The 213,320-nt window shown below is 42.9% G+C and overlaps 2 protein-coding genes across 3 annotated transcripts; both read right to left on the bottom strand.

Annotated features, from left to right (window-relative positions):
* Positions 1 to 38,003: 38,003 nt before the first annotated feature.
* On the bottom strand, positions 38,004 to 121,890 carry MRPS28 (mitochondrial ribosomal protein S28). The gene is made up of 3 exons (XM_064442504.1): positions 121,668 to 121,890; positions 101,427 to 101,608; positions 38,004 to 38,297 (listed from the first exon to the last, which is right to left on the bottom strand). Exons 1-3 carry the CDS (start codon positions 121,842 to 121,844, stop codon positions 38,153 to 38,155), a joined length of 504 nt encoding a protein of 167 aa, XP_064298574.1. The 5' UTR covers positions 121,845 to 121,890; the 3' UTR covers positions 38,004 to 38,152.
* Positions 121,891 to 122,714: 824 nt separating this feature from the next.
* On the bottom strand, positions 122,715 to 165,455 carry TPD52 (tumor protein D52). 2 transcript variants are annotated; one of them, XM_064442503.1, is made up of 6 exons: positions 165,330 to 165,455; positions 135,144 to 135,259; positions 133,356 to 133,504; positions 132,322 to 132,423; positions 125,370 to 125,418; positions 122,715 to 124,220 (listed from the first exon to the last, which is right to left on the bottom strand). In XM_064442503.1, the coding sequence occupies exons 1-6, from the start codon at positions 165,349 to 165,351 to the stop codon at positions 124,104 to 124,106; spliced, it is 555 nt and encodes a 184-aa protein (XP_064298573.1). In that variant the 5' UTR covers positions 165,352 to 165,455; the 3' UTR covers positions 122,715 to 124,103. The 2 variants fall into 2 exon arrangements, with proteins under 2 accessions (XP_064298573.1, XP_009499327.2); XM_009501032.2 differs by lacking the exon at positions 165,330 to 165,455 and adding an exon at positions 140,230 to 140,416.
* Positions 165,456 to 213,320: the final 47,865 nt, after the last annotated feature.

Below are 213,320 nucleotides of genomic sequence, written 5' to 3'. Positions count from 1 at the left end.
GCCCTCTGGATCTGCAGAGTCTGCAGAGCCCTGGCTCCACTGTCGGGCATTGTCTCGCTTTTTGGCTTGTGGTTTATTTATGAGAATTAGCCTGAAGATTGAGAAATTACAAACGGACTGGCCAATGTTTGCAAGTAGAGTTGGGCAGAAAGGGGATTATGCAAAGCAGGAGACACTGGAAAATAAAATAAAAAATACTGTTCTGAAAAGTGGGTTGCATAATAAAAATAACAAGTTAAAAAAAAAAAAAGAAAAAAAATATGGTCTCTGGACACAAGCCTCTGTGGTCATTTTCTGACCCCTGCTCCCCCAGCCCTCAGGAGATGTGCAAACACAGGCGATAAAAGGGGAGGCAAGGAGGATGTTTCTTCCCCAGCAGAGCGAAGGCCTCCGCAGCGGATTTCTCCTGCGGCGGGGTGGCAGCGGGCGCGAAGGGGTGGCTGGCAGGCGCCGAGGTGCGATGGCCCCACAGAAGGCCACGCATTCTGCACAGCACGGCGAGCCGGCGCTTTGGTGCCAGCCAAGAAAACAAATGCCTTCCCGCTGTCTCCTGGAAATGCTTCCACCGCTCCTGCTGAGCGAGTTCATTTCAAAGCCAGCTGACTTTTTGCCCTTTCTAATAGAGCTTAATATGTTTCTGTTTTCCAGGCCCCCCCCCCACCCCCAGCCCTCAGCTCGGAGGCATTAATACCACAGGTTTGTGAAATGCCAGCGGAGTATATGGCAAATCAAAAGGATTAGGAGGGCGATTGGTATCTGAGGGGGCCGGTAGGGTCTTAAGATTCTTCTCCACAGCAGTAGCGAAACGCCATAAACCCGCAAATCTTAAAAGGTATCGGTTCAAGCCAGCAAAATCCCCTTTGGAGTCTGACCCCTCCAGCCGCGGGGCCGCCGCCCCGCCTGCCCCAACCCGGCCTTCTTATTTTCTTTTTTTTTCCTCCCTGTCTTTTGTTTGTTTGTTTTTTTCCTTTTTCGTTTTTTGGGGGGTTTGGGGATTTTTTGTCTCTCCTGGCTCCTCCGGCCGCCGCCGTGCGGAGGCCGGTCCCCGCGGGCGGGGCGGGGCGGGGCGTGGCGGGGTGTGGCGGGGCGTGGCGGGGCGGGGCTGGCCCCGGGGCGGCGGCAGCTCCTCCCGCCGCTGCCCTCCGCCCGGCCCCGCAGCTGCCCGCCCGCCGGCCCCCGCCGGGGCCCTGTGTGTGTTTAGGAGGTGCCGTTTCCCACAGCTCTGATCTAATGCAGCTGTAATTCAATCTCCGTGTGACCCACACTCCGCCGGCGCTCTCCCACCCGCCGGCAGGCTCCTCTCTCCCAGGCTGTGTGTGTTACACATTTACACTGTCAATCTGACAGGCTCCCCTCAAACAACCCCTCTGTATAGATTTACAATGTCAATCAGGCGGGCTTCGGGGGCTGTCTGCGGCAATAACTCCCGCCGCTCCCTCCCCTCCGCCTCCGCTGCGCCCGCAGTATAGTCACCCTATACCTGCCACTCAGCCCCGGCAAAAGGACTTTTGTTTAATGGCATTTGTGTGCGACCACAAAGAGCAAAGGCAGCTGAAGCAGATAAGGCTGAGAACCTGAAACAGATGTAAAAGAGATCAGACTGAGTTTTCTGCCGATCCTCAACTCCTGTCCAGATTTATGACCCCTTTTAACCCCATTTTGAATAGGTTAAACTGGGATTGTTTTATACGGAGAAAACGAGACCGGCGCTGGTGTAGAAATTTACCCAGAGGAATGGATCGGCCCCCCAGTTTTGCTCCCTTCCTTATCACTAAGCCGACCCATTCTGCCACTGCGTCGCTTGTCGTTTGAACACTTCTTTGTGATCTCATTATAACTCACATCCTCCGAAAGATTGCAAAGCTGCCAGTTGACCTTTAGCCCCTGAAGAGTCCTAATTTTGGGTTGGCAACTTGCAGCTCAGCAAGCCAGGCGAGGCAGGCGGACAATAGCGGCAGCCCAGGACGGGGAGCACGGCACAACAATAAGCTGTCCTTGGAAGTGCTGGGCTGCGATTGTCATCCCAGACACAATCATGGGAGACTCGATTGGGATCGTTTTCTTTTGGCAGACGGCTTTGAACTCTGCTTTTCCCTTCCTGCTTCTCTGCTAATTATAAGCTTCTGCTTCTTCCCAATGACAGATGAATCCGCCAGGGGCGAGAAAAACCAAGGGGACAAATTCTGCTCGGTTAGCGCTGCTGAGCCTCCGTTGACTCGCAACAGCTTGCTCCAGATTTATACCAGAGGGCCTGAATTGAGAAGAGAGTACAGCTTAGTAGTTCGGCCAGTGGTTTGTACAAAAGGCACAAACCAGTCTCCCCTGCAAAACGTTTGGCAAAGCACTGTGATGCTACAGATAACAGCAAAGCTTTTCTGCTCTACTTACTGCTGCAGAACTGCCCTCCTCCTCCTCCTCCCACGGGCACCAACAGCACCAATTTCTAGAAGATCCTAGGGGTCATTTCTTGAAGGCTACAGCAATCCTGGAGTCCCCAGTGAGACCCATTCTGCATGTCGCACCCTCGGGCTGGGACACAGGCTGAGCTGGGGCAGGCAGTGCTGGACCCTGGGCCGCAGTTTGGGAATCGCCAGCCAGCACCGCCGGGCTGAGCCTTCGGCTGGAGCCCTCGGGCTCCTGCACTGCCCAATGGAAGTGGTGGCAGCTCTGCAGCCCCCTTACAACTCCAATAGCATTGCCCTTGCCTGTGAGGTGACTTAATGACTTCTTTAAACAAGAGTATCAGAGTTTCACTGATATCAGGAGGGGGCTTTTTAAAAAGTGCTTTTCCCACTGTTCTCCTCCATTTGGAGGCTTGAAACAAAGCAGACCTAGAAACACTACCATAAGAAGAACCATGTCAATTATTTTCTTTTCACGGGTGTTACTGACTCATCAGAGTTTTCTAGCGTGCTGAGATTCTGAAGCCAGCTGTAAGAGGTGAAACGTATTTAATTTCTGTCATACAGGGCTTCTGCTGAACCCCTGTGTTTTCTCTGGTTGGGGATGAAGGTAAAAGAGGAAAGTCCTCTAGCAGTGAAAGAAAGGGTGTTCAACTTGTGGCTGTGCCTCTGCTCTCCCACGCATGCACCTGTGTCCCCAAGCCTCTAACAGCAGCATCAGAGCTAAAAAAAGCTTTGCTGTGCTCAAAGGAAAATAAGAAATGTGACCATCCAGCCTGGGAGGGAGAAAGAGGAAACTTCTAACTAGAGGTCATGTCTCAAATCAGTATTCACAGGGCACGTGCTACTGGAAAGGGCTCCAGAGAAGAGGAAAGAACACACAGATAAAAAATAGAAGTGTCGTAAAATAGAAATGGAGGCCTCTCAATTTTCCCACTTTTAGGGTGGGTATTTTCTGCTGAACTTGTGCCCAGCTCCTGACTCACACCCATGCAGATGACCACAGATGCCAGTGTATGTCCCCACATTTTGCACATGCATGAGAGAATTCAACTTGCACTGACGGGGGCAGAAAACCAAGTGTTTGCCACAGCTGCCAGTGCTGTGGGTTTGTGCCCGTCAGCAAACACCCAGACCCGGGGAGAGGAGGCTCCCCAGGCTGGCAGCTGCTCCCCGGAGAGGCAGCGTACCTGCTGCAAAGCTCCACATCCAGCAGCCGCTGCGGAGCTGGGGCTCAGCCCAAGTCCCAGCCTCTCCTCTCCCCATGTTGCTGGAGGGGTTGAAGTTCCTCTTGCTTTGTGCAGGCAACATCCCAGGGCCAAGAGTGAGAAGGCACAAGGACATCTTCTCGCTTCTTCAGCAGGAGGCCAGGTAGAGCTTAGCCTTACTCCCATCATCTCTGCCTCAGCCTGCAAATTAACACCATCACCCTAAATCCACAAGCTGAGCAGAGAGAGTTGTTTTTATTTAAAGGCAACATAAAAAGCCTATAAAAAAGGTTAAAAGCCCCATATAATTATCTTATTTTATTTTATTTTCAGTCCCGTGGTATTAATTAAAAAAACATTACCCAGCTTGAGAATTTGATTCCTTCTGCCTGATATGGGGAAGGAAAGGAATCTCTCTTGAGAAAGGTCTCCAGAGTCCTTAATCACCATTTAGGGGCCCTGCTCTTTGAAGGGCCATAGAGGAACAAAGTGGTTTGGGGATTAGTGAATGGCTTTTATTTCTTCCCTAATGATGAGAAAAGTGCAACGAATGCCTAGGGCAGATGATAAATTGAGTAAGAAAATGTTGCACGAGTGCCCTTTGCTAAGCTAGAGGATCAGTGTCAACAATATAAAAAAATGCCTCTGTTTGCTCATAAGAAATAATGTTTGAATCATTAAACAGTAGAGACGGTATTGGCCATATTTAACCGCCTTGTACCTGCAGTCCCTTTGCAAACAACCCCTTTGAAGTTACTTCAAAGGGTCTGTGCACATAAGGCAAGGCTGCAGTATCAGTCACTTCATTGGTTACTCGCGGGACTGCGGAGCAAAGCACAACAGAGCTGAGCTGCCTCTGCCCAACAACCTCATTCAGGGATGGGAGTGAAAAGGAAGGCCATCCAAAAGCCCCTGAGAATATTTTACTCCAAAGAAGAGAAAGAAGAAAATACAGCATGTTCCCTTTGACGTTGTTCCCCCAAGCCACTTAGAGCTGGGGTTTCCTTCAGCCATGGGAAAAAAACAAAAAAATAAGTTAATTCTAGGAAAAAAAAAAATAGCGTCTTGATGTTCTGTAGTGTGTTTCTGAAAGCATCTGTGGTGAGGGTGAGGAATCCAGGATGGAGCCAATGTCCCCAGAAGTCACTGGAGACTCTCCCTGGTTTCAGAGAGTGCCAAGCCAGGGTTGAGGCAAGTCTAGTAGGCAGCACGAGTCAGAGAGCTCTGCTGGCTCGAGGGTTGCAGATCAGGAGCTGATTTAATAGAAAACAACCAAATCTGCAAACCAGACTGTATTTTTTTTCCTTTCGTAAGGCTGAGATACAGCTCCATCTCAGAGCGCAGACAGGAATAAACCTACTGAATGGCACAGCAGGATTTGTGGAAGCACCATTCCTTCTTTCCTACTTTTTATAGACAGTTTTCCCCTCTTTGCACAGACACCATAGGAGTCGTAGAATTCAGGCTGCCTGTGCTGTCCAGACAGGCAAAGATGGCATCATGATGCTACAACTCGTTGTGTGATACAACAATGATACAAGTTCCTTGGGCAGATCTGGAGCTCAGATCACCTTCTCTGGAAACTAGTGAGATACTGACAGGACATTAACCTTATGTGTTCATTTTACCTCTCCATTCATTAGAGAGGAACCATACAAAGAGAAGAGGCTCAAAAGCGCAGTGTTTTTGTGTCTGGGCGTATATATTTCAGTGATATATGATGTCCTTCTCCCACTTATTATGTCCATTTAAAAGGTTCACAAGCACTTTCTGAGGAAGGACACAATCTAAATATATTCTACATTATTTTATTCTGCAATATATTCTTAGTAAGTAACCTTCACCAGAGATGTGTAAACCTTCTTCCTGTTTTAGAAATCTAAAACTAGTTTTTAGGTTTTTTATGTATAGAGGATTTCATAAATATCTTGGGCAGGATGAGGTGTCAGGCAAGAACCTCAAGATTTCTGAGATCACTAGTATTTTTTAATGATAAAACAGCATGAATAAAAGTGCCAGCAGTTTATCCTCATGGAGACAAAAAAAATTACCTGCTACTACAGAAAAGCAACCTGGTTAGCACCTTAGATACTCGTAAGGAATTAAAAAATAATGATAGGGCAAGTGCTCCCCCGTTAGCAGCTGGCAAACAAAGAAAATACGTTGTAATGGAGAGTGAAGACTAGCAACATGCTTTACTGCACATTACCTGAATAAGTAAGGTAAATGCTGAGCTAGCATTATTTTCTTCATTAAAATACCTATACTGTGCAGGCAACATAAATGGATGAAGTGCGAAAATCACTGAGGAATTTTAAATATAAAGAGCTGGAGAGCTTCTGTTTGCCTCTCTTGTATAAAACTAAACAAGTGTAGGAGCAATAGCTTTTTGTTAAGGTTGAAATAGGAAGTAAATACTTTGACTAAGCCAAGGAAGCATAGAGATTAGGAAAACATTGCGGTTAAGAAATGTAAGGATGGATGCTATATAGACCTCCAAAGCTGCTGAGGAGAGAAATTTAGGCGATGGCTTTTATGTATGCCAAGAACATAACACTGCCTTTACATCTGCGGAAAGAAAAAGTGGAAACGTATCAGTGGTTCAAAAGGGCTTCCAGAAAAAACAAAAATGCTTTCAAAAAAGGGTTCAGGCAAACTGCCGTGGCTGGAGGGAGCAGAGGGAGGAAGGAAGAAGGAAAGCTTCATGGTGAAATGCAGTGCCACAGCTTATGAAGCCCTTAGGTCATGGCAGGGCTAGGAATGGAGACTTGATTCCCAGGGACCAGTTTCATCATGGTGTCCTTACAGGCTAAAAAAAGGGGGAATGCTGCCCTTAATCAGGAGCAAACTGGATGATGTCTGCCTCAGACATAAGACTGATGGATGGGGGAGTAGCTAGAGACAGCTTCAGCTTTGGAGCTAGTCTGAGGAAAAGAGATCCTTCTGCAAGGTAAGAGTTAACCCTGGAAGCATGTTTGTGATCCTGGAAACTGCAAACACATTGTGAATAGGCAGAAAAGGTAAACACACAAAGAGAGAGAGGATCCATAAAGAAAGCGAAATCAGTCGTAGTAAAGTGGAGACAGGGATGAGGGCAATAGGTTCACTGTTGCTAAGTAAAGATGCAAGAGATTAAGATGAGCAATAAGCAGAAGGCCTTCCAACTATAAACAAGCTGGGAAAAGAGGATTCTGGGAAAGCTGTACAAATAAGCAGAAGTGACTTAAGAAGATATTTAGAGGAGCAAAAATAAACCTTGAACAGAGTCCTTCTGAGAGTGCTTTACAGCAGCATCGTCATGTGGCATCAGGCGTTCAGGGAAGGACACGCTTCCCCCTGCCCCCTCCCCTCTGCCAATACTGTCCGACAGGCAAGGCCATACGCTGGTGTCCCTATAGAGCAGGCTGAGGTTTGGATCTCGTTTCTGCAGATGCCGGAGGTTGCGTGAGCTCTTAAGGAAAAAAATACTAGAAACATTTGGCTAAAGAAGGATAGCACAGGGCAGAGGAGCTTCCTGGGCTGTCAGGTTTTGATTTCACCTGAATGAAAGGCAAATAGTGGAACAAAAAAAAAAAGAGATAAGCCAAATTTGCTCTATATTTTATTAATAATTTGAAATGGTTTTTATACTGAGTTGATGAACAGGTTAATAGACTACAAGCCAGGATATAAAGCTTTAATCTGTTCAGCTACCAGTGTTTCATAGACAACTTTTCAGCCCTCCCAGTCATGGTATTTTATGTATTTACATAAGAAAACATGAAGTAGAAAATCCTGATAATTTTAATCTTCTTATAGCCTGAATTACTGCAGAGAAAAAAAGGGAGAAAGATGCTTTTTCATTATTTCCTTTTGGGAGAAAATCAGATACCACATGGTCATAAAGCCCTGAATTGAGAGCGATAACAAGTCTCCTTTCCCAAAGAGCTTACAATGTGGAGAGGGAAAAAAAAATGGTTTTGTGTGTAGAGGGGATAAATGGTCTTTTCATATCCAGAAATGCTTTATTTTCGCATGAGTCATAGTGGGTTTGAGTAAGTCCTTTAAAATGCCTCACATTTTGGCTCTGGGCACAGAAAGCCTCTGTCACAAGTCAAGTTTCTTCAAGTCCCTCAGAGGAGGTATATGAGCTAGGGAAACTCGGAGCCGCTTCCACTGCCACAGACCCCGTCCCAGGACACCGGCTGCGGCAGTGCCTGGGACCCCGCAGCCATTGCCACCATGAGACCTTCAGCGTGTGCATGTAAGCCGGCTTGGAGCACATCAAAGCGATACGGCTTTCAGATGTGAACAGGGACATGTGAGCCCATCCATGAAGGTGGAGCCTAACTGGTGCTAGCGGCCAGTTTTGGGGTGTTTGGGTGTTTTTTTTTCTTTATGCTGTATTTTTGTCTAGAAAGTATCCCTAGGGATGGCGAGGGTGGCTCCTGTTGGGGAAGTCTTTTGTGCCAGCATTTAAACAGGATCTGTTCAGGATGCTCACACTTAATTCATACAGTTCCACATTTTCAGGGCCTTTTTCAGTCCTTTTACCTAAGCCTGAAAGCTTTCAATTGTTTCCTCAGCATTTCAAGATTGGAATCAGCTCAGGGTGGAGATATCCTCTGGGCCACAGTATTGTTGCCCTGTCTCCCGTAAGCGGCCGTGTTTGCTAGGACGCCTGGCAGGCCTCCCCGGAGCCATGCAAATGCCGCCACAGCCGTCATGGGGGTACATGGCTGATTTCAGTCCAAGGAGTTTGGGGGCATGAAAGAAAACAGAAGCGATGGGAGGCTTTGCAGCCCTTTTGGCTGACTTCCACCAGCCAAAGGCACTTGCCATCTCCTTGGGAGAGGTGGGGGAAAGATGTGGGAAAAGCCTCCAGGAGCATGAATATCTGCCACAGCTCTTGGTACAGGGTTTCTGGATCACTTCACATGTTTCCCTGTTATCACTAGGAGCCAGGCCTGAGACATGGAGAAGCCCTCATAGAAAACCTGCTCTGAGTGGCTTTCATCCTGCAGTCAGAGTTGCTCTGAATTATTCTGGGGAGAGGGGGCAGGATTTTCAAGCAGAAACTTTGGAGACAGCACTTTAAATGATGAAAATAATTACCTTACCCATTGGAAAAGCTTTGCACCTCCCCTTTGGCCTGTTTGGCTTCTTCCAAGGCTGAATAAGAGTCATTAAAACTTCTGACGTTTTGCTGCAAGCCAGGCCTAATGCTGAAGCAAGGCTATGCCCAAGGATTTTATTGAACTACATATAAAAATAAATGATACAGTCAGTACAATAGCCCTGCATTGCCTGTTTTATACTAAAATCAGCTTTGTTCCATCTATTCACCTTCCAGTGCACTTTGAATAGGTCTAATGAGAAATTTCCACCATGGAAATAATCAGGAGAGGCTGTCCTGTCACTCGGACACCTTTCTGTCATTGCAGCCACCAGCCTGTGGCTGGATTTGTTCCTGACATCTTGGTGCCACATCTACCACATATTCACATCCATTAATGAGCCTCTCTCCTATTCTGAATGTTACTTGTCACATGAGGAAGGTGAATCTATTATAAGGTGAGTCACGAAACAGTCAAGACTAAGCAGAAAAAGCCACAGAGATTCCCTTAACAAGCAACGTCCACAGGATGCAGCCAACAGAAGACAGTCTTCAGCAATTATAATGAAAAGTCATAGCCAAGACACTAGTCAGATCTCAATATGTCTCTTTTTGTCTTGGCCGCATTGCTCTGCGGCCATGACATCACCTAATTTAAGTAAGTCCGTCATCACCCTGCCATTAGGCACTGGCGAGGAGCTGCAGGTACCCTGCAGGGCTCAGCATAGCCAAGAGGGAAGCCTCCAAGGGTGCATTTTTGCTCCATTCAGTCAAACCACCTTGCTGACAGGCCAACATGCGTGTGACACACCCAAACCCCTTTGACCTGCATGCCCTAAGTGGGCAGTTCCTGAATTTATAAAGATATGGCATGGCCTCATCCTGTTGCTATTTAATTTCCAGCACCCTCTGTAGCAGGTGACCATACCACAGCCACGGTTCGCACCTGTCAGGCTAACCCCAAAACAAGCACCGGGGCTGCTCGTCCTGCAGGGCACCCCGCCAGGAAATGTGTGACCTGAGGAAGCAAACTGTAGTTCAGACTGGGGGCTCCTGTGTCTGTGGTTGATAAGGAGCACTGCCCAATCTGTCTCTCTTGGTAAAGAAACTGCTCAGCCTCCAGACCTGTCAGCAGGGTCAGGTAAGTCTCTAAATTATTTTTAAAAAAAACCAAAAATGTCTAATATAACTTGGAGAACAGAGTTGCCAGAAATATGAGAAGGGAAAAAGTGAAGCCAAGACACCCTCAGATTTTAACAGTAGCCCGGGATGTCTTGGACATCTGATGGCTCCTCAACAGCACTGGTAGTTTCCAGCCTGACTCCCTCAAACACCTTTTTCACAAAGATGCGTGAAAACATCTGTGCAAGCTATGACCTCAGGCTACAAATGCCACTCCGTACGTCTTGGGCCCATGTCACAGTCCTGCAAAGGAACTTGCCCTTTCTTGAACTGTCATCTGCTTGTCTCACCATGCCACAAATGAGCTTTAGACTGGGCTGGCTCAAAGCAGCATGGCAAGGCACTTTCATTTTTACTCCTAGGAAACATATCTTCTGATGGGCCAAGGGAAGCTAATGAAATTCAACAAAAGCAAGTGCAAGGTCCTGCTCCTGAGAGGGAGCAACACCATGCACCAGTACAGGCTGCTGGGGGCTGAACTACTGGAAAGCAGCTCTGTTGAGAAGGACCTGGGAGTACTGGTGGACAGCAAGGTGACCATGAGCCAGCACTGTGCCCTTGTGGCCAAGAAAGCCAGCAGTATCCTGGGATGCATTAAAAGGAGTGTGGCCAGCAGGTCGAGGGAGGTTATCCTTCCACTCTACTCTGCCCTAGTGAGGCCACATCTGGAGTACTGCGTCCAGTTCTGGGCTCCCTGGTTCAAGAAAGACAGGCAACTAATGGACAGAGTCTATCAGAGAGATCAGGGGACTGGAGCATCTCCCTTATGAGGAAAGGCTGAGAGACCTGGGTTTGTTCAGCCTGGAGAAGAGAAGACTTAGGGCAGATCTTATCAATGCTTATAAATATCTAAATGGTATCAAGAGGATGAGGCAGACTCTTTTCTGTGGTGCTGAGAACCATTACAGGACAAGGGGCAATGGGCACAAGCTGGAACACAGGAAGTTCCACCTGAATATGAGAAAAAAGCTTCTTTCCTGTGAGGGTGCCAGAGCAGTGGCACAGGCTGCCCAGGGAGGTTGTGGAGTCTCCTTCCCTGAAGACATTCAAAACCCACCTGGATGTGTTCCTGTGCCCCCTGCTCTAGGTGTGCCTGCTCAAGCAGGGGGATTGGACGATATGATGTTGAGAGGTCCCTTCCAACCCCTGCCATTCTGTGATTCTGTGATTCTGTGATGTGAGTCCATCCTTACATCTTTGGTTTTTCCTCTGTTAAAGACAGCTTTGAAACAGATCTTGATCGAGCTGCATCAGCTCCATTCTAGATATTTAGCAGTTTGAACTGTTCTGTGTTAGTGCCTCTAAAAACTGTTGTCCTTGTTTTTTATCTCAGGAATAACCCTGCCATGAAACCAGCATGCTGCGTTTCCTAAAGCAGGACCACCACTGTGCCTCTTACTTAACCCAATGACCAGATCCAGATTTCCCTCCATGAAGACTCAAGAATATCTGTCATCTTTCACAAAGAAAGCATCAGCAGATTACTTTTCTTCTGAGAACAATGTGTACTTCCCACATACACATTTATACCTGCTGCAGTCTGCAAGACAGCAAGGGAGGGAAAGGAAGAGCCAGGAGAGACCATGGAAGGCAGAGCAGGTCTGAGAGGACTCTTTCCCCCCACAGCATCACCTTATCTGACACTAATATCACCTCTTTCTTACCTGCCTTAGCAGCAATACCTCACTCCCCAGCCTTGAACACCTGCTTTGAATTAGGGAAGAGACCATCAGCCAAAGCTGGAGTTTGGGCTTTAGCTCCTGTTGGCCTGTTTTTATCAGGTGGTGGCGGTGGCAGTGGCAGTGGCTGTGGTGGTGGCCCTGGTGGCCATGGTGCAGGGTTGCCTGAGGTTAGGCATGGTGGGATCCCAGGGCTGGTGAAAATGCCAAAGCCCAAGCCAAGAAGGGTGACAAGAAATGGCGAAGCAATCAGCAAAGCCTTTGGAAGTGCTGTTCTCCCCTCTCATGGTTAAAGGGCAGCAGTGGGAGCTGTTTTGGTGTCTGTAGAGGGACAAAGAGAAAGGCAATTAGGTGAGAGGAGGGCCAGCAACATCGAGGAGCGGGAAGGAGGAAGGGGCTCAGGCTGAGCCAGGTGACGGTTGGATTTTTCTGTACTTTCTCCCAACTCTTGGGCATAGCCAAGACAAATCCTTTTCCAGACACTACGAGTTGATGTACCAATCAAGCCCCTTTCCATCCGTTAACACACACAATTGGAAAGAAGTTTCAGAAAGATGTAGTTAAACTTGATGTAAACCACAGCATCATATTTTCTACAAACCTCCCACAAAGCCTTTCAAACTTAACCTAAACTTAATGTTGCCAACTCTCCTGAGATTGTTTCGTATTGTCTTGTGATAATGGGTGTTTTTCCTAAAGCCCCAGCTCCCAAATGGAATTCATTATGTGAGAATCTCAGCTTTCATTAAAAAGTAGATTTCTATCTCTCAGGGCCATGAAAGAAAGCTCAAAATTGTGAATCAAGCAAATCATACTGGCTTAGAAAACAGAAAACAAATCAGAAGAAGCCTGCGGTAACTACCATGCCTATGGCTCAGCACAGCTCCTGGTCGTGGATGGCTGGGGTGGTCACCACAGGGCCGTGACTCCGTTATCGAGTGAACTGCCCTGTGCCACCAAGCATTGCAAAATAAAGGTGTATAAACTTTAGTTTGGTAGTTGTCAGGTGGTTGGATGCCTTCATTATGTTTTATTTTGGGGTGCATAGAGAAGAAAGACTCACCAATATAGGTGAACTCACAGGCACACAGGCACATACCCGTGTCAAATATCAGGTGTGCTGGTATAGGCAGTCATCGCTTCACTTACACCAATGCAAAACCCAGACAAATTCATCAGCCTCATGAAGGTGCCACTACAAGTATTGTTCAGTTATAGTGAGGCTCCAAAAATAAGATCTGAAGATTCTTGGTTTTCTGATCACAATATTGGGAATAAAGGTTACACAGCAAAAAAATGACACATGCTTACACGTTGCCTCCCGACTTTTCTAACAACTAAACACCTCTGAGTACAGAAAAGGAGACAGGAAGAAACAATGTAATTCTCATCCCAATGTGGAAACACATTCCAAGGAGCAGGAAGACTAGGACCTGTATCTTTTGCTTGGCATCTCTGTCAGTTTTTTATATACACATTTCATTTCAGTGCTTGCTTAAACTGTTATATTTTATTCTTGAGAGCACCAATATCTTATTTTCAGTACCGAAAGAGGTGATTGCTCACAGCCACGAGTGCTTTGGTGATTCTATTCTGCCAGTGAAGGACAGTGTTTTTCAGAGCAAGTACATCACTGACTTTGCTGCCCAGGCGCAGCATAACACAGGGGCAGGTGCTGCCCTCCTGCACTGCTACCGTTTTCTTTGGGACCAAAGTGAACTGCTATAGAAAAGAAGCAGGAAAAGAAATTTTAAACTCGTCAAAAAGGCAGAATGTTTTGTGACCTTTGAAACAGAGCTGCAGAAATCCAGCCATCTCACAAGTGAGCACCAGACACAGCAGCATTAGTAAGCTTTGCATCAAGGAGCTCAGTTTGAAGGTTCGCTTGGAGGGGAAAGTGCTGGTTTAAAGGGTTTTAAAACCTCAGTTCACATGTGTGCACACCCTGCTCACCAAAATATATTCTGAGCCTTTTCTCTTAACATGTCTTATTTTCTAACTAACATAATTGAATGACTCAGTGAACATGGCTGGCATTAAAATCTCGGGGGAGGGAAAAGCAGAGGTAGCAAGCTCTAAATCCTCTGCCAAATCCCCTCTTCATAATTTATAGTCTGTCACCAGTTTATCACCGAGAACTGTCCCTCTTTTTCTCATTCTCCAGGCTCCTTTCCCAGTGGACAGTCCATGCCAGCTGTCTCGGCAGCAGGAACGTCCTTTTTTCCCAAGCCTCGACCTGTGGGAAAATCTTCATTGGCCAGTAATTGATTCCACCCTGCCAGCTCCATTACTTTAGTCTACAGTCAAACTGCCAGCAAGCTGGAGACAGGCAGCCTCAGCCCTCCCCTGCTCCCACTATTGAAGTCCGCTCCTACCCGGGCTTTTAGCTACCGGGGCTCTGAGTTGATGTGTCAGCCTGCCCTGCAATTAGCACTAATCTGAAAATTGGCCTTTGCTAGCAAAGCCAAGCACCTGACAGCTAATTGTTGATGTCAGATTGATGTGCATTTAATATGGAAAGGTTATTTATCAAAGGGTACTTCTTTTTTTCTGTTGGTCTTGGTTTGTTTCTGGATTGCCACAGGCGCTTACAGCCTACAAACCAATAAAGATCTTATACTTCATTTAACTTAAGGAGCCTTCTAAATACCCTTTTCAAACTCTCGGTGTAGGGCAGTGCAGTACTCATCTATTTATATTGTTTATAAAGAAACTGCTGCTAACCAAGCAGTTATTGTTTTTGGTCTCTTTTTTTCAAATCAAAATATTGGGGGGCGAAGAAAGGTTGATAACAGAATAGCAACAGCCGGCCAGCCCTGGAATTAAAAATGAATTAAGTTTTGACTCATCCCCGGAGTCTTGCCAGCCTTTCTTTACACCAGGCTACTTCAGTGTTTACTGTATTGTCTACACTTTCCCTGGCTGCATCTATCATAGGAAACACACGGGGAAAAATATCGGTCCTGTTGATTTTAACACAAGCCTTGCCACTCATTACAACAGAGCAGGGACTTCCCTGGTGGCTTTGCGGAGACAAAAGAACACGCTCCATCAGGCCCTGACCCTGTGATCAGATGGCAGAAGGCAAAGCATCGTGTGCACGGAAACCCCCACACAGTGAGGTGAAGTTGGCTGACATCTATCTACCGTAAAATGGGGTCTCTTGCTGACGAAAGCCGTATCTAAACGTTTTCCAAGGGTGTAGTGCAACCACTAGACTGAAAACAGGCTGCACTACGAGGATTACCATTGGGAGCATCTGCCTGATGCTACACAAGCTGCCATCTAGCACACCTATAAATAGTTTTAAAAAGCAAACCCACCAGGTATTTAAACAGAATCACGTTTGTTCGGATTGGACACGTACATTTCAAATCATGCTAAAGTCCTGCTAAAAACCAGTGAGGTTTTGCAATTGCTTGGAAGAAATTACTATATCCTGAGGAGCCTAGGAGGTCAGCAAAGATATTAGTGGCACACATAAAACTCTGGCATGCAAGCTGCAGGAAGCAAAAAAGGTTATGGTTTTAAATGAAGCAAGAGGGAAGACAGTCTCCAGCATGGGAAGCATGTTATGAAAAGTGGTAAATCAGATAGGGCACAAACACAACAACTGTTTGATACAAATCATATTCTGACAGGGAAACTAAAAGTATCAGTGTGAGTTGTGTGAAGCGATTGCTCGTATTCATTCCACAGGTGGAGGAAAACATTTTCCATGTTATAGAATGTATCTCCTTTTTGAATAGAGGTGGTCAAATATTTCACAGAGTCTCTGTCTTCTAAATACTGTTTTTTAAAATGTAAAAGTATGTAATTTGTATTTTTGCACTGCAAAAATTTAAGTGGAAAATATCCAACTGTGCAGGATATAAAGAAGGACTTTCACACACACAAAAAACCCCTTTCAAAAGAAATTAGTTAATTCACATTTCACCATTCATTAGGCTTTGCCTGCTTAACAACATCTGTGGTTTACTTTCAATATTAAATTTTATCCTCTGCAGTGAGGTGTTTAATAAATTTGACAAAATAAAAATTTGGAGGTGAAGTAAAAAACACAGTAGAGTTGGAGCAATGAACGGAGCAATATGAGCAGATGAAGTGGAGGTTGTGACTTACTGGGGCTGGGTGCTGGGGCAGAGAGGAGATGCTCTCAGCACGCAGCACCCAGCCCAGCTGACGGCAAAGTCCCGCACATCCCAGCGGTCGCCAGACAGACAGCCGATAGACAAAACTTTCATCAGTGTAAGGGCTGCTGCTTTGCCAAGCCGGCTGCGCTCTGCTGAGACCAGAAATCACTTGCTCTGACGGGTCCTGGGCATGCTGATCATCTCGGGCAGAAACTCCAGGCTACTGTGGTTTCTAGGGAGAACAGTCCCTGCCCAGGGCTGCCCGTCCAGCCGCGGTGCTGTGCACGGGGCGATGGGCTGTCAGCAAAGGTTGGGCGCATCCCACACGCATCCGCCACAGCGTGTCCTCCCGCCAGGTGTGCACCTACCCCGGATGCAAAACTCTCCACCTGGCACCATGCAGGCAGCATGTAAATTAAGCAAATCCTTCATTTTAACAATGGGCTTAAACCCCTCTGGGTTGGTCCTCGGCTGGGATATAAAGATGTGTTGGAAACTTTTGGCAGCGTCGGTTTCAGCTTGGCCGGCGAGGAGATGTTGAAAGCTCCACAACTGCATCCACACTGGAGTTCTGAAATGTGTTAATTAAGACATTCTGTTACCAGCCCTTTCCTTCCTACACAAGACAAAAACCACCGGGTGATAAACGTGTCTGAAATGATTCGTATGGTTTAATGCTTTCCTGAATATGGATCAGTTTTAACACTTTTTATAACGCTTGTATCTTAGCCAAGACAAAGCTGATGACTCCAGCCTGATTCGAGCACACATTTAACACCCTCCACTGAATAGGTCCTAGAAGAGGAGAGAGTTCAAGAAGTCATCTCACTTACTCCCCTGCTCAGGGCAGGAGGCCGGCTGGGTAGATGTTTGTCTGAGCTGTCCTTGAAGATTTCCAGTAAAAAAAGCTGCACAAATTCCCTCAGGCAATTTATCCTGTTCCTTCAGTTTCCTTACTGACAGAAATTATTTTATGAAGTCTAATGTAACGCCCCCCTACTGCAATTTAAACCATTACTTTTCTTTCCTGTCTTCCATGGACATGGAGAAAGCTGCTCCCTGCAGGTGACATGTACATAGTTGAAGCCCTCCATATTTTTACCAGTTCAAACAATGTTGATTTTTCAATGTTTCCTCAGAAACATAACCCAGGCCCCTGAGCACTGTTTTCTTCTGCATTCTCAACAACTGACCTGCCTCCTTTTTGCAGTACTGAAACTAAAACTGGAGCTGGTGCTCCAGTGGAAGCCACACCAGTGTGAGCAGAGTGGAAGGGTGAGGTCATAGGTCCTACCAAGCTGTTCTCCCATTACATGTCCCAGTAGGACACTCATGTTCCCTGCCACGACCTGACAATGCTGAATTGTTACCCTCTGCAATGCCATTTTTGCAGAACAGTTGCCTCCCCTATAGCTGCACTTCATCGCTTCACAAGTTAGGAGACCTCTGGTCCCAGGTGCTTTCCCACCGCCCCTCTGCAGCACTGAGGATTTAAGCAGGATTCCTTCAAACCTGCTATTCCTGAGGGGCAGCCTTTTCTCACCAGTCCTTCTCCAACGTAGATATCTCTCCACACATCATCTCACATCACAGGCACCTCCTTCTCTCCTGCAAAAATGAAATTCACACCCAGGCTGACCCCCTCCGCAGAAGGCCCCCAGGCCCTCTCCTGCCCCCACATTGCTCCCCTCCTGGTGGGGCAGGACGGAGCTGACACGGAGGGGATGCACGTGTGGTGTGACAGACCCACGAAGATGTCCTGTGTGTGGACGAGCATCCCTGACTCCACTGGGGGGCCTTTTTGGGAAAGACCAGTTTCATGAGGGCATTGATCCCTCCATTGATGCCAACACAGGAGCACTGTCTTGGAGAACGTCCTCCTTCTGCAGAGCTGAGGCCTGTGGGACAACCAGCAGACTCGAGAGCTGAGGTGCACGTGTAAAGGACAGACGCTGGACCCTGACTCCACTCCCCTCATCTTTGAATACAAGGAAGCTAAAACCCCTGCTCCCCGCTCTCCCACCACCCAGTTGGCGAACATGGTCACCTCTGGGGTCACTGCAGGTAGGTTTCTTGCTAATTCCTCCATGACAAGCCTCAAAAGATGGCTCTGGTTATTGACTGTCCTTCAGTCTACCTTCTTGTTTTCAATTTATGTAATGTAAACGTTATTTCAAGACTGATCAGCATACGTCCTGGTATGGCATACCAGGTATGGCTAGTTCAGCAAAGAAAAAAAAAAGGGGGGGGAAATTTACATTATATAAAGTTTTCTCTGAAGTATTAATATCACTAGATAATACATAACCCTTTAATCTGGAACAAGGGTTTACTTCTTATGATGTAAAAGCCTCTTTCTATCAGATTGGAACACATGCATGCCTTGCTTAGCTTGTATCTTGGGTTACGTAAAAATGAAGGCAAAAAATTCAACCGTTTCATCAGCTAAAATGAGGAAAAGATCTCAGCCTGTCCAACCAAAACAATGACCTGATGCAAGACTCAAGTCTATCAGGTAATGCTCAAGGGAACATTTTAAATAAGGAAAAAAGAGTGGAAGTGGGGAAAAAAAAATCATCATTGTATTCTTATTCAGTAATGTTCCTCTACTAGCATTAACAGCTTATCTTGCCATCTAAGCACTTCTAGATAACAGACTGGGTTTTATGTTGAGTACAGGCTGTACCAAGTCGCTAAAACCCTTCTATTGTTAAAGATTATGTAAAATGGTCAATCAAAGTGTCACTTCTTCCTGCCCGTCCCCCAGGCTGTTATGTTGCATAGTTCCTTATAAAAGCCAAGCACAAAGGGGGAAGGCTGGGAGTGAAGCGCCACAGAGAGAGATGCAGAGACGTAGAGAATGGCACATTGCAGAGCCGGCAGAGGCACACGGGAGATCCCACCACCACAGAGCTGTTTCAGGGGGTCATACCGCAAGGTCACCTAAGCAAAGAGAGAAAAATATCCAAATTAAACCTGTTCGGTGGATTTGCCCTTGTAAAAATGTTTGTGTTTAGCAGCCTCTTCACTTGCAGAGCAGCTGAGGACCTTTCCATGCCTTGGCCCGTGGTACAACAGGTCCCAGCATAATATAGACACAGAAGATGAAGCTGGAATAGGCTTGAGAGAAGAACACTTTTTTAGCATTTCAGATGAGATTTCTAGATAGCTATGTCACATCCATCATTCTGAAATAAGCTGTGTCAGATCAAAACAATGAAGAATTATGAAATTTGATAACTGAGTTCAGAAAGTTGCTTGTGGTTTTGTTGTTGTTTTGTTTGGTTGGGTTTTTTTCCAAGTAGGTTTTCATACATGGTCAAGCAGAATTTTGAAGGTGCTTTCTGAGGATTCATTAACTGGTACAAAGTGGTAGCTGCAGTTTGGAGCTGTCATGTTTGAGATGTTTGGATGGCCAGTGTCTACATGTGATGGGAAACTGCTCCTCTGAGTCAGAGCAATCCCACAGGCTCTGGGGACAAATTCCTCCTCTGCATGAGGGCAAAGTGATCACCTCATCCATGGCAATACCTGCAGACCTTGGAGCAGCTTTGACTGAGGGAAGATTTCTCAGAACAGGTGTGATTGCCAGGCCTCAGAGAGGTGGGAGGTCTAGGTAAACAAGACATCAAATTCAATGTGACCTTTTTTATTTTATTTTATTTTATTTTATTTTATTTTATTTTATTTTATTTTATTTTATTTTATTTTATTTTATTTTATTTTATTTTATTTTATTTTATTTTATTTTATTTTATTTTATTTTATTTTGGAAGATGCCTGTACTCCTTCACAGGCCAGCTCAAGCAAAGTGATTTTTCAGTCCAGTCACTGCTCTTAGGTTAAACACAGGTAGGCACTGATAAATACCTTAGAGGACATAATGCTCTTGAGCCCATACAGAGGAGTGGTGGGGTTAGATGAACACCATGGATGAAGCTCAGTTTTAGCCAGCTGCAGCTGATTGATGCAGCACATAGGATGTGAGCTGGACACCTCATCTGAGAGCAGATCGCTTGTTTGGGGTGGATGACCGAGACAAGAACAGCTGTACTAGGTCAGACCAGCATTGTCCAGCTTCCAACCACTGGCAGACTTGCCTCAGCCAGCAACAGCTTCTGTGCATTTATCAACCCTTGACAGCTTCCCCTTCCTTTGATCTGTGAAGTCCCCCCTTCAATCTGTGCACGCTTTCAGCCTCCCCAGCACTCCGCGGCAAGGAGCTAGCTACGCGTCATCTGGAGAAGGTTTTTTTCTTCTGTTTGCTCTGAACTTGCCTCTTGCTGGCTCCATTGGGTGCCCCTATTCCTAGCACTGGAACAACAATCAATCCCTACCATAAAACAATGTTAGAGACCTCTATCACACCTGCCCTCAGTCATCTCTTTTTCTCAGCACCAGAAGGACAAAACCTGTTGCATCTCACCCTTAATGCTCATATTCCTGGGAAAGCTGAGTGGGCAGGAGAGCCGCATACATATGTGCAGGATTGAAATAAGCCTTTGTTAAGTATTTCCTCAACATACAAATGCCTTTCACTTTTCAGGATAGAGAAATCAAGCCTATGTCCTAATTAAGGAAGGGATCAGATGATCTGTCTTCCCCTCAGCAGAGATTTTCCAAAATTTTTGCCTGGTTTCCGCTGTGCATTATAAGCACATGGATTGACAAGGAGGGGAGATGGAAAACAGAGGGCTTGTGCTATTTGTGATTTGTGCTGGACAGTACATAAAGAAAAGGAACAAGAAAAATAATTCCCACTTCTCAGATGTCCAAGGGCTGGTCAAGCCTAAACACAGTTTGTATCAACAAGAACAGCAAACCACCAGCACATCTCATTTTCATCTGATATATATGGGGGCCTGACATGACAGTTTTAAAGGAAACCTGTGTATCATTGCACCAGGATATAAGTCCCCTTATATACAGCATGCACGCGCACACAGGCATAGCTATATCCTGTGCTGGCAAGTAACGGAGAAGTTTAGCAAACATACCTGAAATAACTCACATACTTAGAGATGCCAAACAGGCTCATTACACCATTTCCAGAGGGTTTTTTTCCCCAGCTCTCCACATCCCCCAGCCATTCAAATGACAGTTGTTCATGTGGGCTTGCACTCTCACGCAGTCATCAATTAGAAGGTGACGACTTGAAAAACTATCATTTGTCATTGCAAGCAAAAACAAGCAGCCCTGCTCCTTCATGCCCAGCTCTGACAAGGAGTTTTCCCAGGTCCGGGCTTGCTCCAGGGCTGTGACTGCTCTCACCCCACTCTCCGGTCCCTCTGCTGCCTCCTCCTCCTCCACCTCCTCTTCCTCCTTCTCCACCTCCTCCTTCTCCTCCTTCGTTCCTTGTCCCCTATACCCACCATCATACACTCTTCCTGCTTTCCCAGACTTTTGCAGGGAGAAAAGCTTTCTCTCCTCTTTTCGGCCTCTACCCCTTGTTCTGACTGTGTCTGCTGGCAATCCACCCTCCTGGGCACTCACGATGGCTGCGATAACTGGGCAGCAGCTACAAATACCCCAGTACAACATAACCACTGTGTTTTGGGAGCTTAATCCTGCTATTCCCCCCATTGCAAAATCATCTAAAACTGAAAGCTAGTGCATTCACAAAGAGCTGATTCATCAGCGAAGAAGGCTTGGGGACCAAATCTGCTTCGCAGAAGAACCTGAAGGGTTTACCGAGCAGAGGTGGTGTCTGAGTGATTGTAAGGGATGGCCTAGCTAAGGATGGGGAAGATAGGCTACAAATGGCAAAGAAAAAGGAAAAGAGAAGCTGGGCTGTCATGTTTCTTCTAGGTGAAGAAATCTGAGACAAGACAGGGCATGGATGCTCCTTTGCTTTAGCTGTTTGAAACTGGACTGAAAGGGCATGCTAGACACTGCACTGCAGGGAGGCAGGGAGGTCCTGGAGGATGGTCCCCTGCAAGCCAGATGGGGCTGATGGCCCTGATCCCCTGCAGTGGGACTTGTGCCAGGGAACCTCTTCTCCTGCAGGCACACGGTGTCCACCTCCGGGGCAGCCCTCACAGAACCCTCAGATGCCAATTAAGCCCCAAAGCAACCATGTTTCCCCGGGGCAAGGGCTTCTCCTGCTCTGCCTACGGGACACAGCATATGAGAGTCATAAGGGTTTGGCCTTACGGTTCAATTAAATTTAAAAAATGAGAGAAAAAAAGCCCTAGCCTCCTTGCAGGGGAGGGCAAGGAGGGGGATGGTCTCCTCGGTAGCTGCCTAATCGCTCACAGGGTGATGGCCCTGCTCCTGTCAGCACAAACTAGCAATTACGATTAATGGGCTGTGGCAATCGGATCCCGGCGCTAACAGAGACGGCAGGTCCCACCATTTGCATGCAGTAAATTATTCAGGCTGTCAGCTGTTCGGATGCGAATCGGTAATGTTGCGGTTAAACGCTGGCCACATGGCTAATTTGAGGTGTGCCCACCAGCCCCGGCACCGGGGAAAATTGGCTCTGTGCTGGGGCGGGCAGCACAGCTGTGCCACCGGCATGGCCCCGGCAAGCCCCACACCACCCTGGCCAGACACCGGCTGTTGCAGCACACGCACAGCTAATGACATCTCCTTCTGGGAGCAGAGAGCACCAGAAAAAGCCCAGCAGTGTCTCATTTAGTTTAAATTTCAAGGGACTGTGGGCCTGAGAAGATGGGGAGAGCAAGCCAGTGAGCAAGCTCCAGTGACTAAACCTACCTGTGCCTGCAGCCATGGCCAAGGGTTTCACAGGAATCAAATGCATGTCCAGACTCAAAATCAGAGTCTTTCTGTACTAAAAACGAAGCATCCTATAATAAACTCAGGGTTTGTCGGCTAAACCTGATTTTTAAAAAGCCAAAGGTAGTATTCCAGAAGGGCCACCATTCAGGTGAGCACGCAGTGAGTACCTGACATGAGCACCCACCCACTGCTTCGGGTGAACTAGATGTGCACTGCCAACATCCCATTCTGCCTATCTGGCTGCAAGAGATGTGTTTTAATGTACCCACCCTCATGCAGAAAAGAATCCTTTCAGAATAATCCTTCAGGGTGGAAAGACTGAACTCTCCTAAGCTCAATGGCTGCGTTTCACGAGCGCAGCACAAAGACTAGCAAACGTGGGACAGAAGGGAGGTAGTCATTTGGAAAGCAATGAGGAAAAAATGGCACAGGCAGTTGTCTCCTCACACGTCCATCCAGTTCCTCATCCCTCTTTTCCCACAAAGAGAAGGGACAGCAAGAGACCTGACACAAGCACAAAACTAAGCTCAGAATGATAAAGCCATTCCTTCACTAGCACCTCAGTGTGGACAACTGCAGCAAAGTCCTGTCATTTACATTCAAATCAAACTTCCTTTACAGGGGATCTGCCGGCATTCATTGGTACACAGCCTGAGGGGGGGCGTCTATATTTCATGTCAGGAGCTTGAAATGGTTCAGAGTTGTCCCATATGGCTCAGTACCCCAGAAGCCCCTGTACCCTTGCCAACATCATCCTCCAACAGTACTGGCAGCTTTCTTGGGAGTACCTGGCTTTTTAGGGACACAAGTCTTTTAGTAGAAAGGAAACATTTGATTAAGAAATATAAATAATGACAGGCACTTTTCTGAGGAAAATTAAAAGAATGTAGATCAATCCCCAGACTTTCAGAGTTTGAAATTAAAAATGAAGAAAAGTAAAAGGGGGATGGCAAACTTATACATACTCTGTGTAAGCACAGTGGCATAAACTGGTAGGAAAGTCATGATAATGAATAGCAAAACATATGTTTAAGGGCACCATGTCACTTTGCTAAACAAGTACCTACCTCTGAATGTACAGGCAGATCAAGGCACCTGTGTCAGCCCAATCTCTTCAGCACTTTCACACCTATTTCATAGAGTCATAGCTTCATAGAACGGTTTGGGTTGGAAGGGACCTTAAAGATCATCTAGTTCCAACCTCCTCTGCCATGGGCAGGAACACCTTCCACTAGACCAGGCTGGTCAAAGCCCTGTCCAACCTGGCCTTGAACGCTTCCAGGGATGGGGCAGCCACAACTTCTCTGGGCAACCTGTTCCAGTGCCTCACCAGCCTCATAGTGAATAATTTCTTTCTTATAGCTAATCTAAATCTACCCTCTTCCAGTTTGAAGACGTTACCCCTTGTTCTAGCACTACATGCCCTTGTAAAAAGTCTCTCTCCAGCTTTCTTGTAGGCCCCCTTCAGGTACTGGAAGGCTGCAATAAGGTCTTCCCAAAGCCTTCTCTTCTCCAGGCTGAATGACCCCAACTCTCCCAGACTGTCTTCACAGGACAGGTGCTCCAACCCTCTGATCATCTTTGTGGCCCTCCTCTGGGCTTCCTCCAACAGGTCCATGTCCTTATGTTGGGGGCCCCAGTACTCCAGGTGGGGTCTCACAAGAGCTGAGTAGAGGGGGACAATCACCCCCCTTGACCTGCTGATCATGCTTCTCTTGAGGCAGCCCAGGATACGTTTGGCCTTCTGGGCTGCGACCACACATTGCCAGGTTATGTTGAGCTTCATAGAATCATAGAATCATAGAATTGTTAAGGTTGGAAAAGACCCTTAAGATCATCGAGTCCAACCACTAACCTATCACTGCCAAGTCCACCACTAAACCATATCCTCAAGCACTACATCTACCCTTCTTTTAAATACCTCCAGGGATGGAGACTCCACCATCTTCCTGGGCAGCCTCTTCCAATGCCTGACTACCCTTTCGGTGAAGAAGTTTTTCCGAATATCCATATATAATATCCATATATAAGAATATCTATTCTTACCAACAAAAACCCCCAAGTCCTTTCCCTCAGGGCTGGTCTCAATCCGTTCTCCACCCAGCCTGTATTTGTGCTTGGGATTGCCCTGACCCATGTGCAGGACCTTGCACTTGGCCTTGTTGAACTTCATAAGGTTCACACAGGCCCATCTCTCAAGCCTGTCAAGGTCCTCTGGATGGCATCCCTTCCCTCCAGCCTGTCAACCACACCACACAGCTTGGTATCATCAGCAAACTTGCTGAGGGTACACTCAATCCCACTGTCTGTGTTGCCAACAAAGATGTTAAACAGTGCCAGTCTGTCGTGGTTTAGCCCCAGTCACCAACTAAGCCCCACACAGCTGCTCACTCACTCCCCCCACCCCTGTGTGATGGGGGAGAGAATCAGAAGGGCCAAAGTAAGAAAACTCATGGGTTGAGATAAGAACAGTTTAATAATTAAAATAAAACAGTAGTAGTAATAGTAATAATAATATGATGATGATGAAAAGGAAAATAACGAGAGAGAGATGTGAAACCTCGGTAGGAGGGAAAAAAACCCCAAACAACAAGTGATGCAACCACTCACTACCTGCCAACCAACGCTGCCAGTCCCCAAGCCACACTTGCTGCTTCCCCTGGCTAACTCCCCCCAGTTAATACACTGGGCATGACGTCATATGGTATGGAATATCCCTTTGGCCAGTTTGGATCAGCTGTCCTGGCTGTGCCCCCTCCCCTCCTGGCTTCTTGTGCACCTGGCAGAGCATGGGAAGCTGAAAAGTCCTTCGCTTGTATAAGCACTACTTAGAAGCAACTAAAACATCAGTGTGTTATCAAAATTTTTCTCATATTAAGTCCAAAACACAGCACTGCACCAGCTACAATGAAGAAAATTAACTCTATCCCAGCTAAAACCATGACATGGTCCCAGTACTGACCCCTGAGGAATGCCACTCGTCACTGGTCTCCACTTGGACATTCAGCCGATGACTGCAACTCTTTGAGTGCGACCATCCAGCCAACTCTTTATCCACCGAGAGATCTATCCATCAAATCCATGTCTCTCCAATGTAGAGACAAAGCTGTCATGTGGGACAGTGTCAAATGCTTTGCACAAGTCCAGGTAGATGACGTCGGTTGCTCTTCCCTTATCCATCAATGCTATAATTTGTCAGGCACAATTTTCCTTAGTGAAGCCATGTTGGCTGTCACAAATCACCTCCTTACCTTCCATACGTCTTAGCATACTTTCCTGGAGGATCTGCTCCATGATCTTGCCAGGCACAGAGGTGAGACTGACTGGCCTGTAGCTCCCTGGGTCTTCCTTTTTTCCCTTTTTAAAAATGGGGGTTATGTTTCCCCTTTTCCAGTCAGTGGGAACTTCACAGGACTGCCACAACTTCTCAAATATGATGGACAGTGGCTTAACAACTTCATCCACCCCTTCTCTCAGGACCCACGGATGCATCTCATCAGGTCCCTTCAGGTTCCTTAGGTGGTCCCAAACCTGATCTTCTCGTACAGTGGGCAGTTCCTCATTCTCCCAGGCCCTCCCTTTGCCTTCTGTGACTTGGGCAGTGTGGCCTGAGCACTTGCTGGTGGAGACTGAGGCAACAAAGTCATTGAGTACCTCAGCTTTCTCCATATCCCAGGAAACCTGGTCTCCTATTTCTTTCCAGAGAGGACCCACATTTTCCCTAGTCTTCCTTTTATCATTGATATAACTATAGAAGCTTTTCTTGTTGCCCTTGATATCCCTGAAGATATTTAATTCTATCAGGGCTTTAGCTTTCCTAATCTGATCCCTTGGACAATTTCTCTGTATTCTTCCCAGGCTACCTGTCCTTGCTCCCACAGTCAGTAGGCTTCCTTTTTGTGTTTGAGTTTGTCCAGGAGGTCCTTGTTCATCCATGCAGGCCTCCTGGCGCTTTTGCCTGACTTCCACTTTGTTGGGATCCATCGCTTCTGAACTCAGAGGAGGTAATCCTTGAATATTAACCAGCTTTCTTGGCCCCTCTTCCCTCCAGGGCTTAATCCCGTGGTACTCTACCAAGCAGATCCCTGAAGAGGCCAAAGTCTGCTCTCCTGAAGTCCAGGGTAGTGAGCTTGCTGTGTGCCTTCCTCGGTGCCCTAAGGATCTTGAACTCCACCATTTCATGGTCACTGCAGCCAAGGCTGCCCTTGAGCTTCACATTCCCCACCAGCCCCTCATTGTTGGTGAGAACAAGGTCCAGCAGAGCACCTTTCCTCATTGGCTCCTCTATCTCTTAGAGAAGGAAGGTATCAGGAACCTCCCAGATTGCTTATGCCCTGCTGTGTTGTCCCTCCAACAGATATCAGGGTAGTTATGAGGACCAAGGCTTGTGAACGTGAGGCTGCTCCTATCTGTCTATAGAAGGCCTCATCCACTTGGTCTTCCTGGTCGGGAGGCCTGTAGCAGACCCCCACTACAATGTCACCTGTCCCTGCCCTCCCTTTAATCCTGACCCATAAACTCTCCATCAACTCCTCATCCATCCCGGGCAGAGCTCCATGCACTCCAGCTGGTCATTGACCGAGGAAAACACCCCCTCCTTATCTCCCCTGCCTGCCCTTCCTAATCTTTCCATTGCATTGCTCCAGTCATAGGAGCCATCCTACCACTCTCCATGATGCCAATAAGGTCATAGCCCTGCAGGCATGTGCAGGTGTCTAAGCCCTCTTGTTTATTCCCCATGCTACGTGCGTTTGCATAGAGGCATTTAAGCTGGGCCTCTGATGAAGCTGACTTACTGGCTGGAGTGGCTGGAATTCCTTTGTGCTTTAGGTGCTTCCTTTAGGTGCTTTCCTGCTGACCTGTGATGCTTCTCCAGGCTCTGGGCATCTATTGTGGGCACTGGCATCAAACTGGTAGGAGTGGGATGGATTGAGGTTCCTCTTCCCCAGCAACTTTAGTTTAAAGCCCTCTTCACCAGCTTGGCAAGCCTATGGCCAAAGATGCTCTTCCCCTTCTCTGACAGACAGATTCCACCAGCCCCTAGTAGACTAGGGCTGGAAGATATCTGGGCACATCCCATTCAGTCTGCCTGTATTGAGGACAAGTAATTAGAAGAGTGTGATTGTCAGAAGGTCAAGCTATTTCAGATCTACAAAGACTTGAAATCCATTCAAGTGCTTAAATGTATGCACCAAATAGTCCCATCGCAACCAAAGGGCCATGTAACAGTGTGGAAATTTAGGCAGAAGTATTGTTTTTTGCACATCACAGCCATATTTTTATCCTCATTGAGGTCCAAAGTACTTCTGCATATATACACTAGCAGTAAAACAACAGTGTCCTTTATGACAGCGTGACCATAATCTAACTTGACAAATGCAATTGTCAGCATCCCTTAAAATAAATTATAACTACACCCCTTTGGCTAAATCCTGAGCCCTTTCAAATAACAAAACAAACGGCTCTTTCCCAAGAGTTGTGTTCTCTGCATTGTGTTTTCTGACATGCTTTCCCACCATCCGCCTTTCATCCTGTTGAACTAATTTCCATTGGAAGTGGCGGAAGGCAGGGAAGATAACTTCCATTGACTTCACACTGGTGAAGCGCGGGCCTGACGGGAGGAAAGGCGGTAGAGGGGGCACATCCCTGGCAGGGCTGGCCACCAAGTCCCGTGCCGAGGAGGTCGAATAGGGTAATATGCACGTACAACTGTGCTTTTCCATAAATAGTGGGTAATGGGAGCTGGGGCTGCAGACTGGGAAAAGGTCCTCCCCAGCTGCTCACAGGGCGCCACGGTAGTTTGCACCAGTGAAGCATGGTGCATAGTTGCAGCTCTTCCAGCCTGGTGCCCTCGCTGCCACCAGCAAACACAGCACCCAAAATAAGGTCAGAGACTTTGCAGTTGGCCCTTTTACAGGAAGGACTCGGCAGAGCTCTGGGTCTTAACAAAACATTGAAGGGAGACACAGTGAGGTGCTGCAGGAGGCACAGCTGCAGCACCGCCAGGAGCATGCTTTTATCTTTCTTTGTAAATTGATGACAAAATGCGTTTTTCATCCTATTTTCTGCACCCAGTACCCATGAAAATTTGTACTCCGTACTCTACACTATACACCTCTCTGGGTTACAGAAGGTACCACGCTCTTGTTCCACCTACTTTTATGCACCTCAGACTCAGCCCTGCTCCAGGAAGACCTCCTGCCCTTTCAAAACCACTTAATAAAGGTGGAACAGTAACAGCACTTCTTTCTCATGACGACAGGGCTCCTTGCTCTGTGTGTCCCATCTGGGCCTGGCTTTGCCCTCCAGCAGGAGTGAAATGGCAGCGATGCTCTCAGGGATGCATGGGTGATTTACTGAAGGGAGACTTCCCATGCAACACTACACACTGGCAGGGAGGGTGGATAAAGCCCGAGATGAGCAGGAGTTTTGTTTACTATGTTTTCACTTTGTTTTCTGTATTTTCTTTACCCTAATGTTTTGGTTTTCACCCATAAAATCCAACCTTTCCTTCCCTCCTGATTTGTGGGTCAGTCATGGCAATGTGTGAAGCTGTATTGAAGTTAGTACAACTCACAGAAAATTTAATTCCATGGTGTTGCCAGAGCTTAACCAAGGCCATCAGTCACAGATTGGATGGATAGGATGGTTCAAGGAAAATAATTCTCATAACTGGTGGTGGCAATTCATTAGATGAACACTTCTTTCTTCATCAGCTATGGATATCAGCCCCAGCCTGTGTCTGTGGTGACAGTTTTAGGGGAAGATGAGAGCTTGGGGTCCCACTCACACATATAGCTTTCTTCACCAAGAGAAGGGCTGAACCTGCCAAACCCTAACCCTGGGGTTTCATCCCACCCCTAAGCTGTGCCTGGTGGCCTCACCCATGGGTGGGCATCCTCTGCCCCAGTGCTCAGTGGCGCTGTTCTCCTGGAGATGGAAAGGCAACTGCCCTGAAACCATGACAGATGTTCCTTCTTCCCTCCTTCCCACTCCCCACCCTCGTAAGTAGATTTGCCAAAACAAGTAATCAGAACGACCAACCAGCCTTGAACTGTACAAACAGCATGCTCAAAGTTGGTTGAAAACTCACCCAGGAGTGAGTTTCTGGGGCGGGAAGTAGCAGAGCAGCTGTGCAAGAGCAGCAGCCTCTCCAGATGGCTCAGCAGGAACCCACGGAGGATGTGCCCTTGGCCTTAGCACACTGCACCTGTCTTAAGGTATCCAATGCTGGCCTTGAAAATCATCTTAGGTATAGACCTCTCCTGCTCACGTGCATCATGCGTGCAGCTTTCAGCAACAGGATACAAATCTGGAGGACTAACAAGTTTATAAAGTCATTCTTTAGTCCCCACTTCTATCCCTGCTGAGAGACACAGCAAGAAGGTTTGTCAGCCCATCCAGCTTCCAACGTGGCCAACTGCTGGTGCGCGTGGCAGTAGCAACAATAGTGGCCTGCCGCACTGCCTCCGCAAGCCCTGGTCCAGCCAACTGTGGCCGACAGCTCCCGTCCCCAGAGGACACGTGGGAGTCACCTGAAATCCTTCTTCTTCATGCTAACAGATGAGGCTAAACAAGGCAGCCTGGTGTGCACAGTCACTGCCACCTTCACCCCATCAGGGGTCTCAGAGGGACAGTATCCAGGCACAGAGAGATCCTCACCATGTCATCTAAGTAGAGTCTGAGACGGAGATCTTGAAGATGTAGACTGCAGCTATCTGGATGTGGCTAACTGCAAGGTTGAGCCCTGATCAAAGTCAGGAAGGATTCAACCAGCTGGCCCGAACTTGCACACCATCTCAGGTCCCTTTAGGTGACTTGGGATCAGCAGTGCTCACAGAGGCAAGACCCTGTGGGGAAATGTTTACACCTGCATGGCAGCTTCTGCTCACTGTTGTTTTCAGAGCCTCAGCAGATAGAAAATAGCAGGTGCATTAAGCTCCAAAATAAGATCATAACATGCTGTAAATTAAAATATGCTTAGCTCTCTGCATACAGTCAAATAAGAAACGATGCGTGGAAAAAAACAGGGGCTCACATTCACCTCTGGATGATCATTCACAGGATGCACAACAATACAATTTCACACACATAAATCAAAGAATCTCTCTGAAATGAAAGATCTGCTCTTTCTGGGTGTTGGGGTTTTTTTCCAATAAAGATTTCCAATGTGCTGAAACCTTTTATAATAATAATTGCAAAAAAAAAGTCTCTGGGAAATTATTGGCATGAACTTTCAGGGCTTTAAATTAAGGCCAGCCTAATTTTCCAATTAGGCAGCTTGATAGGCAAGATGACATGTGCAGCGTAGAAGGGCAGGCTCTAAACGGCATTTTTATGAACATTTCTCATGCCTGCAGCAGCCTTTCTATACCCAAGAGCTGCGGAGTGCACTTTCCCATGCCGTCAGGGGTGAGGAGGTTACGACTCCAGCATTGTGCCCCTTGTTTTTCACACAAGAACCCGGCGCGCCGCAGCTCGCTTGAAAGGGTCCAGCGCCCTGGAGAGGGGCAGGCGCCCCCGCGCCCCCCCGGCGCGCGCTCCCTCGCCCCCGCGCGCTGCCGGCTCCCTGCCCGCCCGCGGCTCCCCTGCCTGCCCCCCGCCCAGACCCGCGCCCACCACTTGAGCGGGCAGCTCAGTTTAACCCGCCGTTGAGGCGGACGACTGGCAACGCTAATTGGGACGGGGGACCTTTTTCAGAGTCGTTCAGTCGGTAAATGAAACTTCAGCTCCCCGGTGATCCAGCGTGTGCAAAGAAGCCGCAGCTCGAGGTGCAAAGGGCACGGCAGAAAGATTTTGAGCCGATGCTGCTCTTTCACAGCTCAAGCTGTCAGGCAGCCTGCCTTCGGCAGCTCTGGCTCTCGCCTCCCCACTGCTCGCCCAGCGGAGGGAAGCTCCAAGCACGGGGGCAATGCACCCTTCCTAAGCTTGCTGAAGACCCTGCCACCCCAAATGCTCCTGTGAATGCAGCGGCGGTCTTCTGGGAGCGCGTGGGAACCCAAATCAGTGTGTGAGCCCCTCAGTCACAAACAGCAAAGTCTGGCCCTCAAGAGACAATGAAATCACAGGCCAACGCCTGCTTAGCACTTATGTGATCCTGAGCAAACCACGCTAGGCCTATTTAAATGTCCTTCTCTGGGTCAAGCGATTTAACAGATCCATTGCAACGAGCCAGGGGAGCTCACACAAGGGCTTTGGCACATGGGGAAGGCTGTGACTAGCAGTGACTAGCAGGAGAAAACACTTAAACATAGGAGTCCATGGACCACTTCCACTCTGAAAAATCATCCTTGAAGAACAGCTGTGCCAGCTGCAAGATGCTGCTGGCAGCCACATCGACAGAATTGCCCTTTAACTGGGTGTGGCTGATGCCAACCTCTGAGCTAATGGGCACCCTTACTGTGCGGAACAGGAGCCTGAACCTAAGGAAATCTTAAGTTTGACTGAACCTATTCTCGGTTTGCCCATACATGCAGGAGGAATAAAGCAGGAGGAACGATACCTTTGGTGGAAGTGGGAGACGACAGTAGCCACACGGAGTAGCCACAGTCTCCCTTCTGCTGCAGGGAAGGACATGCTGAACAAACAGCAAGCCAGCCTCGAGGATATGCAGAAGGTACCAATTTCCGCCTTTATCACTCCTGGAGAGCCCCAATTCCCTGCAGCCCTTTAGCAATCGGATACTGAGGTGAAACCATACCCTCCGAGCCCAGGAGCAGATCATCTCGATATCCAGGCATACAGAAGAAGCTCTAAGCTTTCACAAACTTAGAGAAACAAAAAGAAGCAGTATTCAAATAGAAATAAGATTCCAACAGATCACAGAATCACAGGATGGTTGAGGTTGGAAGGGACCTCTGGAGATCATCTTGTCTATGCCCCCTGCTCAAGCAGGGTCACCTAGAGCTGGTTGGCCAGGACTGTGACCAGATGGTTTTTTAATATCTCCAAGGACGGAGACTCCACAGCCTCCCTGGGAAACCTGTGCCAGTGCTCCGTCACCTTCACAGTGAAAGTGTTTCCTGATGTTCAGAGGGAACGTCCCGAGTTTCAGGTTGTGCGCATTGCCTCCAGTCCTGTCACTGGGCACCACTGGAGTCCTCCTTTGGGCCCTTTGTGAAGACAGGAGTGACATGTGCTTTCCTGCAGTCCTCAGGCACTTCTTGGTCACTGTGACCATTCAAAGACGTTCAACACAATGCCCATATACTCATGTGTGAGGCAGGTCAGGACATATCCTGAACCCTCTTCTCTGATGTCTCTGTACATTTTGGTAATTGGCACATTAGATTGTGGCCTTCTACTTCAGTTACGTTTTGTGTTTGATTTAGTCATTTTGACGAGAAGATGGCAACTCCTTTCCCTGGGAGGAGAAGTATTAAGCCCTTAATTTTCTTCCCAATACTACTGGACTGAGACCGTGAAATAACACTTATGTTCCCACATGTGTCATGTCTTAAACACAAACCAGTTTTGAAGCTGAGAAGACAAGCAAAGATTCAACCAGCTGATCTACTGTTGTGTGAAAGTCAGTTAATAACAGAGCTGACCATTTCAGTAGTTCTTTGATTTCTCATAAAAGACAGGAGACCCTTCTTACTACTTTAAACGTCAGCATTTTAAAATAATTTAAATACGCTGCCTCTTTCGGAAGTTAACACAAAGCTGCAGAGTGACCACACTATCTACCCCAAAGGGCGCCTTGGACCGATCAACCCATTTGGGAAGCGTAACGCTTGGCTGCACTCGACACCCAGCCTGCTGCAGACAGGCTGCAAGGGTAACAAATGGTTGATTTCCTTGTTGTAGCCACCGCGTAGAGTGAGTGCATCCACTTGCTTAACTCTGAACAAGACACAACCCAGAAGGAAACAGTAACACCTAAGAGTAATTAACTTACTGATGTTAGTCTAATGCTGTCATACCAGGGATAATATTTATTTTGGGTTATGGCCAGATGACAATGTAATAGCCTCATTTGGGCAGCCTAGAGCCTTCACATGCGATAACACTTCCCCAAAACGCATAATTTACTAAAATACACATGTTGAGTGCATGCTTGCACCTAGCAGAAATGCTCTCTAGCCAAAACAGAAGACCTGAAAACTTTCCCAGCATAAGGGCAAAACGCTGTCAGGAAAAAAGCTTGAACAATAATTTGCCTGATTTATAAATGTGACAGTATTAAGAAATGAGGAGGAACCCAAACCCAAACTTCCCAGAATGCCCTAGAGAAAAGTAAAATGTGAAGTATCCTTTTCTTTATAAACGAGCTCAGTGCCAAAGCTTTGGTGGTGAGATGCGAGCTTGCTCTCAATAGGCAGGCCTGATTTCTTCAGCATTTCCCTTTTCCCCAATCTCATCACCTAAAGGCTTGGAATATGAAAAGGCAGACAAGCCCAGGGGGGTTTACCAGGTCTTGTTATAGCACATCAGTCATCAAAAGAACACTGACTATTTTAATTTTTATTGCAACTCCACATCATGATAAAGCTATTTTGCTTTCCAAGTATGTATAAGGTGCCTTAATGTTCTGTTCATAAAATAAAACGTAGAGTTTTAGGAAAACTTATTAAAGCCTTCACAACAGGACCTGAATAACAGGCAAAGTATTGCTTCAGCTAAAACCCAAACCAGCTTTGATTCGGCTTTTATTAAAGCTAACTTTGCTTATAAGCACATCTGTAAAATCAGAAAGCACTCCGGACAGTCAGGTATGTTTGGGTGGACTAAGAGGTGGATGTAGGGTAGGGTGAAGTTCATGGGCACTTCAGCTACAGGCCTAGAAAACGAAAGTGTCCTTCTAGCAGAATGTGTGGAAACATTTCTTGCTTGTGTAGAAGCGAAGATTTGTACCTGCCCACAGCTACGTGGTACCGAGTCCCCCAGCGCTCTGTTGCCTGCACGTACGTAGAGCACCCGACCGCGTGGGGACGGCGAGGCTGAGGCGGCAGCCGGCCCTTCTCCTCCCTCTGCTGAGGAGGCGTTCCGTGCTGTTCTCCGAGCACGCAGCGTTACATCTCAGAGTGTAAACTTTACACCATACCAAGCATGAATTACAACTACTTGAAGTGAATCCGTCACGCTCATCTAAATTTAAGTGAGAAATTTGTCAGTTAAGAGATGTGGGCAGCAGGCAAAGCAGTATCTGACAGAGGGGGATGGAGAATTGAGTATCTGCTAATGAAGTGGGGTATGTGTTGTTACCTGAAAATTTTCAGAGCAAAAAAACTTGAACACTTAAAAAAATCAAGATTGTTACAGGAAAAAAAAACCTTCTGAAAACAGATCAAGAAACAAAGAGATCTGCTAACACCAAACATCTCAGCTGCATAATCAAAAAAAATTAATTGTGGGAGATTAAACCCACATGATCTTAGTCATCTGGTCAGTGCTTCAGAGTAAGACAAAATTACAAAATTTAGAAGAAAACACAGCATGGTATATAGAGAAATTCCTGATTTTGGCAGATGAACAAAGCTGCGGAACTCGCCTCAGGATTCTCAGCAAAATGATTGATTTACACTTACAGCTACAAAGTCTCAATATGTTGAATCAATAGCATTCATTTGGTTAATATTAGCAATGCATGTAGTATACTTAAGCGACAAGAGTATTCCATGTGGGGTGCAGGCTAGGCACAGCGCTGCAGGAGCTGCTGGGGTGGCTTTACCCTTCCTTTACGTTAGTAGAAACAACTATCCTCACGCATGAAGTAAGAGTGACCTCCAAACAGAAAGTCAGATTCATGCAACTGCCCAAACCAAGGCACATGCAAGGCCACTGAGGAATCTGAACTATGTGGACGAGGAGACTTGACTGTGCATTGTTCAAGAATAGGGTTGTACATACGCTTGTGTGCGTTTGGCAGCAGAAAATGTAGAGAGGGAGCAAAAATGCATGTGATCGTGAAGAAAGAGGGAACTCATAGGGATAGGTTATTCTTCTGTATGGATGGCCCTAGAAATAGCTGCTTGCATTAGCAATTTCTAGGCCGATAAAAGACTGGAGTAAAAAATGGAAGTCTTACAGACTCAGGGCCATGCAATTGTGCCATTGTGTTCAGTAACGATGGTGGTTCCTTACGTTGCATTAAGTCTACATATATTCTTGGTGGATGTAGATGTTACAAATACAAAACATAACACCAACAGCCCATCGCAAAGACATTTCAGAATTTCCTCTAATTCTGCGTTTGGGAGTTGTACAGAATTGAGGCAACGTGTGATGAGCATAGGCTACCCCAAATAGAGACCTCTCCATGCAACAACTCTTGTCTAAACAGTTTAGAGGTCCAATAAATAACTGCCTTGAAGGTCACCAGAGATAAGCTGGGAGAATGACTGGTTCTCCAAAGGCCAGAATGTCTAGCAGCAGCCTAAAGCCACTGAAGGCTCAACCACACAATTTGTAAGACTGGGTCGGTTTATGTGAACTTGTGGGTTTCCAAATAAAACACTAAACTGGATTTGAAATAGCAACCACTACAGTCTCTAAAAGCCACTTCTCTAAAGGTTATCCAGAGGAAGATTTGATAAAATCACTATTTGATACCCTACTGTGAAAGAACTCTTAGCCTGCCCCCAAAATGTTAACGCATGTATTTCCTCCCAAAATACTCTTATTTAAGGTTGACGAAGCATGTAGGATGAGTTACATTCAACAGCCAGGATTTCTCTTTGATACTTTAAATCCCTTCTGGCTGCTTAAAAAGGCCTTCTTTTCCTACTCCAGTGCTAGGGTAACTCTTTATCTGGAGGCTAACACCCAATGAAATTCATGTTCAAACTCCCCTAATTAAGATCACTGAGATGAATGAGCAAATTAAAGCAACAAAATAAGCTCACATTGCTTGTTTCCTGTCTCTTGCTTGGATCCTTATTGATTTCAGAAACAAAACTTCGGTTTGCAAAACTATAAAAGGATCTGCTAAAACATGCCCATTCCCTTCAGAACGATTATGCATTTTCCATGTGATTCCTCCTGGTGTTTTGGGCAAATACTACCTTATATTAAAAATACTCTCCTTGACAGATCACGTATGAGATGTATTTTGGAAAATACCCTTATCAGGGGATGCCCGCAATATGCTTCTCTCCTCAGTGTTACAGAGGGCAAAGGTAGGAAAAGGAGTTTTCTTTTGTTTCGTCAAGTTTTTCTTTTCAGCAGAGGAATAAGAAATAATCAAACCACCGTGTCATAGGGCCGTGGTTCCAAGAAAAAATGCACTTCAGCCTTCTTTTCGCTTTTCTTTCTATATGCTTTCAAAAAAAAAAAAAAAAGACAATCTTTAAAAGAGAAATGATGTTTTTGGAAAAGACCTCTAAAGCTTTTGTATCCTGTTCTAAATGAATTTTGTTGGACCATATGAAGACTGGCAGAGTTTGGGTGGCAATCTGACCCACAGGCCAGCTGCAGTCTAACAGAATTGCTCACAGTTTCTGCTCTCTGATGCCATCTTACCCAAGTATCTCTCAGATGTAGGCAAGGAAAGGGGTGCATGAGCTGTGGCAGCCTGGAGCTGCCCCCCTGGTACCCTGGTTGTTTAGGGATCCCTTATCTCCTCTTCCTTCATGTGACTGATATACCAACGTGCTCAGTCATGAGAGGCAGAAGGAACAAACCATCCTTTAGTGGCTCCACCACTGCCCACGTGGCCTGCTCCAGCAGAAAGATGAGGTGTCCGTGGATTTGAGTTATACATGCTTAAGCCAGTGTGAATTTGACGGAAATAGTACACAGAGCGAGAAACAAGTGTCACTGGACAGTCACTGCAGACAAACAAGGCATACCACCTTAACAAATCTCCTTTTATGCCAACATTTGGGAAAAATATTTTAGGATTAAACAGGCTTCCTTTTGTAAATCAGTGGTATGAATGGCAAATTTCGCTTGCCCTCAGCACATCTGCTAGGCACTATGCAGATCGCAGATGACTGTGCAAAATTCAGGCTGAGATATACCAGAAATCAAAAGAAATGTTCTCTGATAGCATATGCTCTGAAAATATATTGGAAACATCACAGCATGGTTCTTCGGCCGTGTGTTCAAATATCCGTTATATTTACCTCAAATATACTTATAGAAACCTAAGACCTACACTTGGCCTACTACACTGAAATAGTTTCTTTTCATTTATATTAGCAACCACAGAAAATTTACTAACATGCATTGGAAATGAGAGCTCCAATTAAAGCAAAGAATAATCTCTAGTTCTTCATGCAGATGGAGATAAAAGCATGATGTATTATAACAGAGATTAAACCCAGTATTTGCGGTAAACATTCTGCACTGCAACTTGGAAATCAGGATCCCTTGATGTTGTTCTGTATGAAACATCATACTGGAAGGAGCACCGTGACAGCAAGCTCTGGATTTCCTCCATGGAACTACAATATCTTAGATCAACATCCCTTTGGGATGGAAAGACAAACTCCAGAATTCTTTATACAAGAATACGCAACAATTCAACTAATATTACCTACAGAAGCTCAGTTAACCTTTCACATTTAAATCTAAAGGCAAAGACCTAGAAAGATGAGTGAATAAAAATGGAGCAAGAATCAGGTACAATGTGCTTATTGTCTTTTATTGATCTCATTTACATAACCAAGTAGACAGACACTTTTCATTTATTTCCTGAGGAAACATTTCATTTGTATAATTTGCTATAGAGCACAAAGTGCATTTATTTACATGAAATTTCCTCCTTTTACTTTGCTTGCTTGCTTTCCACAAGCCCTAAAAGCACCGCATCAGCTTCCAGCAGTGTTGTATCAGTTGTTGCGCCCAAGAACCTAGACGTGAGTTCAAGATCCAGCAGTCTCAGGCGTACTCGCGTTCCTCTCTGATATTTTCTGTGAAGAAAAGGGAAGAAGGGGAAGAAGTTAAGTTTTGTTAAGCAACGGTCTTGTGTCTCCTAAGGCTGCTCTCCTGTCTGCAGACCAAAGTAGCAACGTGCCACAATGGAAGTCCAACACTGTTGTAATGCAACAGCACTAAACCTGCTGGGACGTACTCTGTAACACCACAGAGCCAGTCTCTGTTGACACAGTCCTGCCCGTGGAAGAGCAGACACCACGAGATCCCGCTGAGGGAATGCAGGCTCTACAGAAAAGCAGTTTATTATACAGGAAACTGTTTGTGTCTTCCATCAAAATATTTTACTGTATCATCTGCTATCATGCACACAATTATCTGCAGGACAACATATCATTAAAGGGGAGGACAAGTCATCATTAGATCACTGGTGACATTGCTATTATCAAAAACGTATAATGCCAGCTAACTACGGTTTATATTTCCAACTCTAGGCCTCGGGCAAGGGAACTTTTCTTGTCTTATCCCCTCCTCTAAAGAGTGGGTATCATCTGCAAGTTTTTATTACATATAATTAAAAAGAAACCCCACAACTATTGTAATAAAACATTCTGCCTACAGGGCTGGGTTTTATTGTTTTACGTTCTTTTTTTTCCTTCTTTTTCCTTTCAAGTCAGAAGATGCGAGTGTTCAACGTGTTTTAAAAACAGACTCTGTGTCAAGATGGCCATGCCAAAATAGTGAAGATTTTTGAAACACTAACATCTTTCATAATGCACCTGGAGAGCTACTGATCGAAGTCCAGCAATAAAAAAATTTATTCTTCTTTTGAAAGTTCAAGCCACACTTTTTTTTTTCCTAGTCAAAGCATAAAGAGCTGAAGATGCATCAAGCTTGATCACCTCAAGCAAAAGCAAGAGAAAGTTTGAAACTTTTTCCAGTTACAATCTGGAGAAAATGTACCAGGGAAGTCTGGTTGCACGCATTTCTACCTTGCTCATTTTCACCTTCAGCTTGGGCAGACAATCTCTACTGTCTGACAACTCTTTTCTAGCACGAACTGGGTTTCAACTTTCTCCAGCACATCAAACCAACATCCTTTTGGAAAACTAAACATCTTAAGAAAAGATGCTGGACTTGCATTTATCTTCCCTCCTCCCCCATTTTCTGTCAATTCTATTTTACATTAATTTCCTGTGGCTCTTGTTTAATCCTGGGTAATATACTCGGTTATGTTACAAACTGCAAAGGACGATCACTTGATACCTCCATTCTGACAAGGTAGCTACATAGCGTACTTCGCCAGCAAGGTTTCTGCCAGCACTCATCCCAATGAATCCTGTGATGATCTCCATGAATCAACACTGTGGAAATACCACACATTTTCTTAAAAACATAAAACTGAAGTCCTTCCTCTGTCCAAAATACAAGTAACCACCCTTGCAGTGAATACTACAGCACAGCTACCAAAGACAGAGAGCAGCTTACGTTTGGTTGTTACCTGAACAGCTGGAAACGATCAATTCTGTCCCTTTCTCTGTGAAATATTTGCATTTCAAAACAGAACAGTTTCACGACTGATGACAATTATTCATGAAAGCTAACACGCAACATTTCAGAGGAGTAAGACAAGGGCAAAACAAAATCAAAAGACAATGCATAAGACCTTACAAATGGACGGTATCTCTGGGATTTGTTAGGCTTATTTAAAAGAGAAAGTCCCCCAGAGAAGTCAGGATGCTTCGAGATACAGGGAATGAAGAGGAAAGCTCCTCATTGAAGAACCTTAAATGTAGATACCAGCTGACCAGTGATCTCAGCCATTTGGGTATATGGGAGAAATCTCCAGAAAATTCTCTAGCATGAACCAAACCTCTACCTTATGGAAAACTGATGGCTAGATGGGTTGCATTTTCATCCAACCATGAAGTTATCGTTACCCCATATACTATCTTTGGCATAAACTATCAGACTTCTCTGCTTTTATCAATGAGTGTGAGGAGTGGATGCGGCGTGACAAATGAGACAGGGAGGGGGGAAGGGAAAGAGAAGGGAGAGGGAGAGAGAGACTAGGTTTTGAGGGGAGGCAAAATAAGAGGGAGAGAGGAAGTCTGAGAGGGAGGAATGGTCTGTGGAAAGAGAAAAGAAGGAGCAGACACCTTGTAATGAGAAAAAAAAGGAGGCTTGGGAAGAAAGGGGACAATTGGTAAAGCGGGTGACAAAAAAGCACTAACACACTGCAGGCAACTAGTGCAGAAATTAAGGAGACTATACAGAGTAGAGCCACAGAAGAGGAAAAAAGTCACTGAAAACAGAAGGCTGCATAAAAAGCTTGAGCGGCACTAAACTCAGACCAGTGAACTACAACATTCTGTGCTCCTTTTAAAAAGATGGACACATTTTTAACCAAATAAAACTGGTTTAAAGACCAGCAATCCCTCTGCTGCCTTCTCTCCTTCCTCCTAGAGAAAAAGCAGCTCACCAATAACGTAAAAGCAGGACGCTATTGTGAGAACTGGCTTCAGGGTCCAACACCTTTCTAGAGAAGATCGAACTGAATGACGTTTAGATTGCATTAGAAGTCCTCTCTCTATTTGACAGCACAGAGCTGGAGAGATATTGAGCTCCATATTTGTAACTGAAATACAAAATATTACTTTCATCATACAACAGTTCCTTTTGGGCTGGTTGCTAGACTACACTGGTAAGTATTTTGCAAGCGAATAGATGAAACTAAGTTTTTCTAATCAAACCTTTAAAAGTGCTATTTAGAACCAGGAAAGTCCATGAGGAAAATCTGTCAAGGAACTATACGTCTCATGATTAGTACATCTAATTTAATAATAAATTAATAATTTTAAGCATTACTTCCCCCATTTTAGCATTACGAAGACTTTGCTCATTGACCAGTCTGCAGAGAACTTTGCTCAGATTTCCAGACATGAATTCAGCATATATTTGTAATGCAAAATCCAAGTAATTGTATTTTCATAAAAAGAACTACAATCTTCAATGCTGCTTCAGTAACTCAAACAGATTCCAGATACTTTAATCGTACCTAACTCAATTATTAAAGAAGGTTTTCCAGTCGCAGCACATCTGCTTTCAAAGAGATCCTGAAGAACATCACTTTAAGGAGCTGACACAACTGCCAATTTGTATGAGTATAAACATTTGGTTTTGTGACAGATGTTCCCTACAGCTAAAACACTTTAGAATAAACAAGAAGTGGAAGATGTAGAAAAAGCAGAAACATGAACACAAGGTGCAGTGGTGGTCTATCCACCACATTTAGAGCAAGAAGAAATGATAGCTTGTTCTATGCGTGGGAAGCATATTCTATCCATGAAGGTTTTTATCCTTAAAAAGATAAAACTGTCCTATGGTTAAAGCAGAAGCTTGAAGCAGGACCCAGAAACAAAGCAGGCATTTTATTATTTTCAGGAATGGTGTCCTAGGAGACACTGGACACCAGTGTAAAAGGAAAGAAACCATCTACTCCATTTTGCAAAAGGACTTGCTTTATTTTTAAGTAACAATGCTGGTATTCAAGATCATCCTATCTCATGACCATCAGCAGGAACCATTAACCTTTGCCCAACCTCCAAGCACTGGGTATTTTTCGAAGATTCATGGGTTTTCCTCCTACCACTTCCTATTGCCAGGTAAGAGTATTAAATTCACTTTGAAGTAGACACAGGTAGTTTAGATGCACACATAGGTGAAGGTATAGGAATACTCTACAGAACTTATAGAATTTATTTACAGGAGCCACCAATTTTAACCCTTTGGGAACACCAGTTTTGCATGGAAGGACTCTGCCTAACACCCAGCTTCACAGGTGGGAATCCACCAGCTGCTGCTGCTGAGCTGTCACCCTGTCTCAGGCCGGTGTCGGTAGAGGACCCACTGAAGCACCCACCAGAAACCTTCACCTGAACTTCAGCCAAGGATCAATTGGCTCCAAAAAGCTTTCTCTAGTTTGAGTGAGTGCTTGCAGACTTCCCTCCATCTCTTCTCAAGTGTACAAAGCACTGGGTACAGGTGCATCTTTCCTCAAACACCCACTTCCAGAAGATGACTTGAAGTTAAGTTGGAGGCAACCCAATGATTGTGTCAGGGCTCTTTGTAATTTTTGGACTGTTGTGGAAAAGAATTCAAATAGAAGCAAGATTAAAATCTTTTCTCTTATTTGAACCAGAAGTCTGTACAACCGTACATCACCAATATAATACAGTATGTAAGAGCACAGAGAAAGCACACAGTACAGCCTTGCTAATGCTGCAAATATCAAACTATTGTGTCTTAACTTATATAAAGCAGGTCTTCTCTTTGCTGAACGCGCATAAATAGCACAGCGTGCACTTCCAAACTTAAGCAACTTGGAAGCTTCCTTCTGACTGGCTATATGCCTTTTATTGCAATTTGGTCCCTATCCTAACCATTTCACTTCTGCACTGAAGCTTTAAATCTCTCAAAATCTTAATGATAAATTAAAGGAAACAGCCAAAAATCCCAAAGCCCTTCAGTCAAGACTTTAAACTTTTAATTTTTAAAAAGTAAGTCATTTTACTATGTCCCCTTAAAACATATGAATAAACAAAACCCCCCAATATTTTTACATAATAAAACTGGAGGGGGAGGATATGGAATGACATACTTCAGCTCTTGCTAACTTTGAAGAATGCTGTGGGGGGAAATGTTCTTTTTTAATTTAAAAGTCATTTCAGGCTACAGTGAAAGGTTTACAAAGGGAGTTAACTTGGAAACCAATGAGCATGTAAAAACAAGGACGCAATAACTAAAAATGAGGTTTTGATCCTAATTATACCATTTGCTACCAAGAAAATAGGATGGTAGTTTTGCAGGTGTGCAATTTCACATGCAGAGGAAGCATCCTCATTACTACACGGCATTAAGAATTTTATTCAAACTCTAAATTATAGGTGTAGACATTAAAGCATTTTGTTAAACTATCCAATATTTAAAACCGCACGTGATCACAAATTAGCAAGCACTCCTTTTTCTATTAAAACTACTCAAGTTATTAGTTTAAAATTTAAAGCAACAAACCTTCTGTTCTTGGAAACAATGCTACAAAAATAACAACACGATTACATAGATGGTCGAGTCTCATGAGGTCTTGGCCAGTACTTCCCATTAATTTTAAAAATGCACTCACAGATACCCTCTATTCCATACTATAAAAATACATGACTGACATTTTGGAACAAATGGAATATTTTAGCTTATATCCCCTCTATTTCATTACTGGTTTTCATTCTCTGTTGCCTCCTTTTGGAATGATGACCTGTGCAATGCAAAGCTGAACTAGCTAGGGCTGGCTACAACCACGCTTACCCACCGTTCATTCTTCTGTGCCATCTGTCCCACCACAAATAAACATGCATTTCTGAATAGAATAGGAAGGCAACTATTAAGCCTGGGTTTTAATTCCTATGCTGAAGGTGTCATTTAGAGAATTTTATTTTAGTTTTTTTACATTTTTCTGCATTGTTATTTTTTAACATCTCTCAATCATTCTAGTGATGGCTTTCAAAAACGGCAATAAAAGGAATCACTGGATCATCTCCCACACAAAATAGATTAATATAAAACACTTCAAAGACAGGGTTAGAGTTGAGCCATGGTACTCTCAGAGAATACCATGAGAAGTCTTGATGTCTCTCATTTTTTACTGTGAGAATTTCAAAGTGTGTCTTTCAGATCTATTATTCAAGAGGTTTTGTTTCAGTGCCTTAGCAGAACACAGTACAGAACAGTTTACAAGATTCCTAATTGTTTCACTCTCTTTTTTTTTGTTATTATGTGGAATACATCACATTATCAACCTCAGAAAAAAAGACAACAAATAAGGTAATGCAATAAATTTGACCATCACTTTTTCTCCAGACTTTTTTGTCATCATTCTTACCACCATTCAAATCGACTCAAAATCACTCTGTAGCTCCTCAGTAATACTAAAACTACGACGCATCCCCAGAAGCAAGCCCACCTCTAACTGACCCCAGCCAGCAGCAAAGCAGCTGGGGTGGGATGAAGCTGTGTGCAGAACAATTCACCATGTTTCTCAAAAATGTTTTGAAGTGTTCACAGATGCTGCTCGAGCCCACATTGGTCTAAACTTTATCACCAAAGGGAGGCCATATAGCTGGCTTAAGGACCTACCCTTGCACTGATCTATACGGTTTTTGTATAGGTCACTCTCTGATGCCCTATAGGGAAGGATCTCAGCAAGAGCACACCACTTCTCAGCAACCCCTCACTCACTGCCAGTATACATAAAATTCTTGTTCAGAAGAAATACAGGTAAGATTAGCAGACTGCTGTCAAGATGAAGGCAGCGTAGCTCTACGTAGCAATCTACATCTTGCTAAAGTGGCTTTTTCCAGCAATGTACACATTGCATGTCTAGCAACAGGGGGCCAGTGATCCTGCTTCAGCAGCTCCATACAGCAGTCCTAACGTGCACACACCCCCCTCCCTCTCAGCATGAGCTCCTAGGCAATGCTGGGGCAAAAAGAACAAATCCTAGCTTTGTATGTATGAGCAAGACAGCAGAAAGTGGCAGTAGAAAAGCAGCATGAATTCTGCACAGAGCAGAATATGGGATGGTAAGAGAGATACTAGGAGAGTGTGTAGTACCCTGCTGCCTACATTTCTTTAAAGACTATTAAAGAGAGGACAAAGAACATGCATAAAACTGAATAACCATGTAAAGATCTTGATCTGTTAAGTTATCAAAAAGATTGTGCTGTCTATATCTTTATACAAAGAAAATCCTGGCATGAAAAGGTGCTTAAACCTATCTGGGAAAAGCATGTAATGGCAGGAAAGCAAAGTCCAACAAATGCAAATAAGAATCACAATTTTGCCAATAATATTAATGAACCACTAGAAAAAAACTCCAAGCTCTGAGACTTTTCAGCCATTGATAGCTTCCACTGAAGAAATGTCAAAACAGATGTGTTAGTTCAGTTCAGGATAACCTGCTGAAGTGTCATGTCTTGTGATACAGTGAAGTCCTGAGAGATGACCTGAAGGTCCCTTTTGGCTTAAATTTTATTCATCCATTATTTATTATCACAGCACCCAGTCATTCAAATGAAGGATGGATGTTCAAAATAGGATTTTCAAAGCACCTCTGTTCTCTGCAGTCACACACTTCACAAAAAAATGCTCCAAGGTTGCTGGTGATATTCCATCAAAAAATGCAATCTTTCTTCCCATGACTCATCAACCCATTGACACTTCAGCTGTATTTGTTTCCTACTCGTTTTCCTCTTTCCATGAACTATGCAAACAAACATGCTTTCATTTCTTCTGAACATTTACTGTTTGTGACATCTGCTTAATAATTTTTCAGAATATATTTGCTCCTTGTGTCAAAGCCATCCTTTTACAAGGAAAAAGGCTGCATTCTGCTAGATACAAGCAGAGATCTAGATACTCTGCTAGATAAAAGCAGGTAAAAGCTTCTCATTCTTGCAAGCATTAGCAGAATGCTGTAAGCCTGTGTGAAACCAGCAGCTTAAGCAACAGTCATTGTCACCTTGTGTTTTCGAACAACGGTGCATAAGCAGAGCCTACGGCAAGCATCCTTAAAACCAAGAGGTGCTTCATGCACCTGAGGAAGTCCAAAGGAAACCCCATTTTGCTCTGACCACTGCTAAAGCACAAATATGAAATGAATACCAGAAAGAGTTTGGGGGTATTAGCTAGATCTTGATGTGAAAAACACCCTGAAGCTCTTGAATATAGCTCTGGCCAACTGGAGCTTGCAGAAGGAAGCACACACGCTAACATCACTGCATGTACTGACACTTGGTGGGAAGGTAACTAACAAATAGACTGGTAAGAGCAGCAGAATTTGGGAGTCGCCCCATCATTAGGGGGTAAAATATTATCTCTGTTTATGCTTATGGAGCTGCCCAAAACTGCAACATATTGCTCAAGCCGTGGAATCTTTATTTTGTGGGACCCAAGTTCAGGGACCTTGTCACCCTTCCCTGTGTCTCCACTGTTGCCTATTGAGACAACTGGCAGCCAACTGAAAGTGGCACAGACATAGGTGAATGAAACATGGAAGTTTTCATTCCTATAGTTAAAAGAAGGTAAATGCAAAGCCTGACAAGAATTGTTTTATGATTGCCACAGAAAAGCCCCAAGCAAAACACTGCAAAGACACTGTCAATCTCGCTATTATGATATCAGTAATCAATGGCATTTGTTTCTATGACAGAAAAAAAAAGCAGCTCAGTATGGACATGTAGACTCTCAGAAGAACTTCTTAGTTGTGAAAAACTTCTAAAATGTAAAATGCTTGCCTTCAGTTCAAACAAAACCCAAAAAACCCAATTTACTAGAAGAGACCAAAAAAACCTTGCTGTAATTTTTGCTAGTCTCCGCAAAAATCAATTTGCATTCACTATAACTTTTAGGATGGGGTCATTCCTTCTTTAGAGAAGGAATCCATAGAATTATCTATATTTTAAAATGTACTTCATATCACATCAAAGATGAATGCTATAACCTTTTCTCCATGGCATGGTGAGAAACCTTTGACAAATGAAACTTGCAATAGGTGGCTTCTGTCATCTAAGAACTTGCATCAGATATAGTTATGTCATCATACAGTAATTCATGTCAGTTGCTTTCTCAGTCTACAGCGTAAAACATATCCTATAACTTGAGAGGAAACATCACTCTAAAATAAAAGAAATCTGAGTGTTTAGTCCAAAGTGTTACATTTTTTCTGCTGTTTAAACTATGCAATGAACTATTTTGATTAAAATATTGCTTTGTAACTTAAAAAAAAACTTAAAAAATAAAGGTTATATACTTAAATATATTCTAAAAATTAGCCAATTATACTACAAAACATTAAAACAACCCATAGCCCTTCATGCTTAAGGGCACCAGAAGCCAGACAAACTTCTTAAAAGGTCAAAGAAAAAGGTAGGCAAGTGGGAAAAAAAGGCAAATTTACGTGAAGTACGCTCTAGCTCATGTTCTTCTGTCCATCTTTCCACAACTGATCTCCACTTCAGTTCCTGTCCCTTCCCTTTTTTATGCTGGGACCTTGCCTCTGTCAGATGCTTTTCATGTACATAGTCCTAAATTTTCAGCCCTCCAAATTTCAAACGCAGTTTCCACAATACTGTTCTAGTGTTCCTCTTAATACACGTGGTCTCAATCTTACTCTCCTACACTTAACTTCATTTCCCTAATCATAACTTCTTATCTGATCTGTCACTGTCTCCCTGGGATCTCCAACCAGGCATTTCCAGTTTTCTTTTTCTACCCCAGAAAAAACTATTAGACATTTTTTCTTAGCCTCTCTTACTACTGCCTTCTCACTGATCCCAGTCCCAGCCCATTTATCCAGCCAACCTCATTCTCCTTTCAGTTTCTTACCCCATCAGTTTTTTCTTTCACCAGTACCAACTAAGTTCAGTTATCTTCTTTTTCTTGTAGTGCTTCTCAGTTTTATCACTCAGCCAATGTCAGTCCCCTTACGCCAGGCATCCTGGAATATCTCTTATAAGGGATTAAAAATAGTAGATTTTGATAATCCAGACATGGTTATTATCAAAATCCGAATCAGTCTGTTTCTCCCCCTTACTGTCTGGGTAACGACACTAACTATGGCAACAATGACAATGCATTTAGAAAACTGCCCAACCTTGGTGCTCAACTCGCAAGCTTTGTACAGCTTGGAGAAGCTGTCACACAGGAAAAACTTCAGCAAACCAGGGTAACTCACATACTGTCAGCTGATTTTCGCAGACGTCTTCTAACCCTGCTCTGATGCTCCCATCTGCACTAATGGTAAGTACTGTCTATGTCCCGTCTTTGTCTTCAAACTCCATCGTAGCTATAAATTGGTTCTATTCTTCTCTTGGGAGAGCGGGATGCAGAAGGCCGGCGGGGAGGCTAGAATTGCAGTGGCAGTGACTGCTGGTGACCATGTAAGGGCTGGCATATACAGGCAGACAGAAAACAGAGTCACTGAACAGCTGAAGCAGATACCTGAATTCTCAGTTGCACATGAATCCAACAGGAGAGATAGGAAACATGCTAAAGATGGTGGAAGGCTGGGCACTAATGGTTTGGGGTCTCAGGGAAAGACTGGGAGGGCGGAGCGGGGTCTGAAGGAGATGCAGGTTGAGCTTTGGAGAACGTGGGTGAGGTCTGTGGAGAATACAGGGTTGGTGAGAGTTGGTGAGTTTGAGCAAAAGTGAGGAAGAACTGGATGGGGCACTAAGACAAGAGGAGCTGCAGGTACCATATACCCTTTATCAATCAGCTACGGCCGAGGGAGGACTGCTCCTTCCCAAAGGACTGCTGAAAAGTACCAGTCTCTTTCCTGAACCTCCCTATTCCCATGTCTTTCCCCAATTCTCCTTTTGGCCTGTTGGTTCCTATGCGAAAGCACTGCCTGTAACATCTGCCCTCTGGCTTGCTCAGTCACTCTTACTGTTCCCCTATGGCAAAAGTCAAGTCACATTTATGTAACAGTTGGTCGATAAGACGCAGCATATGCAGACTGCTCAGACAACTGCAAGACACTCAGTGAAGAAGTAATCAAAGATTTTATCTAAAAATATCTGACAGTATCAACACTATGGTCTGACAAAGCTAGAAGAGGAGAAAATGGGATCTTGCAGGGAGGAAGCACCACTGTAATAACAGGTTATAAACCTAACTCTTTCCAAGGCACACAGATCATCTTGAAGCATCATGGAGTGTGCAAATCTAGAATAAATACCTGCATTTAAATACCAGAGAACATCACCCAACATTTTAATGTATGTCAAGTAATACTTTTTTTTTCAACTCCTTGTTAGTATCCATTTAATCTGAATGTCCCAAGAACAATCTCAGCTACTTATATTATGAATGAACAATACGGACTAATACTGAACAGACGTTTTGATGAAAAAGAGGTCATGGTGCTCCTGTAAAAGGGACATTTTCAGATCTGGTCAGGAACATTTCTAAGCTAACACTTGCATTATTCATTCAAATGGCTTTCACAGTTAATAAAAGCCTATTCAGAGACAACATGAAAATCTTACTGGGGAGTGGCACCTTAAAAATACCACTGGTTTGACATTGTCGGTTTGATTTTCAAGAACCGGCAAGGAAGAGTGTGAAGCATGGGGAAGGCTCAATTCTCTCCAGAATGCCACACACCTATCTTTGAGAAAATCTAATATTTGATGGTTCCACTTTCTGCTAAAAATAACTAATCTTAAGAGATCTTAACTAGAGTCTGAAGAGGGACAGTTTTGCAAATGTGTGCTTCAGATTAAAAAAAAAAAAGTGTTTCATAAAACAATGGAAGTGGAATGGAAATGGAAGAGGAAAATATATAAAGAATATCCTTGAAGAACACGGTGGGCCAGGCAAGGAGCTAACAGTGAGACAAGTCACCTAGCAAGCCACTCACCTGTTGTATACAATGATGTCAGGAGTGAGCTCAGCCTACTAAGGGCAGCTTTTAGAAATACTAAAGGGTGGGGAAAAAGCATACAAAATAGCATGAAACAAGGTATTACCAGACACTATTAAGATATTAAAAATGACAAAGGTTAACCTCATGCTATAATGCTTGAGGTTAAGGAAATATAGACTGTCTCTGAATATAACTATCACAAGGAACTTGGAACATTAGAAAAGTTAGTTTTGGAGGCAATTAAAGAAGAAATTAAAACTTGGATATATCAAGAGACTTGCAGGTAAAAATGGCAGTTGCAGGTTGGAAGTAGATAAGGAGGGACCTCAAGGGAAAGCTAGGAAAGAAACCATGTTGCTGCGTACAGCAGCGGAACGTGCACTGGGTTCCTGAAACTACAGGCAGCAGAAGGGTAGGAAGGGTTTCCAAAGGGAATTCTGTTCAGGGGACACTTGCACAAGAACAGGAGCAGGCTTATCGTTTTAAAAGGGGGAGTGAAAGAAGGAAAAGCTTAGAGTAAGTATAATCTAAGCAATTCAGTGAAATTGGAGAGACAAACAAGAAATTGGCCCCAGGGATGAAAAAAACTTATTTAAGAATGGTCTTCCTTGAGCCATTTTGAAATGGAGCCATACCTCATTTTCTCCATCTTAAACTGTGCAATCTTTCAGCTGGATCTACATAGACAGACTTTTCACATCAGAACATATTTATTATGGGGGTATAAAACTGCCAAACAAGAGTTAAAGTCATGACAAAAATCTGTGTATATTTCAGGAATGGAGATAAAAAAGAGCATGATCTGGACAAAAGGAACTTGATCTAGACCCCAGCTGACAGGTCTGTGTTTCCCTTGCTCGGTACCATCAACAACAGAAGGGCTGGGTTCAGAGCTTTCAGTTGGCAATGCCATCAACTGTGCCCAAAGAAACACCACGTTCTCTGGCAGGCTGTAGCACAAGAAACAATTTGAAAGGGCTATATCCTTTTCTGTGTGAAAGCTCAGGCAAACGCTTAATGCTATTACTTTCTAATTTTAAGCTGTTCTCTTAGAACCATTTTATAAAAAACCCAGAACAGATGACCAACAATGATTTAGAAGAAGGCACGTATTGTACCAGATCTTCATACAACTAAAAAATGACGAGCGGAAAGTACAACAGCTCTATCTTCACAGTCAGACCACTTTTCTTAGCTCACCAAATACTGCTGGTAAGACTTCAATGCAGCAGAACTGCTGCACATGCCTGGGACAAACCCCATGACCGTCCAAACTATGCCAACCATACCTTGTACGACTCTTTGCCAAGGAGAGAGTGTTATTAGCCAGGCTTGGCTCGAACAATTCACTGCCTACAAAGCTACTTTAATGTACTGTCTCTACTGGGGAAAAAAACACAGTAATCCAACAATACATTACGATACTTTCCCATCACTGCAGCAATTCCCACCACAGGCAACACTTTGTCTCCAACAAAGAAGCCTCACATTCTGCGCCTGCAAAAAAACCTATCCACACTGTAGGGATGCCAAGAGGAACATCTGTGTGCTCAGAAGGACACAAAACTGGCTTTTTGTGTGCGTGTGTGTGTGTGCCTGGGTGAAAGAGATGGGGGCGGGGAGCTCACAGACAATAGCTTGTGTGACTGCCTGGTAAGGAAATGCTCTTTCATTCCCTTCCTCCTTCCTTTAATTTATTTTTTAATCTGAACAAGGGATTCAAACAGCCGCAGCAGTTATCAACTACTTCTCCAAGCCCAGGGAAAAGGGTTAAGTTTCTCCCACATTACTACTTCTAGCCTCAATTAATCTTTACCAGACAGGATTTTTTAAAGTGTTAAACACATATACCTACCTTTCATCAAATAATTTGAGGATTCTGGGTCTACTGGTCTCTTTAGCACAAGTTATTATGACTGTAATGTAGAGCTCATTAATGAAATGCTGAACTACAGACAGTAAAATGTCCCCTACAAGATGGATGAATTCGTGGGCTTTGACTATGAACAAAGTGAAGTTTAAAAAGGAGGAAAAAAATCAGGCAAAAAATGTACAAATACTGCTTGCTGCCTTTGAGAACGTTGGGTCAATCACTTGAAGAGCAGTGTAAGAGATTGTGAACCAGGAATGTGCACCACCATGAAATTAAAGCTGTACAGCAATGAAAACCAGCCCAATGGAAGCAAGTGATTATAGAAAAACCCTCTACACAGGGAAAAGACCATCGTTTACTGATGAGGATTTATATTTTGTTTTTATAAGACCTACTTAATCAGCTATTTAAATAATCCAACAATTCCTTACTGATGGATTGAAAAACACTGTCATCTTCTCCACTTCAGAAGGTTCTTCCTGGTGGTGGGACTGTCCTGGCCCAGTGACATTTAAATATGTTCAAGTTCCTGCCTACAATGCAAAAACCAGAAGAAACTATAAGGGTATTTTCTGAAGCTATGCTTACTAATGCCATATTCTCCTCTTCCTGCCCATTCTCCAGTTGGTCCTTCCCAACCTGTGTGGTGCAAGTTAATCATCTGATAGAGACTATTAGCTTAGACTGCTTCATGCCTCATCTTTAATGCCAGCAGTACCTCCAAAGCTGGGAACATGCGACCCAGGGAATCAATTAACAGCGACTTATCTGTTTCCCCAAATATTTGTAACTCTTTAACCAAGGATCTGAAATTACATCCCCATCCCTTTGAGGAAAATGGAGCCAGGAGATGTAAATCTGGAACAGAGCTCAGCCTTTCAATCAGCTTCTCAAATGCTCACCTTGCTGGGAACATGCTCGAGCAAAACAGGCAGGTTTTGACGTACCTGTTGAACATCAAACAAAGAACATGACATTTTCTGCTCACAGTATGCAGTGTTATCTTAGCGTGCCTTCCCCAGAGAGGAAATTAGTTACAGGAACTCCTACAACTCCTGTCCACAGGGACAAGGGAACAAAATAGCTCTGTCATCTGGGAGAGGTGTCCACGGCATTCTACTCTGGATCTGGAGACACTGCTCCAGCACTTCCACTTTAGGAGGCTCAGTGCAGAGTGGGCTGAACTCAGGCATGCAGAGTTTAGGTCTAGCAGGACTCCCTGGGTGCAGAAACAGTCCAAGCACCTTTACTGCGCAGATCTTGACTACCAAACCATGCAGATCTAAACTCCTTCTCTATGGTGCTAGATCTGGTAGAGCTGCACTACGCTACCAATATCAGGACCTCTGAGGAGCACAGTCAAAGTGGCTTTTCAGAGAGTCAGCTAAGGATGAGGAAAATTTTTTAGCTCTTGTTTAGCTCTGACCCTGTCAAATAAAGACTGATTACAAATTTCTGCACTGGGTTCCAACTTCCAGAAGGTTTTATTGATCCAGGTCTAATGCCACCTGGATGGGAAGAGTCAGCTCTAGTTCAATGTTGCACCTAAGCTAGCCCGTCCTGCTGGAACTCAGGATGCGAAGGGCTACGACACAGCACTGGAAGAAACCAGCCCACATCAAAAAGGGCTCAAGGTTAGTGCGTGCCAACATCTCCTCCATGGAACCACATGGGTGTCCTTCCTAGTGCATCCTATGATAGCGATGAGATCCTGGCAAACCGAATAAACTGGATATCTCCACCCCAATCACCTTGGAAGAGAGGTGACTGTGAAGAATAAAGTCCAAACTAGGACTCATTTAGATAAAATGCAACTAAAAACTTGAATAAAGTTAGAGCATTTGCTTCAGCTTAGTACTGTGTGAAAGAAAAGTGTTTCACCTCTCCTATACATGAATCAAGATTACCAGAAAATAAAGTGTGTAATACAGTATCTGTGCATGTACAGACAATATATTGTAATTCTCGTTTTGCAGTTTTCAGTGAAAGTAGTTTATGCTCATGAAAACAAGATTAAAATGGTTGAAGTCAGTCAAATGTAAGAAACACATGATTTCTAGAGAATTTTCCTTTTTTCCCCTCATTATTATTGCCAAATCCTCAACCCAGTTTCAGAGCACGACTGTGCTAGGTTTTGTGCAAACGTGTAGAGACAGGAAATCCTGAAATATTTGCAAACTAGTGCTCGCATTCTCTATGAGTTCTGGTCCATGTCATCGACATGGATAAGCTTATTGATTTCTGTGGGACTACACATAGAGCTGTGCAATACGCCTGCACAAGTAGCTCCTGAATTGGGCTAAAAGAACTAACCAAAATAATGAAGGACAGACAGAACAAAATAAGGAGGCAACATCTCTCATTTGCTGGATTTTCTTTTCAAACCAGTAACCCTTCTTTATGAATGTAACATATTTCTACTCTACTTTTCATACTTTCCTCCAAACTTTAGTCACTTAAATTGAAACTCCCCGTATAACTTCTTTCACTACCACCTTTCTCCTTATCAGCATTTATTTGATAAAAAAAAATAGTCCCCAAAAGTTTCTCTAGCTGGTGGCACAGGATACAACCATTCAGTGAGAATATTTGCTCCTAGCTAATGCTTGTACCAACTCCTAGAAGACCAAGCACCTTGGCCTACATCCTGTATTACTGGACTGAAAAATGGAAGGCATTAAGATGCTCATTTTCTCTCTGTTACCTACCACTGCTGTACAATCTACACCCAACCCTTGATAATATGCAAAAAATATTCAAACCCCGTATCACAATCTCCTTAATTCATCACTGCAGTTCCTTTGTAGAGCCTCCAAGTCCTGACCTTCAAGCCCTACTGCCAAACTGCTTGCTACTTAAGAAAATAGAAGTCCACATTTCCTTCGTGTGCAATAATTCTGCAAGGGTCTTCACTCGTTCAATCAGAATTTATTTGCGCTGCAGCTCTGAAAGGTTTACCCCAAATTATCTGCAAAATCACAGGAACAGACGTCAAGCCCCCTCCCTGTTGTTCTTTTAGCTGAAAGATATTCTACTGAACATTTATGTTTATATTCCTGAAAACACTGAAAAAATATTTCAAGACTCCAAAAATTTGAAACACTTGTAAAATGCACTATGTCTTTTTATAAACACAGAAAACCATTCCACAGCAAACTGTAATCAGGGGTTTGGCATCTTCACCTTTAGTTTCTGACAAGTAAGAACAAGTTTTGTATTTTAATAGGTTTTGAACCTGTTTGGGAATAGTAAACTAAATACATCCTGCCAGTGAATTACTGCAGACTTAAGAGTGGTGGCACACATGAATGAAACAGAGTGGTTTTGGAAATATTTGCAAAGAAGCCCAGCACATCCACCCATCATACTTCCATACACTTCTCCAGGTCACGCACCCGTCCGTTTTCCATTTCTAACATTTTACTCTCTTTTTCTTTTCCCAAACTACCTTGAAAACCTCAACTCCTTAACCTTCCACCGTCAGACTCCTAGGAACTGTGCTGTAGAGAGCTGTGGTAGAGGCTGTGCACGCACTGGCTTTGCCATGGTGAATTATCTCAACTGAGCTGAAGGAGAAGGTTGCACTCTTTTGCAGTTCTTACTCTTGTTCTGCCCTGCATGTAGCAGGGATGTCGGACTCTGTTGAGGCTGGGACTGCCTGGTCATACTCACCCTGCACAAACCTGAGCTACTAAAAGGGCAGTCTGAGCCTTCTTCCTTCACCCCACCCGACCACTCCTGATGCTGTCCTTGTGACAGGGCAAGCTCTCTGGCTGCCAATCTGATCAGCAACTGGATCCATTTGAAGACTAATAAAAGAGAAAAAAGGGCAGTTTTCTTCTGCATCAGCTCCCTGACCCAGCTCTAAATGCAGCTGCACAAGGGAGATGACCAGTGTGAGCTGCTGAGGATAATGCCAACGTGGACCCTGCCTGCTTCTGCAGACAGCACAGGACAAGGCCATAAAAACAACATGGGACCCCTCCATCCCTCTGTCTGCTGCTAACTGAGATCAAGAGGAACCAGTCAGATGGAGAACAGGATAAAATAAAACAGGCTTTGCCAGTGTATCATATTGGAGGAATTTCACTGAAGCAAATGAAACCCCATGGAAAATTCCCTTTATAATCCTGGAATAAAATGGGCACCCGAAATGTTAGAAACTGGTCTTGTAGTTAAGGCAGTCCTTGGTTTAAATGCCAACTTTGTACTAAAGATTCAGTAATACTAATAAAACGAAGAAAAATTTTGTCCCAATCAGTGCTCACATAAGTTTGGTCATTGAAAAGGGACCTGCTTATCACTTCCATCTATCTCAGAAGTCAAAGCTTGTGGTTATATTTGTTAGAAAAATTAAGAGAGACCTCAAGACTGCTTCCGTACCTTTCACTTGTAAGTCTTTTCATTCTCTCTGTCATTCAAGAGTTTCAGCTCCTGCTACTGCCTACCTTCTGGTGCAGTACGGTAAGACGTAATTAATCACGATAACAAAATCCCATTCTTGTTTGTGAGTAAAACTAATTGCAGTACAGTGTTTCTTTTCCATCACCTTAGAAGGTGCCTTGCCGCTTTCCCACAGTATCGGGTTCCTGATACATGCACACACACAGACAGCGCCTAGGTGACGACTCATTCCAGCTTAACCTACCTTTTCAAACAAACTTCTCCAAACAACATATTATCTGCATTTTAAATGGGGGGTGAAATTCTACCACTCTCTCTATAAAAAGGACAGGGAGGTTTATTGTACTCCACAAAAGATTTAAGGAAAGTCTTGATGGTCCAAAGTAATCCGTAATACTCTTGGGGTGGAAAGAATCGTTCTGAAAGCTTTCTCACACAGGGGAAATGAAAAAACTACACATAAACAATTTTGCCTATTAATGTGTCAATTCCATTGAAATATTTTATCAACTCTGAAAGAATTTAGTTATGCATTTTAAAAGATTATGCCTGCAGTACAACGCTTTTGAAGCCATTAACAATAACAACAATGACAATACAAGGCAAAACCAGACATTCAGTCACCCAGGTCAAACTCAGTTCCTCGTATACTTAGGAATAAACTCAGATTATGTGGGTGATAAAACACCCACAGAGCCCAGAGCACACTTCAGTGCCAGGAGGCAGGTACTGGCTTACATTGTTACAAGACTAATTTCAGTACCTGCTCGGCTGTTTATCTCCTGCAGAAATATAACCTGCGACCAGGACACACAAAGTACGCCCTTCCATGGAGAGAGCTACGTTCCGTACTGTTGCACCACTGCACCGCAATGCTTAGGGATCGAAACCTTAAATATTAACTCCAGTAAGGCTGACAGATTTTCAGCACCTCATGTATCTATCAACTTCTTTAAACACACTGGAGTTGCATCCTTTTGGATTCCATCTTAGCCACGTCTCACACTGTCCCAAGTTAAGTGAACCATGAGAAGGAACTTAGAAGAAATTGTGCTGCTAGAGGTGAAGTTATTCAACCCAGTACTGATGGCTGCACACAACTAACACACAAAGAAAATAACTTAGTTAAAATATACTCAAGTTACAGTTTAGCAACACTTGCTAGTAAATTGCTTTAGAGGTAAGGTCATATGATTGACCACCTCAGCTTCTTCCAACAATTTTTGAGCAAAAGGAAAGGAATGACAGGTAAGAAAATGCACAAAATCAAATTGAGGTGGCAGAATCAATTTTGAGTAATAGTTGTATCAGTATTTCAGCCAAATGCTTCCCATCTCACTCCTAATTATTTCATGGTCATTTACAGAAGAAGTTAAGCAGATTACTTTGAGATTGTATTTATGAGTATTTCTCATCTGTTTGGGTCACTCACAAGGGAATATAAAATGTTGGAAAAAAACCAGTATTTTACACACAGCATGCAGAAATATTGATTTCAGGAATTCTGAAGTGTTTACTAGCACCTACTGTATTAGAAAGCTGAATTTTCTACTGTACTTGCCTTAAAGTGTCTCAGAAGCAAGTAATCTTTAATAAACAGTCACTTTTTAAATGCTTGACCAAAATCAGAAAAATTAAAGGTGGGAGGAGACTTCCAGCCTTACCTTTTATAGTAAAGGAGGTTACCCCTGACAAATATTTATCTACCTTGTTATTAAGAACTCCTATGAAGGAAAGGGTGTTTTAAACAGCCCCTAGGTAAGCCCTCTCAGAGTTTCACCATCCTAACAGTTGAACTTGTTTACCTAATATCTAAGCTGACTGTCTAAGCTAATTGTCTAAACCAAGCCAACTTTTTTTCTGTTCCTCCTCCAGCAAAGATCAACAGATAAAACCGAATCGTTTTCTATACTGGAAATAGGTTTCAAATACATGCACAGATTATTTTCATATTGAAATGATTAAAAAAGAAATAATGAAATGCAAGACTTCCTTTAATACATTGTTAATTCTGCTATTTATGACATGAAGGAAAGCTATTAGAAAGTTAAGGTGGCAAAAATAAGCTTTCAAAAGCTAAAGATGAAAATGAAATTTCTCCAACATTCTCAGTTCAGTCCCTTAGGTATGCATTCAAGTTTTATTCAAGATCACTGGTTTTACTGCTATAGAAAGCATATTATAGAGCAGGAAAAAAAAAAAAGCATTAACTGTTCTAAATCCCAGTTCAGTTTTAGGTTTTCTGTTCTTCCCCTGAGATCAACACTACTACTAACTGTTACACTTGGCGCTAGCAGAAATCACCCCATGCACTGTCTATTTTCCAACACAAAAAAATGATACTTAATTCTCTAATCATAAGACTGATGACCAGCACAGTGATCAAGGGACTATGAAATGCAAATCATTCTTTTTCTGTACAGGAGAAATAAAACAAGAAGTCTAGAAATCACCGTTTCTTCCTGACTATCATCCATCCTCCCTCACAGGGCTGTAAGACATGACTTTCTGCTGTGAGAGCTCAAGTTGCCTTTGGTCTGGGAGAAGAGCCAGTAGACACAAAAAGGTACTCAAAATAACGGAAAGTTGTCTGGAGATGACCACTGCTCAGACAAACTGATGCATTTGAAGATCCTCACCAGAAGCACCTATCAAATTATTATGCGTGCCCAAACACCTCCTATCTTAGCTCAGTCTACGTGGATTATCGAGCAAGTGGCATGAGGCACCTTCCCGATGAAGGGTACCGCTGTCAAATTTCAAGGTTTTGCCCAGAAGCAGGGTAGGATAACAATTCCATAAAAAATACCCATAGCAACCTAATCCCAGAAATTCGTGACGCGTTTCCGCAATACAGAAAGTAAAATAAATGAACAGCAGACTCAAGGAAAAACGACGATAGATAATTCCTAGCATTCAAAATCCAACAGATTTCAGCACAATGTGTAACAGGAGATATAAAACACAGCGTACAAGGCAAGCTCGCTTAGGTAGCACCACAATCAGTTTTGCCTAGGTAGTATAAACAGATGCATTCATTTAGCAATTGCTTGCTAATAATGAACTGCAGTGAAGAGCTGCTTTGCTATGGGAACAACTGCCTCACATCAAAAGAACCTCATTTGTACATCAAAGGAGAAATTATGCTCGATACTAATGTTTCTTTGAATTGTCACCTAAAAATAGTATAGGACAAACTTAACTTTTGGCCTGAAGACTTTTGAAGGGAGAAGAGATTTTCATTATAGCAAAAAAAAAACAACACACAAACACTCTCGCTCCGCGTACTGCAAATATCATAGGAAAGAACAAAAACTAATTTTAACTATGCGGTGTGAGGAGGCGGGTGTGAAGAAGAGGAAGACTACTTCTTACACGTACTCCAAAACCTCTCAGCAACATCAAAGGAAAGCACACCACGTTCTTCCAAGAGGTGTTTGTTTACACTCCAAGAGCAGCTTATGGTGTGTAGGACTCCCAATCGCATGGAGGAATGAGCTCCCGTCAATACCAAGATCCTCTCACGCTTTCCTATTTACTCCTCAAACATGTCCTTTATTTCACTAGTGCTATGTGAAAGCTTGCTAGAGACTCAAGAGGTGCACCGCACCGCGCCATTGAGGCCTGCTTTGCCCACTCACAACAGAATATTAAATATCACCTTGCTCTCCACTGCTTTCCTCTTTCAAGAAACACTTTGGTGCTCTCTGCAGAATTTTGCTACTTCATTCAACAATGTCCACAAAGTCTGAAGTAGCTTAGTGGTGGGCTTTATGTCATTTACCGATGATGGCATGGCTTTATGTCACACACAGCATTTTCAAGCTTTTCACTAATCCCCATTCTTCTTTTCTTCTCAGCCTTATGTTACTTGAGAATTTGACAGGAGGAAGTTTCATATGGACAAGGCCTTCCAAAACCAAGCTGCCACTAGCTGTTGATGACCAGATGAAATACAACAGAGTAGTGCTTTCATCTGTCAAAGGCTGCACAAACCATAATGCAAGCTCTCATTCTTTTTCTCTAAATAAGGGCAGAAGTAAAAGCTCGAGGTTCAAACTCATTTGAGTCTTTAAACCCCACAGAAGTGCTCTGAACAAACAGCCAAGTGCTACAAGCGAGGATGGCCATGAACTACTTTCCATTTTACCTCTGTGTGTACGAAAATCACACAAAAAAAAGTTAAAACTTTTGTGAACACATCCTAACACTCATTGTACAATTAAAAGAGAAAATGTTACGAGATCCTAAATTCAGTATAAAACTTCAACTCAATTGGTTAAGATTAAGCAATAAAATAATTTCTTCTTTTTTTTAAAAAAAAAAGTTACACGGTGACTTTGTCACCAGTCTAAACCCATAAAATGCAGAAGAAAAAAAATTATAGGTAACTTCAATGTGCTCAATTACTTCCATTAATTGTTTACACTTCCTAATGAAATCAAACAGTTTCGCAGCCCTAAGCAATATAGCTTAGAGATGAAAAAGCAGGCCATACCCTCCTTGTTTTGAAGTCTCTCCATTCTTATGAGCTGTTCCTAGTAGGAAACACCCTTCCTCCAGCTGTAAGGACAGTCGAACAGCTGCCTTAATAACCAATGCCAACTCCACATATTAATACATAAAAGCAGCTGCCTGCCTGCCTATGCAGCTGAAGGAAAAGTGCTGGAGGCGCAGGCCAGTATCTAATACTGGCACTGATTGCAAAGGCAGCTGCTCGGTTCATACAGCTGCAGGAAGAGTGCTAGGTATCAAAGTCACAGGAGAAATGGAAGATGGAATGGCTCAAGCAGTGTAATCATAATTCCCAGAATTTATAATAGATACTTGCATCCTTAATCTCTGGTCCTTAACTGCCCATTTGTGAACTGGGATAAGTATGGGATAAATATGCTTCTGTGCTCACTGGATCCTGAAATATTAAATTAATTTGTGACTGTGAAGCATATTAATATAATGATATCATACCAATGCCAAGAAGAAATAGGGAATTCTATCTTCTTTGCAAATGATTCAAAGCATGGCATAACTGTTCATAACATAAATACCATTCGGTCTATGCATTAAACAATATTAAAGACTTAGAAAAACTTAAGATGAAAACTAAGCATGGATAGGCAACTGAAGCGCTCTTCAACTTCTCAGTGCTAGCAAGATGTTTTAAACAGCTATAAGGATCTTTCCTCCTTGGTTGCTTTTCAAGCACGTTTGTGCTTGAGAAAGGAGTGCACGCATACACAACACGTACGTACTAGAGAAATGTCCTGGTTTCCCTGCTCTGACTCAGTAGGCATATATAGCAGTCTATACTTCACTACATAACATAAATACTGCACGCAGCTTGTACTGCTTCTGGAATAAGTAATCTCCACAGATATTCTGCAGCTGATGACAAACACTGAACAAACTACATTCTCAAACTTGTACAGAAATTGCTTGTAATTACTAGCCCAAGCTTTCAGATCCCCTTCGTTGTTGAAAGGGCAACTACAGGGCTAGCAGAACTGACCAGATTCTTCAAGCTGGAAGCAGGAAAGAAGTGGGAAAAGAAGCACAGAACTGGAAAACAGATGGAGGTGTCTCAGAAACACAGGATCTACCCTGGAGTGGACTTCAGTATATGAGGCACAAGGGAGGGACCAAACACAGGACAAGAATCAGAAGTGGAGGTATATCTAGGGGCAGAAAATCAGATGAGGAGCTTTGTACAGCACAGGTTCTTCCTCTTGTGCCACCTCTTAACTTTGGGTCTCATTTCCAGAGTTAAGACCAAGGGGATGTTCCTGGGTTAAAGAGCTCTGGTTCAGGTGCAGACAGTCTCCAGTGCCTCTGTGGGAATCAGCACAGGGTTGGCACGACTGGCAGATTTCCATGCAGTCATGTACCTCTGATTCACACCCACAGCATACTCCACGACACCATGTCTCCCCCTGTTCTTCAGGTATCCCAGACTTAATTTAGCTTACACTGAGATGCCCCGCCTTCCTCTCATTCTGGCTTAATTGCTGAACAAATGTCTAGGGAAACAAAAAAACATCAACCATTTGGAAATTGCCATCTCAATTCTCAACTAGTCATATACAATTACTGGCTATGCAATGGTATAAATGCAATTTAACAGCTACTATGGCTGCTGGCAGAATACAGTAACAGTCAGTGCTCGTATACTGACTTACTAGAAACTGTGCCTTTCAGAAGTTCCCATAAGAAAGAACTACCTGATACACAGAAGAAACCGTCTACCTTCAAAACATCAGAAATACTCTATATCCTCTTGGATTATTCCACACAGCACTATTAAGAAAAAATAAATTTATCAAAAAGTTTTTTAGATAAAGGCGGCCTATATTTTTATTAAAACACATTATTAAAGAGGGCAAACAGAAGAATGAGCTCTGTGGGCTGCTGCTAAAGCAACCCGTGGCTGCTTGATGACCCATCATGTAAGCTACTTTGGCTCCTCCTGTTCATCTACTGACAGGAGTCTCTTCGGGTCAAGTCCAATGAGGCGATGGGTCTCTCCCCAGTGCTGACAGCACACTTTAATAACTCAGAGATGGGCTACTGCTGAAAGATGCCATATTTCATAGCAAACATTAATATTCACTTGCCTACATCCTGCTCAAGAATACTGTAACTCCATATAAACTGGTACTAACATAAACGTTAACAGCTGTATACAAGATGTTAGCGAGCAGTAACCATGCTCACGAGTAACCACTGTCTAAACACAGTGCAATTCGTTCCACTGAAAAGCCCTCCCCATCAAAATCTCTTGAGGAATAGAGGCCAGGCAGAACTAGCACTAGGCATAACCAGCATGTGGCACAACCAAAGAAGCCCAGGTGTTTTTTTTTTGGTTTCAGTATCCTCCAACCATCTTTGTTTTCCCCCCAAACTGAGAATATAACTACATATATTGTATAAAATGTACATTTAAATGACTCGTACCATTACATATGTCTGCAATGCACTGTTTTAATATCAAATAAATTTTAATATTGGTATCAAACTGAGTGAATTTATGAGGACATCTCTTCATTGTGCTGCTGGCTGTGTTTTTATGTTTCAGAATTGAAGCACACAGTAAACAAACCACTCACACTTCTCATTATAGGCCCAATTATACATAAAACTCCGGTTGATAATTAGTGCTTCCTACTCAATTCCCTGTCATTCACACAACACTTCTAATGAAAGGGAATACATCAGTGTGACATGCTGCATTTTCATCAATACCCTCTATACAACGGTAAAAATAATTTCACCAGCAATAATGTTATCTTCCAATGCTTTATTAGTCAAGAACTTCCTTGCCCCTCTCTAAGGCTCTGGTAAATAAATAGATTCTTGTAATTTCTTCCCAAAACGGTAACAGCATTTCCCTCTTTCTGGGATACATCTGTCATGTTGAATGCTAACAGCTGAGAAAATCAAGCAAAAACTTCCAGAATATCTCCAAACCCAAAGATTTAGCACAGGAGAGGAATGGCAAACTACACAAACTAAAAGACAACATCAACAGTGGCCAGCAGGTCCAAGGAGGTGATTCTCCCCCCCACTCTGTTTTGGTGAGACCCCGCCTGGAATACTGCATCCAGCTCTGGGGTCCCCAGCAAGAAGCATAGACCTATCAGACCAGGTCCAGGTGCAGTCCATGAAAAAAATCAGAGGGCTGGAACACCTCTCCTGTGATGAACAGCTCTGAAAGTTGGGGTTGTTCAGCCTGGAGAAGAGGAGGCTCCAGGGAGACCTTACTGCAGTTTTTATTATATAAAGATGGTTTATTGGAAAGATGGAAACACACTCTTTACCAAGGCTTGTTGTGATAGGAGACGGGGCAACGGTTTTAAACTGAAAGAGGGTAGGTAGATTGAACATAAGGAAGAATTTCTTTATGAAGAGGGTGGTGAGACACTGGAACAGGTTGCCCAGGGAAGTTGTGGATACCCCATCACTGGAAGTGCTCAAGGCCAGGCTGGATGAGGCTTTGAGCAACCTGATCTAGTGGAAGGCATCCCTGCCTAAGGAGGGGGGCTGGATCTTTGAAGGGCTCTTCCAACCCAAACCATTCTGTGATTCTATGGTTTACATAGCTGAAGACCAGATTCCTAATGTGACAGCCAACACACACCAGTGCTATGAAAAGGATGACTTCCATCATTCACCCGAAACACCAGTGAAAGATCTGGAGATTTTTATCACATTTTAGAGTTTTAAATAATGGCTAGAATATCCTGCTGTACCCTCCTGCTTTCCTAAAGACTCTCCCTTTAACTGCTACCAGACAGGTAGTAGACCATCATATCTACAGTACTGGAGGCACAACACGAAGAGTGGCTAATGTGGAACTGGAGGATGTACAGGATAGAGAAGAAATACAAAACTCTTCTGCCTATCTCTGAAACAACCACTGTCAGCAGAATACGCTATTTATGAGTAGTAAAACATCACATAATAAATATTCCCAGAAGCACTGCAGAGACAGGCCAAATCCCGAACAACGATGCACACAAGCAGTATGCGCTCTGTGGAGAAGATAACAGTCTTAAGCTGCTATTCCTCTATTCATAGCATAATTACTATGCCACTTCATACAGGTTGTTTTCATTATATTCTACAAGTGGCAACTCCAATCTGTACACAGGTTGGGAGAACAATTTTACTTTCTCCATTTCCTTTCCCTAACTGCTGTGTGTTTCTGCATCTCAGAGGAGTTCAATGCTCTTCTTTAGCTTTTACTTTTCTGAAATGAAAGCAATTAAGGTTTTAACAGGAACCTTTCCTTACAAACAAGTCTTAAAAAGAAAAAGCCCACTAAACAATTGCAACAGACAATGGACAATAAATACTGGGATTACAGCAAAATCTATAGGTTTTTGTAAAAACATGCAATTCTCTATACATCTTTATCCAAAACATAAGAAAACATCTGTTTACAGGACCATACACAGCATTTTATCTTACCATTCTGAAATATTTGTTGTATTAAGCAAAACATCAGTCAATGTTTAACTCTAGCAACTGGCTGAGGGCTGATGATATAACTACATACTTTTATGTAGTATGTTACACAGATTAAACTATTAACCCTCCTAATTTATTCTTACAAATCTCAAGTAAGCAAAATAAGAATCTAAATACTGAGGAAGAAGGCAGTGTTAAGTTTTTCTTCTCACTGTGAAGCAGGTGAGAAGAATCCTGCTGCCACCCTCCATTACAGCACAGTTCTGCAAACTGGCACAGAGGTAGATGCTTCACTAGCTCCAAGCTGCTCCACAGTCTGACTGCCAGAAAACAGATGCTGGGAAGCCATAGCAACATTTATGCCATTTATTAGAAGAGTCCTTTTCAATTATGATGTGAATCAACAAATTTCAGCTAGGAAAAATAATATCTCCTGGTCTCCTGGTTAAAACACAAAAATAATGAATCCAGTTACTTTCTATTCCTGCCAAAAAAAGTCTGTATTCACAGGTACCTTGCAGTTTCCATGCTGTAATTTTTTTCTTTTATAAAATGGGAATAATAATTTATTATAGCAGTGGGATGTTGAAAAACATGTTTCATTAATATTTACAACATTCCTCTTGAGGATTCCAAAGTCAAAGACAGAAATTAGTAATTTGATATGACAACTTGTACAGATACACATCTTATTGACAGTTATTCATACAAACTAGGATATGTACATGTAAGAGGCTGTTTCCTCTAGAATGTCATCAACCCTTTATATGAGCTTTAGATCATGAATAGGAACAGGCATTTTATTACAGGGATGCACAAAACCAGGCAAGATGAAACAATTCCTACCCTGAAAAGTTTACAAACTTATTTTTAATGAAAAATTAATTGAGCTTAAAACAGCAGGAGGGAAGGACAGGTGAAGATGAAAAACAGGAGATGAGGTGACACAGGACATATTTTAAAAAGTACACATCATCATAATTCAGAACAAATTTAAACAAAATAAATATGGACTGAGGTTCATTGTAGGGATTATCCATACCACGAAGAGGTTGTAGAAAAAAAACCACATTCCTAAGACCAATCAATAAAAGAAAGGTAGAAAAAAGGTAAAAGAAACAGGACAGAAAAAGCCCCCAGTTTGTTCTTCTGTCAGTGTAGCTGGGTATATGTCTTTAGGGTCCCTATGAATGTATATCCATATACTTCTGTACTGCAATCTCTGCTGGTCCTAAATATTAAGCAAACCACCCCACAGGCAAGCAAGCTCTCCTTAGCCCCTTCCCCAGTCTCCTGGTGGGAAAACACCCTTGGACAGGAGCACCACTCTCAGGGGTTTGGCTGAGTGGAAGCAGGGGCTGCAGGTCGCATCTTGTACGTGGCCATGAAACCCAGCAAGTGCTGCCACGTTTTGCTTCCCACATCCCTGCTCCCACTGCAAGCCACGCAGCTAGACGTTTAAGTGAAAAGGTTTTTACCCTTCAAATGCAGTTTGTTTTCTTACAGAAAGCTTACAAAGGAGGGGATGCCAATACATTTTGTGCAGTTTTAAAAGCTATTCGGAAAATAATTGGGTTTTCAGGAAGTATTTTAGGGTCTGATGGGAGTCACAATTTACAGAGAGAGACCGCCGGTCCCAGGGGAAAGCTGGAGAGATCCAACACTTTTATCTGTAACAAACTTGCTCGACTTGGCTTGTGCTCACAGTGCGCTGGCGAGGCAGGCCGGCTCTCCTCACACAACGGCACTTGTGTCTTCCCAAGGCTCCTCAAGTTCCCACCAACCTCTTACTCTGCGGGAGAGAACAGCAGCGTACTTGTTTGCTTCAGCATACTTTTTCATTAGAGAAGAAATGTTGATTTCAGGGGACGTCTCAAAAATAATTATGTTGAACAAAAGCATCTCTTCACTTTGGGATTACTACCTACAAAAACTTCAAAATTTTACTTCCACGTGCCAAAACACAGACCATGCAGGATATGGTAATACCAGATATAACACTTAGGTTACAATTTAAAATAATCAAAATTAAACCTACATCTGAAAACCACACAGGTTCGCTGCAGACTTTAATCTCTAATAAGCTGAAATGTAAAAAAAAAAAAAAAAAAAAAAAAAGAGTACTAAAACATGCAATCACAAGATCAGAATCAAAGTATATCAGCCTATATAAAAAAATTATTCATACTATTTTGGATGCCACCCTTCACCAGCCCCCCTACATCATCTTCTCCAATTCCAACATATGTTTGTGTCTCTGCTTGAGATAATTTTTGATAGCAGGCAAACTAATTAAACATTCTTCAGAAGCCACAGGGCTGAAATCACCACGCAGTGACTAAACACTGCAGCTGTCAGGAGAGGCAAAGTGGGTTCCCATCCTAATCCCGCGCTGACCTCGGAGCTGAGCCTGAGAACCTGTCAGAAAGGTGCTCTCACAGCACAAGACAGCGAGCAGCAGCTGCTTATGCTCAGCAGGCTGCAGCCAGTCTCTTTTTTTTTTTTTTTTTCTTCATTCCCCCCTTGTTCTTTTTTTACTGTCACTCTGGATACACGCTGCACAACGCTCACACATGCACATCCCTGCTCCTGGTGAGAAGGAGCTGCCTGTGAGCTCAGTTTTTCACATGCTCAAAAGCTGCTCAAACCCAGGTCTAGGTGAAACCCAATGTCCTCTAGTCAAACTGCAGGAAGAAAAAACCGGTGCCCACCTTGTGCGTGGGACGAGAAGCACAAAAAATGTATTTGAAAGTATTTCCAAATCCAATTAAATGCAGGTATTTGACAATGTTAATTCTTCTATGTAATTAACGACACTATTAAGCTTTTTTCCCCCTTGAAAATAAAGAAAATTAATTTGAAAAGTACATCAATAATATAAGCAAAAGGGAAGGAAAGCTTCTTAATCATACTAAATCAGTCACTAAAGCATAAATGTGGCAGAATATCTAACCTATCTTTAATTTGAAAGTGTGTGGATTTTTTTAAAATACAAGGTAGAAGGCAGAGAGAAAGCAAACTTTTTAATATATCTTTAACAGAGATGCAATGAAGATATCATATTAACTCACAGTGAAAAATGTGACAAACAACAGCCCCAACAGAGAAGGAAAGCTTGAATAACGCCTTTGAAATAGGCATTCATTCAAATGAACAAACCTCAGCTATTCAACCAGGTATGGTCTGTCCACAAAGGCTCAAATTACTGAACTGACTGGAGGACAGCAGTATTCTGCCTGCAGATCAATAAAGGAGGTTTATCAGTGGTGACAATAGTCTGGTACCATGCTACTCATCCCAGGGACCTTCTCATGGCACCTTAGAGCAGCCTAATTTTCTAAAATAAAAAAGGAATGCAAATATTATCACTGTTTATGGAAAGCTAATTCTGAAGCCAAGACACTGGAAAAGGACACTTTTTTTTTTCTGTATGTTACTAAAACACAGTTTAAAGAATTAGTCAGCATCTCAGCATTACTCAGCACTGCCTCACTAATTTTGCCTACAGTCCACTGTGGGGTCTATAGCCCAATGTACCGCAAAGACTTGTTCTCATCACAGGTGTCCAAAATTTTGTTTTGGTACCATGAGCCCATCCTTCCACCACCAATTAAAAAACTTGTCAAGTTTCCTCTAGTTCAATCCTTGCATACATACGGCAATACTGACGAAGCCTAAAGGGATTTCAATCCAACTTTTGCAAATTTGGCCTGTGTGTTTCCTGGTCTTGTACCAGTGGGGCATTTCCTGACTAGAAGAGTTGATACTGGTTTCAGTTAAGAAAAACTTGATTACAGATACAAAGTTCCACCTGCACTAAGGTCTCACATAAAATTTAAAAATAATACTTAATGGTATACACAACCAGATATTGAAAAAAATGTCACCTCATGATTGATACTGGTCTGACCTCAGAAACAAATCCATCTTAAACTAGGCAAGCAGGGTTACTGCCTTTTACTGAGGTAATTCTCAGACACCCTGCTTTCTTACTGTTTCTAAAAGGTACCAGTGCTTAGACGACAAAATGGTTAGACCTCCTCTAAGTGGAAGGGATTGAGGAGGGCACTTGAATTCCACCTTCTCCTGTGAAGAGTGTTTTTCCTGCTAATTTCTGGGACCCAAAGACTCAGTCTCCCAACTGTCAGGGCAATAGGAGACATCATGGGTATCAGGCACTTGGACAACAGCCTCATCACTTCTCCAGGCATCAAGCCACTCTTGAAGAAACAACAGCTAGAAGTTCCTTGGCAGAACAGGTGACCAGGAGAACATCAAACCCCTCCTCTGATCAGCACACTGACTTATAAAACACAGCACTGTATTACACGATCTTCATGCCTTGGACTTAGAGGTATTTCAGACACAGGGCTTGCATATATAAAAGATCTTCTAGTGGGCAGATTTCTATTATTTACAGGTATTTTTGAAGCTGAAGCACGTGGAGTTATTTATTCACAAATCAAAACTTAAGTCTTCAAGACACAAGCTCCAAAAAGAGTGCCTGCCTACGTGAGAACCACCCCGTGGCACACCTTTGCGTTTCAAGTACAAGCTGCATTCCTTCAGCTGGGGCTCCTTCTCGGAAGCAAACTTAACAAATGAGATATGAATTAAAATCTGCAAAAACAAAATTCCATATGAAACTTTACCCCTGGGAAAAGGAAAGAGAAACAAAGAGTGGATTGCATGCGACAGATGTTAGCCATGCCTCTCACGGCGTTGCTGGAATGTGCAAGCATATGTGGCAATGGGTTCAAGAGATGAGACCTAACCAGAATAAAACTCCTCTGTCCTTAATCTACAGAAAGACATGGGCAAAACTTTCCTTTTAATCTTCAAAGTGCAATTGGGATCATTATCCCATCACACTTAACTAATATTCAGAGCGACTAAAAGCTGAAGGGAATAGGTTTATAAACTATGAGAGGCTGAGCCTGGATACACTGACTACACATCAGGCTCATTGCTATGAACAGCCCATAAGATACTTACTAAACTCTGTGTGGCAAGTTTTAGGCTTGATAACAGGAGTGAGCACAGATGAGCTCTGTTAAATAAAAAAAATTTTCTTGTCATGAGTGAGAATCCCAGGTAAGTATGTAGACCATTTGTACCCAACCATGGATTTTTAACAGCCTCATTATTACCTGAATTCAAAGATGCTTTTCTCACGAAGCAAAGTTTTGACTGTAAAAATACTTTTTAATTATCCTAGAAGTTCCCTGATTTATTGATATATTGGTGAAAGATTTTATACTTTTGTCAGTACACGTCGCATAGTTCACTGTATAATTAATGCTTTCTGCTGTGACTAACGCTGGCTACAAAGCAACCTTCTGTGAAATGTCTAAAAGTTGCACTTTCAACACAAGAAAGGAGGAGTACCAGAATAGGAGTTACTCCGTTAGGGAAATGTTTGGTTGATAAATGGTATATCTGCTATACTGCCAGCTGGTCCAGGTGTTTGCCTTCAGAGAGAGGCTGTACCACTATTCACATAACTATAATCATTTGCCAATGTATATCTGACAGGTGCCAATTTCAAGCCCAGTTAAAACAAAAGCATTCTTACCAGCAGTACTTCTGCGATCACATCCTTCTATCAGCTGCAGGATGCAAAAATATAAAATAAACTATTCAGGTAGAAGCTAGCCACACTGCTAGATTGCATGTTACATGCATTAATTGTCAATTTGCCCAGCCAGAAAGTTTTGAGTTCATTTAATATTTTAAGAGGGAAAATAACTGACTTGGGGAGTCAGAATCTGGGGGGGTCTTTCCAAAATTTAACCTTCTGAAACCTGATTTTCTATTCATGGTATTGATTGGCTAATTGCATTTTACGCCCCTTCCTCATCAAACAGTAGTGACTTCTTATTTCATGTTCACATAGAAACGGAGTAGTGTTCTTGTTCTCCATCTGCTGGCTCTGCAGCAGCAGTTGACCACAATTTCCAGAATACTCCTATTGCTGACAAGGCAGCAAGGAAGAGCAAGGAACCAGATGCAAATGTTTTATCCTACACCCCTTAGTATTAATATTTGATAAAGTTGTGTCTGTAATGAAATGAAAGCAGACATAACAGAACCAGAAATAGTCCCAGAACTAATCAGACAGAAAATATGAAGGTGATGACCGGGGCTTTATGACTGCAAAAAATTCACTGCTTTAACCATACTCATTTCTTCTGAGTAAATTTACTTCAGACTGAATATCTTAAGAATGGTATTTATTTTTATTTACTACATAATGATAATTGTGATCATCATTGATTTGTATCACTGATATGATATTACTGATCTCACAGCTTATATTGTGCCATATCCTGGAGTCCTTCTACTTGATCCAAGTGTTAATTAAACAGTTACCTTCAAAATAGTCCCACACAGAGAGCCCACCACTGGTGTCCAATCTCTTACTGACAGTTTCTAACAACCAGTACACTAAGACTTAGTTCTTTTAAAAAAGCTAATAGCAAATTAGAAGTTGTAGATATACTTTTGTACCCTTGCAAATATATGAGACACAGACATACTCCAGCACACAGGCTAGCGCAGAGCAGGATGCTTTAGAAAATGGACTCCTGGACAGGCTAGCCTACAATGGCAGCCAGCGGTTAAACAAGGCAGTTTGATTTATCCAACAACCTCTGATATCCAACACAATCAAACTTCCAGGGGAGTCAGTGGGACTACTCCAAAGAAACTGCTTCTCCAGCTTCCCCAAACAGTCCCGTATCACACAACATTGCTCAAACTGTGGACCAGGATGGCCCAGGTGCCAAGAAAAAGGTCTCTCTTAAAGAACACCAGCAATGATTGCCAGCAACCCATTTATGTCCTTTTAAGCTTTCACGTATCTCATTTCCCACTCACTGGATTAACTTCAGATTTCGGTTTCCTCTTCCCCTAGCCCAGGGTTACCTTCTAAGACCAGCACAACCTGGTCCAGATGGTGTACTGAGAGCCACTCCAGCTTCCTACAGGGATGGAGAGGCAGTTCTTAGATGCCCTCCTGCCTCCATTTTCAGTGGGAAAACGAAGAGGGACTATATAACTGGGATCAGATGGTTTGGTGCAAGGCTGAAAGGAGCCAACCAACATACCTGCATTACTCAAAAACAGTTTACTTGAATTTCCAAAGGTTTTCAGAACATCCCTTCCAAGGAGATCGTAAAAAATCCCACGCCACACAGAACACCATCCTAAGTTGCTATAGGGCAAGAAGGATAATCACCACGTTGATGAATGGGAAAGACAGGAAGTAAAATTAGGCATATGTGATTAGTTCTCTCAATAAAGAGAAATCATCAGTCAAGTCCCACAGGAATCCAATACTGCAGTCTATATACAAACAGTCTTCCCCCCAAATTAGCAAGGAGGTTACACTATTTATGTTAGTGAAAACAAAGCTAGTCACAAAGAGCTGCACAAGCACCTCACTGAGTAGTGTGAATGGGATAAAGTAACAAATTAAATTCAACACAGATAAATGTTAAGCGTTGCACATTGAGGGAAAATATGCAAACTTTACATGCACACTGAACTACTTTCTATTGCTCAGGAAGAAGATTATGGGGTTACAAGATATGATTTTAAAGAAAATATCTGCTTCAGACTCTGCTGCAGTCAAAAAGCAAATTATTTGGCTTTACATAAGAAAAAGAGAACTAAACTGAAAATATTTTATGCTGCTGTACAAAATAATGGCCTTAAAAAGCATCCCCTTTATTTATCCTCTCTCCTGTAAAAGGATATAGTTAAACTTCCAAGTGTTCAGAGAACAGTGGAAAAAATATCTAGGACTGTTCAGCCTCAAAAAGAAAGGTCTGAATGGTGCAACCGGTACCCCTTGCTCCTGACCCTAGTAAACTTGAGTTTTGTGTGACAAACAGGAATATGTTTAAGTCTTGAATCATGGAAAGCATTGAGTGGGTAGAATGGTTCATTGTTGCTTCTAATGCAGGAGTAAGGGGCAATTACATAAAACTGGCATGGTAAAAAAATGGTACAAAAAAATAACTTCATTTATCACACAGGCTGTGATACTCTGTTGTAAGCTATTGCAGATGCTGAAACAGCTATCAGAAGTTAAAGGAGCATTTTACTGGGGCAGGGGAGATCAGTGAAGGGCTATTAGCCACAAGGACACTACCTCTTGCTAAGGAAGTTCTTCTAGCCACAAGCAGCTGGAAGCTGAACAAAAGCACCGCTTTGTTATTGCCCTGTCCTTAAAGCTTCCCCAGGCATTGGCTACTGCTGGAGACTGGGTACTGCAAGAGGTACTGCTGTCTTACCCAAAATAGCTGTTTTTACATTCTTGTTTCTGCCACCAAAAGCCACAGGCAACCACAATGAGAGCCTTTGGGGGTAGGAGATCAACTCCCAGGCAGGCTGGAGGGAGGCAGATGCAACAGGAGTCTGGACTCCTCAGCTGGGAAGTCCTCCCTTTCCTCTCAATTCTGTGTTCTGCATCCATTCAAAACACCTTAAAACCCTCAATTATTTTCAAATATCCTCAGACATGAGTTAAACAGCTGTGATTAGAGGAAAGTAAAGTCTTTAAAAGCTACCCTTATACTTAAACCAAAATATGCAAAGACCAGGAATCTCATCACTTACCTGGAAGCAAAACTTAGTCACTGAAAAGGAAAACAGACAATGCCCTGGAAACTTTCTGTTGTTCAGACAAACGTGAAAAGGTTTTAAAAATCATTGGTTTAAAAATACTGATGCCAAAAAAAATCTGAATCTAAACTGAAGGTAATTCAGCAAAAAGTTGTTCTCTCCTCTCACCAGGAATGCAACCTTGCTTTAATTGGTTTAAATTTTTTAAAATGGCTTGATTTTTTATGCTTGTACAGCCTCTTTCATTTGAAGTAATAAGAACCTAAGAAGTGTCTGAAAATTGAATGCTGAACAAACTGATATTCCTTTCATTTATACCTATTAAAATGCAGACAACTGACTCAGCACTTTTTTTAACATAACCAAGAGATCCTACATTAAAAATGTACATTTTCTGTCCCTGATGACCTGTAGAAAAGTTTCTCCAGAGCTAATCCTTTTATACTGAGGGAAACCCTCGATAACATACTTTACACACTGAAAACACATTGTGACTGACTTCCATCTGACATGGGAGGAGATCATGTGTAGTATCGGTGCTTCAATTAATTAAAACTGTGCTCACAGAGTAGCCTGAAAGGCCACAAAAGTGTGTTTTGACCAATGGCTATCGGTCCAAACCACAGCATATCACAGACACACCACGACAACGGCACCTATGGGGCTCTCCCCAACAAAACGAAGGCAGGCCAACGCTGCCTTCCCAATCTGACACATTTTACCACACCTAAGGATTTGTCCCATCACCAGGCGTAAGAAATCCTCTCAACAGAAGGACAGACTCACTGGTTTCTCAGATGACTGGAGGTGGACAGGGAGAATGGAGAGAAGGGATCACCAACATAGGAAGGGTAAAAGAAGTCACCATGGATCCAAATAACATTAACCAAAAAGATCCCTTTTTATTTATCTAGAAAAGTTATTCCTTATTATGATGTGGGTTGTTGTGGTTTTGTTTTTTGGTTTGGTTTTTTTTGGGGGGGGGGGAACATGATTTTATTCCTTCATATTATCTTCATATCTACAGTAACATCTAAATTTTACTCTGTAGAACTACTGCCTACCATTTGATCACCATTTATGTAACTGATTTCTGTATATGTCCAACACTTTGTAACCATACCTTCTGATTGCCACGGTTTTTTTCAGACACTTTCTCTGATTTGTCAACTTAATTTTGAAACCTAAGGCCATATTACAGTTTAAAGGAATGTGAAACTGGATTAGCAGCCCCTCTCAGCTTGGTATCACCTAAATGTTTAATGAGCACACTCAATATTCTGTCAACCTGCTCATTAACAAAAATGCTGGTAGCTACCATTAACTCAAGGCAGTGTCCTAGGGAAGCAAACTCAATGTATCTTCTTATTCACTGATAACGACACACTATGGTTTTAAAATTAGTTTTGCATGTATTGTGTAGCTCCCACCTTCCTAGTTTGCTATCAGAAGGCCACTGAGATGGCACAGAAACACTTAGAATCATAGAAACCTAGAACTGTTTAGGTTGGAAAAGTTCCCTGGATTCTCCTTCCAGCCCTTCTCGTAGACAGGTGTCACATTTGCTAACCTCCAGTCAACTGGGACCTTCCCGGTAGCCAGAACTGCTGATAAAGGACGGAAAGTGGCTTGATGAGCACCAAAGGCCCTCGACAGCACACCATCCCTCAACCATTGACATGCTACCCCCAGGGCTTATCTCTAGTGAGCCTGGTTTTGTCCCTTTCCCCTTTTAAACCTAGTTTAAAGCTTTCATTGAACCCTGCTAACTCCTGTGCAAACCCCTTTGAGACAGGTGTAGCCTCTCTGTCACCGGTAGGCCTGGTGTCATGTAGACCAACTCATGATCAAAAACCCCAAAATTCTGCCAGTGACACCAGGCTCAGAGCCAGGTGTTGATCTGCTGGCTCTTCCTGTTTCTTCCCTCATCATTCCCTGCAACTGGAACGATAGAGGAGCACACTACTTGTGTTCCTGGTCACTTAACCAGTCATCCCAAGGCCCTGAAGTCTCTGTTGATTGACCTTGGACTTCTAGTTATAACTTCATTGCTGCCTACCTGAAAAATCAATAATGGATAATAATCTGAGGGCCATACCAGGGTAGGATGTTTTCTCTTCACACCTTTTACCTGGGTCCCAGAAAGGCAGCAGACTTCCCTAAGAAGTGGGTCCTGTCTGCATATTGGGCCTTCTGCTCCCTTCAGAAGGGAGTCTCCTATGACAATGACCCATCTTTTTTCCTTTATGGAAGCAGTTTTGATGCAGCACATAGGCCAACTTAACTTTGGCAACACCTCCAAGCTAGATGAACCACTTCCTGATGTCAAGCTTTTGACATGCAGTTTCCCTTCTGTCCACAAAACCTGTTGACCCCAATATTATTCTTTTTAAAGAAAACTAAATTCATTTTACAGAATTTTTAACAAATCTAAAGGAATTGTTACTAATCTCCTTTTTCTCTATGGTTTTGCAAGATATAATGCAATGAAGGGAGTTATTTCATATCCTAAACCAAAAAATTATAACTACCATACAGTAAATTACATTATACCTCTAAAAGTTTACAGTCATCTATGATAGGCTGAATGAGATTCTATTATTAGATTTAAAAGTGAATTAGATGAAATGTAGTCAGATTTATGTATCTTTTTAAACTCCAGCCCTTCTAATTTTGCTGTCCTTGCTTCACATACCTCATTTTAAACAGAGAATGCTCTGGACAGGGAAGAATTAATTTTCTTTGTGGAGACAAAACTTGCAGCAAAAGTGCTATATAAAATACTGTGCAATTACACAGCAAAGCCAAAGATCAAGTGTTGAATTTTTTACCTATGAATTAATTTCTCCTTACCATTAACTGAAGTCACCCAAATACAATAATACTACAAAACCCACAGCTCTATGTGAGGGCCAGATCTGCCCAAATTTGTAAGTTGTGAAGCCTCACTGAAGCTAAACAACATTTAAATCACAGTACCAAGACAGTGTTTCAAGTACTCGAGTTCGGTCCAGAATGGTCCCATGCTCGGTTACACCTCCAGACATATTTATTCCATTAGTCTCCATTAGTCTCTGAACTGCATATATAAAACACAACATACAGAGGAACCATAAAATGCAAAAGCACACTGCAGAAGGTACATAGGCTCTTTCCCAAGAAATGCCTGCTGATGCTAAACACCCACACCGCACCCACAAGATCGATAGGATCTTGACCTCTACTTCATTCCTGCAAACTGTTGTGCACCACTTTACAATATCAAACATAGGTGAAGATGGCAGGAAGATCTGTTTCTCACCCACCATCAAGTTTTGCAAACCCGTATGACTATACTTCTGCATAACAAGAAATATGAAAATGTGCAATGCCCATTACAATTCAATAGTATAACTGACTTATTCTCTTACCTAGCAACGGTTTTGCTGCCACTGAGCTTGAAATAAAACACATAATCCAAGAAATAATATCTGAATCGATTACATTTACATATAAATGTACATACGCACACATACAATTTTCAGCCACTTAATTGTAATTCTACTACTACACAAAGAATTTCACTACAATCAATATAATAAAACGAGCAAGTCTAGTTCCCTGACAAGTATATCTGAAAAGCAAATATTTTTGCAAATACTTTTCTCTTCAGGACTTTTTAAAGTTCAATCTCATTCCTTAACATATTTTACAAGCTAAGGCTCAAATATGAACCTTTCTTCCTGGTTTATATGAATCACAAGCAAAAGGGTTTTATTAAAGGGAGTGACATTTAGCATTGAAAGTATCAGTGAAACGCATGTGCTACATACCTAATTTTCAAATAATTTTAGCTATGGGATTTTTCATGGTAAGTATTCCTTGTGCATTCCAATATATATTTTCTCATGGTAGATCTTAATGGATCCTCAGCAGTCCTTTCATAATACAACTGCTCTGAGATAAATGGGTCAAATTGTTATTTTTACAAGTATCTAAATACAAATTTACCCAGACACATTACATTCCTTAGAATAAACAAACACACAAACTGTCTACAGTAATATATTTGAGTATTGACTTTGCTCTTCTATTTCTATTTAAAATAATTGCACAAACATTTGGAAAAGCAGAGCAGATCATTGACTATCCAAATATTTCTCCTAGAAAACATATGCAGAAAATGTAAACACACAACTTCTGCTGTATAATTAACTTGGCAGTAGCTGCATGTACCCAAGACCTGTCTGGTCAGAAAAAGACAGTTCCATGTTCAAGGACATAGTCCATTTTCCCATGTGGTTTATTTGGAAGAAATACCCCATGCCTTCACTAGGCAGGGAACAGACACTTTGACTATCCATGCCATACAACTAAGTGCCCACTGAGGAAGAGCTGGCTGTCTCAGAGGCATAATGCAGGTAGATAAATCCAAGAAGCTCAATTCCTTATATTCCAGTTAGGTAGACGTACTGGGAAGTCTTCCAAAGGACCCAGAACTCTTTACTATCTGTGCTTGACATAAAGTAAAAGAGATCACCTTTTTCAAGCAGAAGGTAACCCTTCTTCATGCAATAAGGGCTAAGCAGGTGTTTTTCTCCACAAAGAAGGTCCTTCTCTTCTGAAGCAGCCTGTGCTATGATTGACTGCTGCGGAAACAGGTCCTTTTTTTTTTTGCTTTGCAGGGTGGTCTTTCACTGCTGTAAAGTTCTGATGGCTTCCTCTGAAGTGATGCATGATCCCAGACAAAAAGTCAAACTTGTGAGTAGAAAGCATAAAACCGGAGATAGCCCTGCTGTTACCGTGTCATCCCAAGTGGATTTTTATCAGAGCAAACCACAGATTGTAATTCACAGATCATTTTTTAGATTTCTCGCCATATAACCAAAACCTACTCATACAGCGCAGAACAGGTCCATCATGGTACCCACTAGGCTGGCACACACAAAGCCAACACTAGCACTGCCACTCTGCCATCACTCAGTAGGCAAGGGTAGAGTTAGAAACTTCCAAAACGCTCCAGTGAAGTGTTAAAGTAACAGATTATTGTTATGCACACACTGGCATGGACTAAATGACCATCCAATGCCTAACTAATTAGCAGGACTTCCACTCTGCTGCGACCTGCAAGTCTCTGCTGATGTGATTTCCTATGTAATGCACAGTCCCACTTGAAGTGAATAGGGCCTACCTGGAGATTTAAAGATACACACAAGTATGTTTCTGATTCGATCGTGTTACTTATTATTAAATATTAATGCCAGTAAAGACTATTTTTGGTACAGTGGTTTTGTAGAGTCAGACTGTAATGCATTATTAATGTAGTTGTACCTAAAAGGAGATGACTTTCAGGCCTTCACAGACTGAACTTAGGTGTTTTAATTTCCACTGAAATTCAGTGAGAGATAGAAGAGCTTAACTATTGTCAGTTCCTCTGCAAACTCCCTCAAATCTACAACACATTTTCCTTCTCTTCAAATGCAGGTATGGGGCATTTTGACATTCACACAGACCTCAAGATGCAGTCTTACAAATTCTGTTTTCTTTAAAAATTGCAAAAATACATGCTGTTCTACACACTTTACAAACATACCAGCTTGAAGAGTACCTACCCTACTGTCTCTCTGACTATGTGCCTCTACATCCACGATGTTATCAGCCCAGTTTTATCACAAGCCTATATCTCTGTATTTCTCATTTAAGATCCAGCAACCTAGTCCTGACATTGTAAGTAGTTTTATTGTTTCATTTTTAAATAACAGGTTTGGCATTTTGGTTTACATTTAATCTGTACCATCTATCCTGTGACAATATTTGATTAACTGGGCAACTCAATGTTATGTTTTTCCCCACCAGGACTGTAAATAAACCATATACTTGGGAATGCAGTATCTAGCAATAATTTTTACAACTATATAATCATAATTCTTCAAAAATTGCAATAATTCCCAATTTGAAAAGCATCACCACAGTCACCAATGTTTTAAAATCTCAGCCTCAAGCTCCAAATTCTGCCTTAAAACAGGAAAATGGGAAATATTGTACTCATTCTCTACAGTGTGCAAAGCCAGATTTGCTCCACAGTTTTAACTAGTCCCTCCTTCAACTCCGGGCCGCTATGTGCAGTGAGTCGCTGCAAAAGCTACTTTTATTGACAGGTATCTCCCCCCTCTCCGCATCCCCACATCCTTTCTTTTTAAGGCTACAATGGTGAAGCTGGATGGGAAAATGCTTGGCTGCTTTGTTTCAGGTCTGGGCAGCATCTTGCTTTCCCACAACAGGTAGGCACAAGCAGAGAGTGCCGCTGAATGCAGGAGACCTCGCCAGAGGCTCAAACCACTACTTACTGCTGCTGTCTCAGGCACAGCATATTTTCTACTGACCATGGCTCTTTGCCAAGCACTAATTAAGACACTTCAGTATGTCAGAGAGTTAACCCTCTGCTGCACCTACTTTCTCCAGAAGCAACCAAGGCATATGCATCTTCTTCCTAGAAATACCTGAGTAGGTCTTACATTACCAGTCCTGCAAGGGCTCCAAGCCCTCCACGTTTTTAAATCACCGATTCTATAAATGAAGATCAGTGAGCCAGGTTGTTGGCACTATGACTTTTAGCAGCATTTCTGAAACAGAGTAAATAGTCTTCCTGCATGAATTTGGTGTGTACTGCCATGTCTGTTTTCATTCAAAGGAAGACAGACAGATCTCAAATTATCGAAGAGCAGAAATTCCTTTTTAAAGAAAAAAAAAAAAGGCAAGAATAGGTTGCTGAAAATTCTTTACTATCCAAATTTCCTATCCAAATAGTTTTTTTGTTTCATTCTTGCAGACTGCGGAGCAGCAATTTTGTCATTAAGGTAATGAGGAATTCTGAAGGAGCCAGAGCTGTCTTTCTGTTTTACAAGAGATCAAATATAAACCCAACATTTGCTGATCTAGCAATATGTTCTATTGGTCCCACGTGAAGAACCACCAACACCAAACTGAATGAGGGGAAGCTGTGACAATAGTCAGAAGGGGTAAAAGGAAGCCCATGTTGAGGCTGACTCGCATTGATTGTAATCTATATTTTCTTGTTCCAAAACCCTGTTTAACCACTGCATCCTGCCCATACATGGAAATCTTCCCTAATGAAAAGCAATATAAGTCACAATGTGACTGAGAGATGAACTAAGTTAATTTCATTCTAGTAACTGGGGGTGGGGGGAGAATCTTAACTTGAGTATGAGAAATGTCTCCATGCAATAAAACCAATAGGAAAAACCAAACTGTTTAAACTTTTAAAGAGTTACAAAACCAGAAAATTTAGTTGAGTGGGCAACTGCCCTCATATTACGGAGTATAACAAGACATTCATAATAGAGGCTTTGATTACTTTGGGGCAATAAATTTGGATTTTACACAGTCTAAATGAGGTAATTTGTAATCCAACCCCACTTCTTTGCTCTTACATTTGCCCCCATGGCAGGAAAAAGAGAGCTGTCTTCCAGAGCCATTACTGATCTGAACTTGTTTGCAGAGTTTTCCTTTTCTGAAGTGAAATTCTCTGCTTTAGACAGTATGTTAACAACTAAAATATCTGATCCTCCCTACAGCCATGTTTATGTAAAGCAACATCTGAGCTCTTGATTTTGACACATTCAGAAAACTACACATTATGTGACATGCTCATAATGTTGTCTCAGTATTTGATAATATTGTACATTTTTACACCAAAATAAATAAGCTACCTAGTGGGCTTTAAATTAATTAAGTTAGCAAAAATAATTTCAAAAGTTTTGTGCTATTCCAGTTTTATGTCGCACTTTTTTTTAAATCTGAAAAAATGTTTATAATGAACATTCAGTTGTTTGTTTTGGGAGCTCACAGAACCATGAATCCTTTCCCACAGGCTGTACAAAGACAAATCCTGAAGGGAGCAGTGGTGACAGGTTAGCCTTCATTTATAGGTATTGTCCATTCCCACGCTTAACTGCTGTATTTTCTTTATAGCTGTAACCCACAGACGCTATGTATCAGAAAAGAGCTGTCCCACACTGTGCTACTGGAACATTACTTCCAGTATTCAAAGGGTATACCCTCAAATATATTTTTAGAAAGGTTATTTCAGTTTCCATAAAGTTCTTTTGAACTCACAGGGGCAATGCTTGCCAAGCATACTGTTGTTTTTACACATAGGTTATGATATCCTGGGGCCCTTTGTTGCAACAAGCCAACTAATTTCTGTTAGAAACCTTTTTCTTTTTTTTTTGACTCACACTTCATTTGCCTCCTAAGAAAGGTACACGAACTATACCTGTATTCAGGCAGTATGGCTACATACGTGTCATATAAAAATTGCATATATATGCATCATATTTAGGGTTGACTTTGCCAGTAAGTATACCAGTTTCAGAAAGAATATTATTCATTTCCAACGCATAAAGAGAGATACCGATCAATAGATAATACTGTTGCACTGTGAACAGTCTCACATAGGCTAACTCAAACTGAAATAGAAGAGATATTCAAACTTAATCATAACCTAATCCAATACATAAACAAATCTTTTCAAAAAGATCAAGCAGAATTCTTTGTGAAATGTATAATAAATTACTGTTAGTTTTCCATTTGATACCTGCTGCTACTGTGAAAGATATAGGAAAAATTTCTAAGTGTTGATCAGAGACATCTTGTTTCCCATTTAATAGTAAGCATTTCCAGGACTACCATCTCTAAGAAAGAGAAAACTCTCATTATTCATTTCAACTGAAATTCTTTATGCTTATTTTCCTGTTTTTACCTCTGCAAGCTCCCACTGCTTCAAGAAAATTAATTAGATCAACTAAGTCACCATGAATTTTTCATTCTGGGAAAAGCTAGGAGCCTACACCGAATTTGTTCTCTGCGAAGAGCAGGCAGGATGTTGAGTACACATACTGCATGTGCAGGTAATCAGTTTTAAGTGCATATCCGAGAAGTCTATATTCTCTGCTATCTCACTTTGTCTAGAACTGTAAGTAGTTTGTCTATAATGCCCTGTTTGCTGAAGCATGAAACTAAGCTACATATACCATGCAAGCTTTCCCCCTGATTACATTGATTTTACCACCTTAATGCTCCAAACCACTGAGCATGTAATTATTTCTACAACTAGTTTTCAATCTTCCTTTCATTATACAGCGCCACCTTCCAAACATACAAGAATGCTGCAGTGGTTAATAGCTATTTCAGTAAGTCGGGTGACATATCTAAGGACAAGAGGTCATCATTGCCTCTTTGAAAAATGTATTTTTATAACTCCTGAATTACTTAAAGAGACACTCAGAATTACAACTGAGAGATCACAGGATGCACATTGCATCAAAACTGGAGCACCCAAGGTAAGTTTGCTCAAGTTTTACTTATTAGGTAAGTCAGGGCTAAAAAACAATTTAGCCAGGAGGGTTCTTGATCTCTACTAGGAATTTTCATTTCAAGTTCTTCCTGACTTTTCATATTTTGCATGCAACAGGTTCTTAGTTATAGACTTAAAGTATTTCAAAGAGTGTAAAGCATTTACAGATTTGTGTAGGGTAAGTCTTCAGACTCATTTATCTTCTCTACAGATAACACAGCTGAGGAGAACATTGTTTTAGACAGTTGAGTCCTTTAGATAAATATTATTTTTTGGTATTCCCTTCACAGTAGAAGAAACAGTGGGTAATGAAGAAGAAATACTCTGTTTTGAATCTTTTCTTTTAAGCAGAGAAATGGGCAAATGGTTTAGGAGACAGAGCTACATAGGTGAGAAACAACAAATTCCTAAGACTGACTAGTGTTTTTATGAAGTTAATAAATCTACTAGGGAGTGCACAAATAGAATTTTCTGCATATTTGGAAAAATTTGTCTTGACACACAGGCAGCCAAGAGACCATACATATCCTAGAAGGGTCCCTAAGGGAATTTATTCCTTCCTACAGCAATAAGTGTCAAAGAACCACAGAACCAGATAATTGTGAAGGTGTAATTTAACTGTGTTTTGCTGGTCTTTCCTTACTGTCCTCTGCCTGAAAAAGATGCTAATGCCAACATATTTTTGGATACATTTGAAATATGTTTGGTTTGGGCTTTTTTACCCTTGCTTCTTGCATAACAGAGTCAGCAAGTTCTATAGAGGCCTGTAAGGAGTAGAAAAAGGTAGAAGTAAAAAAAAACCAAACTAACCCACAGATAAAGAGAAACAGCTAATTACATAACGGATGCCTGTACAAGACAATCTAAGAGATCCACAGGTTCCCTTGAGTCTCAGCAGACCAGCTCTTCTCCCTCCCTGCTGCACGAGCGAATAGCCAGCCCTCTGCTCTGGAACCTCTGGAACAGTGGACGTGCCTTCGCAGAAGAAAGTTTCACACTTTCAGCAATTACAGTCCTCCCATAACTATGAAGGATTATGTGTGTGTGTGTATATATATATTTGCGACAACATGTAGTACCTACTCTCCCTGTTGCATTACACTCCACATGCAACAGCTCTTCAGTAGAACTGGCTCCTAAGGAACAGCACTGGGATGCAAATGCAAGAAGCAGCTAACCATTTATTCCTGCAAGAGATCCCTTAAAGCAGGGATTTATCAGCAGGCTGCACTCCCCTCCTGCCCTGCAGCCAGGGCTGCCCAGCACTGAGCGCTCTCCCAACTTTCAGGTGCCACGAAGTCACCCAGAGCCATGTAACCCTCTCTCAATTTCCACAGTGGTTGTTGCCTACCCCATCACTGAAAGTTGCACTGGACAGAAAAGCACGCTCTTTTAATAATTATGTATGTTATGTAGAGACCTCTTCGCTCCAAGCAGAAGGGGGAGCAGAGGGGGATGAGAGAGAGGATGTGTCAGACTAATTTACATCCAAATACTATGCCTCAGTTCCAAAGTACATTAAAAGAAAAAGCAGTTGCTCTAAAATAATTTATGGCCAGCAACGTTTTATTACCCTTGTACACTTACCACTAAGTTTTGAAATGCTGGCCTATTGATAATGAAGGCTTGTTATCTGGAAATCCTGGCAACCCAGACTCCAGGGATGAGAGCCATTTTAAGCCGCTTGGTTTAGAAAATAAAAAATAAGATTGCTCAATGTGGTAGCTGCTCGCAGAGCTGTTCTGCACCGCCTTTCTGCAAGTCAGGATGACAAAAGTCTTTGCAGCTTCTCCTGATCTAAAACCACTAAATAACTGGATCTAGAGCCCAGCCAAGCCCGCAGCTATGGGAAAAATCTGATGCCTAAGGTAGCAGAAATACCCAAGCAACTGTGCTTGGACTTATTTCTGCCTACATGGATAAAGTATCCACCTTGTTGACCTGTCAGTCTCACTAATCCACCCTCTATTTTCAGTTAATATCATTAAAGTTCAGCGCTTGAGAGCCTGGAGGGAGAGGCAAGCACCCCATCCCCTTTTTCCACGGGGCGGTAACCAGATGTCAATGGCCGCAGCTGTGACTACATAATTACCTGTTTGCATGAACGCGGACCACAGTTTAGATTTAATAGGTCAGACGACAATGCAGAAAAACGCATTTAGCCCACGATTACCCCTTTTCAAACATTCTCTCGCTCGCAACTTCGACCCTGGGAACATTGCGGGCACAGACTCGGGTCAATAAGAAACATTGGCCGGCACAATGGGGCTGGCCTCAAACAGCGCTGTTGACAGACACCGGCACAAAGGCGGTGAATAGAGTCCCCCTCAGTTCTCACACAGAGCGAAGAATGAGTCAGTGTACTGCCGCTTTGGTGCTCTGTTTGTACAGTGTATACAGCTTTTGTCCCTCGCCACTGTTCACCGCTCAATGGGGGCTAAAGAGCCGAGGAAGTGAAGGCGGAAGAATGGCTCTGCACTCGCCCGGGCAGCCAGCGGCAGGTCCCCCTGCACAGGACAGCTCCGGCGGGAAGCCCGGAGTCACTGGTCACGCAGCTCCCACCACCGCACAGCACTGGCGCTTCTTGCTTCCGACCTTGGGTGAAGCCTGCGCATGATGCCGCTGCTGCGGAGACAGCATGGTCGTTTTAAGTAACATATTTTATCTCCTTCAAACCCAAAACCACAGTAACACCCCCTCCCCTTCCCTCCCACCATGACCCAATTCACAGCTGCAACTTCAACCAAGAAGAAAAAGTAAGCATGGGATATGGAATTGCAAGAGCCCTACGTCCCTTCAAAAGGTACATCAAAGACAATAACAACATAGGCTGTCATTTAAAATCCCTACTGCAAAGACTTTTAAAGGAACTGAGAAGAGTAACAAAAGACAACCATAGCTATGCATCTGCATTTCACGCAAAACATTTATATTGTGCAAATAAAGGGTCAGGGAAAATTTATCATATACCTAATATCACATATGCACCTGTGCATTACCTATTAGCAGAAGAAAAAAACCACTTCATATAGATTACTGCTATTTTTCAAATAATTATTTTTGCCAACTTTCCGTTTATAGAAGCCATACTTCTTTACAATAGCATCCTTATAAATACCTCTAAGAAACAAAAGTAGCCCTCTGGCACGAAGTCAAAACTTCACCTGCTTCGTATACTAGAGTATAAAAGGAAATATGCACAATTTATTCTAAGGAGTGAAGTCTTTGATTGCAAAATGTATTTGGACTTTGGTATGATTAGCGTGAAGCTTCAGGTATAAGAGAGTTAGCAATTGCTCTTTAACTCATGCAGACCATAATACAGATAAAGTCATATATGATTAAGTCTGAGTGAAAGAACTGCTTAACCTGTTTTAAGACTGTGAATTGCTTAAAAAAGGGAAGAAGAAAGAAAATGCATTTTAAGTTAAACAAATCTCTGGATTCCAATGAGCGGAACACAAGGAATATTGTTACCACTAATAGCCAAGATAGTATTAGCATGCTTCCTACTGCTCTTTCAAGTTTATTTTTTTAGCTCAAAATACTGGAATGCTGTTATTACATTAACTAAATATAGAAGAAAGCCCCAAAATATTAAAAAAACAATGTGTCTAATGCCAGAAGAAAAAAATAAATCCCTCAAATGGTAAGTTTCATTATGTGTGAGCTAGTCATGAAGATTTTGGGAGTCTGAAGCCATGACTTTCACTCTTGGCAAACAAGTTGTGAGCAAGTAACCTGAAAGATAGGTGAAGACCATCACCTTACTCTGAGATACTTTATTTTAAAACAGCACAAGAATTTCTACTTTTTATATTTACATATGGCCTTACTCAAATAAAGCAGGCCTTCCTGCTTTCAACACTAGCTGTAAGACATACGGCCGCACTTGAGTATACTGGCACTGGGTACGTAAAGTAGGCAAACATTTGTACGAATGCCAAAGGATGCCTGCAAGCCTGCCACTGATCTGATCAATCACAATCCTGAACAGAGTTTTAGTTCACTTTAGAGGAAGAAAATCCTCACCTTTCAATTACTATTAGGGTTATTACATTCCTTGCCACAGGAATACTCATTGACTGAGGCTGGCCACCAAAGCTGGAAGAATTAACACCTAACACTTTTTTTTTTTTTTTAAATAATGGACAGGAAATTCTCATCAGAGAAAGACCTTCCAAGTTTGCCCTATGATGAGAAGAAGAAAACAGAGAAAAAAAAAACAAACCTCTGCTCCACCAATTCTTTCAACAGAGTGATTCTAAATCACTACAAAACTCTGGGGGTTTTTTTAAGCTTAAATCACTACTTCACAGATTAAACCTAGCCTAACCTACTCCAGCCATACATTATTCCTTTCCACTGGCTTACTATAATTTAGTTTTAGCTAAATGCACCGCTGGTGTGTACACCAGGCCAAAGCATACCGAACTCTTACTACATCTTGCAGAAGCAGAGAAATATTTCACAAATCTTCACATTACAGCAAGGTGTGATTCAAGTCACCAAAAGACCCAGAAAAGGATGCTGTATTCACTGCCACGCATCACCGCTGCTCTGCATGCCCCCCAGGCTGGCAGCAGTGTCAGCACTGCCTCCAGCCCAGCAGAGGATCACAGTTTGTTTACCGAGCTCTGTCTGGAGGAAGCAGAGTGCATTTCAGTCTCATCTCCAGCAGCCCTGTCAAGCCAGCTGCCAAAAACAGTCTTGAAAGGCTTCAGAGGGAGCAAAACCTAGTACTTAGGTGGTAAGTGTACTGGTCTGGCACCGGGCACCCAAAGATGAGTGAGGGGGATCAAGCACTACCCAACCTGAAAGATTAAAACACTTTCAGGTAACTTCAAATGGATAAAGTCATAGGAAAAGAAGTAACTGAACTCCTTAAGTGGAGGACAGATTAGCAATCAATTTATAATTAGCACTAAGATTACGATCTCTACCTGAATACCTTGAATACCTGAACTTTATGAGTACAAATTGCAAATAAATTAAACCTGTATTCTACTACATTTCCTTACCAGGTATGGAAAAGACCTAAAAAGTTTGAATGGGATTTCATGTTGTAGATTATAGTTTAAATACTTCAATTTTAAAAATTAACGCTCCATTACTTCCACAAGATTTCAGAAGCATTAAACATACACCTTTGCACTTCTATAAAGACATGCTTTATATAGGTTTATACCAACTGTGAAACTGGTTCAGAAGATCTAATTGGCTTTGGAAGAGCCCACTAACTACTATGAAAATAAAGAACGTGAGATTTCACAGAGAACAAGCAAGCAATCCTTCATTCTCTCTAATAAAATGATTAATCAAAGAAAAATTGCTTAAGCCCTTTTCCTCTTACCCTACTAAAGCACAGTCACTAAACACTAATAAGTGGTAGGCATTTTTCATTGTATCCAATGGTTATTTCCCTGCCTTAGAGTCGTATCTCAATTTCTCGGTTAAGTGGGTACATGCTCACACAGTGCAACCACATTATGTGCACTTTTCCATGTGATCAGAGCCTGCCAAGTCTCAAAGCAGTTCATTTAAAATATAGCGTCAATGTTTTTCAGAACAATTCCTTCAGGATTTGGAGGACTGGAGGGGTGTTATTATTTCTCGCCCAAGCTGGGTGGCTGGATTTTGAGTTCTTTAGATAAAAAATAAATTGTTGTAAAATGCTAAGATGAGAAAATAGAAAATTTGCCTCCCTTGACAGCTATCAGAAAAAGTAAAAAGCTTTGTTTTTGTAAAGAAAAAAAATGCTCCATGTTGACTATCATCATACTTCATATTTCATTGTCCATAAATCATGGTAATGTTCAGCAAGTTCACAAAGCAACAGACATTTGCATCCCTGCTTGGCTGCTATCATGCCTAAAATGCTGACAGAGCCGTGGCAGCAGTGACCACACACAGACTCCAAAATTTATTAAGGCAAGTTTTAACAGCTACTGAATACTCTTAGAAGAGTAACAGTTTTTTTTTTTCCCCTTTTTGTCTTTTAAATATATGAGTCTTTACTTACACTGCATTTCTTCCAGTACAACAACACCTGCCTAGGATTCTAAATTTTAAATCTTGAAAATATAAGAATCAGGCAAGCAAATACAGTAGCAGGGACTGCATTGTCAGATGGTCCTTACTCAGTAAGGGCAATCACATACAACCTATGTGTTGCTTTAGTTCTTCTATTGGCCCTGCTTCTTCCTCCAAAACATTTGATACAAAAAGTATACTCAATTTCTATTCCTACCCTAGCTCCACACAAGCACATTTGGAAAACGGAGGCAGGAGGACTGTGTTGTTTTTGTTAGTGTATTAGCAAGCAGAAAAGGAAAGAAAATTACTCTTAAATAATAGACATGCAAGAAAATTACTTATTTTTGCCTCAGAACATCCATTTTTTCTTTTTATTCAGATATGCTGAGCTGCCTAATAATAGCAAAGAAGCTGAATCTCCTGTACAGCTCAGAAACACTCGGCCTTCAAAGGCTTACCTTGCTTTGTAGGAATTTACCTGTTTTTGTGCCCTGGTTGGATAACGGCATCTAAATAGGCTGACAAGGACTAACAGAAAGCATCAGAGGAAGAAAAGCATCTGTCAGGGGTTTGGTGCGTAGGAGTAACAGAATTAATTTTACTGGTCTTTTGGGCCTGTTCCAAGTGGCAGTCAACACCCACTCCTCCCTCTGAGGAACCATCCCTCTGTGCGGACAGTTGACTGTAAATACAAAAGCCTGACTAAATCATCAATGGCCACCACCTTCAGTCAGGCAGACAGATCTTCTATCAAGTTATCATCTTAGGATCACAGGAGAGCAGAGGTTGGAAAACACCTCTGGAAGCCACCTGAACCAAAACCCCTGCTCAAAGCAGGGTCCCCCACTACCATGTCCAGACAGCTTTTAAGTATCTCGAAGGACAGAGAGTCCACAACCCCTCTGAGCAACCTGTACCAGTGCTTGGTCACCCTCACAGTGCAAAAGTGTTTCCTAATGCTCAGAGGGAACCTCCTGTGTCTCAGTTTGTGCCCATTGGCTCCGGTCCTGTCACTGGGCACCACTGGAAAGAGCCTGGCTCTGTCCTCTTTGCCCCCTCCCTTCAGGTATTTCTACACATTGACAGGATCTCTCCTGAGCCTTCTCTCCTCCAGACTGAACAGTCCCAGCTCTCTCAGCCTTTCCTCACTGGAGAGATGCTCCAGTCCCTTCAGCATCTTAGAGGCCCTTTACTGGACTGTCTCTTGAGCTGGGAAGCCCAAAACTGGACGCAGTACTCCAGATCTGGCCTCACCAAGGCTGAGTGGAGGGACAGAATCACCTCCCCTCACCTGCTGGCAATGCTTTGAAGTCCTGGCTGCATTAGACATTCACCTTCTTTGTCAGAAGAGCACACCGCTGGCCCATGTTCAACTTGGTGTCCACCAGGACCCCCAGGGCCTTTCCTGCCAAGCTGTTTTCCAGCCAGATGGCCCCAGCATGCACTGGTGCCTGCTGTTGCTCCTCCCCAGGGGAAGGACTTTGCACTTCTCTTTGTTGAACTTCACGAGGTTCCTGTCAGCCCATTTCTCCAGCCTGTCAAGGTCCCTCTGGATGACAGCACAACCACCCTGTGTAAAAACAATTCCTCTGAGTTTGTACTCTATGCAAACTTGTTGAGGGTACGCTCTGTCCTATCACTGAGGTTATTAATGAGCATCTTAAACAGGACTAGACCCAGTATTGACCCCTGGGGTACACTGCTAGTTACTAACCTCCAGCCTGAATAATCTTAACATGATATAGCAGACTGAGAAGAATTATCAGTGAAATAATTCTGCGCAACATCTCTAGCTTTGCTAACATTAACGACATTGTCATATCTTTCTGACATTTGGTGTCTTAAAGTCTTGCTTCTTGCAGCTATACTGTTACACAGGAAGTTGTACACAGTTGCCTTTAAAAAAAAAAGTTGGTTTATTTAAAAATTCCTGTTCTGCCAAGTTAAAAAAAAGTGATTTGAACCCAAAGACTGAAGAACCCAAAAAGAAATAAAACAAAAAATAAAAACAACTTTAATATCATGATTTGTGGGAGGCTTGACTCATGCCTTCTGAAGAGCTCAAGGTTGATATATTACCTGTAGAGTGTTTCCCTAGCTGTATTAATTCCCTCCTCAGACTCACAGAAACTATTCCAGAGGGAGTAATAATTACCACTCCATGGTTATACGATAGCATTAATTTTCCCCAGTAAGATCTATGTTATATGAAGACTCACAATTCACGTTTGGCCTAAACCATCATTAATTCAGTTTCTCAACCTAGAAACTAAATAGCTTCTGTCTTTGGGCAAGTCTACACCTCTCAGTGGATTGCCACGCGGAGCCCATGAGCTAGTTTAGACCAAGTTGGCTCCCAAACTGAAATCAAAGGCCACAACAGTGCAGCACTGCAGCTCAACTCATTACACTGAGGGTTTAGCACACAGTTACACCCAACCTAATAAAGCAGTTATGCTGCTTTGGTAACCTGGACTGTTTTTTCACCTAGCCCTTACCTCTGTTACAGTATCAGGTCAAACTGAACAGACTTTAAGCCAGAAACATCTGCACCTTGCTCTGCTGTGCAGTTTATAAAGCACAGTTCCCTGAAAAGTACCAGACACCTATGTAACTGGCATGTCCCTACCTCATCTGCTGTCAGCCAGAGTCAGTGAGACATGTTGGAAAGCATTAGGGTTTTCACTAAAAATAAAAATCTTCTGCATCTGGACAGCTGAGATTCCTAGAGCCTTTTCTAGCTATTCAGGTAATTAATTATACTTTACTCGAAATATTTAAGTGAGAGAGCTCTTCCCCACATGTAAACCATAAGGCTTTCTCTAAAGCATGGGGGAGGGAAAATTATTCCAAATATGCTCTATACAGAGACTCAAGTGATTTTTCTCAATCAATTTAGAAACAAATACAAAAAAAACCCCCAATTTTAATTATTCTGCAAAGTCATGAGTTTATAATTCTAGTTTCTACAGTTCTTGACACCCAATACCTGATTTAGGGGAAAAAAAGGGAATTAACCTACCTCATCTTCTACAGACAACACTCAAACCTTCCAATGCAGTAATAAGTTTCTCAAGTCCTTTTTTTTCGTGTATGCGTGCACGTCCACATATGAGAAGTGTGGCTTAATGAGTATTTACAGACTTTGACACTGCCAAAAAAGCTCCAGGCCACCTATGGACTGCTTTCTTCTCCCAAGAGGTTTTATACAGCATGTTCCATCTCCCATATATCATGATGCCATGGCAAGACAGAGCTGGCAAAAAATTTTCACCAGTAAATGCTACCAGTTTTGTGGGGTTCTCCTCCAAAGGCCGTCAAATTTCATAACTCTGCTACTTTAAACTAACGACAGAAGTGAAAACAAAGATGAAAAAGCAATTGCAGGCTTGCATGCATTGCTGTGGCCGTAATCCTAGGTCTATGCTGCATACTCCATACCAAATGCTGCACGGGGTGCCTCATTAATACAGATTAATTGTATTTCTGAAAAACAACACCTGTCCCATGGTATTATTACATTCACTAAACTCTAAAGTATCTGTATGTGATGAAGAATTTACAGTATAGTCCAAAAAATGTTTACATACTCTGGGCTCCAGGAACTCTGGAAGCAGAGTCTTGTGTACTACAGAACCACACAAAGCCAACACCTCCATTTGCGGTTGAAAATAACCACTGAAGAACGATATACAGTGGGTGGCAAAAACAGTCACAATTGTAAAGTAACCAAACAAATAATAAGCTATGTCCATAGGGGATAAAAATGCTATAATTTCCAAAATGCACGCTGCTATAAATAAGTTAGAGGTTATTTGCTGAAGCACACAGATTAAGTTTGCAATCACACAGTTATTCTGCATGCCTGTTTGAAAAAAGAGAGCTGAAATTGTTCAACAGCAGACAGAGTGGCACCGCGTGCATTGTTTGGGCTCGGAGCAATGGCGAATTGCACTATATGGAAGCTTTGTAGAAAAGAGAGTTCATGCCACCTCCTTGAATTTAGCCCTCTTCAACATAAACAATAAGGCTTCCTTTTTAAGTTGCAATGTTGGTATGTGGGAACGGGACAACAAGATCAGTCCTGCTTACCATTTCTCCCTGGAATTTGGGCAAAGTTTAAGACCAAAGGCTGACCAGAGTGCCAAAACCAAAGTTTGTTGATGACTAGTGCAAACCACCTTGGTCCTCAGAGAATTTCAACATGACATTCTGGTAATTTTCATCACAGAAGGAGACTGGTTTTCACAGTGTGGAGACCAGCTGTCTGGTTATGCTTTCCATAAAAGATACAAACTGGAAGAGATTCAGGGAAGTGCGTGTGTACGCTGTTTTATACTTCAGTAAATTTGACCAGGTCATAATTATTCAACAATTCAAAAATAATACAGTTTAATCTTTCAAAATGCAGAGGAATTTTGCCCTCCAATAAGTAGGTGCTTACCTGGTAGGCAGGACAACTTAGAAGCGAAAGAGGGTGAGGAAGGAGCAGGGAAGTACGAAGATTGCTTTGATTTCAGATAGCTATTTAGTATTACAAATGTATTAGTCAGCGACATGGCACTGACAGACGTAAATCATTTGAAGTTACAGGCACAAACGAAATCATTGTCATATAAACTTACCAGATTCTCTGAGATTGCTTACTTATGCCACTACCTTTTCTTTTGGATAGGCAAGAAATAATTTTCCAACAAATCAAAAAAATTGAGAGCCAATGAAAAAAGAATAGAGCAAATTTTGTGTGAAAGGCCAGGTATGTGTTCATGTTGAGTGAGAAAGATTATGTTAATAGGTGTTTTAGTAAGTTATGTCATTTCTGCTTTATACATAAATGAGCAAAAATTATTTATAAAACTCTCCTAAGGCATTATTAGAGGGTACATATCACATACCGCTGCAATACAGTCACCTCTAAAAGATGGTGACTGCTTGAAAACATATAACAAAACTACAAATTCTAACAGTTCTGTGGGAAAACACTGGTAAAAAGGTGAGAATTTGTAAGTTAAAAAGGCTTACTAACTTATATAATACTGAATATAATAATATAAAACTGTAATTATAAATGTAACTACATTTCTTTATATTTGAAATATATATTAGCAATCAGTATTGGAAAAAAAATAGTACAGAGAACAACCCCAGAAGGGGTACAAAGAGTTAACAACAGAGCACATGAATGAGGCAATGGCAACAAAAGGTGATGGAAGGAAGGAAGATAGTGTATTCCCTGTAAGAGACCGGTCATACATTTTCTCCATCTTCTTATAAAAGTTTCTCTACAGTGTAGTTACTACTAGAAAGACTTGTGAGAAAAAGACTGATCTGTTGGGGTTGAAAACTGCAACAGGAGGGAAGCAGAGAAGGAGGAAACCACTGATCTAATGCCGATGAGCTACCAGCAACAGCTTGAACATGTAAACAGAAAGAGAAAATGGTGCTGGTATAGTTGCTGTATTCATTCTCCTCACTTACCAAAGGTGGGAGTTAAAAAAACCATTTCCCTCAGCAGACCTTGAGCCTTTTCTAAGCAAGACTACACCACAGAAACCAAAAGCAATTTTGCACACCAACCCAGCATAGTGTGCATTTTATCAGTACCTTCAACATGAATTAATAATTTAAAAAAAAATTACTAGGTTTCTACAGTCTCCTTCATATGACCTGTTTTTTCTGCATCTGCACAAGTTTGAAAATTGTACTTGCAAAAGCATCATTTGCTGTATCACTTGTACTGCTGGTTAGCAATTTCCTTCTTTCCCCTCAAGAATTACCATTACAGATAGATGCTATTTTGCTGGCAACAGACAGTAAAAAGGAAGTAGACCACTGTAAAAACAAACACATAGAACTAAAATCAGCATTACTACAGCAAGAAATAATTTCCTTTATATACCACATTAATTACCTTTTTTTTTTTTTAGCAGTAATAGTTCCGTCAACATTCTACGTTTGACATGAAGGCTATAGGATGTGCCAGGCTGCCAGAACAGCACCACTCCAGTCAGCAGCAGTACAGGACAGGGAAGAAATACATATTCTGAGGAAAACCTCATGAAGTCTCTCCACTGCCACCAAATCTGTATCCTATGGGTGACCCATACTGCTACTCAGAGACTTTGATCCCAGTTAGTCACAGACTCCAGGTTAAGCCTGAATTTGATGACTGTGATACCCCTGGCAACACAAGAGCAAAGACCCCAGGAAAGGAAGCAGGGTGCTGGGTCTCTCTATTGGGCCAGCCTCCTGCCAGTTGTCTAGTCTTTATTTACCTTTAAAGGAAAGAGTTAGAAAGGTTCTGTCTTCAGCATAAACCTTTCCATAGTAGTCTTGCACATTAGATACACAACAGTCAGGGAAACTAGGGTTCAGCACGCAAAGAGTGAATTTACCACACATTGCCATCTTCCCAAGTATCTCTGCCGCACACCGAGATCGAGGTAGCTTACTTGGTGCTTTGTGTGAGGTAGCTCATTCTGGATGAAAGATGCACTAATTGCTCAAGAAACATATTCACATGGCATCAAAATGGAGTAGTTAACTCCAAACTCTCCCTCCAGCTTAATGTGCTATGACTTTGTTTAATGCACAAACTGGAACTAAACCAAATGGTGTCTTCTTGAAATCCTTCCCCCTGCAGAGCATCTCTCTCTATGCACCTATTTTTTTTCCCCATAAATTGATATTTTTAACCTTACAGTATCTCTTAAATAGTTTCACCTATCACTGTTAACTTAAACTCAAGACTGTCTTAACAAACTGGATGTGCTAGAAAACAGCCAGCCTTATTCACATTACCTAGCCTAAAAAGATACATTATTTTTAATTGGATTCCATCCTGCCCTTATCTATAAAATATTTTTAAAATAGAACAAAAAGAGAAGAATTTAAAATGCTTCCCCAAAAAAATCCGCCCTGGCAACCATTCAAACAGTGTAAATATTTTGATACAATTTACAGAAACAGCATTAGGTAATGTTTTATGATGCTCATTAAGCTGTCATGTTCTAAATCACAACCAGCATCAAATGATTTCTTCCCTTCTCTACTATTTAAGTTCAGCAAATATGCACTGTATAAAAGGTGTCAAGTAAAATCGCCACAGGATATACTGGAAATCCCTGCACCAGCTGCATACTCAAACATAAAGGAAGTGTCTTTCTGATCCTACAGCCTGATAATACTGGAGTTGCTGGAGGGTTACAGCAGCCTTTGAAAGTAGAGCTTCATTACACTGGCATGGAGACGTGCAGTTTAATCCCCTTTGGAAGCTGGTCCCTCAATCCTACATTTCAGAAAACTGCTGAAAGCCGCTGTGCTTTTGATGGGAATTGGTCATTAACAGTACAGGTGCAGACCGTGCAATGGGCAGTGTCAGCACAACCCCTTCCCCCGTCCTCTGGTTCTTAGGAATTCTGTCTGATAATGGCAGAAGCAGGTTGTAACAACACCTTTTTGCCACGGATTAAGTTGTTGCTTATTTGGAGATTTAAGACAAATGCTTTCCTCCTTAGGACTTCATTTCCTCTGCATGTTAAAAGACAGAAAAAAAACCCGCCACTTCGTATAGCTGTAAAGTTACTTCACCGTTACTTTCCCATAGACCCTTTCTCATTTGTATAAACTCTGGATGCTTTACAGAATTGCTGGCATAAAACACAAATGTAATACAGAATTTAAGTCAAAGTGTATCAAGAAACTTGTTTTTACTTGTTACAGTACATATTAAATAAGTACAGTACATTAAATAAGACCTTGAAATCATAAGGGTAATAAATACTCCTGTCACATTAAATAAATCCCAAATTACAAAATGCTGTTGATATTTATAACCAAATACATCCTTGCCTTACCTCAGTGACATTTCACCAACAATATCTTTGGTCTCTAACTAAGCTGATGCATGCTCCCATTCTCAATACCATAAATGCTGATAATTAAATATATTTTCTGCAATCCTATGAAACAGCTTTCCCAAAGAGCATAAGAAGAAGGAAAACAGTCAGCAAAACCTAAAATAATATAGCTAGCAGGTTGTTCAAATGCTTTTTCAATTTAGATTTTGTATCATAGCTGTTCTAAGGTTTCTTTTACTTAATAGTTTGTGGTGTTTGGTTTGGTTTGGTTTTGGTTACTTTTTTTTTTTTTTTAAGGTTGAAGTTTACTTTAGAAGAACTGATGGAAAAAAATATATTTACGTAGCTACATCAAAATTCCCAATTGAGGGACACTTCTTTTTTGTAGTTGCTCTTTTACCCAAGGACAGTCTTGAAGGTGGAATTCTTTCTTATGGCCACATGGTGGTAGCACCACAAGGTCTTTCATTTGGACATCCCAAGAAACCGTAACTTTTAGCATCAGGACTGAGCAGTGCAAGAGAACAAGCTTTAAAGACAAGAACCTCTTGTAGGATTTTTGTTTCTCTTCAAATAACTTCAGGCACTTTCAAAAAGCAAAGGAATTACGTAAGAAAAAGAAAACTGTGTTGTAGTATCATGGAAATAGTTGAGTTCTGGTGAGAAAAAAGCCAAATGACCAAGGAAATATCAAAAGCACATGTCCTCATGGAGATACCTCCCTACATAAATGGCAAGAAAGAGGGTTTTTCCCTTTAAAGATGATAAACTAATATTTTGGAGGAGTTGCCAAATACCTGAAAAGACAATACAGTAAACCCAAAGATCAGCATCAGAATACGAGAATAGAAGAGCCATGATGTCAAGACTGACTTTATAAATCTGGTATCATGAATTTCTGTGTCTGAAGATTAAACCTGGTGGTTCTGTCCTGAAATGATGGCCTTCATGAAATCATGTTATCTGTCAATTAAAATGCCCGGTCCTCTCCTTGGCACAAGCAATAAACATTTTGCAAACAAAACAGTAAACCGTTATACTGATTACATGCACATACAATACGGTGACAAAGTCACTTTTATCAGCAAGTGAATTAACAGAAATAACAGTAACAAAGTCTTATTGCAACCACCAACGTAAGCTGGTGCAGATCTACATACACACTGCAAATTCTACCCAGTTACTTTCAAGCTTTGGTAGAAGATTCACTAGCACTAGTTTGACCTTTATTCTGGTTACTACCTTCCAAAGAAAAGTCAGTTTCCGCTGAAAGACTCTAAGCCTTCACACCTACTAAGAGGTCAGTGTATGAAAAGATTGTATTTGTTTTGATAAGGCAAACTTTACCTCAAAAATCAATGAGCTGCTCTCTTTACTATGTAAGCAGATCAAAGCAATTGTACAAGCAAAGGCATAAGTCTTCCCACTGTTTTTTATAAGCACGGAGATCCAAACTCAGCAGCACCTGAATGCTACTGGTGACACATGCAGCTTGCTAAGATTGTAGTTTTCCATGTTTATTTTTCATTCCACAAGTACTTTGCAAATTTTGTGTTACAAATCCCAGTTAGAAATGAACTGGTACAACTACATTATATGACACAGCACCTTATGACAAGCTATAAGGTGAACAACAGAAAAAAAGATTGCCCGTGACTGCAATTTTCTGTAAATCCAGGTAAATTTTAGAAGTTCCAATTCCAGAAACACAATGAATTGGAAAAAGGTGGCAAGACTTATCTAAAATATTTATTTTCTTACACAGATATTTTTATTTAGAGGATTAGGCCCATATAGCATTTAAACACTTATGAAGTCACAGACAAATTTAGGTTCCTGGACTGAACTGAGGAGAAAGGGGATTTGAATCAGTCACCTATACCTCTAAGTCCATTAGACATAAAGTATCGATACTACTACTTCCACTGCCACTACATCCTCAATCTTCTAAATCCTGTCTGTATCATTTTGTGAACTACCGCCTTTAGTTCCAAATTTTATTTCATTAAAAATGCCCAGGCTGTTAATTTCTCTCTCTCCACTCCCACTCAAAAGCAGTGAGAGCGAAGTATAAACACGCCTTATGTGGATCTGCTTGTTTTTATCATTATAACAGGCAGCCAAAAATATAACTAGTCTAGATCCTCTCAGCCCCAGGCTTATACTCCCAGCATTCAATGGACAACTGACTCACACCGAAGCATCTGCTCCAACAACAGTTTCCTTAGGCCCCATTTCCCACTGTACCACTGCAACGGGCACTGGAAGAAAAGACGTCAAGCATTAGGAGGAAGATGAGAGCAGGGAAGGAGTAGAAAGACACTTGTCTGCCTGTAAGCTTCTTTAGAAAGACTTATTTCACTACTTTTCCCCAATTTATCTTGCCACCCAAGTATTCCTGAGCACCATGACAAAATGCGATATTAACACCACACAAGGAAATAGCAAGCAGTGGGCTCAGCATTCACAAGGTGAATGAAAGGCAGTTAAGGATTTGAAGACAATGCACAAAGTTGCCTGCTCCCCAAAACTGGGAGGAAGCACACAAGCAGACGTGGCACACGGTAAAAGGTGCTGCACTGCAAGGAAGGGAGGGGCACAAGTGCATGGAGCGCTGCTATGAACCATGCAAAGAGACAGTTGAGAGCTATGGCTCAGAATGAGAGAGGAGACCAACAAAGACAGTGTCACGGTGGATGCCTGCTATGGGCTGTCTGATCAGGGAGTGGATGAAGCCTCATTCAAACAACCAGAAGCCACCTCATGATTGCAGGCTTTGATTCTCACCAGTGACTTCAAATGTCCAGATGTCTGCTCAAGCAGAAAAAAACATGGAGGAGAGCAAGCAATCCAGAGTGAGGGCCTTGGTGACACTTTTTTTGCCAAAGGTGTCAGCCCAACTAGGGCAGGTCTTCTGCTGGACACGTTACTCATGGGCAGGGAAGAACCATTTGGGAATGCAGTAGCTTACGGCAGCCTCAGCTGCTCCGAGCACCAGTGATGTAGCTTAAACGCTGAAGGAAAGTGAGAAAGGGTAGTGGCAGAAGAGAGATCTGGGCTTCAGGACTGTAGACTTGGGTTCATTCAGGGCAGATAAGAAGTTGTCCTGACATGAAAAGGTGCCCAGAAGAGGCCATTGATCTATAAGAACAAACTCCTTAATGCTCTAGAAAGGTCTTCCCTGATACACAAAAGTCAAGCAGACCTGGCAGAAGGCTAGCTCAGCTGAACAGGGAGCTTCAGTCTGAACTCTACCACAAAACCAAAATGAATACTCATAGATTCAGATGAATATAGAAACACTCCTCAGGCATGCAAGAACAGGCTTGGGAAAGGCAAAGCTCATCTCAATTTAGAATTAGCAAAAGACACAAAGAGCCACACAGGCTTTACCACTACAGCAGCAGCAAAAACTAGGAAAAGCTTTGCCTGCTGCCAAATGTGACAGGCACAAAGGACTCTGTTTATCCTGTGCCATCAATCATATTTGCTTTGAAAGTCACAGACCTATCAAAAAAACGGAAGTTGAGTATACAAATGCTGATAAAATACTATCACAAACTTTCACACAAAGGTGTGATTATTTCTGTTAAATCTTCTAAAAAAAACTCCAACTATTTCACAACTGTTTATCACAGGAATCATATTTAATGGTTTAGACACAGTGATCTTGCAGATTAACAAAGAGGCTTCTCCTCTCTCAAGGAAAAAAAGAGGGAAACAGATGGACTAAAATATTCTGAAGTTATGAATTAAAAAACATGGTATTTTGCCTACATATTAAAAACTAAGTGTTAAAGCAACCTAGAGACAAATTAAATAGACAAGGTATTTTGAATAATACATATCCATAAGGTGCTAAAGACAGTTTAGAAAGCTTATAAATGCAATTTTCACTAGAATTCTTTGCTTGCTTACCTTTTAGCTCTAATTACTGCATTCCCCAGCACAACTGTTCTAGTTCCACCACAGTTGTTCTAGTTCAGGACATACAGTGAAACTTGCCACCAGAATCTATATAAAATCAACTTCTGCAATATGGAATATTTGACCACATTCGCACTGATCATCTATTATGAAATGTATTATCACAAATAACGTGTAAACACCCCAGTACATCACCTCATACATATGTATTCAGCACAGATATTTCCTAAGGAAGCTTACAATTTACATGGCATTGAAGTCCCACGTTCGCAAAACTCCCAAGTACTTCAATAAATAGTGCTTGTTTTAACAACTTGGATAATAAAAATTTCCCCTTTCCTCAGTGGCAAAACACGCAGTAATTTCATTTGGTCATTGTAAGCTGGAATAATGCAGATACCAATAATGCAAAATTGCAAAGGAATCTCCATTCAAGACACTGCTGTCTGAGCTATGCAGATCTGTTTGTGATCATATTTCCATTCTGCACAATATGTTAGCTTCCATAGTTTAAACCACAAAATTCATACAAACTATCCAAGCTCAGTCCAGAAGACGGTCAAGACCCAGCAGCTAAGCATTTCAGTATGTCGTTCACATATGTTAATTGCTTACCGTGAGTTTATTACTTACTTTCCATCTACTTCTGGTCTTTTGCACACGCAGTGAAACTTGCCACCAAAATCTATATAAAGATCATCACCTACAACATGGAATATTTGACCAATGGCAATTTTATCTTTGGCAGGTCCCATCTGAATTAAAGGAGAGCGTCTCAACATGGATGCAAAGGATTCCGATTTCTCTGAAGGAACCTACAGATAAATAAATAGTAAAAAAAATGTTCACAAAACATACTATCTGAAGGAGGAATTAAATTAAACTTGTAATACACAAAAAGGCTTTATCCACTAAATTACAAGTAAGGATTTCATGTGTCCAGTGCATTTCTGGTAAGACTTCTAAAGAGAGATCTCGTACGTTTCTCCAACCCCAAAACATTTTGCACATTAAAGATAAAGCTTTCATTGAGTCACACAAAACCATAACACTTTGCATCTCCTGCAAACATCTGCCAGTTCTACTATTGGCTAGGTAAATTGATTTAAAAATTCGTTCTCAATATCAGGAGATACTCCTGCAAAGAACGTCTCATCTCTTTGTTATCTCCTTGGTGAAAATCAAAACAGAATTAGTACCTTGAGCTATTCACGCAACCATTTAATAATGAATAATACTTAAATCATTAAAGAACAAAACCATTTTGCCAAAGCAGCAAAAGTAGAAAGCATGCATAGGCCAGATCAAACACATTAAAAACACTTGAATCATCACTGCTCTCATTTTTCACTCTACAATATCAAAGTAAATATTTTAATTCAGTAACTAAATAAACAAAATGCCAGTTTCTTCCTAGAGACCTTTGGGAAAATGGGAAAACATAAATCTTCCTGCTCTTCAGAGACATGTCTGTTTTGTGATCTGAGAGAGTTGACTGTCACAGGCTTCCATCATATGCTAGGTGAAAATACCCAGCTATATCAAAGTGAGACTCATTCTCACATAGGCCTTCTCTGATCTACTAAATTTGACCACTTTTTAAAGATTACTGCCTTTGAAATACAATTAGTAAGAGAAGCCTTCTTGCCAGTAACAAATGAAAGGGAAGATGCATTTTGGATGCATCCTGTTTTCAGCTGGGGTAGAGTTAATTTTCTTTCAAGTAGCTGGTACAATGCTGTGGTTTGGATTTAGTATGAGAACAATGTTGATACACAGGTGTTTTAGTTGTTGCTAAGTCTTCCTTACACTAGTCAAGGACTTTTCCAGCTCCCCATGCTCTGCCAGGTGCACAAGAAGCTGGGAGGGCACACAGCCAGGACAGCTGACCCCAACTGGCCAAAGGGATATCCCACACCATATGGTGTCATGTTCAGTATATAAACTGGGGCGGGGGCAGGATTTGGGGACTGGCAGTGTCAGTTGGCAGGTGGTAAACAGTTGCATCACTTGGGTATGTTCCCTGGGTTTCACCTCTCTCTCTTCCTCTTGTTGTTTTCATTTTCATTACATCCTCCTCCTCCTCATCATCATTATTATCTTTTATTATTAAACTGTTCTTATCTCAATCCATGAGTTTTCTTGCTTTTGCTCTTCTGATTCTCTCCCCCATCCCACAGGGGTGGGGGAAGCGAGCAAGTGGCTGTGTGGGGCTTAGTTGCTGACTGGGGCTGAACCACGGCAGGAACCAATACGTACCTGAAAAGACTGAAAGTGAATCTAAATAAATCACTTTATAGATGGATAAATAGGTTGACAAAAAGAGAGCCTATTAATTTTCCCCCACATTTGGCAGTAATTGACTGATATAATAATGACTTCATGCAAGATTCCAGACTATTTTAAAAGCCAGCAGAAGAACTATCTGAACAAAATAAGAAAGCAATTTAAAGTTTAAAGATCTGTTGGCTTCAACAACACACTTTCCCACTGACTACTTCAACAGGATGCTAAAAATCCATCTATATTTTATGTGAGCAGAGAATAATACCATCATTTTCCACTTGTACATTTGGAAACTTTTATTCCTGGGGAAGTCAAAACAAGAGCAAGTTTTGAATTCCAGCTCTGCTGGAAGGTACAAACACCATGGGTTGTTCTGAGATTACTTAGCCTCAGGATTTATAAGCTACAGATCTGACACCTGCTAAATTTGCTGCTTCAGGAACAAGAACTGTTAAATGTAGCAACCCAAGGATAAGGGCTGAACAAAGTACAACACACGCACACATGCATACACACACACACCACAAAAAGAAAGCGGCTGGTGATGGTGAACCACAAACAGAGCAGTAGGATTTCATACAGGAAAGCTAATATCAGATAAGGGTCCAAACATAGGATTGTTTGAATTTCACAGTGCAGTCTACATTCAAATATATGAAAATTAATTGCACAGGATGCATTTGTAAGTGCTCCGAGAATAAATGCAAAATAGTGGAAGCAATGAGAGGAAGTATTTAAATGAAATTTATCATATGAATTGAGGGGGCGGCAGCAATCTAGATGCAACTTTAAATCAACGTATAAGCTGTAAGCTAAAAGTACACATTTCAAAATTAACTTCCCCTCAGAATGACTCCATCTGGGCAGGAGATTATAAAGCAGTCCTCATATTGAAACGCCAAAACCTGTTTTAAGAGAAATGGAGGTAAAACAAACTGCAAAATTCAGTGGTCTTCCACTGACTTTCTCACTATGAACTCACTAGAGTTTGCAGAATCACCCAGTTGCCTTGGAATTCAACTGCTTGCCTCTGCAAAGTAACAAACACTTTTCCATCATCCCGCATACTTATAAACACTGTTTTCAAAGATAATACATCTCATCGTAAGTTATACCTTGACACTAACACCAAGTTACAGCAGGTCAAATACAACAAAACTCCACGGTCAACTGCTCTATGGATAGAGTTGATCGTTCAGTCCCTGCTTCCTTAACCAGTGTTATCCCATTTCTCCATCTTCCACTCCTGACCTAATTTGATTTGTCTAAGGACGATGCCAATGAAAACAATCATCCAGGAAGTGAGATTTTCAGTGGACATTCACTCTCTCAGATGGAGCAGCTGAGTGCTTCATATGGAAACAACTTTGCCAAGTAAGAGTTAACATTATCAAGGGGGGAAGCCTGCAGGGACTTAAGAAATACACATAATGTAAATACAGAGGGGCAGCATATGTGATACTGAAGAGATCGACACAAGCACAGTATCATCAACTGGCAGAGATGCTGGCTTTTCAGAAATTGGTGTTTTGGAATAGATCATCCTTCCAAGTACTTTACCTGCCCCATCTACGAGACTGAACATCTGACAGAAATCTTTGTGGCGTCTTCCAAAAAACCTGTTAAGTCTTCTTAATTTAGGACACAGGCCTGTAAGTGTTTAAGCCAACCAAGCTGGCACTGTCATGACTCATCCGGCCCTCTCCACTCCCTCCCAGAGAGGGAACTCCTGCCCCCTTATGCCACCACTGAAACTTCCCCCAACCTGGAGTAAGCCTGGTTCAGGAATGTAACAAAACAACAGCTATTTACTTTGTTGTAAGGAATGTTTTCTGTTGGTCTAGTTTCCAAAGGGCCAAGTGAGTATCGGGATGAACAAATCAGAGTGTGAGAGTGCCCACAGACAAGGGCAACGGTAAGAACATGGAGCAGCACAGAAACTCAGGATGATAAGGATGACTATCACTTCACCCAAGAATATTTTCAGTTATCCTTCATAGCAAGCCAAACTAATAAGAAAATTGGTCTGGGGTGGGGCGGGGGAATAAACCCACAAAGAAAGGCAGATGTTATCATTTGTAGGTTAACGCATATATACTCCACAGCTAAGTTCAGGTCTCAGGTAAAGAGCAGCTTTGTTTTCATATTTCAGCAGGATGTAAGGAAGTCCACCTATGGTTTGGATTAGTTTAATGAACGCTAGTGGTATCAGGCGCTACACTAGATGATCCATTTCCAACAACTGAACTGCCTTTTCTTACATGTAGATCATCTGGAAAAAGCCTGAGCTAGCAGAGAGGATTGAGAGAACTGAGTTTGGTTTAAAGAAGATTTTCCTAAATTATCTAGAAAGATGGCATTAGTAATGGCCATTGAACAGAGTGAGCAACACAGAGCTTTTTTTAAGCAATAATACAATTCACAGAAAATTCCTTCATCGCTTGGTAATCACACCCATTAAACGGCATTCACCTCATTCTTGTTGCCTTCACACGATGGCACACAATTAGGCTCTCTACCCTAAAAAACCTTGTTTGTGAAGTTTTTATCTCCTCGTCATGAAGATGGGCACACTAACTTCCTATGGATTTCCTGTTTTTAACACCTAAAAATGGTCCATTCTAGTTAATAATATCCCTCTCCTTTATCATCCTGGCCAGAAAAAAAATACAGATACAAGATTCTCCCATGTGCAAACTTGCCTGTGAAATAATCTCCATACATGACACACAAGTGCTATCTTTACACACTGACAGATGTGCTCATTCCTTACTAGAACAGAGATTAAACTCACTAAGATACAGATGCCAACGTAAAAAGAAATCCTTGGTCATTCTTCATTGTGAACAGTTTTCCAAGATGCCACTGGGAATCTGTTTGAATTCTATCACAGGTCTACAAGTCTACAGCATTCTCCATTCTGCTCCCTGGAAAGGAACTTCTCAAGGGCACAAATATCTAATTTACATATAGGAGAATCCTCAGGAGACTCCATTGGTTACTGCCATCAAGGATTCTTTTCTGGACAGTCTAGAAACAGAGTGAGCTAAAATACAGTATTTTCTCCAGTTTTCTGCATAACCTAAAGGATATTCCATTAAACAGTAATTTATCTCAAGCATTTAAAGAGATTTAACGACTTTTTGAGTACTTTTGTCCAAAATTTCTAAATCTCCTGAACTGGATTCCCCACAGTAGCACTACAGAAAAACAGTAAGACAGAAGGTAACAGGGAAACATACTTTATTAAGCCCTCTACTTTTCTGACTCTCAAGGAACACTGGCCATGCAATTATGATAGATAATGCATCAATTACACATCAAGTTGCAAAAGTGGTGAATATTACAAAATTCGGAAGCACAAAGGGCACATTCTTTTAAAGTACCTGAAGTAGAAAGGCTTTTTTCCTTCCTCCTCCTTAAATGCCTAACCTGTCTGATTTTTCCTCTAATTTCTAGGTTTTAAAGCTTCTCACAAATACTTGGATGCCTTTCACTTTCTGTGCATATAGTTCAACAAAAAACCAGTAGCTCTTTCAGTAACAGAACACTCTGCAAGATGATATATATTAACCAGAGACTGGACAAAGTCATAGATTTAAACCGTAGTAAGATCCAAACGAAAGTAACTCCAATGGAGGGAAGTAACATACTGTTTCTGGAGCAAAGCCTATGACTATACAAACAGGGTGGTCCTATCCCACCCACTGAGCAATATGTCTTTAAAACCCTAGCTCCATCTTTTATGTTTGCTTGCAAAGGCAAGTAGCATGCGTGCTGGAATGTGAGAGATATGGATGAAACCTGGAAAAGTGAGATGGGAGATTGGTAATCAGACTGCTGCAATCAATGGGTGAATGACATATTAACATCAAGCAGCATGCAAAGAACGCAGCCCTCCGTAACTATCGAATTTGTTTTCCTCAGCACTGTCCTCCGTAGCTAGAAAGATTCTTCTGTCCAAAGTTAGTTACACAAAACAACAAAATGGGAAAACTGGTTTGCAATAAAAAGTTAGTACGATGCCACAATAGCTAAAGGCCCCACAGCTTGGAGATACTCAAAACTTGACTGGAAAAGGCCCTGAGCAACCTGAACCAAGTTTGTCTTGCTTGGAGCATGGGGTCTGGACAGATGACCTCCTGAGATCACTTTGAACATGTATTATTTTCTTTAGGAAAGAGAGAAGACTGTGAGACTGTTATAAAGAATATTAAAACGAAACCCAATACATTAAGCTACTTTCTAACAAAGTATATATTGATAAGGCACTTACTTTAACCAGCAACCTAAAAAAATTTTGCTGTCTACTAGCCCACCGGACCTTATTTTCCATATGCTGTGACTACTAAAAGTGTACACCGTTGCTTAGATATAAACCTAAATCCCAGGAAGTTTTAAAAAGTTGTCATAGGCATTACTAGGGTAACAGATCATAGTGATTCATGCAGTTCATTTACCAAATTCCTCTCTAGTGTACTTTTACTATTTTTTAATTGAATGCAACAAGGTCCATTTAAGTCAAAACTCCACTGTGCAGAATATCACCTTAAAGGCAACAGGACCAACTCAGACAACATACTGCAAAACCTGACGCCCAGCAGTTAACGGCCTTCCATTCAGAAGCAGCATATTGCCAAGTGAGAGTTCTCCTAAATTAATAAAGGAATAAGCATCAAGCTTTGTTTTCACCACCACGGTTTCCCTCCACACTGAAGTTCTTCCAGGAGACAAGGGTGAAGACTCAGGAGGGGCACTGAGAGGACTGATATATGACTACAGTGACTGAAATTTCAACGTACAAGCATACAAGCAATTACAGCGCCAAGTAATTTCACTGGGTGCCTCCTTCTTTTTATACATTAAACTATTTGGTCTAATGCTGATGACTATTAAGAAGTTCAATATATCTTATTCTGGTCTCAGAATATATTCACTCCAATTTTACACCTCATGGCTTTAACTCATCTCAGACAAAGATGTACAGCTTTCAGTTTCCCCTTGACCAAGTAAGTTCAAGTACCTTGTATACATCTAGCTTTGAGCATGTTCACAATTTTGTGCCTAACAGTAATGAGGGATTTTAGAGGATTCTCAAAGCAAAAGCTCTGGTCCCTGTATTAGCAGGAAAGAAAAGTGTAGAAAAAACCCCTAACATTTATCACTTATTTAATCTAAAATACTGTCAGCCTTTAGTAAGTGCCTAATCTAGATTTCTTAAAAACCAACCCAGTCTTGCATCTTCGGGCTCATTCCACTGTACAGCTACTGTCTACCAAGACAGCATTCCCACTAAACCTGCAGAGCCCTCCAAACCTCCTGCAGTCCGACTTTTTGTCTCCACTTCTAAAGTAGGTCTGCACTGGGCAAAACACGCTGTGCTGCCCACCTCGGGTCTCTACTACTCACACCTCTACCCAAAGGACAGGCTGGCACAGAATTGTTCTTTTTATTCCTTCATATTTTTTAAATACTGTCCCACAGTCTGTATACATCCTGAGATACAGAAAACACCACCAGCCATTGCCTCAATACATAGCACTAACTACAACATCCTACTCCTTTGCAGAAGGCAACACAAGGTACAGCTCTGCAGGACAGGGGTTCACCTACTTGTTAAGTATCAACAGATATATAAACAATAAACAGAAACAAAATCTAATAAATACTTGTACTTGTCACATACAGTATATGACTTGCTCATATTTTGTAGTACTGGGAGCAATCACAAGTCTAAGACAAAATATGACTCCAGAGCATCACTTGGACTTTCATGTGCACAGCAATGCAAAGACAGGAACCATCTCTTCAGTTTGACACACACCTCCTCTTCTCCATCTCCATTCTACCATTTGAAAAAAAGATAATTTTGCAAAAAATATCACCTTACTTGTCATCCGCTTATTCACAAACAGCATTTGTCTCAAACAGTATTAAAAAGGACAATTTATAAATTGCTAGCTAATACACTTTACTCGCACATGGAGAATACATACCATAGACACCAGGTTGATGTTCCAGTGACCAGAAGATGTACAAGACTATTTTAGCCTTTTCTGAACCCTGATGTTTAATTCTGCAATACGTACCAAGGCAAATATTATAATGCTGTTATTTTAAAAACCCCAACTGGGTTTTTATGGATAAAGCAGACATGTGAAACTATGCACATAGTAGAAAATAAGGAGATTATTCTTATATAGCTCTGCATAATGCAAAGTAGGACACAAGTTTTAGCTGGTATAGAAGTAATTAAATACAACTGCCACAAAATTCACCTACCAAGGCTCCTAAGTAACAGCATAACATCATCCCACTTGCAGCACACAGTTATAATCAAAGCCAGCACAAACTCAGAGTTTGTTCTTTTGGAGTCCACTGTCTGTTTTGCACTTTTTCCCCACCATAATATAGCTCTTTTTCTTCCCCGATTAGTGGCCTGAGGTTTTGTCCTATTAAAACAAAACAAAACAAAAAACCAACCCTGAAGTTCATACTGTTTCCCAACAGATTCAGCTTACAACGCAAGCTGGGCAACCACAAAGACAAGGAAGATCTCTTCAGTTTCCTTTAAACAAGAGACTTTTCCATTTTATTCCATACAAACAGCTAAAGTGAAGACCTAATATAAACTTCTTGGTAACAAAGGGTTTTGAAGATTAACTACTGTTTAAAGCTAAAACAAAAGCAAGATTTGTGTTATTTAATAAAACTACTGAAGGAAAATAGTCCAAAGTGAACGCATAAAAGGAGGATCTGTGATTCAAAGCAGAAATAAAAGCAGTGATTTAGGGAAAAATCTATGATTAATGACTGCAAAGTCACAAAGGAGAACCCTGAAAGCAGTCAAAGAGAAAACTGGAAGCTTCCCTGCTAGTAAGCAAGAAGATATTTTTTAAAAGCTGCGTATGAATCACTTCCTATGCAAAGGCTGTTACGAAGTGTCTGTAAAGACAGCACTTGCACACCTGCTTACACTACGATGACCTGAATTCTTTAAGGGAATTATTTTAGTTGTAAGATTTCTAAGATATTCTAATAGCAATTATTTAATATCTACAGTCCAGTAGAAGAAATATCAGTATAACTAAAAATTCCAGCAGATACCATCCTCATTGATTTCCTCCCATACCTGAGTAATGATTTGAATTGCACCCTCAATGGCAGCAAACCCCAAATTAGATAGTTTTGGAATAAACTTAAATAATGTCTGTAGCCATCTTTTTAAAGATAAGTTTTGAAGAAAGCTGGAGAGAGGAGGAAAAAGAACCACTTTTTAATACAATATGGTACTATAAAACCAGTATTCAAGAAGAGCACAGTGAGCACTGAAAGCTTTTCCTCCAGAACTTTAAAATTTGGAGGGAAAACTTTCAGATTTTATGACTGGAAAAAGCAAAGAAAAACAGCTCCTTTTGCCTAGAAGAGGATAAGGGAAATTGACCACTATATTTTCATTCTTATACCTATTAAATCTTTATTAACTTTCAAAAACCTTGCATACTTAGGGTTTTAATTGTCCAGAGTTATTTCCCATCACAACCTTAAAACTAAAAGCACCCCAAAAGAACCACCAGAAAGCAAAGCAAACTTCTCCTGTTTCAACCAACAGAGGAACATCCATGCATTCTCCTCAGCACAGTGAAGAAATGTGGTTTTATTTTAGAAAGCAAAACAAACAAAACTCTTCAGCCAAAAAGGCTGGAAGCAAAAAGCTGGAATTAGGCAGCTGAAATTCTCACCAAGCATCCCTTGGTAAGAAGTGGTGACTAAGTGTTTTGGCAAAGCGTTATTTAAATGTCAGTGCAGACATTAGGATTTTTGGCGACTAATTTACTGTCCAAGTCTAATAGGTTTTTGTAAAGACCTCTTCATAAAAATCCTGACTCCTTATGTTTTTTAAATACTGCAGGATTAGGCTTTAAGGAGCATAGGTACAGAAGCTAAGGTATCTCCATACTCACAGCTAACTTGAAGGTAAAATCTGGCAGTGACTTTGCTGCACACAATGTGCTAGAAGTCTCAGTGTCACAGCACGACTTCGGAGCACACCTGAACTTAATTCTCTGGAGCAGAGCACCCTCTCCCCTGTGGAACATCTGAGAGCTTTGACAAAACAATCTGACATTATTTTAAACCTTAGCTGTAAACTGGAGAACATAAAGCTGCTCCTGCCAATCCATTTCAAACCAGCTGAGCTACAAGCCCTGGAAAATGAATAATATCTTAATTTATTTTTCAGTTTACTCCTACGTAAACTACAATAACACCAAAAAAAGCCTCTAGGAAATCCCATTTAGATAGTTATGTTAAGTGGATAACAAAGCTGCCCTCGTAAGGCAGAAAACATCAAAAGTAATACTGGAATAGGAACTCTGATGTTACTTTCTTATATGCATGTATTACAACCGACACTTTTTTCATAGAATGGTTTGGGTTGGAAGGGACCTTCAAAGACCACCTAGTCCGACCCCCCTGCCATGGGAAGGGACATCTTTCACTAGGCCAGGATGCTCAAAGCCCCATCCAACCTCACCTTAAACACTTCCAATGATGGGGCGTCCACAGCTGCTCTGGGCAGCCTGTTCCAGTGTCCCAGCACCCTCATCATTCTTCCTTTAGTCCAGCCAACCCTCTTCCAGTTTAAAACCATTGCCCCTTGTCCCATCACTACAGGCCCTGGTAAGAAAGATGGAGAGAGACTTTTTACAAGCCTTCTAAGTATTGAAAGGCCACAACAAGGTCTCCTTGGAGCCTGCTCCAGACTCAACAACCCCAACTCTCTCAGCCTTTTTTCATGGGAGAGGTGTTCTGAGCACAGTTCTGGCGAGCCTAAAACTGGATGGAGTACTCCAGGTGCGGTCTTACAAGAACAGAGTAGAGAGTATTTATTTATTTTTAAGTCCACGAATTTATCTGAAAGACAAGCTTGCTCGGGTAAGTGCAACAGTCTCTGGCTGAAATTCAGTGCCTTATGTCAGTCAAAATCAGTCTAGATGGCCACAGTGATCCTTTCCAGCCTAAAAATCAATTGTTTAATCTTCAGTTACATAAGTACATGTTATATTTCCAACAATACAGATACCGTTTTTCCAATGCTCCATGCAAGCAATAAAATATTCTGGCACATAACTCTTAAAGAAGGTCTGTAAAAGCTGTATTGCTGTACTGACTTCCACCTAGGAAGAACTGTGACTAATTAAGAAAGAAGCTACTACACAAAAAATATCTACAAAGCTATTTTGAAATGCATGTAATGCAGAAATAACTGATTTTCCCTGAAGAATATCTTCATTTTGCCCAAGTTCCAGCTCCTATTTACCAAGCTTTCTCACCCCAAAAAGAAAAAATATGAAAAGGACTAAAATTCAGTTTTACTAAGAATAGGACTATTCACTTTTTGTAGCATTGTCCAAAGAGAAACAAGCACAGTTATAGGAAGTTATAAGGGTAAATAGTTGTCATACTTGGCAAAGACCATTAGAAGATTTTGCTTGGCTACAGACACAATTTTTAAGCCAACTTCACATATTGAAATTACACTTTTTAAAGTGTTTTGAATTACATCTTGATTGGAGATTAGGAAAGGATTACACTTGTATTTTAAAAACAATGAAAGATTCATCATACTCTATTTGATATCAATTTATGTTCATTGGTATCCTTCCATCAAGCTCCCTATTTTGGTACTCATTGAAATGCTGACTGATGAATATAGTATATTCCAAACCTAATTTTATTTTTGCATACAGAATAACTTCTAATTAAAAGAATCTTAGCTGTGCAGAGAACATGCAATATACTTGTATGTATATATATTTGTATATATATTGTCCTCATAATAATGAGCAACTTAATATTGTGAACTAAGCACATTTTTGAAAGAGATGCAAATAACAATTAACTAAATACATGTAGTACTTAACAAGTAAAATACTATGGTGAAAACAATCTTTGTCTCTCATAATTACATTTTTCATGTAGGATCATGCAGGTCTCAAAAAAAAAAAATCAATCACAGGAATAGGATTTGTACACTGTGCATAATATTCAACATGTTTTCCTGAACTGCACTTTTAATATCAAAACTTCTTTGTTGTCTAGAAATCTCTTTATGTTGATAAGGCTATCTGCAGCTTCTTCCCATTTGAAGACAGATATTTCTCAGATTTGCCATCGAGATGCAGTACATGAACTGTTCTTTAAACTCATGAAAGAGCATAATTATGCTGAATACTTTGTAAAATTATGTAAGTAACCAGTGTCTTATTACATACTGCTAAATCAAACATAGCAATACTGTTCATAAAACAAATGTAAATTTTTTCAGTTAACAGACTAACCTCGTATATCCTATAACAAATACTGCTCTATCATAGTAAATACAAAGATTTACCTACCTTTTTTTCATCAATTATGGCTATACCTGTCCCTTATGAGAAGAGTCAAAGGTATACACTATTTTATTTGAGTCTGAACTTTTTAGTATCATTTACACCGACACACATGACTAAAATCTAAAACTATACTTCTTTTTCCTGTGACTTTACACAACTGTGCTTAGGAGGAATAGCATAAAACAATGGAGTACATCCCATTAAGAAAATTAAGCATCTACAGCTGCTTCCAGACCCTGTTTTGAAACTTCATCAATCAATTGCCCATTGAAAATACCAAAACCAGCAAAGTCACATAGCTAACACACTATAACACTACCCAAACCATCAAGGCTTACCCAACAAATCTTATAAATGTGCAATCAGCTGCACTAACTGACTCAATACCAACTTCTTTGTGCTTGTAGTAAACGGAAGGTTTTCCAGTTATCTTCACATTTTGATTGGATACACAGTTCAGAAACTGCAAAACAAGACTTCCATAAAGAATTTCAAATGCAGCTTTGAAAATATGCTGTTGTCTAGCCAGAAGGATCATTACTAAATAACACTGAGCTAAGAATTTATTTTGTAACATGTACTATTTTAGTACATAATTTGGTCACAATAAAGCTGCTTATTTTTCTTTAATTTAAATAACTTCTATATATAATTTAAAACATGAAGTTATATCAGTATATCTTTCAAGGATTATTTTATAGGAAAAAATTAGAACATTGCAATGGAATCAATAAAAGATTAACAAAACATGAAGCTTTCAGAGAGGCGGAAAGAAGGAAAGAATGGATGAAAACAGAGTGGTGAAAACAACAGTACAGACAAAAGTTCACTGACGTCTCCTTTAAGGAACAAAAGGAGAGCCAAGTCTTACTTCAATTTCTTCATCAGTAAGAGGAAACAAATTTAGATCATTTATAGTAATCTAAATATTTTTACAGCTTTATATAATATATGGAAAGAGGTGAAAAAGACCAGGAACCAAGAGGTGGTTCCTACAATGCCCTGAACCTGCACATCCATGGCTTTTCACGTGCCTCCCAGCTACCTCCAATTCATACATACTCCTCCCCTGTTCCTGCAGTTCCCAAATGAGCTGGGATCAGCTATATCAACAGTAAGACTCCCACCCACTCAGCATGCCATCAGCCACCCCCAGGAGCCCACAAACACCAGGTCACCTGCTGGTGTGAGGACACCAAAACTCACAGCTTGCACAACACCCCAGGTGCCTAACTCTCCAGGGTAATTCTGAACAGAAATCACCTAGTCTCTAAATGAGGGAAAGTGGGTGAACCTACTGCACAGATTACGTCAAAAAGAAAATCATACCAGGTGAGCACACACAGTCCTAAGAATAGCCAATGGTCTTTTGAGCCCAGCATCTGCCTGCACGGCTAGACTGCTTAGACCTCTGCACCATTACTCTGAGCAATTATATGCCCGCATCCTCGCATTTTAGGCTGCTGTATGGAGTTGCCATGCTAAAATGGGACACTGGCAATCCCACACAACAGCACTATCCTGTCTTCAGCCTGACACTTTCTCCATTTATCAGTGCCCTGCCCTTCCAGGCCCTTTTTTCCAGGCTCCTGGAGGACAGGATGCTGTTTCAATAGTCATAGTAGAAGAGCAACTGGGATCTCCCACAGCAACAGCGGATGTAAATATCCTGTTGTTAACAATATCCACTAGGAAGGATTTCAATTCCTATTTAACTTTTACATTATGGTTCCATGCACCTTCTTCCAGATACCTCACATACGTACCTCACATACGTACCTCACATACGTACCTCACATACGTACCTCACATACGTACCTCACATACGTACCTCACATACGTACCTCACATACGTACCTCACATACGTACCTCACATACGTACCTCACATACGTACCTCACATACGTACCTCACATACGTACCTCACATACGTACCTCACATACGTACCTCACATACGTACCTCACATACGTACCTCACATACGTACCTCACATACGTACCTCACATACGTACCTCACATACGTACCTCACATACGTACCTCACATACGTACCTCACATACGTACCTCACATACGTACCTCACATACGTACCTCACATACGTACCTCACATACGTACCTCACATACGTACCTCACATACGTACCTCACATACAACAAGAGTAGGCAGCTGGCATTCACTTGCTTTTCTCCATGATCCTGGTGGCCCCAAGACAGTTTGAACTTCAGGATTCCACTGTGACAGCCAGTCACCCAAGGTGTATCACATATGCCTACCACTCACAGACCTCCAGCAATGCCAAAGCAATTGCTCGCCAACCCAGAGCCATCTGAAGGAGTGAGTTCCAGAAGACAACTGCAACCCACTGCTCCTCCAGCACTGTGGTCTTCCTCATGCCAACCAAGGACAGAGCCGTGCAAGGTGCTCAGGGCCTTCCCACACGAATTTGTGTTCCTGAGTCACCACTGCCTATCACAACTGTGAACAATTTTACCATACTATAATTACATCCTCCAAAGGGTCAGCATGCATCATTCCTCTGCCATCCAACATTAGAACTCCCATTTACTTCATTTCAGAGTGCCGCTCCAACACCGTGCGAGTTTTACAAAATCCTGTCATACAAACACTTTTGTTATATGCAAAGCAGGTCATCTGACAGACCCAGCGGTGCTCACAGCTGGGACGAACCCAAGTCAGAAGAGCCACGTTTTGGTGCCTCAGCCAAAGCACTCACAGGCTCCTTCAAAGGATTCAAAAAAAGGACAAACAGGCTCATTCCCAGTATAATGCAAACCAGCATTTTGAGCAGATACAGCTGAGAGGGTGCTAAGACGCCTGCAATACAGTCCTTATCTAGCATGAACCTGAAAGCACCAGAATGTGCTCACAGCATAGCAGGAGCAGACATAATCCAAGTTTCTCAAATGCAGCCGTACAAGCTGACAAAGTAAGCCAAGAGAAACTTCCAAGTAAAGAAAACTCATTCCAGTTCCCACAGATCCCACAACTGGCAAGTCCCGCTCTCAGTTAGTCAGTAGTTTCCAGTACTTTAATACTGGTCAGAAGGTAATCTGCCTAAAAGAGTAACCTCTGTGCTTGGTATATAGGTTTTGTGAGATGCTGTTACATTTGTAATCAAACAAAAATGTCTTTAAGTTATTTGTTGACACTGGAAAAGCACTCCATTCACACATAGATTATAACTGTCCAAAGAAATATCACACTATGAAAATTACAAGCGAAAATTGCACTAAATATAAATAAGTATTTTTGTCTCCAATAACTGCTACTTCAGTAAAATCATGTCCTAAATGTTCACTTAGGTGGGAAAATAGATAAAGAGAAATATTTCCCATCAATAATTACATCAAAAATAATTCTGGGGTTCTTTAATGCTTGATTTTGAAATATGCAGTGTTACACGTTATTTTAAACTGAGGTTGCCAAGATACTGCATAAGCAAGACAGAAACACATACTTTATGAAGAATATCATGTAGCTTTCAGAACAGAAGTGTAATACATTCCTTTAAAATTCCCACTTTTGTTTTAGGTTTTAATCTCTCCCCTAAAACACAAATAAGGCAACTCTCTATATCACCTATTAAAATAGCTTTTATTTTGTTCTCTTTATGAATATTAATATTTTATTTTTTAAAATAGTGACAAGAAATTTAAATACACAGACACCCTCCTCAAATTTCTGAATCCGTTCAGAAAAGAACCTGTGGCTAAGTAAATTTAAAAATATATAAGTTTCTGGAAGAATAATTTCTAATTGCTCCATTTCAAAAAATTGGTTATTATGATGTACTGATACCAAGCCAGTGCCTTCCATCTGAAATTTAGAGACAGTCTGTTACATTTCTTCTTAATAAACGCTTTCCCTTAAAAGACGTTATTCAAGGAACGAGATAGGGAATTCCTCAAACGTGCTACTTTTCCCACGACATCTAGAAACAAGCAATGCCCTCTGCTGTGCCGGGCGCGGAGGTTCACCTAAACCCAAGCGCAGCGTCCCTGCCCGGCTGCCTCAGCAGGACCCGCAGCTGGAAATCTCTGCTTCTGAACAAAGACTACGTTTCTGCTTAGGTCACTGATCTCTGACATCTGTACCCTGTTACTATAAAGTAAAAAGGTACCAACAGAGAAGTTTTATTACGCCGTGACATATATTGCAGACCAGTGGCAAAGCTATCAAAGTGACAACCCATTTCTACCTAAAAATATATTTGACGAACTGCATCACTCAATTCTTTTTAAAACATTTTTAGACTATTTAAAGTTCACAGTACAGGAAAATACACAAGTTATGCTTAATTATTTACTTCCTTCTTACCTTTTCTTCAAATGTTGGTAACCCAGCTAAGAATGTAGCACAACAACCACCTCTCTACCTGTATCAATAAAAATAATCATGCCCTTCCTAAAAGGCAAGGTTTCCTAATTATCTGGGCAGGCAGTTTTGATCTGGAAATAAAGGTAACACCTAAAGCACTTCCTGTCCTTCTGAAAGATTTCTTTAAGCAATTCCACAGAGAAGAAAACTTCAAACTTGTCTTTTTTTGGTTGGTTGGTTGGTTTAGAATGCAAAACTCAGACATTATAAAAATGCAGAAAGGCAAAGCAGTAAGAAGTGAACTGCCTGCTGTAGACAAAGTTACATATCAAGTGGGCTTTTCAGAATATTTTGCTTACCAAGTTGCTATCTTTTTAATAATTCTAATCAACATTTCAGTGCTTGCTCTGTAAGTTTCGCTATTTGCAAAACAGTAACAATAGAACCATAAACTGAAGGTGAAAAATAAAACACAAAACACTAACAGATTACCAACTCAATAGGGAACACCACCAGACAACTATGAAGCAAGGTCCACAGTACACGTTTGCTGCTGGGCAAAAAAAAAATAATTTAAAAGCTACCTAGGAAAAATACCATCATGCTTTTTGAATCATCTTAGATGAACGCATGTCAACACACCCATTTATCAAGTTTCCTGACATTTGCCTAAAATAAGCCACTGCCTACCAAATATCATAACATCCAGCCAGTTTCAAAAATGAGAGAAAAACAGCTGATGTAGGAAACCAGCAGAGAAACATCATTAAACCTCCAGCCCCGAAAAGAAACAGGAACGTTAAGGACCCACATAACATTTCTGTGCTCTTACAGGGTGTAAGGACACCAAAAGCCAGGCAGCGCTTTGTACCTGTCTGTTTGCCAGCAGAGATAAGGAACACAAGCTTCCCTCTGGCTGCGGCTCAGGTAAGGGATGAGCAAGACCCTGTTCCTCCTGCTTGAAACAGCAGATCCTGCAGACGCACAGCACCCCAGATAGAGCCGCTGCCCCCTCTCCTGAGAGCAACACGGCCCTCTCCATAAAAGGATTTTCTCAAAGGGTCTTCTAACGCTCTGAGTTTTTCCAGCAGCATCCAGTACGTAAGTACTGCCAAACTTTATGCCATATTAGCATCAGGGTTGCTCCCAGCTGTGGAAAGTTTATTTACCAAATAACATGCTTCCTAGCAACCAAAAAAATCAGTTAAAATTGGTGAAAAGGTGATTTCAAGACATCTACACAGAACCAACAGGCTACACTGCAAGTCAGACCCCTTTCATTTCCTTCTTGTTTCAGTACACCATCTCCCACTGCTAACTCATTCTCACCAAAACCCACACCCTCTTCTGCACACTCTCAAGAGAGCAAACAGTGAATAATCATCAATCACACTTGGGCTCACAGAGCACTTTGCTAACTGGACTAAGTTAGCATGAAAGCAGACTCATGACAATCTTACTTCATCTCACTGTTATGCTTTTAACATCACCACATCACTGCAAAGCAAGCTACTGGTTTTCCTCTTGTTCAAGTGAGAAAGTAATTCAGCAGAGCATAGAGGAATCCAGAGTTGTAGTCCAGCTCTTCGTTTTACATGCCTAGTTTGTACTTCTGTATTGTATTATTTATATTTGTATATGTAATTCCATTTGGACATGAAGTTGTGAATACTATGTAACATTAGAATTAGCTCACAGCTTTTAAAGGTTTGATGACAATTTATTTATAGATAGAAAACAATACGTTCCTAGCTTCTTACTTCACCAGAAAGAAAAACCCCTCAAATCCCTGAAGTAGCATTCAGTATTTTCTACAGCTAGATCAACTGGATCTCTTCCCCAACTCTTCTGTGAACATGCCCCTTAGATACCACCTGAGCCAGCACTCTGGGTTGGACAGACCTTCGATCCTAGCACAGCCAGCCTTGCCAGTGTGCATATTCAATAGAAAACAGAGATTACATGGTAATTTGGGATGCCAGGTTGTGGATTCAGTGACTGAGGCACTTCTAGTTCTATGCTCCCAGTACTAAACCACTCCTGCAATATTAATTGACAGCATTAATCTCCATATCCCACCAGGCACAGTCCAAGTAAACCCAGCTCCTGATGTGGCCAAACAGAAGTGGAAAAGTTAAAAAAAGAGTGGCAAGGATGAAAAGCAGCATGGAATCACTTCCACCTGAGGAAAAACCAGAGGTCAGGGTTTTTCAGCCTGGAAGAGATATTCTGGGGCACATTATTACATACACACTGTTTTTTTCTGTGATTCCCTACACACCTGTTAACAGCCACTGTCACAACAGACATTGTGGGAAAACCAGCTCAACAAAAATCAGCACAACAGCCAGAGAAAGTTACTTTTTTTTTAACTAAAGCTCCATATACACCCACTCGCATTCTTTCACAAGTTTTATTCACTCACATTCTCATACCCACAGTCTCACAGCATCAGCATATACTCCAGCGGTCTGGGCAGGACCATTTGGGTGCAACACCAAGGATGAATGATGCCAGCTATCGAGGCCTCACCAAAACTCTTGAGATTCCTCCTGTTTGGCAGTGATGAACTAGGTTGTGGGTAAATCATTTATACCCCTCAGGAGTCAACAGTTTTCTACTAGGTGGTGCTTTGCTCCAGAATCTCACTTACTGCAGTTTCAATAAATACCACGCTGCTGCTCACTACGTATCTCTCCATGTTTGTTCTCATGGTGGCGTAACAGAAAAACAAACGGCAAATAAGATATGATACAGGCCTGTTGCCCTCGTCCTGTTCTTCAGAAGCAGGGTCTGCTCATGACAAGTCATCTGTGCTCCAGGCTTATAGGAGGCCTTAACAAGAACATTGTGATCGTCAATTTTACTCCCGAGAACTGAATTATAGAATCATTTAGGTTGGAAAAGACCTTTACGATCAAGTCCAACTGTTAACCCAGCACTACCAAGTCCACCACTAAACCATGTCCCCAAGCACCACATCCAGATGTCTTTTAAACACCCCCAGGGATGGTGACTCAACCACTTCCCTGGGTGCCTGTTCCAATGTTTGACAACCCGTTCGGTGAAAAAATTTTCCCTAATATGTCATCTAAACCTTCCCTGATGGAACTTGAGGCCATTTCTTCTTGTCCTATCACATGTTACTTGGGAGAAGAGACCAACACCCACCTCGGTGCAACCTCCTTTCAAATAGTTGTAGAGAGCGATATGGTCTCCCCTGAGCCTCTTCTCCAGACTAAACAGCCCCAGTTCCCTCAGCTGCTCCTCATAAGACATGATCTCTGATTTTCCACATTAACACACACTATTCTTTCAACCCTTGTTCTGCTGTTTCTTTTGACACTTCACACACGTGCATTTCCACAAGTCTTTCATTCGTACCAGCCTTCATATTTCCACTACAAATCTCTGGAGTACTGCCCTGACAGATCTTTGATCTGAGTTGCTGTTTTAATTAAAGATTTTCCACATCCTCCCCACCCACCTGTAAGAGCCAGAATACACTTTTGCCCACAGAGCTGCACCTACACGCCCAAAACCACTTGTACGCTTCCCCTATTAGATTTTTGCAGGAGTATTTTAAGAAAACGAGTAAGAACTGCCCCGATCTCCGCAGGCTATGTGCAACGCAGGCCGCCGCGGCGAGAAGAGGGACGGACACACGCGAGAGCAGCCGGGCGGGCGGGCAGCCGGGCTGTGCCCCGCGTCAGCACCTCACGGAGGCAGAGCTCTGCCCCGCGGCCGGTGCGGACGGCCCGTTCCCGCGGGGCGGCACTGCCGGGCGGACAGGCCTCACCCCCCGGCACCGCCCCCGCACCGCCCCGCCACGGGCCCCCGCCGCGCCCTCACCTGCCGGGGGCCGGGAGCCGCCGCGCCGGCGCCCGCCCGCTCCTCCGTCTGCTCTGGGAGGGTGCCCGCGCCCGGCGCTCCCGCCGACGGGGCGCCGCTGCACCGCCTCGCCGCCGGCAGCCGCCGCGGCCGGAGCCCTGCTCGGAGCCCGGCCAGGGCCCAGCACGGCGCCGCCATCGCTGCCCGCGAGGAGGGCGGGGCGTCAACCCTGACCCCGCGCTACGCCCGGGTCACCGGCACGCGGTCGCGCGCAAGCGCACCGGCCCCGGCTGAGGCGGCCGCCGCCATCTTGGCTGAGGGAGACTGGGCTCCGCGCCGCTCCGCGGGCGGGAGTTGGCGGCGGCGGTTGCGGGCATCTCCCGCCGCCACGGGGGGGCAGGCACGGCCCGGGCGACCTCGGGCAGGCGGGGCGGCCCGTAGGCGCCCCGTGCCCGGCGAACGGGCGAGCAGCCCTCCGCAGGGCCGGCGGGCGAGGCCAGCGGCCGTCGGAGCCGGGTTGCAGCAGCCACCCGGGGGCCGCTGCGCTCGAGGGCGGGCTGCAGGTAGAGGAGGCTGCAGCCGCAGAACATATTGCAGACCCAGCGATGCAGCCACTTGGCCTTAAAATTCTCTTCCTTCATAGCCCAGAAAGCCCAGCTCTAGACTAGATGACCCTTCGGTTCATCAGTTAGATAAATAAAGAACCCGTAGCACCAGGATCATGTTCCATAAGGACCTGCCCTAAGTGGTACTGACGCTACAGAGGCAGAGCGCCACCTTCGCTCTGTCGTCCTGTTCTCTGTTCCCTTGCCAAGGCACAGCTGTCAGAGGTGGAGGGTACATCTCAACCCATTTTCTGAACTTCCCTATGTAATCAGGGCAGTTTAATTTTATGTAAGCCACTAGACGTCAGCCTAAGCCTAATCTTTTCTAGAAAGGCCTAGCTCATCCACGCAGATTCACCCCAGTACAGCAGCATGTATCAGCACTACTTCAAAACCAAACTTGAAGGACTGTTTCAATTACAAGTAAAAATCTCATAGTCTTCCATATCCACAGGACAATACATTCCTCACATATAGGTTTTTATTAAGCTTCTCACATGTAATTAAGCATATATATTACATCTGGCATGCTAGCAAGGTTGTCAGACGCCAACTTTTTTTTCCTCCAGACATCTGTGGCAGTTGAAGTTTCATGGATTTCACACAAATGTTTCAAAACTCATTTCCAGTTCGAAGCGCTGTGATAAATCACTTGCCAAATGTTCTAACCATACTGACACCATGTGCCAGGAACATACAAAATACAAGAAATACAAAGAGTAAAGTGGATAAAGCAACATGTAGGAGAAGAGATTGTGTAAGAGAGCTATGCTGCTGTATGACACAGAGAACCTCTTGAAACAGATTTCTGGGGTCTTAAACAGGAATAAGGATGCTAGTGGTACAGGCCTTTAGCATATAAAAAAAAGTAAGACGTGTAGCAGATGTTTTCACTGGTCAGCCTAAAAGGGAAACAACGTTAGCATTTTAGAGCAATTCTCTTGATGCCCAAAGAACCACCACTTTTCGTGCTCAGGCTCGTTCTTGCAGTCCATGCTTTGTTAGTGTAAATATGACACAACCATGTGGGAATTAGGATGAATCTATTCACGACTGATCAAAAGTTCAGAAGAGCTCATCTTACCACGTTAACATCATGTACAAAAAAAACAAGACTGAAAATTTTACTATAATGGAACACATTATTGGAACTGAACCCAGCCAGCACTACTAGGCATCTTACTTCCACCTGCAAAGGTCAGAAGTTTCCTAGGTGGATAGCCCACAGACAAATCGGCACGTTTTCGACATTACGTATTACCCTATCCACACCTGTTGTGTAAGGAGCACGCTCATAAGACGGTACATTCCTGCCCATGTGTAATCCTTCTGTGAATAACTTGATTAAACCCTGTCGAAGCAAAAGTCCTTTCTTTAGCTGTGAGTGATCCTCCTAGCCTGGTGCCCTGTGCAGGCAACACTCAACTGAAATAATCACAAGGGAAAGAAGTAAAGAGCTTCAGTTTGGCAGCGGCAGTAGATTCATGATTAAGTTGAGCGGTAGTTACAGATTCAAAAGAAATTATGTATCCACAGTATATGTACAGTATAATTAACTTCTCAAAAGAGTTTTTTTCATTGCTATATTTTAAAGGTTGCCTTCAAATTACAGATAAGTCCTTTAAATGCTTGAGAGGCATAAAAATTCCCCTTCCCACACAAAACCTCAAACAATATTTTAGTTTCAAAAATATTTTGAACCCACGAACAAGCTCGGTATCAGTTAATCTGGTAAAATAACTACGTGCTAAATAAAAGCACATCTGGTGGAAAGAGCGCAAAGAATGTTACATGTGTGCTTAGTTTTTGCTTGCAGCATCTGGCAGTGGGTAGCAGGACAGCAGCAGGAATCTCAGTGGGTCTCTTCCTGTGTCTGTTCTGCAATAGTTTCTGTGGCACTGGCGTTGGCAGCAGAGTTGAGAACTTCTCCAAAGTCTCCCCCAGCAGGTTTGCTTCCTCCAACTTTAGACTAGAACACAGACAGAGCCCCAACATAAAATTGCAGTTATATGGCATGACAAACATTGTTTACTAGGTAAAACCCAGTACCTCTGCATGGAAAAGTTTAATAACTCCTTTCAGCACAGCAGCTTTTTCAGGACTGGACTACCTCCACAATACTTCAAAGACAAATGTTTCAGTATCATGCAGAAAACAATTAGCAGCAGCAGCAGATTAACGTAGCAGTCTCCCTTTGACTTCAAGAGACACAAAGCATGAAGTAGCCCTGATTCCAGGGAGTCTGGTGGTTGAGGCACCCTCAGTTAAAAACATATACAGGTACACAGGTTTTTCAAGCCATTCAGGCTTTGAAAAATTCAGAGTTAAATCTCACTTCTGTATTGCTCAGGAAAATAACCTTGAGCAGTTTGCAGTCTCAGCTGCAGCTCTGGAGATCTTCAGTGGAACACAGGAACTATTTTACTTTCTCCAGGTGATGTGTTTGTCTTTTCACTTCCCTTTACAGTACACACCCTGTGGGATGGCCAAAGTGTTGATGCGAATTATTTTGCAAGGAAATGCCTAGTTCCCATTACTATTGCTTCCATGCCTCTCATCCAATCCGGTGTGCCCATGAGAACAGTCAAATCTGGTTCCAGTTACATGATTAGTTATTTTTGTAGTGATTTTTTTACCTGGAGAAGCTATTAATGGTTGTTTCAGGCACCTAAGACTTTTGTGAGTAAATTTCAAATTAAGGTACAAAGACCTTGCATATTTTATGCCAGAAATAAGAGAAACATCCCAAGCTATAATCCTGTATAAAATACTAGTCCTTAGGAAGGCATGGAAATAAAAGCCTAGAGCATTTTGGATAATAATACTAATACTGTAATACGATAATAATAGATATGTTATACTAGCTGTTTGTGCAGGTTAGCTAGCTGGTAGTCCTTCTAGTTAAAGGCATCCCCTGTAAGAGGTGCAGGAAGCCTATGTTTTTGTTCTCAAATCATTAGGCAGAGAAACTTTTTCCACAGTACTTAAAAAAAGATACGATTTAAGCACCTTCAGCAGTTTACCAATAACTAAAAAACAGGCTACCCAGGGTCCACTTAGTCTTTTCTCCACATCCACAGCTCCACAATCACCAAGGCTAAGTTTTAGGAATGCTTACCTTTAAGTTTTCAACTTTTTCCTCAAAGGATTTGAAAGTCGGAGAATTTCTAGGAAAATAAAAAAAGGAAACACACAATTAAAAACTTATCTGGTTAGTCTAAATATCAGAAAAGAAGCAGATAGTGGCTTTTCCCCCGTGTCAACATGAATTTTGTTTGTTGGGGGCTCTTTTTTAAGGGTAGCCTAAAAATCGTTTAGATCTGGATCTCCCCAAGTACTACAAAATTAAAATTCAAACACGCTCAAGTTGCAGCTGATGTGTATCTTTGGCAACTAAGCATTGCCAGGCTCAGTGATAGGATCTTTCACCACAATATGGAAGGGAGAGCTAGCAAGTATTTTAGGCTTAGCTTATTATTCTCAGTGATTTCAAACAAGTTTCTGGCTTAAAGGATTTGTTCAGAAAAGCTTAGTCATCACTTCTGGTCAGCCCAATACATTATTGCAGAAGAAAGCTTGTCAGAGTATTTTCACTTGCTATCGGAAAACTAATTTAATAGGCTATGTGTTCAGTTAGCAAAATGTGGTTTGCAGTGAATTCTCTGCTAGCATGTTAAATTTAAGGGAGAATCCCCCTTGCCTTTTAAGTGCTGGAGACAGCCATGATTACAAATGGTAGGTTCCGCCTGTCAAGGGCAGGACAGCTTGGGATTTTCAGTGCTGAGGGCATATTATTTATTAGCGTCAGAAGAGCGGCTTAATGGTCTGACTAGCTGCCACTGCCATTTGCAAATTTGTGCAATACCTTATACACCTTTTCTGCCTTTATGCAGGATGGAAAATGCTTGCCTTCAGTGGACCAGGACTAGGGATTCATAGCAGACTCAGAAATATTATATAAAGATGAAAGACAGGAGGGTTTTTTCAAAAGAGGTCTTAAGCTTCCCTTCCCCCTTTGCTTGGTATTTGTGTAGGTCAGCCAAGCTTAGCAGCGCTCTTTCATTTGGGAAAGCACAGTGACAGATACCTCTCTCGGGAGATGGAGGGACAGAATGCCAGGCAAGGGGAGAGGAAAGGCAAGCACTCCAAATCAGCCAGAGACTTTTTGTGAAACCACGATATTTCTTACTTTCACCGTTAGAGATGCAAGCTATTGCCTTTTAAACTTGGGATCCTTGAGTAACATTACATTTCTAACAGGCAGGGAAAAGTTATCGTTCTCCAAACCGCAGGAAAGTGCACTTGGTCATGTTCCAGATATGAGATAACCATGACTATTAAGCAGAATGTAACAGATTTTATCCTATATGTAGGTATGGGCAACCCATTACAAAGTTGGGTGGGTTTTTTGGTTTTGTTTTAAATGTGTATTAGTTCACTTAAGTTAAATTTGACTTGATTCCACACATGAAAAGAAATAAACCCAACAGCTGGATTATGCATACATTACCTCATAATAGGCATGCTAATTGAATGTTGTATGGAGCGTATACTAAATGCCAGCATTAAGAAAAAAGAAAGCGAGAAGTTAGTTTAAGTGATAGACTGAGTGGAAATTGGCTTAGAGAGCTGACTTCTGGATATGATCTTCGGTAAATAGCCGAAAAGTCTTATAGAGTCTTATATAGTAACTGCTTGGTTTTGCGTTTTTTAATTGCTTAGCCATGCACACACACACACACACACCACAGAGCAAAAGCTGCAACAACTTTTTTTCTTTTTAGAACGATTCAAGTGCCATGCTTGTACATATTCTGCTTAGCTGCAAGAGTCTGTCTACTCGTCATGTTTCTCAAGCAATGAGAGACACGCTGCGTTTACAGTTTGGACGATATCAAGTAGAAAGTGAACAGTCTTATCAATCAACTAATCCTCCTACTGAAAAAAATATTCCTACATTCAGAAAGCTTCCATTTCAATTCAGTGTAAGATTTCTATACTCATCAACACAAATTATCTACTCATCGATATAGATTATCTAGCAAGAGCAGTCACGTCAATCTATATTCAAGGTCAGGTTTATGCTGGGGGCAAGGAGGAAGTCCTAGTTTAAACCCTGTTCTGAAATTCAGAGGATTTCTGTAACCTGCCAGAGTTGCTATACAGCTGCTGTTTGTTTAGTGACAACACACACCTACTCCTAGCAGATGACTATCCTATATCCTAGAAGGATATAGATTATAGGAGCTCCCAAATAGCTTCAAGACCATCTGGAATCTAATTTAGTTCCATATTATAGAAAAAAAACCTGTTTACTCTTGATACAATTTAGTCTTATATGTTAAATTTTTCTTGTCAAATACCATAATTTTAAGTTAGAAGAACTGATGATAACAGGTTTTAATAACTATATTTGGAATGCCAAATTTTGAATGAGCTTTCTATCTTTCAGGAGAATATTTTCCAGGCAATTGCTGTGGAGGGCAGGGGAAGCAGGGTGGAAATCTCTTCACATTTGAGGCACCTCCAAAACTCCAGTTAGTATTTCAGCATGATGGAAGATATATTCACGGAAGGAAAAAGGTTCCATGTTCTCTGCAGAACAAGTTTTAAGAGATTCTTTCAGGAGGCTCATCAGTAGCATACAGTGATAAAAAAACTACACATGTAAAAAGTTCCCTTAAGGCTAGGATCCCTTAAGGCAGAGGCACAACTGAAGGTCAGTTTGTAGGTTCAGCATACTGGGAAACAGATAAGTGAAGGCCAGATACTGTCCTGACACACATCAGTGATGTGTGGCCATGTTTCATCCCCTTCCCCAACCCCATTTCTGCTGTGTTTCATCTTCACAGTCGGTTTGGCTTCCACAAGCTTTTCCAGAGCACACAGAAGATGCTTGCCTTCTGGAGTGTAATTTATATCCCTCCCTCTGTGATGTGGATTACTACAAGTTCTGGTCTTGTTATGTGCCAAGTTTTAGTACAGAATAGGCTTGATACTAACTAGTTCTCTTTGTCTAGTTGTGCTCAGTCACCTCCCCACACACTGCAAGAAGTGTCTCCCTGCAAGACGTTTAAGGCTAAAGAGGATGAAAGTTAACTTCTCTTCCCATATATATTTACAACCTGCAGATGTGCTCACACTGAAAAACAACAACCTATGGTGTATTGCAGATTTTTTAAATGGGTGTCCAGGGAAGTTTAATCTCATCGAGATCATTTAATGGAAGAACTAGTCATACATTCATGAAGGATTTACTTCCTGATGCCCAATATGCTTATGTATACTCAGTATCCCTTTTGTAGAATGTCACCATAAGATAGTATATAGTTTTATCACAGAATGGTAAAAGAGAACGTTTGCAAGAAAACTGGATTAGATTAGTACAGTTGGTCTTTTTTTAACATCAAATTACCTGTTCTTCAAGTAGTGCAAAGCAGCACAATTAAGCCTTGAAAAGCTTTACAAAGAAGAGAACTCGTATTTCTGTTCACAAAGGACAGAATGGCACATCAAAGCACTCACTCAGCTAGGCCATCACGTTGGCCAGTTTGAGGAAGAGCAGCTCTTTTTACACTGCTCACAAGCAAACTCCTAGCTTATTAAAAAAACGGCACAGTAAGTTGCTCTCTAGCCTTCCATGTATTTTGTATGACATTAAAAGCTTTCTTACCCTTTCCATGATTATTTTTATAGCTACTACATTGCCTTACATTTTGAAAATGCACAAGGATGTATGCCAGAGTCCCTGCCTGGAAACCAGGGGCTTAGGAGTGCATAAGCACTAGTATTGGCTTTTGTAATAATTAGGTTTCCAGCTGGTATGCTGATAAATGATGATCCATTGAACCCACGATCATATCAGATTTCCAAAGCAAGCAAAGAAAGTTATTCTACAATCCCAGGACAGGGCAATGAGGACTTCTGCTCCATAATATGGATGCAATGTAAGAGGAGCCAAGTACAAAGTCACAATTGCTCAGGAGTTTTGTCCAGAGCTACATCTTAGTACTACTGCTGTTTGGCACATAATACTGATGTTGCCTACACAAGGATGGCTAGTTCATATAAAGGAGACGTTCTTATATATGGACGTGCTTATAAAGCAGAATAAAGGTATTAAGAAAAACCTAAGAAGAAACTGAGTTCATTTTCAGGATAAGAAAAAGCAGAGGAAACAAACGCAAAAAGGAAGCAATAACACACTGACTTCAAGCTACCAGTCCTCTCTTCCTGTCTATTTCAGTGCTTCCCAAGTTCACAGCTCCACCAGCTGGTTTACTCACTTTTACAACTCCCTCCAAAATCGCTTTGCAGTGCAAGAATGAAGACCTGCATGTGCTCTTTGCTGCATGGAACACGTGGAAGTAGTCCACACAGGAGAAATCATGCCATTACAGCTGAGAAGCCCCTAACCTAGAACAGTACAAGAAAAGCGAAGCCATGATGAAGAAGCCCTAATAAGAGTTTAAGAATAAGAATGCACCTGCATATTCAGTATTTGTTCAAGTACCAGGCCCATCAATTCTCATTTCCAGGAGAGAACTTGGGCACCTAAAACTTTATAAAATTCAGACTTGTGCAGTCTTAAAAGCAGACACCACTTGAATACTTACATAACCTTGGGACCTGACTTCACTGGTTGAACCCCAGATGAACTTGGTCCTCACGAAAGCAAAAACCTCCAAGGTTTTTAATCTCCTGTTTAAAAGCAACTAAGATCTTGAATACCGCTAATTCTTCTCACTTTTGTTTTTTTTTAACCCAGCTTCTCTCAATTTTATAACAGTACCTTGAATTCCCATCACCATGCTTCTCTCCGAGGAGTACACCAGCAGCATGGGCTCCTCTGGCCCTGTTACATTCCCTCCCAGTGGCCCAGTTTCTGAGCGAGAGTACTCAACACCCACCTAACCGCTACCTTGAGTAATTAGGACACTCTTCTTTTAAGGTATTAAATTCCTGAAGCCAGAAGAGAGCTGTAAGTCTGTGCTTGTCCTTGTCAAATGCAATAGTCTAATACTAGTAGGGGAACACCACAGCTTTAAGGAAGAAAGGTGAACCCTGTTAAGTAGCAGAGCTTTGTATCCAAAAGGTATAGAGACATCTTCCAGGCTCCCTTTGCCTTACTGATGCTAAAGAGGACGTATTTCAGACAGGCTGCTGTTCTTGCACTTGAGCAAACTGAGCTCACTTCAGCTTTTGAGTTCTGATAGTGTTCCATGATGCTGCCCATCTCCTCCCCAGGCACTGCCCCTGGGGCTACAGCTCCTGGTTCACATTCTAGGAGCCAGAGCCCTACATCTTTGTAGAAATCCTACTTCTGTCTTTAGCTACGTAGTGGGAGAATAAAGAAGAGATGAAGCCAGACTTAGAGGTGTGCATAGACAGGATGAGAGGGAAGGGACAGAAGTTGCTACACAGGAATTTTAACTGCTGAAAACTTAACATTGAATATTTGCTTAGACTAGGCAGATAAAAGCCAATGCAGACAAGGTAACTAAAATACTCAGTTTCTGGAGCTGCTAAGGTAATCAGCTCAAAGATAAGGACTGTTTCACTAGATGTGCTATGAACAGAATGCATAAACTATTTTACATTTAGACTCTAGATGATTTGATTAGAGTCACAATGCTAAACAACCATTGTAATAGACATAAAAAAGGGACAATTTCTACTCCGTCAAGGCACAGACACTGTACAGACAAAAAGAAGGAAGAATTCTGCATGCCATTGACCTCAAAACCATGTTCTGTCTCTGTACAGAAAAACCTGCAGACTCATTTTAACAGATTCCTTTCTTACTACTTGATTGTCATGTATCCTCAAGATTTCATGTTCTAGTATAGTTACCAGGTGAGCATGAAGAAACATCTTCCCTGACATTAGAGCTTCAGTTTTACATTAACTAACACTAGAAAAAAAATATATTACCTTTTACAGACAAAAAACTTAAGATTTTAATGGAGACAGTCTGACTACATGCTTAGTTTCAGAAACAATTCTTGTGCCCACCTTACCTAAAGGAATGTGAAAATGCCTGTAGTCTGCACAATGCCAGAGTAAGCATTAAAGAGAGAAAGGAGTTCTGATAAATCTGAAGAAAAATATGTAACTGTGTAGCTGCACCTCAAAGTGTTTTCTCACTAGACTTCAAAAAGCAAGAAAGAGGTTAATGGCAGCATTTCAAAACAGGGCTGATTTTGTTACACTGCTTTCCAATGCAGCAATATTCTGTTAGAATAAGTGAATTTTTATTTGTCAAATAATTGAAAAATAAGTTTGATCCACTGTTCACAAGTTAAAAACAGAGATGAGTAGTTCTATATGTTCCAGTAGTAAAAATTATATAATCAAAGAATTGTAAGCTAAGCATGATTGAATTGCATCAAAGAGCTTTGCATGCAGCTCACAATAGTGCTAAAAATGACAACCAAACTTACCTAATTTGCATGAAGGGCCGTGTCATTTGATACAAAGTCAAAACATGTTGCATGCCAATATTTAAGAATTAAAAAGTACCAATAGTCTATTTAAAAGGTAATAAAAATCAAGCCACTGTTATGCCATAAAACAGCTAACAAAGAAACAAAACACACCTGAAAGGATTCCACACACAAGACCAAAAAAGAAAAAAACAAAAAAAACCTAAAACCCACAACAACTAAACCAAACCACAAACAGTTGAAGACATTAGTTGTTTAAATGTAGTATTCTGCAAGCTGAGAAAGTCAGAGAACAGAGATGACAGTGCTATGTGCGTCACACAGAGGCAGGCAGAGACACTGCCACCTGCAATCCTACCAGAAAAATAAGAGCAGCAGTAGAGGTAATAGCACACATTGCTTCCCTTGCATATATACAGTACACACCACAGAACTCTTCTGCATCAGTGAGGACATACAAGCACACTGTGCAGCAATTTGCTCAGCTCTCCTAAAACGGATGCTGAGGGTTCTTGATAGCACCTCTAAAAGTTGGTCTAGGTACATTAACAGCATAATTTATTTCAGTGATCACCTGCTTAAAATCAAAAATGCAACTGCTTGGGAAAAGCTAAAGAAACCTACCTGACATCTTCAAACTTCTTAGTTATGACTGAACCAACAGATGAAAAAGCAGCAGAAGCCTTCTGACCAGCCTGAGACAGGGTTTCTGATGTTTTCTTGTATCTGTGTTCAAACAAAATTAAATCTGTAGTTATTTTAATAAAACACCTAAGGAACCTTTTAGTGTATGTATATTTGTATCAAACCCAGAGGTATATTTCAACTTTGAGGTCAAATGGACAAGCCACCGAATACATTATTTTGAGCCATTGCAGTCCCTTCTGGCTACAGCATCTTTGCCACCTCAGACTTCAGATCAGGTTCACCAACACACACCTACTACCCCACCCCCAGAACAGATGCTATCCAGTATTGTAGGACTAAAAACACACACACCCCACACCCCAAAAAACCCAAACCACCACACCCAACCAAAACCAACAATAAAAACCACACATTAAAAAAAAACCAAACAAAACAAAAAAAACCAACCCAAGAACACCATGAGCACACACTGAAAAAGAACAGAGGTCTATTTTTTGTGCCAAGCATCTAAAAATCTTATACCGAACGTCAGTAAACTTCTCCATAAAACATTTGAGGTACATCCTCTTAAATTCTGTGTAGTCATTTACTGCAGAAGGCAGTTCACTCTAGACTTTAAACTAACAGTTGTGTTTGGCAAGAACATTAACTGTAGCTTTGCACTCTTCATGCATGAGTTCAGTTTACAACAATTTTTCAGGCAGGAAAAGAAGGGTATTCTGTTGGACTTAGGACACCTTGGTATCTCAGTAATGGTATCTGCGACCTGTCAGACAAAAAGTGTATTAGAAACGCCCATATTATGGTCACTCATTCTTATTTTGCCTAAGATGATACAGCTAATAGCAGCCTTATTTAAAGAAATCTATGATGATTTATCCAGGTAAGTTTCAGTGCAACTTAACTTTGTGTTATCTGCACTCACCTCACAAGAACAGAGGGTTTAGACATGACAAGAACTACAGTTTTCACCTCAACAGATGAGACAATCATCATGAACTGGTACATACACTGTGGTCGATGTAACATCTTGCCAGCTTTTGGTAATGTTCTGCCTTAGTTCCTGTAATGAGTTGATTCCCAGCTTTCTCTTGATTTCTGCTAGATGCTTCTCTTTGGCAGCTAGCACTTGTGAGAGCGTTTGGATTTCCTCTTCCACCTGCAGCAGCAGAGTTGATGAGAGGTAAGTTAACAAGCAATATACCCAGCCATTTAACTGTGTATTTATTAAAACATCTACGAGGCATCAGTAATGGGAGGGTTAACACATTTTTAACATTGCCTCTCAGTTGTTTCTAAATACTAAAAAGGAAATCCAACATAGTCTACAACAAGAGCTACTAAGAAGTAATCTACCTGCAGCTAGCTCTGTTACTGGAATATGCATGAGGAAGTTGATAACTAGAAGACTGTATGGTTAGAAAACATTACCTTTAGACAACATTAGCTATGTGAAGCTTGAAGATTAGTCAAACCTGGGACAATAGCCAAGCCTGTATTCTCCTTCCACGTCAGCAGAGATACCAATGCATGACCAGTATCAGGAAGCTCGGAGCAAGTCTGATCCATACACAAGTTTTGTCTCCTTGCTTGAACAGAAAGGTTGCTTTGTGGCTTAAGGCAGCAACTGCAGGCTGGATCCAGCCACAGGAGTGCTCTCCCCAGAGCAGGGATGGAAATGGCAGCAGACGGAGCAGTTAAAAAAAACCAAACCACCCACCAAAAGAACACAAAACCAAAAACACAGCACCTTTTAAGCAAGTAGAAAACTATTGTTTGTATGCTTCCTTTTTTACACAGATGGTCACTTAGGCCTCTCACAAAACCACGACCAGATCATGACCAGAGATGTCAAAACAGTTTTACTATGCCATTCTGTGGGCAATATAGACGTGACAGAGGCACTAAGGCCATACGTACAAAGGCGAAAGCATATATCTAGTCCTACTTCCTCATCCAGACTGGACCACGCTACTTTAGAGCATCAGGCTGCCCACTCATTTAAGCTCCTTTGAGGAAATACCAGTATCTTCGATGCACCTTTGTTCTAGATACCTCTCCAAAGTCCAGCGTGACGTACCTTAGCAGGGCCAAATTTCCCTCACCATCTGCAGCTGATTGGTTTGGCATGAAATAATACTCTGGACGACCAAAACCAAGACTGCGTTCAATGTGCTTATTTCACAGCTAACCTTTGTTTGCCAACCTTAGGCTTACGTTAGTGCCTTTTATTAGGGTCCTAAAGTCACATAGAGCTACAAAAGAAAAAAAAACTGGTGACTCAAAAAAGGTTGACTTCAACAACTTTGAAATGCATGTATCAGGCTTGACTGTCCTTCAAAAAACACTACTTTAACTCAGTCTTAAAGAAAATTTCTGCTATATGAACTATGGACAAGAACAGTTACATTGTTAGATATTAGCAAAACAGATATTACTATGAAGCTTCCTTCATGAAAACAACAGCTTTAGTTACTCCATACCAGTTGAGACAATACTTGGTTTTGGCTTCCAACCACGTTCTCTTTGACAGCTTATTTACCCTCTTCTCACTTGAGGAAAAAAAGGGTTAGGCATTTATGCATCTTGGTTTAAGATCTGTACACTCAGCCCTTCAATCTTAATTCCCGATAGCTAGAACTGGCTGTTCTTTTCTCCTTGACACCTTCCCTCCGAGTGCTATACCCGGCTTTAGACACAGAATAAATATGTAAACCATTAACTGTATGTTCAAAGACAGCATTATCCCAGATTTTCATACCCAAGAACAGTTTAAGAGCTATTTACAAGAGATTTACCTTAGCAAGCTCTTTTCTTAGCTCATCCTGTTCTTCTTCTGTGAGTGTTTCTGCCATATCAACTGTAGCAGCAGCATCCTCTCCAACCTCAGGTATAGAGTCACTCCTCAGCAGCCCTTAAGATGAATAAACCATTAGAAGTCAGATCATCATGTGTCTGCCAGATAGCAGCCAACATTAATATACAGCCTTTTTGTGCCAGTGCACAAAGAAAACTGTTGAGAAGACACCAAAGTCACACTCCCCGAATACTATGGCATACAGGAAACCAGAGACATTTTACTGGCTGTTTTGTTCTATCAAGTTGTCTTAAAGCTCAATATAATTGCAACTGCTGCTATAATAGGAGACCAGAAACATTGAGAACAATGCATCCCACTACTCTGACAGAAACCAAGGTGCAGAACACTACATCCCAACCAGTGGTTCCTACACAACCTCTGCACAGGAGTCCATGTGCCCTCTACTCTCTCTTGATCAGGTGGCACTGAAACTCTGGAAGCGCTGGAGGTGCTCTAGACCAATGCAGAGGCTCCCTCGCTCACCGCTCTCTGGATCACCTTAAAAAATGCCCATTATCTGCACACTGGGAGCAGTCATGGCAACAAGCAAGCTCAGCAACAGTGGAGAAAAAGGTTGAACTGCAAGTACAAATTCTTCCCCGTACCCTGCTCAACCTCTTTGCCTCTAGTAACTGGGACCACTCTAGCTAGAAAGTCACAGTTATCACAGAACTAGAAGTAAGCTGCTGTTTTGTGCCTGGACATTAAGACAGATGAGAAGCCTGGAGAAGGAGCTTAGGAACAAAACACCATCACTTCAGACGAAGCGGTGGAGCGCTGCGAAGGGAGTGATGAGGATGCGCATCCACTCACATTGCTGCCTCTTCCCCTTCCAAATACAGAAATCAAAGCTCTGACAAACTCCTCTGTACGAATCCCAAACACCCCTATGGTCTTCCTCAACTTTTGCCTTCACAGCTTCAGGGAAAGGAAGGAGAACAATATTATTTGTATTATTATGATGCACTCACTCAAAAGGTTTTTATTCTCAGTCCTTAGTGCTTGCAGTAAGATCACTTTAAACCCCTTTTAATGCAACAAACAGATTTTCCAGCAAAAGATTTCCCATTTTGAATCTCTATAGCTCACACTTAAACATACAGTTTTCCAGAATTAAGGAATTCTGTTCTAATTTGCAAAGAGACCAGTTTGCACAGAGACTGCATGCTGGAATGGTTGTAGGTTCCCAGAACTAATTCTCTATTAAAGAGGTAAAATAGCTTTATAGATAGTAAAAAATAAATGAAATTTAAAAAATCTTAAAATAGAAGGGAAAAAAAACCAGGATTGTAAGGAGAGAGGATGACTGTATGTATGTGTATATATGTATACAAATATATAATTTGGACACGTTGAGGACTTATTTAATGTTCCCTTAGTAGTACTATAGTAATTAATCAGATAAAATTCCATCCTCATTTCACCAGCTTGTGATGGCACTCCATACTACTGTTTGGTCTGGGAATCCAAAAATTCATTAACGTGCAGTGAGACCACCACTATGATTTTGTTGTGAGGCTTGATATAGCCACATCACAACCAACTGAAAAGTCAGGGGAAAAAAGATTCTGTGAGTCTGTAAATAGTTGTAGGTATTCTATGACCTATGATATGACCTTCATCAAGTTACTGAAAGGCTTTACTGAGGTAAAGCTCCGTTTCACAAATTCTTTGCAAAACAGTATGTTTTCTGCTTGTATTTGTGTCCAGAACACTTGTCCTCTAGAGGCACACTGCTACATGGGCTGAACATTTGTAAATGCTAAGTTACCCTGGAGTACACTGAGAAGGAAGCATACAGAAAGCAACAAAACCCCATTTTGCATTTATGAAATCCGTACCACATTTTCCCAGGTATTTACCTCTGTTTTCTACACAAACATAATATAGTTCCTACAGGTTTCCCAATACACTATTTTATGACAGAAATTTAGGACAGAAAAAAAAGTTTCAGTCTAACACTCAAACCAAAGCACAGCATTACAGCACTAAAAGAAGAGGATTACAACTCATGTCTCACAATCAGAAAATTATTGTTTTATACATCAACCTATTTCCTTTTCTTAACATCAAACAGTTAAGAATGCCATACCTTTTTGTAAAATTGCTATTTAGCCTCTTAATTACCTATGCCTATACTGAAGGAAAACTCACAATTTAAACTGCATTTTCCTCTGACACTCTACAACCCCCTGTAGGCTTGGCCTCTGACACCTGATCGTGTTCTCTGTCTGCAGACCCTTCAGGGATTACAGAGCTTGCCACTGCAAAAGCCATTCTGGAAGGCCTGCAAGTACCAAAGACCACACTGACTCCAAGAGCATTAGCACATCCAGCTGAAAGTCTGTGCAATCTGGTTACAAAGAGTCATCTGGATTATCTCACCAAAAACAGATCAAGTGAATCCAGCAGTAGGAAAACATGCTAGATTGTCTCCCACAGCAATAGCTTCTGTTTTGGAAAACTAGTGTTTTAAGGGAGTTTGTGCTGCTTGTTGCCTACATTGAAATTAAAACACAATCCTAAGAAGCAAGGGAATGATCTCTCCTCCCCTTCCTGCCTCTAGATCTTTTAGGAAGACAGGAAATTACTGCTACTCAAAATCCTCCATACCTCACCCCATACATCTAACCATGCCTTCCTCTCCTCACCTGCTTCCCCCCTCCTATTTATAACTTTTTTTTTTTTGGCTCCATGCAAACACCTTCCCAACAGTCTATATTCCTGCACCTCCCCTCTCATCCCCTGCTACTGTTCACCTCTCTGCTCGCTTTACTCCCATTCCTCAATTCACTTCAGTATTTGCAGGACACAGGGTTCATCTGTGCTATAGGAAGGCCGTGCAAGGCAGTCTGACCAAGCAGCAGTTGTCTGCACGGATAACCACCCACAGACCTCCACAATGGTGTGGCTGCAACTCAAATATACACCATAAACTAGGGCTGACAGACAGTAAGATCCTGGCTTTGAGCAAGCTTCCAAAGGAAAGGTACACAGCCCACCTTAGATATTTTTGTGGGGTGTGGGACAAGAAACCAGGAAACTAGCAGTCAGCTAACAGAAATACTTCAACTCAAGCTGTTAAGAGAGTATTTCTCACTTGTGGTCTTCGCTGTTCACCAGCAGAACTGTTGTTACTGGCTACCGACTTGCTACCTTTCTTCAGTTCTCTTGCTTCTTTAAAGTTCCACAAGACTTAAAATTCAGTCATTTGGTACTCTGATTGCTATAACCAAGCTTAGCTGAGCATTTCACATCTCAAACGGAATAAAAATTCTGCTGGGGAAAAATGGGTAACATCTAGTATTGGGAAAACTTACCTTGTTTCAAGGTCAGTTTTTAGGTGTCTATTTCTAAGATTAACATATTATCCCAGCAGTTTATTAGATCTACTTAAATGAACCAAATTAAGACACGAACAAGGTAGTTGATTAGGACTCCACAGAACACATTCAGGAAACGGCACTTAAGTCCTTATTACTCTGCCAGGGTAGGCAAAGCATTAGAGTCATTCAAATTACACTCAGGTTTTCTGGTTTGGGGTTTGCTTTGGTTGGTTTCAACCCAAGTTCATGGTCTATTTTGACCAGAAGTTCCTACCTCTTTCTGGCCTGAATTCAGAGATTAGCAGTAAATACGAGCAGTTTAAGGAAGTATTGGTCATTTCAGATGAGCAGCCTTTGGGGTGGGGGCGGATTAGCTTTCACAAAGCTTTATCTTTCACTCTGAATGAGCATTTTGGCTATCACTATACAGTTGGCATAGCTAAAGAAAAAAGGTGCATGTTAAAGTTCAGGAGAACAAGCTGTTACAAGATTATAAGATCAACATTTGAGTAACGTACAGTGCTACAGAGGATATTTATTTTGCAATATATAAGAAAGATCAAGTTTAAGTGCTTCCCATTTATCTCAGTGAAAAAGCCAAAGCTTCATCTCAGGGGAGAAAATTCTTGGGCTTCTCCCAAACACTAATCATATACTCATTCAAAGTGAATGAAAAAGAAAAAAAAGCCCAAAGGTTGGTGCTTATGGTGATACATCACCACCAGATACAAAGGACGGCTCCCCCCCTTTAGAAAAGGTGGGAGATGCAGTAATTGCAGAAGTGAAAGCTGACCACTGCTCCCCAGAGGCCCCTAGTCATTAAGTTCACAGAGGGGTTTCTTTTAGTTCACACAGAGGTTCCCCAAGCGATGCAGGTTTCTCTAAGATTTTTTAAAGAACAAGCTCACAAAAAAAAGTCAACAGCTTTGTAACTTTGCTTGGCTTTGTCACACCCAAAGTAGGGCTAAGCTTTCTGTATTTTTAATTACTCTGGAAGACCACATCCAGCAACATGGAATGAAAAGGAGAGGTGGTAAAACCAGACTAGGATATGTTGGGAGGCACAGCTGTAGGTGTTCTGTACAACAGGTTACCAGCTAGAATCTAGCAGGGTTAAGCAGTAGGCAGATGCCACTGCAGCACAGCACACAACAGCCACTTCCTGAGGGGAGCACAACTACAGTTAATGCCTGCAGGTATAAGATTTACAGCATTTAAAATGCAAGGTGGAACAGAGTACAGGTTTTAGAGGGCATATTTTTCTTAATTGATGATATTTTCAGTACTAATAAGAGCAGATGCTAGACTATCCAGAGCTCTGAAGTCATACTAAGTATGCAATTCCTATCTCCCTCCCTGCCAAAAGCTAATAGTCAAACTAGGACAATTACTCCAATGTTGCAGAAGTTGCCCTTTTGTTCCTAATTTTTCCTTAGTTTTCCTTCAAACTGCCTTTCTACTGAATTGAGAGATAACAAATAAGGTAAAGCTGGTAAATGCATAGTTCATGAGATATTACCTACAGACACATCAAAGATAACAAACTACTGCGTTAAGAGCAGGTCAACTTTTACCTTCATTTACACCTGCTTTTCAGCCAAATTTTATAGATTTTTGATTTGAGAAGTTACTTTTGACAGATATTAGTCAGTAAGCTTTCCATGTATAAATTTTGAAAAAGAAAGAGAACGAAGTTACCAGACTTCGCCAGTGTAGGGGATCCAGGTGGAGAAAGGTTTATGCTAGGTGACAGGTAAAGATAGTTTCTGTTCACTCCAGTATTGAAATCGAAGGGTGATTTGTAATCCTCATACAGATCCATGCCAGAAAATTCAGAGCACGCAACTGTCCTTTTCTTCCACCGAAGCATTCATCTTCGCTTTCTGGGGCAACCCGGACAGCAGGATTCAGAAACCCTCCATCTCTTCACATGACACTCACTATACCGCCTCATTAAATTCAGCTCTCTTGCACCTCTGTTAGATTTGATAAAGCCATCTAGCAAGTGATTTCTTAGCCATCTTGTAGCTGCTGGTGTTTACTATGGCACGAAGTTAAGTCCTGTAAATTTATAACCAGGGCTGGACTTAAACAGACCGTTCCTTTAACAAACATTCACAGTGCACTGTTTGTGGCTTCTTGAAGAGCCTTGGTCCTCTGCAGAATTGCGTCAAGAATTTTCAATCATTTAAATCAAAAAAGGTCAGCTGACTGCAGCTACACCAGGATATCCTTAATCTTCTAGGACACAAAAGGATTACCAGCCATAATCTATCCTATATACCATCTGTGTAGGACTTTTTCCTCTGATTAATGGAAAATTCTGCATGCAAAACTATTTATTTATCCAGCTGATTCCACCACTGTAATAACCAGTAGCCAGAACCTAGTGTCTGCTGCCCACGTATTACACTGTAGTGAGAGCTCAGAATAGGAAGAAGGAGCCCTCATCTGTGAAGGCTACGCTATGAACACCACCTAGGTTTTTTTAATGAACATGCTAAATGTGCATTATGATTTTTGCCCATGAGGCTAAACATATCTGGGTAGGGTTGGTTGGTTTTTTTTAAAAAAAAAATTATTGAAGTGCACCGCCCTATGCCCTTGGTGCTTCAGCCAGCATCACTTAGAGCAGCCAGTTATGCAAGGAACCGGTAACACTGGAATGCTTCACCTTCATGAAATGTATTTATGTTCTGACACATATACCATAAAGTAAGATCAACTTACATAAGCCATCTGACTTTGCGCTGGGGGTATAAGATTTAGCTCTGGGAAGCAGAAGTGCTTCTTACCCAAGAGAGATATCCAGCACAGTTTGGCAGTGCTTCACTACGTATGTTTCTCTCTTCCAAGGTCAGCTTCTTTCACCGAAAACACAAGCTTCCTAGCAGTGTAGATCACCTTTACAGCTAAGTAACAATTTCCTCCCAACCCCACACCTTCACCCAGGCTCCTCACTGCAGCTGGCACTCAGAGCAGCATAATCAAATGCTCCACTGTTTTGTGTGTGGAGGAAAACACACTTTTCCTACACTGTAAGAGGGATATTTGAAGACAAAGCTGCCCAGAGACATTACACTACCTTCCGCTCAAAGCCGTGGAAGTGAAGGAGCCTTGTAGCAAGCCCAAGTCAAGCCTGGTCAATGTATGCCCCGGGGATATGAGAAGAAAGCGTCACTTCTGAAGTTGTAACTTCCCATTTCCACTGCAGTCAGCAGGCACAGGAGCAGACCTTTCAGCTAATTAAAGAGCAGTTCCTTTAGGCTGCAGCCCTACATTGGCTTCTGGCGCAGCCTACCTGCAGGCTCATAACAATGAGAGTGCCAGAGCCTGAAACACAGGTCTCTGCTGTTTTCCGAATGCACTGAAAAGAAGAAAATACAATGCCCCTCTGCATTTCTGACACGTGGCTGTGGCATCTGCCAGAAGTACTGCAAAGTTCACCTGGCAAAGGTCAAAGCCTTGGTCACAGATTCTAGTTAAAGCATCCAGAGGCAGCACAGAACTGTAATATGGCTACAGTAATAACATACTCTCTATTAACCAAGCATGCTAATATGAATAGCTACTGATTCTGCTTTGCAGCCTTCCCTTGTATAACTCAGCTGACAGGGACTGCCCTCTGTACAAAAGACTCGACCAGTAGCTGTACTAACTGGATTAGGCAAAATGACAAGTTATCAGATGTGGCACACTGGAAGAGCTGGGTGTTTTCTACTGTTGATCTCCTGACACAGAAAGAGACAGTGAAGGTGAGGCTACCCCCCAGGACTTTTTCCAAACCCCAGAGAGTCACTCAATGTAGCACGAGTCGATGCCAGCAGGCTCCCACAACTGAAAGTAGCTATTATCACAGAATGGTAGCAGTTGGAAGGGAACTCTGGAGATCATCTCGTCCAACCCCCTTGCTTGAGCAGGGACACCTGGGGCAGGGGCACAGGAATGCATCCAGGTGGGTTTTGAATGTCTCCAGGGAAGTAGACTCCACAACCTCCCTGGGCAGCCGCTTCCACTGCTCTGTCACCCTCACAGGAAAAAAGTTTTTCCTCATATTCAGGTGGAACTTCCTGTGTTCCAACTTGTGCCCATTGCCCCGTCCTGTCATTGGGCACTATTGAAAAGAGCCTAGTCCCATCATCCTGACACCCACCCTTTAGATTATTTATAGGTATTGATGAAATCCCCCCTCAGTCTTCTCTTCTCCAGGCTGAACAAACCCAGGTGTCTCAGCCTTTCCTCATAAGGGAGATGCTCCAGTCTCCTGATCACCTTGGTAGCTCTCTGCTAGACTTCCTCAAGCAGTTCCACACCCTTCTTAACCTGGAGGGGGGGGATGACAACGGGACCCAAACTGGCCACAGTACTCCAAATGTGGTCTCACTAGGGCAGAGTAGAGGAGGAGGATAACCTCTCTCCATCTGCTGGCCACACTCCCTTTAATGCAGCCCAGGATACCGTTGACTACCTTAGCCACAAGGGCACGTTGCTGGCTCAGGGTCACCTTGCTATCCACCAGCACTCCCAGGTCCTTCTCAACAAAGCCGCTTTCCAGTAGTTCAGCCCCCCACCTGTACTGGTGCATGGGGTTGTTCCCCCCCAGGTGCAGGACCTTGCACTTGCTCTTGTTGAATTTCATCAGGTTCCCCTCGGCCCAGCTCTCCAGCCTGCCAGGTCTCATTGGATGGCAGCACAGCCTTCTGGTGTATCAGCCACTCCTCCCAGCTCAGCATCATCAGCAAACCTGCTGAGGTTACACTCTATCCCATCATCCAGGTCATTGATGAATATGTTGAACAGGACTGGACCCAGCACAGACCCCTGGGGAACACCACTAGTGACAGGCCTCCATCCAGACTCTGCTCCATTGATCACGACCCTCTGAGTTCTGTTGTTGAGCCAGTTCTCTGTCCACCTCACTGTCCTCTCACGCAACCCACACTTCCTTAGCTTGCCTGTGAGGATGCTATCGGAGACAGTGTCAAATGCCTTACTGAAATCAAGGTAGACAACATCCACTGCTCAAATTATGGGACAAAGAACCTAATATGAACACTTGTTCATCACTGCTAACAATCAGGAATATAATTTCCTGGTCAGGGACATTTACCGGAGTCAACACTTACATTCTTGTCATTTACAGGAAACTCCCTGCATTCAGTTTTACCCCATACCATCCATTCAAAAAAAGTTGGCACTTTTCCTGCATCTTTATTGTGCAAAAGTTGGCTTCATGACCTTAGAGGCATCTGGATTGCCAGTTTAAGACCACTGACCTGGCCCATCAGCACTGCAGACAGAAGCATGTATCGGCCAAACTCTCCAACACATCTTCAATGTAGTCAGAGAGAAGTACAGGGCATTGCCCATTGCTAGAACGTATGTTTGGCTTACAGGGAAGGTCTGCTGAGTTACAAACCTGAGCCTCCACATGAGAGGCTGAATTCTGCTTTTGCCCTGGCTTATGCATAGTCCAAACATGAACCCAGAAGTCACCTGAGAATTCTCTAGCTTTAGAAATATTACTGACCATTGCTAAGAGACGGACGTACCCCTTACTTTGATCTACCTTCTTTGCTCAGATTGATCTATCTTATAGTGGCCATAGAACTGGGTTGCCATACCACCTCCCAGACAAGCTGCCAGGCTCCTGCTGTCTTACCTGCAGGGGTTTACGGGAACATCACTCCTTGCTATTCTCAGCTGCAAATCCTACCTGGCAATGAAGGAAGCTGTCTTGCTGAACAAGCTTCTCCCTCATCAGCTAGGCAAGTTTGATGGTCTTCACCCTGAAGTACAAGCCAATCTGGCTGTAAGGAGAAAGGACTGCAGTCTACCCTTCCAAACCTGCTATAGGGCAACTTCTAGGATACTGGTCATCCCCAGCTCATCCACTTCAGGGAAGACAAGTACTCCCCTGCCAGTCATTACAGTCAGTTTATCCACATCTTCCCCAGTAGCTCCTTCGCACACCCTGGGATTCAGGGCCGAGTGAGGCAGCACTCCCCCTATACTGCCTAAGGGCAGTCCGAAGAAGGTAGGCCTGGCTAGCTGTTAGTGTGGTGCATGTGGAAGAGGAATGAGTTTCTCTCCAAGGGACTTGCCAAATTAAAGGGATGGCCCCAAGGAAATAAAGCAGAATGGGGATGACAGACAGCAGCCACACAGAACCAAAAAGAAAGGTTTTGCTCTGCAGCGTGAAGCTTTTTGACAAGTTTAAGAGCTCTCGACAGTCTGAACATAGCTAAGCAATGGCACAAATCAAGATTTCTCTGTACGATGAAAACAGGCTCATTATGAGGCCTTTCTAAAGGGCCCTCCCATGACCAAAATATCCCACTGCATGGCCTTCCTCCTCCTCATTCTTCACAGTAATTCAGAGCACATGCAGCTGGCTCAAGCTGAGGCTGTAGAACCATACCCTGCTAGAGGTACTCTGCCTTCCCAGTGCAAGACAGATATTTTAAAGCTGAAGCTTAAATTTAGACTTCTGTTAAGTGGCTTAGAGTAGTTATCATGCATGCTTGAATATCTTTGTTCCTCACCCTGCATAGCTAATTTGGTTGTTACAGGTGTACCTTAGTTGCTGCAGGTATCAGCTGCAAGCCAGTACCTGAAGAGATCTTGAGGCCTAAGGACACAGCTGCTCCAGAGACAAGTAGCAGTGGGGTTTTGCTCACTATGCAAGAGATTAAAACCGAAGTTTTCTCTGATCCAGAACAAGTACTCATTTGCCCTTAACAACTCAGGATAACTAAGAGGTTGGTAGTTAAGTCATCTATGCCATTTTAGAAGCCAGTATTTGAGAGACTAGCACAAAGGTAGATAAATTCTGTCAAGAATGCTTGAACCAATTACCAACAAGTTCAACTGAATGTCACAAAGTGGCTCAGAAAGGCTCAGCAAAGCATTGCCATCATAACTCCTGCCATTAATCATGTTGTAATCTCCTCTGTTGGAGAGTGTGCTTAAAGCTTTTCCAGGTAACTCTTGAGTATCAACAGTCAGCACAGATCATGAACATCATGAATCATAAGGGAGGGAACTTCCTGCACAGCTAGAAAAGCTGTTAAGATTGAGCAAACACTGTAACCAATTATTTGCCTGCCTAGTCTCAGGCATTGTTCTTTCTTCAGATACCACTTGCTACTCAGGTCTGCAGCTTCCACCTTGGCCCAAGGCTCTAGCAGCAATTTAGGTAAGGCAATATAGCATTAAAGCACTTCCACCTTGATGGTAGCTAAGCAAGGATAAGATATTATGGTAGCCCTGCAGAGAAGCTGCTTTCCCACATTCAGGTTTAGCTGAACAGTAGTTTGTTCATACATGAAAAGTTATACTCCTCTTTCCCTGAAGAAACCAAACTCAGCTCAAGTATGACTGAATACCATCTCTGGGCTTCAAAGAAACTCATCTACATATTCAGTAGTGGTTCATACTAAGAGTTAAATTGGTAATGGAAAGGTTACCACTAATGCAGTGCCTCAGGATTGGAGGAATGTAGAGGCTACCCTAAGACAAGATTCAAACAATACTTTGGATAAAGCCACCTAAATAACCAATCCACAAGATCTGTGCCTAATCAAATTACAAGTCCTGCTGCTACATAGGCACCTTCACCATCTTGGACATCCTGCATTTGTGCCTTGTTTAAGCACAGAGTTGCCAAACTTGTGCACCACAGCCCATACTTTTAGCAAGCCCACCATGACTCCAGCACTTAATTCAGTAAGCAAAAGCGGACAGGGGAAGATGAAGGGAAAAGGTTGTTGCCAAAGAGGGGGAAGAGGAGCTTGCTATTTTTGGGAAATAGCAAGAAGATTCCATCTCTTATTTCAACATTGACTGTTAAGATTCCACTGCCTGCTCAGTCAATAACTGGTTTGAATTTGCATCTTCTTCAGTCTGCTAACAGGCAAGACTGACCACAGGCCTTACAGTAACTGCCAGTGTAGTAAACACTTCCAGCCATGTCTTCCCCCACCCCCATCTTCCCCAGGTCGTTCCCAATCAGGCAGCAACAGTCAGGCTCCTCTCCCCAGTCCAACTGAATTTTATAGGGCATAAGCCATTTTAAGAGCTACAAAGCTACTTAAGCATCTTAAGCCAATCTAAGTTCTGTAGCATCAATTTGATCTTCAGAGTCTTACCAGTTTACAGACAAGCAGAGCCTTTCAGTACCTGATCCAAGGCCTTAAAACTGCATTAAGAGAAAAAGATGCCGTGAAGCAACAGGACAGAAGCCCAAACACTAAGCAAGCCCTAAGTTTGTGCTCCTATTTCCTTGTTATGCTCTCTCCCCTCCTTTTAACAGCAAGTACCTCTTTCAGCCCGAGATTTGGGCATGACATGAATGGAGCTGCACAGCTATAGCAGTTGCTGAAGAGTATGAGCACAGGCTTCCACAGCCCTGTTAGTAATGATCAGCAGACTGTGGCTTAAGGGTTTAGGCATTTACTGTCTTCTAGCAGAGTCCAACTCAACACCACCATATTAATCTCATTACTTCAGCCTCCTCCCACCTGCTTTCTCTGGACTATCTCTCCCTGATGCAACAGCATTGTCCAATATGGCTCTTTGTAGAAAAATACCTTCTCCGACATTTTCTTAAGGCTAAATGCTGCCTTCACTTACTCATATTAAAAAAAAAAAACAACAACCAAAACCCTCTTAGAATGATCAGTATTCTCCCAAGATGTATCATCCTACAACACAAACACTTCTGAATGTTATATTTAAGGATTATGGGGTTGCTAGTATTGTTCTTTTCTTAAACCAAAGTCTCAGCCCACAGCATTTCAGACAGCTGAGACATGTCTTAGCATAGGCAGCAGTTCTTTCCTCCTCTCAGTCCAATTATAAACTCAGACTAATTTCCTGAGATCTTGTGAGGGAGTAGATCACACTCTGGCATGTTCTGCTACTAGGCAAACCGATACCACAGTGAGTGTCTATTTGCACAGGTTCTTCACTACCTTTTGGAGACATCTGCTCCAGCACTTTGATTTTCTTTAGGCAGAAATCCCTGACTTACGGCAAAGTTTGGGTCTTAAACAGTGGTCAAAGCAGTCACATTTATCTACTCCAGCAATAACAGGTGAAACACGTTTCCAACCTATGGGAAGAGTCCAGGCCAAAGGACACAGTAGCCAGCACCCCACAACCAGTGATCAGATAGGGCATTGCATCAACTTTGGAGAAGTCAGGCCAAACTGCAAATACTGAGGAGCATTTCCAAGTGAGATTAACAGAGTCAAAACACTGTCAGGTAGATTTCAGATTAATGTATTTAGTTGTTTGACTTCAGCCGCTTATCCCAGTTATGCTGCCATTCTCTGGAGACTCCAATCTCTGGTAAAAGACTGAACCTGTCAAAAACGCTAGAGAAACAGTGCTGAGCTGCAGCCAGACAACAGTTGGAAAAGATTAGGAAAAGGCTGTACTGCAGAAGAGGATTGTTTTAAAGTTTCAGTAGGTAACCTTGAAATCTAATTAAAAGCTTCACTTGAGTGAGTATGATTGGAGTGACTCCCAGCCTCCCTCAGAAGACAAGTCAGCTCTTTTGCACTCCTAAACAAACCTCCCTCTTTTGACACCGCACCCCAGAACTTCTGTTTCTGAACAGCAGCTCCAGAAAAGCCCACTGTTCCCACTCCACAGTATCCGGTCCTACCATGAAAATGATACTGAAGCTTTAAGAACAAAGCAGATATGACTACCTATTAGGCTGAATCACATACTGTAGTATCTGAAAGGATAATAATAAAAAAGCAATATCTGTAGTCTTAGCAATATGTTAATACCTGCAAACATTCTTCAATGCTTGAGGTACACACTAGCTCCCACCACATAATTACCCAAGTTTGTGCCTGGATTTGGGGTAGCACAGAATTTGCACCATTTACTGTGTAAGTGGTAGATGTATTATGTACATGTGCTATGTAAATGTTACATGTAAAATGAGCAGAGAAGCACTTAAGCAGCGCAAAATTTGATGTAGGCAACGGGGCTTAGGGTAAGTACTTCACAAAATCCATCCTTGATGATACTCAAAAGCTGTCTGGACATGGTCCTGGGCAACCGGCTTTAGGTGGCCCTGCCTGAGCAGGGGGGTCAACCCAGGTGACCTCCAGACAACCCCTCCAGCCTCAGCCATTCTGTGATTAAGACAGTGGCTGTACAAAGTCACAAGTCTGCAACCCTGGAGAGATTGTCTGTAACACAGAGTCCCAGTGCCCTTCCCTGAGGGAGGTCTGTAGCCAGCCCCTCATCTTGTGAATTAGATTTGTAAATACCTGCCTGCTGACAGAATAAAGTTCAATTTTCTCCCATACTTTCTAAACTGAAGTAGGGACAGAGACGTCACAGGAGACTTGGCACTTCCTCACACACGTTGGCGTACAGGACTATTATGACGGCTGACAAGCAAGTCAAGAGCATTTACATCAGTACAGACTACTTTGATTTCAGTTAGAAGTCTGCAGGAAAAAGGCAGCTGACCAGTCCAGCTGGGCCAGATTCTGGGGAAAAAAAGTCCTGTATTTGCATAAAAGGGACTGGCTTATGTTTTGCTCACAAGATGAACAAGTGAGCAACTTCTTGGGCCTGACATGATTCTAGGCCTTTAACAAAGAAGCAGCTCTTGGCAAATGTTTTAGAAAGCCATCCACTTTTCCATGACCTCCCTTCCCCAGGAAGCAAGTGAATGTATGCTATTTCAGCAGGAAGAATTCACTCTTGTATACGAAGAAAAGCTTGAAGTAGACAACTTAGCTATCAGTGTCACTATATTAAAGCTACTTTATGCTGTTTATAACAGGAGCCTCTCCTCCTCTTACCCTTCAATCTATTGATTAAACAGAGCCCAGGGAAATTAGGCTGAAGCTGTCTCAGACTCCTCAATTTATTCTTCACCCACCCCAGTGCAGCTTCCTTTATTCCTCCAGTAACTCTCCGCAGTGCTTGCTCTCAGGTTCTCCTAGCAAAGCTCCTCAGTCAACACAGAAGCTGGCACAAAAGCTTCCAAACACACGTTGGTTCAGCTAGAGATGTTAGTTTACCCTTCAAAAGTACTGGGAGAGTTACTTCTGTGCTGGGGACATAGTTAGCCTTGTCATTCAAGTCACCGAGGATGCACACAGAACAGCAGCTGGAGTGAAATTTGTTAGAAGCATTGCTAAGTTTACCATCAAAAGACAAAGTATAGAAAGCTCTACCTTGTCAAAACAGCCTTCTCCTTTTGACCTAATTCCACTCCAAATATCCCTAACACTAACAAATAAAACAGCTAGCTGGCTGCGCTTTTCTAAGATCCCACCTACACTGACACCCTGCTCTGTGGCAGCCTTCATTTGGAAGCCTGGCAGCCAACCTTTTGGCGGGTTGTTTGGATACCTTATTTTTTTCTTCTGCCTAATCCCATCATTAGGCTACCCTGCCCTCCCCTAGGCTCACAGCACCAGCTGGCTTAAAACAGATCCAAAAAATATATCAGAAGTCAGTTGAAGGTACTTGATACTAGCCTGGAGCCATTTCAGTAAGGTGCAAAAGTGAACAAGAGCCCGGGCTCCTAACTTAATGATTTTTGTCCTCAGACCCAGCTTTAAGCTTATTGCAACTTTGAAGAGAATTACGCCCCTCCAATAAATGCATATTAAGATGTGGAAATGAATTTGAAAACCTACAGCTGAATCTAGCCCTCATTGTACACACTCTTACCAAACAGAACTGGCTATGCAAAAGTTCCTGGGACACCAGGAACTTTTAAGTGGTCCCCCCTAAGTAGCACAAACCTCTATGATATCTCAAGTCTTCCAGCTCCTTGCAGTTACATCATGTTCTTGGAAACTGCAAAGCTGTAAAAACATACAATTTTTGCCAGAACTTCCACATACAAGTTACTGGTTACATGGTTTAGCTGCACTCCTTATTAGTCTGGCTCCTTATTCAGTTATTCACAACAAAGATAAGTTTTTTGCTTAATAATGCAACATGATGATGGCAACCACCAGGTTGATACTCTCTTCCCTTCTCAGGCCTTGAGTAACCAAGCTTAAGATTTAGACTGGTGCTATCAAACAAGTGTAATTGCCTAACGCTTAAAGTATGATTTCTCCAACCCAAGCAACTGCAAGTAGCAATCTGTGTAGAAATTGTATTAATATTTTTGCTCTTGGCTTATCTGAGAAGACAGTGTGAAAAGTCCATGAAACTGTAAAACCCTGCCTAGTCAGAAGCAGTGCACTGGTACAATAAGTACGCAATCATATACACCCCAGAAATCTCTCAGGTCATAAGAACACCCTGATCCCCCTTCCCCAACTAGTCAAGTCACACCTTTAAACTAGTCATGCTTTTTACCACAAACCCTTCAGAGAACCAGTCTGTCCATGACCCAACAATAGACATTGAGCCAGTTACACAGCTTATCCAAGCACAACAAAGGCAAGCCCATACTAATCTATATTTCTCACCCACTGCATAATTTTGGTGAGTCCACCTGAAATTTTGGTGGGCCCACTCCAGAAAATAAGACCTAGCATTGGAGTGCTAATGGCACAATGATAGATTGCCACTATGAAGTGCTGTTGCACACTGGTGCAGCAGTTCACTATTATTGGGTATCTGACATTTGAAAACACAAAATAAGTTGGGTTGTTTCCTCTGCAGTATCAAGCAAGATACGTTACCTGTGCCTTTACAGTCCAGCATTTTACCAGTCACCCATCCAACCGTGGAGTGCTTGAAGTGTCCTATTCCAGAAATTGGTTGCCACTTGCCCATAACTGCTACATGGCATAACCAGCTGGGCAGCACCAATTACTGCAATGCTTCCAAACTGATTTGGAGCAATGGCTGTCACTAGCAAAGGGACCTTGAACCACATTCTGCAAGGGCTGCAAACTGGTCAAACTCAAGACTTGGGGCTTGAGTATTTCTGCACTACTCAATCTCATTTAAGAGATAAGAGGGAGAATCCTGCAACTGTGCAGGCAATGAACCAGCAGCAATTCACTAACGAACCAACTGCGCTGACTGGCTTATATTTTTCTAATATAATGCAGATAATGCATCTACCTTATCTTCTAATCTAAAGTGTTATGACCACTGAAGTTCCCATTATATTAATAAGTACTCTGAGATTTTATCTGATTGATATGTCCTTGAATGACTTTTAATGCTGCTTGAGCTGAGTAAATCCTGTTAAGAGACATTTGCTCCTACTCCAAGTCAGACTAGGACAGTAAATTAAATGAAACAGCCTACAGAGATACTGCTGTCACACAAATCAACAGTCATAACACACTAATCACTCCAAAAGCAGAGGAAGGCAAAGAAAAGGGTCAAGAAAGTTCGTCCAGAGACGACTCCCCACAAAGATATAAAGCTTCCAAGGACTTCCAGGTCCTAGAAGACACTGAACGTACCTCCTTCCATCAGATTGGACTTTGACCACGAGACATCACTTTTCACCTCTGGGTAACATTACAGGCAATCTATATTTGCCTTTTTTTACAGCCTACACAGGTTCAGTTCAGAAAAGCACTGGTATCTCAAGATTTCCAAGCAGTATTCATATATTTATGCATTCTCTAGTCATGTCCCAGTCCATTCCACACAAAGGTAAGTTTTCCTAAACATCAGCATGCTTGCATAAGCTGATCTCACTTATACACTGCAAAGTAAGTAGAGCAAGTTAAACCACTTATTTTACTGAAAGACATAACTAGAGGAACACAAAGTCAGGCAGACATTTTTCCTGATTCTGGTACAGCAGATGTGATGAAAGCTACAGGGGGAGGGAAGAAACGCAGTGGGTTTGAAGGATCAAAGTTTGAAGGATGTGTCTTGAAGGAAATTGAGCTTCAGCCCTAAAAGTTGGGGGGAAGGGCGGAAAAGAAGGGAAGGAGGGATGTTTTGTTTGGTTTTTCTGTGATTTTGGTTGTTTTGTTTCAGATTTTTTGTTTTAACAAAAGCACACCCCCAGTGCTTTTAGTGAGCCACTGATCCAGAACTGCACTGCTGTTTCTACAAGTTGCCTCCTCACAGTATTTGACCTGAAACTGAACATCACTGCAAACCCTAAGAATAAAGCTTTGCACTGCTAAGTGAAGCCTAAGTTTAGCATCATCCCCTACTGCACAAGCTAACCCATCACACATCCCATTTCACAACTGTAAACATCAAACAAAAAAATACCTATATTCATAGCTGCTTTAAGTACTGGTCGTGCTCCAGCCAGAGTTTAATAGATCAGTTCTGTTTAATGGATTAGCCTGGTGAACTTCAAACTTCACACTTAAAGATTGGTCTAACACCCAGCAGGTTACTGTTACAGCAGGTTTGGCACGTCATAGCTTGACCATCAGCACAGAAACTACTCGGAATAGTTCAGAGCTTAAATAGCTATTCACAACAGAATTCAGTCTTTCATTCTCTATTGCCAGATAAAAACTGGATCAGAATATTGAAAAGGGGAAAGTCCAAACACTACCTTGCATACTGCTTGTTCCCAGCTGTCAATCCTCAAGTGTGCACTTCAGCTAGGGAGCTGTGATATGGCATTATTATTAAGAAGCCACCACAGCCCTCAGAAATGCTGCTGCCACCACCTCACATGAAGGGGACATCAGACCTCTCTTGTGCCTTGGAACAGGCAGACTATAGGAGTTCAGTTACTTTACTTGATGCTTGCTTTGTCCTCGACTTATCAGTTCTCCCTCCCAAAGAGCTTAAAAAAAATCTTCTCAGCTCCTCTTGACAACACACAGAGGTCTTCCTTTGACTTCCATATCCCTCTTCCCATTCCATATTTTCACCTTCTCAAAAGATGCATTCTTGAGTAGGAAAGTGCTTTTCATTGGGGATATAAGGGAAGTACGTTTCTGTGATTAACCAAGGCGAAGTTTGCTCTTGAACTGCAAATAAGAAACAGAAGTATCTTTAAGACTTCACGTACCAGTGTGATAGAACAGAATTCAAGATAACCGAAAATTTATTCCAGTAAAGCTCTCCCTTTTGCTGTTTACTCCAAAAACACTCCTTGCCACTGCAGGAAGCACTCAGCAGGTTGCTCTGCAGATTCTATTGACACTCAAGTTGCTTTCCTTCTTATACAATCTCCAGAAATCTTTCACACCAAAAAACCTGCTCAGTGACAGGCATGCAAGCCAGCTGACATCATTCAGCTTCAGAGCATTAATTCTAACAGCTTTCACTTGCTACTGTTTAGAAATATGCAGAAACCTATCACCACTGCTCTTCTCAACCATAGCGCTCATGTTTATCTGCAACCTACACAGAAAGGTATCAAAGCAGGATGCCCCAAATACTCCTGAAGGGTTGCATAAGTTTCCTAATTAAAGATTCAGACAGTGTCTGTGATTTATCATAGAGTGGTTTGGGTTGGAAGGGACCTTTAAAGGTCACCTAGTCCAACCCCCCTGCAATGAACACGCACATCTTCAACTAGACCAGGTTGCTCAGAGCCCTGTCCAACCTGACCTTGAATGTTTCCAGAGACGGGGCATCTACCACCTCTCTGGGCAACCTGCTCCAGTGTTTTACCACCCTTATTGTAAAAAATTTCTTCCTTATACCTAGTCCAAATCTACCCTCTTTTAGTTTAAAACCATTAGCCCTGGGCCTGTCACAACAGGCCCTACTAAAAAGTCTGTCCCCATCTTTCTTATAAGCCCCCTTTAAGTACCAGAAGGCCACAATAAGGTCTGCCCAGAGCCTTCTCTTCTCCAGGCTGAACAACCCCAACCCTCTCAACCTGTCTTCATAGGAGAGGTGCTCCAGCCCTCTCACCATTTTCATGGCCCTCCTCTGGACCTGCTCCAACAGTTCCACGTCTTTCCTGTGCTGAGGGCTCCAAAGCTGGACACAGCACTCCAGGTGGGGTCTCACCAGAGCAGAGTAGAGGGGCAGAATCAGCTCCCTTGACCTGCTGATCATACTTCCTTGAATGCAGCCTGGGATACAGTTGGCCTTCTGGGCTGCAAGCACATAGTTTTGGCTCATGTCCAGCTTTTCATCCACCAGTGCCCCCAAGTCCTTCTCTGCAGGGCTGCTCTCAATCTCTTCATCCCCCAGCTTGTACTGATACTGGAGGTTGCCTCAACCCAGAACTATTTGCAGGAACAAATTATACACTTAACAGTGCGAACAACTTGCAGCTCAGAAGCTGGTGTTTTAAGCAATGCACCCAGAGAGGTACGTTAGGCAAAAGGCTCACCTACCACCCCAGCTATGCTCTCAGAGCACTAACTGCCTTTCCAACAACACTGCTGGTCTGTTAAAACCAAGTCTTCAGAACCATGGTTTGTGGGGAAGCATACTGAACAACTACCCCCATACACACTTCAGCAAAGCCATGATATTCTTGCTTCTTTACACACAAGCTCTGTACTGTCTAACCAATCTAACCAGCAGGCAGTTAGTGTGGCACGGCACACGGCAACAGCGTCCTGCATGTACGCAACACCTCTCCAGCAGTTGTTACATGCCTGATGAGCTTCTGGGTTTTTTCTCCCCGATGGGAAACACAACTAAATGAGTTTATATTGAGCAGCAGCACTGGTTGCTGGAACTGAGTAATAAAACGCACACTTGCAGTAGATGCGTTTCTCTGAACAAATTATGTTGGAGACAATGCAGTCCAAAACTGGATTCTGCCCCTAACATTAAATACTCAAAAGATTCCTCCAGAAAAGAAAAAACTTAGTTGATTGAGTATTTAAAGATTAACATGAAGGGCAGGAAGGCAGGACTTGTTCACACCTAGAAATCAAAATCTTATGAAAAAGAAAAACATTCAACCACTGCATTTTACTTTTGCAAAAAAGTTTACTTCTACTTGCTTAGTGTCCACACTCATTCTGCTAGACTAAGTGAAGCGCTAATCTGTTTTCTAGCAAAACTCTGAACTCAGGAAGGACCATGATTTAGACTGATCTGCAGCCCTGGCAGAGCATCAAGAGCAGTATACAACACTCAAGTAGTAGTTCACAAGATACAGACAGGTCTCACTGCTGTACCTCAGCATTTGCTAGAAGCGCGCTAAGAAATGCAAATGTATTTCAGAAAAAGTTAGTATTTAAGACTGATTCCTAGAAACAGTTATTTAAATGGCAGCAGTGTATCTTTATTCCTTCCTCAGAGTCTTCAAATTAGGAGGCTTAAAGTGGGTGTCCAGAAACACCTTTATTGCAGTTAGGGACTGATTTATTGGAGAAAACAACAGTAAAGCTTTAAAGTCTTTCCCTCCTTCCAAATTACTGCACTTAAATCATACAACAGTAGTAGCTGGCTAGAAGTCACAGTAGAGTTTTTAGCAGTTAAGCTACATAAATTAAAAGCCAACTTCTGTGGAGCACAGGATCCCACACGCACACACATACTTAACTTGGGTTTGGGGTGTGTGTCTCCAGCCCATGCTTGGGCCTGATGTCCCCATGCACCCTGGAGCAGGAGCTGGTGGGGAAGACAGCATACAGTGGCCCAAACCCGGCCCGAAACCTGGGAGAAGTAGGGAACCAGACCCACATGGTGCTCAGTAAGAAGGTCAGGGATGAGCAACTACTTGGCAGGCAGCAGCACAACCCCAGCTTGCAATTTTAAACACATCACCTGGCCACCTTCAGATGTCCAGAAATGTGTCTCTGGGATCCTCTGCAGTAACTCCTGCTCCCTGCTTTTTCAATTGACTCCAGAGGTGGTGACGGATCACATGGCAATAGGCTGGCCACAGCAGGTAGATGCACAGAGGACACACCCCCTTGTTCAAGGGCCTGTACACCACCTACTCGAGGCACTACAGGTGCACAGCACCTGAAAAGTCTGCCTAGGCAGTGGATGCAAAGGGCTGTCACAACCCAGAGGACAAGAAGGTAAAACAAATACCTGCCAGGCAGGCACCGGAGCAGTCCTGGGAGAAGAAAAATACAAGAACTCACTGCAGGTCTATCCGCTCACTCAAGATCAAATCCCCTCAAAAAAAATAAAAAACAACCCACACCAGTTTTGAAGCACAACGCTGCAAGTAGCTTGTTGAGGAGATGAAACACACAGCGTGAATGGTGCTTTTAAGAGCTCACAGCTCCAAGCAAAGCACACTGCAGTATAATGGCCTGTTTTCATTCTGCCAAGACAGTGACATCTGGCAGCAGCAAAATCAATATTTAAATAAGGTTCCTTCCCCACCCTGTGCATTAGGCTGGTACATCTCCTGATGCTCCTCATCCCTGAACACACGTCAGCTGCTCAGCAAGCCTCTTCAGGGACTGCCTAGCACAGATTTGAGTGGTGCTATGGAAACAGCATGCAGCAGCGTGCAATCCACTCATGCGGACTGAAGCCTGTCTACGTTCAGACATAAAACTAAGCTTTGCAAACAGTAATCAAAGAGCACAGAAGAGTCAGCAGGTTAGTTAAAAACAGCAGTTGATTTGGGGGCTCCTGCTCAGCCTTCAGCCTGCTTCTCAATACTCTTCAGGTATACGCAAAACACTTTTGAACAGATTTGTCTTCTACAGAGCAATATGGCAACTAGAGAGCAAGATGCACTTCAGCCAGTGTGAGCTGTGCCCATTTCATACCCCCGACCCCTTTTTTTGGGTTGGAAGTACTGGTTCCTACTTACAGGACAGCTTCTTTAAAGATGCTTGTGGGCAAGTCCTTGTTCAGCTCCACTCCCGGGAGCCTGTGTGAGGGAAAGCAGAGACAGGGACATATCAGGACCCTAGACTACTCTGCAGAGACTACAGGTGACCAGAAGATGCAAATTTAGAGAAATGGCCTTCTTCAAAGGCAGCCCTTCCTGCCAGTGGCTGCAGATGTCCACTATTGTACGAGTATTCCCAGAGACTGGACTGCTGTAGAGCACTGCAATGAACATCAGACAGTGATAAGTTGGGTGGAAGCAGCGGGGGGTTCTTTTAAATTCTGCTATCCTTATCAAGTTAATCAAGACTTTCTAAAGCCATGACATGTTACATGTTTAGGCAGAGAACAGTGGAAGAGAGAGGGATGATTAGGATGCCTTTTTCACAGAATCACAGAACCCCAGGTTGCAAGGGACCTCAGGGATCACCTAGTCCAACCTTTCTAGGAAGAGCAAATCTTGCTTATCTTAGGACTCCTGCTAATAGTTTAGTTAAAGTACTTTTTTCTAAAGTAAACAAAGCAAAACAGACATGAGCAACATCCCCACTGCTCACAGCTAAAACATGCAGTTTTGCCATGCTAAAGAGCAACTAAGAAACGTTAACTTACAAAGCTTCTTTTTCAGTGTTTGAGGTTTTTCTCATGAACCAAGATCACTGCCAAGCGTGGGCTTTGATCCTAGCAAAGCACAGGGGAAGCACCTAACTGAGAATACCAACTCCAGCCCAGGTTGCCTCCCTTGGCACATTTTTCATCTATATCCCAGGCTTAAGGGGCTGTGATGAAACTCCACTCCCCTCTAGCTCACAGAGAAGGGAAAGCAAAACAGGAAGAAAACTGTTCTGCCTCCGAGAGGCTCTCCCACCACCCCCAGCAAGCTGCAGCTGCTCACCAGCTCCTGTTACCCCACGATAACCATACTGCCATTGCTAGTAACAGGCCATAAGCTTTGAACCAAGTTTGCAAGGCCTCAGGGCTAGAGGCTTGTCAGACTTGCTCTGTCTGGTCTCTTCTTGATTCACCTGCAGCTTTGTTTTACTTGGTGTATCTCAAAGTAGAGACACAGCGTGTGACAGTACAGGCACGGCATGATAAGTAATAGGGCACAGAGTTGACACTGAAGACTTACAGCTGTGGGAAGTCATCAATCACCAGAGATGTGCAGCTGGACAGAAATATTTGAGGTTACAGAGCAAAGAAATAATATCTAAAATACATAAAAGGCACTTTATATAATAGATTTGAATGTAACATGGAGCTTTCAGAGCAATGAAAGAAAGACCAAATTAAAAGTAAAAAGCAAACATAACAGAAGGACCCCAGTGGATCCTACAGTGAGGAAGAAGCCCTCAACATCCTATTCCTCCCAGCAAAGGAGTCACAATAATGACAATTTGCTATAATATCCCTGCCACCACCAGAACCACACTACTGGCCTCAGAAGCCAGGGGAAGGATGAGAATAACATCAGGAAAAGGTGTAAAAACTAAGTGCATACAACGTTACCTTTATTATTACTAAGACTTCATGTGCATAGTCGTCTTCTGTAATGAGAGAGAAGCTAATAATGATTCTTGAATTAGATCATTAAAATTTCAATTACATTAAGAATATGTTATTAGCTTTCTTTTATATATATACACACACAAAGCATGCTTCCTCTTTGCTTGTTAAGTTTTAAAGCACAGCACACATTTGTTGTGCTGCTGGTAGGGTACAAGCAGGGGAGGGGCAGTGCAGAAGCCTGTCACTCCAAACTGTGCGCAGCACAGCATGTTCCTACAGACCTCTGTTCTGCAGAAATTAATGGAGCATCAGCCAAGGCAGTGTATACATTTGCTGGAGCACTCCACAGTCAGTGAGCATCCAAGGACACTTACTGCTCTGCTCTCACGCTCTGCAATAGAGAAGTCGGCTTGTGAAACAGGAAAGCTGCCTCTTTCAGCGACAGCATTCACACCACAACAGTAGCGCTAGTTTCTCGATAGATAGCATCAGATCAGCCCTTTCTGTTCGGGAGCAAGTAATAGCACAATGAGTGTTTTTCCACACACCAGCATTTGCTGGCAGGCAGTGTACTCTCCGCTGCACTGCCCCCACCATCCCCAAGGGCAACTGGCTGCAGACTCATGCAGACAATTGCCACCACTTGTAGCTGCAGGAGCAGAAAAATCCATACAGCTGTCTACACCTCTGCCAGAAGTAAGTGTTTTCATAGCAGGGCAACCATATTCAACATCAGTTACCCTAGCTCACGGTATTGCTCTGCCAAACTGCCAAAGCCAACACACAGCTACATATTCTTTCAGTTTCCTTAACCAGGGGCGGAGGAGGAGGAGGAGGAAGAGGAGCAACAGGAAATGGCAGGAGTGGCATTGAACTTTCAGGAGAGATCCAGATTAGAAACTTAGGGGGAGCTGGTCTGTTACTGCAGGCCTTTTCAAAAGAGAAGGTTTGTGGTTGAAAGCCTACCCTCCAACACAAGGTTTTTGAGTGAAGGCTCTGGCTAATTCACACCTTAATGAGGGACTCTGAAGATGCTCGCTACCTTTAACAGGAAAGAAAGGTGTCCCTCTGGAGTCTTAAATTGAAGCTGCCACAGAGTGACAGTTTTGGCTGAACAAGAGCATTTCAATTTAGCGCTTAATCTCACTTAATGCTTGCTTTCCCTTTCAGTCACCCTTTGACATTTTTCTGCTTACTCACTGCAGGATATTAAAAGGAAAAGGGTAAACACCTCCTTTTCTCCATATAGCAAATCCCAAATCAGAAGTGCTCATATTACAAAGACTCCAGTGGAGGCAACAGTGGGGTCATCATCATCCTACCTGGAGGTGAGCTTCTCTTAAAAACATCAAAAAAACCCACACCCATCAGATGTCTGCTGCACAGGATTCAGCAACCGACACTGTTTTTCTTTCCTATTAAACTAAGAATGGAGTAGTTTGGGTTTGGTTTTGGTTGTGTTTTTTTTTTTTCTTTTGAAAGATGGTCAAGAAAACATTGGCTTTCAGGAAGACTCCCTGCACTGTATCTGCTGCCATGGAAACATCACTTTCAGAAGAGATGCAGCTGATATCCTCCCTTACCTGCAGCAACGTCCACCACCCTCAAGAATCAGCAATCCACAAATAACTCACTGATTTTGCATGGCAAATCTAGTCCCTTGACTTCACACAAGGCTTCTCTGTACTAACTGAGGGGCTCCCTTCCCATGAAAATCACCTGGACCCCTTCCTTTTGAAGGGGCAAATGGTTGTTAAGGAAGAGGACAAAGCCTACCCAGCATCCCAGCCTTTACAACACTTAGGTCAGCCAAAGCAGCTTTCAGGGTGCCCACACCCAGAAGGGTCACTGCACGGGAGAAAGCATCAGAAGCCCCAACACCTGTTTCCCTTGCCAGCCAGCTCCTCCCGGGACTAAGCAGAGATCTTGCTCATGAAGCAGATGCTGTTAGCTAAGGGCTACTGTAATTAGCAGTTGTAGAACACAAGGGAAAAAAATGAATGTACAAGATAAACAGGAGCAAAAAAATGAATACAAATAAAATTCCCAAGGCAGACTAGCACAGTATGTGATTATTGCCAGCCCCTGCAGATGGAAGGGGCCATGCTCAGAAGTCTCCAGGCACAGCTGAAAGCAGCTCAATAGCACTCATGCCCAGGCCAGCTTTAGGAGAGGTGTTAACATATGGCAGCCAACTTCAGCCATAAAAATCAACTGTTCCCACTTCACCGACAAAGCACCCACACCAAGCAGAGCAAGGCACTTGCCCAGCCTGCATCAGCGCAGTTCTTAAACCCGAGCCGAGGCACAGTGCTTTGTTTTGAGTCAGCAAGGTCAGACCAAGCCTCCAAGGTCCCCCATTGCTTATATGGGCATTTGCAGTGGGAGAAGGGGGAACCCATGGGCTGCTTCTCAGGGCTTCAAAGAGTGGGAAACTGGAACACACAGGACTTGCATCTATTTCATGTCATTGGGATTTCAAAAGCCCTAGGCAGCTACAGTTTGGCCTCGTTGGAGGATCAAAGGAAGCAGATCCTTAGCTAAGCCTTCCCTACTCCCAGAAGTCTGAGAGCAGGCTTTACTCTGGCTGGGTGAAGGGTTGTCTTGACTGCATGTGACAGCACTGGTTATAGGAAACAGGGACAGAAGATCCATGCATACCACAAGCAACAGACTCTTTCCACTGTTGGGAGAGCTGGGTAGGGTCCCTCCTCCACATCCTCCTGAAGTGGGTGTGGGCATGAATGAAGCGTTCAAGTTACCCTTCAATGCCTAAGCATTGGAGAGGGCAGGAACAGCTGTCACTGCTCCAGCCTCCAGCTGCCCACCCCATGCTGACACATGGGCAGCTGCTTGTGCAGCAGTGGCTCCACCGTCCCTCCAACACAGTGCACTGATCCCCTGCAGTTCAGTACCTCATTCAGGCACCGGCTGAGGGGGGAGGATAGGAACGCCACTAAATAACTCACGTAACGCCACCCTGTCAAGCCAGGACCCTCAGCCTGAGTCAGAACAGTGCAGTTTCCACCTCCTTCCCCCCGCTCCGAGTTTTTCATGCAAGAGAGAGGAAGACTTGCTGCTTTCAAGGGTCCTACTGATGTAACTGTTCTGCTGTTTTTTCCCTCTTATCTTCAAGTCACTGCTACAAATGCTCAGTTCAGTGAAATCATTCTTCCTTTGCAGTTCTGACAACAGCTGTGCACTCTTACTTACAAGTGTTTGATTTCATGATTGCACATTAAGAAAAAAAAACCTCTTACCTACAGTACTGTAAGCACCTAGTGACAAAGAAAACTAATAAAACAGCACAAAAAGGTGCAGCTTTGTTAATTAGGACAACAGGGGAAATCTTGTCCTACTGCCAGCAACAAGTTCTTTCTGCACAAAAGGAACATTACAGTCCCTTTTGTCAGCCCCACAAATGCAAGACAAGGCTCTAGGAAAAGAAAGCCGTACATACTCTCTCAGGAAATCATGTGTAGTGTTTTGGAACTCCTCAGTCCCACAAAGCCAAAAGATTTTGAAAGACACCAGGTTACGTAAGTAAAGAGCTGCTGAAGCATAAGCGGAACCCCCTAAACACAACATCAGAGATGCAGTATTACTAGATAACTTTTTGTGCCATGCTGCACGCCTTCACGAGACTGCTCAGTGACAGTCTTCTCATTTACAGCACGTCAGCACACCGATTCTACCGTTGGGGTACCTTCATCCTTATTTTTCCAGTGGTGAACTGTACCAGCACTAACAGTAACAGGGGCAAGCCACAGAGAGATTGTTTTTGCAAGCAAAAACGGGTACACAATTTTTTGTGGATAAAAAAGAAAAAGCACCCAGAATCTTTGTAAAAACACAACTGCAGTTATTAGTCCATTCAGCAACTGAGTCCACACAATGGAAGACCAGATTTTTATTCACAGCAACTTAATGCAAAGCAATAGAACAAGGGACTCATCTCAGGAGAACATTACATCTGTTTGGCTTGAGCCAACGCGCATCCTTTGGTGCTTGTAATCACAGAGCAAGAGACCCCAAGCGCTAGCTGCCCAAGCTTTCCAGAGCAGTTGGACTGCACCGAGCACCATGTAGAAGCATTCAGCCAGGCCAAACATCCCTTGGCTGAAAACAGACACTTCAAGTGAAAAATTCCTCGATGGTTCTGATGGTAGGCTAGTAACAACTGTTTAAGGTCTGCTGCCATATCTGACCGCTCAGGAGAGAGGGAAGACTGGAACATTTTACACCTGGAGTATTAGCCTTGTATAGTTAGGCTGCAGTCTTAACTATAACCTAGATTTTCTTCCCACCTCCCAAGTTTCACTATCTGAGAAAGCTGTCATCATAACAACGAAAAGTGCAACCTCTGACTCACACTGTTAAATTAATTTCTGGTTAGAAGAGGCAAACCAGGATGTTTAAGCCCGAGAGACAAGACCTGGCAGCCTGGATTTTAGCCAAGTACGTCACTTTGGTGAGTAATACCGTATCATCAAGCACATTTTCCAATGTGAGCACTCCAGTTTGCCAGGGAAATGCATCTTTGAAGGCTAACTAGCAGGGTATCAGAAGCCATCAGTTGAACAGGCACAAGTGTGTGGCTATTCTAGATTTTCCCACTATACCTGCAGGTCTTCACCTCACCCAGAAGAGAAAATAGCATAATCACCTCCAAAAAAAAGGCAGAGAAAGAAGGTGTTGCACCACCAGATACACTATGCTGATATACAGCCTGAGGTGCAGTACCCTTTTCATACAAAGCAGTATTTATACAAGAATGAGTTCAACAGCAAAACAAGCCTCTAGAAAGCGTCAGCATTGTCACCAAAGCTTTTCAAGAGACCACACTGTTTTACTCTCCTTTTCCATTAGAAGTTGTTCAAGACTCTGCAGCTGAAATAAAGCTGTTTGCCTTTTAATAGGCTCAAACACAAAGAATGAACTTCAGGACAAATACTGATATCTGTGTTAATACTCCTGTAGTTGGAGCCTGATTGAACTGACAGTTGTACTGTTTTCTGGCTAAACAGTTCTGTTTGCCAGTCCCCAAGAATATAGTTTGGGCATTTGTTGTCTTTTTTTTTTTTTAATTTACATCTACTGAAGATAGACATAGGACTTCAGAATGGTTGAAGGAACCTCCCTGAGGAGGTTCAGCCCCTGACCAGATTATCTTCACTTCAGCAAAGATAACTTGCCCTTTTCTCTATATACAAAGGAACTCAAAAGTCATTACTAATTGTACAAGTTTACTCCAGCAGCCTTGAAACATTTAAATGAGAGCACGGTCCGATCAAGGCTGGTGCCTGAACCAGCTCACCTGGCAGAGCAGCGAGCTTGACTGCACAGAGTCAGCAGTTACACTCCCAGCACCTCGTGCGTCTCCAACACTGCCACCGCCACAAGTGAACGCTTCGTACCATCGTAAGCACACTCAGCAGGAAAATGCTGAACGAAATCAGTCCAAGGTCGCGCACACTGAGCTGGGCCAAGCAGCCCTACCAGCTTACTCAAACAAAGTAGCTTATTGACCCCAGGGCTGCCTTACTTCCTCAGGTGGAAAGCACCTGTTGTGTAGCTTAGTACGACGGCATGTGAGAGAGTCCAACTGATACAAGGATCAGTAGGATATATGTAACACACCTTTGTGGGAGAAGCTTTTATAGCAAGTGATCCTGCTTTGCACGCATTCAGGTCAGCCTTCATCAGGGCACCAAATACTCTCTTAGGCAGCAGTCCCAAGGGTTTTGGTTTTTTTAAACAAACCACGAAGTTTTAGGGAGAGCATTGCAACCGTGGCAGCTAGGACAACAGCCTTCCGAACCGGGCAAACCGCACACCGGAGAAGCGCCGTGGCCTTCCGCAGCCGAGCGAGCCACGCAGGCCACCGCCCGGAGGTGCCAGCCCTGCTGCCAAAATGGAGCTGCCAGCTGCTGAGCAGCCCTGCGAAGGGGACAGTTAAGATGGAACAAACCGTACGCACAGCACTGGTTAATCAAAAGTTACACGCTCTTAAAATGGAACCACTCTACTTTCACTCCTAGGTGAGACCACAAAGTTTATTCTCCCCCCTAACCCCGGCGGGAAGGTCGGCGTTTGCCGCCACGGGAGCGGCGGCGCCCGCTGAGGGAGAGGGGGCGGGGGGGCCGCCCCGGTTCCTGCCGCCCGCCCCGGTGCGAAGCTCGCACCCGCCCGCCGGTTCCGCATTTCCCGAGCTGAGGAGGCGACGGGAGGCGCACCCGTGCCCCACAGTCCGGGGGGACCCTCTCCCGCACCGGCCCCGGCCGCCGGCGGAACCACCTCAGCCCTGGCAGCGGAGACCCTCACGCGCGCCGCGACACCTACCGCCTGAGGGGATTTCCCGCCCAGCCCAGCCCAGCCCCGGGAGCGCATGGGGGAGGCAGGGGGCGGCAAGCCGGGCCCGCCACGAGCGGCAGGGCAGGGTCGGGCAGGGCAGGTCCGGGCGGCGGAAGGGCTGCGAGAGGAACCGCCGTCCATCCGTCTGTCTGTCCGTCCGTCGTCGTCACCCCCCCCCCCTCCGCACAGCAGCGCCAGGCGCCGGCACCCGCCGTGCGCGGCCACCGGAGGCGAGGCGAGGCAAGACGCCGTGGGAACCCCCGCCCTACCTGAGTCCCTCGGGGGCTCCATGGCGGCCCCAGCGCCGGTCCCGGCTCGGCTCGGCTCGGCTCAGCTCAGCAACCTCCGCCTCCGGCTGCCAGGGGAGGCGCCGCCCGCGCCCGCTGAGGCGGGCCCGCCGCACGTCAGTCAGCGGCCCGCCCCGCCCCGCCCAGGTGAGAGCGGCCGGGGGGCGCGGCCCAGGCCCGGCCCAGCAGCCGGCGGGGCGGCAGGGGCGAGGCGGGACATCCCGCCCCCCCGGCACCCCCCCGGCCCCGGGAGCGGCAGCCGCCGCCACGCGGCCCGATTCGCCTGCTGGGACGCTGAAGAGATGCCATTGTCTGTGGGATCTTGGCCTTACGGCGCCGCGGCGCTCTGAACCTGGTATTAGGGAGTCCTAAAGCGGGGCTTAGGAGCTTGTCCCGCCACAGCCCCCGTCCCTGCGGCCGCGGTGCTCCCGCCCCGGCCCAGCCCTCGGCTGCAGCGCCCTTCCCTGCCGAGCAGCGCCTGGGCAGCCCCGGGCGGCGCGCGGCGGGTGCGAACTGCCGCTCGCTTTGCCCGGGCTGGGTGGGGAAGGGCGGGCGCAACCTGCCGCCCGTGATGAGCGCTGCGAGCGGGAGGGGGCTGCGTGAGCGCGGCCGCGGGGAGAGCAGCGGGGCTGCTGCGGAACGGCGGCTCTGCTCACGATTTGTTAATGCATTCGCTAGGAAAGCACGTGCACCCTCACAAATTGCACCGCGTTACGGAAATTAAACTGTGATTTTGTTTTTGCTTCGGAGATTCCCCTGCGAGACTCGCTAGCACTTACACCAGGGAAACCGGTGCATTGTGGCTGCATTAAAAGAGCTTTAACCGTTGAAAAGAAAACCAACAACTTCCATAGCTGCAACCTGAGCTCTTTCTGTTAAAACACCATTAAGTGCAGAGAAGATTTCATTACGTAGTTTGCCCAGCAAGCTGCTTTACAAAACTACCAAGAACATTAAGCTACCAAACAGATTTTTTTACTCCCTCCTTTGTAAATCCCTGGCCCTGACATCTATGGATTTGTTTGTTGGAAAAGATCAATGTTTGTGCAGAACGAGCGGCAAGGCCTCCACATCGTGGGGCTGTGTGAATAGCCAGATTGTCACCAGCGTCCAGCATGCACAGTCACATGCTAAAGCAGAGCACAATAGCGAGCCAGGAGGTGCCAACTCAGGATGTCCTTGCTTCGGACGGCGAACAGCAGCAGCAAATCCAGGTATTTTTCAAACTATGAAGCAGCTGAGGAACGTGAGCTTTTGCTAGGGTAAAGGAATGCTTGCTTATATTCTACTATCTGCATAGCTGCAGCAGGAGGTTTTTACAGTGGTGCCATAAAAATAACAAGTAGAATATATCCCTGCATGTTTATACCTTGTTTCATCTCTCATAGCACAGAAATTAATTTGCTCAAATATATGATTCTCACCACAAGTTCATCCAATATATCTCAGTTATGTTTTATGAACATTTCAAAAAATAAATATTGAGAAGCTACATCTGCTTTTTTTTAAGGAAAAAAGGTGTTTTCCCACAGTACTTCACTTGAAGTACTGCTCTTTCCCAGTGAGCAACTGATATATGATACGTGATCTGTAATCGCAGTGAAAGAATATCAGCAGCATTATAATTTGCCCTCCTTTACTCTGCATCTACTTCAGCAGCAGCCCTGGCAGCACTGAAATGCCTGTCATTCAGGAATCAACCTGTAGAACAGTGAAGCTGTCAGCATCTCACTGCTTCTTTTAGGGGCAGGGATATTTCACCAGCACATCCCAAAAAGCAAGAGCTAGCCACCAGGAAAAGGGTATTATATGGAGAGCTGATTCAGTACCCTCTGCCAGTGAAAATCCCACCAGGCCACGTGAGCCCACAGCACTGCCCTGAGCAGAGCACTGCTGACTCGCTCACCTCCCACCCCACGGAGGAATGCCCTGTTCAGTGCAGGTGTAGCCTTAATGTACACGGCCTTGCACCAATTTTGCTGAGTTAGATGTCTAAGTTTAGAAGTGCCCCCTTCCCAGTTCCCTTAGGCACTCTGCAGTTCGATTTCCCTAGCAGCTGTGGCCCACTCAAAGAGACAATGGCTCAGAGCCCAACCAGGTCCCCAGCTGTCGTGTCCAGAAAGATTTTACATGGGAAGACACTCAAAACCCACCATCCCCAAATGTGATGACGTATTCCCTTTTTACACATAGCCCTGACTAGTGAAGAGACGGAATCGTTGTAATGAGCATCTGTTACGCAAACCGATGCCTGTGAAAAGTAGTATGAATGTTGCCTACGGGCTTCAATTATGATCATAGAATATAAATACATGACTGAGAAGGAAAGACTGAATCTGTCCTGAAGGTCTTGATGAAAAAGGACAAAAGTGAAGGACAGCGGGACTAGGGGTGTACTGAGCTACTGAGCTTTGTGCCTGTGACCTCATGTTTCCTTCAGTCAGTTATACAAATAAAAACAAACATGTACATGTATAGAAGGCAAGACTATTTGAACTTGAGACTACCTACCTAAATCCAGGACTTCAAAATACTTTGTCCTGACTGGGACTGGGCCTGTCCTGTGCAAGAGACATTTATTTTATGGGAATACAAGTAGAACAGCAAATGCAGAAGCAGCTCACATTATAGCTGTGTGTCACGTTTCATTTCACACTCACAACACTTGAGCCTTCCCAGTGCTCTGCCATACAGATAGGCCAGATCTCCTGCTGTAGAGTCAGAGCCCAGTTTTAAAATATATTCCCCCTAGATCAGATATTTATTGCAAATAACAGGCAAGGCAGTCAGAAGTGAAAAAGGCCAAGGTTTCAAAGAATTAATACTGCCAAGGTCATTGAACAATCCAGATTTAAGACTAATTATTTTTCAAAGAACCTTGCTGCCCTATAGCTTTCCTGCTGTAGTTGTAAATGCAATTACCTCCAAACAGATACCTTCCTATGTACACAGAGCTGAATCGGGTGATAGGTTACACTAGTTCAGGGTAGCTGTTGTGCTGATCCAATGGCAGACATGAACAAGACTGTACAACATTAAGTGCGCTGAGTGGGCTGTGTCTATACCGAGAGAGCCAAGTCCCAAAGCATTTTAGACCTGAATCATGTAGGTCACATAACCTCAGTGCTAGAAAGTGCTGAAGAAATCTGTCCCGAATCCTTTGCCCTGCCAGGGTTGTAGCACTTTACTTGGCACAAAATGTCCTCCATTCATTCACAGCCTTGAGTCACCTTCCGGGAGAAATCCTTCCTAAGGAACATGTCCAATGTTTTATTTCAAAATGCAGTGAAAGAGCACCATCAGCTTCACTCCTTTGTAAGTCAGTGCCTAGAAGGATTTTGTTAACATAAACCTGAGTTCAACTCCCTCTTCTAGGCGGGGAATTAAGCTCTTATCTCCCATAAACCTGTGCCAAGCTCAATGGGAAGCACCTTGCTATGGAGTAAGAAGCTGCTCAGTGCCTCCAGTGGAAACTATTCCACTGAGCATGAAAAAAAAGTTCATGGGATCAAAAGAGTCTGACATTAAGTTTTAGCAAGAGAAAAGCCTAGTTGCTCTGCTGCATTCCACTAAGGACATTATTAAATATTTAGCATGACAAAGCTAAACACAGAGGGTTTTTTTATGTCCCTACACAACAGCCCTGATCACAGAATCACAGAATCACAGAATCACAGAATCACAGGTTGGAAGGGACCTCAAGGATCATCTAGTCCAACCTTTCTAGGAACAGCAGAGTCTAAACAAGATGGCCCAGCACCCTGTCCAGACAACTCTTGAAGGTGTCCAACATGGCCAAGTCAACCACTTCCCTAGGGAGATTATTCCAATGGGTGACTGTCCTCAGTGTGAAAAATTTCCCTCTGGTGTCCAGTCGGAATCTCCCCAAGAGCAACTTGTGTCCATTCCCCCTTGTCCTCTCCATGTGACTCCGTGTAAAAAGGGAGTCTCCATCTTCTTTGTAGCTACCCCTTATGTACTGGTACGCAGTGATGAGATCCCCTCTGAGCCTCCTTTTCTCAAGGCTGAACAAACCCAGTTCTCCCAGCCTATCCTCATATGGCAGGCTTCCCAGTCCTTTGGTCATCTTGGTGGCCCTTCTCTGGACCCCTTCCAGCCTGTCCACATCCTTTTTGTATAGAGGGGACCAGAACTGTACACAGTACTCCAGGTGTGGCCTGACACGCGCTGAGTAGAGTGGGATAATGACTTCTTCTCTTGGTGGGTCAGTATTCATACCATGCTCTGGCTCACCTTGTAGCCCCTTCTTCATAACCTCCTGGCTTGGGCACTCTCCTGCAAAGTGCAAATTCAAAACCCGTTCAGCAGGGGAGACAAGTACATACTGAACCATCGGTATCACAGATAAGTGAAAACTGTAGCTACTAAATGAACCTGTATTTGCCATATCCTAGGTCAATATCAGTGGGATTTTAGGGGAAAATACCAGACAAGCAAGCACACTCCCTCTTGCAATGTTATTGCCAGATGCACCAGGCATACCCTGAAAGCACCTACTGGATCAAAGTCCTGACAGCCAAAGAGGGGCATATATTGGGTCAGAAATCCTATGCAGTATGTCCCACCTGAGGCAGCATTAGAAATCCCTAACAGCAGAATTGCCTGTGCCCAATTAACTGTACTGTCAAAAAGAGACACTGAACGTGTAAGTGCCTTTTTAAGGCTGGGTATCGGCTGACTTTCAACTCAAAGAGTCTATAGTTTTGACTCATATATTTCCTACTAAAAGCCTTTTGTGGAAAATAAATCATTCACACCTCTTAGTGTCTACAGGTCAAGGTCATACCTATGTACACACTGGGACAGATAAGGAGATGCCTAGTGGGATTCTAAAATCCCATAGGCTCCCACCGCACCACAAGCTAAGTGTGGTACGTTGCTGAAAATATCTGCGGATGCCTTTCTACCTTTTTAAATGCCTGAGTGTCTCCGAGTCCAAGGTCACTTTTGCAAGGGGAAGTTAAACTCTGAATTGGTTAAATGCATTAGAAGAGGTTTACCCTGCAGTTGTAATCATCTGGGTGTCGATACATTTAGGGCAGGGCTGTTGGAGATGCCTCCAGAAGAACCTGGAGGTCTTCAGCTGAGCAGTCCACCATAGCGTAGCTTCCCTGAGCATCGCACAGTGGTCATCTAGCCGTAAGACAGTTATTTGTCCTGGGCCAAACCCCAAAATCCTTAAACAGACTTGGGGGGGAGTAAAAATAAAATAAAATAAAAAAATTCAAACACCATGTTAAATCTGCTGCAGAGGCACTAGAGGGAGAGCTAGAGCACCCCACGGGCTGGGAATTTGTCCCATCGTTATTTCATCATTTCCCAGTGAAGGAAGAGAACCTATGTACTTATTTTAATTAAGACCCCAAAACTCCTAAGAAGGCTTATTTTGCATAAGATACAGGAAATTCGGCATAGATGTACACACAGATGCACAAATGCTGTAAGCTTCATTACATGAAAGACAATGATATAATGCAACTATTAATTTTATGTTAATGTCACCACTTTTCCCCTTTGCAAAGTTACCAAAATGCACATACATCTAGGAATACTTTGTACTTCTCCTCCCTCCCTTTTCCCACCCCTGCTGTTTCTCTTGTGAGCAGAAGACATGTTTCTAACTTCTCATTACTTACTTTTGTACCACAGCTTCCTTCGATGAGGTTTGCTCAATTATAGCTCCAAGAATGATGTGATGAAGTGTTCTCAGGCCTCCAACCTATTTCAGTGATGACATAAATATATTGTCTGGGGAGCACAGTACTTTATTTGTAGCATGCATTACCATCTGCAGCAAGCACCTTTATTGCTGTAGTAAATACACTGTAGATAAAGCTTTAGCTAAACTACATCCGTGTCAACCAACTGCTGCTAATTAGTCAGTCACAAATACTCTATTCCAGAAAATGGACTACATGGAACATTTTCACATTCTAAAAATTGACACTGGGAATAAAATGAGGTCATGTCTTCAGTAACTCATTGCTAAATTACTTTTAAGACTGCAGTGCTGAACAGTTACTACATGGTAATTAAGAACCAGAGGGTCTAGGATTGCTTTTCAAATTGTAGTTAACTTTCAGTATACTATTGTGAGATGACTCGGTATTACCAGGTCCACTTTATTACTGATAAACCAAAACACAAAGGCTATACATAATTTGCTAGGAGCAGACTAAAAAGCAGAACCGGAGCCAGAATAAATATACAGGAGTTCAATTGAAAGGTTACATGGGAGAAAAAAAGCAATGACCCGATTAACTAAAACTGCTGCAAATTGTTTATGGATTTTACAAGCAGAAAAAGACTATTGCAAAAGCTTGCTCACTTGCATAACACAAGCCATAGAACTCCAGCCTTTAAATTCCATCAGTAGACATTTTTCCTTCCCTATTTTGCAACTAAAAAGTCAAGGCTCATAGTCCCTCAATAACGTAGCACCTAGCCTTTTCAAAAGAGACAATCTTCATTTCAAGCTTCTAAGCGTATCACTGTTTTCATTGATGAGGCATCTCACTGAGCTAGCCAATGCAAAGCAAAAATAAGAGCAACAAATTACACTGTAAACACTGAGATTAAAGATTCATTCATCTCATGAATCTTTTACTAGTAACAATGCCTGCTGCCGTTACCCAGCCAGTAGGCAGTTCCATCACAATCTCATTTAAAAATATGTTTCCAACGCACACAAGATGCCCAAATAAGATATAACTCATGTAAGTTAAGTTTTCCTTCACACTGTCGTGGAGCCAGCTACTCTCCATCTCTTAACATAGTTCCCACCTGATCTTTCAAAGCTGGTTTTGAAACTCCTTGCAAAATCCGGCCTTGAAATTTCCCCAAAGCAGACAGGCTGTACTTCTAATTTCAGCCACAACAAAACAGATAAAGCAGGCCGCCTCCATCCCTTTCCTACCATATATCTATTTGTTTAAAAGAGGTACAGAGTTTATCAGGTTGCTCAGTGAACCTAAACTTCCACCAGAAGATCTCAGAAAGTGGGGCAGCTGCTTCCCTGCTCAGCCGCAGCAAGGAGGCACAGATGTGGTTCTGCCACGTCAACAACCTGCCATCCCTGGCCTACGTGGGTTTCAGTTTTACTTTTTCTCCCATCAAAGAGAAAATCCCAGCACTTGTTTCATTTTCAGAAGCCTGCACATTTTGCACCTGAATTATACATTGGTGCCTGTGCTAAATACAAGCATGAGGGTGTTCTTATTTGCCTGTGCAATTGCTGAGGTTGTGTGCGTGTAAGCCACAATAAAGCAACACCGCTGGCCGATTGCAAGCAATGTACATGCAGTTATCTGACCAGTAACCTAAAGGAGAACTTGTGCCTCTTAGAGTATTACCCTGCCCTCCTACAGCGCTAGCTGGGCCGCGTATAGATGTTTACACCCCCATTCCAAATTTGCATCTCTCAGCTCTTTCAGCTCAAGATGTGCTTGGTTGATGCTGTGGGAGCTCCAGTCTCAGTTCTCAGCACAGCAGCAGCTCTCCAGATGCATAAATAAAAGCAAACTGTGTGAATAGCTGTGAAACCTCTGTGCCTGAAAAATCCCCCTATTCTCCTGAAACTGTAGTTTTGCATTATGCATTTTTCATTTCCATTACTTCACTAAATAAACAGTCTGAGTTTCTGGTATGAATCTGATTAATAGCCAGACTTGGTTTGAGCACAGATTCCGCTCCCTTCATGGCTGCAGAGGCTGTTGAGCATTCCTGGCGTGCTGGTAGCAAGGTGGCTTTCCTCTGCAGTTCTGAGGGGAAGTCATTGCAGGCATGTCGAGGTACCACACTGCAAGGTGGCTGCATCTCAGTGCTAACTGGAAGTGGCTGGAAGATAAATAATGGAAAGCTCTCTCCAGAGCTCCTGGTGTGCAGCACAGCAGAGAACAGAGCTACATTCTGGATTTTTTTAACCTCCATGTCTCCCTCTATAATGTAGCCATTCACACACCCGCCCAGCCCCTCATGTGTATACCTGTTTGACCTCTATTGCATATACATCAAGTCCCGGCTGCTGCATGTCTCTGTCACACAGCCATGAGCACACATGGTCACTCCGACTCAGTTACTTTTATTTCCTGCATCCTCTGAGTCAAAGACAGCAGCTGTGGGATCTTGCTCAGGTTTCCAGGGGTGGGACCCCACAATGCAAGCCAGAACTTTGGTCATAACCTTGTCCTTTTAAACCTCTACCAGGTGGGTACTTTGGACTCCTGGCTCAGAGCAGTAACATGTTACACTTAATGCCACTCACTTTGCCCTGCGGTAAGGGACTACTACGAAGGGCAAACTTTTAATCCATCCTGTAAAGCCCTGGGAGCATGCAAAACACAATAATAATATTGTCAGCAGCAGTAAGTAAGGAAGTCTCAGAAGACATCCAATTGCCTGTTCTTTCTTCTTCTGCTGAAAGGCTTTGTAGATACCCCTTTCCACACAGCCTGGGAAAGTCAATGCATCACAGCCCTCCCGCGCACACACAGATCTCAAGGTGCCATAGTTTGAGGGTATAAAAGAGTATGTGAGTTCAAAAGTCATAAGGCAGCAAGTCCTGCAATTCACCTCCTAACACGTCTGTGATAATCATTTAATCAAGGTCTTCACAGTTGCTTTATGAGCAATGCTTTGGTTTGCTGTGAAGGAAAGAGGCATGTGAATGGTTTTGTTGCTCAGCCTGGAGACAGTACCTGCTTACCTGCGTGAAGAACTAATATTTGTGGCTGTTCTCTCTGAACACTGGACTCTGGATTTTTATTTCTCTTGTGATGACTATACAATGGTGTCTCCAGTGTGTTTTCCCTTTAATGTGTTATCTACCACTGTCGACTTAAAACAGCCTAGGACAAAGTCCACAGTTTCTTTTGCAGCTCTTCTATGCTTTATCCTTAGGGTTTATGAAGTAAATCAGTACGTGGCTGGGAGTCTCCAGCCGATTTGTGCGTTAAGAGAAAGTATCACAGATAACATGCCTAATCCTCTTCTTGTGTGCACCAAGATACAATCAGATTCAACTCATTGGTGTGAAGTATTCACTGCTATCAAAACACAAAATGAGAGGGGAATCAGGCTACCCATATAACATGCATATTGAAGAAATTAAAGACGTGCTGCATGTTCTTTTCCCTTATTGAACAGAGCAGCAATAAAGAGGTTTATTTAATTGTGAAAAAGCAATTAACTTTTGAAGATGTTTCCTGCTCCTGTGAGGAAGCTTGGTTTTCTGCAGCATATTTCTTTCAAACTAGAGTCTCCAAGTGCCTTGCAGTATTAAATGTCAGCTGAAGAGAGCTAAATAATAAATAAGGCCAGGGGAAGGCAGACCTTTTAGCAAAGCTTCCTCTGTCTCTAAATGGTCATTTCTTTCATTTTTAAAGAGGATGTATGCTTCCCCCCCAAAAAAAATATATTAAAAAATAACATCTCAACCTGGCTTGTGATAAATGCTCCACTTATTTACATGCTCCATCTATCTGCACACAAGTGTATACAATATGAGGAGGTGTGGATGTTTAGGAAGTCAGTTTACACATGGATGATTTCCTTGGCTTCTACTTGCCTAATCGCTTGGCTCTTCTGGCGACCTGTTTCTGTAGCAGCTGCCACCTCACTCTGCAGTTACGCTGTCTCACAGTCATGGGCACCCTCTGGAAAGTACACATGCACATTTATCAAAGCTGGGGAAAATGCTGGGACCTTCCCTATGATGTTTATGGGCTTCCCCCCGGAGCACCTCCAGATGCTGTGCAATGTTTACAGGGGCTGTAGTTCAGCAGCCTGGTCTGCTAACGGTGAATTCCCTTCTTGCTGTTCATTATGCATTGCTTGGAGCCTCCCAGCCTGCAAACCATATGGATGCCTCACCCAGGGCAGAGCAGGAGGAAAGGAGGGGACAGACCAGAGAGCAATAACAACCCATGAGACCAGCAGCTGGAGAAAGGTACCCCGAGGTGGCTCTGGCTGGGGAGATAAAAGACAAAGCTCCAACAGTTTTCCTTTCTCATAAGGCTTCTTACATGGCTTTTCTTTATCTACCTTGCCTTTTCTTCTTCATGGACAACAAGACCATACATACTAAAAGGAATTGGCAAGAATGTACTCTTTCACAGCCTTAATGTGGTTGCGCGTGCTGGAGAAGTGAGCAGCGCAAAGAGGCCAGGCTCAGCACTCTCCCTAAATAGCTGCCCTCTTATTGCTGCTGTTGAAGACAGGATAAAATCTCCAAAATAATGAAAATGGCTAAAAAAGTGGTATTTGATATCATTCTGATTCTTTTAACTTTCTTTTGCGATCCAGAAGCTTGAGGGAGCACACTGATCATGTCCTCAGACTCATCTTTCTGCCTCCTGGGAAGTTTTAATGACACGGTCCTGTCCTCATCCAGATCACATGCACATTAGAGTCAAAACAGCTTGATTAACTCTGCTCTGTAAAGAAAAGAAGAAAAACTGAGGTGAATGTCATACATAATCAAGAACTGGGAGACAGTGGGACTTAGAAAAAAAACACCAAACACTGTGGCTCACACATCAAGCTGCAAGACCTGCTCACCATAGATCTGATGCCTTGTGCTACGAACTGATTTTCCAAATCCATTAACTACCCTTTTTAGATCACTCCTACAAGTTTCTTGCTATTCTATCTGCTGGCAAAACAATGCCAGATTCAAATGGAAACGCATTTTGCAGGCCCAGTCAATCACGGTACTCTATCGCTATCCCTCCTGCTGTCCATCGCCCTGTTGCATCATGGCAGGCAGAGGGACCTGCTTTGCTGCACCACTGTGGTGACTCCAGGTCAGCTCTACAGTACTGAACTTTGCAATTTTCAGTAATGTAGCTGCAGAGCAAGGAAATTAATGCATGTTGTGAAATCTACCCAAGTAGCAGCATAAATGCGGAGTGCAGCATGCTCACACAGCTTGCACAGCTTGCACAGCTACACATAGTCAGTCCCTGAACTAGTCAGGGAGTGCCTCCATGAAATACAGTTTTGCTGGTGAGTCCAATATACAAAGAGGTATCTTTGCTTTTTGTGAGGTCCACGCTGCAACGGGAGATGTCCAAGTAACCTCCACATAATACATCACAACCAAATTCAGAACTGAGTTTTATAAAGGAGGTCAATCTGAGAGCATTTATTCACATGCGAAATGGAGTGAAAATGGTGGCTCTAAATATTTGTTTAGTACTTGATATATCCATCTGGAAGGTAACACCACTGTCATACAGCCTGGGAATTCACATGTGCTGTGCCTTTGCCCAGGGTCACTCACGAACCAGGAAGGGTGGATGTGAGTTTCAGAGCCCCCATTCCCTTCTCTCTCCACTGGTGTGGTATCCTTACAGCCACTGCGAAGGCAACAGTGGAAACAGAGACTGTCTGCATATATGACACTGCTTCACTAGAAGCTTGTGAGGATATTTGCATGTGACATTGCATGACAGCTAAATAATACTTTTAATAAAAACATAACTCAGCCGGTGTCTTCTGCCTGCTGACTCTGCTTTTCATAATATGCTTTATCAACATCAGGAAGCTGTAAAAAGCTACAAATAGTGTTGAAGGAAAGTGCTAATGTCATTTCCCCAAGTCTCTGATCTACATAATGGGAAAATATTAACACAGAGATATTAACACAAGATATGTCTTGTTCTAAAGGTGCAGGCATTTTACCTGGACTGAAGTATTTAGAAGATATGGACAGATATTTCAGCCAGCATGAATCAGCATAGTTTATATTGACTTCAGCTTAAACAAGCTGACTTTTGCTGAGGATGCAGTGTAAATATTGACAAATCTGCTATTACTCATTGGAAATAATGAGCTGGGGAGAAGCAGTTTCATCACACAGCCACACAAGGCCAATTCAGTCTCACTTGGGTTTTGAATTGGAAAGAATATTAATGAATGAGATTAAATCCTTCTCTGGAAAGCCAAAAGTGAGTTGGGGTGCTGCAAGGACCTCCGTGCTGCTCCGTGGCAGCACGGCCAGTTGGGCAGAGCCCTCACTGACAAGGGGCAAGGATGCTGAGCAGCCTGTCCGGGGCAGGATCAGATCCAGGGCAGTGATCGGGGTCAGACACAGCCGGGTCATCACCAAGCAAGTTCGCAGCAGCAAGCAGCAAGCCAGGAAGCTGAGCCGGGGGAGCTGGATCAGGGCAGCAGGAGCTGGGGCACAGGCATCTCTGTGGCACAGCAGCGATGTAGCACCGGTGGGGGCCGGGGTAAAGCCTCAGCTAAAAAGCAGCTCCCACGAGGTAGGAGGAGCAGGCCCTTGCTTCTGTGTTTCCTCACAACAGTCCTCATCAGCAGAGGAGCTGACCTTGGATGCAGCCAGTTATATTCCAGAAGGGGACGTGCCCAGCACCCCGTCAAGGAGGTTTGGTTTTTCTATCCCCATTTAGAAACATCATTTTCTCCACCTTCTCACAATCTCCTTGGGCAGATAGCAGTCAGAAGAGAACTGTATCTCATTAGTGTGAATTAAATTTTTCCTGGATCTTCAGCAGGGTAATTGCTGAGTGAATTCGTGATAAAAGGAGAAAGCAAGCATAGTTTAATTTCAAGAATAAAACTGGGGGATTAGGAAGAGGCAGGTTTAGATAAGCTACTGAGAAGAGCTTTTTAACATACTGCTCACTCCTCTTTGCAGGGAGTGTGAAAACCCAGGGGGTTATCCTTGTAGATTAAAGTAATCCATTTAGAGGAGCTGGTCTGTCCTTGGCAAAAAGAAAAAAAAATAATAAAATACATGTTATTGCTACTATTACTCCTGCTACTAAACACATCTGCCACCTTATCTGGACTGTGTGGAGGGGCTGTGCTGTTAATGAGGCTTTAATGGCGAGTGAGGACAAGTAAGCTAAGGCAAGCTTGAAGTGTATGAGCAACCCGGCAGCTTCCCTCACCCCTTTGAAGTTCCCTGCACAGAGACCCCAAGGAATGGCCCTGCATAACAGTGCTGGGACCGGATCCAGCAGCACTGGATGGAAATGCATACAGAGCAAGCTCTCCTCCCCCATTCTTCTGTAGAAATGGTAGCGCCTGTGAAAAGAGGCAGAAAAACTCCGATTAATGTGATTGGTTTCATTTTATTCATTTTATGCTATGTGCTAACATAAATGCATGTGGTGATAAGAAATGGTAATGGAGAAGACAACAGGCACATTGAGAAACAGAGAGGGGACATATGGCCCAATTATAGTATTAAATATAATAATTTTCCAGTTCTCGTAATATTATTTAAGTATCAGCGTTTGGAGGTGAATAGTCATAGGCTGTAAATGAGATGGAGCCTAAGTCATTTCTGAAAAAAGGAGGAATTAAAGAGTGTGCAGAATCAGACCGGAAAATCCTGACCCAGAGATTCATTTTGATACTTCACAGGACTCCTCACTAGCAGAGAAGCCACCACCTACTGCTTCCCAGCGACTGCCTTGGGAAGAGGGAGCAACCTGCCCAGTTGTGGAGGCCAGCAATTCCCTCCTGAGCCAGAAGGAATCTGATATCACTTTTGTGCCTCTGAGAGACATTTATGAACCTCTTAGTGAGCAGTTTTTCAGACATGGTGCCCTGAAGAGCTTCAGGGTCTTCTGCAGGGGACAGTAGCGAGGGCCCTAGGGGTGGATGGAGCAGACTGCACAAGGGTGTTTGAAGCAACCACTGTCAGAGCATTTGGACCTGACGTGATGGAATACCCAGAGCTCTTCTTTGTTAGATGTAGCAGTGGACATGCGGTTTACGATGGAATGGGACATCAGGAAAACTAGGGACATTTTCCCCCATCCTCATTCCACATGTTGCTAAGATCTAACAACAGATGCCCGCAATCAACTTTTTCCCAGCACCAGCTGGTACTACCTGAAGCCTGGACACCACCATTTCATATTCAGATCCTACAGGGATCCTACATCTGTCGAGACAGGCTTTTGGTCCATGCTGGTTTTCTACATGAGGTAGGATGGAACTGCAAAGTTTTAGCTATAAAGTAATACAGCTCAGAAATACTTCAGGAATATGTATCTGAAAAGTTACGTGAAACGGTTAATGGAGAGTGTCCAATCATTCAGCTTTCAAGCATTCACTGAGTTAGACCTGTATTTTTGTGTGCAAAGCCTAAAATCCTGACTATGTATATTTATTGATCTAGCAGTTTTCATTCCATCAGTTGGTAAATTGCTGTGAGAAATGAGCAGTTTGAATTCTTCTCAGCTGAACTCTCATATATTGGTCACTCTGGGCAAGACCCAGCTATGGCAAAGAGGCTTGACAAAAGCATGTGTGGAGGGAATTTTGCACAGTTACATACCCTTGAAAGAGACCGTGTTGGCCCCACATATGTCAGAATGAAGGATCAGATGGGTTTAATAAAAGACAAATAATTCACAATAATTTGTGTCCTATGTTTCCATCTTCTCCCAGAACAGATACTTTTCTAGCCCATAGCAGGAAATAATGGTCCCGAAGCGCGGAGAAGGGGAGTGGGGAAAGAAAAGCTCTTGTAGATAAAGCTGTTGCAGATGCTGCTCTGCCCTGCAATTGGAGTCACCTCCTCAAACCTTTTGGAGCTAATCTGGCCAAGAGTTCACTTTGATTAATTCACAGGGAATTCCAAACAAATTAGGAAACCAGTTCCTGATTAAATTTGGGGGGGTGGGGCAATCGGATGCTTTAAACTTGATCCATTCTGCTCTGGGTATCCTACACATCCTATACCAAGTTACAACAGGCTAAGGTTGCTTCCTCAAGCTGTTGGAAAGAGGATTGGTGTGGGATGGAGGCTGATGATATGGAAAAGATTCCAGGGACCAAATGCCAGGCCAGCAACTCTTCAGCTGAAAAAAAGTGAAAAGAAGTCAACAACCCAGGTAAATGATTAGTAAGGAGTAACAATGTGTTCAAGTCACAGAGAGGAAGTGACTGCAGGGACCCCTCATTTTACTTGACCTAAATATGCATGTATTTGTTCTTTGAATATTTTATACTGCTCTGGCTTGTAGCACATATTCCACTTCTGTGCCCTGGTTCAATGTTGTATTTCATACATCATTTGGGACAGTCTCAAGAAAGAAAATATAAGAAAATAATTTCTAAAGGAAAATAAAAGATTGTACCCTACAAGAAAAATAAGCAAAATGGGCATTTCCATCCCTAGTATCTGGGGCAACAGATGGGGTGGTGAAGAATGTGCCTCCAGGGCAAAGTTCTGCTCCGATCACCCTCCTTCCCACAGCAGACAGGTTTAATTTAAAGCACTGAGGCTTATGCACTATGGAGCTACACTTTGTTAATTTATTATCCCTCATGTTAGTCCGGTGTGTAAATCACAACACCAGGCAAGCGCATAGCAGAAGGTGTAAACTTCTCTGCCATAGCAAGCAAGCAGAGCTAGATTAGAAGGGTCAGATATGAAGGAACCTTTACATGTCAGTTTAAAAAGCTCCCACATTTCTTATGATAAAATATCCCATCAGCCCGCTAGCAGTTTTCCAGGGACAGAGCAGATACTGCTGCATATAAAATGAAGAGAGGGAAATTTTGATAAAGAAACTATTTTCAGCATCAAGTCTTTAAGAATTTCTTAGGATGAGGTAAAGAAAGTAGTTCAGAATTAAAGGAAAATTTTTGGACAACCGCTTTTTAATCAACAGCATTGCGTCAAAAGGTAAAAGTTTTTTTTTCGTTTTTGTTTTGTAATAACTCCATGTTGTACTGGTATGCACAGTGATGAAACCTTCCCTTTGCCATTCAACACACAAATGGAGTTTCACATTGTTCTGTATTAGGTTTTGTCCATAGGTCAGTTAGCTCACCCCTTTGGAGGTATCTCTTCCTTCCTGCTGGCTGACTAAAAGGGAGCCTAGGTGACCTACTTATGACCAAGACATTGAATTTATTAATGTCTAAACCTAAATGGGACACATTAGAGCATTAATCATCTACATTAAGCAGCCAAATAGGCAATGTGAATTCCCCGCGAGTAGCTCTCTATTTGAGTACTGTTTGCGAACATTCATACTTTTCATATCTTGAGCAGGGATTTTACCTCTGATTTCAAGACAGGTGTATCTTCAGACATGACAAACTGGCTCAGAAATCACATGAAGATTTCAGAAAAGTGTGTAAAACCTGTTCTTCAAGATGCCTACTTGGAGATAGTGAAACTGTGGAATGATAAGGCAATGTATAAACAAGTTACTGGGTCTACTGGTAAAATGATACTTTAAGAAAACACTCCCTTGCTGGGGGAACAGTTCCTGGATGTTTCCTGAAGTGTGTGAGGAAACAAAAGGAAACACCAAAAACCACAGAACCGTCTTGGTGGACAACCGGTGTCCAGCCACGTACTGAATTTCTGTCAGCTTGAGTAGAGTGTAGTAATGGTTGTGTCCACCTATAGGTGGACATATCATCTACCCATACGGTGTCCACCTATGGATGGATGAATTATCATGCATATTTAAAAGGCTCTTCTCCTTGTTCGGGGAAGATGAAAACAGAGGTCCTGCAACACAGTATGCACAAAGGAAGTATTCCACAGAGGTGCCAATCAATAAATTATGAATTGCTCTGGGCACATCTCAACTGTAACAGCTGTGCTTATCTGATAGGAAGGCTTTGCTTTAGGATACATCAGTGAAAGCTGCATGCACAAAATGTGTGGGATCCATAAATAAAGGCTGGGGGGAGCAACGTAGTAGAAAGCAAAAATAATTAGAGGTCTGGGAAGTGTTAAAAAATGTTTGCATATGATTAGAATAATATAATAAACCCACAAAATTTAAAAGAGATTGCTTACACATAAGGCTTACTAATTGTTCTAGGGGAGGTGGGTTAATGAGTAGCGTGCAGCATAAGTGGTCAAAGGCCCCTAAAATACGTGGTTTATTTCTGGGCTTCATGTACCACTAGTAAAATACATAAAAAAACATTTGACTGACTTGGGCAATGTGCTAGAATTCCAAAGCCTATTGGTTTAAAAAATCACTTGCTTCTTCATTACTAAAATCTCAGCCCAGCACCATTAATTTAATCATTTGCTTGCATGTTGCTGGATGCAGACATTCCCTTATATCTGAATAAAAACTTTCTAAGTATTTATCCTAAGTTGATGGGCAGGCAATTAATAGGTGATCCACCTAACCATAGGTGACTGTCTGATTTAGCTAGGTTCTAGGTTAAAAAATTAGAAGATTGCATTGCCCTGCATTTCCATGCAGATGTTTGGAGCAACAGTAACATCCAGTGGTCAAAATGTTAATTACATTATGTGAGGGCCTTGCATGCTGGCAGCATCTTACGACTGCATCTTCCTTGCAATAACAAAGCCTTGAAAACTCAGGATTGTGCTTACATTGCACAAAAGTAAACTTACAGCGACACATCAGTGTCATACACGGTGGTTGTATTTTTCCTGCTCATGCCAAGGGAGATGTACTGACCTTTAAGTTTGTAAAAACTAAGACAGACCTTTCTGGCTGGCTAGATGTCAGTGCACAGGGATTCCATGCACCAAGTCATGTTATAAGGAAAGAGGGAGGATGGGGGACAAGAGGAAGGCGCTGTGGCCTTGGGCTGATGTCTGGGAAGGAGCCTCTGAGCAAAAGACACTGCAGGGTAGCTGTGCTGCGGTGCTGTGACTCATCCCCAGCTCAGGCACAGCTCAAAGCAGCACAGAAGCTATAGCTCTGTCCTAGAAATAGGATGCCAGCACTGCAGGTGGGCATAGGTGGAGTTTGATTCCTCTAGTTCGGGAGGTGGGAGAGGAGATATCTTTAGATGAAGCAAACGCCTACCTGTTCATTGGTGAGGACACACAATTTGGGCCGGGGCAGGGGGCTGCAGGAATCTGTATTCCTCCTCCCCAAATGCTCTTTATCTTCATCTGGGCTGGGGAGTGAGAAACAGGGGCAAAATATGGGTCCCACACGGAGAGGACAATCCTTACTTGCACTTTGCAGACTACAAGAAACGAGTGACCTTAGATAAAGGCTCTGCGTGTGCTCAAGAGCATGAGAAAGGGAGGTGACTTTCTGCTCTCATCCAGGAAAAGAGGTTTCATTAATCGCACTGCAAGTGAGGGAGCTGCCAGGTGTTTGTGGGGGAGAGTTGACTTTAATCTTCCCAGCAACACAGGTACTAACCAGAGAGCAAGGAGCACATTGTCCAGTCAGGAAAACAAGACCTTGAAGATGAGGCAACCAGGATTGGGATGTCAGAAATTTGGCAGGTGGTAAATACAATTAGACACCTAGGGCTAATTTTTCCCTGGAACTGCAATAAAGAAGACAAAAATAAAAATGACAAAAAAAGAAGAAAAAGAAAAAGAAACAACTTTAGGAGGTCCAACGTTCATGTCCTTGTGCTGTGTAAGCATCAGGGATGAAGAATCCCAGGAGCAAAACCGGCTGCAGCTTTGTAGGTATGCGCAGAACTCTGCCTTTCATGGACAAGGTGCTCTGGTCCCCCCAGCACCAACAGACTTGTTTTGCTGCACTCCTGTAGTCTTCCAGTGCACCATTGCTCTGTGACCTTGAGGCCATGAGACTTGGCAGGGGCAGTTAATGATTCTGTGAGCCCCATTGACGTCTTCCTTTTTCCCATGCAAACATTAGCCAAGGTAGAGGGGAACCAGCTGCAAAGGCTGTCTCACTTTCTTTTCCCTCCTCCTCCTTTAACAGTAGAAATTTTGCAGATCTCATGCAGAACCATGCTTGCCCAAAGTGCTGGAGAGGAAAATTCTCTCTCACCACCTTTCCTGATGTGTATGCCTCCCCACAAAAACATTGTGAAGGGGTCAAATACTGAGGTGTATGCAGGGAGAGCTCGCCCAAGGGCAGTAATGTTATTTAGATTCCAGTCTGCTTCACATGCCTGCATGGATGTGCTTTCAAAATTATTTCCTTCAGGTTCATTGTATCTGACATGAAATGGGGCACCTCCATGAACAACAATCATCTTTTACAGAAGAGCTTCTCACTGCTTCCCTGGGAATGCATTAAGAATTTTCCACCATGTATGTGCTCGGTGTGGCAATGATGTGTTGTGCTGAGCCCTGCGTGCCACAGGATTGCTCCGTGAGTCTCTGTGGGATACATGGCACAAGTAACTGCACTCCAGTCTTTGGGACAAATTGAAGGGCTGTTCTCTCCCACCCACCCCCAACTGCTGAGGTAGGCTGTGACATTTTCAAACCACCAGCGGATGGCTATGGGCATGGCAGCTCTTCAAGCTGTGATGGCGTTAGGGCAGTAAATGCCATTGCTTACATCTCAAGATCTCTCAGGTGTTTTCTCCAAGGGAGAAGGGAGAATGAATACAACACACAGAAGGCAGATGTAGCTATATGAGCACAGGGTTCTGTGAACCTCCAACACATGGGCTAGTCCTCATTGTGTGGAAGCCTAAAACATCGTAACTTCTTCTTCTGTCTGATGCTTATTAACAGAATCAACCTTCCTGCTCTTATCCTGAGGCATCCCGTCCTCTCCTGCAGCAAACAATGAAGCCTTCTGCTGCCTCACAGAGCAAAACTTGTTTAACTCTCCTCTCTGAATCTGAGACTGAAGCTATTAAGGCAACAGAGCAATACTTGTTTCAAATCATAATTGTGCACTACATCCTGCACAGCAACTGGGAAAGCAAAGAAGAGAGCTTTGCCATGGCTGGGACACGAAGGCTCAGTGACTTTCCAGAGGTCTTGATGTCCCTTGTGAGAACCTGAGCATGTGGGACACGTTATATGGGATGCATACATCCCATGGTGCATCACATTTTGCTGTGTTATGAACCATCAGTAGGGCCTGCTGTGCTTTTGGTGCCCATGAGTATTAAGCACTGGGGTACAAGGCCAAGGTAGGTTCAGAATCTGTACAAAGGCTGTCCTGCAAAGGCTTTGTGAATCCTGTATGGGAAACCCAAATTGTTCATAAAAGTATTCCTATACTTAAACAAAACGCAGCTTCAGTAACCCTAAAGTGCATCTACTAAAAGAGCAAACAAGAGTAAATGCGCAAACACCAATAACGTGTGCACTGTGGAAACAGAGAGGTCTACATTAATGGATAAAAGTGATTTACACTGAGATGATAGAAGTCTGGGAGAGGGCTCATAGCTGCAGTGGGCACTTTTTCTCTTCCAGACTGTGCGGGGATCTTTTGTGCCTGGAGCAGCATAGGTCTGAGAGATAACAAAAGTTGGCTCATTCCAGGTTGCTTAGTTTCCGTGGTAACAATACTAAAAATCATATCCAATTCTGGAAAGCTATGTCCTAAGGACACTGCACAGATATGCAAGACCCTAGAGGTAGGGAGTCCCTTTCAGATATTCCTCTCAGGTTTCTTGGTATGCTGATATAGGAAAGCACCCTGGCATGAGCATCTGCTATCTGATGGGCTGCATACTGGCTGCCTGCTGCTTTGCATTTTATTGATTCTTGGCAGAGGCTGCATTGGTACTGAGGCGATAGGACTAGAAGTCTAATTAGCAGGATAAGCAAAGGAGGTCTAAGAGATCATCTGGGTGAGAACTGCTCGTGAAGGCACACAAACGGGTATTATGTGTTTATACCCTGCAAGCTCTCTTGCCTATTAGACACCATATTCTGAACTGTGTAATAAACAGTGAAGAAAGTGCACTTATAAACAGCTGTCAGAACCAGGCACAGTGTGGTGCCAGTGCTCATCACGCCGCTGCCTCCTGCCAGTGTGCTCAGCCAAGGGCGATGTGGGCATCTCTCCTGACCTAGCAAAAAAGGAAGATCTGACCAGCAATGAGACCGCCTTGCTAGAGCCCTCTCTGAAATGCCATTTTATCTCCTCTGTGGCCGCACTCACATTCCTTGTCCGATCATCAGTCCTGTTTTGCAAGCAGTTGCAGAGTCAGAGGGGTTTTTGGCTTTGCTTTGCAATATGCTCCTTCCTTGTACTTTGCTTGTTACCAAAATAAGGCCAGCAGTAAATTTAATGCTACATAGGAAAGGCTCTGCTATCAAAAGCTTATTAGCACAATAATATTTTAAAAGAAATCAAAATAACTTTGTAAGATTTGTGAAGGTAATAAACCAACTGGGGCTTCCTACACTGGTTTCCTACAGCGATTCCCAGCACAGTCAAATAGCACAATTCACAGCTCTTCTGTCTGTAAACACATTTCAAGGCCATTTGAATAGAATGAGGTGCGGGTGTTCAGGCTGATTTGTTTAGTCTTTCCCAGCTGGTCCCATCCTCCTTTCTGTCCTTGAGCTTCTCATCTATGTCTGAGATAAAGTGTGATTTCGCTCTGGGACCTCATGCCAAAGCCCTGTTACAGGGCAGCGAGGGCTGGTTTTGTCGTGCAATGCATCTGCAAGCCATTTTCCAGAATCATCCGAGGCACTTGCAGATGTAACCGGAATAGCCTATGAACACAAAGTGATGTAGGAAAACCCTTGTAGTCAATCCAAATATTGTGGTTTATAGGTGCCAGATAAATGTTTTCACTTTCTCCAACGTAAAATTATTCCCAAACCAAATAGCAGTAAAATCACTTGCCAGGTCTTCAGTTCCACTGATGTGAGGATACACACACTGTTTCAACATACCTATGCCTCTAAAATGCAAGATTTTGGCTCAAAGTGCAGTTAAAGAGAAGCCCTAGACCTGCAGGTGGAGCAGTAGAGTCATTGCATAATAGCATCAGACTCTCTTAACACCTTCAAATTCCTCTATATATTAAATAGAGCTGCAAAATAGAGCCCCCCAAAACTGGAGGGCAGCTGCAGTTTGTTGGGAAATATGGTAGAATTAATACTAGCAAAAGAAGAGCCAAAGAGAGAAACATCAGCTGCAAATATCAAAAATATTTTCCTGAAATAGATCTTTTATCTAAAACCCTTGAAAGTAAGATTCTATTTCTCCAAAGTTTAAAATTGTCACTGAAGCAGTCATAGGAACGCAACACAAAGTTTTTGTTGCTGCTTGTGATTTAAAACAATGTGTAGTTTTCCAAAATCTTTGAACCAGCCCAGGATTTATAATGCTTGTAAAGCTGGTTTAACTAGACTGGCAGAAGGTCAAGGTCTTACTTTTAAGACTCAAATTTGAGTTTTATCCTGCGCACAGATGTTCCTTCGAGAAAGAAGACTCTGTAGCACAGACTAAGGCTGTTGCTTTTGCTTCTATGAGCAGACACTTTGTCACTCTGTGTTCTGTTAAATATACCTGGAAGGATTTCATACACTTCTATTTTCCAGGTCATACATCCCTCAGGGAAATTAAGGGGACAGGGGGCTTATGGCAGAGGTTGATAAAATCATGGTTGATGCATTAAAAGAAAGCAGAGAACAACTTTCTCTTACAACACAAAAACTCAGGGGGCATGAAACAAAACAGTTAAAAGTAATGGAAAATACCTCTGAGCACCATAAAGCATTAAGCTGTGGAGCTCCTTGTCACAGGATGCTGGGAGTGTGAGATGGTCCTATAAGTTCAACGAGCAATCAGACAAAAAAGGAAGAAAAAGCCATCAAATACTGTTTAATACACATCGCCCCTTCTATCTAAGGTGGTCCCAAGCTGCAAATGCAGACCACGAATGTATTTTATGTCTGTATTTTTCCTGTTCTTATATGCTTCCTTAGGTATCTGCTATTTTTCAGTGTTTTACTTTCTGTAAAGAAGGGATGGAGATAAGGGTCGAAAGATCAAAGCTTTAAAATTATAGAATTGCAGAGCCTGAGCATGAACATCCTCAACAGTAGCTGTTGCTCCCTAACAGTGTCCAGTAAGCTGCTGAAAACTACCTGCTGGTGTGCTGGCCACTGCCATCGGCTTCCCCTTTTAGGATGCTCAGCTCTAACAACATTAAGCGTTCTCTCCTCTTCTCATTCCACCCAAAAAGGGAAAAAGCTGAATCATGGCAGTGCATAGTAGATGACAAGCACTGGGAATTATTTTATTTCCCTTATCCTTTTTAATTTCTAATCAACTGAAATTTCCCAATTTCCTGAAACATGCAGCTATGACTCCCAGTAATTTATAGCCTTTATTTGTGGTTTGGGTTTTTTTTGAAGGGAGAAAATGGTTCGCTGTAATGGGCTGCGTATTTCCCCACACCCCCACTGCTCCCTTGCTTCTGTGTTCACTGAGACCTGGAGTCGAGAAGGAAGGTAAATGGGATGCTCTCTTTGTAAAACATACAGGACATCTTGTCTGTCTCTTTAAAAAGAGGGAAGAATTACTCTACGTGCAAGTAAAATCTTTAAGATTTTGATACACTTTACTAACCTTATGCCCTTTCCAAGACTAGCCCTTTTTTGTTTTGCAGAATAGTGCTCCGCTACCTGGGAGTGGGAAGCTAGCGTGCTCCTCACTGCAGCGCCAGCTCAATTACGTGTATCTGTATTGCAGAGGTACCCCAAGACCAAGCAAGAATGGGCCCTTCTTGTACAAAATCTTGATCCTAAGACTAAATTACAAGGCAACTGGTAGCCAATTGTTTCAGGCCCTTGGGTCATACAGGTGTCTCTACGAGCAGAATTAAGTATTCAAACCTCCTGTGGGAGCCAGCACTGGAGAAGAGATGCATGAATTTTCCCCACTCAGTTCAAGGTGACTGTACAAAAGCCACAGTGTGTTTTATCAGACTGGTGGTTGCAGCTTGTACCTCTCAGCTGCCACAGATGCCATCGCTCTCCCTGTTCTCCGCTGTCATTCACAGCTGGTTTGTGATGTGCCCAGTGAGATTCCCCACAGTGGGGGTGCCACATGTGCAGAGTGCATTTCCCAGCCTCTCGCCTTGGCATGGGCAGAGGTAGGAGCTGGCAGACAAGCAGACTAAAAGCCATTTTTTTCTAGCTGTAACTGGAAGGTTATTATCTTCCCTCTTAGTCCTGCAGAGATGTAACACAGCCCCACCATAGCCACCACGGTTTCTCGGCGACCCGCTCCCTAGCATAGCTCTGGCAGCAATTAAGATTACAAGATGTAGTTAAAGGCAGGATTTGGCTCAGATCTATTTTTGGTCCTTTTCCTTTTCAAGAATATAATCTGTTAAATTAAATCAAACATTTCCTCCTGAATAAACAAACCACTACATATTTTCCTTTTGCTCCAAATGTACCATTTAATTACAACAGAAGAGGGCTTGGCAGCTCTGGCTAAAGACTGCCCCCTGAGCAAACAAAGAAGGAAGTAAATGAAAGAGCTCTTCAGAAGGCTATCTTCATATAAAAGACTACTTTTTAACCTAATTTTGACGTGAAGTTCATGTATAGAGTATCAAAATAGCAGAGCAGAGAATAATGAATATTCTGAGGTTAGCAATATCACACTCAGAAATTACAATATATAGCCAAAACGCAGCAGGGGAGAAACTTCAAAGGATCTGATGAAGCCTACCGCACAAATCCCCAGCCTTTGAAATACCCCTGGATCAATAGCTGCATGAGAAGAATATCAGTGTTGTCTGAGAAGGCTGAGATATTTCCAGATCCACAATTTTTTTCTCTAAAGGAACAGATGTAGATATAGATTTTTTTTTTTGCTTTAAGTAATTCTTACAAGGCAATGAGATTTGTTTTGCATTTTTGAAATTCTATAGAATGTGGTCCAATGTCCAGTGTTTTCTTTAAAACTTCCAGGAATTATTTGGTTGTGAAGAATTTAAACCTTTGCTTTACAATAAGATTTTAAAGACAGTTCTCTTTCACATTTGAGAAAGCCTGAAAATGGGAAGTCTCAGCCATGAGAGTTAAAAATTTTAAATTCTGTAGTCAGATAAAGACCCAATATCTCCTTTATCCCTCAAAATTTATGTGCTGATTTTGGGATCAATGGGTTTAGTGGTTCAGCCATAGTTTATTTGAACTTAAAACTAATGTAAGGAGCACAATTCTGTTTGAAAATACCTTTAGACTTTTCCAACAGAGAAATTTACTAAAAAAAAAAAGAAGCATGTTTCATGACATAATGAAGGAAAACTTACAATTTAAATGTGTGTTGCAGAGTCTATGATATAACTCCTCCAATCTGTATTCCTAAGAACTGAATGATTTTCAAAGGCAATAAAAACTCAGTAGCTCTGCCGTTATAGGGAACAATATTTTCCTTTTTTAGAGAACAATATTCTAAGCTTTTTCAGCAGGCCTTGTTTGCAAAATCTTTTTAGCAGTTTCAGCTCAATCCTGCACACTACTGACTCAGCAGGGCTCAGCCCTTTTTGGAAAAATAAACCCAATGATCTCTGGCTCTAGTCACCACCATTTCCCCAAAGCACTTACTAGGAAAAAGTCTTAAAATTATGACAGTGGGTTCCAATTAGGTTGTTTTTGTTTAATTGTTCAAATTAAACGACATGTGTTGCATGGGTAAGACTTTTGGTTTTGGTTTTGTAAAATAGGTAAAAGAAACCAAAAGGATGATTATGCACTCCTGACAATACATGCAGTAGCAGAGGAGGAAAGAAGGAAATAATTTGTTATGTTCCAAAACGCTGAGGCAGAATTGGTACAATCAGCCACAAGATATACCAAAAAGTAACACAAGCTACTCTAAAGCTTGAAACAATCAGTGCTTTAAAATACTGGGCTTTGTGTGAAAGAGAAACAAGGAGAAAACAGAACTGAAGGTTTTTTGCTTTGAAATACTTCTCGTAAAGGTGACTCCCTAATTTTGCCTGCCAGAGATAAGAAAGTATTTAATGACATAATTAACCCACCCTTCCCATGAAAACTATCACAATGTAAAATTTCCACAGCCAGCTATCAAGCTTTCCCCTGGCCCCAGGAGCGGGGGCAGCGGGGCTGGGGAGCCCTGGGACCCCATCCCAGCCCTACCATACCGGGCAGGGGCAGGCAGCCAGAGGCAGCACAGGGGGACCGGGCAGGAGGGAGGAAGGAGACCCCTGCGGGGAGAGAGGGCAGTGGAGATAAAGGAAGGGGAAATGTAGCAAATTCAAATGCATAATAAATTAAATGGCAGATATAAGGGCAGGGGGAGTGCACACACCAGACTGCAGCTGATGTTGTTCCAGTTCCTTCTTTAGCCTTTCACCTTAGACCTGACAGTGTACAAAGGTTTGTACAAAGTAACTGCTTTTATTACAGCACTTGAAATAACTGGACACATAAGCAACCTTGTGCTTCAGAATAACCCCTCTCTCCCCCAAATATTGCCCCTGTTATATTTCCACAGTACTACAGCTCCAACACTGCTACCACTGTAATTCCGTGAGTCAACACCTCATCCATCATCCGTCCTCCCTTCATTTCTGTCTTGCCTCCTGCTAACCCTCATGTCCTGCTTTCAAGGGGCCGCCCACGCCTCAGGCTGGCACTGGGGGGTTGCGCAGCACCCCAGCCGAAGTTCTGCTAGCGCCGCACTGCCTTGGGGGCATCCAGAGCAGGCACTCAGGGAAAAAGGGGGAGCACTCAGCAGGCGCCGGCAGGACCACTGTGGCCCAGGTTGGACAGGGAGGAAACATCAGCCAGCCTATCATGCGCTTATCAAAACTGGAAAAACTGGAAAAAGAGGGCCTTTGGCCCACTCGTCCAGGAGAATCTGAAATTTAAGAGCTGAGCTCCTGTCTTGCCTCTTGCCCCACCTCCTGTTGTTGCTGGTGTTTTCCTTCCTCACTCAACCCCTTGTCCCTCAGATCAAATCTGTCCTCTGGTGAAAATGAGACTATAAAGTCTGTCCCTTCTCGGTCTGTTTTTTCTTTATGGAAACAGAATGTCATATTAGCTACAGCAGTGGAGCCCTAGATGTTTTTTTGCTCATTTCCTCCTTATGTAGCCCAAAGGAATGCTCGTTCCCATCATTAACCACCCCAAAGGCCACACCAAAGGAGGTTTTAATATTCTTTGTGGCTTGGCAGAAGTGATATGAGATTTTGTTCAAATGAAAGTGCTAGTAAATGCTTCAGATTATCCATTCTAGCTGCCTTTTCTTTGTTTACAGGGTTTTTAATGACAGGTTAATGAAGGTTTGTAATGACAGTTGTCACCCTAGGAACAAGCGGGCTCTCCTCTCTGTATTCTCAGTCCCCAGTAAACATGTTCAACCCTAGGATCATGTTTCCACCTTGGATGCTGCGGCCCATTTATCCCATCAAAACTGAGCCAGCAGAGCATGCATGAGAGATTCAGGAAGTACCATGCTGAAGTCTGATAGAGGATGAAAGAGCAGGGATATCTGAGTAAGCACAAACACCTTCCCAAATGAGGGTCTGGACAACTCAGATGAGGTTGCTAAAGGAACATAAGAATGCTGCTCCTTTCTATCTCTTCTCCCTTGTTTGAATTGTTCCCCTCTTTCATCAGCAGTATCTCTACTCCAAATATTTTTCTTCTTAACAACACCCTTTCCTTGGGCGTTTCTTTTTTTAAACCACAGTATTATTTCTTTGAGAACAAAAGCCCTTAGCTTCTCTCGGCAGGATAAGTAAAGATGCAGTTTAAATTATCAAAAGTGCTATTTCATTAGTACAGCTAATACCAGTTTCCCTATTCAGCTGTACTACTAGATAACTTTCACTTCCCTTGTGTAAGTCCACACTGAAGTTTTTGTGGATGCAAGTATGTAAATTAATACGCAGTTTGGGTCTGTTCTTGTTTTACACTTTCAACCCTAGCTATGCCAACAGGGTGCTGCTGATCAACCTGTATTTCATAAGTAATGTTTAGCATGGCCTTGCTACTCTATCCTGTTAATGATTTCTTTTTAAATTTCCTGTTTCCCAGGAGCACACGGAGTTTGGCTCTCTAGCCTTTCCTGCAGTGTAAAGTGAGGCTCTTTCCCTTCAATGTCCATGTGCTCTAAAAGTGAACTTTTGCAACATTTAAAGCAAAGGTCTCAGAGAACAGACCACAGCCTCCTCACCAGCTCTAATTAATCCCTGGAGTAGATCACATCCTGCACAGTTACGAGATGATACAACCTGGCAAGTACAAAGGAGCCTCAGTTAAGGTTGAATGAGCAGTGGAAAAGTGGTGGGTGCCTTTTATGATATCCAGCACTGGGGGAATGTGAACAACTCTGCCAGTGCATTTTCCAACTGTACCTTTAGGACTAACTTAAATTCTTTTCCTTTGTATGTCTGTAGATCTGGTCTGTACTTGAGACATCATATCAGGTCCCTTTGGTGCCAAAGCTCTGAAGAGCTCCAACTCTACAGCGAACTGCAGAGTGTAACAGACACAGTGTTAAACCGTGCCTGCTGCCCGGTGACTTAGTTGTATGTGGTTTTACCCTGTAGGTGATGTCTCAACACAACTGAAGCTTCACCATGCTTTGTTGCAGGCAGCTCTGTTAGTTTCTAGCTCTACATGCTGTTGAGCACGTTTCTACCTGCTTTTCCCTTTCTGTCTCCCTGTGCTGCGTTTCAAAGCTAACGCTTGTGGAAAGAGAAGCCTTGAGAAGGACGAGTCCAGAGCAGTGGGTTCCCTGCAGGAATCAGAGGCGAAGGTTAAAGAAAAGGTAAGCTATAGTCCATAACTTGTTAAGCCATAGTGTACTCAGGTTTTGAAAAGACTGGTTTTGATGTGTGATGTAGTTTAAAGGTTGACTTGCTAGGCCACAGGGCTTCCAAGCAACAAAAACTGCAGTTGAATTTGAGCTGTACATGCCATGAGAACCTCCCCACCACTTCCAGTTTTCTGAAGCTGGATAAATCCTCTCAGAAGTCTGTGTTTGCAGAGGCTTTTGGCTTGGTACAATGGTTTAACTGTATTTGCCTGTGTAAGTTCTATCTTCTGTTTGTTTGTGCAATATTTTAATGGCTTTGACTTTGTGACTTTCAGGTGCCTAAAGTGCTGCAGCAGATGGGCACAATAACATCTTTATTAGAAAGCCTTGCCAATCTGGGTTTTAATTCAGACTTTTCCAGCTGCTGATCTGTGACCCAGTGACTGAAATGTACATCCAGTACATTTGCTTTTATATGGATGAAAATAAAAGGACAAATCCCACACTTTGTGTTTGGTAACATTCCTCTAGGAACATAACTGATACGTAAGGGCATGCTATGTGCCCACCAATGTGCCTGATTCATAAAGAATATGAACACCCAAGCTTTACAATCTGTCTCTTTGCCTGCAGGTCACTATACAATGCACCTTGCTGTATGATAAGCCTTGATGTATCATCAGTATAAAGTTCCCCAGCCTTAGTCCTGAAGCCTGTAACATGGGCGCTGGACCAGGGACCGTACAGGGACCTACACTGTTCCCTTACTGACCTGGTATAAATGGCAAATAAATGCTAAGTAGTTTGAAGCTGCAGTACTGGGTTTATGCATGCTTTCTTCACTAGAAATTCTCTTCTTAAGCAGGATCCCAGGCTGGCCTGATACCACAGCACCCTGATTGCCAGAGTGTTTGAGCTGAGGAAGAAACCCTGCACTGGATGACTTCAGCTACTGTGATTAATACTGAAGAGATTCAGGCTAAATTGTCTCCAGTCCTACTTCACAGGTCCAGCCTCAAGGAGATATCCAGCTTTATTTGGGCCTCACTTTGCCTTCTACATTTTAAAAACTTTGCTGAGCTAATGCTGTTACTTTATCTAGGCTAGCAAGTCCCTTTTCATGTAAACAAGGGATTAATCAAGGAGTTATCTCATTAGCATAGCTGCTACTAGTTTTCCAGACAAAATTAGTTGCACCAATCAAAGTACTTTTCAGCTAATATAACCTCAAAAATTACAAGTGCCCCAGCCTCACTACATTTGTTTGTTTGTCCAGATCCCCACCAGTACCATAACAGTGATAAACACATCAATGGTAGACCCAAACTTCAGGCTAGTCTTGCTGCACTCAGTAGAATGCCTGCAAAATCTTTGCAAATTCTTCCCATTTGTTATGGCAGATATTGTACCGAAGGGAAGAACAGCAAACCAGGTGAGGACATTAAGATTCGTCTCTTTGTGCTTAACCTTGCTTCCATAATCCATCCTTTCCTTTTTTTTAGCTGCTAGCGAATACTTTCACAATCAGGTAACTTGGTAAATTTTTCATGAGTAATAGTAAATCATGCTTTGCATTTCTTCATTCTTTTTTCCTTTTGTCAAAGAGTTGCTTAATAGCATTTTTTTACAAGAAGGAACTAATCTTTTTAGCACAGTTAACATTTCACAAATACAGAAGTGCCGAGATTCCCCTCTAAAATTTCTACCTGAAAAAGAACATTTTAAAATTATTCAACTAAAGACAATAGCAAGTCTAAGACTAAAGTTAAGGGAACAACAGGAAATAAATTAAACAGCATAGTCAGCATATTCCTTAGCATTGTTGTACAAAGTAACAGTGTCGTAGTAACCGTGGCCCTGGCATTTGGCAATGTTCTTGTTGCTTTGTCCCATATTCCACAGCAATACTTACTAGTAATGCATTAACAGAATTCACATTCCCAAGGCATGGAAACACTTTTTTTAGCTCCCAACATTATAGATGTATCTTGAATCAATAGAGCTGGCCACTTACTGCAATAATCGGAAATACTGTGGAAGGTAATTGCTTCACAGCAAATGACTTCACATAATTTGATAATCGCTAGGTCCCAGGCATTATTCTTCCTGTTAATCCATTCTGATTTACTGTCCGTTTCTACTCTATTTATCATCACATTGTTGTTCCAAGGTTCTTCTTGATCTTTGGTTCTCAGATCCCAGCTGCACATTTCATTGCTGGCAGTTTAAAAAAAAAAATTAGATTATATATCCATTGAAAGCTGTGCCCAAAGTATATGTTTTGCTTGTACTGTGTCTGGAGGGTTTCCTGGGCAGTCCTCAGTTATCTTTCTATTTTTCAGTCTTTGTGGTAACTTAAAGAGAGTATGTCGGTAGAAGTCCCCTCTCTAGGATAATAATGAGTAAATTTCACTTCACTTCCAAGTCTGGCTGCAAATACATAGCACTGCACCTCTTCATTGTGCAGCTGACGTTATTGAACATGTGTCAGGAAGTTTTGAAAATATACTATTATTCAGTACTTGTGTTTTCCGTGCTTCTTGGGTTTTATGGGTTGTCAGATTCAACTGCTTTTGGATCGTAGATAAAGACAGTGGTAGCTGAGCTGCATTTCCTTCTACTCCGTTTTAACATTTTAATTCTGTTAATATGTCCCAAGTGAGAGCTACCCCTTGGAGATGCAGGCGAGAGCCCTCGGGTCCTACTGCGGGTGAGGAGCGGGAAGAGTGGCCACAGAGCACGTTCCTACACAGCTTGCCCAGAGCTGCAGAGCTGGAAGTGGGCTCTATGCAGACCCCTGGGGCACAGGCAGGACAGCCCCAAAATGACTCTTTGCTTGGGGCTTTCTGCCCAGAGTTCCTGTGACATGCTTTCACAACTAATGTAGCTGCATATGAAATAAGACTGGGTAAACAGGTTGGAGAGAGGGCTTCCCTGGGCCGAGGTGGCACAGATCAGCACCAGGGCCTTGATCGTGCTCTTTTTTTTGCCCCAAAGGCTACAGTGCTTTTGTCGGGTTGTTTCATAGGCAATAAGGCAGGAGGTGCAGATGACAGCAACAGTGCTCAGTAACCTCTGATGAGGCTCCTTCTATTTACCTCTGGAGCTTCAGAACAGAAGGAGGCAGCATTTCCATCAGGTTGGTCTAAATGACCCTCAAAGCTGTAGGATGACACTCTACTGATACCAAAGCACAAGCAGCATTCTAGCCTGTGAGTGGCTTAAATAGTGAGGATCATTCATCATCCCAGATGGTGATGTGGTAGATGGACTACTACCTAGGTTACTTAGTCAATGGGTTACCTCTAATGTTACAGAAGGAGAAGGGCGGGAGGTTTGCCCAACTGATGCTTCATTTCTCTTTCTAGTGAAAACAGTTTTCCTTGTGTTATGCACAGACTCCTGGCCTATGTTCAGGAATGTGTGGACATTAAAGATGCCCAGAAAGATGGGTAAAGCCTAAAATTGTAGGCATTTGTTTTCACAGAGATTCTTTCTGCCTAAATTTGTTTCAGCTGACAATCCAGCAGAAGGCTTGCCTGCGCTTTTGCATGCTTGATAGTTTTTGTGGCTAAACCCCATTTTACATGGTAGCAATACATCATCACGAAAGTACTGAGCTTTTTTCCTTGACCTTCTGTACTTCCTGTTCTCATTTTTTATAAGTAATTTCAAATGTTGCTGCTGGTTACATTCCATTTGTACTCAACCTGTTCCTCGCGTCACTGTTGTCACTCATACTGGCTAACTCTGAATCTGAAAATCAAGATCTTTCTTTTTCAATGAAAGTATATTTTAAGCCTCCTTATCTATCACTTATTCATTGGAATTTCAGCATTACCTGCAAAGCGCAGTTCCTTTTTCTATCTTTACTCATTGCATGGTATATGCAAGTTGCAAGCTACCACTCAAGAAGGGTTTTTCCTACAGTGCAGCCAATGGTAACTTGTGACTTCTGTGGATTTCAGGTAAAGTCTGTATCTCTTTCTGGTAAAACTGTGACATAACAATCACCAACAGTGATGGAATTGCATCCATAGCCTCAGATGTCCCTATGGCTTTGCTTTCTATCCCTTTTTGAAGCAAATTTTATCGCAGCATGGAGTCACCACATTCTGATAGGATGGGTGGAATTTCCCCTCTCATCATTCCCTCATTCCTAAGCCAGAGACACAAAGCTGCTGGATGAGCTCTTCCTCCAGGCCTGCCTGCCGAGAGCCGGTCTTGTCACCACTTGTTGTCTGCAAGCTTGATACAACTGCCCATTTGCCTGAGGGATGAGAGTCTAAAGGTGACAGTTTCATTACCCAGAGAATTCCAACTGACAGGCAAGCCTGTCACCAAATATAGCATTTTAAATCCTCTGCCAGTCATTCTTTTTGCCATAAATGTGTCATTAAGCAGGGTGTTAGAAATGGACTTCACTTATGTTATACACAGAAGATTCATTGCTGTACATACTGCAGACCTTCACAGAGCAGTGAAGACTATCATTGTCCTTGTGGACACAATCTGAAGTGTCAGTGGGTCTCCACAGAGGACCCTATAGGAAACAGGACCTCCATCACCCATGCTTAAACAGATCTGTCTCCTCAAAGCTCATTTATGCAAAATAGGAACATCCTCCTTGAATGTGTGTCTCCTCCCTCCTTCTCTAACCCCCATTTCATTTGTCTCCCTTCCAGGTGGTGAGCAGGCTTGGCCTGTGTTGTGCCACTAGTGTAAGAGCCCGTCCCACTTCTAGCAGATGTGAGTTTGTTACTAAGCTCTCTTCCCTGTTGGACTTACACTGCCTAGGTGAATAAAGCACAGAGTTTAAAATTGCCATGCCAAGGTTTGACCATAAGAGTTTGACCCAGCTGACACACCTGAGAGGAGTCTGGCTTTTAGGGCTGTAACTGCAGGAATATAGTTGACAGGAAAGAAAAGTCTGGAAATGGCTGCCTTGGAGACATCTATGGGAAAATGAGCATCTGGTCTTGAGAAGGACTACCCTGGACTACACCCAGGTAAAACTTCCCAGGGTAAACCTGACTTATCTCACTGAAAGGTGAGCATGTGGGCATGACTTTTAATTTTCTTTGAAACAGCTGGGGTTTTCCCAAGCTAACCAACTTTGGCCAAATGACAAGGGTTATATTTAGTGTTATGCTGAAAGTGAACAGGCAGCGATATTCCTTTAGAGCATGTTATATTATGACTGTATTACATCAGTAATGGTTTGCTAAATCTGACACTAAAACATGCTTAGCAGGGACTTGTCAAGAGGGCTGTTACCTAGGATATGATTTGCACAGTCACCCCTGAAACAACCTGACCTATATGACTATCTAGCATGTATAGCTTTGGCCTGTATTTTTAAACAAAGCTTTGATTTTCTTCATGTTTTCTTAGTGCCAAGATCTTGATAGTTCTGCAGAGCAATAACTTGGAACATCAAATGAAAGTGCACCTGAGGAATCTTCTTGCTGATGGATAGTGTTGTGAGGAATCATGAGTCATGTCTATACTGCTCTGGTAGGTCAAATCTGAGGGTGCCCCTTTGGGTGTTGCATGAAGAAGCACTGAACTTAGGCATCTGCTGCAGATCCTGGGCACATCCCACGCTCTTTGGCATGACACTTTTCTTGTAAGTCTTTGCAAGCTGCCCTGCTAGGCCCTGCTAGTATCATCTCCTCCATTACTCTGACTTGTTCATATCATACAGATGGAGTGATGCAAGGGTGGGCAATAGCCACTAAGTTCTTACAGCAATACAGGGGGAAAAGGAGTTCCTCCATACTGGCAAGGAGCTAAGTGTATGGAGTAGCAGCCTTCCAGTGCAGTGACCCCAAAACCTGAATGCATTTGTGTTAAGCTGCATGTAAGCTACAGAAGGCATCCACCTCAGAGGTTCAGGCTAAATCAGGGTCTGTACAGATCAGAAGGCTCCAGATTTCCCATATGGGACAAGATCTTATCTCAGGCATTCACAGGTGCGTGGTACAGGTATGTACAGGAACAGGTATGTTTGCAGTACAGTTTTGGTATGGCATAGTTTCTTCTCACCACCTCCAGTTCTGGATAAATGGTCCCAGGGGTGCTCAAAGAGGTTTTATTATTTTCTAAACAACAGAAGGCTTTGGCCAAAGAGTCCACAGTGTGAGCACATTACAGATACCTCCGTACAAGAGTGAGTGCCCTGTGGCAGTAATGCTGGCTGGGCTGGCAGTGACAGAAGGCTGGCAGACAGTGTGAAGCCTTGGCAGGCATGAGGACAACAGAGTGGGCAGAAAAATCTTTTGTGAGGGCTGTCCCAATGGGTGCCTTTCTGCCCTGATGACTTCTGTGACAGACTGTTCAAGCCACAGCCTGTGTCCCTGGAAGCCCACCTGAAAGGATGCAGCACCAGCCCTGCTACCTGCTTTCAGAAGCTGCCTGTGCAGGAATAAAGGCTCAGAGGAGACTGAGGCTTTGCAGGGACTAAGGCTGAGAGGTAGCCAAGGATGGCCCCGGGTGGGAGGCAGGGACTGCTGAGTGGATGGGGCACGGCTGGTCATGGACCCCGATGTGTCCTGCTTCATATGTCCCTGAGACATGACCTTGTCATCCTAATACATTCTGCCCTGAACTATGTTTCTGATGTGTGCTCGCAGCCCCAGGTGGGGAGTGCCCTGTCTGGGAGCCATACACACAGCTCCACATGGGTGGCGTGGGACTCATCCAGCATCATCTCAGCTAGGGGATCGTGGTGATGGAGGACAGGGCCATGGGGCAAATACACGGGCTGGAGCAGCAGGCGTAGCTAGGGACCACATACCACAGCAAAGGATCAGTAGGCAAGTAAAAGCCCTTCTGCTGAAGTTTCCTTTGCCTGTGCACAGTGCACTTGGGAATGCTGGTTCACAGCTGTGCTGGTGCTGGTACAAAAATAAGGGGCAAGGCAGGTCCTGTGCTGGGCAGGGAGTGGGAGGAGTGGGGAAAACTGCTGAGCAGGCACAAGACTCAGCGTGAACGGTAGATGCAGAGGAACAAAATGGTATTAAGCCTATGTAAGCATGTGGTGCTCATCATCTAGGGGAACTAGCTGGTTGGTGTCAACACGAAGCACTGACACAGCCCAAATCTGTCTAGCAGCCATCTGTCAGGGAGCAAACATTTTGGAGCTCAGCTATTAATGCTGGAGTTCTTAAGCAAGGAAAGGCATATGGTGTTTGATAGCCATGGAGGAGGCATGAGCTATAGATGTTGCAGACGATCTACTGTGTGTTGCTCACTGGACAAATTTTTGCTTATCAGGACTGATGTAAATTTCAGGAGGGACCACATCTTACAGCTTTTCCACGATGACTTTGGTGTGAAGTTCTCCTGGGATGCGCCGGAGCTGCACTGGAAGCCCTGCTCAGGGCCCACCCCATATTGTTAGTGTATCCTGTTGCTAGCGAAGTGAAGTTGTGTCTGGGTGAGAGCCCAGCTTCCTGCCTGTGCCACGAAGAGCAATAGGTGTACTGCAGCACCTAAAAATAATGACTTTCAAGTGATCTTAAAGGTCAAGACCATGTAGGCTGTCAGAAAGCTTAGCAGGAGGATGATGGGGGTGCTATAAACAGGCTGAGTCCAGCCCTCTGCTATCATAGCAACCACATCATATAAGTCCCTGCACAAATTCAGCAAGCTTATGCCTAAATTAGCTAGATTTCTGTTCCCACCCTTCTGTTCTAATAGGCTGTTGTCAAATACGTTAAATGTCATGCACCCTAACAAACAAACAAACCCAAACAAACTCAACTTTCAACAGGAGCTTCTGTGTATCTCCCACGGTTTGCTGAATGCAACGTTTAGAAGGACTACACCTCCAGCATCCTGCCTGCCCAGGGAAATACATCATTTGCAAGGAGCTGTAGGGAGGATCATGATCACAGAAAGTTTCCCTGTTGGCTTCGCTCCAAGGCTTTAAAACTGAGCTCTTCATTTAGATCAGTGACACTCTAGAAACGCACACTTGGCTTGCAGGGTAGGAGACTTCAGGAGAAGCAATGGGCAGGGCGCTCAGTAGTTGACCCCTTAGCTGTGGTACAGCTGTCTCAGATCTTGCTGCTTGGCTGCCTCCTGCTCATCAAATACGAAGCTGGGCCTGGATGTGCAATCAGAAGCCACCAGTTCCAGAGCTAAGAGGCTGCTTAGAGGTGGGTTGGTGACTTCCCAGACACGTCTGCTATGGGACCGTGCTCCACCTGAATTCCTGTGCACAAGGGGTCAGGTACAACAATACAGCTAATGCAGCAGGAGCCAGCTTTCCAACCTGCTCCTATTATATGACTGTTTTGTTTCAGTCAGCCAATATTCAACGGCACTGGGGGTTTATTCCTAGCAAGAGGAGAAAATTATTGTATGAGTAAGGTTATTCTTGGTTGTTCAGTCCTGTCTGTTTACAGGAAAGTGCATGCATGCCTATGTCCCCAAAACAACCTGGAAACAAACAGTGCGCAGCTGTGTTGCTCGCTCTTTCCAAGACTGCTTTTATTCTCAGCTCTGCTTGCCCAAATTTTCTGTCTCCAGAAGGTCTGTCCCAGGGCAACTCTCTCCATTACTTTTTCTTAATTTTTTCTGTCTTCCAACAGCCAACCTGCTTTCCTCAGCATTTGCAACTCATTCCATCAGGCCAGGGTTTAGTTCCTGATACTCTTTCACACCATTTATTATGTAAGTTCTTACTTTTTTTGGCTATCACAGCCTTCAGAGGCTGTTTTTCTCTTTCAGCTTAACTTGGAGAAACCCTACACAGACTACCCAGTGTTCTTAATGAGGTGTCTGCCTTTTGTCTAAAGAAGGCTATTTGATTTCAGGTTGAAATAGCCCCTACTAAAGTAGGAAGACACACTTTTAATCACTTGTGTGAATGGGAACTAAGGGCCAGAACCAACAGGACTCAGGAGAAAGTTTGTAGTGGAAAATTATTGTGAAATAAGTAAAGTATATATTGCTGCACACTAATTATTCTGTACTTCCTCTTGTGTCGTTCTTAACATGCAGTGAGTTCAAAGAGGCTCCTTCAGTTTTGAAACTTCAGGTGCTAAAATTATACTCGTTGCAACCCGCTCCACCCCCATAGCTCCACCTAAGCCAGGAAATTCCTTATTTCAGGAGTTGCTTCCATTTCCTTTCCTACTTTACCCTGTCACAAACACCTGAAGTGCTGCTTCAGAGCACGCCGTGGTGTAGCTCCTTGACAGTGCAGAGCAACTCGGCACCTACCTAACGCTGAAGTGCCTGAGTTTGAGAAACGAGGTTCTTCACACCCATACCCATGCAAGGGACACCATCTGCTCTGAGCATGCCTCGCACACCCACGGGATGGGCTCTGTGAAGAGACATTCCCGCTCCCTCTCATGGAGCACATTTCTCTGTGTAGAAAATGATAGCTGGGCCAGGGAGAGCAGTGACCTGCCATGCTGGGCAACAGGAGCACTTTGAGACCGCATTTGCCTGCATAAGTCTGATTCTCTGAGCTCTGAGAGGCATTTGCTTATGTAGTATATTGATATTGCTGATCACATGCAGGTATCTACTAAAGGCCTGACGGTACTGATGCAGGGTAGTTGGGATTTGCCAGAATACTGCTCTCCCATGTACTCCTATGCTAACAGATTTCTGGGAGAGTTCAAAGTGTCAGTGATTATGCACCTAAGGGGAAGTGAAGCAGACACATATTAAACTCTTTAAGATGTTTTTCTTACCAATCAATAAAGTGCTGATTCTCACTGTCTTTTCCATAGCCAGGAGGCTTGTTCTTCACTACCTGTCAGCTATCGGCTAATATTTGATTTGCACTTTACAGAGATAGATCTTTTTGTTTGGTTTTTGTGCAGCCCTTCGATGATTTCTGAAGAGGCAGCTGAATGCTGGTGAAGGTGAGAGCTAGCTGTAGGCCAATGGTAAATGGGAAGCAGAAAAAAATTTCAGTCCAAGCAGCCTGCAGTGACCTGAGAAAAGGGCTCTGTCTACATCACGAGTAATGCAGCAAAATCAGAGCAGATCAGCAGAGTGAAGCAGTTCATGCTGAAAATCTGACATTTACATTAGGTGCCTTTTAGGAGGGTTACTTAAGATGAGCTCTTGTCTGGTCCAATGGACTGAACACGCACTTGTGGTTCGAGCACATCAGACGTGCTCCTGGAGCACATCTCATGGTTTAATTTAATCTGAAAGGAGTCTAGTTTACAGACTCCAAGCATGCTACACCAGATGCAATAAGTGGGGACAACTGGACAATTTTTTTCAAAAGCACATTCCTCAACTAAAACATTAATGTAGATAAAGCAAAAGACTGCTCGAAATAGATTAAATTTGGATTAAATGGAGCAAAGTTTGCCCTGTGTGATGTGTAGGAACAATAAGGCTGCAGGTTGCCACTAAATTGCAACTGACAAAAAACCCCAAATGAGCATGCAGTTTCTTCTTCTTTCTGCATTCTTCTACTTCTTTCCTGCTACACCAGAAAGGAAGCTTGGGTGCTGAGCTCTGTGTTCTGGATCTCACTAAAGAAGCCAGCCATCTACAAGCTAGATATAGCAAAGCAACCTTACAGCATGTAATAATAAGCATTTTTGGTTTAAATTAAATATTACCCACCTTATATTTTAAACGGGAGAGCCAGATTTTGCTTTCAGTTACTCTGAATGCATACTGGAGCAAGATTTATTCTATAAATATTTAAATAAACCATATTCATTAAATTGGTTTTCCTACCACTCTTTCTGTTTATTTTTATTTGCTATCAGAAGTTCCATAATGGATTCAGCTCAGTTTTTCCCTGGAGGCTGTAGCCACAATAATATTGTTTGATGCAAATAGGTTGTGGTGACTGAAGTTTTTACTCCAGTAAGCATATTGCTTGGAACATGCTGCTCACTCCCATGGTCCAAAAAAACTGTGAAGGGATGACTCATACCTGACAACTGCTACTGATCTCATTTCCCTTACTCAAACTCCACAGTTTATGTACAGTTCTATTTTGAAGAGTAGTGTGTGTGAATGTCTCCAGTCTTTCTTTATTCAGCCTTAGGAGCAAAGAAGGGACTTTCTTTCCTTTCTTTCAGTGGACTGGTGCTCATCTCACTAATGTCAAGTCCATTTACAAGAACGTAATGGAAGTTTTAACTTCAGTTTATCCCACAGCAAGTACATGTGTATTTTTAGAACTACTTTTTAGGCATATTTGAGATAGATGGCCAGGTGGACTTGCAGTAGCCTAGATTTTAAGGACTTATTTACATGTACACATTACCTACTCTAAGCCAGTTGCCTCTGTGCATGAAGATCTGCATGCACATGACATGCTTCCTTCCTGGGATGTAACCAGATTACTGTTGTGGTCTTCCCCTGCTAAAATCAGCCACAAAGGGTTTTATGCTGTAATAATCCTCCTCTGGTCATGTTTATTTGAATGGTTCTCCCATTGCCTTCCCACATGGCTTTTGCGCAGTGCGTGACCAGCTGACATGCTGGCTTATGTGCAGTTCTGCTCCAGGGTCACTGAGACTGAAGTCACGGCGCTGTGCTAACGTCAGTACAAATGCTGACACAAATGCAAGGGCATGCTCCTGCCTCAGGAATGAGCACACTGGACCTTGTCTTCTCCCTTGTCTTGTATTTATGCATTGTGTTTCTACCTGGAACCACTCAGACAGCCTCAGAAAAGGTGGTGATGCAGGGAGCTGCATGACCCCACCTACAGAGGCGAGTATTTTTGAGAAAGGCAGTAAAGAGGCTGGCCAAGCAAGACTATAACTGGGCTCTCATGTGGTGCCCAAATAACCCAAGGTTATGAAGATGACTTGGAAACCTGAAGGGAAAACCATTAATGGTTGAGCCCATACTATGTGCTAGACTGGATTTATTGACATGAGTTACACACACTAATCCTCACCTCAAGCCTTCCATTTAGCACTTACAGTTACTTTTCAGTCTCCACTGTCATCCTATAGCTAAGCAGTTATTTTCTATGAAGAATCTTTAGCAAAAGCTTTCATCATCCAAGTTAAGAGAAGGTAAACAGGTTCTCTTAGAAAAAGACAGTTAGCTGGTGCTCCTCATCCCACATTGTTCACCATGCTAGCAGTCAGCCATTAGGGGAAAGAAATGAGAACTCATGCATTTTCAGGCAAACTGCAAAATTCTTAAATCCACAAAATTACTAAGTAGGCTTTGGTGGAAAGTACCAGTTTTTATCAATGAAGTGCAAGGTTTTGTACAGGAGAGAAGTCATCAAAATACAGTTTCAACAAGCTATTCCACACAAGCAACGACATAAATAACCTCATGACATTTGTCATTTCATAGAATGGTTTGTGTTGCAAGGGACCTTTAAAGGTCACCTAGTCCAACCCCCCTGCAATGAACACGCACATCTTCAACTAGACCAGGTTGCTCAGAGCCCTGTCCAACCTGACCTTGAATGTTTCCAGAGATGGGGCATCTACCACCTCTCTGGGCAACCTGCTCCAGTGTTTCACCACCCTTATTGTAAAAAATTTCTTCCTTATACCTAGTCCAAATCTACCCTCTTTTAGTTTAAAACCATTAGCCCTGGGCCTGTCACAACAGGCCCTACTAAAAAGTCTGTCCCCATCTTTCTTATAAGCCCCCTTTAAGTACCAGAAGGCCACAATAAGGTCTGCCCAGAGCCTTCTCTTCTCCAGGCTGAACAACCCCAACCCTCTCAACCTGTCTTCGTAGGAGAGGTGCTCCAGCCCTCTCACCATTTTCATGGCCCTCCTCTGGACCTGCTCCAACAGTTCCACGTCTTTCCTGTGCTGAGGGCTCCAAAGCTGGACACAGCACTCCAGGTGGGGTCTCACCAGAGCTGAGGTGCAGAATCAGCTCCCTTGACCTGCTGATCATACTTCTTTGAATGCAGCCCGGGATACAGTTGGCCTTCTGGGCTGCAAGCACATAGTTTTGGCTCACGTCCAGCTTTTCATCCACCAGTGCCCCCAAGTCCTTCTCTGCAGGGCTGCTCTCAATCTCTTCATCCCCCCAGCCTGTATTGATATCAGGGGTTGCCCTGACCCAGGTCAGGACCTTGCACTTGGCCTTGTTGAACCTCATGAGGTTCACATGGGCCCATTTCTCAAGCTTGTCCAGGTCACTCCGGATGGCATCCTGTCTGTCAGGTGTGTCAATTTATTGCATAACTCTCCATTATAGTACCTCCAAGAGTTGATATACCCCCATAAGTTTATCAGTAGCAGTTGGCAATTCCACATTTCCACATACTTCTGATCATGGATGTCTCGTGTTATGTGCTGAACTTCATGCAGGTTTGCACAAAAACAGTGCTGTCACCACCTATCATACCAAGTTTACACCAGAACCACGTATCACCACATCTGTCTTCTACTTCAAGATTAACTTGGTAGGGAAACTTGCAGAAAGTTGTCAGAAAGGGAACATGGAGGGAACATTCAAAGGAAGGAGATAGGAAGAGCCACACTGTACTCTGCAGTAGTCCCAAGCTGGCATTTGAGCCCAAGCTCATCTCCTGTCCATGCTGCTTGGAGACAAACCTATTAATTAGACAGAAGCTAACACAGGCCCAGCTCAGGGCGGGGGAAGAATAATTTTGCAAAAGCTAAGCGCATACCCATTTGAAGGACATCCTAGGTTGGGAACACTGGTGACAGCTGTACTAGTAAATTAAGCCAGGAACTGTCTCTTCACATGGAGACTAGCTGTGCAGAATGACTTACGTCCATGTGGTTATCTCTTATCCAGATCTTATCCAGATCAGGTTGGCCACAGAAAAAAACCCTGCTGGGGATTTGCATCAGTTCCTGATATCCTCCCAAGAGCTGCTTGGGATAGCACAAACGCCTGGGCCAAATCACACCTGCACCACGCTCCCTGTGTAATGGTGCAATCATTCTCCAGGGCCCAGAAACTGATGTTTTTCTCTTGATGATGTAGCTACTGTGTCCCACAAATTTCCCCCTCACCTGATCTTTTGCAACACAGAGCTCAACATCTGGTAGACAAGTTGTGAAGTCTCTTTTAGAAAAGTGCTGGTGTTGCATATCAGGATCATTGAGTGCATAGGCAGCCCACGATTTGAGTTGCCCTCATAAGTGTGGCTGTAGGGGACTGAGCTACAGGCATCCTATAGTGAGCAATGTGGACATGTAGAGCACACAACAGTGAGCAAGCCCTGTATCAGTTCGCTCCTTCAGTGTGGACAAGAAAATGAAAAGATGGCCTGAGCAACAATGGGCAAGCCCTTCTGAGGAAAAGGAAAAAGAAAAGGAAAAGGATAAAAAGGAAAAGACAGAACTGGAAAGAGAAGATGAGAAGAAAGAAGAAATGAAGAGGCAGCAGGGAAAACCTAAAGAAGACAATGCACTGAAAACTGTGCTACAAACAATATTAAAAAGACTGAAAGAGAACTGGCATGAAGTTCAGGTTTTAGACAAATATCTGCAGAGGCCGTGGTGAGAGTTCATTGCAGGAAATGGAGCAGGGAGAAGCCACAATTTAAATATTCATGATGCTATTAGAAGAGATTTCCCTGTCTCATGGTATTTATTAAATATCCAATTTTAGACTAGGGATAAGTCAGACATCAGTACCCAGCTCCTATGTTAATATTTAATACTTATTGACCCCCATTCTCATGTTTCAGGGGAACATGCTTGAAAGTGTCATAAAAATTACATGGGGATGTGGTACATAAATACATGGAAAGACCAGTTGTGGTACTAATTTCTTTGTTGCCTGAAACTAGATTCCTTTGCTTCTCATCTGTGGCTTAGTAGGACCTGTAGGATATGACAAATATTTATTCTCAGCGTAAGATGTTGCTACATGTACAGAAAGGTTGTGGCTATTTTTCGATGCTCCCCAGCTGCTGCACCCACGGTGGTGCCATTCAGTGCAGACAGAGAGACGAGCAGGGGAAGCATTCATTTCAGCCAACACCACCAGTTTACAGCATTGTCTTTTTTCCCCTAAACTACAATACCCTGACGCCAAACACGGACCTTTGAACTATTCTGTAGCCAAAAAAGAGAATGCTATCTGGCAGCACAGCTTCAGTTACCAAGGAATTAATGAGTACAGAATTACAGATGCCTGATTATTGTTAGATAAATGTGATAGTCGCAAAGTGTTACACACATAATCTGTCCCATGCTACTGCCGTTAGCTGAAGTTGTTCCCAAAATGTGGATACTAGATGACTAATTACTGCATCTGCTGGCGGTTAAAATCAAAACCTTTTAGAAACATGTAAAAGAGAGTTCAACGCCTGCATTTTAAGAGGAAGGGAGAAGCATACCTGAAAAATATGCACACCAGCTGGTGATAAGTGGACAGCTTGTGAGTCAAGGCCTCAGTTGGCCACATGTGAAAAAGCCTACAAAGATCAGAGCTTCAAGAAACTATGAAATCGAGAAAAATTAATCGTTATGGTATTTATGTATTTTTACACATTCTAACCTCAGAAAAGACAGACTGAAGCACATATAAGTAGTGAGCCTTAGGATGATGAAATGAGCTTGGAGGTGCTACATATATATCATATATCTCAATAATCTGCAGAAGAAGGTTATGCACAACAGCTGAGGTGCCAACATTTGCCAGATGACTGATTTTGTAGATAGGTTGACCTCAGACAGGTCTAATTTCTAAATGAGCTGGGAGACCTGCATGAATCACAGCATGATGAGAGACTGGAAAGGCTAACTTGAATTCATTCCAAAACTGTAATACAATAAAATGCAAGTATTCAGCTGAATATGGTGCTTGTAATAAAGGCATGCTGGTAGCTTTTCAAAACAATGTCCTCTCTCTGAAGGACAGATGCCTTGCACACACAAGTTGTAGGCACTACTGCAGTGAGACTGTTTGTTTTTAGTATTTATTTAGTACAGGATTAAGGGAGGCTATGCTCTGTGCTTGAAACTCTAAATTATTATTATGAGATAGTGCATGACAGAAGGGAGGATGTTTTCCCTGCATACCTTATGCATTTCTCACTATACTTGGACCTGAAGTGGCCATGCCCAGGAGAGGAATTTTTTTCAGGCACATAGTTTATCCGCATAATACTAATAATAGTAAGAATAATGATACTAACTATATAATAATAATACCTTATAATATATTATAATAATATAATAACATAATAACTAAATAAAATTTAAAAGTAATAGTATATGTGAATATGTTATAATACGTTATAATAATATAACACTATTCGGATATTATAATAACACTAATAGTAATGCTTCCCTGGCTTAGCAGAGCAGCTGCCTGACTCCTAGCGTTGAGCTCTGTGCCCTCACGCACATCAGAGCTGCAAGCTTCTGCACACTTAGACACAAGCATGCGCAAGTGCTCCTACCTTGGAAATCCCTAGTACTTTACAAAATACACAGCTCTGGTGTCTCCAGCCTATGATTTTATAACACCTCTCTCTTTTTCCATTTTCTTTGGTTTTTTGTTCTTTTTTTTACAGTTATCTTATGTCTCTGGCTCCTAGAAATAACTGATTAGATGGGAATCTCAGCTTCCATTGAATCATTTTGTGTTCGCCTGCCTTCACTATAAAGAGTGTGAAAAATGATATCAAAGGCTTAAAGAAATTAGAATAAATAAGGCCAAAAGTTCCTTACATTTTTGAGAGCCTAAGTAACAGTTTTGAGGTCTGATTCATTATTTGGGGGTGTTTGAGTTTAGAAATTGCAAAACCAACAAACCTTTCAAATCAAACAAGTTCCGTAGCTGTAATTACTGAGAAACTTGTACCTCAATCACCTTCAGGTTAGACACATCTGCCTTCAGGCTATGTACATGTAAATGTACATGGATGGATGGATGGACAGTTAGGACCATTTAAGACAGAGTGGACTTCATCATAGTTTTACAGTCAGCGTATTTTGTAGGGGAGTAGTTAAACGTGCTCTACTTGTATCTCTAGGAAGTGCAGTACTGGGTCGGGGTAGGGGGTGTGCGTGTTGCGGGGTGTGTGTGCACAATTTACATGGCAAGGAACCCCCCACCTGGCTTTAAACAATGGCCATTGTCACCCTCTGAGGCCTGCAAAGTGCTCATTGACTTGCCCATTCTGCAGGGCCTCCTCTGCAGAGCTGCCGGCTCCCCGCAGAATGGGAGCTCCCGGTGGTTCCCTTTATTTCAGGTGAGTGCTGATAACACCTTGTGGGGAATTGCAAGTTAAACACTTGTAAGAGAAAAAAGACAAGGAAAGCCTACCGCTGATAAAAGATAAAACCACCACATATACTTAACTGGGCTAACCTTATCTCGTTATCTCTTAAATTAGCAGAGTTCGATCTAATTAAGTGCTCACATGGAAGACACCCAAGTTGTGGTGTGACTAATCAGCTTGCAGGCTCTTCTAACCGCAGTGTTGATAGGGCTCTATTGTGCTGGAGGCTGAGAAAATATACAATTCCTGCCCTTAGTGGTCTGCAGTCTAAAGCCTGGCCTTCTCAGAACAAAGGGTGGGCTGGCACTCATTTTATGGATGCGGTTTGTACCTTTAAAAGGTAGTTCTGCCGGGTTATTGCAACTCTTAAAACAAGATCAGCATATGTTTGTGCCTTTTTTGCTGTTATCAGCTGCATTTAACGTGCCAGGGCTGTTGCCTAATACACTTAAACTGATAAGTTATATTACACCTAAGGCAGAAGTTTCTACAGTAGATAAGGGCTAGAGGATCGAACTGTATCGAGGTTTATACCTTGCTTTATTTATTTATACCTCGAGGTTTATCAGCAACAGACTAGCTGATAATCTGCTGCTGTGGATTCTTCAAAAATGCCCAAGAACCAGTCAAAAATGTAATATCAGGAGCAGATTTGGATCCCAAAACTATGACCCAGTAGATTCAACAGCCAACAACACCCAGGGGAGCGATGTGTCCAGCATTTGCATCTGATGATTTATTACTTCCCACTCCATGCAGCTGGATGCCTCCTTATATCTAGGTGGTCTTTCGTGTTCACCTACAGCAAGGCCAAGGCCTTCACACAGCCAGATCTCACAGTAAATTGGAAGCACTGTCACTATGCCCCCAGTGAATAGATTTATCATACCTGTACAGATGGATATAGCAAGTCTCTTGTATACAGCCATATTCTGTGATATCAGTGAAGTTACCTGACTGTTATTGTTTTTTTGATACATTTGTCTAAAAATTCACTCTTGAGCATAGCGCGGGCCTCAGTGACCCATGCCCAGGTCTAAAGTTGGTGTAGATATTGAGAATTAGCATAAACTGTAACAGAGTGTGTCTAGAGTAGACCAACTTACATGAGATACAGGCAAGTGCTGGTGAATGTCATCCGCGGTGCAGCACCAGACCTCTGCTGCCAGGTTGCTGGCCCTTGCTGTCTGGTCCTTGCAGGATACGAGCCCCAGGGAGGGTGGGAACCAGCACACTCAGCTCAAAGGACAGCAAGCTGGGAAGGAGAGCAAACTCTTGTATTTCTCTCCTTTTGCCTGGAGCGGGGGAAGCCTGCAAATGAAAACGTCAACGAACTCCTTCATTTGAATAAACTACAAAAAGAAGAAAAAAAAAAAAGCAGCTGTAATAGCAGCTACAGCCTCCCACACTGGTTTATCTTAGCTACTAAGTGGGGAAAAATGGTGGAAGACAAGCAAGCATTTGGTCTTCCTGATTATCACCTGACCCATAAATTTTAAAACTCTCTGAAATTCAGAGGTTGAAGGTTTCTCCCAGGGAGCTGTGCAGCATTCCTGGGAACAAAGAATAGCCCAACACGCAAAGCAGCTCACCTGCACAACAGCTCAGCTATTCATATCCCTAAGTAGGCAAGGTGACAGCTTTCTGGCCCTTTTCCCCCTCATTTGGACTGGCACAGCCCAGAGGTTCAAAGCCCTCTTCCTGCAGTCCCTGCCAGGACTGGCTGCTGTCCTGCTGACAAGCCTCGTGCTGTCAGAGAGGATCTTGGTACCTGCAGGTTGCTAAAGGTCCTCAGGGCTCTGAGCACCTCCAGCACTCAAAGTGAGCAGTGTCGCAGACAAGGGAAGGCCCATTTCATAGAATCATAGAATAGTTAAGGTTGGAAAAGACTCTTAAGATCATCGAGTCCAACTGCTAATCTATCACTGCCAAGTCCACCACTAAACCATATCCTCAAGCACCAGGTCTACCCTTCTTTCAAATACCTCTAGGGATGGAGACTCCACCACCTCCCTGGGCAGCCTCTGCCAATGTTTGACAACCCTTTTGGTGAAGAAGTTTTTCCTAATATCCAACCTAAACTTCCCCTGGTGCAGCTTAAGGCCATTTCCTCTCATCCTATCACTTGTTACTAGGGAGAAGAGACCGACCCCTGCCTCGCTACAACTTCCTTTCAGGTAGTTGCAAAGAGCGATAACGTCTCCCCTCAGCCTCCTCCAGACTAAACAACCCCAGCTCCCTCAGCTGCTCCTCATAAGACTTGTTCTCCAGACCCTTCACCAACTTCGTTGCCCTTCT

The sequence above is a fragment of the Phalacrocorax carbo genome, chromosome 2, assembly GCF_963921805.1.
Source record: "Phalacrocorax carbo chromosome 2, bPhaCar2.1, whole genome shotgun sequence".
Lineage (NCBI taxonomy): Eukaryota > Metazoa > Chordata > Aves > Suliformes > Phalacrocoracidae > Phalacrocorax > Phalacrocorax carbo.
Note: the sequence above shows the minus strand (reverse complement) of the source record. Positions and strands in the feature narration are given on the sequence as shown.

What these genes read in the sequence shown, in the direction of transcription:
- MRPS28 (XM_064442504.1), bottom strand. Translation starts at nt 121,844, where the DNA reads ATGGCGGCGCCGTGCTGGGCCCTGGCCGGGCTCCGAGCAGGGCTCCGG. An exon ending in CGGCTCCCGGCCCCCGGCAG is followed by an intron (nt 101,609 to 121,667) that starts GTGAGGGCGCGG and finishes ATTTATCTGTAG; the next exon opens with GTTCCTTCAGAGAAATCGGA. An exon ending in AGACCAGAAGTAGATGGAAA is followed by an intron (nt 38,298 to 101,426) that starts GTAAGTAATAAA and finishes TTTTCTTCACAG; the next exon opens with AAAATATCAGAGAGGAACGC.
- TPD52 (XM_009501032.2), bottom strand. Translation starts at nt 140,401, where the DNA reads ATGCTTCGGTGGAAGAAAAGGACAGTTGCGTGCTCTGAATTTTCTGGC. An exon ending in TAAGAAAAGAGCTTGCTAAG is followed by an intron (nt 133,505 to 135,143) that starts GTAAATCTCTTG and finishes CTGCTGCTGCAG; the next exon opens with GTGGAAGAGGAAATCCAAAC. An exon ending in AAGAAGTTTGAAGATGTCAG is followed by an intron (nt 125,419 to 132,321) that starts GTAGGTTTCTTT and finishes TTATTTTCCTAG; the next exon opens with AAATTCTCCGACTTTCAAAT.